Here is a 288358-nt window from a genome sequence, read left to right on the forward strand (position 1 = left end):
TATGAAAAGCATTTTATTTTTTGTTTAGTACTGTCCTGAGTAAGATATTTTACAAAAAAGATGTTTACATAAAGTCCACAAGAAAGAAAAAAGCTGAATTTATTCAAATGGCCCCATTCAAAAGTATGTGAACCACTGGTTCTTAATACTGTGTTTGGTTACCTGGATGATCTATGACTGTTTTTGTTGTTGTTGTTTTGTTTTTGTTGTTGTTTGTTTTGTTATGTTTGTTCATGAGTCCCTTGTTTGTTCTGAGCAGTTAAACTGAGCTCTGTTCTTCAGAAAAATCCTCCAGATTTTTCACTTTTTAAGCTTTTTTTTTTTTTTTTTTTTTGCATATTTGAACGATTTGAACCCTACAGGGGGGGGGGGGGAAGTACAGGGAAAGGCTTTTCTGTTTTTTTTTTTTTTTTTTTTCAATAACTGTAGACACGAAAGAGGTACGTGAAACGGTTTCACCTTCACACAAACGTTTCCTGACGTTCCTGACAGTGATTCGGATAAAGCTTTTCCTGTTTTTGTTTTGTTTTATAAACAAAATTTTTTTTAAAACCAGAGGCAAGAGATATAAATGAATTTCGTTAATATAAATTATATTTATGTTCTAAATGTTTTTATAAGGTTATTAATACAACTTTTAAATGTACTAAACAGACTACATAGTCCGGGATCATTTAATTACGCATTTCGTCAAGACGTAAAAGAATCGTTTAGGTTTTTTAACCGGTTCTTTGAAACTATTCGAAAGAACCGATTCACTGAAATGAGCCATACTTTTCATTACTAACATGCTGATTTTTTTAACCGCCAGAACACATACACAAACTGTTTTGACAGTATCTAAGTGAACGTTAAAATGGCTAGTCAAAATCATCTAGGTAATAATTAAACAAATGACAGTAATTATTATTACTCTCCTGTCGTGCGGCATTTTACTCGCGCCTGTTGATTAATAAATCACACAGCTGCAGCTACGGCTAATTATAAGAGGGTGCTTTATCTGAGGTGGACATACGCTTAATAACTGTTTTGTTGTCGATAAATACCGGTGCAAACATAGTCTAACAGACTTACTTGAATTTGATAATTTAAGTGTTTAAATAATGTGGTTTCCTCCACCTGTCGTCGACGTCTTTGGGTCTTTGAGTTCGATCACATGTGAGGATCGTTATGCCATGTGGCTAGTCTTTCCTTTGTACGGGACTGCTGGTAAGTTTAACGTTTGTCATTTGTGGTCTATTTGAGAAATTAGCATATTTTGGGTAGTAACGTTACTTATCGGCCTTCTTTACCCCGTATCTGCCTCGTATCCTATTAAAAGTATAACGTAAATGGCAGGTTTACCAAGTTTTCATTTTCGCATTTGAGTGTTCTTAATTGTGATTTCTTAATTCCGATTTGGAATTGAGCAAACGTTTTACCACAAACTGGTAACTTATTTGTTATCATTATTTTAATTTACCCATTTAATTTACTCGCATTTTCACAGAAAACGGCTTAAAGTTATTTTCGCGTTGAAAATCCCTCGACGACAGTAGTAGAGATCTTTGTCCCATTTATCGTTGCGTTCAAGTCATGTACGAAAGCTCGTATTTACGAGCTGAACGTACATGACATGAACGCCACCACAATATGAGTGCGTCGATCGCGGCATTGATTCGCTCGGCCACGCATTTTGTGCGCGCGCCTTTTTTTTTTTTTTTTAAAGTATATGGTGCGCGCATGCTATGTGAAGGGCGCGCCCCGGATACGTTCAACGGACAAAACTTTAAAAAATGGATCTAACGAGCATACACAGAAGTTATTTATGTCTCAAATGTTAACAGGTTTGACAAAATGTTGTGTAATGATTGATAGATGCCATTAATTGACAGAAATGTAGTTAATAGAAGGTGGGTGTTCGTCATTATTATGTGGTTAGTATGCTAGGCCTAACAGTTATATATGCATTTTGAAAAATGTTTCTATTGATAATCTTTTTTCTGAATTTCTTGCTCATCTCAAGGCTTTCACAATGATCCACTGTATGCCAATGATGGAAGGAAGTTTCTGTTGATGAGGTAAGCAATGGCTGATCAAAGTTTATAATTAAACTTTCAATAAGAAATTTCATCATCTCTTACTCATACAAATCAGTGTGCTTGCATTTTTAGCATTGAACTTTGAATCAGTACAATTTGAAGTACCACTACCTTCACCTTGTTACTCTGAGGGAGGTAATTGTGCATCTTATTATAGGTCACTGTTCGAGCTTGTCTTGGCCAATGATTACCTGGAGCTCATAGATCCAAAGTTGCTTGGATGGTTCCAATGTTTAACAGCAGAGGACAAGACTTTAATACAACGTAGGGGCATAGAAAGAATAAAATTACCATTGATAATTAAAAATGTGTGGGCAAATTTGGAAATGTCTGGGAAATTGTGCTTTCTCATCATCAGAAGAGGGAGGGTATCTACAATTTTTGAAGAAACACCCGGCACTTGAAGTAACCAGAAAGTATGTTTATGTAAAACGTGAGTTCGGTTGGTAAAACATTACTTGCACACTATTCATTTTTGTCAGAGCAAGCATTTTGTGTAATGTGTAAAAATATATTCTAATTTAGAAAACGTCAGAAGAAACTGCGTTCCCCCTCCAACAATTATGTCATCAAACAGGTGAGATTTTAATTTTCTGTAGTTTGGTCTTCATATGATTTTGCTACCATTATGTTTTATAGTTCATCATGCTTTGTTAATAATGATACATTTCATAACTGGTGCTAGGGATGCACCAATATTAGTCGGCATGAAATGAGAAATTCACTGTGTTTTCTAAATACATGCTAATAATCTTTTTGTGAATGATTCATCCATGCATATCTCAATATTAACTTCATAATTTTTAAGAAAAATTTTCAAAAAACATTCCAGGACTTCAATGGTCTCCAAACGCCTTGCAAGGCAATCATTTGTGTTTATAAATCATACAGGTGCTGGTCATATAATTAGAATATCATCAAAAAGTTGATTTATTTCACTCATTCCATTCAAAAAGTGAAACTTGTATATTATATTCATTCATTACACACAGACTGACATATTGTCAATGTATATGTTTCTTTTAATTTTGATGATTATAACTGACAACTAAGGAAAATCCCAAATTCACTATCTCAGAAAACTAGAATATTATTTAAGACCAATACAAAGAAAGGATTTTTAGAAATCTTGGCCAACTGAAAAGTATGAGCATGTACAGCACTCAATACTTAGTTGGGGCTCCTTTTGCCTGAATTACTGCAGCAGTGCGGCGTGGCATGGAGCCGATCAGTCTGTGGCACTGCTCAGGTGTTATGAGAGCCCAGGTTGCTCTGATAGTGGCCTTCAGCTCTTCTGCATTGTTGGGTCTGGCATATCGCATCTTCCACTTCACAATACCCCATAGATTTTTCTATTTTCCCATAGATGGTTAAGATCAGGTGAGTTTGCTGGCCAATTAAGAGCAGGGATACCATGGTCCTTAAACCAGGTACTTGTAGCTTTGGCACTGTGTGCAGGTGCCAAGTCCTGTTGGAAAATGAAATCTACATCTCCATAAAGTTGGTCAGCAGCAGGAAGCATGAAGTGCTCTAAAACTTCCTGGTATAAGGCTGCGTTGACCTCAAGCAACGTGGATTGTGTGCCTCTCCTCTCTTCCTCCAGACTCTGGGACCCGGATTTCCAAAGGAAATGCAAAATTTACTTTCATCAGAGAACATAACTTTGGACCACTCAGCAGCAGTCCAGTCCTTTTTGTCTTTAGCCCAGGCGAGATGCTTCTGACGCTGTCTGTTGTTCAAGAGTGGCTTGACACAAGGAATGCGACAACTGAAACCCATGTCTTGCATATGTCTGTGCGTAGTGGTTCTTGAAGCACTGACTCCAGCTGCAGTCCACTCTTTGTGAATCTCCCCCACATTTTTGAATGGGTTTTGTTTCACAATCCTCTCCAGGGTGCGGTTATCCCTATTGCTTGTACACTTTTTTTCTTTTCTTTTTTTCTACCCTTTTCCTTCCTTTCGCGCCTCTATTAATGTGCTTGGACACAGAGCTCTGTGAACAGCCAGCCTCTTTTGCAATGACCTTTTTTGTCTTGCCCTCCTTGTGCAAGGTGTCAATGGTCGTCTTTTGGACAACTGTCAAGTCAGCAGTCTTCCCCATGATTGTGTAGCCTACAGAACTAGACTGGGAGACCATTTAAAGGCCTTTGCAGGTGTTTTGAGTTAATTAGCTGATTAGAGTGTGGCACCAGGTGTCTTCAATATTGAACCTTTTCACAATATTCTAATTTTCTGAGAAACTGAATTTGGGATTTTCCTTAGTTGTCAGTTACAATCCCAGAGTCTGGAGGAAGAGAGGAGAGGCACACAATCCACATTGCTTGAGGTCCAGTGTAAAGTTTCCACAGTCAGTGATGGTTTGGGGAGCCATGTCATCTGCTGGTGTTGGTCCACTGTGTTTTCTGAGGTCCAAGGTCAACGCAGCCGTATACCAGGAAGTTTTAGAGCACTTCATGGTTCCTGCTGCTGACCAACTTTATGGAGATGCAGATTTCATTTTCCAACAGGACTTGGCACCTGCACACAGTGGATTTGTATTGGTCTTAATTAATATTCTAGTTTTCTGAGATACTGAATTTGGGATTTTCCTTAGTTGTCAGTTATAATCATCATTCAAATTAAAAGAAATAAACATTTGAAATATATCCGTCTGTGTGTAATGAATGAATATAATATATAAGTTTCACTTTTTGAATGGAATTAGTGAAATAAATAAACTTTTTGATATTCTAATTATATGACCAGCATCTGTATACAGTTGTATTTTTTTTATTTTTTTTTTAAAACGACCGATCGTTTCGCTAGATGAGACCCTTATTCCTCGTCTGGTATCATTTAAAGCCCTTTGAAGCTGCACTAAAACTAATTTGACCTCCAACTGTTTGGATACCATTATCTAAGAAATTGGATATCATTATCTAGAATAGGAGAATGAGAAACACAATTATCGACTGATAGAAATATATTTTAAAAATCTGGTATCAACCAATAAACGATATGGAACCTATATATCACGCATCCTTAAAGTTGCCATGCAACATAATCAGATGTACATCACAAAAAATGTTACAGATTATTGGAAAAAGAAAAATGTAGGATGTGGACTTGGTTCAATGCATTATGTCTTTTAGCTCCAGGTACCCCAAATTTTATGGTGCATCTCAGTGTCAAAACTGTAGGACTAGTTGTCCGTTTGGTAGCAAGAAGTGCAGCCGGTGTGGTGTTCACATTGCAGTTTCAGAGGACAAAGTCTGTGTGTCAGGTAAGATGAGTGCTGCCATAGACTTTTAAAACTTAATCTAGCAGCTAGAATACTGATTATTACTTTATTGTTTAGAGAATGAGAAACAACTTGAGCTGCTGCCAAACAGTGTGAAAGAAGAGCTGCATGTCTTAACTGCCAAAAGTGACGTCACAAAGCAAAATATTAATTCAGGTTGCATGCAGAGTACCCTAAACACTAGACCCAGACAGAGGTATGATGAAAGGAGCCCTGCTGCACATCCTCCTTCGTACAGTAAAGGAATGTGTCCCCATGCCCAGTGCCTGTCTCGGCTGTGGGAGGAAGTAGAGAAGAGGGAAGACGCCAAACACTTCCAAGACACAACAGCCCAGGCCAGCTTCTCCCTTGATATGGAGCTGGATAAGCAGAGTCAGGTTCAGAAGAATGACTATATCCAAAATGACCAAGACCTACTGTATGATCAAATGGAAAAAGCAGATGACCACAAACTGGATCAGGAAGTGATTCCAGAATACTACAGTTTCAGTAGCACCAGCTTAGACCACACCGTATGGAGTGATGGGAGCCAAAGTACGGAGGCAGGCTACAATGATTCAGTCATGGCCACCAAAGGCAGTACAGAACTGTCAGATGAACCTTCAGACGCCTCCATGGCCAATGCCACTTCTGCAAACTCTACTGATTGTTTCTCTTGTCTCAGCAATTCCTTCGAGCTTGCTGATGAGTCAGGAGACAGTCGTGAAGACCTGCAAAAGAAGCAAGACTCAAGATATGAGCAACAGATAGAAGAGATCAATGTGGTATCTTCCAAATGTGGTGCTTCAGTTTCTGTGGACCAAATAATAGATGCCTGTGGTGATTTCAGAGCCTGTTTTACCTCTACATGTGCAACAGAGGTTGGTCAGATCTTCCAGGTGAAAAACATAGCCACTGACACTGACTTGCTAGCTGTCAGCCATGAGAAAGATACACAAACTGTACAAATGGCCACATCTGAAAAGAACACTATTACTGAAGTCTGCATGTCTGACTTGGATGTCCTCACAGAGGTATCATATATTTGTTTGCCTAATGGAACGGTTGGAGATGTGATCTTTTCAAATGAGCTGTGAATAATGTGCTGATCATTTACTCCTAGGAATTCATAAAACTTAAGGAGACGGAGAATGAGCTGAAACGGCTGAGTAGAAAGGAAAGGTAATGTGCTTAGTTCACTCAAAAATGAACATTTTCATGTTGTTCCAAACCCATAAGACTTTTCTTCTTTTTCTGAAAGATCTTAATAAATCCTGAGAGATTTCTGTCCCACCATTGAAAGTCCATTCCACCAAAACTTTGCTTCAAAAACTTCATAAAGGGAATTTATAATCTGAGAAACACTGATAGCCACTGAATTAACGTTAATGAACATGGTGCTGCCACATTGCACATTTATAATCTTACAAAAGATTTCTATAAATGTTTTCTTCAAAATCATTTAAAACTTATTCATCAGAGAATCATGAGAAAATTCACTGTTTCCACAAAAAAACTGTGAAACTATTGCAAAACAGTGAAACTATTATAAAAGTCCAAACTATTGTAGCAAGCTGCATAAGAGCATTCAGAGAGCTGTTGTCATGTGATGAATGTTCTTTTTTTTTTTTTTTCTTTTTTTTTTTTAATTGGAGATTATAGTGATTGCTGTATAGGATTTCCATTTGTACATAAGGTACAAGTCCTTGAAATGAACAAATTAGGAAGGTTATACTTTGTGTAAAAAAAATTTCTCCAGCAAGACATTAAGATTCAAGATTTGGCTTTCTGAGACTTCAAGCGCCCCCTTGAGGAAGACAACTTTGTTACAGTTATTAGCTTTGTGAAACAGTGCTCCAGTCTTTGTTTATGTACTGCATCAAAACATTATTTTTATTTATTTATTTTTTGAAGCAACAGATTTTAAAATGTCAAGAAATATGTCAAGTTTTTAATGTGTCTTCTCAGCCCTAGTCCTGGTGGTGACCACTGCGGGAGAGTCTATGGGTGTGACTGTGCCCAGCGAGTGAGAAGAGCAGAGCTGCGTCTTCTCGCTCTCCAGTTTGTCATGTGCCAACAGCACTGCTGGAGACGCTACTTCACTTCCCCACTAGGTGAAAGCGCTCATCAAGGGTAAGATATTACTCAGAAAGAATTTGTATTACAAGAATTCAAACTCAATTTTCTATTGAGGTATTCTATCCTAACTTAAGCTATTTGTATGTACCTCAGCACTGGGGCACTGCCGGACAGCATAGCAGAAACTCTGAATACACTACAGAAAGATTACCATGAGAGGAGGAGACTGATTCTGGCTGGCACTCCTCTTGATGACCTTAAGCCCCTGTCAGTAGACTCTGAAAAGATGACTACAAGGGGAAACTACAGCCCAGCATCGGTATGACAGAATTTGAATTTGGAAATTTATTGTATGTGAGATATAAACAGTAGGTAATAAGGTCTCATTTCAGGTGCTTGAGGCCCATTTAGACTCATTTGACAGTCCAGGAAGGTAGGTGGTCATGATATGTCAAACAAATATTAAAACTAACCTTTTCACAGAAATTGTACATTTTCTGACTGCTTTCCCTGGTATGAGTTCTTTATTGGAATGCTGGAACATGGTGCTGCCACATTGCACTTCACAGCCAGGATGCTGGAAGCGAGTGGTTCAGTCAATTCTTGGCTAGATTTTCAAATCAAAACCTCCTGGAATACACTACCATTCAAAAGTAGTAGTAGTAGTGGTAGTGGTAGTGGTAGTGGTAGTGGTAGTAGTAGTAGGTGGTAGTAGTAGTAGTAGGTGGTAGTAGTAGTAGGTGGTAGTAAGTAGTAGTAGTAGTAGTAAGTAGTAGTAGTAGTAGTGTTTAACATTGATAAAACAGGTTTCTTGAACATCAAAACAGCATATTAGAATGGTTTCTGAATGATCATGTGATGCTGGTGACTGGAATAATGGGTTCTGAAAATTCAGCTTTGCCATCACAAGAATAAATTACATTTTTCCATTTACATTTTAAACAGTTATTTTAAGTGTAATAATATTTCACAATATTACACAGGGTTTGTAAAGTTGTGAAAAACCTAGCAAGAGTCATGAATTTTAAAATAAAAATTTCAACAGAAGGTTTTGGGAAAAGTCATAATGTTTCATAAATATCTGTACATGCTTCTTGAAAGTACTTAAATTTAAGATACATGGATTCAAGCCCTGGAAAGTACTTAAACAAATATAGGACCTTGAAAGTGATTGAATTAAATTTAGCAAAGAATTATAGCATGCCCGTCTTGCCCTTCTTTTTAAACAAATTAACATATAAGCAGTGTCTGTGTTTTCTGAGACTCTTGCTTCGTTTTCTATGGGAGGAAAACTTGTATCAGCACGCATCGTTTTATAGTATCTTGAACTTCCCTGAGCAGCATTTTGCATCCAGTAGATCACGGTGGGCATATAACACCCTTGGGCGACCATTGATTCTTTTTATGCCAATTACTTGCTACTTTTTCTCACAGTTCTGACTTTTTTTTTTTTTTTTCTCAGAATTGTGAGCCATAAACTCACAAATGCGAGATATAAAATCAGAATTGCATGATATAAAGTCACAATTATGTCTTATAAAGTCAAAATTATTATTTATTAACTTAACTTATAACTTAAGTTAACTTATTAACTTAAAATTCTGAGAAAAAGGTATTTTTCCTCAGAATTGAACTTTATAAGATGAGTTGAATGAGTTCTCACAATTGACATCTATTAATTGTGAGAACTAAACTCTATTTTGAGGGGGAAAAAAGTCAGAATTGTGACTCCCAATTCTTACTTTATAGGGCAATTCTGATTCATTTCTCACAATTGTGAGTTTTTATAACTTGCAATTCTGAGGGGAAAAAATAGTCAGAATTTAGATGTAAATAGTGGGGGGGAGGGTCAGAATTTACTGTGGCGGAAACCAGCTTCTATATTAAATTTATGAGGCATATGACTTAAAAAAATCACATACCTCATAAATTTGGCTTTAGCTGTCAGTATATGCTTTAATATTACTGCAGTAATGATGGACACTGTTACAGTAGGACTACAGTTTGGACCCAAACACAAAAGGTGTATCAATTTTATCTCCTTAAATTGAAAGAAAGAAAGAATTAAAGAACTTAAGAAAATGGAAAACATGACAGCACATGACAAAACCATAATTAACACATTTACAAAATTTCTTTTTTGTACTAAAAACTGTGTTTTTGTACAAATGATTCTGTACCTCTTCTGGGTAAAAACGGATGCAATAGAAGGGTTAAAATTTTAAGTACTCCAAGAGGTCTTTGCTCCATATGCTGGGATGTGAATTTTAATAGGTGCTTGATATAAAATAAATGGTGCTTAAAGTAGTCCTTGAAAGTCCTTGAATCTGTTGTTCATGAACCCTGATAGTAGAATGTATGTTTAATTGATAATATTGGTTTAACAAATTATAATTTGTCATGTGACATTAATTTTAGTTAAGATGCTGTGGTGAATTTGAACATGGATTTTACATGCATAGATGTTTCATTGAATGATAGATCATAAATATTTGCCTCAAGTCATGGAAATGTATTGGTAAAATATGAATGAACCTTGATTACGGTTTTGCTGTATTTTTTTTTTTTTTTTTTTTTTTTTACAAATACATGTAGACATTTAGGAATAAGACACTTCCTTCAAAAACATTTAAAAATAGACCCGAAACTTTTGAACAGTAGTGTAGATGAATAAATGTATGAATGACATTGTTTTGGTCCTGTACTGCATTGCATTGTGGGGTTGTTTCCCCACATAATATCAGCATGTCTGCCTTTGCAGTGATATATGTATAACAAACGAAGTAGGCTTGCTGTCCTAGAAAAGGCTCTGTGACTGCAAGCTGCTGTTTAATAGGCTGCTTTCTCAAGGAACTTTTTATTTTATTTTTTATACTACGCACATAACACTTGATACACTGAATTTTGCTGTTTGATACATGTGAATAGGTTAATGTTTGTGTATGGCCTCATACATGTTCAGAAGTGCAAAGTATTCTATTGTTCCATGTAGTACCATTGCACGTGGTGACGGAGTGGATGAAGAAAGTAAAGAGATGAGAGCACCGAACACTGAAGTTTGTCAGGACACTGAATCTGCTCAGGTAGTTTATTCACATACTTCCATTTATTTGATTAAATGTGGTGAATCGACAGTTGTACCTGAAATATATGACTATTCTAAATGTAACATTACAGTATTTGCCCTCTCTGAATAGGATGCAGCAAAAGGTAATGGCAACAAGAGCAATAAAGAGGTCTTTTCACACAAAAATCATGGAGCTTCCACTGAGACAACCCCTGGTATTTATATCAGATTGAAAAAAAAAGAAAAACAGGAATCGTTTTTTATATATATAATGAAATGTATGCATATGCTATGGTAGGTGCCATCAAGGATCCAAATGCCAGTGAAGCTTGGTTTGATGCTGAGGAGGAGCTTGGGTCTCCAAATCAAGATGGAAAAATGGAGAAACAGAATGAAAAGAGGGAAAATAAAAAAGGTGTAGTAGATTAATTGAAACTATGACAGTGACGGTTTGTGAATATCTTTCTCTTTTCAACAACACTTAAGGTCTATACTTGCAGTATATAAACTCAAATACTGTTCCGGAAGAATATAATATGTACTTTTTCACAGGAACTGATGAGTCAAAAGAAAGTTCCCTCTTATGCATTACATGCTTACCACTCAATGTCACTGAGGTAGGATGCCCATAAATGTAAACTTTTCAGTAAGTTAATTATGGCCTCTAGAGGGCAGCAGACACCACTAAATGTTACATTTTCTGTAGCATGAAGTGCTGCTTTGGTTTGAGAAGTACAATGCTACGAATGTCTGCATCTCCACTTTCAGCAACAATATGAGGTAAGCATTCGCTTTACATGCTGAATTTAGCCCACACACGCGCACAGCTGTGATTGAACACTGGTTCAAAGTTAGAAAATGGCAATCGACACCACCATCACTTAAGGTTTTTGGATTTATTTTTTATTTTTTTTAAAGAAATGGTATTAATTGCATTATACCTTTCTCTAGACAGTAATTAACAGAATATCAGTAAATGCTATCAACTGTGTGACTACTCAGTGGGCAAACCGTTTAAGTTAAAGGCTTAGTTCACCCAAAAATTCTGTCATTAATTCCTCACCCTCATGTAGTTCCACACCCGAAAGACCTTTGTTCATCTTTGGAACACAAATTAAGATATTTTTTCATAAAATCCAATGGTTCAGTGAGGCCTGTATTGCCACCAAAACAATTAACACTTTCATTGCCCACAAAGCTACTAAAGATGTATTTGAAACGTAAAAAAACATAACAATATCTAGTGATGGGCGATTTCAAAACACTGCTTCATGAAGCTTCAAAGCTTAACGAATCTTTTGTTTCGACTCAGTGGTTTGCAGTGTGTATTAAACTATAGTCACATGAACTTTTAAAGGATTAGTTCACTTTCAAATGAAAATTAGCCCAAGCTTTACTCACCCTTAAGCCATCCTAGGTGTATATGACTTTATTCTTTCTGATGAACACAATCGTAGAAATATTAATAATGCCTTCCGTATTCTTCAAAAAGCTTACGCTGTACGTCCTACACCTTCTCTATTCAAATTACGGAAAAAACATAACTGGCGTCTCATCAGTTCCATAAGTTGAATAGGGAAGGCGTAGGACGTACAGTCTGGCGGAACCTAGATGTTTTACTTCATAACTTGTTAAATATGGATTTTATTTTTTTTTTTATTTTTTTTTTATTTTTTTTTTAAATGCATTGCTTCACTTCAGAAGGACTTTATTAACCCTCCGGAGCCGTGTGATATGTTTATGATGGATGGATATACTTTGTTCAGCTAATACTCGTTTGGTAATGCATACTGACATTTATAAAGCTCGGATGCATCAGGATATTAATAATTCTCCTATTGTGTTCATCAGAAAGAACAGAGACATATACACCTAGGATGGCTTGAGGGTGAGTAAAGCTTGGGGTAATTTTCATTTGAAAGTAAACTAATCCTTTAAATATGTCTTTAGTAGCTTTGTGGGCATTGAAGGTGTTAATTGTTTTGCTGGCAATGGAGGCCTCTCTGAGCCATCGGATTTTATCAAAAATATCTTAATTTGTGTTCCGAAGATGAACAAAGGTCTTACGGGTAAGTAATTAATGACAGAATTTCATTTTTGGGTAAACTAGCCCTTTAACTACATGTGTCAGTGTAAATAAGCACTGAACACTCTTTAAATGTTTCTAGCAGGAAAAACGGCGTACATTTCTTACTGAACTAATATGATTGTGCATAATCTCACTGTACCTGTGCAAGTACATGAGCTTACAGCTCTACACCCAAACTGTGATGGTTGCAGTTCTTAAACTGGCAGTGGCATGCTTTAAATCTGTTTTTATTTTTACATCAGTCTTTGCAGATTTTGTAGTAATGCTGAATGCTATAGTTCCAAGCATCATTAGAGATCATCACTAATAAACTGCAATCTTGTCTGTGCTTATGTAGGGCAGCTATTGTTTATCTCAAGAATCCCAGCGATGCCAAGGCAGCAGTTGAAGAACTAAATGGGCGCTCTCTCCAAGGTCACACTGTCCAGGTGGTGCAACTCTGTCGGCCTGCTTTAGCTGAGCCTACACTGAGTGATCAGTCTTGCAGCACTTCAGAAACTGCAGGGGATGGACTGGGAACAAAGGGCGTAACTTACAGTTTATCACATGGAGTAAGTATGAGTGGCAGGCACTTTAGAAATTTTATTAAGTTTTCAGTCACTGGTAAGGGATTTTAATAGGCTATTTAATACCTGGAAGAAATGCAATTTTCCAGGCAGGCTACAATTTAGAAATTATATTTCCAAATTGTACTACTTTTGATTTTCTATTCCAAACCTTTAATATCATTCATACGTATGTTTTTGACTCAGGGGCCACGCTGTAGTTTGGACCGGTTGACCAATGTGTGCGACTCGCCCACAGCCTCTGGTACATGTGTGCCACAGCACTACGCCACCATGGGAAGCTTTGACACAATCATGGCCCGGCTGTTGGAGCGCCACCCAAGCGTAGGCCGCCAAAGGATCGTGGATGCCCTGCTGGAACTGCGGGCCAAGCATCAGGGCTTCCTCAGTGGCCTTCCATTGAGATCTATAGTGGATATGACCTCTGAGCTTCTCTCACAGGCCTCTACCCCCACTTGTATTTAAGTTTGTGTCGTTTTAAGCAACGGTTAAAGCTTTGTAAATAGTTCCCTGACCAGTATGACTGGATTCCAGTTGACAGTTCCATTTTTGCAACAAACATGTATGTTATGTACAACCATTTCGTTGTAATTCGTTGTTAGTAACACTTCCTCTGAGTTCAACAATAGTGGAAATTAAGAGTTTTTGAATTTCAGTTTTATTACCAGAGTTATGATAACTGCATATATGTATACATTTTCTTGTGTTTCATAAATAAAACTGTTTTCCTGTTCATTCTTTAACACTAGAAGTCCCAGAGATTTGTAACCCTCCTTTAGCCAAGTGGATGCTAACTGGCTAGTCTTTTGGCTATCATTAGCATCAATTCATGTGTAAATATGGTCATTACCTGAGCAATCTGCAGGGGGGTTGGGGGTGTGTGTGTGAATGGTTGCTGGTGGCTTGTTTGTATGTGTGGGGGAGGGAGGGCTGCTAAAAGCAGAGAACTTGATTGACCATGGGCCGGTTACAGAAAGGAGGCACTGCAAAAAATGCTGTTCTTACTTAGAATTTTTGTCTTGTTTTTAGTCAAAATATTCTTAAATCAAGAAGCATTTTCTTGACAAGTACAAATTATTTTCTTGTTCTCAGGAAAAATAAATCAAAATTGAGTACTTTTTCCTTAAAACAAGCAAAATAATCTGCCAATGGGGTAAGCAAAATAATCTTAGTCCAAACTGAAAACAAGATTATTTAGCTTATTCTTGGTTTGAAATAAGATTATTTTGCTTACCCCATTGGCAGATTATTTTGCTTGTTTTAAGGAAAGACTTACTTAATTTTGACTTATTTTTCCTGAAAACAAGAAAATTATTTTTACTTGTCAAGAATGCGTCTTGATTTAAGAACTTTAAGATATTTTGACTAGAAACAAGACAAAAAATCTAAGTAAGAACAGCATTTTTTGCAGTGGGTTAAGTGAAAACTCTGAGTATGTTAACCCTGAAATGAGGGAGTGCAAGTGATGTTTAAAAAGTTAACTCACTCATTCACACTGCAAAAATGCTTTTCATACTAAGTATTTTTTTATCCTATTTCAAGTAAATTAAAAAAAAAAATCTTAAATCAAGATGGATTTTCTATATGAGAAAATTATATATGATATTTAGTCTTGTTTCCTGGGGGGATCTAAATTAAGTGCATTTTACTTAAGTAAAATGATCAATATCTGCCAGTGTGGTAATAAAAATAATCTTAATCCAAACGGAAAGTGTTGGAGTGTCTACCCAGGTGAAAAAAAAAGTGCAGTAAAATACACTTTATTTTAGTACACTTTTACACTTCCATAATGTACAGTGCTCTATTTCCGTGCACTTATTTTGTACTTAATATACTTAAAGCTCTTCTTTAGTACTTCTTAAGATAGTCTTAAGAAAATCTAAGTGTACTCAACTGTGCTATTTTGAGACACCATGAATTTGAACTAAAATGTGCTTTTAACATACTATCTCTGTATAGAAAAATTTATTTAGTTACCACTTGTAGTACACTTGAAGCCATCTTTCAAACACTTTTAAAAATGGACTTATGATGTATTTCAAATATAAGATTAATATACAATGAATATATACAAAATGTATTTATAATATATTGCCAGGCAGTGCCAGGATTGTGAGTGATTGCTGGAATGTACTCACTCACTTTTTAATATTATTTGTAAATATGTGTACAAATGGTTGGTTATTTTATTTTGTATATTTTTTATCAATAGATCTCAGCAACAAAGGAAAAAAAAAACAACATGTGTGTTGATTTCTCCCTAAGATGGCAAAGTGAAACACAAGTTTCCTTGAAGTGGCTCAGCATGGCCCCACATTGTTTACATAACAAAAGCAACTGTTCACAGCTGATTAAGGATATTAGCCTAAAGACATCCAGCCCATCGGCTGTCCTGCGGGTTTTATAGGTAGAAAAGCCAAATGGCTGCTCTCTGGGACTTCTAGTGTTAATGATTTGATTGGTGTATCTCTGCACTGGGCCTGGGGTTGCACTATTTAAATTTGAACATTTCAAGCCAGGTGTTCAAGGCCGTTTTGCAAATTTAAAAATGGTCAGTGGTGAAAGGGACCCTTTTTATCACTCCTGTCAGCTCAGGTTAACCAGAACAACTTTATATTCTTTGAGCTACCTAATACTACTTCCATAGCTCTTACTGTGGAACAGGTGGCGGTGTAATTAGTGAGGGTCACATGGCTGCTGACTCCACTGGCTGGATGAACTTTCCAAGCCAGATCTTAAAGGACTTAACTTAGATACTACTGACGTATCAAAAATGCTCTAAATCTAATTTCATAAGTTAAAGAATCGACAACTAACTAAAGGGTTAAAGTTCTTTTATGGCTCTTTCTCGTTTTTCCCCTCATACATGACTGTCCCATCCTTCGCCTGATTGTTATTTTCTTTGATTGGTAACAAAAATTGAATGACTTGTTAACTGTCCAATCGCAGCATGCTTGGAAGTCGCCCTACTAGCCAATTCCAGTTGCAGAGGGCGGGGCTTGTCTGAAAACTGATTGGAAAAAAATCGTCCCGTCTCATCGTCTCCCATATGGGCGGAGTTTTAAGTAATGTGAGGGACGCGGTAGTCGCTCAACTATTGAACTTCCACGCCGAAAACAACCGGAGGATGGATAAAAACAGCCTGTTCAGGAAGTTTAAATGTTCTTGCGACTGAAGATTTAAAGCATAGTATGGATGTAGTGCATGCTGAATTGTTGCATTGGACCTCAGGCAGAGCGCGACAGTAACAATAACTTCGAATGTGGATTATTGTTTAGAGTTGCAGGATCACGCCTCGGATTTCACTCATGTGTTTACCAATGCAGTTCTCTGCACTGGACGCTAACTTCAGTCATGCATGTGCCGCTGTGATGTGGAGAGGATGGACAAAGAGAAGATCTCAGCCACTCGTGATATAAAATAATACAATCATTATATACAATTGGACAAAAAACTCCTTTGATGTTGAACGGGGTTTTGATTTTGCAAGGAATAATGTGGAAACGCTGCCCATTTACACGTCACCCGGCTCTTCTAGTTTACATAGTCTTGGAAATATTTATTCACAGCGTCAATGGTAAGTATAAGTGCAGTGTTTAGTGAAAGGACTGTATTTAACTCGAAAGCCTTTAATATGGTTTAGATACAAAGTAAAAAATGAAGCAAAGAGATTTAAAATCTCTTACATCTCTTATTTTGGAGGAGCAAATACGAAAAATAATTTTAATGCATAATGCTTATGAATAAATAGATGTGAATTTTGTGAACGTAAATGATAAATGCATGAATTTTTTTTTTTAATTAATTTACGGATTTGCTAACTAGTTCCTGTAATAATTAATTTTATTTATTCAAATATGTATGTTTTTATTTCTCCATTATGATAATGAGGGGTCAGTTTATCCCTAGATACTTTGAGCAATTCCGTGACTTTATATTGCGTCTGTAGATAAATGTACATTTTTCATAATTTCTATTTGGCTTGAATTGGGCTTTCTTTTTTCCTAGGTCTTAATGTTTGCATGAGCGGCAGCGCCACATCTTGTGAAGAATGTTTCCTCATTCACCCGAGCTGCGCCTGGTGCGCGCAAGAGGTGCGTGCGCACGCGTTCCCGCGAGACACTGATTGACAGTTGATGTTTGAGTGTGGCTGTGTCTCAACCTACTGAGCAGCATACCTAGACAGTATTATAAGCATCATAGACCCATTCAAATGTTGTCTAGGCAGACTGGCCACTTATTTATTCTTTTTAATACACTTGACCTGTCAACACTTTACTAAGAGCATTAGTGCTCTATTTCCCTGCATTTGTGTGTTTGCTCATTTATTTAATGGTTTCCTCGCATTGCTTACCACAGTGATCTTTTTTTCCCCCCGATTCAGGATTTTGGACGGGCCAGAACACTCACCTCACGATGTGACTTTAGCCAGAACTTACTGAAAAGAGGATGCGATGCTCCTTTTATAGAGAATCCCAGGAGTGGCAGCTCTCTGTTGCGGAGCAAACCCCTGAGCTCCAAAGGTTCTGGGGTGACCCAGTATGATGTCATCCAGATATACCCACAAAAGATCTCTCTCAGCTTAAGGCCTGGTATGCATTGGCTGATAGATTTAGAGAAGAAAAATTTAGATCAATTTAAATGTTAATGCAATGACTCTTACTTCCATTCTTCAGGTGATCAGACTTCATTTGAGGTACAAGTGCGCCCTGTGGAAGACTACCCCGTTGATTTGTACTACCTGATGGACCTCTCGCTCTCCATGAAGGACGATCTGGACACAATCCGCAACCTGGGCACCAAACTGGCTGAGGAAATGAGGAAGCTCACGAGTAACTTCCGCCTTGGTTTTGGCTCCTTTGTGGATAAGAACATCTCGCCCTTCTCCTACACAGCCCCCAAGTACCAGGACAACCCATGCAATGGGTAAGAAAGAGATGTCTCTGATCTCAGATCTGTGATGAGCTGTAAAACAGGTTTGGGATTGGCTTTCCTAATGCCTGAATACAAAACACTCTTATTGCATCTTTTGCCCTGTAACTGCCTTTGTTATGCAATGAAAGAAACTGAATAGAAGGAACTTATTTCCCTTGTATTACCAAAAATATCCCTGCTTTGGTGTAGCCTCGTCTTGGAGAAAAGTGCATCATTGGAAATCCAAAAGCACTTGGCATGCCACAATTTTGGACTTATGTAAAGTCTTATGTCACACTCACAAGTCTAAACTTAATCTAATTCAGACTCAGAGAAACCTTTAAAAAAAATCACTGGTGAAAGTGACTACACTGAATCAGAATGATAACCACAAGTGATAGCAAAGTAACGTTAGAATTTGAATTGTATAACAGAGCAGATTGAGGTTGCAAAGCCAGTACAGCCAGTACCCCCAGAGAAACTATTACTCCATGCAGCCCGCAGCCCATTATGCATCAGTGACCATGTAGGTTATGCATTCAGTCCTCCTGAATGCTCACTGTACCACAAGAGAAATCCAATAGGGACAAATGTCCCTTGTTCTGCAACTATAGTACGTCAATTTACCCTTTCCTGAACTTAAAATCATATTTTAATATAATAATAATTTGTTTAATATTATTTGAATGTTTAATAAAGTAATATTACTAAAATATATATATATATATATATTTAAATTTTCTGTTAAAATTAAATTTACAATTTTTACTCATGTATTTGAACACACCCAACATGCGTATATATGTTAAATTCATTAATTTAATGCATTTAATTTAAAGACTATTTACTCTGTTTGGATATACTAATATTATACTTTTTTCTGAATTTTGAATATATAGTATGATATAAAAAACCCCCCCACAATATTAGGATTCATTTAAGTTTTGTTTTCTGTATTGCTTTTTAAGCTCCTGGTATTTATCATTCCTCTCTTATTACAGATATAAGTTGTTCCCAAACTGTGTCCCCACATTTGGCTTTCGTCACCTCTTGTCTCTTACGGACAAGGTTGATCGTTTCAACGAAGAAGTGCAGAAGCAGATGGTGTCGCGTAACAGAGATGCACCAGAGGGGGGGTTTGATGCCATTCTGCAGGCTGCTGTTTGCAAGGTAAGCAGTCAGTCACTCAGGACTGGTTATTTTGCTGCTTAATCATCATTTAAGCTTCTTTGACTCCTTCAATTCCCTATAGAGACAGCAAGCCTGTCCAGCAAGGTTTAATGAAAAGAGAGAATGTCTTGACATTAGATATCCTTTTTTTTCCCTTTGCTTTCTGAGCTTTCCCAGAAGAGATACAGGTGTCTTGAGTCCTAAAAGAGAGACGCTAGTATTGCCTGACATCATAGGCTGTAAAAATATTTGCTTTGGCATGAAAGGCACAATCACAGCATGCATGAGAGAAAGAGACTGTGGTTTACACTGAATGAAAGAGGAGAACCTTGCCCATGTATCCACTATGCTAGTTATTTCAGTGCTAGCTCTTGTTTGTGAGACTAGTGAGATCTTTTGTGTTGAATTTGCCATGCGTTTCTCAGTTCTTGACTGAACATCCTGTTTTTGGCTATTAAGCCATGTAAAGCACTAGTTAGCAGGTGCTGTCTGGTATTAGAGTAATCCTTTTTGTATCTAGATTTTAGGTTAAGAATATGATATATGAATCTATAAACTGTGATTTGTCACCAATTTAAAAAACCCTTTTGCCTTAATTTCTTTTAAGTTAATTTAGTGTTTAAATTAATGAGGCCGTAATTAATATAGTATACCAATCAGGCATAACATTATGACCACTGACAGGTGAGGTGAATAACGCATTATCTCTTCATCATGGCACCTGTTAGTGGGTAGGATATATTAGGCAAGTGAAAGTTTTGTCCTTAAAGTTGATGTGTTAGAAGCAGAAAAAAGTATAAGGATTGCAGGGAGTTTGACAAGGGCCAAATTGTGATGGCTAGACAACTGGGTCAGAGCATCTCCAAAACTGCAGCTCTTGTGGGGTGTTCCTGGTCTGCAGTGGTCAATGTCTATCAAAATTGGTCCAAGGAAGGAACAGTGGTGAACCGACGACAGGGTCATGGGTGACCAAGCCGGCGGAGGCAGTCCGATGCTTTGGGCAATGTTCTGCTGGGAGACCTTGGGTCATCCATGTGGATGTTACTTAGACACGTACCACCTACCTAAAGATTGTTGCAGACCATGTACACCCTTTCAAGGAAACTGTATTTCTTGGTGGCTCTGGCCTCTTTCAGCAGGATAATGCGTCCTGCCACAAAACAAAAATGGTTCAGGAATGGTTTGAGGAGCACAACAATGAGTTTGAGGTGTTGACTTGGCCTCCAAATTCCCCAGACCTCAATCCAATCAAGCATCTGTGGGATGTGCTGAACAAACAAGTCAGATCCATGGAGGCCCACCTCACAATTTACAGGACTTAATGGATCTGCTGCAAACATCTTGGTGCCTGATACCACAGCACACCTTCAGGGGTCTAGTGGAGTCCATACCTTGACGGGTCAGGGCTGTTATGGCAGCAAAAAGGGGACCAGCACAATATTAGGAAGGTGGACATAATGTTATGCCTGATCTGTGTATATACAAATTGTGAATTGGATGACCACCTATTATCAAGGCCAAAGGAGGCCATACAAAATAAAAATAAAATATTGTAATAAATAATGTAATAAAGACTATAGTTGTTTGTTAATTTGCCTAATAAATGACAAAAAAATTTAGTTTTAAACAAGTTTGACAGATTTCTAAAATAAAATAATTAGCAAAGTACTTCAAAACGCGAAAATGTATTTCATGTACTACCTACCTACTTAATTAATATTTAAAATTAGTATTAATACTACTAATACTTCATTTTCAAGAAATACATTTGTTTAAAAATATCTCTCATGCGTGTTTGATTTGAAAAACTCTGATAATGTCCATATGTTGATGCATATTCTGGCAACTGTAATATAACTGAACTGATCCATCAACTTAATGTACTACAAACTAATTAGAATAATTATTAAAATAAAAATCACTGTGAAACAATTAAATGAACATGGTATAGAGATGCAAAAAGATATATGCTGGTATAAATAAGAGTTTGGTGTCATTGTGGCAGGAGAAGATTGGCTGGAGGAAAGAGGCCTATCACCTCCTGGTGTTTGCCACCGATGACGTCCCTCACTTGGCTTTGGATGGCAAGCTTGGTGGTCTAGTGCATCCTCACGATGGACAGTGTCACCTGAACGACAAGAACGAGTACAGCGCTGCAACAAAGATGGTAAAGCCTTTATACCTTGAAAGTCATTTAATTTAAAATTTTAAGTCTTCAAATGTGAAAACTACATGTTAATTTGCTCTGGGGAAATGAACTGCAGACTGTCTGGATGAGCTTTTGTTTTATTTAAACATGCATAACGTCTAATTGCTTGCCCTTAACTCCCACCAGCTAAAAATGCTTGACGATAACATGTAATGATTGTCTGAAATGCATGGTTAAAACCCCAGCAGGTGTGTGTCTGATGAACATCTTCCGAGGCATTTGCAGATAATTCAGTTTTAATGGGAAGCTTTTACGCTCTTGTTGTTTCCTTTTCCTTTGACCATGTGATGTCTCTTGGATATTCATAATTTTTTTCTTTGAACTGGATAAAACGTTTGCCCCCCACCCCCCTCATTTATGTCAAAGTGCAAGAACAGATGCGGTGCTCGTTTAGCAGTTTGGGCTCCATCCAAAGCAGCTGAGTTTTGAGTGTGAGAGATCGCTCAGCCAGAAGGAAAACAAACAAAGGCAGTGTGTGCCTTCTACTGCAAACTAGGATTTTATATATATATATATATAGTGTATGTGTGTGTATATATAATGTGTGTAATTATTATAATATATCTTGTTCTGTAAGGAAACTTTACTCAAATGTGCTTAATATATCGCTGATCATTGGTTAAAGAGATTGAGCACAAACTCCCTGGATTCTCTGGCAGGTTGGTAGCAGAGCCTGTTAGTAGCCTGTAGCTGTAGTCAGAGGAAATGGGTGGGAAGGATGACGGAAACCGTGGAGGGGAATCACAAGAGCGATGACTTCCTTTTGCAAACTTCCTGACAGAAAGAGTGCTGCAGGGAGTGAGGGATTGCTTGAATGTATCTTACTGATATATTGACATGTGGCATCTCTCCACAGGACTACCCTTCACTCGCACTTCTTGGAGAGAAACTGGCTGAAAACAATATTTTCCTCATCTTTGCAGTAACCAAAAGACACTATGTTCTTTACAAGGTACCTCTCATTCATCATAAGCTATTTTGATCAGTGTTGAGCTGTATTTGTTTTGTTTAATGTGTTCTTAATGTCTTTGTTCCCATAGAATCTCACTGCGTTGATCCCTGGGACTACAGTGGAAATTTTGGACCAAGACTCCAAAAACATTATTCAGCTAATTGTGAACGCATACAATGTAAGTTCTTATCAACGTTTTCTACTGTGGGTGAATTTTTATATAGTCCCATGGGCGTGGGAAGTACCCGCAACACCCGTTGTTTTCACTGGTTTATAAATGCAATGCAACGTTTCTGAACGAATTGATTTGACAGAATGATTCAGTGACTTGCTCATTAAGACAGTCGCTACGTCCGAAATCACGTATTGTTTGAGTAGGTCCTACATTTGAATTTGAACTTACTTCACGACCGTTAAAATACATTCTATATAGTATGAATGCGGGTAGTATGAATGAAATTTGGATGTACTACATCTGCCATGTTGTTACTGTCACGTGAAATGCCAGCATCAGTTGCGTTGCTTCACTGACATTCATAAGTCCTCTCCCATGCCCTCATGGGATAGTTAGTGTCTATCAAATGCGCACTTCAGAATCTCGCCGGAATACAATGCATTCAGATATACTACTTTTTTTTGCATACTATAAAGTAGGGAAGTATTTGATTTCGGACACAGCGAGTGACTTGCCACCACCTACTGGCAGGTATTTCGCTGCACTCCTCTCTGGAGTGCAAGGCAGGCACAAGTGTTTTTATAGTTTTTCTAACCTAATACATCTTCCTGCACCCCTTCATAATCCCATTTGAAACACAGGTGCACATAAAAGAAAATGCTCTTGATGACTGACCCCTTCATGCTTTTGTTCCCTGTCAAGAGTGTAGTATGTGTATTTTAAGGTTCAGCTTTGAGGCTGTGATGTATAGTGACAGCCCATTATACACGCACTGTTCATTTCCAGGCAATATGGTGAACGCTTCAGGGTCAGGCAACGGTTTTATCAACACTATGGCACAGTACTAAATAACAATCACTCACCTGAAGTATTCTGTGTAAATTGACTCCAGCTTAATTGGCAACCAAATTAATTACCCATTTCAGTTAATAAATTGTTAGAAATTGAACTGAATTATGAACAGATGATGTGTTCTCTAATTTAGAAAACCTTTGCTCTTTTGCTGTCTTCACTTTGTGATCAAATGATTACATAAGATTGGGAATTTCCTGTTTTTGTCAGTGCAGAACATTTGATGGCCTCGTCCATGTGTTTGCTTTAGTTCACACAGTAAGCTTTGTAGTCTGATATTTCTGGCTAATGAAGATCTGATACTCTGTGTTTGTTGCTGTATTGGAAGATCTCTGCTGTGGTGGGATATTCTTTGGCTAAAGAGTGTGTGTGTGTTTGTGAGAGACAATCTCTCCTGATTGTAATTTTACACCAAAATATGCCAAAACACCCAAGACTATGATTGCCGTCATGGAAATGATCATTTTTGGTGGTGTTTTCTATGGTAGTATGTGGTCCAAGAATGTGATTGAATGTTTGTGGTTTTTCTTTTTGGTGCTGAAGCATTATAGAAACCAAGTGTGTAATTTTGGAACATCTCCATTACCTTTAAAACTGTTACTAGTGAATGTTACTGCTTTGTGCTTGATTTTTGTTTTCATTTTTTCATGTAGAACATCAGGTCGAAAGTTGAGCTGAGCGTGTGGGACCATCCTGAAGATCTCAGTCTGGCCTTCACCGCCACCTGCCAAGACGGCCAGCCCCTGACCGGCCTCCGCAAGTGTGCTGACCTCAAAATTGGTGACACGGTTAGTTCTTTATATTTTATCAAATAATGCTTGTGCCTTTTACAAATGGATGACAGCAGATTCTATCTCTCAGTCTGCAACTTGAGTATTTGAGGCCTGTGGCAAGGAGCTCAGATCTTATTTATACCTCTTGGATTGAGCACAGGGTGCTGTATCCTGTATCCTGTATCCTGTTGCCTCGTACTACTGAAAGGGAACTGATGGTAGTCGTACTTTTAATGAGGATGCAGAGAAAGTGACCTAAAAGCTTAGACATTTCAGTCTTCCAGAGTGCTCAGATCACGTTTACACACAGTTTGATTTTTTTTTTTTTTTTTTTTGGCCTTTGTTGACCTGTATATAATGCCCTGGAAGTGAAAGCAACATATTTTCTTTCACTATTCTTAAGGAAGTGAAAAACGGTGACAGGGAAATGCAGTAAAAGAGTTCATGGAAAGGATGTGAAATGTTTAGTCCAGAGCATGACTTTTTTCATTCCAACTCAAATCATAAATTTGGCCATATTAACACCAGAAGATCTATTATTTGAGTCAGAAATAACATTGAAAACTAAATGCATTGACAGGAAGATTTCAGACACTCCCTATGCACAGATTCTGGCCATTTACAGATAATTGGTAATGCAGTGATTTTTAACAGGTCCAAGGAACTTGCATGAAATACTATCACACATTTTCAGGCATATTGTTTGCACTTCCTGTGTTATATATGATGTGTTATTTGCTCAATGATAACATGCAGGTTATGAATAACATGCCGTGCTCTGCACTCTCATAACTTTATGCTCTGTCAGCCACAGCAGACTCGCTCTCTGTTTAGATTGAAATAGATGAAACTGCTTAGAGAGCCCTCTCAAAGTAACTAAATATTACAGTATCATAGCATGCAGATTACAAAAGCAATCAAGACCACATGTTGTACCCAACAGTGCTTGTATAATTAAGGGTTACTCTGAAAGAATGCTTTTGCTTTTTAGTGTTCACATGGTGATGGTGTATATTGTCATGATTGGATCTCCCATACTTAATTAGACGGACATTGTAAAACTTCTATAGGTCTACTTGGTACATGTCACCATGCAGTGATCTGACCCTCGAGGATTTAAGCAGAGCTCTCCAGTCTCTCCTCTACCATTCCCATTCTGCCTAATTGAATGCTGAGAAGGATTGTAAAGGAATCGTGGAGGGGTAGAACTGAATAACCACAATGAATTGAGCAACCCAAATTTCTCTGGCTGCTCCAATAGGCTGGGGTCTTTTTGTCTCGTCCACGAGGGAAATTTGTCACACTGTGCCCAAGTGCCAATCATTCCTTTAGAAAGGGGGGCACAACCCAAACACAATCCCTTGTATCACTCACAGTCCTCCACTGAACCCTCAGAGGAGTCGGACGCTGCATTTCAATGGGCTCGCACAATAGGGCAGATCTGTTCTGGGTGAGGAGCTGTGGAAAAACACGGGCCTTAGATACAGAGGCGCTAGTCCAGATTCTAAAGTTTAGCTTAGATTCTTTACACAGAAGTGGATTCATGCCCCTAGAGACTACTAAAATCTCCCATACATGACACATTGATCTAATCCTATATTAAGTTGGATGGTGTCCCAGGAAACATCGGTTTACTTTTATATGAATTTTTAATGTTTGCTCGCTTTTGTGCAAATGCAAGGATATGTGGAATGTGGTGGGTGTTTATATACAGTCAGGAGTGGTGATGGCTCTTGTGTTTTAAAGTACAAATTGATTGATATACCAATATATTTTTGCTTATGCTTATTGATATATAATCCAAACACTTAATAATAAAAGTAGCAGTAGTTGTTGTTTATTATTACACTAACATTAAAGGTAGCCTAGAACCAGTTTTTACAAGATGTAATATAAGTCTAAGGTGTCCCTGAATGTTTCTGTGAAGTTTCAGCTCAAAATACCCCATAGATTTTTTTTAAATACATTTTTTAAAAAGCCTATTTTGGGGCATCATTAACTATGCACCGATTCAGGCTGCGGCCCCTTTAAATCGCGCGCTCCCTGCCCCCCCAAGCTCTCGACTATAATACAGTGTATTTACAAATTCACACAGCTAATATAACCCTCAAATGGATCTTTACAAGTTGTTCGTCATGCATACTGCATACATGCGTCGGATCATGTGAGTAGAGTATTTATTTGGATGTTTACATTTGATTCTGAATGGGTTTGATGGTGCTCCGTGGCTAAAGCTAACATTACACACTGTTGGAGAGATTTATAAAGAATGAAGTTGTTTATGCATTATACAGACTGCAAGTGTTTAAAAATGAAAATGGCGACGGCTCTTGTCTCTGTGAATACAGTAAGAAACGATGGTAACTTTAACCACATTTAACAGTACATTAGCAACATGCTAACGAAACATTTAGAAAGACAATTTACAAATATCACTAAAAATATCATGTAATCATGGATCATGTCAGTTATTATTGCTCCATCTGCCATTTTTCGCTATTGTTCTTGCTTGCTTACCTAGTCTGATGATTCAGCTGTGCACAGATCCAGAAGTCAATACTACCTGCCCTTGTGTAATGGCTTGAACATGGGCTGGCATATGCAAATGTTGGGTGCGTACATATAAATGATCCCGACTGTTACTTAATAGTCAGTGTTATGTTGAGATTCGCCTGTTTTTCGGAGGTCTTTTAAACAAATGAGATTTACACAAGAAGGAGAAAGCAATGGATTTTGAAATGTATGTCTTTTCCATGTACTGAACTCTTCTAGGGCACCTTTAATAGTATAATAATAATAATAGCCTTTTGTAATAAGCAAGGGATAATGTATATCTAGCCGATTATCATAAAATAAACCCAAACAGGGTGATCAAGAGATGTTATTTTAGTATTATTTAAATACAGTTATAGTTTTTTATTGTTAGTTTTACAATTGGCTTTTAATTTTATATTTTCAGTTTTCATGGAATTTTAGTTTAATTCATAGAAATTATGTGCTTTTGTAATATTTAAACCTAATAATGACAATTTAGTTTTAATTTATATTTTAGTTGTATAGCACAGGAAATACTTCACGTGAAGATTGTTTATTTATTTATTTTTTTACTGGCAGCCTGTATAGCATTTTTGACTGCATGCTCAGACACAGTGAGGCAGACTATGAAAACCATTAAACCTCCCATTCTGACGACTGCTTCAGTTTATTTATGTGAGCCCTAAAGCCATCAGAGCAACAGATGTCCTAAATCCATCAGTAAATGTAAAACATTGGCAGTGTTTTCCCAAGTCTTCGACTGGAATGTTTTTATTACAGTATACAGTTTTGGCCATTAATGCCTCATCATTATGTCCACTCCACCTCTTCCTCTGCCCAACCACACAGACCTCATGGAGTTTTCTAATGCTGTCTGTCATCTAATTGTTGCCATGTTCTCGTGACTCACATGTCTCCTTAATCCAATTCTGCAGCTCATTGCCTCATTGAGGAAAAACTTCTTCTTTCTATGCCTTTGTCTGTCTGTGACCCCACTTCACTTTCCCACTATTTTGTGATGCCTTTTTCAGCATGATCTTTGAGGAGCATGTTAATGCTGGATAATGTGTGATTTAAAATAGTGCTATTTTTTGATGTAATGTTACAATGCTGTTGATTTTTCAACAGTTAATATTACTTAACACAATTTTATGTAGACTTCCATTCAGAAGTTTGGGTTCACTAAGAATTATTTTTTTTTAAAGGGTTAGTTTACCCAAAAATGAAATTTCTGTCATTAAGTACTCACTTTCATGTCGTTCCACACCTGTAAGAACTTCGTTAATCTTCAGAACACAAATTAAGATATTTTTGATGAAATCTAGAGTTTTTTTATTTATTTATTTTTTTTTATCCCCAATAGAAAGCAACATAATTACCATCATTCAATGTCCAGAAAAGTACTAAAGACATCATTAAAATAGTCAATGTGACTACAGTGGTTCAACCTTAATGTTATGGAGCAACGAGAATACTTTTTGTGTGCAAAAACAAAAATGACTTTGTTACAGAGTAGAGAAGAAATTGTTGAATAAAGTAGTTATTTCTGTTTTGTTTTTGCATACAAAAAGTATTCTTGTCGTTTCATAACATTAAGGTTGAACCACTGTAGTCACGTTGACTATTTTATCACTGTCTTTAGTACTTTTCTTGACCTTGAAATGATGATAATTATGTTGCTTTCTATTGGGGATAAAATAAAATAAAAAAATCTTGGATTTCATCAAAAATATCTTAACTTGTGTTCTGAAGATGAACGAAGGTCTGACGGGTTTGGAACGACATGAGGGTGAGTAATTAATGACAGAAATTTCATTTTTGGGTGAACTAACCCTTTAAAAGTTCAAAAGTGACTGTAAAGACAATTTACAATGGTAAAAAATATTTTAATCCTGTCTTACCATATTTTTGTTTTACAGAAGATTTTTAATATATATATAAATTCTGTTCTTTTGAACTTTCTGTTCATCTAAAAATCTTGAAAAATGTTTTCAAAATTGATGATAATAGGAAATGTTTCTTGAGCACCAAATAAGCATATTAGACTGAAGCATTTCTGAAGGATCATGTGACTGGAGTAATCACTGCTGAAAGTTCAGCTTTGCCTTTACAGGAATAAATGACATTTTAAAATTATAATAATTATTTTAAATTGTAACAATGTAAAAAAAGTCTTTGACCCCAAACTTTTGAACAGTCATGTATAAATTTATACAAGTGGGTTACTGCAAATTAAGACAAGCTCATTGTAAACTGAACTAACAACAAACAAACAAAACTTTATCTATATGTAAATTGAGATTGCTGCACAGGATCAAAACATTAGCAATTATTCATCATTACAATAACAATTGGCATGCCAGTAGCCTACAAGAATTTTTACCATATGAATAGTTCAACAATTAAAAAAAAAAAAAAAAAAAAGTACTGGTACAAATATAGACATTTTGAATATTTAATACATTTTCTTGCTTGCCTTCTATTTGTGTCAAGTCTCTCCTCCATCATTTCTATTTTTACACTATACATGTTTTCTTTAGGCTGTTATTTCACTGTAGAGAAACCAGTGCTGCCAAAGTAACAACCCCTTTTCCGGAAAAAGAATTTTGTTGACAGACTTATTCCTTTAAGGGCACATGTGAGCCTTTAGTCTACCTCCATCAGTATGACCCTCTGTGGCCCAGTGTTCGGCACTGATCTGAAATGCTACTTCAAAGCCTTCAGACTCAGCGTGTTGGGCTTGTCCTCTCCCCTGGGCAGTTCTGAATCAAAGGCCAACCAGACTACATATTTTTAAAGGTGTTCGGTTCTCTGCCCCTAATGATCCACACATGAAATTTTCTCACTTCTGGGAAAAGAATTGATAAACTGATAAAGGTTTATTTTTGTACAGTGTTGCATAATTCCAGTGCAATTATATGAAGCACATCTCAAGTGAAATACTAAATCTGAGAAATGAGTTTCATCTCACCATCTTACCAGATATTTATTGATGTTGATCAAGTCTAGGCTAGTCTGGATGAAACCTCTTATAGACTTCCTTCCTCTGGGTGGTCATCATTGGGGTGGAGTCTGTCTTTTCTCTGGTCTGATGGTCTATGATTAATCTGACAAGTATGATCTACATCAGTTAGTGAAGCCTCTTATCTTCAGCGTTAAGGTCATACATACCACCAGGAGGAGAACTGCCATTCCTTTGAGTTAGCATTTTTTAACTTTTGATTCAGAGGTCCCAAAATTAATGTTTTTTTTTTTTGTTTGTTTGTTTTTTAATGGGTTTTTAATTAAAGGGTTATTCACCCAAAAATGAAGATGTTCATTAATTCCTCATGTCGTTCTACACCCATAAGACCTTCGTTCATCTTCAGAACACAAATTAAGATATTTTTCATAAAATCTGATGGCTCAGTGAGGTCTCCATTGCCAGCAAGATAATTAACACTAGCTGTCAATGCCCAGAAAGCTACTAAAGACATTTAAAACAGTTCATGTGACTACAGTGGTTCAACCTTAATGTTATGAAGAGACGAGAATACTAAACTCAGCGCCAAAAAAAACTAAATAATGACTTTATGAGAGCAGAGTGAAAAAGTGAGTGAAAAAGTTAATTTCAAACCCTGGTTGTGTTCATTTGTGTAGATAATGCTGATGAGCAAGTCGTGTAAGAATCAAATTTTAGTTGGTCACAGAGCTTATTTTCTGCAGTAATCCAAAGTCAAAGAAAAAATCCTGTTGGCTTTTTGTCAAGGGAACCAGGATGATGCTAACCTCATTTTCTTGTCTTAAATACAAGAAAATGAGTTGTCTGTATTTTCTTGCAGGTCTCCTTCAACATAACTGTAGATGCTCGAGGATGTCCTCCGAAAGGCACCAAGAAGAGTTTCACCATCAGGCCTGTTGGTTTTAAAGACCGTCTGGAGGTCTCTGTGGACTACCGTTGTGACTGCAGCTGCACGTATTACACAGAGGCCAACAGCAGCCGCTGCAACTCTGCTGGAACCTACAGCTGTGGGATGTGCCGTTGTGAGCCCGGCTACCTGGGAGCCCGCTGCGAATGCCAGGAGGGAGAGGTCGACCACCAGTACCTCAGTGCCTGCCGTGAGGCCGAGGGCAAGCAGGTGTGCAGCGGCCGCGGAGAATGCAGCTGTAACCAGTGCCTGTGCTACGAGTCAGAGTTTGGCAAAATCTACGGCACCTTCTGCGAGTGTGATGACTTCTCCTGTGCTCGACACAAGGGCACGCTGTGCTCAGGTAAGATGATTTTTTTTCCCCCTGCTTTTTTGGTTGTCACAATGCATTTCAAAGAGGAAATCTTTGCATCTTAGTTCCAAAATGCATTTCAGTTTGCACCTTGCAAAGTCCATTGAATTTTCAGTACAAATTGTGCAAGTTTATGGTCCATATCATAGTTTTTCAGCATTGTCTCAAGGCATTCACCCATTTGGCTTGCCCATGGGCCTCTTTAGGATGCCATTGAACAATAACCATTCACTGAACAATAACCATTCACAATAATTTGTGTTCTATAATATTTTTTTTCCAATATTTTTGAATTGGTTTATGTGCTATTTATTTATTTATTTATTTATTTTTATATATATAATTAGTTTTATACACTTGACTTGTGCATTAAGTCATCATGGATGGAAAAGTTAATGAGGCTTTTTATCACAGAATAAGGCAGAAAATATATTTTATAGTTTCCGTACTGTTATAAAGGCTATATGCCAATTAGCACTGCATTATTCACATACTTTATTGTTAATAAAATAACCCGAGATGGCTTGAAAAATGCACATAAGCCATATATTGTTGCAGTCATGTGTTGTCTTCACGTTTCATCAGTCAAAGTGTTTCTGATTTTTATTCAGCTACAGCAATAGCTGGATGCCTTTGTCCATATAAGGGATTTCCTGGAATGTCATAAGTTATTACTTCTATGAGTCTGTTTTGGACTTTCTGCATGAAAGAATGCTCTCCCGGCTTTCAGTATAATGTTCACATTGCCTCATTTTGGATATGAATAAAATGTCAGGTCATGCGTACAATATCTTGTCTCTTTGAATTTAAATCGAGATTTATTCACATTGGCCCATGAAAACCTCTGCGTGAACACACTTGCCTGAAAAAAGTGCAGGGTATGAATTTGTTTTATTAAAAGTTGCCGCCATTTCTACACCCATGAGATGCCACATTTGTGCCTGATACATTTTTGATCAGTTCTTGCCAGAGAGCAGTTGTCTGGCACCCCATCTCTCCCTCTCTACAGGACGCATCTCTGCCATGCCACAGTGAGAGCTTTGTAGCAGGCTGCATTTGTTTATCCATGCGCACAATGGCTGGTCTATAGTAATAAAGCTCTGTGTTTTTCTTTAGTCAGCAGGAACTGCAGGCCCAGCACAAAATGGACATTTGTTGAGCCTCTGTAGCAATAATGTCATTGGTAGAATCGAGAATACAATTCCTGCTATCTGTCTGCTATAACGAGTTCTTAATGAATCTGAGTGATTATGCGCTTTCACACCACTTTGCCGCGGTGAATTAACTGGGACAATTCTTGTAAACTCGCTAATAATGGCTGTGGGGAAAAGGCAACTGTTGATGAGAGCTTTGTAGGTTTCGTTCACATGTTAAATGCTCTATAAACATGGTTTGTGGTGTTTTGATTTGGCCATGCTCCGGTGAGAGCAGCTTGTTTTACGGAGTGTTAGTTGCAAGACTTTTCGGATAGAATGTACAAGCTAGTGTTTATCAGGAGAATGCTAAGGTTTCTCAAACAGGCGGTGAGTTGAACATACTCCAGGGGAGGGTTTCCCAAACTGCAGGGTGCTTGTGAGTTGCTGAAAATCTAATAATTAAGTCTTTAAAAATGTGGGCTGCACAATTAATCTAAATAAATTTGAACTTTAGAAATGGCTTAGTCTGATTATCACATCATAAAAGGCTGCGATTTATTCTGATGCTCTGCGTGTTTCTGGGTGAAGTGCAGCACTGCATTCATTAACACATGAACAGTTCGTGATCCAGTGTTTTCAGTGTCTCAAAATGCCTCGATTTTGCAGTAAATGCTGTTCCACTTGAACTTAATTTCTGCATGTCACTGCTTATGTGCCAGGATCACTTTTTCACATTTGTAAAATTTTTGTGGAGATGTGGACAAAAATGTTTTTAGCATTTTACCAGATTTGTAATGAACAGCGTTAACTAGGCACAGACTTAAAGGATTAGTTCACTTTCAAATAAAATGTTCCTGATTATTTACTCACCCCCATGTCATCCAAGATGTTCATGTCTGTCTGTCTTCAGTCGAAAAGAAATTAAGGTTTTTGATGAAAACATTCCAGGATTATTCTCCTTTTAGTGGACTTCAACGGCCTCCAGACGGATGAAGGTCAAAATTACAGTTTCAGTGCAGCTTTAAATGATACCAGACGAGGAATAAGGGTCTTATCTAGCTAAACGATTGGTCATTTTCGAAAAAAATACAACTGTATATGCTTTATAAACACAAATGATCGCCGTGTAAGTGCTTCCGCTTTCCGTGTTCTTCAAAAAAGCTTACGCCGTATGTCCTACGCCTTCCCTATCCTACTTAAGGAAAAAAAACTAAACTGGCGCCACATTCGTTCCGTAAGTAGAATGAAAATATATAATATAATATAATAATATAATATAATATAATATAATATAATATAATATAATATAATATAATATAATATAATATAATATAATATAATATAATATAATATAATATAATATAATATAATATAATAAAATATAATAAAATATAATAAATATAATATAATATAATATATAATATAATAAATATTTATATATATTTATTATTATTATTATTATTATATATAATAAAATATATATTATTATTATTATTATTATTATTATTATTATTATATTATTATTTATTATTTATATATATATATATAATATATATAAATTTTGTGTAAAGAGCTTTTTTTATTTTATTTTTATCTAACACTCAGATTAATCAGTCATTGATTTTATTATTTTACTTTTCATCATGTTGTTATTAAGTGAATGTGTTTTTGAAGATTGAGGCGTTGTTTGCTTTGAGGTGTTGATAGCTGTGATAAAGTGAGGTGAGTAAACATGACTGGTTAAAAGGTCAGAAGCAAGCTGTGCTGAATAAGTTAAGTTAAATAGTCCTCTGTGGGTGGAGCTTCTTCCTGTGTTACATTAGTACTGGGTCACTGGGCTTGGTGAGCATGAAGGGTGATTGGTGGACGGCTTCTCATTACAGCTGGGGAAGAATAAACTGTTTTGGCAAAGATGATGTTTTGGAACCATTTTACCGGTGTATATAATGGCGGTTACTTTTCAGGGTTACTTTACAGAACTCTTTAAAGCCATTAAAATGTAAACATGACTTTAAAATGACCATAAACACTCTTATTATGGTCTCTTAAGCATAGCCCCTTGTTCATACTCCTGGAGTAAACAAAGTTTTGTTTTTCTTTAACCTCTTTGTCTTTGACGGAAGTGCTATTGAAATGGTTTACTCAGCTGTACTCTTAATTGCATATCACACACCACACCCTGTTATTACTTAAAACAGCATTTTTAAAAAAAATAGTAGTAGCACAAAATAAAGCCAAAAATAAGACGCAGAGGTCATTCTGGATTATTGAATCAAAGTGTTTTGATGTCGTATTCTGTAATATAGCAGCAGATTTCCCTATTTATATGATATATAAAGACATGTAAAGACTAATGTAGAGTCAGTTGGTCATTATGTCTAAAACATTTCTTCTCAGGGTGATCAGGACCCCCAATGCAAAGTGATGCGTATTACACAGCTACTTCCGGCCAATTCTAGTTTTACGGTCATCAGATAAAATATTTCACAGCAGAATGTTGTGATCGACCAGTCAGAAATGGAGCTTTGTAATAAATGTTTTATATGAATACGTTTTGCTCAATCTATTCATTTTTGTGCATTGCGGGTCCGATGGGATCAGTCTGGCCTTGCTGTCATGCTGATAGCAGCCTGAAGGCCTCCCACAGACAGGCAGCACTGCTCTGATAAGACCTCTGTGTGTCCTTTGTTGTGTTTGAGTTATTAGTCTATGCTCTGCTGTCATAATGAAAGACTTGAGTCTGCTGAACTTTTATGATTGAAAGGATTTAATGTGACGGCTGCTGGAACTGCACAATTTTTTCAGATTTTTACTTTTAAGTTCACATGCCTCATGTCAGTCAAAGGTTTACCATATTAAAACTTATTATTGCACATATGTTTTGAATCTCTGCACAATAGCTTTCTGAGTGTTTAGAAGTGTATGACAGTATGACTATTGAGCCCCTAGTAAACCTTTGCTTTGCAGTGCTGTTCTATACATCTGCTACAGATTTAAATTGCTTAATAACACAGAGAGCCAGAAATAGTCTCTAAATGTACCAGACATATAAATGTACCCATTTTTTCTTAGTTTTCAATGTTGTGTAGACCTAGTCAATTATCATTTTAAACGTGAACATTTGTGTGTTTGTGGCTCTAGAATAAAAATTGCACTGTAAAAAATCAGAAGTTGAAAACTTAAAAACTTGAGGCAACCAGTTACAGGACTTTTGAGTTTACTCAACTGAATAAATAAAGCTGGTCCCACTTTATATTAGGTGGCCTTAACTACTATGTACTTAGATAAAAAATAAGTACAATGTACTTACTGGGTTCATATTGTATTGCAAAACACTTTTGCTGCTATTGAGGTGGGGTACGGGTAAGGTTAGGGACAGGTTTGGTGGTATGGGTAGGTTTAAGGTTAGGGGTAAGGTCTAAGGGAGGGGTCAACAGTGTAATTATAAATGTAATTACAGAAATTAATTACAGATGTAATTACATGCAGGTGTTTTTAAAATATAAGTACATTGTAAAAACATGTATGTACACAATAAGTGCTCTGTATCAAATGATTAATTTAAATGTAAGTACATAGTAGTTATAAAGTGGGACCATAAAGCTGGTCATCAAACATGATATACTAAGTTCTATGAACTTTAATTTTTTTACTTGTAGATCCATGTTAAATTAGCTTGCATTTTTAAGTTAATATGAGCATTGGTATTACATAATTGTGATGTAGAACTTTCTTACACTGTGTCTACACCAGACACGAGCGACGCGACGCAACGTGACAAAAGCGACTAGAACCCATTATAATCAGTGATGCTGTCTACACTGGATGTGGCACAACACGAGAAATTCCAAGCGTAAACTGATGCCCCATTATATTTCTGACATACTCCAAGTGCCCGCGCTACTTCTGATATGAAGGACGAATGGTTTTGCAGTGGTTGTTTTGTCGCATCCAGTGTGTACAGCTTCTAGCTGTTGTGGCGCATCGCAACAACAGTCACATTCGGTGTAGACACTGTGTTAGTCTAACATGTCTATCAGTTTGTTGAGCAAAATGAAAATAATCTAAATATGAGAATGTGCTGAAATGGAAATCTCACCATAAAGAACTCCTAATCACCATCTAATCACTTTACAAAAAAATCTAATCAAAAACACTACTAGAGCATACATCAATTAATATAATGTAAGCGAGAATAAATTGCATAATAAAATATATGAAAACAGAAAATGGTTATTTTAAATTATATTTCTGTTACTATATTTTTGAACAAATAAATGCAGCCTTGTTGAGCATTAGAGACTTCGATCAAAAACATAAAAACAAATCTTACCGACCCAAAGCTTTTGAACTGTAGCGTCTATAGACAGTAAATCAAATGTGAACAAACCTCAACAAAAACATGTATTCTCTTAACCTGAGAAAACATGTGACTCTGTTTAACCTCATGCACTTGACCTCAAGCAGTATACAATCATGCAAACATGGGCTTTCAAACTATTGTGACCAACTTGTAATAACATCTCAGGAGTTATGTTTGTTATTGTCGTCATACATGTTGTTTTTCTCAAAAACATTTGCAGTCTATCCAAGAAATATGTTACACCTGGTTGTTTTTGAAGCTGTTTTTTAGAAACTTTCAGATGTTATCTTGCATTAGCTTTAGCATGAAGCAGATGAAATGTTGAATACCAAACATATGCTGTAATTTGGACGTAATGTGGTTCCATTTAACCTTTGGCGAGCAGAACATGATCCACCAACTCCTCTTTCTAACTGTACACAGACAATTGACGTCTGTTTTTCTGAGTTTGTTTTTCCACACCCCTGCATCCTCTCTTAACTCAGTAAATGACATCAGTACCTGGCAACACACTGACCTCAGATGCAAACATGCAAGACCTTCACTGCTTTACTGTCATCATTAATGCATGAAAGTCTGGCATTCTTTGGTTGACATGATTGGATATAAACACTTGTTCGTTGTCATTTGCGGTGTGGAGCGCTTTTCATGTCATGTCCTGTGGGACACTTCATTCGAGCAATGCTGGTCATGTGTTGAACAATAAAACTGCAAGAACCATGAGCAAAGTGGGACTTTGGAATAGACGTCATTGCTCACTCCTTAGTCTATTGATTTGTGATGAAAGCACTTTTGCTAGCAGAACTGCTTTGTGATGTGGCAGCCAGATGAGTCCTGGAGTTTGAAGTATCAGTATTTTTCATGGGTAATATTGTTAATGGGAATGCACAAACATTTCAGTTATCTTTTTGTGTATGATGAAAATTGTGTTTCCCTCTGTTGAACTCAATAGACTTCTCTGCTTGAAGTTTAACAAAAAATGGACTTTGACTCAATCCCTCAGATGTGCTCTACTCTCTGAAAACCATCCCTAAATGCTGCAGCAAAATGAAAAGCTCAGTTTAACAAACTCAGTCCGGATGGAAAGTGGATCGTCTAGAAGCCTCAGGGACCTGGATTAGCATGCTAAACAAATAAAACAAAAAAAAATCTCCCATGGATCCTGCCTCTCTTCTGACAGACTTTTCTGTCATACTTGAAATGCCCAGCCTTTACACAACCATTTCAAAAGAATAGAATGTCAAAAGCTACTCATTATAGGTTGTTTGCAGTTCTTCATATTCATTCTTTGAAATATTATGCCTTATGAATCGATGTTGCATGTGCATTCATGCCCCAAATCTCAGCTACTTGGAATTTTATTAGAAAGTAGGATGTAAGATTAAAATCTGCTTATTATAAAAAAAAATTAAAAAACAGCATTGCCCTTTGGGGCAGATGGGAGGTTGAGATGGCAGTCAAACAGAAGTTTTTATGAATTCATGAAGCATGTCACTGCATGATTGTGCTGTGGTTCATATTTGAGTGACACTGACATGATGGTTTTGGTGAAAGTATTTTGGTACATACCCTGAAGATGTGTTTTTGAACTGGTGCAAAGCTTGTTTTACAGTCGGATGCATACAGTGAAGTCAAAAAGTCTGAGACTACCAGTGAAAATGTATCAATTGTATTATATAGAAACTTATATTATTTTCATTTTAATTTTTTTTTTTATTTTATTTTATTAATGGTGCTTGCCAAAGGCGAAGCATCATTATTGTTATCCTAAATACTTATTCTTCTTATTCTGGACAAAATTTCGGCGCGTAACTAGTCCCGCAGCTTTTGTCCTAGACCCACGAATGAGGTGTCAAATTGTGTGGATTACTGAGGAATGGTGTGCTATGACTTTTCTAAGCGATCAGGTGTACGATGTTCGTACGGCGGTTGAAAAATCGGGTGAAAAATCCCATAGACTTAACATTGGGACAAACTTTGACAAGTCATAACTCTGGATCACAATGTCATAGACACAAGGGGGTGGGCTCATTTTACTCAGGCAACCAATCAGTCTCTCAGGATAATTTTTAAAGCTATCAAGTCACGCCCTTGCAACCATATAGAGCACCTTAGTAACAAGCTCCATAGACTTCCATTGAAAAAGATCAAATGAATCTCTTTGGATAGAACTGTCATAGAAACATGAGGGTGGGCTCACTTGACTCGGGGCAGCAAACGGCCAATCACGAATCACCTTCAAGACTTCATAGCCATGCTCTAGCACCCTAGCAACCCAAAGCATAGAGGGATATCTTCAAATGTGAATATCAGAAAGGCATGGGGGTTGGTTTATATCATTTATACTGGCAAACAGCCTTTGGAGTATCATCATTGGCAGCTGTGAAGCCACTCCCTAGCAACTAAACAGAGTACCCTAGCAACTAGGGCGGGGTTATATATCGCATGCAATTGTCACGCGCATTTCGTCAGTAAAGCCGGTTCCCTGATTACCGCTAAATCGCCATCACCTGCTTTCAAATGGAGCGCCATTTAATAGACAGAGCCGTAGTTCACTGATAAGCTGCGCAATATCACGTTCATTATCGCAGATGAATCGCCTTCGATAATGAACGCGATATTGCGTGGCTTATCAGTGAACTACGGCTCTGTTTATTAAATGCCGCTCCATTTGAAAGCAGGTGATGGCGATTTAGCGGTATTCAGGGAACCGGCTTTACTGACGAAATGCGCATGACAATCACATGCGATATATCGCCAAGCACTACAAGCAACCATTTTCTCAAGACCTATATCTCTGCATCGGAACATCGTACAGTCATGGGGGTTGGTTTAAATTGTCAAGCAGCCTTTGGAGTATCATCATTGGTAGCTGCCAAGCCACTCCCTAACAACCAAACAGAGTACCCTAGCAACCGTTTAGCAAGACCTATATCTCTGCATCAGAACATCGTATAGACATGGGGGTTGGCTTTTTTGACTCATGCTAGCAAACTGGACTTCCAACATGTTACACATGCTAGCAGTGAATAGCTTCAGTATGAGTTTTGCCACTGCAAGCACCATTTACATTTTCTTCAGGAAATGTACATTCTGGTATATTATATTATATTATATTATATTATATTATATTATATTATATTATATTATATTATATTATATTATATTATATTATATTATATTATATTATATTATATTATATTATATTATATTATATTATATTATATTATATTAATTATATTATATTATATTATATTATATTATATTATATTAACACAAACTTTTCCAGAGTTAAATAAAATTTAGATTTTCTACATATAGACTTTTAGACCTAAATGTATATTAAATACTATGAGTGAATGTACAATATTTGTCTTTGTAGTAATATACATTTGTATGATTTAGTTTTTACATTGTGATAATAGCCTAAGCTTTTTTCTTTTAAATTTACAGTCAGTGAGCACATCGAAGCACTCATGCAGTGTCATCACTGTACCAGTACACTGCAATCAGTGCTAAAAAAACAAATCTCAGCTGTCACTCTGTGTCTCCTCAAGGGCTGGTAAAACACACCCAGACTTATTCATCTTGGTCTTGTTTAGTTGGTTTTCAAATCTCTTTAAGTGACCACATTGCTACAATGGGATTACTACGCCTTTAATTTCTGAACCTGCTCTGGGCAACAAATTGTAACAGGATAATGGTTTTTCCATGCGAGGTACCATTTGGGAAAAGTTGACTAGACTATCGTTGCAGTCTAACGCAGCCAGACATACTACTGACATCCTAACAACAAACCATAAGAATTTGAGGCATTTCACAGCATTGTACTATTTATTAATTGTTGCCATGAAAATTGCTTTGCTGTTTTGAATGTTTAACCTCCTCTGTAAAGATACCCTGTCCATCCAGTTTTGGAATGCAAGGGAGTGGGTAAGATTAGTGATGAGTCAAAGTATGACTTTCCTTGTGGACACAAACAGTGTCTCTGCAGATAGTCAGTTTTGTAATGAGAAACACTAGATTGTCCTTCTATCTTTGGTTTCAAATATATGGGATTAGTCAGTCAGTCGTTTTTATTTAGACAAGCTACATCACTGTTATGCATTTCTCATTTAAACCTGTTTATAGATAGTGTTTTTTTTGTTTGTTTGTTTTTTTTTAAGATACTTTAAGTTCTAGACATTGTGTTTTTTGGTTCATTGCCCTTGCACTTCCCACACTTGTGTTTTAGATCAGCAGAAACATCTAGTTCATTAAACAGTTATTAGTTCAAAACCTTACACCATTACACCATACCAAACCAGCAGTAAAGCATGCACAGAAATATATTAGCTTGTTTGTATCGCAGGCACAAACTATAGTGATCTGTTGGTGTTTTTAAAAGTATTATGCATTACTTTGTGCATTGTTGTCCCCAGCCTACCTGTTTATTTAAAAGGCGTCAGAAGACTGTGTAGCAGAAGAAAACTGTATTTATCTTGTACGCCTGCTCTATAATTGTTATTGTCTCTGGAGCACGAGATGTTCCCCTCCAGTCACATGAGACAAAACTTCTGACTGCACTAATTATCTTAAATATAATTTCTCTGCTCTGCACCAGAGTTCAAATGTCCTCTTTAAATGGAGAAACATGTGAAAGTTATTTCCTGATTATTTTTTAACATATTTGATTCTCTTTGGAATACAATGAGGTTTCCTGGTTACTAAGGAATCTTGTAAAGAGAACAGACACCACATTTCAGGCATCTATAGACCTTCTGTTTTTACTGCCAAAACTTCGTCACCACTTGAGAGGCACAACTACAAGAGGCAGCTTGCCGTGTCTTGGCCTACATACTTGCAATGCACATGTGTCTTTATAGACCAATGAGTTGTACTTTTTAAGCTCAACACACAGAGGTCACACTGTTTCTGCAAAGTGAAGTCAGACAACATATTGATTTTGCATGCTGTTGACAAAAGCAATAGCACATGTGGAAGAAATAAGGTAGGGAAATAATTTAAAAACATTAAAGGGTTAGGTCACCCAAAAATGAAACTTCTGTCATTTATTACTTACCCTCATGCCGTTCCACACCCGTTACACCTTCGTTAATCGTTTATATTTTCGTCGCTTTAAAATATTAATATTGAACCACTGTACTCACATGAACCGATTTAAATATGTTTTTAGTACCTTTATGGATCTTGAGAGAGGAAGTGTCCATCTCCCTTTGGAGGCCTCATGGAGCCATCGGATTTCAACTACAATATCTAATTTGTGTTCTGAATATTAATGAAGGTCTTACGGGTGTGGAACGGCATGAGGGTAAGTAATAAATGACAGAATTTTCATTTTTGGGTGAACTAACCCTTTAAGAAGCAAGATAGATTGGTTAGGTTGATTTTGGCATCTTCCATAAGGGTCCATTATTCACACACAAGAAGAATATGTATGGCTTTGTTCACACTGAAACCAGTTCAGATTTATTTCTGATCATTAGGACTAACTGACTGTACTGTCATTTTGTAAGTAGTGGAAAAAAATAAATATATATAAATAATATATTAAATATATATAAATATAATATAATATAATATAATATAATATAATATAATATAATATAATATAATATAATATAATATAATATAATATAATATAATATAATATAATATAATATAATATAATATAATATAATATAATATAATATAATATAATATAATATAAATATATAAAAATAAATAATACATTTTATTCAGCAAGGATGCATTAAATTGGTCAAAAGTGACCATAAAGACACTTATATTGTTACTGAAGATTTCTATTTCAAATCAATGCTGTTCTTTTGAACTTTGTTCATCAATGAATCCTGAAAAGAATCTTATTTTCCACCAAATATTAAGCAGCACAACTCTTTTCAACATTGATAATAATAAGAAATGTTTCTTGAGCTGCAAATCTGCATATTAGAATGATTTCTGAAGGATCATGTGACACTGAAGACTGGAGTAATGATGCTGAAAATTCAGCTTTTCCATTACCAAAATAAATTGCATTTTGAATTATATAAAAATAGAAAATGGTCATTTTAATGTTTAACATCCAATAAATGCTGCCTTGAGTATGAGAGACTTTCACAAACATTAAAAAAAAAATCTTACAGAGGCCTGTAACAACAGGATGACTCCTATTAAAAACCATGGCATCCTTGTGTTGTCTCCGGATGTATAATGTTGTGTCTGTGTGGTCAATGTCACATGTATACTCAAACTCCTCAGAGAGGACATGGAAGTCTTTAAACGCTACATCACACAACTTGAGTCAGTAAAAGTCTAATTTTGCTTTTAAAATTCTCCTTTATCCTTTGTCATTTACAACAGCTCCTTCTGGCTCTATATCAGGCAGTTTTTAAATGCTTTTCCTTCAAATGAAGTTTTTTTTTTATTATTATCATGTCCTGTACCTTCCACTGAAAATATGGAGTTGAATTCCTCACATGAACTGATTTCTTTCGTTTCAGCTGCACTTGTTTGTTTCTACTTTCGTAGGGAAGGAAGAATGACCACTGATTCTGTGGTGACACGTTTTCGTGAGTTGTTGAATGCAGACTGCTGAGATGTTGAGTAGCCTGCTTTTTGTTTGATCAGCATTTCTGAAAACAGCTCACTCTCTCAGCTACAGACAGGGAAGTGAGATGCCCCTGGAGCAGAAGTGTGTTCTGCTGGTGGTTCCTCACTGGGTGGAACTGGAACGTGGCATAGGTTGCACACCCTGTGCTCTCACTGCACCCTAGTGATTACAGGGCTTTCTGAGTTTTTTTTTTTCTTTTTTTTTTTTTTTTTTTTCCCCAGATCCAAAGGAGGATCTATTTCAAGTTCCCACCACAAGAAAGACAGACAAACCACAAACCATGACCATGTAAAACCATGTTTTATATCTCTGATCTGAAGTCAGTCTGCCATTTCTTTCACTACTGCAAACTACATTATGCTCACAAAGAAGCAGCGTAACTTTATTCTGTGGTTGAATTATATGGTTTAGTAACTGCTAAATCTTTAGACTCTGTACTTCACACTGGCACATTAGTTTAACTGCAAATAAGTATTAGGTTGGTCTTTTGATTTATACAATTTTGTTGAAGTCTGTTTTAGTTGTTATAGTTGTGCTATCTGTATAGTACTATCGGTTAGTAGAGGAACTCCTCCGCTTTTTCATTGTGGCAAATTTTGTATATGGGCCTGTCATTCATTCTTTCGTTTATTCTTTAATAATTTGGACTTTATTGATAATTGGTAAGTGTCTTTTCACTCGTTGCTATTTGGTTTAAGAGAGAATATATTTGATTACAGTTGATTATTTGTGTCAGAAAGAAATAAAGCTTAATTTCTTCTCCTTTGCACATTTTTGGCTGCATTTTGGACCAAAAAATATATTGCCTCATTTGAATATCCCTTCTGATTGGTCAGTTTACTGATCTGAGGAGTACTTAGGCTGACAGGCTGACATTTTTCTTGACTACAATGCATTGAATCTTTTTTAAAATATATTACTTTTATTAAAATAAACTAAAATAGAGAGCTATAATAATATAAATTGCCCTTTCTCATTCCGTTTTTTTGTTGTTGTTTTTTGAACTCATCAATGTCACTTTGTTTATTCTTGATGTGAACTTTTGCCAGTTTGGTTATTAGATTCACTGTTTTGGACTGTCACTTTGAACACTTCTTGCCTGGTGTGTGACCATCTATGTATGCCTAATAGGGAGTTTCATGCTCCTTGTCGTTGTGTTTTTTTTTATTTTTTTTTTATCATTATTAGCAGTAGATTTATTTTTCTGACCACTCTGATCAAGTACAGCTAGGCATTCTCAGAGTTCTCTTCATATTGACCCCAAAAGCTTTCATAGTCTTCTCTGTGTAATTGTATCTCCCTCTGGTGTTAGCAGACACATGGTTATGTAAGTTCAGTGACTTTCCGCTATAAACTGAGAGGAGTGTGATGATACACTAGAATAGCTCAAGCATCTCATCTTAAATTATTTGAGTGAAGTGAAATGAAGCGGTCAGCTTGAGTGTTAAAATATAAAGAGGAATGTTGCTTCAGCAGCTGGTTCTACACTTCCTGTGGGACTGCAGAGGCTAAAAGGGTCTTTATAACAGGAAGGACAGGTCAGGGTCAGCATATCTGTCGACCAATAGCAGTACAGTACAGTGATTGACAAATGGTTTCTGCATGTCTGGAATGTAGCTTGTTGAAATAAACATTTAAATCCATTCAGTGTTAAATATGTTGAGTTAGATTAATCTTTTAAGGAAGGAAAAAAACGAAGGAAAAAAAAGTGAAAAACTTACAAATGGTGTAATTTTAAAAATGGAGAATGACAAAAATCCTTGTATTCCACTTTCACTTTTCTGGATTTTTCTTTTGCAGGGAGATTTTGTGATTTTTAATACTTTAGTTAATGATAACAACACTGGTAATATGTTGTTTGTACAAGAAACTAGAACAAACAGACACTCAAGCATGCAGACAGGAAATATTTAAACTGGTCACTTCCAGCCTTTAGAAGTATTTTCCATTGGAAAGCTCTGCTTTATTTTTTTTTTTTTTCTACATTTGTTTACCTTTCCACTTCAGTTTGGTGTATGAGCATGCTATCAATATGGTTTCATGACTTATTCATTAAAATAAATGAAAGATTACAAGCCTACACATTTTCTTTAAAGGCAGGAAAAAAGGACATTTTCATTACATAAGGATGGCTATGCACTTCACAAAGACTTCACAGCAATAGATCTCAAGTGTACACTATTCAAACACTGCAATTTACAAGCACAGGCTCTGTGTTGACTGTGAAACTTTGCACCCTTAAATAAACCTGATACTTGAGGTCGACGGTAATTGACATATTTCAGTGCTTGCGTGGCTTTGGACTCACTCATGTGTGAATTTGTTGAGTTTAACTGTGGATGTGGTCGAAATGGGCTGGAGCTCATTCCCAGAGGCTTTCAACATGGATCTGCCTTTCTGGCATGACAACAGCACATTTATTCAGTGACCTAAATAAAAGACCGGATTTGGAAATGCTTTGGAAATGCTTTGGAAATGCAGCAGGTCTGCATTGATTCTCTAGCATTTGTTAATTTATTTGTTTAGATGATGACTTGATATTCTATCTTAGCATATTAAATATGAATACTGTTGGTTCTGAATGTCTATGGTAAAAATGTGAAGCCTGTGAATGCTGTTCAGCACCGTTACACATACACTCACCTTTAGAAAGCAGGTGTGGAAAACATGCCACAACGCGTCTCTGTTCATTCCAGATTTGTTCAGAGGGTCATTCATTCAGTAAAGCTGTTGACTGAAGGTGTACTCTGTGCTTACTGTCTTAAAATATTCCTTAAGGTGTGGCATTGAACATTAAATTTAACTATCAGGACATTTTATTATTTCCTATTACTCCCATAACCCTAAAAGACTAGGACTCTTACTTTATTAAAGGGGACCTATTATGCAAAATTCACTTGGTTTGGATATAAATGTGTGTTGGCAGTCTGTGTACACAACCACCCTATAGTGATGATAAATCCAACCACTCCTTTTTTTTAATCCCATAAATCATAAGTACTGTCTCCCAACAACCTGTTTTCACCCATGGTGTTAATGTGACATCACATTAGCCACAGGCCCCACCCACGAATGTTGGCAGACACTGCCGTTTTAACATAGAACCGCCCTGAGCGAGTTCACAGCGAGTTGTACACAGTCCGCCATTGCTGCACTGAAGAGAATGTCTCCCAATCGTTTTAGGTGTTCTGTAGCTGGATGAATTAATCCACATAGCTGTCTCCATTTACTTCCTAAATCTGAGCTGCTGAAGACGAGGTGGATTAATGAAAAGAAAATGCTCCCTCAACTCTACCGAAATTCACATTTCACACCAGACTGCCTTGTTTTGTATTGTTCCTTTAATATTGACATTTGTTCACAGAGGTTGTGCTAAATTTGTTACTCAAGGATAGATCAGTACAAACTGTTCGTGATCCAGCTTACAAAGTGATACTAGATATGGCAGTAATGAAGGTGAGAGCCCTTTATTACAGTTCATTGGAGTTGATTTACGGATATAAAGGTTACCATTTTATTAAACACCACCTGAAAAGGCATAAGGTCTTTATATATTTGTTTACTGTTAGTTGTAACAAGTGTTTCTGTGTACTTCGCTACTGTGTACTAATGCAAGGGAGAGAGAGAGAGTTTATGGATAATATTTTAATTCACACTTGTACTGTTTTATTAAGCTCTTACAGAGATTTTCTAGAGTGAAACGGATGATTCATCTTCACAATAAATGTCATAAAACTCATTGGTAAAGTTTTGGCGATCATTCGGACACAGTCCGGTATAACAGGGTTGTACTAATACAGTGGATTAAAACAAGAAGACAATATAAGTTCTAACCATAATTAAACTAAACTATACCTGTTCTATCTCCATGCAGCATATATTCGTAGTTTCTGACATTTACCGGTGCTGGTCATATAATTAGAATATCATCAAAAAGTTGATTTTATTTTACTAATTCCATTCAAAAAGTGAAACTTATATTATATAATAACATACATTATATTCATTCATTACACACAGACTGATATGATTATAACTGACAACTAAGGAAAATCCCAAATTCAGTATCTCAGAAAATACACCTGGTGCCACACTCTAATCAGCTAATTAACTCAAAACACCTGCAAAGGCCTTTAAATGGTCTAGTTCTCAGTCTAGTTCTGTAGGCTACACAATCATGGGGAAGACTGCTGACTTGACAGTTTTCCAAAAGATGACCATTGACACCTTGCACAAGGAGGGCAAGACACAAAAGGTCATTGCAAAAGAGGCTGGCTGTTCACAGAGCTCTGTGTCCAAGCACATTAATAGAGACGCAAAGGGAAGGAAAAGATGTGGTAGAAAAGAGTGAACAAGCAATAGGGATAACCGCACCCTGGAGAGGATTGTGAAACAAAACCCATTCAAAAATGTGGGGGAGATTCACAAAGAGTGGACTGCAGCTGGAGTCAGTGCTTCAAGAACCACTACGCACAGACATATGCAAGACATGGGTTTCAGTTGTCGCATTCCTTGTCAAGCCACTCTTGAACAACAGACAGCGTCAGAAGCGTCTCGCCTGGGCTAAAGACAAAAAGGACTGGACTGCTGCTGAGTGGTCCAAAGTTATGTTCTCTGATGAAAGTAAATTTTGTATTTCCTTTGGAAATCCGGGTCCCAGAGTCTGGAGGAAGAGAGGAGAGGCACACTATCCACGTTGCTTGAGGTCCAGTGTAAAGTTTCCACAGTCCGTGATGGTTTGGGGAGCCATGTCATCTGTTGGTGTTGGTCCACTGTGTTTTCTGAGGTCCAAGGTCAACGCAGCCGTATACCAGGAAGTTTTAGAGCACTTCATGCTTCCTGCTGCTGACCAACTTTATGGAGATGTAATTTCATTTTCCAACAGGACTTGGCACCTGCACACAGTGGATTTGTATTGGTCTTAATTAATATTCTAGTTTTCTGAGATGCTGAATTTGGGATTTTCCTTAGTTGTCATTTATAATCATCATTCAAATTAAAAGAAATAAACATTTTAAATATATCAGTCTGTGTGTAATGAATGAATATAATATACAAGTTTCACTTTTTGAATGGAATTAGTGAAATAAATAAACCTTTTGATGATATTCTTATTATATGACCAGCACCTGTATAGTGCGTCCTGACTGACTCCTGACACCAGAGAATGAGCTCTTGAAGCTCTGCCCTCTTAGGCAGAGCAGCAGCTCATTTGCATTTAAAGGGCACAAACTAAAATGGCACATTTTTGTTTACTTCCAAAAAGTGGCAATTTTAACATGTTATAAAAAATTATCTGTGGGGAGCGAAAACATTTTTTTGAGCTAAAACTTCACATACACACTCTGGGGACATCAGAGACTTATTTTACATCTTGTAAGAGGGGGCATAATATGTCCCCTTTAAAAGTCCTTCTTAGAAAGATACTTTTTTTGTTGTTGTTGTTCTCTTAAATATAAATGGGGAACCACTTAATTAAGGTTTATTGTATCTCTCAGGAAAATTAGGTGTTTGTCAGAGAAGAATTCAGTGGTTACACATTCCTGGATTGTATTAGTTCTGCTGTGGCACCACAATGAAAAATGTATTGTGTGGGAGCTGACCAGCATGGTCTCAATAGGACAGTTTTAGTACCTGCTGTGTGTGTGTGCGTGTGTACATCAAACGCATCATCCCTCACTATACATATGTTTCTCACAGAGTCAAATCTGATCATTCCTGAGAGTGTCATGTAACTTTCATACTTTTAGCATTTACACGGTAGTTCATGTTTCTCAGTAGCGGGTGTGAGGATGTGCAATATCTTTAAAGGGATACTTCACCTAAAACTTCCCATATTTACACTACCATTCAAAAGTTTGGGGTCGGTAAGTTTTTTTTTTTTGTTTGTTTGTTTGTTTGTTTGTTTTTATATGTCTCTTAAGCTAATGCATTTGCTTCTAAAGCATTTATTTGATAAAAAAAAATATTTTTGTAAAATAAAATAATAATAATAATAATAATGTACTTTGCTTCTGTAATGGCAAAGTAGAATTTTTCTTCAGTGTCACATGATCCTTCAGAAATCATTCTAATATGGTATATTGCTTCTCAAGAAACATTTCTTATTATCAATGTTGAAAACAGTGCTGCTTAATATTTAGTGGAAACAGTGATACATTTTTTTTAAGGATTCTTTGGTGAGTGAAAAGTTAGAAATAAATGCTGTTTGAAAAATATATCTATATATCTATATCTATATATATCTATCTTTAAAAATAAATAAATAAATAAATAAATTTGATCCCAAACTTTTGAATGGTACTCAGACATGAGGATAAGTAAATAGTCACAGAACTTTCATTTTATGGATGAACTATGACTTTTAAAGCAGATCTCCTCATCTCTCTTGCAAGTTAATATGCCCAACACAAAGTGGCGACCTCTCTGGATTGCAGTACACAAGCACAATACTGCAACTTTAGAGTATGTGCGCTCAATTTTTTCCAACATTTTCCTGTTCTTGTGCAATCATTGCTTTGAGGCTGCAGCTGATGCCACACCAAGTGTTCACCGCTGCTTTCAATCTGCTCACAGCTGTTTTTGCCATGAAAGCGTGTTTTGTTTTACATCACTTTCACTGTAAGACCCTTCACGTTTTTGCATGTACTCTACTACATCATAATACAAACTTTCAGTCTGGTCACTCACACAGCGACTAGTTTGGCACATTTGCTTCAACACACAGAGTTTAGCTCGCACACAGTGATGGAGACGCACGCCAAGAATCCTCGGTGTTGGAATGAGGAGATCTGCATGTAATCAGTCCACTGGAATGTGCTCCGCTGTGGACAGAGAGACTTTAGAGAATGTGGGAAAAGTAGACAGCGGTCATCTTTGTGCCATGACAGAGAAATGTGGAACGCTTGTGTTTCCATTTAATGTCAGCAAATGATGGTTCTATGCAAACTCTCAATGTGTGTTTTTGTGTGTACAGTATTGTGTGTGTCTCTGAGAGGGCTTTGTGTTTAGACCTCTTGTCCATGCCAGTGAGTTAAGCACATTTGATAGTGCTGGATTTTTGCACATACCAGCCATTTGACAAAATAAAGAGTTTAGAATATCACAAGTTTATTCTGAATCTATCATTCCCTGTTTTCCAGGTCATGGGGAATGCCACTGCGGTGAGTGTAAATGCCATGCTGGTTATATTGGAGACAACTGTAATTGCTCTACAGAGACGGCTTCCTGTGTGTCAGACGACGGAAAGATCTGTAGCGGGCGGGGCAGCTGCGTGTGTGGGCGGTGCCAGTGCACTGAGCCAGGGGCATTTGGGGACACGTGCGAAAAATGTCCCACCTGTCCAGATGCCTGTGGAACAAAAAGGTATGAGACTGAGGATGCTCTAACTTAACTGAAGCTAATTGAGAAGTATCTACAGTTTCTAATGTAATGCCGTCTTTAAAAGTTACGTCATTGTTAAAAAAAAAATGCTATGGGATTTTTACTGCATATTGCAACCGATAACATACTGTTGTGCTCTTTTGCAGTGTTTTATCCTTATGTTTCTTTAAATTGAAACTTCTTGTTCTTAAAATTTAATTTATACTAGTGCCATTCCAGTGAAGGATTACAGTGCTTTTATAATATCTACACTATCAGTCAAAAGTTTGGGGTCAGTTAGATTTTTACAATTTTTATTTATTTTATTTTTTTTCTTAAGTATTAATTTCTTTTTCTTCAGCAAAAATATATTAAATTGGTCAAAGGTAACAGTAATGATATTTATAATGTTACAAAAGATTTCCAATTCAAATAAATGCTGTTCTTTCAACTTTCTATTCATTAAAGAATTCTGAAAGAATTTACCAGTTTACTCAATTATTATTATTATCAGTGCTGAAAATAGTCGCTCTGCTTATTTTTGTTTCTTGATCACCAAATCTGGAAATTCAGCTTTGCCATTACATTAATACATTTTAAATATATTAAAATAGAAAACACTTTAACATTATTTCACAAACTTTACTGTATTTCACATTAACTGTTTTTACTGTATTTTGGATCAAAGTGGGTAATCATAAGAGACTTTTCAAAAACATCTTACCAACCGTTAACTTTTGAACTGCAGTGTACGTAACACCAAGATTTGCTAGGTTCTTTCATACACAGGTGTAAGCATGATGGTTCTGATATATATTAAAAATTAATTTGTGCAATTAATAAGTTGCATTGAAAAGTACTACTTTGTCCTTCATAAATCATGAGTTCTTACTTCATTTTTGTGTTGTAGAGCATAACTCAAAGACTCTAGAAAGCAATTATAAACACTTTTTTTTGTACTAGTCCTGTGTTAACATGTAAAATGTTTAAATATTGTGGTTATACTGACAGAACTGTGTATTTTAACATTTTAATGTTTTTAATTTCTGTGAAATTAGGTAGCATGCCACAGGATTGAACTTTTATATGTTAAAGTATGCAGTATGAATAACATCTCATAACATGTTCTCCATTAGACTCGTCAAAGCTGACTGACAGGGTCTGAGATGTCTTTCCTCATCATTGACTTTTGGTTAGACTCAACCCTGTCAAACTTTTTAGTATTGTGTTAGTTATAGTTTGAATGATTTTTCTGAATGTTTCTCCTCAGGGAATGCATCGAGTGCCATCTTTTTAACACAGGAAGACTGGCCGATAACCAGACCTGTCAGCGCATGTGCAAGGATGAGATCATCACCGTGGAAACCCTCAGTGAGTGCACACTTAGAAACACTGAATGATGTCTGAGGGTTCGGCTAGTGTTTCCCCAACCTGCACAGACACACTTTTTCCTCAGAGACAAACTGACTAAAGATAATACATGTAGAGCAATAACATATATTTTAAATATTTGTTTATACCCTGCTTTCAATTAACTATTCAGTAAATCCAGTGCTTTATTGCACAAAAAAAAGTTACAAAACATGTTATTTAAAACTTGTGCACATAAGGAAGGAATTGGAGCAAAGTGTTTGTCATTTTCTTACCACTGGTATAATAGACCAAGCAGACAGAAGGACCAAGCAAGTAAGTGAAGAAAAAGTCTTTAGCAGTTTCACAAACCACAAAAATATTTTTGTATCAGTTAATGGTGCAATATGGCATCCTATGTGAAGATGAAACAAGGGTTCATTTACCTAAAAAATATAAATGGCTATGTTTCCATCAAATGTTGCAAAATTAACTTATGCACAAATTTGTAACATCGCACAAAACATTTGCAAATAAAGCAGCATTTCCATCCCGTGTGTTCAAGAGGACAAAATCACCACTTCCTGGGAAACTGGTTCAAAATATCTGTAATAAAAATGGAAGTTGCTGCAATCGGGAAAGCCACTGTGGCACTTTTTTCCCTTTATCATAAATGTCTCTGAGATTGCAGACGAAATGCAAGAAATGCTGTCATGTTGTCTTGCTTTTGGATGCCTGGTGTTCGGGAATGCAATCATGTGAGATGCTTCTGGGAAGGAATTAACCCAAATCATTTTGATGACAGACTTTGGCTCAGGCATTTCAGAATCATCAAACCAACATTTGAGATGCTTTGCAATGAAATGATCTGCTGGTTAGTTCAGTTATCCAATCATATCCTCTGTTTAGGCAAAGTCACAACTTTGTTTGCGTTAGTTTTTTGTTGCGCATTGAGGGATTTATTCGGTAAAATAAATTCGGTGTTTCCATTGTAGTTTATGTGCATGTCTTCTCATTGGAAAAAAAAATGTATCTGCCTCAATTGATTCAAATTTTTTGAATTTATGCACAATTTGGCACTTCCATCTAGTGTTTTTTATGTGATATATCCTAAAATGCACATAAAAATAGGTGGATGGAAACGGCTAATGATGGCTCGTTTATTTTATTATTTATGTTTTTAGGCTTTGCCATTTTATACGTGGGAATAGTCAAAGGTGGTTGAGGAGGTAATAAGATCGGAAAATTCTATCAACATGCACACTAACTGCCAGCCCATGTCATCAACACACTGGTTACTTAACAAACATCTTCCTTAACTTCAGTCAGAGAGAGAACTTGAATCCAGGTGAAATCATGAAGGAGGTCAGTTCATAGAGCTGTCTGTTTTCCCTCTCATCAGGACACACTGTTGGTCCAGTGCCACAGTTTGTGCTTCCAGGTCATGAATGTGTTACTCGCAGCAGGGTGAAGCACGGTTTGTGGCGTATCATGGCCAGCTCTGTTTATGTTATTATCTGGAGAATGTGAGTCTGGACGACTCTGCAGCACTCGCTGTTCTGTGTCCCATGGAGAAAGCCTGTGTTTACTGCTTTTCCTCACAACCCTGCTATTAATTCAAACCGCTAATATGTAAAATGCTCAAACTATATAAAGAATAGCACTTTAGAAAATGAATAAAATGTTTTATTTTATTTATTTTTTGTCATATGTGGATCTTTTTTATTTTTTTATACTATTTTTAATTGGATTTATTTATAATTATGAATGTTTTATTAGAGTTCGAGTTTATGAGAACTTCTCCAGGGTTTTATAACAGTTTTTTTTTTTTTGCACAAGGCATTTTTTTTTCTTTTTTACATGTGTCTAGGAATGCATGAATGAATGTTTATTGTTGAGCAATATGATGCTGGACTCATGTCTGAGATAGTGAAATATTCAGGATGCTTAAGGCCTTTCCATGTCACCCCTACTTGTAAAAGAAGGCATTATGGATTTGATGTTTTACAACATTTTTCTGTCATTTGAGTTGGCTTCACTTCCTTAATGGACTCCACATGTGCATACCGGAAACTTCCAGCTCTTTTAGTGAAAGAGGCTCCATAGTTAAGTGACTATAAGGAAGGGGGAGACTTCCTAGTCTGTAGGGGATTTTAATTATGATAACATTTAAACATTCTTTTGAATAATCTGGGTCCTTGTTGAGGAATGCAATGTCTGATCCAAAAATAATTACAGAGTTTCAAGATTATGCCATTGGCTCTGCTTTCTCACTTTGTTTCCTCAGCCACAGTTTGGACAGCTTTTTTTATTGAACTCAACTCCTCTCTCTCTGTTTCAGAAACGGATGATCCCAACACCGTTCAATGCGTGTATAAGACTGAGAAGGACTGTGTGATGAAGTTCACATACTCCGAACATGCCAACGGCCAATCGGTCCTGACCGCTCTTAAGGAGCCAGGTCAGTATTTAGCACTTCACAACTACTTCTGTAAGAACTGCATTCTGAATCATGTTAAACACATTATAAGAGAAGAAACTGTCAAGTTAAAAAGTTATTATTATTGCCATTTCTCATGCAAACACTGTTTATAAAGGGAAGGGTGTCAGCTAAACATCTTTTCATACATTATGACAATGCATTTGTGTATTTACAGAATGTGCTGTTGCCCCAAATGCCATGACGGTGCTTCTGGCAGTTGTTGGCAGTATCTTGTTGATGGGCATCTTGCTGCTAGCCCTCTGGAAACTGGTCATCACCATCCATGACCGCCGCGAGTTTTCACGCTTCCAAAGTGCACGTTCACGGGCGCGTTATGAGATGGTGAGAACTCAATCTACTGCACTAAGTTTGATGGAAATTACAGCAATCAGATATTTGTGACAGTGTGAAATGAACTTTGAATTACTTGTCACAATACTTTACTGGTCAAAACTTTTGCTTAAAGGTAAGGTAGGTAATTTTTGGAGAGGCTAGCAATAGCAAGCTAGCTTTGAAAGCATAAGATCCAAACAAAAGCATCACGAGAGACAGTGTTAAACTACCTCGTGTCTCAAAGCACATAACATTACAATAATAATTAACATAAACAACTTACAGCACTGAACTATACCACCTGACTGCGGCAGATTCATTTTGGCATTGATAGTGTTGCCACTGAAACGCATAAATTTGAGTCATGGACCTCCCCGAGTATAACATCATGGGTTTCCATCTCTTCCAAATTGTTTTGTTTCGGACAGAGGGATATGATTGGACGAACATTTTGTGGACCCATGCCTTCCACAGATGATATAAATACATATAAATACATTTAGGCCACTTAACTTAGTGATTGGATGTGAAGAGACTTTCAATCAGCATAACAAAAAAACATGTTTTTGAAGCATATCACGTACCCTGCCTTTTTAAGATTTTTTTGTTTTGTTTTGTTTTATTTATAATTTTTAGACTACTAAAAAAGCTTGTGGTTGGTATGATTGTATTTATTTATTTATTTTTAAAGAGTCTCATGTTCACCAATGTTCACCTCCATTAGTGCAGCTAGCTACAGCTATGGCCGCTGGGCATGTGCACATCAATATTGCGTCATTTAATTACTCTATTTGCAGGGAAAATCTATCTATAAGGGTAGGTTTAGGATTAGGGTAGGTGTAGACGTTAGTAAAACAGAAGTGGAGGTGACATATTTCCTGTTCGATTTTTGCGTTGATTTGTAGCCGAAGAAGTGGATGTGATCGAAATTCCCATGATTTGAATATCAGATATATTCAATATCAAAATTGGTTAAATACAGGAACATTTCTAAGAAAAAACGTGCAACACACGTTGTCCTTGTCATCACAGAATCTGACCAATGAGAATAAAGTGTGTCGTCATAGAGGCTTTCGCAGCCTATTTAGAACAACTGCAGTGCCTGACCTAGGCGGCTGGTCTCGTTTTGCTCTTGCGGTACTTTGATGGCACATGTGATCGTAAGGCGGTTGCAGCGCCGATCAAAGTCGGACATATTTGCTAACTAGAATGCATTGCTTTTTTTTTTTTCAGGCGGCAGCCAATCTTTTCGGCGCCGCATGAAGTTGAACAAGCCTTATTGTAACATTTGGCTGGTGCTCAAGAAACATTACTTATTATCAATGTTGTGCTGCTCTATTTTTGTGGAAATCATGATTGTGTATATATATTTTTTTAAATAGTTCAAAGAACTGCATTTATTTGAATGGTAATCTTTTGTAACATTATAAATGTCTTTACTGTCACATTTGATCCATTTAATGCATACTCTAAATAGCTTGAACTGGCAAATCTATGCAATCACAAGGACAAAAACAACTAGGCTTTGATTGAAACCATGAGGCATTTTGGAAAACATCAGTCAGCTGGGACCACACATCAGTCATGATGATCATTCCAAGGCTGTGGTTCAAAGGCTTTGTTCACTCTGCCCTTCTAACTATGTGCATTTCAATGAACCCCTCTGACCTATTTATTCTTCTGTATGTCTCTCCATGTCTTCCTCCTAGGCATCTAATCCTGTTTATAAACAGTCCATCCCCTCTCACCCAATGGAGACATTCCATATGCACAGTACTAAGTCGTGCAATGGAGGAGTCCACTGATCAACCTGCATTTGGACTGGGGGACATGGCAGGACCTGTCCAGCGCACCTCTGCACTACAGTGGAGGACAGAGACAGAGCAAATTTTATTGTCTTTTGCAATGCAAACTTCTTGGGGGGTGGTTCCTGAGGATTGGAACTGATCTTTATGCGGTTGGGTAATGAAAGTTCAGTGACGAGCAGCAGTTGGACATATGCCGAATATGAGAAGAGGATTGGCTTGACTAGTTGGATAGGCAGGGCTTACCAGCCTTGTCCAGAAACCTTCATGAACAATGGACATTGACCTGCCATGGACTGCTTGCTCAAATATAACTCCTAATTTTCTCCAGTTCTAATCATACCTCCTGCTCATGATGGATTGTTTTACAGGCAAAGAGATATTCAGTTGAATATTTTTAACATTGTGCCTTTCCCAGCCATTACACATTTTACATGAATTAAATTTATTTAGCACATGTACAGTAGTCAGGTGCCATAAAGTTTGCATAGAACACAACAAACTGCTAAATTATACATCGACTCTTTAATGAAGAGATGGGTACTAACATAACCAGAGCAATAATTCTACTTAACTCTTGTTTTGCACATTGTATATTAGGTTGAGGTTTATCAAGTAAAGAAAGAAATGCCACTCTGCAACACTAGTCTTTGGTGTATTGCACATTTTCATTATGATTTTCAACTCTGTAGTGTGATGCAATAACACTGCCTTGCTGATAATTCAAGAGTGTCTCATTTCTTTTTGGAACAATGACATTTAGAAGGATCTGGATCAAGTAAAAAATTAGGACACCCACCTTCCAGAAAGAACTTCTCAGATTGACCCCATGCAAGTCATGTTTGTTTCTACTTAATGCACTTTTTGTGCTTTTATTAGGGGTGTTTTTGCATTCAATGGAATAATAAAAAAAACAAGGTCTAGAGATGTGTTTTTGAAGTTCTTCTTTTAACATGAGCACCTCATTTTAGAATGGTGTCACATGAGACACTGCAAGGGAAGCAATAAATAAATATCTAATATAAATGTATCTGTGCATATTTCTTAATTCACGTGCCCTCATAATCTTTAATCAAAACAATTTTACCTTCCTCTTGCAGCAGCTTCTCTCTTCTCATATGTTTACTGGCGTGAGGGCGGGACATCCTGTCACGTGACATCACAGCAATATTAAACCACAACTATCTAATCAAATCCCCATGACACAAAGTTTTTTATTGTTCGTGAAGCGTTTTTACTCGGATATGCCACTATAGGGAAGAATTATATGCCACTATATCGCAAATTCTGTTTAATGCAGACTTTAAACTACAGTCACAAATTACACTGTAAGAAATTATAGTCTGCCCTGACCCAGATTCCACTCCAAGATAGGTGGATGATCATGCTCGTTCCCTCAAAATGGCTTAGTTATTATAGAGAAGAACATAGTCAACAGTTTCGTTGTTTCTGCACCATTTGAGTGGATCACATAGTGAGCAAATGGCCGCCAACTGTAGAATGGGAGAAGGTGAGGAACCCTGAGAACCATTTCAGACAAAGGGTCATTGGGGTGTCTCAACTTCATTAACATCCAGACCCCAGCTGTTACAACAGGAGCAACTGCATTTACATTAGGGGTGGTAAACTGTCATGGGATAAATAGTTTGAGATTTTAGATGTTCTGGGTTCATTCTGACTACAATTAACCCAAGTTGCTACATGTACCTTGTCACTGCTACGCTGCAATAAACTTCATGATCCTTATTTTTTTCTTACACATTTACATGCATGGTTAGATTTCAGTCAGACGAAAGCAATAATTTGTCCTTTTAGACTGTCATGGGTAACACTTTAGAATAATGGTCCATCATTAATAAGTAACTATGTAGGACTAATGCAGGACTAGTAATGCAGGACTAATGAGAAGTACTATATTAACACTTCAGCTACTACTGTTAACTACAAGCTTAACTTGTCAGTAAGTAATATCACATTTAGAAGATAGTTCCTTATTAGCTAATCAATAATTACCTAATGAGATTAGCATTATTAATTACTATAAACTAACTGACAAATTGTAAAGAACATTTATTGTGTGTCTGAGACGTAATCAGTCATCATTTTTACTCTGTAATAAATGCATCACTAATTACTCAAGTGTTACCTAGTCAGTATGCAGGAACTACTAGTGATCTGGACCATTATTTTAAAGTGAAAAAGATGTTTTTCACTTTAAAATAGTGGTCCAGATCGCTAGTAGTTCCTGCATAGTGACTAGGTAACACTTGAGTAATTAATGATGCATTTCATGACCATGTTGAGAGTAAAAAAATATAATTGCTCACACTTTAATGTTGCGATTATTAATTAATTAGTAATTCTTTATAATTTGTATTATCTCATTCTGTAATTACTGATTAGCTAATAATTTACTATCTTAGTCCTAAATCTTATATTACTTACTGATTAGTTAAGCTTGTTTCTATATTATTTAATAGTAGTAGCTGAAGTGTTAAAGCAGTACTACTGATTTATCCTGCATAGTTAGTTATTAATAAAGGACCATTATTCTAAAGTGTTACCCTGTCATGCAAATAATTTAGTTCTGATGGTGACATGCAACATGTATTTAATTCTTCCAATATTCATTTACACCTTGCGTCATGTATAATTGGACAGCTGAAGACTGTAGCTCAACAACACAAAAACTAGTACTTTCAAACATACTTACAGTCTAAAGATCTTTTTTGTTTTTTTTTGTGCTAACAAAACATGTCAGCACAGCAGGGAGTGACACAACCACCCTTCTGTAAGCTGACGGGAAAATCTGACTTAAGCAAGGTGACTGAAGCCCTTGATCTAAGAGGGCCGTGCACCTGGAGTGGGTGAGGGGCTTAATTGGCTGAAGTTTGCTCAGTACCTTCTATTTGTCAATCTCCTGTGACTTCTGGTAGATAAAACGGGCAGCTTTTTTTGAGCTTCAAAGGTGTGTATGTGGTACAGAAGGGGGTGTACCTGCTGCGAAGAAGACTGGGAGTATAAATCAGCCATTGTGTGCACTGTAAAATATGACCGTGATTTTAAAAGTAAAAGACTGTAAAAATGCTGTGGTGAAAAACTGTCAATTGGTTTACAGAAAGTTTCCGTACTATATACACTATACACTTCACATTTGATATATTTTCGTTGAAATAACTGTTTCTTCTTAGTTTTTCTCATTTTTTTCTAATCAGTTATGTACATTAGGGTTTTACGTTACATGTAATGTTGTTAAATTAATGTTTATTGCATTTTTAAAATTTCATGCATGTTACCATGATGGTGTTTAGTGTGTGTATGTGAATGACACTGTGTGCACCTTTTATATGTTAGTGTTGTCCTTCTCAGCTTGTGGAAAAGCTGCTTGTGATGAACTTTGATTCATCATGTGACTCTTATCACCACTGTGTTTGGTGACTGTCAGTGTATTATAAAGGTACAAAACAGATATTAGTACTTCATTAGGTTGGTAAATTAACATTATATCAGTTAATGAAATACGTTATTTTACCGTAAATTTAACTTCTTTTTTTTTACGTTGCTACTGTATTTTTTATGGTAAAGTTCTGGCAACCACGGCTGCCGTTTTTTTACTGTAAATTACTGGGATTTTTTTTTACAGTGTGTACATGTTTGGTGACGTGTCAAAGGATTCGGGTTCAGTTATAGAGAGCAGCTGTGTTTGCGATGGGGAAAGTGCACATGCCTTTTGAACCTAGTTGAAAACCACTTTGTGTTGATTTACTGTGAAACCACATGAGACTAAGTCCCTAACACATCTTAAAAGAGTATTTTACCAGGACTGGTGGGTGGTCTACTATCAATCCAATCAAAGGTATGGAGAAGGGTCTTACATTTTCAGCTTTTCAAGTTGTATTTTCTGTAAAAGTCTGCATGGTAAATTTAAATCCTCCAAATCAAAAGTAACCGCCATGTGGTCACACTGCCACCATTTCCATGCTCTCTTGCCACACAACACAACCATGGCTGACATTTAGAGCAGAGACTTAGGGTTGCATGTAGAAATGCAAATATGTGTATATAGCTCCAGTGGTTCTTCTTTATTGGGATGTCAACCCTGTGGTCGTTTGCACATAAATCAGATGTTCTCCAAGTTTGATGAGCTGAATGCTGTTTTCCTCCAGAGCTGTGAGCCAGTATCAACAGCCAGAGCATTCAGACAGAAGTGAAGTCATGTCACTGGGTGGACGCAGCTCTGATCATAAGAAGGGAAAGTAGGTTTGTGTGTTTCAGTAACGTCTGAGATTTTAGGAGCTGAACAGCAGCAGATGTGACTGTGAAGGCCTGATCTTCTGCCCCCTTGTGAATGTTCTCTCTTTTTCCCTTGATTTATTTCTCATTTCGTTCAAATAAACAGGTGGTCTTAAAATTTTGAGAAGTTTTAAACAAAGGTAATGAATAATTAATAATTGAAAAATAATAATTTTAAGGTCACTAAGTAAATTTGTGACCATATAGTTCATGTGATTTTGAACAGACAGAACTTCCATTGAAGCAATACTCTATTTTTTATCATTCTATTTTTGTTATTTCTTATCTTTTTTTTTTTTTTTAGGGTTCTTTGGTGAAAAAAAAAATTTAAATTATAACTTATAAGTCTTTACTGTCACTTTTGATTGAATGAATAAGTGTTGGGGGTAACGCATTACAAGTAACTTGAGTTACGCAATCAGATTACTTTTTCAAGTAAGTAGTAAAGTAATGCATTTTCTTTTTCAATTTACAACAAAATATCTAAGTTACTTTTTCAAATGAGTAACGCAAGTTACTTTTTCACATTTATTGACTGACAATAATATTCTGTGCCCATGTTGAGAGAAATATTATAGTTCTAGACTAAATGTGATCATGCATTTACTCATCTCACTTGCATGAAAATATTCAGTATTCCTCAAAATGAATAAAAACAGTAAAATGCTATCTCAAAATTTTACACAAACCTGTAATAATTTACTATATTAAATTACATGGACCCACAAATATACTTTATGTATTTAATCTCACTTTATTTATTGCTGACCTTCAATGATCTAATTCAACCATACTAATAAGCAAAAATGACTTTAGATTAGATTTAGAAAGAAGAGAGTTGAACTTCCATCTCCTTTATCATATACTTCTTCAATCCAGAATGGCGGCACAGCTGAAAGGTTTGTTTGAGCTGCATCCTCTACTGTACAGGTGTAAATATGCATTTAATTCTGCCTGATGCTTATTCATTTCACTTTTGGGGTTAAAGGGCCTTAACATTTGCCCAAAATAGAACTTTTTTGTTGTTATTAAAAAACAAACAAGCAAGCCCAGCCTAGGTGAGAAAAAGTAACGCAAAAGTAATGTAACGCATTACTTTTCATAAAAAGTAACTAACGCAATTAGTTACTTTTTTTAGGGAGTAACGCAATATTGTAATGCATCACTTTTAAAAGTAACTTTCCCCAACACTGGAATAAAAAAAAACACTATATAAAAAGAAGCATTATGCATCATGCAGTTTTCAAGCTATCTACATGTGCCAAACATGTCTTTCATTACCTTCAGTGTCCATTTCCAGTGAAATGTGATAACTGCCAATATTAAGCTTTACTGGAATGCAAGGTATGTCCTGCAGCACTGAGGTCTGATACTCATCAAATGAGTCTGTGTCTTTGACTCACTACATGTCTGCATTCAGTGAAGGAATTCACCCGGTTTGATTCAGAGTGAAGTTTGTGTGAGCCACAGTAAGCTCATATTCATTACTAATGATCAATAATTTGTGATGCAAATGATTTTTGTAAACTGAGGCCTATACTCACTTTGTGCAGATTCTTGGGCATTATGGTACATGGGAGCTTTCCATGGGTGCCATAGTATGTTTATCCATAAATAATTATGTGGGTATTTAAGAGTATTTTGTTTTTATGCCTGAGTGTCTGATCTTTGCTAGCAGCATTACTCATTCACAGGTCCAAATCTCAGTTTTCTCTCAGTGAAGTCAGTAAATCAACCCTTTTCATTTCAGCATACTTTCATTGCTGTAAGCAGAACCCAGTCAAGAATATTTGTACTGCCCTAATGTGATCAAAAAGGAAGTGCTGTGGTATATTACTATATACTGTATGCCCTGCTCACATTATTTGCTGTATTACTCAATGATCACACAAATACTAATATCAGTCCAGATTTATTTAATTTAATTTGATCTTGATTTAAAAAAAATAATGATTTACTGAAGACTAAATGCCCAGAGCCTAGAGAATAGCTCCATTTTCTGGACATAATTATTGCAGTGACCAGTGACACTACAGTTTTGTAACACTAATTGAATAAAAGAACAAAAAGAAAAAAGACAATTTTATTTTTCTTAGGTAATAATAAGGATCTTTTGTGTTTAAGGAAATATGGAAGAAATGTGCTGCTCTATCCTATATCGCCATCTACTGGATAAAGTGTCATAGTGCATGTCCACAGGCCTTAGCTTTTATTCTGCTGTTAGTAGTTCGAACAGTGATCAAGAAAATCAATAAATTAATTAATGAATTAATTAATGACATTAAGAGTGGTCTATTCAACTCATGTGCTATGTTCCAACTCATGTCTTCTGAAGACATATGAGTTTGGGACGTTATATCAGTTTGGGACGTTTATGATGACAGATTTTAAGTGAACTATTCAAGAGCAAGAGGAGAGAGACATAAGTGACTCATATATCTGGAGTGTGTGAGGGAGAATGTGGGCTCGGGTGTATTGGTTGGTGTGTCTTTGTGGTTTCTACCATCTCAGTATGGTGTAGGCTTAAGCAGGATGTTAGGTCATGGAATTACATGTCATTGTATGAAATTCTGCTTCTCTCTTCCAGAATGCTAGGTTGAGCAGGTCGGGGTCACAGCATGTGACCTGGAGACCGAGACCAGCTTAGACATAAGTTTGTTTGTATGTAGTATTCAAGTCATATCCAGCTGATCCTTTTTTTCTGTGCCAGTACAACATTTTTCTACCTTCTTTTCACTTTTAGCAAAGATTTACAAGCTCACTGCAGGCAAATACTAAAACCTAGTAATGTAAACTTTTAATCCGGAGGCAAAAAAGTAGAGCGAGTTAAATGCACTGCACATTCTGTTTAGTGAAATGATCTAATGGAGTGAGCTAATCATTTTTTCACTAGCCTCTATAACAAAGTATGGCATACAAGCCAAAATTAATATCATAAATTGTATTTACCCCATCACTGAGACAGACAAATGTCCAGAGTTCCAAGCTGAACTTTTTTTTGGCAGTTTTCATGCCTTTCAGGGTGTGTAGGCCAATCACAGACTCACAGTCTAGAAATGGCCTGTGTGAAACCACAGATTGAGCTGGACAGTGTTACAGGTTACAGTATGGCATGAAATCATGGAATGGAAACTGCTTTAAATTCATGTAGGCTGGATTGTGAAACAGAATGACTCAACACCTCCTACATTTAATTCAGAGTGCAACCCCAGGTGAAAAAAGTACACTGCTATAATGTACTTAAAGTGCTCTATTTTCACACAATAATTTTGTACTTAATATACTAAAAAATCTTCTTTAGTACTTCTTAAGATAAGTTTAAGAACATCTAAGTATACTCAACTGTGCTACTTTGAGACACCATGAAATATGAACTAAAATGTGCTTTTAATATACTATTTATTTAAAAAATATATTTACAAACCTGATTCCAAAAAAGTTGTGACACTGTACGAGTTGTGAAAAAAAGAATGTAATAATGTGGAAGTTTCAAATTTCAATATTTTATTCAATATTTTTACAACATAGATGACATATCAAATGTTTAAACTGAGAAAATGTATCATTTTAAAGATCTAGACTGCAGGCTGGCCATTTCAGTATCCGGATCCTTCTTCTACGCAGCCATGATGTTGTAATTGATGCAGTATGTGGTCTGGCATTGCCATGTTGGAAAATGCAAGGTCTTCCCTGAAGGCGACGACGTCTGGATGGGAGCATATGTTGTTCTAGAACTTGGATATACCTTTCAGCATTGATGGTGCCTTTCCAGATGTGTAAGCTGCCCATGCCACACGCACTCATGCAACCCCATACCATCAGAGATACAGGCTTCTAAACTGAGCGCTGATAACAACTTGGGTTGTTCTTGTCCTCTTTAGACCGGATGACATGGCGTCCCAGTTTTCCAAAAAGAACTTCAAATTTTGATTCATTTGACCACAGTTTTCCACTTTGCCACAGTCCATTTTAAATGAGCCTTGGCCCAGAGAAAACGCCTGCGCTTCTGGATCATGTTTAGATATGGCTTCTTTTTTGACCTATAGAGTTTTAGCCAGCAACGGCGAATGGCACGGTGGATTGTGTTCACCGACTATGTTTTCTGGAAGTATTCCTGAGCCCATGTTGTGATTTCCATTACAGTAGCATTCCTGTATGTGATGCAGTGCCGTTTAAGGGCCTGAACATCACGGGCATCCAGTATGGTTTTCCGGCCTTGACCCTTACACACAGAGATTGTTCCAGATTCTCTGAATCTTTGGATGATATTATGCACTGTAGATGATGATAACTTCAAAATCTTTGCAATTTTTCTCTGAGAAACTCCTTTCTGATATTGCTCCACTATTTTTCACCGCAGCATTGGGGGAATTGGTGATCCTCTGCCCATCTTGACTTCTGACAGACACTGCCACTCTGAGAGGCTCTTTTTATACCCAATCATGTTGCCAATTGACCTAATAAGTTCAATATTGGTCCTCCAGCTGTTCCTTATATGTACATTTAACTTTTCTGGCCTCTTATTGCTACCTGTCCCAACTTTTTTGGAATGTGTAGCTCTCATGAAATCCAAAATGAGCCAATATTTGGCATGACATTTCAAAATGTGTCACTTTCAACATTTGATATGTTATCTATATTCTGTTGTGAATAAAATATAAGTTTATGAGATTTGTAAATCATTTCATTCCTTTTTTATTCACAATTTGTACAATGTCCCAACTTTTTTAGAATCGGGTTTGTAGTTACCACTTGTAGTACACTATGGATTCAAATGTACTATAAATTGTATCTAAATACATTTTTTAAATACAGAGATAGTATATTAAAAGCACATTTTAGTTCATATTTCATGGTGTCTCAAAATAGCACAGTTGAGCACACTTAGATGTTCTTAAGATTATCTTAAGAGGTACTAAAGTAGAGTTTTTAATATATTAAGTACAAAATTAGTGTGTGAAAATAGAGCACTTTAAGTACATTACAGAAATTTACCTTTTTTCACCTGGGATTACTCTTAACTGTCTATGTTGTAAAAATAAATTTACAAGACAAAAATGAGAAAACAAATTATCCAAAGGTACACGGACCCATTTCAATCTGTGTCTGCTGAGTGTAATTTTTAGGTCCCAAGCAGAGAACTTAAAGATGAAATTTCACATTTTAAAAAATAAACATAATATTTAAAATAATATATATTGTTATTTTGACCTTTTTAGGCTTACATTTTAATGTTTTAAACATTAAAATATGCAAACAAAAAGAAAATGAATTAATTTGTAGTTTATATTATATTCTCTATAAACAAAGAAAAGCCTTTTCATCTTTTCCTCAGACTGGATCTTCACATACATTCAAGAGGAATGCTTATATATCTTGGTGGGTCTCTAAGATATTTAAACTAAAATGAAGAAATCCGAGAAGATACAATGTTTCAATTAAAGTGGAGAAGTGATTTCATCACTCATTTTCATCACAGGCATGTTTTTAATTTAAAAAAACAGACCTTGTGGCGTGTGAATGTTGCTAAATATGTCAAAGTATTTAGCAACTAATTATTCAATGAAAAAGTATTCAAAAAAGTAACGTGGACTGCAAATTAACAATTTATATATATATAAATATATATATATATATATATATATATATATATATATATATATATATATATATATATATATATATAAATTGTGGACTGCAAATTAACAATTTATATATATATATATATATATATATATATATATATATATATATATATATATATATATATATATATATATATATATATCAATTGTTAATTTGCAGTCCACGTTACTTTTTTGAATACTTTTTCATTGAATACTTAGTTGTATATATAAATATATAAGATGATTTTTGTCTTGTTTTGTACTTTGCATGTCCATTCATTTATTTATTATTATAAAATAAGCTTGCTCTATAACAGTGCATATGGCTCTGTTTTTTTAAATATAATTTTTATTTTTTTATTCAAAGAACAATAACATACAGTATATGTCAAGAAACAATATCAAAAAGGAAAAGAAGAAGAGAAAAAAAAGAAAAGAACAAAAGAACAAATGACAACATATGGCTCTGGGGTCTTCCCCGATCCAGCCCTCCGCACAATCGTCATCAGTTACTGAAATCACACGTCAGAGTCTAGTAGGCAGGAAAACCATTTAAACTTGGCTTGCGCCTGATGTGCACAGTTCATTGCGTGACAGCTGCGCTAACATCTGTATGATCCGCTGCGGAATTAGAAAAAATGCACGTGTTAAATGCTGTATTCGCTGTTATATTTGTTCTGAAGGAGACTGAAGCTTGGGGTTACAAGAATGGAATACTGCACAACTCTATCTGGCTGGGTAGGCTTTTTATTTCACATGTTCTTATTGTTGATCCAAACTGTGTTAAGTAGAATAAGTGATAGGACTGTAGGAATATTTTAAAACTAATGTTTCTTTCTTTCTTGTTTTCCCTTCCTAGTCTATATAATGATTTTAAAAAGCAAAATCTTTCATTTACTGTTCAACAAGGTTTATATTATACAGCATGAGTTGTGTGCATTTCGCTTGGGAACCATAGACTTGAGAGGCTTATGACTCTGTAAATGCTGACAGTGCAGGCAGTCTGAAGGGACCTTGTAAACACAGGGAAATGACTTCATTCTGTTACTGTGTACTGCAGCTTACCTTAAGGCACCACTTTCAGCATGATCCAAGAAACTCACAGGCATTTCTCCGTAGATTTTAGTTGTTTGATAGCAAGACACAGGAAAGAACAATCTACATTTGATATGGCATTTCACTGTTTTCCCAAAGTAAAACCAATATTTACCAATGTTTTAGTTGTAGCCGACTGTGATTTGGATTAAACCATTGAAATAAATAATGAGTGAGGATTATGTGGGATAAGTAGTAGCTACGACTGGAACCAACACACAAAAAACTCTTCTAGGTAGTTTTCTTTTCAGGCTTTCTTATCTAAAAGGACTTGTGTTTTAGATTGGAAAATTTAGAATTGACTTTTTGAGAATTTACTGTACATTTAGGCCTACATATAATAAGAAAATAGTAAACATTTAAAATGAATTATAAACAAACAAAAAACCTAATCTTCTCTTAAAGACATTGTATATTTCCCACACTGTAAGCAGCTTTATTTATTTACTTATGGTGGCACAGTGGCTTGACAATTACTCCACATCTGAAAACACTTACATGTAGGGCTAAATAAGGTGCTACAGTATTTTGCAACATTCATTCTTTAAATGAGTCTCCCATTTTGGGCTTTTCTCAGAGACATGTTTGGAGCTCAATAATGCTTGCAAAACCTTGATGTTTGAGGCCAACACAGTAAAATCACTGGCTTAAAACTCATTTGAGATGGGAACTTTTTGAAGGTTATGCATGCGTGCTTAAAAACAACTGCAAAACAGCATGATGTTCTGTGAGGCAAAAAGGGGCCTCATCTGGTTTAGTAATCTTACCAACGCAACTGGATATACATCAGAATTGTCCCTTATGTATTCAGGATGTCCTGCACAGTGAAATATATGTTAGATAAAACCTTCTAAAATACGTTTCCTGTTTTAGGGCTGACGTAATTTGTGTAGACAGGTAAATCATTGTTCTGAGACACTGAACAGGCCCAGATAACTTTGCATGAGTCCTCGAAGCTGATAGTGTTGCCAAATGAGACCCATGTTCTCTATTCTTACAGAGCAAGCAGCTGGAGTTTACCACCGCGAATCTCGCAAAGGAAGATATCAGTTGACGTATAAGGAAGCCAAGGCTGTGTGCAAATTTGAGGGGGGGACTCTTGCTACGTATGATCAACTGGAGGCTGCTCGACAAATTGGTTTGTATCACACTTACAAATTTTTCTTGGATCAGATGCCAAAATAAACATCAAGGGAGGGCAAGCTGAGCAAGGCTATAACAGTAAACAGTCAAAAACAATTTTAAACCACGTCTGAATCTGTCAGGAAGCAGAATGTTAATCAACATTCTCACAGTCAGATATATTAAATATTTGCACACATCATATAAACAAAAGCAATGAACATTCCCTAGTGCCACCCCAGTGTTATGTTTAACTGTAAAAGGCATTGTCATGTGTTGCCTGAGCAGTAACACCTGTTTTCTTGTAAAATGACTCCCTTTTGTTTGCAGTAAGAGTAAATTTGATCCAGACGTGAGCTCTGATCTGTAATGACAACATTTTGTGGCTAGTACAGGCCTATGGCACTCTATGCAGGAGGTCTGCTTTGCTTTCTTTTTTTCATCTCTGTTTTGCAGCTTTCAAATGGTGCCCATGGCTCCTCAGATCACAAAGAGCCCTTTATTCTTCATACCCTCAAAAAAGATGGATTTCCTTCAATTAGTAGTTTTGTTGTGGAGAACATTTTATATTCAGTCTATACAGAATCTTTTGTCATTTAACTTTTTTTTATTTGAACTTTTCACCCACAAACATAAAAATACACAAACACATACAATACCAAAACTTAACATCCATAGATGTTAAACTAATAAAAACAATAACCACAAAAAAAAAAACATCTCTACTTCTTTTCCAAATAGCTCTGAAAGCTACCCCATCTCTGATTGAAAACATAGGTAGAGTCCGTAAGTTTTGCCAGCATACGTTCATATGATGCATTAGAAGTCATAAGCTCAATCCAGTCCTTAAAAGAGGGAGTGTCTGTGTTCTTCCAAGCCGTAATGCATCCAGCAACAGCTAGACCAGCCTGTACTTTAGATATTCCCTTCCGTAGAACAGTTCTATCTCCAAGAAGACAAAATCTTGGAGAGCAAGATATAGGCTGCTCCATCCACTTCTCAATGGTCTGAGTCCAGAATTACTCTTGTCCAGAATGGAGCCACCAAATGGCAATCCCACATTAAGTGCAAAAACGTGCCAATAGAGCGACCACATTTCCAACAATAATTAACCCCGCATTAAACCTAACTTATGAAGTCTTACTGGTGTCCAGTAATATCGATTAATTATTTTGTAGTGTATAAGTTTGCTTCTAATATCTTACCAGACATTATGACCTCCCATATACCCTCTTCAAATTCCACATCCAGATCCTTTCCCCATATTATTCTTAAATTGTTACTATTCCCATACAATTTGTGTGCAGCCATTCTATAAAAAGATGACGTTTGTACTGAACTTGTGAGTTTCAAAAAAATTATTAATTCACTTTCTTCTGTAGTTAAATCGTGTACTATGACCGATGGAAAATAAAAAGTTGTGATTTTCTAGGCTGATATGACTAGGAACTATACTCTCATTCAGGCGTAATAATCAAGGAACTTTGCTGCCGTTCCATGGCTGCAGAAGTGCAATGATATTACGCAGCGCCCGTGAGCCCCTGCTTGCACAGGGAACGTGCCTTGCAACCATGGAGACGTATGTGAGAGACGCTGCGTAATATCATTGCGCCTGCTGCAGCCATGGAACGGCAGCAAAGTTCCTTGATTATTACGCCTGAATGAGTATAGTTCCTAGCCATATCAGCCTAGAAAATCGCAACTTTTCATTTTCTGTCGGTCTTAGTACACGATTTAACTACAGAAGAGTCAAGTTTTAAATAGGAAAAATATCAAAACTCTTTGGTCATTTTTAAGCGCGATGCTAACGGTCTAATCAGATTCAATGAACTATGCTAAGCTATGCTAAAAGTGGTACCGCCAGAACCGGAGATCGGCTGAATGGATTCGAAAACAGTAAAACTCAACTGTTTAACTCTAGGGGAGTTGGAAAATTAGCCTATTTTCAAAAAAAGTGGAGTGTTCCTTTAAATGTGTCTTTCAGCTCCTGAAATGAGTAAATTGTACTTTGCCCATATAAATCAATATACAGAATCTTTTGGTGAAATACTGCAGATGTAATAATATGAGCACTGAGAAAAAGAAATGAACTACAGAATTATGCGAATTAATATTACATATTTTTTATAATTTATCATTTATATAATGATTTAAATATTATTGATCATTGTTAAAATTGTATTTGATCACATTTTATTAATTATATTTTCAAATTAATTTCTAAATAATTGAATTTGAAATCCATTTAATAATAATGTCAAATTACTAACAGAAATTGTCCTTTTCCTTAAGGGTTCCACGTGTGTTCAGCTGGATGGTTTGACAAAGGACGTGTGGGCTATCCGATTGTTAAAGCTGGCACCAACTGTGGTTTTGGGAAGGTCGGAATCATTGATTACGGATACCGGCTCAACAAAAGTGAGAGATGGGATGTCTACTGCTACAACCCTGAGGGTGAGTTTGAGAGGAGGCAGTTTGGCAATCCTGGGTGGATTTTAGTCAGCCAAAGAGAGATTTGGATTTAACAGATATTGGTTTTGACAAAGCAGTGACACAAATCATAGGTTTATAAAACTTTCCTTGAAAACTATCCAGGGGTGTGTTTCCCGTAGAACAACATAACTCACTGATTAACTACCATAGTACAATGCATCATTGAAGAAATAAACTAGATAGTCATGACTGTTTCCCGGAACTGTATCATCGCAAATTAGTCATTCGGCCACGTTGGTGATATTGAGTCAACGCTCTGATGTAGAACCCAGAAGCACTGCACTGAGTTTACTACATCAACAGCATAGGAGAATGACAGGGAAGAGAAGAAATTGTTGAATGAAGTCATTATTTTTTTTGTAAGGAACTATGCTTCTAACGACTGATCAAGAGCTGTTGTTCCAACTACACAACTTTCCGATGCTGTTTGTGAATGTTCGTTGAAACTATGCTTTCGGGAAACTCTGTCTCGTTAAACAATGCTTATAACGATGGAATTTGTGACCATAGTTGGCTAACAATGCTTTTGGGAAACGCATCCCTAATTAGGACTGAAAGAAGTCATTAGCATGGTAGTAAGGTACAAATTTTCATAGGTTAAAGACCATTTCTGTATATCTTTATTCAGACTTTCAATGGTCTCTAAACTATGAGGGTGGGATAACTTGAGGTCAAAGACAACCAACGAAACATTAAGGGGAAATGGTGATGCTGCTTTATGACACACAATGACAGATGGACAGTGAACATCAGCACAGGACATTACTATAAGTTACATGCAGAAAAGAATGAGTGGTCAAACTGAAAAAATCAAGCTGAGAACAAACGCATAATACATTTCTTGTAAAATGCTTGCTTGTTTTCTCTGGCGTGAATACGGAAGATTCTAATGAAAATTGTTTCTCACTTTGAATAATCTAAATGAAGCACTGTGAAAGTTTTACAAGGTGTGGTAATGTATTAACAGAGACCCAGCTGAGTTTGTGACTGGCTCTTTTCCCCTGATTTATATTGAGCTAGTGAAAGAAATTCTCCCTATGGAGAGCTTGAGTCAGCAGTGATCTCAAAGAGAAGTCAAAGAGTAAATGGAGACCACAGACCTTCAGGTTGAGATGTCCTGTGGAAGTTGTTGGCATGGACATTTTTTGTTTTTTAAATAAGAGACATGTCATACAAATAAGCTCCTAATCGATCATATAAGCAGTCGTTACGCCCTGACTGTAATCTCATCTGATGAAACTGTTAATAGATCAACATACACACGTTGGGTTTTCATGTTTTATAGGAATTTTCGATAAACTTACCCATCAAAGAAAACTTACTGCATTTTTACATTTTCAAAAAAGTATGATTTATAAGCTGTCTTCCTCATGGGGACCAAAAATGTTCACACAAGGACAGGGTTTTGGAATATTCATGGGGACATTTTGTCCCAATAATGTAGGGAATACCTGAAACACACACACACACACACACAATAGTAGAAGAGAAAGGTTTTTTTTTAATAATGGTTTGGTAAAGCATTGCCTGAAAGTTTAATTTAGATATTTAGATAGATGTTTAATGCAATACAATGCAAACAGGATGGGTTGGCTTATCTAATAAATAAATAAACACATTTAAAATAAATTAAAGGTGTCGTAGAATGTTCTTTCACAAGATGTAATATAAGTCTAAGGTGTCCCCTGAATGTGTCTGTGAAGTTTCAGCTCAAAATACCCCATAGATTTTTTTTAATTAATTTTTTTAACTGCCTATTTTGGGGCATCATTAACTTTGCACCAATTCAGCGTGCGGCACCTTTAAATCTCTCGCTCCCCGGCCCCCGCGAGCTCTGGACTATAAGTGCAGTTATACAGTGCATAAACAAAGTTCACACAGCTAATATAACCCTCAAATGGATCTTTACAAGATGTTCGTCATGCATGCTGCATGCATGCATCTATTCCTGTGAGTATAGTATTTATTTGGATGTTTACATTTGATTCTGAGCGAGTTTGAGAGTGCTCCGTGGCTAAAGCTAATATTACACACTGTTGGAGAGATTTATAAAGAATGAAGTTGTGTTTATGCATTATACAGACTACAAGTGTTTAAAAATGAAAATAGCGACAGCTCTTGTCTCCTTGAATACAGTAAGAAATGATGGTGACTTTAACCACATTTAATAGTACATTAGTAACATGCTAACGAAACATTTAGAAAGACAGTTTACAAATATCACTAAAAATATCATGTTATCATGGATCATGTCAGTTATTATTGCTCCATTTGCCATTTTTCGCTATTGGTCTTGCTTGCTTACCTAGTCTGATGATTCAGCTATGCAGATCCAGATGTTAATACTGGCTGCCCTTGTCTAATGCCTTGAACATGAGCTGGCATATGCAAATATTGGGGGCGTACATATTAATGATCCCGACTGTTACGTAACAGTTGGTGCTATGTTGAGATTCGCCTGTTTTCTGGAGGTTTTTTAAACAAATGAGATTTATATAAGAAGGAGGAAACAATGGAGTTTGAAACTCACTGTATGTCATTTCCATGTACTGAACTCTTGTTATTCAACTATGCCAAGGTAAATTAAATTTTTGATTCTAAGGCACCTTTAATAATAATTTATAGTCTAAATTTAGTCTGTATCCAATCACTACCTCATTCAGGGCAGGGCACCAGATGTGTGTCACCGAGCACCAGCTCAAACCGCAGACAGAGTTTGGATTTGTCATCGTCTGCATAAACATAGTGCTCATATCCCTTTGACCTTTTTTTATACTTCTGATATTCATCTCCATGTGGGGAGATGAAACATAATAATTCAATCAAACTAATGAACATGTATGACATAGTAGGAATTACCCCTTTATTAATTAGATTTTTCATTTATTGATATATATTTATGTATTAATTTGTACACCTGTTGTACTGACTTTGCAGCAAAGGAGTGTGGAGGAGTGCACACAGATCAGGAGAAGGTTTTGGATTCTCCTGGTTATCCAGAAGAATACCAGGATGAGCAGATTTGCTACTGGCACATTCGTGTGCGCTACGGCCAGAGAATCCGCCTGCAGTTTCTAGACTTTGACATTGAGGAGGACACAGCTTGCCTCAGTGATTACCTGGAGATCTATGACAGCTATGATGATGTTTCAGGCTTTGTTGGCAGGTAAATAATAAGTGATTATGTTTTATTTACTATAGGTCTTTAAGTTACATTCGCTGAGAGTTTACAGTTTAACTATAAAAAAAAAAATATTTGAATATTTATTCTGGATAGATACTGTGGGGATGAACTTCCAGAGGACTTCATAAGTACAGGTATGTTGTTTGTTGTTTGTCTTACATTCAGTTTGAATGCATTTATAAATTTTTTTTTTTTTTTTAGAAATTCATGCTTCTTTATGTTAGGTGCTCTGTATAAGATATTCAAATATTTTATCAAGAGAGAACTAGAGATCCAAATAGAGATAGTATGTTTGTTTCTGTATTGTCTCTTGCTCAGGAAACGTCATGACCCTGAAGTTCCTCTCTGATTCTTCTGTGACGGCTGGAGGGTTTCAGCTACAGTACACCGCTGTGAACTCCTCTCAGTTCTCTGACAATCATGCAATCACCTTCTCTTGACCACTGTTTAATACACCAGTCCCACTTTTTTTACAAGTGTAATTTTTTTATATATACAGTGCTGCCTGAAATTTTGTGAACCACTTGCAGAATCTGTGAAAATGTGAATAATTTTAACAAAATAAGAGGGGTCATACAAAATGCATGTCATTTTTTTAATTAGTATTGTCCTGAGTAGGATATTTTACATAATCAATGTTTACATAAAGTCCACAAGACAAAAAAATAGCTGAATTTATAAATATGACCCAATTCAAAAGTTTATGAACCCTCGATTCTTAATACTGTGTTGTTACCTGGAAGATCCACAACTGTTTTTTTTGTTTTGTGATGGTTGTTCATAAGTCCCTTGTTTGTGCTGAACAGTTAAACTGCCCAGTATTCTTCAAAAAAAATCCTCCAGGTCCCACAAATTCTCCAGTTTTCCAGCATCTTTTGTATATTTGAACCCTTTCCAGCAGTGACTATTATTTTGAGATCCATCTTTTCACGCTGAGGATAACTGAGGGACTCGAACACAGCTATTAAAAAAGGTTCAAACATTCACTGATGCTCCAGAAGGAAACACGATGCATTAAGAGCCCGGGGGCGAAAGGAATATTGTACTTAATTTGTCTTTTGGCAAACATTTAAGTATCTTCTGTTGCTTCTGAAGGGCGGTACTAAATAAAAAAAAAAAAAAAAAGATATTTAAACAAAATAAGAAAAATCTGGACATATTTGTCCTGTTAAAAATGTTCTCCCCTAACTCTTAATGCATCGTGTTTCCTTCTGGAGCATCAGTGAATGTTTGAACCTTTTTTAATAGTTGAGTTTGAGTCCCTCAGTTGTCCTCAGTATGAAAAGATGGATCTGAGAATCATACAGTAACTGCTGGAAAGGGTTCAAATGTGCAAAAGATGCTGGAAATCTAAAGAATTTTCGGGACCTGAAGGATTTTTCTGAAGAATATTGGGACAAACAAGCGACTCATGAACAATCATCACAAAACATAAAAACAGCTGTGGATCATTCAGGTAACCACACACAGTATTAAGAATCAGTGGTTCACAAACTTAATTTTGTCTTGTGGACTTTATGTAAACATTGTTTGTGTGAAATATCTTACTTAGGACAGTAGTAAATAAAAAATAACATGTATACTGTATGATTTCTCTTATTTTGTTAAAATTATTCACATTTTCACAGATTCTGCAAGTGGTTCACAAACTTTTAAGCAGCACTGTATGTTTTTGCTTCTTTAACCACACGTGCAATATTAAAGCTAATAATAATCACAAATGTGTATGGGCCTGTGAACATTTCAAAAACTCTTATAAACCAGTTTTCTCACTCTCAGTAGTTTAATTTGTCTAGTAACATTGTCCAAAAGGGTATTTAATGTTTTACAGTGTTTTAATGTAACCATCATTTAACAAAAATAAATAAGTTGAAATCTCTTGATTTTAATATAAATAAACCCATTGGACATATAAAGTGCATATAAACACTTATCTACTTAGAATCACTTCTTCTGAAATTAGCCCTATGACAAAGACGATTGCTTTGAAAACATTTTATTAATGGAACAGTTTATTCGAAAATGAAAATCTTGTCATCATTTACTCACCTTTATGTTGTTCCAAACCTGTATGAATTTCTTTTTTTCTGTGTAACATAAAAGAAGATATTTTCACAAATGTCTGAGTGTTTTTTGTGTGTGTGTGTGTGTGTGTGTGTGTGTACATATATAATATAAGTTAAAAATAACCAAAGATGTTTAGTTACCAACATTCTTCATAATATATTCTAGCTAGGCCTATATTTCTCTTGTGGACTTTCTTAGTAGCAAATCTGCTCAACAAAACACAATTAACTACTAATAGAAAAAACAAACAGAATTTGCCAATACAAAGTTCTTGAATGATGCATTGAATAACTGAAGAATTGTGAAATGAGAACTTATCAAATTCTTGACTGTTCTTCAGATTATGCAAGTTACACTTAGCCTATATATTTGAGCTTATTTAGCGTTTTAATTATTAGTCTCTGTGGCCTTCTTGTCTTGTGGGTCCCTTCACCAGTTGAGAATTGAAGGCGTATGCCTTTAAATGTACATGTGCAGACTATAATGTTAGGTGAGTAATTTAACAAATAATAAACAAAACAAATGACCGTAGTGTCCTAATTTGATTGTCTTTTAATTCAAGTTGTGGCAAAGTATCTTCAATACATAATTTATGAGAGGGCGGAGTTGACGTCGGGTTGAAGGTGACGCTTTAGTCGCGCGTCATGTTTGGCGCCAGCATTTTCGCGGGGAGTGAGGAGTGGAAAGACGCAGCGCAGTCTTGATAGCTTATAAACACTGTTGTATAAACTCCTCCGAATTCTTTGATATACATCGTGTGTCGATGATATCGCCTTCAGTGGTTGTTAGCGTGTCCTCAGGCGCGAGGTGAGACATCTTGAGTCGTGTGTGTTCAGGGGGTTGGGTGGGTAACATGATGATGGTAACTAGCTCGCTAACTCTGCAGTCTTTGTAGGGGAAGTTCCTCATGGATTAGATTGATTACAGCAAAAACCTACACGGCCTTTAAAGTTTTCAGTAAACGCCATATTTTGATCTCTGTATTTGTTGCACGGGAGGCGCACACAAGTTGTAATTACGCTGAACGCACATGTTAACACAATAGCTTTAAAATTCAAACGATAATGTGGTCTGATATTTGCATATCAGACAGATAGACATATTAGTGCACGACCGTCAGTAAAAACTCGATATTAATTAAGAGCAAATGCGTTATAATCTTTGGCAGAGAGTTTTAATAAAGATGGATGGCGTATTGTTATTAGCCTCTCGTGCACCTGGCTAGCTAAACATCGAATCTAGGTTTTATTCTCCCCAAATGTGTCAGAAAGGAATAGCAGATTACTGAATTTCCTTCTTGTGGTCTTGTGTTAAAGATATTAGAGCCATTTATGCGTTATATATCTTATTTGCATCAATAGAACACGATGTACTGCATGCGTTAATCTATTCTAGCTCACTTGCACTACCAATATAACACGACATGGTTAAAATATTAACTTTTTACACATTTTGATTATGCGTAGTTTTTAATAATCGACTATTAATCGCAGGAATGCATGATGCACAACTCTCTGTTAGGGTTGTAGCAAGTGGGTTCAAGGGGCACAGTAGTTTCTAAATATATTTTTTAAAAGATTTAAGAGGTCCAGAATTTAAAACCAAAGACCTGCTCCTGTTACACAACTAAATTAGTACTTCTTTAAATTGCCAATGTTTAATCTCATTTTATTGCGTTACATTCGGTCTGTCTTGTAATCAATGCTGTATGCATTGCTTTAATGTGTGTTTCATGTCTTTCAGGTTGTGAGGATGATGGCTGCGGTACCTCTATCTAGTGCTAGCCTCCTTCCTCTTCTGGAGTGTCTGGAAGATGAAGCAGCTGGGCTGTCGGCGCAGACAGATGCCTACATCACCATTGCAAAGTAAGTGTTTGCTTACAGTTTTGGTGTCTGTCTCTTTTATGTAGGTTTTAGTCAGATGTATGGATATCTGCTTTATTTTATAAACCCCTTTAGCGTTGTAGTGATCAGGGCTGGACTGGGGCTAAAATTCAGCCCTGGACAGACCCATCCCACGAGTTCCCTTGTGAATGTTTAAATTGGCTCTAAATTGGAGTAATGTTAAATAAATGAATAGATAAAACTAGGACAGGGTCAAATAATTATATTATTGAATTTACTGCAAATGCAGTTAACAAATTTAATATTGCACTTGTATTACATAGAAATGCTCTTAAGCATTTTGAGCTAGGATGCAGGAAAGTAAATTTCCTGCTATTAAATGCTGTCATCATTTACTCACCCTCATGTCGTTCCAAACCTGTATGACTTTCTCTCTTTCTCTCAAGATATTTTGAAGAATGTTTGCAACCAAACCCTTTTGGTTACACTACTCATAATTTATATTTTATTGACAAAAAGCAGACTTGTTCCACAGAAAGTCATTTAGGTTGGGAATGACATTAGGGTGTGTAAATGATGACAATTTGATTTGAAAATAATATTTTAAAAGAGTTAACACCTAATTTAATTTAATCTTTTATAAGGCTCTCATTGAAATAACATTTTATTTAAATTAAAATTCATTTGAACTAATGTTTGTATATTTAAAAAGAAAAAAGTTTTGTCCTTAATTCATGGGATCCAAGCTTTAAAACCGTTTTGTTAAATTATTCTTTAATTGGCCTAATGAAATTTACCGTGGTTTAACTGTAAGATCCTGGTAGAAACAGGTAAAACCATGCTCTTAAACACATGTAGAAAATACAAAAACAGCATCTATAGAAGTGATTTATATTCCACAATATTTAATATAATTATTAGACTAATAGACGCTTTTTTAATAAATACATTTCTGCTAAAACTCCATATTTCACTGCTGGCAGCTGCAAGGTAAATTACCATAAAGGTGGTGGTTCTGGATTGACAAGCTTTTAGTTGTGTGTATTGGCGTTTTCCAATTTACCTCGTCATGTATTTACATGGTCACGTTTTCAGCTAGATTCGCTACAGAACCTGAATGTTCCCATATCACACGACTGTATAAAACAAAATTCGGAAATAAATCTGATTGGATCGAGCGACTTGCATTGTTTATCATGCCATAGAGCTGCGGAAACGCAACGCTGTGTTCATCAGTGCTGTGTGCTGGTCTCTCTCACTTTGGCCTGTCAATTCAGAAGACAAACCAATGGACGTGTCCGTGACAAAAAATAAATAACCTTGTATCGGTCCCAAAGGGCGTCGGCCTACCGGGAAAATACCCGGTATGCCCGATTACCAATCCAGCCCTGGTAGTGATGCACAGTTTTGTCAACAACTACTGTATATACTGAATATGAAATTGCAATTCAAAAGTTAGGGTCATTTACTCACTATCATGTCGCTCCTAACCCATAACACCTTCGTTCATCTTCCAAAAACCAATGAAGATATTTTATTGAAACCTGAGAGATTCATTCCAATTCTCGCTTCAAAAAGTTCCTAAAGAGACAAAACAATTTGATTAGTCTTCTGGAGAGACTCGAATTCTTTATGATGAACAGAGTTCATTTAGGTTTTTAATTCACACACAAACACGAATATGGTGTAAACAAAAGCTCAATTGTAATTGCCTGATGTGTGAGAACAAACCTCACAGGTTCTCATGTGTCAAGTAAGGATGCAATTGAGCAGTTATTTTTAAAGTTATTAATCGGTTGATCATAAGTCTTGGTGGTTCTTTTTTCTTTCTTCTAGCCGTCTCAATGGAGAGGAAGGGCGTCAGTTTCTGCCTGTGGTTGTAAAGCATTTTGCACGTCTTAGTAAAGTCCTTTTGGTAAGTTCTCTCCTCTATGAATTAAGACTCGTTCACTGGCACTTTGTCTATGTAACTGAATATTTGGTATTATATTTCTTTCTTCAAAATAAAGGTTATTCTTTCAGAAAGCTGTATATCATAGCTACGTATCAACAACCCTATTGACCTCTTTTCTTTTCAGGTTCATATCTCCAGTGAGAACGAGGAGCTGTGTCAAGCTGCACTGCAGGCTCTGGGATTCTGTGTCTTCCACTCACTCATCGTTTCAGTCATACCAGGTATAGAATAATTTGATTCTTTGGTATAATATACTTTTTGTTTCCATAAAAAGTAGCATCCATAATCTTTTTTTTTTTTTTTCCATTTCTTTACTGCAGCAAATATTTCAGAAGATATACTGTCTACGCTTTGTAATGTTGTGGTAAAATCCAAGGAGAAGTTTACGTGTACACGAGCATTATGGGTGATTTCAAAACAGAATTTTCCACCAGAGGTGGCATCCAAAAAGGTTTGTTCACTGTGCATGGTCTGCTTGAAATAAACCTGTTTTTATGTTCTATCTCCTCAATTTTCCATCTTTTGTGTCTAAAAATGTTTACTATATTTTTAGGCCCCAGAGATTCTCAAGAGTCTAGAGGCCATGCAGACCCGAGAGGTTCAGTCAATCCTCATTGACCATGAGTCCCTCAATGTCATCATAAGGTTTGTTGAAGTTTCCCTTGCTTTCTCTTTCTTGGTTCTGCCATCTTGCAATGTTCTTCACACTTGAGATACTCTGTAAATATGATTTTTGTGATGAATGTCAGGTTGCTGGAGCAGGCCCCCTCTCAGATGGCTGCTGGAGCCGTGTGCTGGGCCAAGCTGGTTATTCCTCTCGTAGTTCACTCAGCCAATAAAGTGCGCTTGCGTGCAGCAGCAGCTCTGGAAATGGGCTTGCCTCTTCTTCTGGAAAAACAGCAGGAGGTGGCAGCCATTGTAGAGCCAATGATGTCCTCTGTAAGTGTTTTGCGGATGTACAGTACAGCTTTTTTTGTTGTGCTTATATTTATATCAAACATAAATAGCCATAATGCTTCTCTGTTTCCTCTAGATGCTCATCCCTGAAATGCAGAAGCTGTTTGCCTCGAAGAATGAGACGAATATGCTAAAGCTCTGGCCCTTGTTTGTGAGACTTCTGGGGAAGGTAAGATGCTCAAAGTTACCGAATGCTGCTCTTCAAGTCTCAATTTTTCAGTTCTGAATGTTGAGTTTGTCAGTGTGGATAAGGATGTGTTTCTGTCTCTTTTCAGTTGCTCCACAAAGGCGGTGCTTTTATTAATTCCTTGCTGTATTTAGAGGAGCTGGGTTTCCGCAATTCTTCTCCTAATATTAAGAAGATTGCTTTCATAGCTTGGAAGAGCCTCATTGACAATTTTGCCCTTAATCCAGGCAAGTTTCTTTATATTTTGGTGTAATAGACACTGTCATGGAAAACCAGGGAATATCAGAGAATTACAAAATTGTGCTTTTTGAAAAGTCATAATTAAAGTAATGGATTTTTTTTTTATGCATGGCTCAAAAATATCTCATTGGAAAAAATTGCTGTTAGTGAGTGAATGTTTAAAAATCCAGTAATCACAACTGACACAGCCATGGAAATCTATTGGTCAGTAGGTGTGGGAACTCTTTTTACCTGGCTAGTGACAGTTCATGACTTTTTTACATCCTACCTTTTCTCAGCTCATGTTTGATAAGTTGTGACTGGATTCTCTTGAGCAGATATCCTGTGCAGCAGTAAGCGCCTGAAGCTCCTCATGCAACCCCTCAGTTCCATCCAAGTCAGGACTGAAGCTCTTCTGCTCACCAAGCTGGAGGTGTGGTGGTATCTCGTAGTCAAGCTCGGACCCAACCTGTCCACTAACTTTGAGCAGGTAAAATTCACTGTTTACATTGATAGATTGATTTTTGGTCTTTGCAGACTTTATCTGATGTACATGGTTCCGTTGGTTAATTAGAGCAACACATTTCTCTATCCATTCTTTCCATCATGCCATAAAGGTTGGCGTGCCTCTACTGCACAGCACACTTCCTTCTGATCCTCCACTGCAGTCCCCGACTACACCTGCTCGAACCCCTAACCCAAGCAATGGTACCCCTAATACACCTAAAACAGGTACAGCTCATTTCCTCTCATTGTTCCTTCATCATTTTTTTATTTTTTTTATTTTTTTTGTGCAATTCAATTTGGGGACAACTGCTTGTGCAGAAATATAAACATTTTTACCTTTTAAGTTCTTTGGTTCTTTTTTGTCCTTCTAACCCTAACAGCCCTAATGTTGTCATATTAGCGGAATGTCATCATACTTTATTTTCCTGTTCCTCCAGGCGTTCCCTCCTGCAGCACGCCGAGCACTACTCCTCGCATGAATCTGAACAGCAGTATGCAGTCGTCTCAGTCCTACCGCTCCATTCAGCTCCTGGGACTAGAGATGCTTCTGCACTGGCTCGTGGGTCCGGAGGTCACGGCCATAGGTCCTAAAGAAAATCTTCAACTCAGCCTGGGTAATCATACACACAGTATTATCTGAGCTTTGAAAGCGGTTTTCTATCAGTGATGCTTTGGGCTTCAATGTCCGTACAAAGTTAACATGAGTGACACAAATGTGTACAGCTAATATGTTGAACCTCACTTTACAATGAGAAGTTTGTGAAATTACAGTGATGGAATGAACCTTCAGAACTAATAGATGTCAATGTATCGTGTGTTTTTTTTCTTTCTTTTTTTCCAGAGCCCCTGACACACCCTCTCCTCACCAGCCCTTCCTTCTTTAGCAGACATGCCTCTACCCTCATATCAGCCACCAGAGAAGGCTTCATTACTGTGGGAAAACATGCTCCAGGTATTCAACAATGTCACCTGCATAATGTGTCCTTATGCCAACTTAACTTTTGTCTTAGACTTTTATTTCTAAGCAGGTCAATAAGACAAACTATTATTATTATTATTAATAATAATAATAATAATAATAATAATAAATAATAATAATATTATCATCATCATCATCATCATCATCATCATCATCATCATCATCATAATCATCATCATCATCATCATATAATATTATAGATCAGTCAGTAAAGGAAATAGATGCTAGATGTTCATCACCTAATATGAGTGTCTTCCACAGAAGCACTTCTTAATCTCATTTGGAGCCACCTGATCGGTTCTGTCAGCACAGCAATAGAAGCTGGTAGGTGAACATTCTACAGAACATTCTACACTCTACAGAAGTCAAAGATAATTTGCACAGATTCTTTGTGCTGTGGATACTGGCTCATTGTAATTTCGTTTTCCTGTCACCCCTGTCACAAGGTAATAAGAAGGAACGACAGGGTTCAGAGGTCCTTACGCTTCTCCTACAGGCTCTGCAGTCCATCTTGTCCTCAGATGCTCTGCCTGCTGAACGTGCACTGGTAAGACGGCACTTCATGGTGAAAATGACCTAAATTATTTTTGATGCTGAAACGGTGTTACTTAACCCAGCTGCAGTCTGGCATGCTGATCACTGAACTTGCTACTTTAACAGTGCAAGTCAGAATACATGAAATGGCATTATACCCCCCTTTTTAGATTATTGAAATTAAGAGAAAACATTTTTAAATTGTGACCATTTCACAATAGTTTTTTACTGTGTTTTTCATCACACAAATGCAGCCTTGGTGAGCATAAGAGACTTCTTTTAAAGTTTAAAAACTTTAAAAAAATGACCTTAAACATTAGAGTTGTAGTATATTCTATTAAATATTTATGTAGGTTGTAAGTTCAACCCTGCTGTTTAAAGAGTTTCATTGTTCAAACATTATTTGCTGCAGCTTTTGTTGGAAGCCACCATTAAAGGAATCCCTCAAAAGGTGCTTGGTTCTGCAGCTTATCAAGTGGCAAACATGGATGTGTTGAACGTAAGTGCTGTTTCACTGCATATGGTAAAGCCTTGGTAAAAACATCAGTTTTTCACCCTTTGGGTTCATGCATGTCTTTTGTATTATGAATGTGTAAATAAGATTTTTCCACATCTTCTTTCCCAGGGTACACCTGCACTTTTCCTTATATTGCTATTCTATAAAAGTAACCAGCTTTCATCATTTCTTGAAGATGAGAGGTAACCATAATTTTTTTTTAATACTTAACATGAAAACCAAAACTAATTTTGGATAACTTTTTTTTTTTTTTTTTTTTTGCATTAAATCAAAGATTTTTAGTATTCATTTTTATTTCTGTTGAAATTGTTTGCTTGCTTAATCAGGGCAACTTTTTCTTTGTCACCTGGCAGGTTTTTCTCAAGCCTGGAGACCCTTGTGAGCTGTGGGTTTTGTGGACCTACATCGCCCCTTGCATTTGGAGAGGCTGTTTTAGGAGCAGTTAGTGGGAGTGCGGAGGATGTTAAGAACAAAAAACAACTCTGGAGGATGTGGAGTGTGGTGGTAAACCCTCTGACAGACACCATCACTCAGGTACTAAATTTAAATAATCTGTACTATAGAATGAATGTGCATTTCAGTGCCAGTCGAATCTTGTATTTTACTACTATTGATAAATCATTGTTTGAACACAGACCAATGAAGTGAATCAAGGAGACGCTCTGGAGCATAACTTCAGTGCCATTTACAGTGCCTTGATGTTTCCAGTCTTTCATCTCCTGCCTGGTTCAGCCCTACCCCAGGTAAGAGCCCATCTTAGCTTTCGTACAATGCTTTCTCCAGTGTTATTCAAATATTTAATTTAATTTTTATTTACTGAATAGATCACTCAGAAGGCCATGATCAGTACTTGGTCCAGGCTTTACAAGGCATTTGCCCGCTGCTCAGCTTTGGTAGCCACAGCGGAGGAGAACATATGCTGTGAAGAGCTGTGTGCCAAGATCTCTGCCTCTCTTGACAGTGATTCTCTGAAAGTATGGCACTTGCAACATTGTATTTGGAAGATTTATTCAGTTGTGTACCTAATTGGGGTGTGTGGCTATTATAATTTCTCAACCTTTGTTTTTTTTTTTTTTTTTTTCATTTTTAGAATCTGCCTATGCTAGATGCAATAGCAAATATCTTGCTGATCATCATTGAGAGTATGGACTTCTCTCCTTACACCCCACAGTTTCAGCAGAAGATGAAATGTAAGGATTTTGCTTCAGTTTCAAATGGGCAAAGTTTTGTAATTGCACTGTGTGACCATATTTTCATGTGCCAATCCCTAGCGCCTCATACACCTTTGAGTTGGGTACGCAAGAGAAGCAAAGCTCTGGGGAATCTCTCGACCTTCCACACTCTCCTGATGCAGACTCTAGATGCATTTCTTTCTGTGGACACCTCAGAAGAATCTGTAGAGCCCACCTGTGGAACTTTAAATGGACTTGGCTTGACAGTGGTCTCTATCTTGACTACTCTTTTCACTAATATCACATTGCCCACGTTCATACAAGAGGTGCTGTCCACCCTGACCAAACCACTTGCACAACTTTATGAACAATTCTCCAGGTGTGTGAAGTTTTCTCATCCTTCATACATTGAAGAGTCTTTTTCCTTGTGTAACACTGTTTTTTTTTGTTTGTTTTTTTTTTAATAAAAGTTATGATGACCTATCAAAGCCCAGTGCAACACTCGGACACAAGGTAAGAAGTTACCCAGTTGTAAGTTTGAAGTCAAAACCACAGCGACTCTGATATGTAGTCTTTTATTATTTCCTAGATGGAGAAACTAGCCACAGACCTGCTTGGCTGTCTTCAGACGCAGTTGACTCTGCACAATGATGAGATGCTTGCTGTGTTGTCGCCCTTGCTCTGTGTGCTTTTTCCCCACAAGAGCAAGCAAATTCGCACTGTGGTCACTCAGTTCTGGAATGCCACCTTTGGAAATGCACTCACCTTGACTTACCCTGAGCCTCTTAAGTAAGTTTTCATGCCATTGTTGGGAATTTGTGTAACATGTATAGGCAGATTTTCAGGTCTTTAAAGGGTCATGAAACCCTAATTTTTTTTGAGATTTTAAGAGGTATGCATGTTGAACATCATTGAATACAATGTTAATATCTGTTAGATTTAATTGTAGGGAGAAAGTGGTTAATTTTGAGGTTTTATTATTTTTTTTCCCCCGCTGTTTCCGTCTTTCGGGTTTAAAATCTACAGTGCACTATAATACTTCGATGACATGTCGGTGTCGAGTTTTCTTATGAGAAGACTGTCTCATTCAGGACACCTTGGTTCTTTCAAATGACAGACATGTCAAACTGTTAGAATGCGCAGTATAGATGAGAGAGGCGTTCATGGGTCGCACGTGTCAAGTTTGGGTGTGTTGCATGGCTTTCCCCGCGATGCTGCAAGGGCTAGACTGGCTGTGTGTAGTTGGTTGGCCATCAAATACAGACACATCGAAACGGTTTTAGCAAACATTTTTCAAACATTTTTCTCAAGCTACGATAACGGGAGAAAGGTGGACTTCGGCCTTATTCATCCTCTGACAGGTGCTTCAAACAGTGAGATTGCATACAATAAGCTAGAGATGCATTAATGGATCAAAAATTAGTATTTGTTTTTGCTTTGTAAGAGCTTTTGCATCACACAAGTTCTCTTAAATATCTGTCCGACACAAACGAGATTCATCCACGCTTTGAGTGTAACTGGTCTTTACGGCTCTTTAACCGATCAAACGGCTTATAAAAACGGTACAAAATAAGTTATCAAAGATGCAACAGCATGTTCATATTCGATGCAGAGAACAAAACGCGAATGGCTGCGCATTTATTTGTGTATTAAATTATAGCAAATCCCATGTGTATATTGTGTTGTATGTAATAGTAATTTGCAGCTTGTGGGAAGGTTTTTTTTTTTTAATGCTTTTAATGAGAGCGAAATAAAACTCTGAATCAGAAGCCGTTGCTGTGTTGTCAGTCTCCCCTCATCCCCCTCACCGCTGCTTAACCACACCCACTTCTGTAGCATTTTTCAAAACTGTGGTGAGAACTGACTGCTGCTGAAACAGGCGGTTTCATGACCGTTTAAATCAAATATGCAATATTTTCCCTTTTTTTTTTTTTTTTAAGACTCAGTTTTGTTTGTATTTACTTTTTTAGGTCTGTTTTAAGTCAGGCTAAGCAGAAAACTCCATTGATTTTACCTGGTTTTGAAACCGTTGATGCACCAGATGATTGCAGTGGACAGTATACGGTATGTTTAGTGCTCCTAATGATGTAAAACTGAAGAATGCAGAGCAGTTTACCTCAGTCAAACATGTTGTCCCCTCTGTTAGATTTTTCTTTTGTTCTTAATGGCTTACTAAAGATGTTATGTTCTCTAATAAGGGTGAGAGTTCTCAACTGGACCCACAAATTAGTGGGGTGAAGATAACCTCTGTTGGAAAGAGGGACTCTCTTTTGGCGAGGGCAGAAGAGCTTAAAGGAAAAGGCTCTGTACCTGTAGCAAAGCCAGTGTCTGTAAGTATAAATAAGTTTATTTATTTTTTTTTTTTTTTAAAAAAGCTTCTGAACTTAAATTTCAATGGTGGTGCTTAATTAGCAACCACAGCAGGTCCTTCAACAAATCACCTATTCCCTCTCTAGATGAAGCTGGATTTTGGATCGCCCAAGCCCATGAATCGAGAAGCTATTGAGGAGGAGGCATCAGAAGATTTTGTTTTCATTCCACCTGAGACAAAGGAGAGAGTGCTGACTGAGCACCAGAAAGAGGTCAAAAGGACTAAACGGTAAGGTTCTCAAGTTCTCAAATTTTAGACATCTGCCATTCCATGAAAAAAGGTACTATTGTGCAAGGCAGTATGGTTTTAATTTTAAACTTATATCTTTGTCAAAGTCTGGTAGTTTAGATGTCACCATTAAGAATTTTGAAAAGAGATTGCCATTTATGATTTTGAGATGTCAGGACTCTAAATTTGTGTTCCGATTTTTATTTATTTTGCATAAGGGTTGACATTCCTGCTCTCTATAATAATCTGGATGCCTCCCAGGACACCACAGTCTTTTCACAGTATACTCAGAGTCAGGAGGAGTCCATGTACGTATTGAAATTATGGATTTGCTCTTACTCAAAAAATTTTTACCCGCTGTATTACAACAAAATGTTTCTTCTTAGGGAGAACTTGACAAAAGATGAAAGGGATCAACCTGAGGAAGAGGCTAAGCTTCACCTGAAGGTAAAACTGCTATTTTCAGACTCTGACACTGCTGATTTGATTATCTGGAGGATATACATGCATGCTTTCTGTTTTGTGTATTAATTGGTTGTAATGTTTTCTCCCCCAAGGAGGTTACCCCAAGTGAACCATCCACAGATGCTAAAGTAACCCAAGGCACCACATCAGACATAGAAACACCAGAGAAATCTGTGCCAAATGAAGATCAAACTTCAGAGAACGATCGGTCTCCTCCATCCAGTGGCGTCCCAGTTGATGTGAGTGGGCATGAGAAAAGTGGACTAGAGGGGACCAGCCCTAATGTATCAAGTTCATCTGATATGATATCTGGTACACCTCCTAAACCCAATAGCAGACGTCAATCGTTCATAACGTTAGAGAAATATGTTGAAGGGAAATCAAGTCCTGCAAATGTTGCATTTACGGGTCCACCGATCCGGAAATCAAGTAGATTGGATTCTTCAAAATCTTTGGAGTGCACTCCAAATGACTCACAGAATCGGACTACAAAAGAGGACTCTCAGAAATCTCAAAACATAAGCAGCACTGACCCATCTGCTCAAAGTGAGAAAGCAGGGCAAGAGACCAAAGATGAGATTAAGTCAACGGGAGGTCATCCTTGTGAAGGTACTGATGAGGAAGAGGATGTGGTACCTGATACCCAGACCCAAGTATCTAGTGAAGCATCGGGTGTTAAGAGCAGTCCTGTGTCCAAAGCCAGCATGGAGGAACAAAACTCACCTGAAAAAGATTCACAGAGTTTTGCTAATTCTCAATCTAGTCAAGAACCACGAAGGTCGAGCAGACGGCGAAGTAAACCGGTTCGCCCAGGGGAAGATCCAGGGGAGATGAAAAGCAAAGAACAAGTCAATCAGGTTGCAGACTCAACAATGACAAACACACAGAAGTCCGTACTTGTGCCACCAAGTAGCACATTGACTGGAAGGAGGAGAAGTAAGGTTCTAGAGGACACTAAAGTTGAAGGTGACCAGCAGAAAAGTAAAGGAATGAAAAGCCAAAGTGATTCACAGATTTTATCTGCAGAGTCTTCACAGGCACTTCCACGGGCAAGCCGAACTGGGTCCTCTCCCCAGAGTTCACCTGTAACTCAATCGGATAGCCAAAGCAGAGAGAGACTGCCAACTCTCAATGAGTCTGAGGGTCTGTCACCGGGTAGACTGACGAAGAAGACTAGAACACAACTTGATGAATCCACAGACAAGTTGGCAGATGAGAACTCTCAAAATGCTGCATCTTCTTTAAAGAAATATTCACAGACACCTCTTTCTGATTCTGAGGCTGATAGCCAGCAAACTGTCCGAACGCGAAGAACAAGGAGATCTGAATCTCAGTTGCTGGAGATGTCTGGTTTGCAGACCAAAGAAGATTTGAGTCAGACAGACACTCAAACGGTGACAGCGGTGAAGGGAAGAGCTATGAGAAGGAGAACTGCAGAAGAAGAGCCAGACTCTAGCAGAGATGTTACATCAACTGTAAATGCTGAAGAGTTAAGTGCAAGCCAAGATTCTTCTCAAGGGCTTGGTAGATACAGAACTCGACGATCTAAAGGCTTGACTACCGACAATACAGAGTCTGAAAGCCCTGATAGCAGAGAAGATGGGCCAAGGCCTAAAAAGAGACTTCGGAAACCCCTGTCCACTGAGGTGCTACCAGTTGCCACAGAACCTAAATTTACTGAGATGGTGCCAGACAAGGAGAATGTTGATATTCAGTCAGAAGTTTCAATAGAGATGACACCGGATGAGGCGGATCTGAAACCTGAAACTAGTTTGGGAATTTCAGTCAGTGAGACCAAAGAAGAGAAAGACGATAAAGAGGTCCTTGCCTCTGTTAGTCAACCACATGAACTGATTAGCTCTGAAATAGTTGAGATAGAATTGAAAACTGATACAGATGAAAAAGAGATCATCTGTGATAAGGGAGAGGGTGAAGAAGCAAATTTACTTTCACAAGCTGGATCAGAAGATTTAAAGACTGATGGTTTGCGTAAATGCCCACATACCAGGGGACGGGGACGTGGACGTAGACGATCTAGGAGCTGCAACTGCTTTTTAAACAACCAGGAGGTGTTATCACAAAACAGTGACTTCCAAATATCACAGGATCTGAAAAACGAGCAGGTTCCACTTGCTGTTGAGACCCAAGAATCAAAGGATCTGAAAAACAAGCAGGTTCCACTTGCTGTTGAGACCCAAGAATCAAAGGATCTGAAAAACAAGCAGGTTCCACTTGCTGTTGAGACCCAAGAATCAAAGGATCTGAAAAACGAGCAGGTTCCACTTGCTGTTGAGACCCAAGAATCAAAGGATCTGAAAAACGAGCAGGTTCCACTTGCTGTTGAGACCCAAGAATCAAAGGATCTGAAAAACGAGCAGGTTCCACTTGCTGTTGAGACCCAAGAATCAAAGGATCTGAAAAACGAGCAGGTTCCACTTGCTGTTGAGACCCAAGAATCAAAGGATCTGAAAAATGAGCAGGATCCACTTGCTGTTGACACCCAAGAATCACAGGATCTGAAAAATGAGCAGGTTCCACTTGATGCTGACACCATAAACTCTCAACCTGAGCAGTCAAGCCCAACATCCATATCAGAGGAAAGCAAGAGCTCAGCAATTGCGGATTTCCCAGATGCTGATGTTCAGCCATTTTCAGCCTTGCTTCCTCAACTCCCATGCGAGGTTTCATCTTCTGAAAGCCCCATTACAAAGCTTGGTGTAATTGTTTCTCAACTGTCTGAAGCAGAGGAAGGAGCATTATCCAAAGCAATGGATGAATCAAACAATGTGTTTGTAAAAGTCCCAGTGGTAGAGACAAATCAGTTAGAGAGTTCTGGGTGCACAGATAGTCCAAAGCACAACAAGGAATTGGACAACCCTTCAGTAAGTCAAGAACCTCTCCAAAGTTCAACACCTCAAGACACCTCTCCAAGTCAAGGTCGCCCAGTGGAAGATGCATCTATATGCCAAGAGCAACTAGAGTCTTCACATGTCCAGCAGGAGGATGCGGTGAAGCAAAGTGAAGACCTTGCTGTTTCAGAGCCGAGTGGAGAAAAGGTAGTGTTGCCAGAGTCAAATGGCAAAGAATTACTTGACAATGTTGCTCTCATTGAGAAGGATAAAGACACTCCGATTGACAACCAGGCTCTTTCTGCTGATATACAAGAAGAGTTGTCTGTACTACCTCAAAGTAGTACATCTGAAGCCTGTTTAGATTCTCCACTCAAGCCTAAACCTTTAGATGCTCTCAGTGGTGAGCTAGAGCCTGGCCAGAGCCCGAGCAGAAACCGATCTCGTGTATGGTCACCGTCTGCTTCTCCCTCTACCAGTATTCTGAAGAAGGGACAGAAGAGAACATGTGAAGAAGATACCCCATCCCCCCTTCATAAGGTATAAGTTGAGTCCAGTTGTCTAAGTATACATTGAAACAACTGTAATGTAAGCTTATAGTGGTTTCATACAAAGAGAAAATCATCTATGTAACTTTTGTTGTTGTCCAGTCTCGTCGAGTGTCTTTTGCAACCCCAATTTACCATCAAGAACTGGCTGATGATATTGATAGACGTAGTCCAGTTATTCGCACAAGCTCACCTAGGTCAAAAGTCTTGAGTGGACAGTCGAAGGTATGCAATATGAGTTTTGAAATTAATAAGATGTAGATGTAAAACTGTGCTTGTTTCAACAATTCTTTCATGGCCTGTTGTTAAATGTCTTCATGCAGTATATCACTACACCCACAAAAGGCTATTCAAGTCTAAGTCCACGTAACCTCCGTAGCCCTGGATCCAAAAGCTCTAAAAAATGCCTGGTAAGTATTCTCTTGCAATGTACTTTTTTTTATATATATTAATCTCATACAGTCTGCTTATTCATAAAGGTCAGAATCTTTTTTTTATTATTTCTTTAAATTTAATAAATGAAAAAGAGGTGCAAGTTAATGTTAATGTTTAATGCTATTCATTTGTATCAGACTTTAGTTTATTTGAACTAGTGGAAATGGTTTTAAGATGTTCCTTTTTCTTTATCGTAGATTTCAGAGATGAGCCAGGAGCCACATCCTATTGCTAAAGATTGTGTTTATCCAGCACTTGTTGGCTGCTCTACCCCTGTAGAGGCTGTTTTACCGCAGATATCCTCCAACATGTGGTAAGCCACAGTACTCCTTTCCCCTTCAAGACACCTTGGGTTCAGTTTGTTCATTCCTCATTTTTAATTTATCTGTGTTCAGGCCTCGTGGCTTTGGTCAACTTGTTAGAGCCAGGAACATTAAAACAGTTGGAGACCTGAGTGCTCTCACCCCTAGTGAAATCAAGTCGCTTCCTATTCGTTCACCTAAGCTGTCCAATGTGAGGAAAGCACTTAAAACCTATCATGAACAGCAGGTAATGTATAGCTTATTTAAATTACTGTCTTGCCCTTTATCATGGAAGATCATTCTTACACCTGACATGTGGCCATACAGAGAAAAGGGCGTTCTGATGACCTCAAGAGTTTTGATGAAATGGAGAAAATGACATCTGAGCCTGAAGAGATGGAGCTTCCTCAAAACCAAGATGAGGAGCAAACACCAGTAGAGGCACAAGGTAAAAAAAAATCTTCCATCAAGTACATCATTGGTGGCATTCACATTGATTTACCTTTTTTTTTCTTTTTTTTTTTTTTTTTTTTAGAACTTTTGACAGATGACAAACCATCAGAAGTGGGAATGGATTCAGGACCGATGGCTGAGGAGAAAAAATGTCAAGATTTGCTCTCAGATGTTGTAGCACTTGGTGGACGCTTAACTTCAGAGGAACTTGGTCGCTGTTCACCCAACCAGTTGGGCATGATGCATGAACATCTCAGCGGAATGATGAGAAGCATTGTGACCCATCTGCAGTCCCGCTTGCTGAGTAATCCTGATAGCTTACCATGAGGATATTGAGAGATTTTTCCTGACACAAGAATTCACTTTTAAATTTGAAGATTAACAGTGGACTGTTCATCCCTCAAGTTTTAGCTTGAATTTTAGAGTAGATGAATTTCTAATTATGCTCTCTCAAAGAATGGAGTCAAATGGCCAAAAGTCATTTCCATTGCTACACAAGTGTCTATGTATTTTATGGAGTGATTTTTAAGACTGTAAAGTTGTACTGAGATGCCAAGGAAACTTTTTTTTCTTTTTTCTTTTTTTTAAGAAATAAAACTATAGTATTAATAAAATCTTTTCTTTTTAATATTTGGTGCATTTTTTTTTTTTTTTTTCCCCCAGTCTTTTATACAAACCACAAAATTACAAATTGGGTGCTTTTTTGCTGCCAAAGATGCTGACTTGATGCATTTAACAAATGAAACATTGTAAAGTGTCAGCAATACATCATTTAACTAACATTGGACTGCTTCTACAGCGTTTATTAATCTTAATGTTAATTTCAACAAACTAAAACATTTTAAGATGAGTTTTTTTTATATTAATGCACTGTAAAGTTTCACTAATATTGAACATAGCAAAAAAAAATTTTTTACTTATTGACAATAAGCAATTTATTTTTTTACAGCATTAACATTTGTTAACCATCACTTGAAATAATGTTAAAGGGATAGTTCACCCAAAAATAAATGATCCCATGATTTACTCATCTTCAAGCTGTCCTAGGTGTATATGATTGTCTTTCAGAAAAACACAATCTGAGATATATGTAAAAATATCCTTGCTCCTTCAAGCTTTATAATGATGAAACCAAATTTTGAAGCCAAAAACAAGAAAATGAAAAGATGAATTTTCAAAAAAATTTGAAATTCTGTCATTAATTACTCACCCTCATTGTGTTCATCTTTGGAACACAAATTAAGATATTTTTGATCAAATCTAAGGGTTTCTAAACCACGCATAGTCCGCAACATCCTTGCACCTTTTGAGGTTCAGAAAGGTATCAAAGACATTCAAATAATCCATGTGACTACAGTGATTCAACCTTAATGTTATGACATTAAGCAAAAACAAAAAATGACTTGATTTAACAATTCGAACTGTAGTGAATGCAGTGCAGCCTTCTGTGTTTACATCCAAACGCAAGCTCAGTATTGGCCGACACGGTTTGCGTAAGCAGCACAATGTAGAAGATGTTGAATAAAATCTTTTGTTTTTGCGCACAAAAAGTATTCTCGTCGCTTCATAACATTAAGGTTGAACCACTGTAGTTATGTAAACTATTTTAACGATGTCTTTAGTACCTTTCAGGACCTTGAATGTGGTGATTAAATTGCTGTCTATATAGAAGTCAGACAGCTCTCGGATTTCATCAAAAATATAATTTGTGTTCCGAAGATGAACAAAGGTCTTATGGGTGTGAAACAATGTGAGGGTGAGTAATAAATGATATAATTTTCGTTTTTGAGTGAACTAACCCTTTAATACAAGGATGGTTTCACAGATTAAAGAAAAATACTATTGAAGGGATGGTTCGCCCAAAAATGAAATATCTGTTATTTACTTGGATGGATAAAAATATTGTCATTTGTGTTTGGAAGATGAATGAAAATTACAGGTTTGGAATGACAAGTGGGCGAGTAAATGATTTTTGGGTGAATTATGCTTTTATGATATATTTAAGAAATTTCAGCCTGTATGTTGTTGACCAATAATGTCACCAAATCCATGACAGGAAACAGATTTACTGCAGAAGCGTGGTGTGCTTTATTAGCTACTGATTCAAGGTATACATCTTCCTCTAACCCCACACCTACAGAATCAAAGAAACAAAACACACATGCAAATAGTGGCCAGCCTTCAGCAAGGGAGGGAGGAGGCTTGTTTTTAAATCAATACATTTTCACTTTAAAGGAACTGATGGTGTGTCCTAAACATTTTCAAGTATTTATTTTCTTTTTCATTTTCATGTGTGGCAACTTTAGTGCCTCTGTTCGGTTTTTATAAAACACTGAACTTCTAGTTTTCCCTTTCACGTATAAAGTGAACCATGAGCCCATCTCTCTTTGTGCAAAACTTTGTTAACTTTTAGGATGGCCTTCTTTGAATGTAGTGTGATTGCAATATACAAAAATAATGGGCTCCAGTTACTTAACTGTTAGAATAGAACAAAAAGATAAATACAATTGTCTGTGACTTAAATAGGTATGTATAGTTTGTCAGTTTCTCATGCCACAACCACAATAGACTTAGTGACATGGGCAAAAACGAAATTTCATAACAGTAATGAGGACAAACAGTAGCGGAACTACTTAGACTAATATTAGTACACATATAATGCTTGTTTCTGTCTTGGTGGATATCAAACTCCCCATCCACAAGGAGTTTGAAAGGGCAGTAGTTGTATTTAGATGGCTTCCACATAGTTGGCAGGCAGCATACCGGTTTTCCCAGTACGCTGCACAGTGCCATACATCCAACCCTCATCGATGGACTGCACGTTCACGATGACGTCACCATCCTTGAAGGACACCTCATCATTGTCAGCAGCAGCGTAGTCATACATGGCACGGACAGTTTTCTGTTTAGGCCAAAGAAGAGAATATTAAACAATCAGATTCCCTATATTAGAATATATTGTTACTATTTAGACTAAGAAATTGTAGATTATTAGCATAGAGTTTATTATACTATTATGTCATTAAAGTTGCCATTGGTCTCTCAGTACTTACTCCAGTGGTTGAGGGATGTGAGGGGACAGAAGAAACAGTGGTCTGTTGTGTTGCCACAGAGGAGGATCTCTGCTGGACCTCAATAGTCTTGGCCTGTGTGTATCCTATATGAGAAAACAGCAGATTAAATTGCACATATATCTCTTCAGCTAATTAGCATTCAGATTTAACTCCTTACAAGCAGTTTCCAACCGTCATCAGTACCTTCGAGGTGGTAGACTAGGGGCCTCGTTTATAAAATGTGGCGTAAAAATCTTAGTCATTTCTTAAATGTGTGTACGTGTGATTCAGAGAACAAACGTACGCACAAAAAAACTTGCATATGCCTCTCTTCCAGATGTAATGTTTATAAATTGTAAATGATCTTGAAATGGTGAGCAGCTGAATGGTTTCAGATCTCCGCCTTGTAAACATCACCTAATTAATGTCATTAACATAAAAAAAGCAGCAGTCAGCGTCCATACTTGACAATGGCGAATGTATCTATCCATCCATAGTGAAACTATCCACCGGTTGCTAATTGGACATTGAGGATACTCAAAATGTACAGTGGGTACGGAAAGTATTCAGACCCCCTTAAATTTTTCACTATTTGTTATATTGCAGCCATTTGCTAAAATCATTTAATTTCATTTTTTCCTCAATGTACACACAACACCCCATATTGACAGAAAAACACAGAATTGTTGACATTTTTGCAGATTTATTAAAAAAGAAAAACTGAAATATCACATGGTCCTAAGTATTCAGACCCTTTGCTCAGTATTTAGTAGAAGCACCCTTTTGATCTAATACAGCCATGAGTCTTTTTGGGAAAGATGCAACAAGTTTTTCACACCTGGATTTGGGGATCCTCTGCCATTCCTCCTTGCTGATCCTCTCCAGTTCTGTCAGGTTGGATGGTAAACGTTGGTGGACAGCCATTTTTAGGTCTCTCCAGAGATGCCCTATTGGGTTTAAGTCAGGGCTCTGGCTGGGCCATTCAAGAACAGTCACGGAGTTGTTGTGAAGCCACTCCTTCGTTATTTTAGCTGTGTGCTTAGGGTCATTGTCTTGTTCATTGTCTAGCACTCTGGAGAAGGTTTTCATCCAGGATATCCCTGTACTTGGCCACATTCATCTTTCCCTCGATTGCAACCAGTCGTCCTGTGCCTGCAGCTGAAAAACACCCCCACAGCATGATGCTGCCACCACTATGCTTCACTGTTGGGACTGTATTGGACAGGTGATGAGCAGTGCCTGGTTTTCTCCACACATACCGCTTAGAATTAAGGCCAAAACGTTCTATCTTGGTCTCATCAGACCAGAGAATCTTATTTCTCACCATCTTGGAGTCCTTCAGGTGTTTTTTTAGAAACTCCATGCGGGCTTTCATGTGTCTTGCACTGAGGAGTGGCTTCCGTCGGGCCAGTCTGCCATAAAGCCTCGCAACTTTCTCCCATCTCCCGACTGCATCTCTGGAGCTCAGCCACAGTGATCTTTGGGTTCTTCTTTACCTCTCTTACCAAGGCTCTTCTCCCCCGATAGCTCAGTTTGGCCAGACAGCCAGCTCTAGGATTATGGATTTAAGGATTATGGAGGCCACTGTGCTCTTAGGAACCTTATTTTTTTGTAACCTTGGCCAGATCTGTGCCTTGCCACAATTCTGTCTCTGAGCTCTTCAGGCAGTTCCTTTGACCTCATGATTCTCATTTGCTCTGACATGCACTGTGAGCTGTAAGGTCTTATATAGACAGGTGTGTGGCTTTCCTAATCAAGTCCAATCAGTATAATCAAACACAGCTGGACTCAAATGAAGGTGTAGAACCATCTCAAGGATGATCAGATGAAATGGACAGCACCTGAGTTAAATATAGAGTGTCACAGCAAAGGGTCTGAATACTTAGGACCATGTGATATTTCAGTTTTCTATTTTAATAAATCTGCAAAAATGTCAACAATTCTGTGTTTTTCTGTCAATATGGTGTGCGGTGTGTACATTAATAAGGAAAAAAAATAAATGATTTTAGCAAATGGCTGCAATATAACAAAGAGTGAAAAATTTAAGGGGGTCTGAATACTTTCCGTACCCACTGTATGAGCTTGCAGTCGATTGTGGAGGGATGGGGTTTAAGCAGACTAAATGACTGGAGAAAGTCAGCATACGTCAGAGAAAACTCATTTGCATTGGAAGATTGTAATGATTAAACATTACAAGGTCAGGTTCAAAGTTTCACAAAAATCGTTCACAAAAAGATCAATAACATACATGTAGAAAATAGATAGGGTGAATTTTCATTTCATGCCAACTGTATTAATTCAAACCTAAGGACAAAAGAAATGAAGCACTTTAAACATACCGTGTAAAGCGGAGACGCCAAAGCCATTGCTGTAGAGGGATGCATGATGGTCCACGTTCTCAGACACCTCTGACTTCTCATCGCCCACCCCACTCATTGCGCTGGTGGAGCGGGAGTGCTCCTTGCTGCGGCGCTGGGCTTGGACTGAATAATGGGAGAAACATGTCAATGTTCCCTCCTCTTTGACAGAGTGTCTTCAATCAAGAATGTGGCAGATAAATATACAACCACAGTGAATAGAGTGTAAGGAATAACGTACAGTCGTTATAGTTTAGTGGTCATTAAACAAATATCTGAGAGCAGAACATCAAGATTGCCCAATCAGAATCAAGTATTCCAGAAAGCCATGTAATAAGGTCTTTTTGGTACAGTAACAACAGATGAATGACCCACCTGACATCATATGAAGACTTCTAGACTGGATGTTGTCCTCAGCAGGGTCATAGTCAAAGACAGAGCCAGGGTTTGTGCGCCACACACGCAGGTCTTTGAGAAAAAGTAAACCCAGTTTTAGTGAATGTCTCTATTCAAAACTCATTTGGTTTCTGTGGATCATTTGTATATGATTGTGTTTCATAAGCGTCATGCTCTTCTAGATTTGTAGGAAGAGAAATCAGTTTCTCAAGTGTGTTTAGTGTGTACAGGAAACAGTATGTGTCTGCTGACCAGTGATGGTCTCCTGATCGTGCTCCTCTGCACGTCTCCTTTCCATCTCCACCACACGTCTCTGGATGCCGCGGTAGCTGATGTCACTGAAGTCCTGGGTGTTTCTCTTCACACGCTCAGTTATGGGGTCAGAGATGGTGGGGGTGAAGCTGCCCTTACTCTTCTCAAAGTCCTGGTGGTATCTGACCTGACAGGACCAATAGACAGCAAAACATAAGACAGGAGACACAAAAAACTGCTATAGCAACAATCCGTTTAAAGTTTTGATTGTCATTTCTTCTCTATTGTGAGGTATATCTCAGTGACCTAGTGTTTTAAAAATGTTCAAGGACCAGTTACATAAATATAGCCACAATTAAGACTGTGACTTAAGAACTAGTCTTCCAACTAGCAGTTAGTTTTTGTTTCTTTTCTCAGTTCATCTGAGTCATTCCACAAAACCGGTACGTTTCCTTTTTCAGTGTATTTTATCTGTTGGGTCACCAAAATATATTTTTAAAAGCTTTTTGTATTAATTGAAATGTCTCCTTTAATAATGTTTAAAAACATGACATACATTTTATCTTCGTATTAGAAATTTAGTTTTTTTTTCAGTTGACACCACCTATTTTGTCATGTTCCTCAAGGACTTCTATGAAAGTGTACTTGGGATATGAATAATAAAATGAGAAAAAGTCCATTCATTTTGCCATTCCCATAAATATCAATCTGTGCTTTTTTTTTGCTGGTAATGTTTTTTTTTCTAAGTAAATTCCTGATAATTCATTAAAATCATCATTTAGTTCTGTACCTCAGTAACCCTTCAACCCCATTACACAAACCATTCTCCCCCTATAAAAATAATGAACTTATGAATAATGAATACTTATGTGACATCATTAATAGGAAGTGACATCATAGAAGTCTTCTGAACAACATTGTGAGCAGACACAGGCAAGTTACCACCTTCTTTATGAATTATAACTAAATTATGTTGTGAAATTGTGTTTGTCAAGCTTAACGACTCAACCCTGTTACATCAATTAAAGATAGAAAACTATTACTTGTGAACATTATCTTTATTTCAACATTATTCATGATTTCTTAATATCATGCATGCCATGCGCTCTCCATTTATTCACTAGATTTAGAGCAGTGGCCAATCTGGGACAAAAAATAACAACCCCGTCACATCTACATTTTTATAATTATTATTTTTTTTAAGTTTATGAAAAAGTCATTTAAAGTTAGTTGAATTCTGTCTGAAATGTTCAGAGCAATCATAAGAATACTGATTTTAGTTCAAATTCCGAAGATAGATAAATACAATGGGATCGAAAGTTTGGGCACCCCAGGTAAAAATTTGTATTAATGTGCATAAAGAAGCCAAGAAAAGATGGAAAAATCTCCAAAAGGCATCAAATTACAGATTAGACATTCTTATAATATGTCAAAAAAAGTTAGATTTTATTTCCATCATTTACACTTTCAAAATAACAGAAAACAAAAAAATGGCATCTGCAAAAGTTTGGGCACCCTGCAGAGTTTATAGCATGCACCGCCCCCTTTGGAAAGCTGAGACCTGACAGTGTCATGGATTGTTCTCAATCATCGTCTGGAAAGACCAGGTGATGTCAATCTCAAAGGTTTTAAATGCCCAGACTCATCTGACCTTGCCCCAACAATCAGCACCATGGGTTCTTCTAAGCAGTTGTCTAGAAAACTGAAACTGAAAATAGCTGACGCTCACAAAGCAGGAGAAGGCTATAAGAAGATAGCAAAGTGTTTTCAGATGCCAATATCCTCTGTTCGGGATGTAATTAAGAAATGGCAGTCATCAGGAACAGTGGAAGTTAAAGCAAGATCTGGAAGACCAAGAAAAATATTAGACAGAACAGCTCGCAGGATTGTGAGAAAAGCAAGTCAAAACCCACGTTTGACTGCATGATCCCTCCAGAAAGATCTGGCAGACACTGGAGTTGTGGTACTCTATTCCACTATAAAGAGATACTTGTACAAATATGATCTTCATGGAAGAGTCATCAGAAGAAAACCTCTTCTACGTCCTCACCACAAAAATCAGCGTTTGAAGTTTGCAAATGAACATATAGACGAGCCTGATGCATTTTGGAAACAAGTTCTGTGGCCCGAGAACTTGAGGTTAAAATGGAACTTTTTAGCGGGAATGAGCAAAGGCACGTTTGGAGAAGAAAGGGCACAGAATTTAATAAGAATAAAAGAACCTCTGTCCAACTGTTAAGCATGGGGGTGAATGAATCATGCTTTGGGGTTGTATTGCAGCCAGTAACACAGGGAACATTTCACGAGTAGAAGGAAAAATGGATTCAATAAAATTTCAGCAATTTTGGACACTAACTTGATGCCATCTGTGAAAAAGCTGAAGTTAAAGACAGGATGGCTTCTACAAATGGATAATGATCCTAAACACACCTCAAAATCCACAGTGGATTACATCAAGAGGCGTGAACTGAAGGTTTTGCCATGGACTTTACAATCTCCTGACCTCAACATAATTGAAAATCTATGGATAGACCATAAAGAGCAGTGCGTGACAGATAGCCCAGAAATCTCAAAGAACTGGAAGACTTTTGTAAGGAAGAATGGGCGAAGATACCTCAAACAAGAATTGAAAGACTCTTGGCTGGCTACAAAAAGCATTTACAAGCTGTGATACTTGCCAAAGGGGGCAGTACAAGGTATAATCTCTGTAGGGTGCCCAAACTTTTGCAGATGCCATTTCTTTGTTTTCTGTTATTTTGAAAGTGTAAATGATGGAAATAAAAACTTTTTTGACATATTATAAGAATGTCTAATCTGTAATTTGATGCCTTTTGGAGATCTTTTCTTTGCTTCTTTATGCACATTAATACAAATTTTTAACTGGGGTGCCAAAACTTTCGATCCTCCCTGTAAATGAGGTTGCTGTCACAAAAAGTGCCCATTTCAGGCTTTAGTAAATGTGAGATTTGATGTAACTTTTATATTTGCAATTACTAAATTAGTCTGAGGGACATCTGATTGATAGGAAAATGTTGATTGTATCACAAATACATTTAATAATTATACTCAGACAACTCCCATAGTGTCCATAACTTAAAATAATGACCAATAATAATAGGGATTTGATACCTGAGATGGGAAAATATGTTTTTCTGGTAGTTAAATAAGTCATTAATGTTGTGGGGTGTTCAGAAAAGTAATACAATTTGGTAAAAAATCTAAAAATGTGTACCGGTTTAGTGGAATGATTCACTGATGATGGAATTGATTGTAGATAATATTAATGTCAACCTTGTAACATTTAACTCCCATTTTTGAATGCAACAGGGTTGACCTTCATAAAATACACATTACATTGCAATTTGTTGATAAAGACGTAAATGTCATCTTACTCCAGAGATGATACGCTGGGTTTCTTTAACACGTCTCATTTCAGGGGTGTCCAGCACAAAGGCAGCCTTGCCCTGCACCTGTTTACGGAAGCTGTCAGAATACAGAACCTGGACAAAAGACAACACAGCAAATACATATATTAGAAACCATACCATCCTGGATTATGATTATGTATCAAGACCCTGTGGAGAACACACTGGAAAATCAGGACGTTAGACATACAAAGAACATAAATATGACATCCATCAGCACAACCCTGGGTGTTATGGTGAATTCAGACAGATGAATTAGAAGGATCTTCAGAGGGCTGGATTAAAAGTAGGTGGGTCCCAAGATGAAGTTTTGTAGTGATGATGAGAAGTTACAGAATGAATTAAATTCAGCATATGGAAGAATAAAGTTAATATTATTAGCCTCCTATGTGAAATGAGGGTATTAGAGCGGTTACGTTTACACGCGGCAAACACACACTCATGTCCTGTGGCTGTGAGTACCGAGCTAATCTGCACTTGGTTCCGTTTGACCCGCTCCATCTCTGGAGTGAACACCACAGGCGTTCCCTTGGCAGAGAGGTCCTTATACAAGACCTAAAGTAGAAAAGAACAGCGCCCCAAGAGGCCAGTCAGACACAAAACACCATGGCAGACGCAAGAGACTCTGTCTGAAGAATCACATCAAACGTCACACGAAACACACAATGAGCTTATATCCCAGGTTTAAAAAGAGGAAACTGGTTGGGAAGGGAAAACAACAAATATGGGACATCAGGTGTTGTTTTCATTTTGGATTAGGAACAACGTTTGGAGTTGCGTGTTGAATAATCCCATACGTTTGAACTCACAGCAAAAGGGGACCTAACTATGGTGGAATATGATTTGGTGAATTACATTAGATGAAAATGAGGTTTAAGCAATTACATTTCATTTGCTTCATTTATATTCATCAGTGATAGCATTGTAAGAGAGGAAAATGAAGAAGTACACAGGAAGCGTTAATGGGGAACAGAGCCACTCTCAAGTAAACCCTGTGGAGCTTCCACTACCGAGCTGATGTGCTTCTGATTCTCTCTGGCCCGCTTCATCTCGGGGAGGTCCGATATGGCTGTGCCTTGACCCAGCGAATCCTTGTATTTTATCTACCCAAGGATTAATTATGACATATCAAATAAACAACACAAACATGAAGCAAACAGCGACAAAACGGACATCCTCAAAGATGGCAATAACAACAATATTAGCTCTGTTCCAAACCCTAGCCTGCCTCATAAGAGGCATACTTGTAAATCTCTACATAGGCAGCAGTTTTATATACTACACAAATAGCATTTAGCATTCAGAATAGACCCACCATGTAATACTCAAGCATAAAGGTACATAAAGTCAGCTTTTCGTAAACGCTTTTGGGTCGGGAGTGTGCCCATGATGCCTTAAAATGCTCCCTTGGTAGGCAGCTTGCTAGGTTTTGGAGCAAAGCAATTGTGTTGGTAAAGAACTGATCATGTTTTTATCAACAATACAGAGTTAAAACTAGATATTACCTTCAAGGTTTTGTAAAAAACAGTTTGTTAAAGAGTTAACAAACAGTAATTAAACTAAATGTTTATGGTCTGGTACCTAATTATTACATGGAAGAATCAGTTGCTAATTATTAGCCTGCAGCTAAATAAATACTAAGAATTACTGTAAAAAGGGAATACAGGATTTTGTCACATGAGCTACATGAGAGTTACAGCTATTGTTATGAATGATTTGATGCAGTGACTTATTCTTGGGGTCACTAGAGGGACTAGTATAAACAGATGGAGGCTAAAGGGTTTTCGTAGATGATGTACAGACGAGGAACAGGGAATGTTTTATGGGTGGGATAGAGGGTCAGACCGCAGTGTACCGTGCTAATAATTTGCTGATTGCGTTTAACTCTCTCCATCTCTGGTGTTTCTGAAATAGCTGTTCCTCCTCCCAAATCTTCCTTGTATTTGATCTTTAAACATGTAGAGGCAATGGGGCAACAAAACAAAAATCAAATCTTGTTAATCTTCAAATATCAGTGTGTAACAAAAAGACAAAAAAAAAATATATATATTTCAAAGAAACAAACAAAATGCATGAAAACAAAAGTGATGGAAATGTAAAATGTAAAACATGGATCTCTAACAAGAAAACAAAGAGGTAGGGTAAATAATTTGATCATATGGTGTGAGGTATGAAGGCTACCATTCAAAAGTTTGGGGTCAGTAAGATTTTTTTTTTTTTTAACGAAATGTATGCTTTTATTAGAGCAAAGATGCATGAAGTTGATCAAAGTAATGTATGAAGTATCATTTATAATGCTACAAAAATTATATTTCAAATAAATGCTGTTCTTTTGAATCATGAAAAAAATGCATCACGGTTCCCACTAAATATTAAGCAGCACAACTGTTTCAGCATCGATAATAGTAAGAAATGTTTCTTAAGCAGTAAATCAGCATTTTAGAATCATGAAAAGGATCATGTGACACTGAAGTCTAGAGTAATGATGCTTTATATTTTTGCAATATATTTTAAATATATTCATAGTTCTCTTCAATTTTTAATAATATTTCAGAACATTTCTGTTTTTACTGTATTTTTGATCAAATAAACACAGCCTTGGTGAGCATAAGATCTTACAGACTCCAAAAATGTTGAATGGTAAAGAATGGAGAAAAAATATAAATAGAATAGTGAAGAGGAGCTTTTTGGTTTATTAAAGGATTTTATCCTTACCAATAAGCTGAAGAAGGGTTAAAATGAGACTTTAAAGAATGATAAAGATGAAGAATGAGAGTATACAGTAAAATGATTAAAGCAAGGAGTCTTCTCAAAGAGAAAAACACTACCGAGCTGATGTTCTTCTGAGTTTCCCGTACACGCTTCACCTCAGGAAGGTCAGGTATAGAAATGCCTTGACTTAGTGAATCCCTGTATTTAATCTAATACACATTTCAGGTCCATTTGGAGAAATAATTGACAGGATCAAATAAGTGATAAAGTCAGAGAACTGACACATTTATGCAGAAATTGGAAGAACGGGGAAAAAGAGACAATGCAACACTAGTCAAGTTTTGGAGCTAGTGTCAGGTGAAGATGGATAAATATATGGACCATGTTATTATGTTATTTAAAATTATGAGAGGCAGTGGCTATATAAAAGTGAAAAATGTATTCAAAATGATTACTTCATATTAGATGGTCTATATTAAAATGAAAGTTTGTGTTTGACGTTAAAATTTTTTTAGAATGCTGAAAGAATTTTGATTAAAATTGTAATTAAAGGAGGCATTATGTTGTTTTCTGGGGGCACTCCAATGGGAAGCAGGGTAAATGGTGGGGTCACAACACAGTGTACCGTGCTAATAGCCTCCTGATTGCGCTTAACCCTCTCCATCTCAGGGGTTTCAGATATGGCTGTTCCTTGCCCAAGCTCCTCTTTGTACTGGATCTTTAGAATTGTACAAGCATAATGACGCATTAACATCTGGTTTTTATCTTTGGATATGTAACTTTCATTTGTTTTGTCTGGAGACGCTTCAGAATGTGTCCTCGCTACATAAAAACAGACTAAACATTTGAGAAGAGCTGGACAAACAAAGAATATAAAACATTTCAAACACACAACATTTCAAACACACAAGACAAATACAAACCATAGAGGTAAAATATGTAAATATTAAGCTTGTAAAATGGTTAGAACTACTGTTAAGGATGAAGAAAGCTCAACCGCATCAAATTTGATGATTACTGTTAGTGGCTTTGCTAGTTTATGATTATAAGTTAAAAACTACATTAGACTAAGGTCTGTTTAGGGTATCTATATTTATATTAAATAAAAAGAACTGGATGTCAAGAAATGTTAACTTTTGGTTGAAATACAGAAAAAAAGGGAAAAGGTGGTATAAAGCAAGAAATGAGAACAGAAAAAAGACCAAAAACAAAAAAAAACTGGGGTTAGAATATTGGGAAAAAATATACTCATTAGGCAGTAGGTACCGAGCTGAAATTCTTTGTATTTTCTTTAACACGAAGCATTTCAGGAGTGTCCTTTACTGCTGAAACTTTGCCCTTACTGTTTTTAAGGTCAATCTGGTACTGAAGCTAAAAAGAAAAGAGCACAGAGGCAGTCAAAAATGACACAAAAATGCAACAAGAGAAAACAGTGAAACCAAAAATGTTCAAAATCAAGAGAATAGTGTATTATTAAAATAAAAAATAAACTAACTAAGCCACATAACCAATCTGCGTATTCTTTAATATCTGTTTCTCTTCTTTATTTTTCATAGACAAACACATGAAAGACAGGGACCAAAGACAATAAAGAATACAAATACCACATTTAGACTAAGATGAATACAATAGGAACATAATATGGACTGGCTCAAAGCCCATGGAGAAACACTTACGGTGCTGAAGTTCTTCTGGTTCTCACGCACTCTTTGCATCTCAGGAGTGTCCAACACAGGCACATAGTGTGACATGGTCTTCTCAGCCTCTTCCTTGTACTTTTTCTATTAGGTTAAATTCAAAGTTTAAAAATAAAAATAAAACGGATATAAAAAAAGAGGCTGTGGATAGCAGCGTTATAGCACTTTCCATAAATAAGGTAAAAAACAGATCCTAAAACCATCTAAAGATGTCAATTTTTCAACATTTTGTAAAAAGTGTTAATGATTAACTTTCATAAACTGATCATCAACCTCAGGGGGTCAAGCTGAAAAATGATATGAACAGTTTTGTTTTCTATTCATTGTTATATGGAATTCCGCAACCCTTTTACCAAAATGTGTCTAAAAAAAGTTCTAAACGTCTTAATACAGTGTAAAAATAAGCAACCTTCATACCTGGCTCACAATGTTCCTGATCTGCTGAGCATGGAGGATGTCAGGGGTGTCAATGACTGTGGTGTATGTGGCTCTGTCATGCTCAGCATTCTGCTTGTACTTGGCCTGGAAAACAAATTAACCAGCAATCAATGTATTGTTGAAATGTTGGTGCTAATAGTTGAGGGAATCACTCCGAAATACTGAAATAATGTGTTGGAGATTATCCGTGTACCTGACTGAGGATATCTGTGGCGTTCTTTGCCCTCAAGAAGTCTGGAGTGTCAGTGGCCAAAGCCAACATTCCTTTTCCCTTGATCTCTTGCTCCAATGATTTCTTGTACTCTCTCTGCAGAAATTTGGCAATATTGAGATCATGTTCATATGTTTGTTTATAAGTAAACTTTACACTCACACCAAAAAACATTCCTGTGGGCTACAAAGACAATAAAAAGCAGCATAAATATTAAGGAAAAGGAGAAGAAAAAATAGATGATATTAACATCAAAGCTGTGAAGGAAAAGTAAGAAAAATAAGGGAGAACATTTAGAATTGAAAAACAAAATTACATTTAGTGGGAGTCTCAGTGGGATGAGTTACCAGACCTGGTTAGACGCCGCATTATAGAGGAAGTCCATAAGCTTGATTAGTATTCTCATTAGCAAGAGGCAAAATGACCAGTTTCTGCCTGATTAGTGTGATGAGGAGGAAGTGGTGTTGTGGGAGAGGAGTACAGGTAAGATAAGTCAGTTTGAGCTTTAGCCATCCTACCTCACTCAGGATATGAGTAGCATTCTTTGCTCTCAGTAACTCAGGAGTTTCCTCCAGCACTGTAAGCCCTTTACCCTTCACCCCTTCCTCTAGATCCCTTCTGTACTCTTTCTACAGGACGAAGAACAGAAATACTGCAGACACATAGCACACACAGACACAGACATAGTACTACGCCAACTGATGTTTCAACGTCACCAAGCATTTGCTCTGGATTGAGATAAATCTTTACACTCAGAATATAATCAAGGTGCATGTTGTCCATACACAACAAGTAATTGAACATAATCTACTTAGAGCAAAGGCATTGCTGAGTTTGAAAAGCAACCAGATAAAGACATATACAATATATCAATGTCACAGGCAAAAATATTGACAAAAACGATGTCTGCGACATATACTTTAACATATACATTCTTATTGCAGCATTCTTAGAATTTTAAAGCCAAACCAAGATCTAATGAGGTTAAAATAAAATAATAAAATAAAATAAAATAAAATAAAATAAAATAAAATAATAAAATAAAATAAAATAAAATAAAATAAAATAAAATAAAATGAAATAAAATAAAATGTTATTTCATGTGCATACTCAGGGAAATTTTCACTGACTATTTATGGTAACCAAGACCTTAAGAGGTTAAAATAAAATAATTAAAACATATTTAAAAAAAAAATTAAATAAAAAAAAAAAAAAAAAAAAATATATATATATATATATATATATATATATATATATATATATATATATATATATTAAAAAGTTATTTCATGTGCATGATCAGGGAAACTTAAAGGTGCAATGTGTAAATGTTTGCGGCATCTAGCGATGAGGTTTCAAACTGCAATTAACGGCGCACACCCCTCCCTTTAGGAGAAGCTACGGTCGCCGTCTGGCTGGCACATCGGGCACAACACAAAGATGTCGTCGTCTGAGACAGCAAAGTAGCCTGTGTGAAGCAATGAGGTTTCTTCTTACTTATAACAAAGAACGGTCTCTGTTTCTACTAAACCAGACGACCTCTACTATTACTACTACTTTGTGCGTATTCAGCGTAGTTACGATGTAAGCTGCCTCTAAAAACATGAACAATTAAGAAGAACAACAACATAGTGACTAAACGCGCTCTGTAGAGTGTTTGTCCGTTTAGGGGTGCTGTAGAAACATGCCGGCGCATAATGAAGACTTGACATGGAGGGGGGATCCGCGGTATGAGATAGAAATGGCTCATTCTAAGGTAATAAAAACATAACAGTTCATTATGTAAGGTCTTTATACACCACTGAAAACATAGTTATGTATATTATATTGCATTTCTGTTAATAGATCCAAATTTTACACATTGCACCTTTAAGATTCCATGTATTCAAGATCTAAAGAGGTTAAAATAAAACGAAATGGAATCAAATCAAGTGTTAATTTATGTGCATGCACAGGGTAACTAAAATACAGTGGACATAGGTTTAAAAACCAAGAAATTTTACCATAAAAAATGAAAACCTTAATAACAGGGTTCCAACATCTGTTGATCAATGAATTTCAATGGTATATTCAATAAAACATGAAAAATTTAAATATCAATTAAATAATTTGAAAGAGACTGCATAATGATATATTATGAGAAAAGTATAACTTAGTGACTATAAAAAATTAATTACTTTTTATTATTTTGATCCTTTTCATAACTTTTTCTGGCCTGGAATCACAATTTCTGGAAATTCTGTTCTGAAATTAAATCCCTAATATGTCCAGGTTTTTATGAGTGTTGGAACCTTGTTAAAACCACCAACAACAGAAAACACACAAACACACACACAGATGTTGGAAGGGGAAGGGAATTACTGAGTGTATTACAGCGGAAGGATGGTTCATGCATACTAACCATAACCTATTTGGGTGTAACTGGAAGGCACTCTTGTAAGGATTATAATGTGTATGTGGTCTTAGTATTATTACCAGGATGGAAGGAAGAGAATATAAGAGCTTCATGTTACCTCGCTAACAATTTTCGTGGCGTGTCTGACATGCATCATGGCAGGGGTGACCTCCAACCCAGAGAGGTTCTTTCCTTTCATTGTCATCTCAAAGTCCTTCTTATACTCTTTCTATCCGCCGCAAATATAGAAGAGTGGGAGATACATGAAGCTTCAGGGTCTAGCACACCATGGTCACACATGGTTCCTCAGTCGAAGAGTGTGACACAGTTCATATAATGTTTTGAGTATCTTGACGTTCATTTAAAAGTTTTCTCCCATCAGTGTGTTGTACAGTGACACTATCAAAACAGCCATAACTATAATCACCTAACACTCATAAATACCTACCATAACTCCATATGTCCTAGTTGGAAATTGTGGTGTCCCAATTACTTACCATCAACACAATATTTGTATCCACATAAAAGCATTCTGTTTGAATTTGACTAATTTTACTATTTCTCAGTCATTCATACTGGGTTGCAAATTATACTCTTGAGCAATATATGCTACCATTTGTTTTGCATTGAATACACTGAGATTTGGCAGCAATATTTACCTGACTCTGCATATGCTGAGCCTCCTTAGCAGTCACGTAAGTAGGAGTCTCAAAGTCCAGCATGGCTTTGCCTCTTTCTTTCTCATATTTCTCCTTATACTTCACCTGTAGTAAGACAAAACCCCAGAGGTGAATAACATACAAATAGAACAAAGCTGAACTGATTCATTTGATGGTTTACTGAATACTCTTTCCCCACCACTGACATAAATTCCCATTAGTTCCTCACTGTAGAACATGAGATCCAGGATTTAGATCCAGGGGGTGGAGATGGGTAGGTTTAGGAATATGTAAAGTGGGAGGAGTTGGATCTGCATCCAACCTCACCCCCTGGATCTTGTGTTCTGCAGTGAGGACTATCTTGAAATTTCTGTCATTTGTGTGAAAACATTTCCCCGCCATTGATGGAAATTTCCGGCTTTCTGAGGTTTACGCCAGGGGCGCTAACACATCTTCTGAAAGAGTACTGAATCTCCTGATCAAAACACATGCAAAGTAAATGCAGAAACAAGCAAAATATGTAATCACATACATATGTAAAATAACACAATCACCAACATTAAACAGCATATATACATCAAAACTGCCTAATGCTTGCACAGGACTGTGCAAGCATTAGGGGTGTTGGTGGACTCGATCTATTTAATATGTTTTGATCATTGTTCGGAATCAGATCCAGATGTAGTCTTTGACAAAAACGTGATTTTCTTAGCTTTTTGCTCAAAATGTTGCTTTTTTAAAAAAAATTAAACTTACCCATATTTAAGTGTTGATAAAAAAGAATGGACGAACCTAGAATTAAACGATTTTTTTTTTTTTTTTTTTTTTTAAAGAGCAGGGTTTTTTCTATTGATATATTGCATGTTCAGATATTCATACAACTAAATATTCTGGGGGACATGAAATTTTTTGTGAAAATGATCAAAAACGCTGGTGGTGGCAACTTTCTTAAAATACGCTGGTGGGGAAAGAGTTAAGCAAAGACCACAGCTTTGTTTGCAAGCTGAATCTTTTTGTAGAGTCTAGGCTGTAGTTTTTTTTTTTAACACTGGATGTCGATTAATCTGTCATATTATTTTCCAAAGCGCACTGAGACTCCAGAAAGAGAGTTAACTATAGGCTCAACGGTGTGGAAAATTAATTAAAAATACAGAGGATGTTTATGGTGTTTTCACAATATAAAATGTCTCAGGCTTTAATGACGGAGCGACTCGCTTTTACAACTTTGTTCTTACATAACATACAGACAAGTCCTTGTAAAGCAGTTTTACAGCACAAACTAACCCAAACAAATAAAATGTAAATGATAAATAAATCTAGTTTAGCTGCATAAGACTGACAAGGCTGCTGAAATGAAACAAACAGGTTCAACGTGAGAAGAATCACACACAGAGAAGCAGGTGACGTCAGCTGCAGAAAGCTCCAGAACTGTATGTGACTTACGTGACTTTGCAGCTCTGAGGCCTCTTTGTGGTGAAGCTGCTCAGGTGTGTCGGGTATCATAAGGTAGTGACCCCTACTCTCCTCAAACTTCTTCTTGTACTGGTACTAAAGAGGAACGCCCAATAAAGCAGCTCAATAATACAAAATGGGAATCCAGTGTTTCATCTCTCCCACATTTTTAAAGGCCAAAAATGACCAAAAATGAAAAAGGAAGTGGGGACCAAAAAAAAAAAAAAAAGAAGAAGAAGAAGAAGAAAAGACTGATGGCTGTCAAGTACACATGACGTGAAGGAGGCTGCATAATGACATAATGACACTGATAATGGAACAAACTAATCATATATTATTATCTAATATTGTTATATTATATTAAATATTTTTATATCACCCCTTAGAGCTTTCAAACTACATTCATCAAACTTGGCACAGACCTTAAGACTGTTACAGGAACTGTTACTGTTACTTAGTGAGTTATATCTTTTCTAATCAATCATATGTACGTTTTACCCATAGTGGCCTATAAAATTTCTTAGACTACCTTTAATTCATGAAGTAATTCCTCTTAAGGCTTTCATGTGTTGTCCACCAAACTTGGCACAGTCCTTCATCCTGTTCTGACTTAGTAGGCTTCATCTATCTGTCAGATAACCTTTGTAACTACCTAACAATGCCCTAGCAACCACCCAGACTGGCCTAGCAACTGTCCAGCAACTACCCACCAATCACTCAAAACATCCTAGCAACCACCTATAATGCCAAAGTAATCATTCAGAACACATTGGGAGCAATAGGAGTATATAAAGCATTTTCAAATAAACCCTTTATATATATATATATATATATATATATATATATATATATATATATATATATATATATATATATATATATATATATATATATATATATATATTTATTTATTTATTTATTTATTTTTTTTTCAATTGGTCCATGTATTAAATTCACACAAGGTTTATAACATTCAGTCTACAAATATCTCTTTAAACTGCCCAAGGATTAAAAAGTACATAAGGGCTAAATAACCTACATTCATGCCAAGTCATGCCACCATTGAAGGTTTTTCTTTTCTATTTTATATGCACAAATCCCAATGAAAATAAATGCAAAAAATAAATGCAAAAATCAAAGATGAAAAAATGAATAAAAAGGCATCCATGGAAGTTGATTAAAAAATATTTATCAGATTGTTATTCAAGAAAAAAAAGAGAAAAAATGGATGTTAGAGTGCTTTTAGAATAGCACTAGGCATGTTAATAAAAAAGAAAAAGAAGAAAAATAGAATAGCAGGGTCAAGTGAGAGCAAAAATGGAGATTGTTACAGTCTAATGCTAGTAGTAGTATGTTTAAAATCGGATGATAAGGGTCACTACCAAATGATAGCCTGGAATGAGTGAATAGTTTAAATTAGAGCTTTCTCTAAGGATGAAGGATGGATCTTGTGATATTACATGAAGATGTGATATTTCACTGTTATAGTGTTATAGCGTGTGATGAGAGGGAAATGAAGCCATCTATAAAGCTCTTACGTCACTGGACAGCTTGCTAGTGCTCAGGTTGTGCTGCATAGACAAAGACTCTGCCATGTCAGTAACAGGTTTGTGAATCTTCTTCAGGTCACCTTTGTACTTCACCTGTATGAAACATCCATGCAAAAACACACCATGATAAGAGACACTCTCAATGTGATATGAGGCGGATAACATACAGTTCATAAAATGTGTTTTTAAAAGTGCAGATTTGAGAGTTTATAGCACCTCGCTTGCAAGGTCATTGGCATCCTTCAGAGTCTGATAAATCTTGCTGTTCTTCAAGTCATACTGTGGTCTCTTTCCTTTCATCTCCTTGTCAAACTTCTCCTTGTACTTCAGCTTTTAAGAGAGGACAGTGACATTGTTAGTTGCTGTTAGCAATGTATTTTCTCAGCCAAAATGCTTGCAAACATGAATTTCAACTGAATCGTTTCATGCAGTCATCAGTGGAAAGAAAGGTAAAGTGAAAAGAATCTCGTTACAACAGGGTTTCACCTGGGTCTAATACAGTACGATTCAGATCAAGTTCACATTGTACTAGCCCCAAATGGGATGACCAACATAAAGTTCAGAGCATTCAAAAGCATCACATCCAACATATACTGTTTGTGGTTTTAAAGCTGAAGTGTGTGATTTCTGTGCCCCTAGCATCACTGAACCAACAGAGTGCAACAGTGCCGAGACTGACTCGATTACATCTTTTGCAGTGCTTCACGGGAGTAAATGAGCAGTAAAGAGTTCTTTTGGTGAAATTAGCTTTTTTTCGATTCTCTGATTGGTGGAAATTTCTTTACAGAATCATTGGTAATGTTTAACAGAAATTCCACTGTTCAACATGACTATTAAAAAAATCTAATGGCTAATGGCTTCAACAAAAGCACATATCATTAGTTAACCTTGTTGCTCACAGCATGTCTGTCTTTAAAGGTTTAAAAGTTATTGTGAAAAATCACTTCCCTTATGGAGGTTTCAAACATTCAGAAAGTCCCACCCCAAACTCACACCGTTGGTTAAGCCAATGTTACTGTATCTGTCAATGTTTTGATAGTGCCAAAATGTTTTTGTACGGGTTAGCTCACCCAAAAAATAAACACAAATGAAGATATTTTTAATGAAAGCTGAGAGATTTTTCACTAAAAAATCCATTCACCCAAAACTCTTCAGAAGACTGATTAAACCACTCAATTCATATGGATTACGTGAACTGTGTTTTTGTGAACTTTTTAAGCATCGGTTTTGAGTAAATGGAGGTTCAAAAGAACAAAATAAGGGTGAGTAAATGATGACAGAATTTTCACTTTTGGGTGAACTAACCCTACTTGAATAAAAATGACGCACTTCAGCTTTAACTGGAGGGAAGGTGGGAGAGATGTAGCTCCAAAAAAAAGTAGCTCCAGATCTGTGGAGGAATTAAATTTATGACATCAAGCAAAGTCACATAAGGAGTGTGTAGACCAAATAATTCATATCAATAATGTGCAGAATAAAGTCAATCATCAAGTGTGTTTTTGCTGTCTAAACGGTAGCAGTATTAGTATTTAATTCTGTACATCATTCAACTGATGAATAATAGTGTTGCTTATTGAATCTGCACACTCCTCGATACAACAGCATGTCAAAGAATGCAACAGCAAACTGGACACCATTTTTGACATTTTGAACAAGAGATACAAGTCATTCATATGTCCAAAAACAATTTGCATGCCATACAAATAGTGTGAAATGGGGGAAAATGCTACTGATGATAAAAAAAAACTGTGATAGAGTGCTGGTCTATAAGCCTATGCCTGGCAACAAGGCAAAAGCTTGCATGACAAACACAAAAAGAGACAAATTCAGCAACAAAAAGATGCAAAAAAAACCCCACGTGGGTGGGAATGTGAAATTGAGTGGGCAAAAACATTGAAAACCAACAAGAATATTTCAATGTCTGCAGGACCCAAAGATATTATCAAATTGAGTGCCACTGGAGACAGACAGAGAAGTGCAAATGTCGCCCCCAGGGGCCAGGGACCCTTCTTACATCACTAGTCAGGGCACTCATTTTCTTAAGGTGCCGCATCTGAGGAGTGTCAAAGGAGGCAGCACCGTGGAGCGATGGCTTTTCCTCTTCCTAAATAGCGCAGTGAAATGGCAGGGTAACATTAATGAGATGGGACAGAACAGAGAAAAGGAATTAATGAATAAACAGATGGATGGAAGAGTCAGATAGATAGACATGAATAAATACAGGGCAGATAGGTAAGCAGATGGGGTGGAACAGATTACATGAGACACTCAGGGCTCACATAGACAATGGCGGTATTAATGCTGATGGGCATGAGAAGCACTGCTAAGGTGTTTGAATCTACCAATACAGTTATCTTTGAGTACTACTGCATAATGATGGCATGCAGCTGCCATGGTGATGAAGATAGGACACCAGTGTCAAAATACATATTCAGTGGCTTCAAACTAAACCCCTGTGTTCCTTGTGGATGAATACAATGAAAGTATACAGACTGCATCATGTCTAGCGTGGAGTTGGTAATGGGATTACCTGACTGGTCAGTTTGGACACCTCAGTGGCCAGGGCGATATCAGGACGACCGAGCAGCGTTCCACCACGGCTGGCCTCCTGACGAGCCTTATCACGGTATCCGATCTACAAGAACAGTTTTTGCAACCTTTACTACAAAAACTTACAACAATACATGCTTTTTTTTATCAAGACTTCACTGCAGATGATTGAATACTTAAAGGGACGGTTTACCTAAAAATGAAAATTCTGTCATCATTTACTCACCCTCATGTGGTTCCAAACCCATAAAACTCATTCAACTTCGAAACACAAATATGTTTAATGAAACCTGAGAGATTTCTTTTTTTTTTCAATGTAAAAGTCTTCGCTACTGACTGACACATTCATAAAGACAGTCTTTGCTGCCATCTAATGGTGTAATAATGTAGCTTCTGTTGCTGTTCACAGTCAGGGACTATTTTTTCTGGTGGAAGGACGGCTTTTAGTTAGTTTACTTCATGGAAGTTGCATTGATACATGTTTTTTGGCTTTAAAATTTGTATTGTGTGGTAACCGTTCTATAAAAGCAATAAGGTACTCTGGGCTAGTGCTGTATCGTGAATAAGTCACAATACAGCACAACCTCTCATACCTTATTGCTTACTTCAAATGTATTTAGTGGTTTAATTCAAGTCTTCTGATAAAACATGATTGCTCACTTTATATGATAAACAGATTTAATTTATGCTTTTATTTACATATAAACATTTATCAATATACAGTACAGTCCAAAAGTTTGGAACCACTAAGATTTTTAATGTTTTTAAAAGAAGTTTCGTCTGCTCACCAAGGCTACATTTATTTAATTAAAAATACAGTAAAAAACAGTAATATTGTGAAATATTATTACAATTTAAAATAACTGTTTTCTATTTGAATATATTTCACAAAGTAATTTATTCTGTGATGGCAAAGCTGAATTTTCAGCATCATTACTCCAGTCTTCAGTGTCACATGATCCTTCAGAAATCATTCTAATATGCTGATCTGCTGCTCAAGAAACATTTAATGTGTACAATTGTACAGAATATTTGTGTAAAATAATTTTTTTCAGGATTATTTGATGAATAGAAAGTTCAAAAGAACAGTGTTTATCTGAAATCTAATCTTTTGTAACTTTATAAATGTCTTTACTGCCACTTTTGATTGATTTAATGCATCCTTGCTGAATAAAAGTATTAATTTCTTTAATTTCTTTTCAAAAAAATAAAAATAAAAATTCTTACTGACCCCAAACTTTTGAACGGTATTGTATAATGCTACAGAAGCTTTGTATTTCAGATAAATGCTGTTCTTTTGAACTTTCTATTCATCAAGGAATCCTGAAAAAAAAGTACACAACTGTTTTCAAAATTGAAAATAATCATAAATGTTTATTGAGCAGCAAATCAGCATATTAGAATGATTTCTGAAGGATCATGTGACACTGAAGACTGGAGTAATGATGCTGAAAATTCAGCTTTGCCATCACAGGAATAAATTACTTTGTGAAATATATTCAAATAGAAAACAGTTATTTTAAATTGTAATAATATTTCACAATATTACTGTTTTTACTGTATTTTTAATTAAATAAATGTAGCCTTGGTGAGCAGACAAAACTTTTTTTAAAAACATTAAAAATCTTAGTGGTTCCAAACCTTTGGACTGTACTGTACATACATGGAGCACATCAAATATGGTAAACACAGAAGTGCAAGTGTGCGAGAACCAATAAGGTTTACTTTCGGGCGTATGAAGCAAGCATGGTTGAGCTGCTGTTGACCATATTTGAAAGAAAATCTTATGGGTTTGGAATGGTGAGTAATTGATAATAGAATTTCACTTTATGGGTGAACTGTCACTTTAAAGTGACACTCACCTCACTGATGAGCTTAGCAGCTTGAGTGGCTTTCCTGATGTCTGGGCGGTCAGCAACTGAGGTGTATGTCAACTTGGCTTTAGCCTCTTGCTTATAGGCGATCTACACAAGGAGAGATGTGAGATTTAAAATGATCTCTGCCTGAGACTATTATTTGAAGCAGATACACGTTATTTCCTTACGTTGCTTTGGTTCTTGGCCACTTCCATGGCATGTTGCACATCAGGAGGAGCAATCATATGGTTGTAATTAGACTTGCCTTTCTCCTTCTCAAACTTTTCCTTGTACAGTTTCTATGGAAAGATCATGTGAGATTATGATTAGTGTTCACAATACAGTATAATCCTTACAATTTTTTCTTAAAATAAGGGGGTGAAATTGAGTATTTCAACTTACAGCACTTGTGATTTTTCCAACCTCTTTGCTGTGGGCAGTATCACGAGTTTCAGTAAGTGTAGTGAAGCCACCTGACTGGAGATCCTTTTTACTGGCCTCCTTGTATTTGGTCTGCAGAAAAACATGAATTTATATATGATACATGAAAATATATTTTACAAAGCTTTATATTGATTATAACATTATATTGGTGCCATACCTCAGACACAAGTTTGGCCACTGATTTAGCATGAAGGATTTGAGGTGTGTCATGGACAGCAATGTACTGGCCCCTGGCCTTCTCATACTTCTCCTTGTATTTCACCTGAAAAACCATGATATTTTTCATTAGTTTAGCTAGTCGTGTATGTTGATTTTCAAATGTCCTGTATGGAAAATGGCACTCACATCACTGGAGAGCTCAGCATTCTTCTTAGCCAAAAGAGTGTTTTTATCATCAGTGATAGATATTACGCAGCCCTTCAGCATTTCCTTATCGTACTTGTACTCAACCTGTGAATTACAAAAAAAATCAGTTCATTAATCTGTAATTATTCTCTCTAAAACTGAAACTGTGGTTGAAAATGGAGCAGCACGAACATCACTCTGCTGGAAACTGTTCTTAGCGTTATGGACGAAATCCGGTCTGTCCACTGTCCAGATCCACTTGTTCTTGGTGGCCTCGTACTTCTTCTTGTAGTCAAGCTACACAGAGGAGAAACACAAATAATGATACGCTGGCTTGTGATTTAACTTCAAAAATGCTCAGTGCAGATCAATTTAGACTCACATTGCTTATGTTCTTGTAGGCCTCCTTGGCAGCACGGATTTCGTGAGCGTCAGGTGCCATGTTGATGTGAGCCTTGTTTCTTTCATACACTTCCTTGTATTTCAGCTGTAAAAAAAAAACAAAAACAGAAGTTTGAAATGAAATATACAGACATAAAATGTCTTGAATTTGGTTCCTTTTTGCAAATGAAAAGAAGGGAAAACCTACATTGCTGGTGATCTCCTTGACCCTCTTCATGTGCTGGTTTGAGGGAGTGTCATGTCCAAGTGTGTAACCTCTTGCTTTGGTCTTGTTGTATTCCATCCTATAGATGATCTAAAGAAGTGAACAGAAATACCAAAATATAATGTATTCCCATACAATGACTGGATTATTAGTTGGAACGTCTACTGTATGTATGTACAAATCCTTTTTACATGAAGGTGGAAGGCAGATGGGGATGATACTCACATCGCTGATCTGCTTGCTGCGCTTGGCAACTTGATAATCAGGGGTATCCAGCACTGAAGTGAATTTTGACTTGGCACGTTCATACTGCTCTTTGTACTTCCACTACAAGAAGTAATAATATGATAATCAGATAAACAGAAACAGCACATTTCCATTCAAATTAAGCATATCTTATAAATAAAGCTATTAAGAAGTTGAGGGCAACCTCACATCAATGGAATGTTATAAGGATCTCTAAGTAAGATACTGTGACATTTAAGTTGTATAACAACTGTCAATATCATGCATTAAAAGGGAAGTTTTAATCATGACAGACTTCAGTTAAACTACATTTAAGTTGTATAACAAATATCAATATCATGCATTAAAAGGGTTTAATCATGACAGACTTCAGTTAAATTTCAACAAAATCTATCCAGTGGAGAGCATGCAAATAATGACTTATATTTTCAGCAGTCCATAAGATGCATACATACATGCAATAGAAGATATGCAATGTGCAGTCAAACAAAATTGAGATGGAGGTGGAAAGCAGCTTCAGGCAACAGCATACAGAAAGACATTGACAAGTTACAACTTGTTACTCTTACTGTGTAATGTCTTCGCATCTATGCTCATACTCTTCTGTAAACTTTTGAACATGGCATTTCAACTCTGAATGTATTTTTTTTTATTAGTGCTTCTGTTTAAAAAGCAAAATTTGACATAAAACTGACATTTTGAGCTAAATATATTTTATTAATAAATGCAAAACTATTTATTTTATTTTATTATATTTTAATAAATTAAATTATTTAAACTAAACAATGCATCGATTCTTTCTTCATTGCAAAATAATAACATGATTTGAAGAAACTAAAGGAAAACACCACCATGACACCTTAAAGTAGGGGAGACTGGGCTAGTTGTCTTTTTTTTAAGGGTAAAACATGTGTGACAACTTGCCTTGAAAAAAAGAAGTTAAAATCTTGAAAGTTAAAATCTACTTCCATTAAATAGCTGTCTGAATGTATGCCAGCATGATAATATTGTTATAGCCCCAGACTCTTCTATATACAATTATGGGCAAAAGCTATGGAAAGCGATCAGTGAATGTGTTTTAAAAGCAGGGTATGGTGGAAAAACCAAAGTAGTAATAGTTAATGGCTGGATATTACCATTAAAGGTGATGTTAGGGGTGCACTGATGAAGAGATGGGATTTCTAGGGGGCTTGGAAGACTCTACCAGTGGGCAGATGGTTACCTTGCTCCACATGCCAGAGTTGTACATGGCAATGAGAATATCAGGACGGAGCAGCTCATTGCAGCCACTCTTGAGTAACTCCTTGGCCTTGCATTTATATTTTCCCTGTCCATTGAGGAAACACACAAACACAAATGCTCAAATCATGCCACAATTGAAGACAGAGACAGAGAGTGGCTCCTGAGTCCAGAAAGTGGAGCTCAGTACCAAAATGTGTACTCCAGATAAGCAAGAGCAAAGCTTATCCCCTAACTATCGCACTGTTCAGATGAAGCACTATCTGGAGCACACAGATATGGACCTAGCAGTGCACACTCAAAAATTCCCATTTGAGTTTTTTGAATGGCACTTAAATCAGGGGAGAGAAAGAGACGCAATCAAGTGACGTTGTAGCCATGCGACAGAACCATCCATTGGATCGGAGACGACCTCATGCTCGGGCCCCTGTGGCAGGCGATGGACCCATAGGAGGCGGCTGGAGATGGTGGCTTTACCTGACTCAGCTTTCTGGCCTCCTTAGCCAAGATGTTTCTAGGGTCATCTACAATTACGGAGTACTTATCCTTAGACTTCTCATAATTGGCACGGTAGGACCTCTGCTCAGGATTTCAAAACAGGAGTTAAAGACAACTGCCTCAAGAGCAGTGAGGATGAACACTCATTCAGGAGGAGAAAATATATCATGACAAGTACAGTTAAAGTGAAATACTAATAATTTTCATGAAATATAAATGAAATTGGCAGTTTAAGATGGTATAAAGCATGTTGGTATTGTTTACCTTTAAAGCTGTACCCATTATAGAGGCAGTGGAAGAAACAGGTTATGTAAGCATTTTTTTTTTTTATAACATTCTTGCTAGCATTCTCTTGCTTCATTACTCTTGTATTTAGCACTTAATATTCAATAGTATTATAAAATGAAGTCATGCTTCTATTGACTCACATCATTAATCAAAAGGGAAGCGTTCTTGGCAGCCTCAAAGAATGGCGTGTCACATGTATACTTGAAGTTGGCTCTGTTCTTCTCGAATGATGCTTTGTAGAGTCTCTGTCAACAAAAAAAGATAGAAGAGATTATGAGGTGCTTTTGTTATATACCATAGTACTGAATATTAATGGAACTTTCACAGTAAAAGTGAAATATGAAATGTTCATTACTATCAAATCTGATGCATTTAAAATCTAGAATGTACATTACATGAAAATCTAAAAGTAGTTAATTAGAAAAACTAAAAGCAGATTTATGATGTTAATAACTGTGAAAATGCGTGACAGTCTACGAAAAGGGTCCACAACTGTGTTTATTAACACATCTGTATTAGAAATGAGTAAAACTGTGGTTGTTCTTTACTTCGCTGTAGAGGGTCTTGTTGTGTTCAGCCTGCACCATCTCAGGTGTGTCCCACACGTAGCAGCCGATGCCCCTGATCCATTCTAGATCCTCTTTGTACTTGACCTAAAGTGGATAAGAACATGTGACCATGGTTAAACAGCACTATGAGCTTCTGTTAATGACACTGAGCTGACGAATTACAGAATAAAAAGAGAAGGTGGGTTTAGTTATACTCACGTCACTGATGCAGTCCCTCACAACCTTGCTGCGGAAGAACTCAGGACGATCGGGGATGGACTTCCAGGTGCCCAATGTGCTAATGTACTTCTCCCTGTATTTGACCTGAGAAAAGGAGAGAGTGAGTGGCAGGATTCATCACTAAATCACATTCATGTTTAAAGCAAAAGGTCTCTTAGTTTACTAACCTCACTGATGTCATCTCTAACCCTCTTGGCACAGAGAATATCAAGAGCGTCCTTGTCAGCGTGGTAGTGTCCCTTAGCAAGCTCAAAGGTCTCTTTGTAGCGCAACTGGAGATAAATAATATAGCTTGTTAGGAGGGCTCTATTACTGATATTGAACAGGACAGTAAAGAAATAAATAAAGCATCTGGTTGACTTACATCGCTGGCATTGAGGTAGGCCTTCTTGGAACGAACCAGGATTGGTGTGTCATGGATGGGAGTATACTTGTGCTTCATCTTCTCATACTGTTCCTTGTACTTTTTCTAAAGATGATACAAAAGATTAATTACAGGCTTGTCTGCATACAGACATGTTATACAGTAATAAAAAGAATCTAGGTGTTAAAAAATTACCTCACTGTACACCACTTTCATGGAACGGGCATGATCCATAATGGGAGTGTGTGCTTCTGGGGTGAAGAAGGCCCTCTCCTTGGATGCCAGATCAACATACTTGTACTATGAAGAGACACCAGCATTATACGGGCAAATCTGTACTTTTTCAAAATTGACCAAAAAAGACTAAAAACACTAGGCATCATACACTTGTCACTTGATGTGTGACAAATGCATGACAAATAAAGACAATATCAGCTCAAATATCAATATCTTCCAACCTTATATTGTGACAGATGTTGGAAATCGCTTTTGTCAATTACATCAGCGAGGGTCTGATTATTATTCGTAAAATCTGACCTATTTAATTTTAAACCCTGAGTACCCAAACTTTTAATTTGACATTATAACAAGTCATTATTTAATTAGGGTTTGGGCTAAAAGTGATGTACCTTATTGGTGAGAGATTGTGCCCACTTGGCTCTCTTAATTTCCAGGCCATCCACAGTGGTGGTGCATTTTGTCTTTTCCTTATTGCCCTCAGCTCGGTACACCATCTGTGGATAGAAACAGACAGTGAGACATTAAAGAATGTGGATAGCCTTTAAAACAGGATTGATGGAGTCTATAACTGAGATATCAGGCCTGAGGCTGCTACAAAATCACTTACATCACTCATGTGGGTCTTGAGTTCAGACACACGCTTGTACTCTGGTGTGTCCAGGACTACACTGAAGTTGGAAAAGTTCTTCTTAGCATCAATTTCATACGATTTCTAGCAAATAGATAAAAAAAAAATCCTGATTAGTAACAAAAATCATCAGAATGAACCATTATGAATGAAATGTGGCATGCATAATAATAAGCGAATGATTCATTACTCTAAACTTGCTGATCTCACGGATTCGGGTCATCTCAGGGGAGTCCGCCATAAAGCAGCCGATGCCTCTCAGCCAATGCAGATCCTCTTTATATTTCAGCTGCAGGAGATATAAAAACAGTTATTGTACCTGAAAATGTCAAGTGGGGAAATGCAACATTTCCAGTATGCAGTATGTCCCAGGAAATTTAGGTGCATGTATGGGGGACACCTACATCACTGTTGATCTCATTGACATGGAAGCAGTGCATCAGCTGTGGGGTGATGGGCATTGGCAGAAGAGTTCCTCTGCTGTTGTAGTACTTCTCCTTATAGCACACCTGTAGAGAAAAATGAACCATCATTAGTACATCTAATCATTTTGGTGGTATAGTACAAACTCATATTTCACAATAAAGACATACTTACATCACTGATTGCTTCCTGAGTGGCCTTAACCTGTCTGATCTCAGGTGTGTCATACTCAGAGTGGATCTTGTCCTTTTCCTTCTCATATTTCTCACGATACAGTCGCTATGACAAAACACAACCTTGTTAATATCCTTGTTCATGAAAAAGTTAAAATTTCTTAAGCTCTATATTAATATTGAACTTACTTGGTTGGTGACCCTGTTGGCCTTCCTGATGGTGAGAAAGTTGACACCTTCAGGATCTAGTTTGTAGCTCCTGGCTTTCATCAGATCATAGGCTTCCCTGTACTTAATCTACAGAGATTGGAACATCAGATGAGATGCAATCATAACATTTATCTCTTTCTGTTTTTTGAGAATTTGAGGTTCTCGTACATTACTAGTGATGATGCTGTTGGCTTTGGCCTGTTTGTTGAGTGGAGTGTCGTAAGGCAGAGTGTATCCGGTAGGCATAATCATCTTATTGGCCTCTTTGTAGAAGTTCTGAAAGACAGAAAGGATGTGAATGAAGCATACATCAACGGAGAGACCAGTACATTTTCTTATGAATTGGTAAGAGACAAGAGTCATACGTCGCTCTGGATGTAGTTGGCTTGACGGGCCCTTTCAGAATCAACGGTCACAGCAGGAGCGGTGTTTTTACCCATGACATTTGTGACATAGTCATGACGGTAGTTGAGCTGCAGACAGGAAGTGTATGAGTTAGAAGATTCTGCTTCAATCAAAATGCAGTAAAGGCATTCTGAAACATGTTTTTGAGACGTTACCTCGCTCAAGTTCTTAGCGCTCTGCTTGCATGTTTCATAGACAGGGGTGTCCATGACCACAGAGTACTGCTTAAAGTGCTCGATTCCCTTAGCTCTGTACAGATTCTGAAAGAGACCATCACACAGAAGAAGAAGACAACATGTGAGATGATTATGGAGGAGGAGCAAACTGAAAGAAAATGAAATAAGGTTACACTTACGTCGCTCTGCAGTTTCATAGATTGCTTGCAACGAATAATCTCAGGAGTGTCCCAAGCATAGCAGCCAATACCCTTCAACCAGTTGAGGTCATCTTTGTAGAAGATCTGAAATGAGATGCAAAAATACAGGGTTATAGCAACAAAAGACCTCAATACAATCTCAGGTAGTGGAACCTAAATTGTGTGGCATTTGCATGTGACAATACACAAAAATATGAAAAGTGTTTGGATGTAGGTATAACTCACATCGCTCAGTTGCTCGTTGACCTTGCGGGCATGTACATACACCTGCATGTCAGGCAGGCAGATCCACTGGTGCAGGTATTTACGGTAGTCAACACCACTAACGGTCTTCTGAGTATTGCGTGCGGCTACAATGTCAAGCATGTCGGGAGGTACATGGATTTTAGCCTTGGTCTTCTCATATTTGTCTTTGTACAGGCGCTAATGAAAAAGGTGTTACAAAGAGCTTTTAATTGTTTTGACAATTAGTAAGTTACAAAACTGAACATCAGCTGATGCTTTACTCACATCCAGAACCAGTTTTCCAGCTTTGATACATCTTGCAGTAGCCGGGTCGTCCTCAAGACATTTAGGCAGACTGTACAGGGTCTTGAACTTCTCATAATCTTCCTTGTATTTAACCTACAGAAACCAGGGAAGGTTTAATGTCCAGTATGTTTAGGACAACCAGGCATTAGTAAGCACTGAAGAAGGGACTGGAGAAAGGACTCACATTGCTCAGGATGACCTTCTGTTGTTTGGCATGGACTAAGGCATGGGAATCATGAGGGATGTTGTAGCTCTTGGCCTTGATCTTGTCCCAAGCGGCAGAATATGCTTTCTGAATGTACACAAAGAATATTTCAAGAACTGGGACAACAAATAAAACCAGGAACTCTCTCATTTTAGAGGTTTTCTCGCAGGCTTACGGTGCTGTAGATCTCCTTCAGGTTGAAGCATCTTGCATAGTCATAGGTGTCCAGAATAGTGGTGTAAATATGCTTCTCCTTATGATATGCCTCCCTGTAGTTCAACTGTGGATGAAACATAAAATATGCAGCGTATTACCATTTGAACTCCAAAGTATTGTGCTCTTGATAGTACTCAAGGATCTGAATTATTAGTTAACTGAAGTACAAACCTCACTGGCCCAAGTGTGGCCCAGGATGGCAGTCACATATATAGGGGTGTCTGTCACAATGGAGTAGTTGTTCCATTCCTTCTTGCCTTCTGCTTTGTATTTAATCTGTGTGGAAAAGAAAAAAACATTAAACCTTCAAACAAGTGGAAACACAATGGCCATGCAACCGACAAGTGACCATCCTGAGTTGTGGTGTCACTACACGCATTCTACCAGCACGGTTCAGCACAGTTAGCCAACCGTGCTGAGAATACCTGGCCGAAAACGGTTTGTAATTGTGCCGTGCCATACAAGGCTCAAGTGGAAATATAACTGGAACAGTTCCTAACAGTTCTTAAAAACATTCAGCCTGACGGTGGAAAAGTGGCTGTGTCTCTTTATTTTAAACTGTTGAAAATGTTACTCACATCACTCTGTAGCTCATACGACTTCTTGGCACGTACGATCTCAGGAGTGTCCCAGGCATAACAGCCAACACCCTTCATCCAGTTCAGGTCTTCTTTGTAGAACACCTGCCAGGGAGAAATTAGTCAAATGTAGCTTTTGAACAGGTCTGACACATTTAAAATATCACTGTAATCATGACCTACATCACTCAAGATCTCATTGGCCTTGCGTGCACGGATGGCATCATTCTGTTCAGGGTGGCATGTCCACTGGTGCAGGTATGTACGGTATAGCACATCACTTAGGATATCCTGGCATTTCTTGGCAACCACGTGGCTGATCATATCAGCAGGAATATGGAGCTTAGTTTTGGTTTCATTGTAGGCTTTGTGGTAGTCTCTCTGATGGACAGATCGAAAAAACTCTGGTTGATGAGGAGTTAAACTATAAGATAACAAGTCACGTAAATATCAAAATATAGTGATCTTAGACCTCAGGCATAGTAATAATAAAAACAACTCACCATATTCTTCATCTTCTCCATTTGGCCAGAGCGAACCACCTCAGGGAAGTCAACGAGAGTTGAAGCCATGTATTGGCCTTTGGCTTTCTCATGGGCATCATGGTATTTATTCTGTAGTGTTTCAAAACAAGAAAGAATCAACAATCATCACTTCTAAACCAGTATTTAACAATGTTTGAAGCAAAAAATCAATAGATGTATAATATTAAAACACCATTTTTTAAACACTGCACTGTCAGTTACTGATCCCAGTTTTGTGGCAATAAGAAAAGGGTCTATTGTATTTAATATTAAATAATTTTTGATACTCACATCACTGATCATGTCTCTGGTCCTCTTGGCTATTTGTACTGGCATATATTCATGGTTCAGCTGGTAGCCAGTGGCTTTGCTCTCATCCCATTGTACTTTGTACAATTTCTAGAATAACAACAACAAAACATCCTAAATGCAATTCTTCACATAAATAAAATGCAAATATATAAAACAAGTCTAGAAAAGACATTGTTACCTCACTGATCATCTTTGCAACCTCTCTAGAGTGAGACAGCTGTGGTGTGTCTTCAGATCCGATGTAGTGACCCTTCTCCAGGTTAAATGATTCTTTGTACTTCAGCTGAGTAACAACAGAAAGATCGACCCAGTTGATAAGCTAAACTCTTCACATCAGTAATTCCCAATGAAGATGAAAATGGCCAAATCTGAGACACACTTACATCGCTGAGGTTGAAGGCGTTAACCTTTGCAAGGACAATCTCAGGGCGATCCACAATGTGAGTAAATTTGCTAAAGTTGTCCTTGGCATCCTTCTTATAAATTCTCTGCATGGGGAAAAGAAACACATTTTTGTAAGATAATGGCGCTTTTATTATCACAGAGAAGTTGGACAAACAAAAAAGGTCAAACTTACATCGTTCAGAACCTGTTGGGCTTTTCGGACTTTGACATGATCTACACAATCAGCAGCCACCCATCCACAACCACGTAACCATTCCAGATCTGCTTTGTAGACATTCTGGAGGGAGAGTATTGCATTACATTACATTCAAATCTGTCAAATCAGATGTTTTATAAAGTAACTGAAATTGTATCTTTATTCTCAGATTTTAATAAACAAGAAAAATGATTTTGATTTAAAGACCTCTTCATCCAATACTTACGTCACTGGCTAAGTCATAAGCTTTACGGGCCTGAATAACATCATTCTGGTCAGGCAAGCATGTCCACTGGTGCAAGCGAGTTCTGTAGTTATCATCATTAACTTGGGCCTGGCACTTCTTTGCATGTTCAAAAGCTATCATGTCCACTGGTAGTTTGAACTTGGTCTTGGACTTGTTGAAGTCCTTCTTGTAGAGAGCATCACTAGCAATCTTAGCTGAGTTCAAAGCCAGCATGAGCAGAGGATCATCCTGGACGCTGAGAGCTCCAATGTGATGACCAACTTGCTTACGATAACCATCCTTGTACTTGTACTGCAAAAAATGGGAGAATTTATTTGCATGCATAAATAAAATTAAGGTAAAATGGGTTTAGGTTTAGGATTTTTTTTTTTTTTTTTACTTACATTACTCTGCACTTTATTGTTGTGGATGCATTGTTTAATCGGGACTGCATCTCCGGGCATGAAGTATGATGTGGCTTTGGTCTTGTTCCAGTTTTTGGTGTAAAAATGCTACAAGTGATGTTTAAAATGACACTTTTGTTATTATTCAACTTTAAGCAATTATTACAGACAACATTTTTTCTTAAAAAGAAAATATGCTTTACCGGGTGGTACATTTTGGCCACTTCTCTTGCTGTAGCTAGAACTGGGGTGTCTGTCAAGGTGTATTTAGTCTTGTCGTGGTGCCAGGCCTCACGATACTTAGCCTACAAAACAATACAAAACAAAGAGGACACTTAGAGAACAGTCATACTTGAAAACCATCTTGGGGTCCAATCATTTTAATGTTTGTAGAAAACATGATTTAGCAAACTAAATATACTGTAAAAGTTCTGTTGTTTGAGTAACTACATGGAAAAACAATTACTCATTAGGGGTTCAAGCATGAAGTGTACCCTAAAAATCTCTTACTCCAACCATTAACTATTAAGAAACAATAGAATGATATGGCTTTAAAACTGAAAGTTTAAAATTTTAACATGTATTGAAAATACTTAAATAAATAGAGTACATTGTCTGATGATGGCTTCTTCTCTTTTATTTATTTATTTTTTTAAATCTAATTACAATTTTGCAATTTTCTAACTTTATCATTGCTGTTTTTCTTCGTATGATTGCATGGTTGTATAAAATATATCTTATTGCTTACCTCATTGAGCACATCAGCTGCATTTTTGGAGCGCACAAAGTCAATTCTTTCAATGGGTGTTGTATATTTCTGCTCATCCAGCTTCACCCGGTAGCCTCTCTGTGAATCAGAAGAAAAAAAAGATCAGTAACCATTACACCTCTGTATAGCATAAACTCATTGGTAGAAATAGCTATAGTATATAGTGCCAAAGGACTTACATCAGCCAGAATCTTTTGGGCATGCCTCACTTTGACAACTTCCACAGACTCATGGGGAATCCATCCACATCCCCTTAGCCACTCCAGGTCAGCCTTGTACACAGCCTAAACATCAAAAACAAGCAAATAAAAGAAAGTATCACACTATATCATGGATTTATTTTTTTTCACTGGAACCATTTTAAACACAATCAAAGCTCAACTTACGTCACTACGCAGGTCATAGACTTTTCTGGCCTGGACGACGTCATTGGAGTCAGGTAGGCAGGTCCAGTTGTGCAGGTAGGTTCTGTAGTTGGCATCATTGACCTGGATCTGACATTTCTTGGCCAGCTCAAGAGACAGCAGGTCCACTGGGAGGTGGAACTTGGTCTTGGACTTGTTGAAGTCCTTCTTGTAGAGAGCATCACTAGCAATCTTAGCTGAGTTCAAAGCAAGCATGAGCAGAGGATCATCCTTGACGCTGAGGGCTCCGATGTGATGACCAACTTGCTTACGATAACCAGTTTTGTACTTGTACTAAAAAGAATAAATACAAAGGTTTTAGAAGATTGCGATAACTAGTCTTGTATTTGTACTGCATTTGAAAGATTTGAAGTATTCATATTTACATTACTCTTAAATAACAGAGAGGGGAACATTTCAAAGCTAAAATTAAAGATAGCTAATCAAGACCTTTTACAAAATAAGAGAAAGAAAATACTATGAAGTTTAGAAAATAGTGACTTTGTAATGTCTTACATCACTGGCTATATCTCTGGAGGCTCTAGCCTTGATCACAGATATGGCATCCTCTTTGATATGGTACGCCTTTGCCTTTGTAGCATCCCAGTCTTTGGTATACATTTTCTGCAACAAGACAAAAAAGTGTTACCCAATAGTTTGATAGCATAATAAGCTCATAAAAGAGAGTTCATTTTAGTAGTACTCAGAAATTCTGCATGTGAGTTTGCTTACATTGCTGACAGCAATAGCATTGGCTCTGGACAACTCGATGGCAGGTGTATTTGGCATGATGTGGACAGATGTCTTATCTTTGTCCCATGCTTCTCTGTATTTTCTCTGTGAACAAAATAATAATAAAAAAAAAAGGTTAAGGGCTTTTTGGCACAAATTTAGAAAGATTTTACATTTCTAATTAACTGTACATATAATTGTAATTACTATAATTATTACTATAACTGTATTATTTCTTTTATTATTAAGTTTTTAAAAGTTTTGATTAATAATTCAGTGTAACTTAAATTAAAACAAATATAATTTTACCCAGTGTTTGTGCTATACATTTTTATGCTTCATGATTTTTATGCGGCCGTCAACTGTAATCTGACCATGAACATCTGAGTAAAGTACTAAAGGAAAAGCAATAATCTTACATCACTGAGGATGTCAGCATTTTGCTTGGCTAGGACGATGACAGGTAGGTCCACAGCACTGGTGAACTTGACAGTGCTGGGAGGCTGGCGATACAGTCTCTCGTTGAGGATCGCCTGAGCATTCTTGGCTTTGACGACATCAACAGATCCATGCGGCATCCAGCCACACCCTCGGATCCACTCAAGGTCAGCTTTGTATACAGCCTAGTTTGAAAGTTTACAAGAAAGATGTTAATGTAGCAATATAACAAACCAATGTACATGGCACAGTATGTGAAACTAATCATATACGTACATCACTGCGCAGGTCATAGACCTTCCTGGCCTGGACGACGTCATTGGAGTCGGGCAGGCAGGTCCAGTTGTGCAGGTAGGTTCTGTAGTTGGCATCATTGACCTGGATCTGACACTTCTTGGCCAGTTCAAGAGACAGGAGGTCCGCTGGGAGGTTGTACTTTGTCTTGGACTTGTTGAAATCTTTCTTGTACAGAAGATCACTAGAAATCTTGCCTGAGTTAAAGGCCAGCATGATCAAGGGATCATCCTGGATGGTGAGAGCTCCAATGTGGTGACCTTGCTGCTTCCTGTATCCAGATTTGTACTTGTACTGCAAGGTTTTAATGCATAAAAGAGATTGAGCACTATCATTTAACAGAGTGTGTTTAATGTGTCAAATAATATCCACAATGAGACTTACATCACTAATTATGTCTCTGGAAGCCTTGGCAGCTTTCACTGCAACGGCATCCTTAGGCAGGAAGTAGCCCTTCTTAAGGCTGTTCTCATAGTCTTGACGGTAATATTTCTGCAAGAACATGAGGAGTCAACATATACTGATTTAATAGGATTTGAAACATAAACTATTGCGCTTTATTTCTGATTTACTGGTCACTACAAAACTGTGTTGCTCTACTTACAATGCTTGTGTTGAGTTTGTTCTGTTTTCCAAGAATGATCTCAGGGGTATCTGGCATGACATGGATATTGATCTTATCCTTATTCCAGGCATCAACATACGCATTCTGCAATGCAATAATAATGAAGACAAAAAGTTAGACACATGCATGGACTAGTACACAACTCAAACTTGCAACAGTTATTTCAAACAGTGATTTTATTATTTAACCTTTACACAGATTAGTGAAATTTCTAGGAAAACAATACCTTGTCCATGATCTTGGCATTGGCTTGGGCAAGAGCAAAAGGTACGGAGTCTGTCTTGCTAGTAAACTTGAAGTTGCTTGGATGCTGTCGGTACTTCCTTTCACTCAGAATCTCACCAGCCTTTTTAGCCTTCTCTACATCAACTGAGCCAATGGGTACCCATCCTGTACCTCTGATCCATTCCATATCAGCCTTATACACAGCCTGATTGCAGAAAATACATGAGAAGAAGTAAGAAAGCAGACAACGCTGGTAGCGTAGACCTTTAACCTTTAGACCTTTAGAATTGATTACTATTACAAATTAAATTTTCAGAAACTCACATCGCTCTGAAGATCATAGACTTTCCTGGCCTGGACGACGTCATTGGAGTCGGGCAGGCAGGTCCAGTTGTGCAGGTAGGTTCTGTAGTTGGCATCATTGACCTGGATCTGACATTTCTTGGCCAGCTCAAGAGACAGGAGGTCCACTGGGAGGTGGAACTTGGTCTTGGACTTGTTGAAGTCCTTCTTGTAGAGAGCATCACTAGCAATCCTAGCTGAGTTCAAAGCAAGCATGATCAAGGGATCATCCTTGACGCTGAGAGCTCCAATGTGATGACCAACTTGCTTACGATAACCAGTCTTGTATTTGTACTACAAAAGAAGGATATTGCAGTATTAAAGATAGCTTCTATTTATATTTACATGACAGGGCAATAAGACTGTATCGATCAGCTTGTAATATCAGTGTGACTTGGAAGACAGTATATACTCACATCACTAATAATGTCTCTGGATGCTTTAGCAGCTTTGATGGCGACAGCATCAGATTTGAGGTCATAGCCTTTCCTGAAGTTTTCCTCAACCGCTTGTCTGTATAGTTTCTGTAAGCAGAATTTTATTTTGTGTTTCATTTTTTTCTGAAGTGAAATATTGAATAGGGCTAATTTGGAAATCAAACAGAATGCATGAATTTGAGAGGCTTAGTTTAACAAGTTAAACTAAATATATATATATATATATATATATATATATAAATATATATATATATATATATATATATATATATATATATACATTGAAGAAAGAACAATCATTCAAAAGTGAGACCTACCCTACTATTGGTAATTGCATTAGCATTTGAGAGCACAATCTCCGGGGTATCAGGAGGGATATGGATCTTTATCTTGTCAGCCTCCCATGCTGCATGGTACTGACGCTAAAAAAAAACAAAAAAAAAAAAAACAAGTTGTCAGTGACAATTTCAATACTGCGACAGCTATTATTAAGGATAAGCAGAACATCTTGCAATGGATCAAAAAAAACATACAAAGAATCATATATGCAAATTAATGTATACTAAACTTTATGTAGTAATTGATATTGTGACTAAATTGTTCTTCAGAGAATTTTGTTGACATAGTTCAGTCGGATTCCAATCATATGACTCATTTATTTTACCAACCTGATCCATAATTTGAGCATTTGCTTTTGCAAGCACCAAAGGCATGGACTGCATGTCTTGTTTAAACTTGAATGTTTCTGGTTTCTGTCTGTAGAGGCGCTCACTGAGGATCTCAGCTGCTTTTTTTGCTTTCAGGACATCAATCGAGCCAATGGGGACCCATCCTGTACCTCTTATCCATTCCATATCAGCCTTATACACAGCCTGATTGCAGAAAATACATGAGAAACAAAAAACTGGTTTATGACTGGTGTACTTGTACTCAGTGTCTGCTTTGTACACAGCTTGAGGTGGGGACGAAATGTTACTTTGCAAAACTATACAGTTCATATTTGATCAAAAAGTATCTGTAGAAATAATTGAATGTCATTCTAACTTGAAAAACATACATCGCTACGCAGATCATAGACTTTTCTGGCCTGGACGACGTCATTGGAGTCAGGCAGGCAGGTCCAGTTGTGTAGGTAGGTTCTGTAGTTGGCATCATTGACCTGGATCTGACATTTCTTAGCCAGTTCAAGAGACAGCAGGTCCACTGGGAGGTGGAACTTGGTCTTGGACTTGTTAAAGTCCTTCTTGTAGAGAGCATCACTAGCAATCTTAGCTGAGTTCAAAGCCAGCATAAGCAGAGGATCATCCTGGACGCTGAGGGCTCCAATGTGATGACCAACTTGCTTACGATAACCAGTTTTGTACTTGTACTAAAAATAATAAATACAAAGGTTTTAGAAAGTAATTGTGAACAATAATGTGTGTGTTTGACAAACTATGTTCAAAAAAGTCACTCACGTCACTGATGATATCCCTGGATGCCTTAGCCGCTTTGATAGCAACAGCATCACCGCGCAAATCATAGCCCTTCTTCTTAGATTCTTCATTGGCAAGTTTATACCTTTTCTAAAATTGGAAAATATTTTACAGATTTAGAGTTATCAGAAAAATAATGAAAATGTGATTTTAGACATACAGTATACTGTACATACCTCACTGTAATTTATATTGTTCTGCTTAGCCAACAGAACTTCCATACAGTCAGGCATAATGTGGATTTTGGTTTTATCCTTTTCCCAGGCTTCAGTGTAAAGTTTCTATAAGAGTTGAATAAAATTATATGTCAGACATTTAAAACTTTAAGCTATTTGTTAAGCTATTATAAGAGTTCTTGTGTTCAGAAACTTGCTGACAAGATTTACCTTGTTAGCAATAGTAGCATTATTTTTAGCTAAAACTATTGGCATGTCTTCAGTAGTAATGGTGAACTTGAAGTTGCTTGGGTGTTGACGGTACGTCCTTTCATTCAGCACTTCTCCAGCCTTTTTCACTTTCTCAACATCAACTGAACCAATGGGAACCCATCCGAGACCTTGAAGCCACTTCAGATCAGCCTTGTACACCGCCTAATTGCACATGCAAAAAAATTATTTAAGAATTTGACATGATTGTAAAAAGAAATAATAAAAGTCAAGAGGACTTTAAATAGACGTACATCACTCTGCAGGTCATAGACTTTCCTAGCCTGGACGACGTCATTGGAGTCGGGCAGGCAGGTCCAGTTGTGCAGGTAGGTTCTGTAGTTGGCATCATTGACCTGGATCTGGTTCTTCTTGGCCAGCTCAAAAGCTATCATGTCCACTGGGAGGTTGAACTTGGTCTTGGACTTGTTGAAGTCCTTCTTGTAGAGAGCATCACTAGCAATCCTAGCTGAGTTCAATGCCAGCATGAGCAGAGGATCATCCTGGACGCTGAGAGCTCCAATGTGATGACCAACTTGCTTACGATAACCAGTCTTGTACTTGTACTACAGTTGAATGATTAAAGGACAGTGAGAGTGAATAAAAGACTAGGAGAACATTCTGGACCATGAACTACGAGTGACTATGAATAAAGAACAAAGGATGAGAGCACTCACATCACTGATGATATCCCGAGAGGCTTTAGCTGCTTTAATAGCAATGGCATCACCACGCAAGTCATAGCCTTTCTTTTTGGCCTCCTCATTGGCAAGCGAATATTGTTTCTGGAAATAAAAACAATAATTAAAGAAATTGTTATATCAATATATTTTAAATTACCATAAATATAACTTTTCATCTTCAGTTCAATGATTTGAAATGAATGGCTCACCACACTGTAGTTAATTTTGTTCTGTTTGGCAAGTAATATCTCCATTGTATCTGGCATAACGTGGATCTTGGTCTTATCCTTTTCCCAAGCTTCCACATAGCTTTTCTGTAGTGCAAAGAAAAATAAAAAGAAACATATATGCAAATTATCTACACACATTACAATGGAAGAGAGAAGAAAATTATGGTGTTGGTCAAATCAGGCTACCTTGTTCATGATGCCTGCATTGTTCTTGGCCAAGACCAGTGGCATGTCTTCAGTTGTGCAAGTGAACTTGAAGTTGCTTGGGTGCTGACGGTACTTCCTTTCACTCAGGATTTCTCCAGCCTTTTTCACTTTCTCAACATCAACCGAACCAATGGGAACCCATCCGAGACCTTGAAGCCATTTAAGATCAGCTCTGTACACCGCCTGAGAACAAACATAGCAAAAACATTGCCATTATGTAGAGAAATTATATGTCTGTATAAACTGGGTGTTCTTGAAAAATGGAGACCTCGCTTTTTTAAATCTAAATGTAGCATACTTACGTCACTCTGCAGGTCATAGACTTGTCTGGCCTGGACTACGTCATTGGAGTCGGGCAGGCAGGTCCAGTTATGCAGGTAGGTTCTGTAGTTGGCATCGTTGACCTGGATCTGACATTTTTTGGCCAGCTCAAGAGACAGCAGGTCCACCGGGAGGTTGAACTTGGTCTTGGACTTGTTGAAGTCCTTCTTGTAGAGAGCATCACTAGCAATCTTAGCTGAGTTCAAAGCCAGCATAAGCAGAGGATCATCCTGGATGCTGAGAGCTCCAATGTGATGACCAACTTGCTTACGGTAACCAGTCTTGTACTTGTACTGTTTAAAAGAAAGAGTGGTTTAAGACATGAGCTAATTTTAGGATGTAAAATGTTTGGTTGACTTTTGGATGCTATAAATCAAAATACTCACATCACTGGCGATGTCCCTGGAAGCCTTGGCTGCTTTGATGGAGATGGCATCACCTCGCAGGTCATAGCCCTTCTTTTTAGCTTCCTCATTTGCAAGCTTGTATGAATTCTAAGAAAACATTTGAATAAACAGTTATTTTAAAAATTCACAAAGTAGAAAATAATTTATACATTATAAATCAATAACATACATTATGCACCATTAAGGGGCCAGTGTTGTGTCATACTTACCAAACTGTAGTTGGTCTTGTTTTGTTTTGCTAGCACAATGTCCATAGCATCTGGCATAATATGGATCGTTGTCTTGTCTTTGTTCCAGGCGTCAACATATTGTTGCTATTAAATAGGAGTATGAAATTAAAAAATATGAAAAAATACTTCACATCCACACATTAACTGTCTACATACTAAACAAATTAAATAAATGAGAAAATTACACATTCATATGTTATATCAGATCAGAAGTTACCTTGTTCATGATATCATTGTTGGCTTTAGCCAAGACTATCGGCATGTCTTGAGTTGTCATGGTGTATTTGAAGTTGCTTGGGTGCTGACGATACTTATGTTCACTCAGGATTTCTCCGGCCTTTTTTGCTTTCTCAACATCAAGAGAACCAATGGGGACCCATCCAAGACCTTGAAGCCATTTCAGATCAGCTCTGTACACAGCCTAAGAGCATATGTTGAAAGAATAGTCGTAGCTGTTAGTAACTCTACAGTTTATTCATCAGTATCTTGGTAGCTTTATCTCTTCCTCAACATCAAGAAGACAATAAGAGACTCAACCAATCCCTTTTTCTATTTTACCATCACTCTTACATACTGGCTACAAACATCAATTGCATGAAGATCCAGACATGCATATTATATTGCTCAACAGAAGCTGGATATCACATACATCACTCTGGAGGTCATAGACTTGTCTGGCCTGGACGACGTCATTGGAGTCAGGCAGGCAGGTCCAGTTGTGCAGGTAGGTTCTGTAGTTGGCATCATTGACCTGGATCTGACATTTCTTGGCCAGCTCAAGAGACAGCAGGTCCACTGGGAGGTGGAACTTGGTCTTGGACTTGTTGAAGTCCTTCTTGTAGAGAGCATCACTAGCAATCTTAGCTGAGTTCAATGCCAGCATAAGCAGAGGATCATCCTTGATGCTGAGGGCTCCGATGTGATGACCAACTTGCTTACGATAACCAGTTTTGTACTTGTACTGCAAGAAAAGAAAATATTCTCAGTATAGCAAATTATATCCTCATTGTGTCATACATTGTCTTATCAGTTTGTTGTACTTACATCACTAGCAATGTCCCTGGAGGCTCTGGCAGCAAGGATAGGAATGGCATCACCACGCAAATCATAACCCTTCTTCTTGGACAGTTCATGGGCGAGTTTATATTGTTTCTGAAGAGTAAATCACATAAAATATTTGAACAAACTGGACTTTTGGAAAAAGCCAAATATAATGTATCTTTTGTTGTCTTCATATAAAGCAATGATCATAATCATTCATTGCTCTTAATCTGTGTATGACTCATGGTCAGTATTTATATTTGATTCAGTTTTTACAACTGTAAATACTCTGATATACAACTGAGCATTCAATTCTAAATATGAAATACTGACCTCACTATAGATGACCTTGTTTTGCTTTGCAAGAACCACATCCATCGCATCTGGCATGATGTGAACCTTCGTTTTATCAGCGTTCCAAGCTTCAACATATTTTGACTGCCAGTATGGAGAGAGAATTAAACACCAAAATTGATGTTACAAACAATATTTTAGACCTGTTCCATATGTGTCTAGATATCAAATGTACAGTAACAGTACCTTGTTCATGATTTCATTATTGGCTTTGGCCAAGACCAGTGGCATGTCTTGGGTTGTGCAAGTGAACTTGAAGTTGCTTGGGTGCTGACGGTACTTCTGTTCACTTAGGATTTCTCCAGCCTTTTTTACCTTCTCAACATCAATCGAACCAATAGGGACCCATCCGAGACCTCTTAGCCACTTCAGATCAGCTCTGTACACCGCCTAAGAACAGACGTGTGAAAAGAGTGCATATACAAGCCTCATAAGGATGACCCTTTAACCTTATTTATATATGTAAAATTGCAGTAAATTGCAATAAAATTGCAGTAAATTCAGACTTACATCACTCTGGATGTCATAGACTTGTCTGGCCTGGACGACATCACTGGAGTCGGGCAGGCAGGTCCAGTTGTGCAGGTAGGTTCTGTAGTTGGCATCATTGACCTGGATCTGGTTCTTCTTGGCCAGCTCAAAAGCTATCATGTCCACTGGGAGGTTGAACTTGGTCTTGGACTTGTTGAAGTCCTTCTTGTAGAGAGCATCACTAGCAATCCTTGCTGAGTTTAAAGCCAGCATGAGCAGAGGATCATCCTGGACGCTGAGAGCTCCAATGTGATGACCAACTTGCTTACGATAACCAGCCTTGTACTTGTACTGTGAAAAATCCATTAAAACGTCCATTACTTTGTGATAAGTAATCATATGATGGGTCCAATAAGGAAGAAAAACTTACATTACTAGCAATGGCACATGATGCTTTAGCAGCTTGAATTGGGATAGCGTCAGCACGTAGATCGTAACCTTTTTTCTTTGCTTGTTCATTGGCAAGTCTGTATAGTTTCTAAAGAAGAATAAGAAAGGGTTATTTACATATTGTGACAATTACAGCTTGCAATCAATCAACAATTATGAATCTGATGGCATCACTAACCTCACTGTAATTAGCTTTATTTTGACGAGCAAGAGCCACTTCCATCGCATCTGGCATAATGTGGGTCTTGGTTTTGTCCTGTTCCCAGGCTGAAATATACTTTTGCTGAAGAAAGAATAAATGGGTCAATTTCAAATGATTCTGAAACATACTGGCTATTATTAAAGGGATAGCTCACCCAAAAATGAAAATTTGATGTTTATCTGCTTACCCCCAGTGCATCCAAGATGTATGTGACTTTTTTTCTTCAGTCGAACGCAAATTATGATTTTTAACTGCAACCGCTGCCGTCTGTCAGTCAAATAATAGCAGTGATTGGGAACTTCAACTATAACAGTAAATAAAACTTGCTTAGACAAATCAAAATTAAACCCTGCGGCTCGTGACGACACATTAATGTCCTAAGACACGAAACGATCGGTTTGTGCAAGAAACCGAACATTATTTATATAATTTTTACCTCTAATACACCACTATGTCCAACTTCATTCAGCTTCCTGTTAGTGAGGTCAAAAAACGCGTTGTGATGACGGAAGTGATGTCTCGCCCATATACTTCAATGAGCGCGAGACATCACTTCCGTTGTCAGAGCGCGATCAGACCTCACTAGCCGAAAGCTGAACGCAGTTGGACATAGTGGTGTATTAGAGGTAAAAAATTATATAAATACTGTTCGGTTTCTCGCACAAACCGATCGTTTCGTGTCTTAGGACATCAATGTGCCGTCACGAGCCGCAGGGTTTAATTTGGATTTGTCTATGGAAGTTTTTTCGACTCTTATTGTTCAAGTTCCCAATCACTGCTATTATTTGACTGACAGACGGCAGCGGTTGCAGTTAAAAATCATAATTTGCGTTCGACTGAAGAAAAAAAGTCCTCTACATCTTGGATGCCCTGGGGGTAAGCAGATAAACATCAAATTTTCATTTTTGGGTGAACTATCCCTTTAACTATGTGTCGCTAACAAGAAAGTCAAGTGACTAAACATAACAGTCAATATAACGAAAAGCAAAGCACCACGTCAAATGGTTTCAATTTTCACCTTGTTGTTGATGTCATTGTTGGTTGCAGCTAGTACCAGATCCATGGAAGACATGTCTTTAGTGAACTTGTAGTTACTGGGGTGTGTGCGGTACTGATTCTCGCTGCCTATCCGACTAGCATTCTTTGCTTTCTCCACATCCAGAGATCCAATGGGAATCCATCCAATTCCTTTGATGTAATTGTTATAGTCAGATTTGTAGACATTCTGCAGAATGAGAAAGAATGCTGTCATATACACCATGTAAAATCTAATTGAAAAAGAACAGCATTTTATCAAAAACATTAAAACATATAAGAAAATACAAAGAAATAATCCCAACTCACATCACTTGCGATCTCCTGCATGTTGCGGGCTAGCTGCAGGTTCATGGCATCAGGCAGAACCTTATATTGTGTAATGATATTCCTGTATCCAGCAAAGGTCTGAACAGCTGTAGCCTGCTTAGCATGAACTACGCTCAACATGTCCACGGGGGTGTGGTACTTCAGCTTGGCCTTATGGTAATCCTTCTTGTATAGTTTATCACTCTGAATCTTGGCCACCTCCATGTAGTGCACCAGCAAGGGGTCGTCCTGGAGGCTACGGAAGCCAACATGATGGCCTTTTGCTTTATTGTACTCCTTTTTGTACTTGTACTGTAATGAGAAGTAGAGGTCAGAACGGGTTATACTTGGATAACGCTAATGACAGAAACATTTGATTGTCTATTTAAGTAACTCACATCACTGGCAATGTTTGTGGAGGTCCTAGCTGCAATCACTGATACAGCATCTGCCCTGAGGTCATAACCTTTCTTCTTCAGGGCTTCCAGTCCTGCTTTGTAGGCTTTCTGTAGTCAAAACATGATTCTAGTGATAATTTGTTTTACAAAATGGCTACAAAATCACTAAGATAGAAGACACCAAATGCTCAAAGAATAACAATTATTGTATAATTTTAGGAATAAACAAATCTTCCACCAAGAAATGTACATCATTATCCAAACTGTAGGCTTAATGGCATATTAATATTAATTATATTATATATTAGTTAGTTACAGTCCTTGAATTTGATTAGCCAAGCGGCTTTACAAGATTGCAGGGTAGTCCAACAGCCCTATGGCTTTTTTTTTTTTGCATCACTCAGCTTGTCTGTGTTTCTATTAAATCAGAAAAAAACACCACTACTGTGTCTTGCTCAGACACATGCAACTTTTGATTCTATTTTGAGAACCATATTCAGTAGCGGAGCAAAAGTAGACAAAATAAATATTCTGTTGAAAATGCATTTTACTCAATATGAACTTCTTGTAAACAATTTAAAGATTCTGCAAATGCACAGAGTACACTTACCTGACTCAGGTTAAAAGCATTAGCCTTTGCAAGAAGGATTTCCGGACTGTCAGGCATGACATGGACCTTTATCTTGTCCTTGTTCCAAGCATCTGTGTATGCTTGCTGTGATAAAATGCATTTAAAATGTTATTTTATCAATGAGACCAAGATAAATCTCAGAATTGATAATTACCATAAGAGTTAATTACAACAGTGTAAACTACCTTGTCCATGATCTTATTGTTGGCAGTAGCCAATGCAAGGTCCATAGAATCCATAAGCTTTTGGAACTTGTAGTTGGAGGGGTGAGTGCGGTAGTTGTGCTCACTCAGGATCTTTCCTCCAAGCTTTGCAGTCTCTACACCCAATGAACCAATGGGCACCCATCCCATACCCTTCATGGTGCAGTTGTACTCACTCTTGTACTCAACCTGAAAAATATATGTTTTATTTACACAGTTTACAGTGATAAAAGCAGTCTTTGCTAAAAATAATGACATTTAAAGTCGAAGTGGACGACTCACATCACTGGAGCTGATGTTCATGGAGCGGGCTAATGCCAGGTTCATGGCATCAGGCAGCAGGGTGTAATGATGGAAATGCTGCTTGTATCCTGCATATGTCTGAACCTTAGAGGCATTTTTGGCCTGCACAACACTTAACATGTCCACGGGGGTGTGGTACTTCAGCTTGGACTTGTGGTAATCCTTTTTGTAGTTCCTGTCACTCTGTATCTTAGCCACCTCCATGTAGTGCACCAGCAAGGGGTCGTCCTGGAGGCTACGGAAGCCAACATGGTGGCCTTTTGCTTTCTCAAATGCCAGCTTATACTTGTACTGTAATGGCATGAATTCATCAGAAAATATTACAGCATCACGCCAACACATCAAGGATTTTGCAAACATACAGTATAAGACCTAGTACAGAGAGGACAATGGCTGATGGGATACTTACATTGCTAGCAATATTTCTGCCGGCTTTTGCAGCCACAATCGAAATAGCATCTGGTTTGAGATTATAGCCCTTTTTATACATTTCCTCAAGGCCAGCTTTGTAGAGTTTCTGAAAATACATAGAAAAGGCAATGAAATATTCTGCACTGGCATTTATTTGCTTTGATTATTAATGTGAATCTTTTGAATAAATGCAATATTGAGAAGGTGAATCATACCTGGCTTATGTTCAATGAATTGGCCTTGGCCAGGACAATTTCAGGAATGTCAGGCATCACGTGAATCTTGAGCTTGTCCTGTTCCCAGGCAGCATGGTAGGATTTCTGCAAACAAAAGCATTTAAATGTTCATGGATTGACAATTAATTTTACACCTGTCAAACCAATGAAAATAAACAGAATCCAGGCTTGCCTTGTCCATGATCTTATTGTTGGCAGTAGCCAATGCGAGGTCCATAGAATCCATAAGTTTTTGGAACTTGTAGTTGGAGGGGTGAGTGCGGTAGTTGTGCTCACTCAGGATCTTTCCTCCAATCTTTGCCGTCTCTACACCCAATGAACCAATGGGCACCCATCCCATACCCTTCATGGTGCAATTGTACTCACTCTTGTACTCAACCTGGGAGATAACAAAAATAATATTGAATCCCACGGTACTTTGATCTTAATAAAGGTCACACAAATTACCCCATCCACGTGGGATTCATGGATCTTAAAAATGATGGACTTACATCACTGGAGCTGATGTTCATGGAGCGAGCTAACGCCAGGTTCATGGCATCAGGCAGCAGGGTGTAATGATGGAAATGCTGCTTGTATCCTGCATTTGTCTGAACCTTAGAGGCATTTTTGGCCTGCACAACACTTAACATGTCCACGGGGGTGTGGTACTTCAGCTTGGACTTGTGGTAATCCTTTTTGTAGTTCCTGTCACTCTGTATCTTAGCCACATGCATGTAGTGCACCAGCAAGGGGTCGTCCTGGAGGCTACGGAAGCCAACATGGTGGCCTTTTGCCTTCTCAAATGCTTTTTTGTACTGATACTGTGATCAAAGAACAATCATTTCTAATTAATTAAGTATATCCATCATGCAATTGCAAAAATATTTTTTATTTTAGATTTTTTTGGACCTGCTGAACAGGCCTTTAAACATTTTAATGAAAAATACATTTTGCACTTACATCGCTGGCAATGTGCCTTCCTTGTTTAGCAGCAAGAATGGGAATAGCGTCAGCTTTCATGTCATAGCCTTTGGCAATGTCTGCAAGCCACTGAGCCTTGTAGTTTGACTATATAAAAAAAGAGTTTTTGTTATTATCTACATTATATTAGTCTTTCACTGTAAATCAATCAATCGATAAATAGGACCTTTAATAAATTAGATGCAATTAACTGACCAGGTCATAGTATAAAAAAACATTAAGAAAACAATTAAAATAGAAATACAGAAAAAAGAACAAGACACTTTAGTGGTAAAGCAAGACTGCATATGTTAAAGCAATAATTCAATTGAGCTAACAGTGAACCATCATTTATAGCATTTAATTTCTTCATATACATTTTAACATTAAAAGTTATATATGTTAACATTAGGTAATTCATTATAAATAAAAAGTACTAGCAGTGACCTATAATATATTTGTAAATTAACATTAGCCAAGATTAATAAATGTAAAAATGATTGTTCATTTTTATTTAATAATATCTATTATTAGATAATAGAACCCTACTGAAAAGTTGTTCTCTTTTATTCAATTTAGATGTTATTTACCATTACAAGTAAACACTGTACATACACAGTATGAACATACAAACATTTTGTTATTTGCAATTCACTTTATTCACCTCACTCATAGTCTGGGCATTATATTTGGCCTGGAGGAACTCTGGGGCATCAGCTGGTAGGTTGTAGGTGTGCAAAAATTTCTCTCCAGAAGCTTTATAGGCACTCTAAAATGGAATAAAAACAAAACAAGAACTTGTGAGTCAGTTCTATAGCATCATTCTGGTTTTCATTCAGAATAGATCATTGAAGTACTCTTACTTTATTTTGTAGTTTTGTGTTGCCCATGGCTAAAACCATGTTCATCTGGTCTGTTAGACTAGTAAATTTCAGTGTGCTGGGGTGAATTCTGTATGACTTCTCATCAAGGGCTTTGTTGGCAGTCTTGGCCCTCTCAACATCTATAGAACCTATGGGAACCCAGCCTGCTCCTTTGAAGATGTTGTTGAAATCTGATTTGTACAAATTCTGAAGAGATAAAAAGTGATCTGTTAATCATTTTGTCAAAACATAAGTAATAATTACAGGTTTAATTACAATAAAAGTAACCACATATCCTTTTTCAGTTGTTCTTACATCACTCTGGATCTCCATCATGTTGCGAGCCAGTCCAATATGCATGGCATCCGGAAGTAGGATATAGTTGTGATGGTGCTGCTTGTATCCTGCATTTGTCTGAACCTTGGAGGCGTGTTTGGCCTGCACCACACTCAACATGTCCACGGGGGTGTGGTACTTCAGCTTGGCCTTGTGGTAATCCTCTTTGTAGTTCTTCTCACTTTGCATCTTGGCCACATGCATGTAGTGCACCAGTAAGGGGTCGTCCTGGAGACTTCGGAAGCCAACATGGTGGCCTCTAGCCTTCTGATATGCAAGCTTATACTTGTACTATAAAAAACAACAACAACACAGTTGTATAAACATTGTCAACAATACACTCAAACAAATTCAATATTAGTAAACTAAATATATGTTCGCTTACATCACTGGCAATATCCCTAGAGGATTTTGCAGCAAGAATAGGAATGGCATCATGCTTCATATGATGTCCTTTCAGAAGATCCTGCTTGTGTGCATAGGTATAGTATGTCTGCGAAAGCAAAAGAAAACACAAGATCTCAGTGGATCTAGATTCTGATAACAGCCTCAATGTTGTATACAGTATAAGATACGTAGCACTCTTACCTTGCTGACATTGACAGCATTGTACTTGGCTTGCAAAAGCTCTGGTGCATCAGCAGGGAGATGGTAAGTGTGCTTGAACTTTTCACCACTGGCTTTGTACAGTCTCTGGAAAACAATATGACATGATTCAGAAAGAAACGCATTTAAACTTCATTATGCATAATCATTATGAATTTAAATGATAAAACAACAGCATGCATTTGTCCCTCACATCGCTTAGCTGCTGTGCGTTCAGTTTGGCCTGTTCCATGACTGGGGTTTCCAGAACGCTGGTGAACTTGATAGTGTCTGGGTGCTGCCTGTACTTCTTCTCATTGAGAGCTGCACCAGCAACCCTTGCTTTTTCAACATCCACAGAACCGATGGGGACCCAGCCAGTGCCCTTTACGTAGTTCTCGTAATCCTGTTTATACTGGTACTGTTGGAATTAAATAGGACATTTCAGTTAAAACAGTCACAGAACTATAAACTTTAACGTGTCTATTTTCTCACATCTTTATTATTATTATTCTCTGATCTAGATTTGGAAAATAATCAAAAGCATAGTGAGTTTTTTCAAAACTTGAGGTTGAGGTTGGTAAGATTTTATGAAAGACGTCTCTTATGTCCACCAAGGATGCATTTATTTGATAAAAATACAATAAAATTAGCAATATTGTAAATATTATGCAATAATTGTTTTCTATTTTAATATGTAATTTATTCATGTGTTGGAAAAGCTAAATTTTCAGTATCATTACACCAGTCTTCAGTGTCACACAATCCTTCATAAATCATTCTAATGATTTGATGCTCAAGAAACATTTCTTATTATAAATAGTTGACCTGCCTAATATTTTTGTGGAAAATTTGATACGATTATTTTTTTCAGGATTCTCTGATGAATAAAGTTCAAAAGAACAGCATTTATGTAATATAGAACTCATTTGTAACATGTCTTTACTTTTTATTAATTTATTGTGTCCTTTCTGAATAAAAGTCTCTTTCAAAAGACCCCAAACTTTTAAACTGATTAGTATATGGTTTGTAAAATAAGTGTTGGATAAAAGGTATGATGCTATAAATTTTTGTAAATCTATATCAGAGAGTTTCACAAAGAGCTGAGCCAACATGTATATCAATTTTTCTTACATCACTGGAGCTGACGTTCATGGAGCGGGCTAATGCCAAGTTCATGGCATCAGGAAGCAGGGTGTAATGATGGAAATGCTGCTTGTATCCTGCATATGTCTGAACCTTAGAGGCATGTTTGGCCTGCACAACACTTAACATGTCCACGGGGGTGTGGTACTTCAGCTTGGACTTGTGGTAATCCTTTTTGTAGTTCCTGTCACTCTGTATCTTAGCCACATGCATGTAGTGCACCAGCAAGGGGTCATCCTGGAGGCTACGGAAGCCAACATGGTGGCCTCTGTCCTTCATATACTGCTTCTTATACTGAACCTGAAAGGCATCGTAAATCAACAGTGTATTTAATATTATTCAGTTCCACACTGCACTTTTCCATCTATCATCCTCCTCTATGTACTTATGAAAGGGGCACTTCACTCACATCACTAACAGCATGTCTGGCTGCCTTCGCAGCTTTTACAGGGATGGCGTCAGGCTTTAGATCATACCCCTTTGCAATAGTCTTCAGCCATTCAAGCTTATAGCATTTCTGAAAAACAGATACACAATAGATTTACAGAGTCATCACCTTTGCAAAAAAAAACATGTCAAATATCATAAAACATATACTAGGGTGTTTTCACTTACATCGCTTAAGTTGTAGGCATTACACCTGGCCTGAAGGAAATGTGGGACATCAGGAGGCAGGGAGTATTTCTGATGAACCTCCTCTAGACCTTTCTTATAGTGCAGCTATAGTGAGGAAAATATTCACAATATCAAATAAATGTGCTAGTTTGGCATTATTCAGAGTAATATTTAATAAGTATAGTTGGTTGTTTTTACTTACATCACTTCTTATAATCTGATTGGCTTTAGCCTGCAGCTGGAGAGGATGGTCATCTATAGAAGTAAAACGTACAGTGTCTGGATGCTGCCTGTACTTTTTCTAAGTAAAAGAAATAAAGAAATATTAAATGATTGACGACAATAAAAATCCAAAATAGATTCAGCAAACTTTGCTTCTTTCTGAAGTGCCATACCTCACTTAAGATCTGCTCAGATTTTTTGCACTTCTCAACCTCCATGGAGCCATAAGGGATCCAAGGCGTTCCTTTGACATAGTTATTGTAGTCTGACTTGTATTCATTCTGTGGTTACAAATATAAAAAAAAAGTATCACAAAAAGGATAGGCATGATTGATCAACTTTAGTTAATGATCAAAAACATAACTAAAATGAAAAAAAAAAAATTGTATTTAGATTATAAAAATGACTTCAAGTGCCTTCGAAATAGAAATAGCCTGTAAATTAAAGACTTCATTGAATTAAAACAGAATTTTAACCCAATGTTTTTCAGAATAGACAGGCCATCTATATCCTGCCATGCTCTTAAAAATGATATTTTAGCAGATATATGCTATGTATGTGTCTTTCTCTTTCTCTTTCAAGATCAAAATTGCCAAAAATATTGATAACTCCTCTTATGCTCTAAAATTTTGCATACTGAAATTCTCAAATATTTTAGAATAACAACATCCCTCATCCTGATACCATCAATTTCTGACTAAAATTTATTTATTTATAAATAAACATCAATCAGGGGGAAAGATTGCTAAATGCATAAATGTATATCTTACAAGAAAAGCATGGCTTACATGGTTCACAGCTGTGATGTTTTATATATACTGTATATATGCTGTATATATATATATATATATATATATATATATATTTATTTATTTATTTATTTATTTTTTTTATTTTTTTTTTTTTTATAAAAAGACATTCCGAAGTCCCATCTCAACTTCATGTTTTCACTTTTCAACAATGAACTTGTGAATGTGTGCTCATTCTAGTGTGTCAGTGAGAGCTGCAAAGGATTCTTACATCACTCTGAATAATATTGGCCTTCTTTGCCAGGTCCAGTGGCATGCTGTCATAAGGAAGGAGGTAACGGTTTGGGATATTCTTATAGCCAGTCATGCTGGCAATGGCCTGAGATTTCTTAGCAAGAGTCACAAGCATCATGTCCAGTGGAGCATGGTACTTGGTCTTCATCTTCTCATAGTCTTTCTTGTACTCGCGCTGTATTTCAGAGGACCAAAAATGGACTGTTAGTACATAAAAAAGCTTAAGGATTGTGTATAAGTTATCAGTAATGCACTAGTTGAACCGTACCTCACTTTGGATCTTAGCAACATGTACTGAATGCATGATCTTGGGGTCATCGTTGATGCTGAGGGCCCCAACCATCTGTCCTCTGTTCTTCTCATATTCCTTCTTGTATTTTACCTAACATTAAAGACCATACCAGTGTCATAATTGCCTGAAATATGTCAGGGAAACAACCCAAATATCCCATTTACTTACATCACTAGCGATGTTAGTGTGAGCACGGGCTGCAAGGATTGAAATTGCATCTCCTTTCACCTCAAATTTCTTGGCTTTTGTTTTTTCCCATTCAAACTTGTAACACGTCTGTGAACATGAAACAGAGAACCATTCCAGTGAATACAAAATAGTGTACTATGATCAGGTTTCAGTTCAGTCCATTGCTACGTACTCAGGAACAGCATTTTATCAATTAAAAAGCATACTGAATGAACTTACATCACTAAGGTTATACGCATTGACTCGAGATTGAATGAAGAAAGGGTAATCAGGAGGGAGGTAACACTTAAACTTTTCCTTCTCATACTTTTGCTTGTAGTTGAGCTGTAAAAAGAAACAAAAAAAGAGAAAATAGGGTTAATGATAATATATTCTACATTTTTATATATATATATATATATATATATATATATATATATTTATTTATATATATAACCATATATATATATATATATATATATATATATATATATATATTTATATATATATATGTATATATATAACCAGATATATAGATATATATATTCACACACTATTAAATTAATATTATTGTCTCTCATTATTATTTTTATTTAGGTACATATTGCCCTAGTAATTACAATAGTGTTGTGGAGCAGGATGAGCTCGATGGACACCCACTACATGGCTCCTCGGTCTCAAAGGGATTGGTTTTAAGTGTTCGTTAGGCTTTGATTGCCAGGGACTTTCACTCGAAATAGCACAAACAACAGCTCTAATAATATGTCTAGGGATTCACTCTATTGTCAGCAGCATTAAGATGACAACTGTGCTCTAATAATGAATGAGGGGATTTTTCTAGGCAACATTACGATTCGACAGTGTCCATAAATCACCTGGTAAACTTTTCAGTTTCTTTGGTTTTATTCAGTCATAATAATTAAATCTTTTTACGTACATCACTCAGCTGTTGGGCGTTGATGGCAGCTTGCACTTGAACAGGTGAGTCTGTCACCTGCGTGAACTTCACCTTGTCTGGATGTTGACGATAAACTTTCTAAAAAGAAAAGTAATAAAAAAAAAAATTAAATCACCTAAAGTCAGGTTCTGTATTCGGCCCATTAAAAGGAGTTTATATACTTACATCTTTACATTGATCAAGCTTCTTATTCACTTCATATTCAGGTGTAATAGTTTGAGGGAAGAAACATCTCGTCTTCATGTCCTCATAATCAGCTTTGTAGTTTTGCTTTTAAATGAGAAAGTAAACAAATGTGGATACACAAATCATTTTTTGTGATCAAGAATATGAAAATATAGAAATATGTACATTATGGAAACTTACTTCATTCTTCATTACTTCCAGTTGGCGGCATCGAATTGTAGATATATCTTCAAAACTACCAATATAATGACCCTTCACCTGACTTTCATACTTCTCTTTATAACGTGCCTGAGGAAAGAAAACAATAAAAAGCATGAGATATGAGGAAATATAAAATGTTTGTAGCAAATGTTGAAATTATCACTTACATCACTGAACTTCTTCAATACACTGTCCATCCTGAATTTGGGAGTGTCACAGTAATTGATGCTGAATCCCCTTGATTTCTCATAACTAGCTTTATATACTTTCTAGAAAAGGCAAAAGAAAGGCATGTCATAAATTAGTCAACAATTCGAGATAAACTAGGTTTGCTTCAAATGCTTCAAAATACTCATATAACTTAAGTGCCAAACAGATGATACAGTCCCATCTAATTATCAGGTCTAAAGAGATGCTTGTTTTAAATCAACTGCATGTTCACACTAACTAAATTATAAAGCTATAAAGCTATAATCCATGCCATCATTTACTCATTAACACTACGACACCAAGCATCAACAAAAAAAAAAAATTTAGTCAGGGAAAAAAAAAAAAATCACTGTAACGTCTTTGGTTTTGTCAATATTTGTATTTCCCTAAATACTTTATTTCAATATTTAGTACGAGGAACCTTAGTTAAGTCATCGACCATAAATAATTCCTGCAAAGCAGACCATTTTAATGATTAAGATCTGGATTAACATACATCGCTCAAGATGGTGCCTGCGTATCTCAGCTGTCTGAGAAGGGGGTTCTCTGTAGCAGGGAGAACGTTGTAATCGGACACTGCTTTTGTCTTCTCATAGTCCTTCTTATATTTGACCTGTGAAGGTGAAAAAATGCATGTATTAAAATGACAAATGAAACTGAAACTGATGTGAGTTATGGGTTCTTCTTGATGTGTTTAGAGTTTATAAGGACTCAGAAAAAAATGTTCACAACAAGTCCAGGAACTAAAATGTGTGTTTTGATTCTCATCCCCGTTTGTGTTCCTACACATTTTCAAATTCAAAATTCCATACTTTTCCAGATTCAAATTTTCAGACCATAATTAACATAAATGGTTCATACAGCATTATATTTGCAATATTTACAAGCATCTCTAAATATTTTTTATAACATGCACTTACATAATGAGAAGAAACCTAAAACGCTTTATAACCTGCATATATTCACCTACATCAGTTTGATACTGTACATGTGGTTTAATGTTGCACCATAAGCAAACAGCAAAGTAGAGTCTGAATTAAATATTCAGTAAAGTCTGAATAAAATGATCATTTGCTCCTTTACCTGTTGTAAAGTTAAAAAGAGACTTGCTTATGGTAAAGTCGTACAGTTTTTCGTAATGTAAATGACTGCCTTGAATTCATTCAGTTGTGTTTGACAATTGCTAAACAATCACTAATATTTTGCCAAGAAATCACTCTGCTTGTACACTGTATTTCCAAAAGTTTTGGGACGCCTGCCTTTACATGCACATGAACTTTAATGTCAACCCATTCTTAATCCGTAGGGTGTAATATGAAGTTGGCCAACCCTTTGCAGCTATAACAGCTTCAGCTCTTCTGGGAAGGTTTTCCACAAGGTCTGGGAGTGTGTTTATTGGGGATTTTTGACCACTCATCTAGAAGCGCATTTGTGAGGTCAGGCAGTCATGTTGGCGAGAAGGCCTGGGCTGCAGTCTCCGCTCTAATTCATCCCAACGGTGTTCTGTCGGGTTGAGGTCAGGACTCTGTGCAGGCCAGTCAAGTTCCTCCACACCAAACTCGCTCATCCATGTCTTTATGGACCTTGATTTGTGCACTGGTGCGCAGTCATGTTGGAACAGGAAGGGGCCATCTCCAAACTGTTCCCACAAAGTTGGGATCATGAAACTGTCCAAAATGTCTTGATATGCTGAAGCATTAAGAGTATCTTTCAATGGAACTACCCCTGAAAAACAACCCCACACCATAATCCCCCCTCCACCAAACTTTACACTTGGCACAATGCAGTTAGGCAAGTACCATTCTCCTGGCAACCGCCAAACCCAGACTCGTCCATCGGATTGCCAGACAGAGAAGTGTGATTCGTCACTTCAAACACGTCTCCACTGCTCTAGAGTCCAGTGGCGGTGTGCTTTACACCACTGCATCCGATGCTTTGCATTGCACTTGGTGATGTAAGGTTTGGATGCAGCTGCTCGGCCATGGAAACCCATTCCATGAAGCTCTCTACACACTGTTCCTGAGGTAATCTGAAGGCCACACAAAGTTTGGTGGCATGTATCTATTTACTCTGCAGAAAGTTGGTGACTTCTGTGTACTGTGCGCCTCAGCACGCGCTGACCCCGCTCTGTGATTTTACGTGGCCTACCACTTTGTGGCTGAGTTGCTGTTGTTCCCAATTGCTTCCACTTTGTGATACCACTAACAGTTGACTGTGGAATATTTATTAGTGAGGAAATTTCATGGATGGACTTATTGCACAGGTGGCAACCTATCACGGTACCAAGCTTGAATTCACTGAGCTCCTGAGAGTGACCCATTCTTTCACAAATGTTTGTAGAAGCAGTCTGCATGCCTAGGAGCTTGATTTTATACACCTGTGGCCATGAAAGTGATTGAACACCTGAATTCAATGATTTGGAGGGGTGTCCTAATACTTTTGGTAATATTCCCTGCGTTACATTCAGAAGGGCTCATATCTATGCCCTAATCCCTTCAAAGGGTTTACCCTCTGGATTGAGAGTTTCGAAGGGATGATAGGTGTAGGGGTCAAAATAACTCTTTTTTTGGAATGCACTTCTGCGTCATCTTAATGACACAATCACTGAGGCGCCTTTGTCGCACATTTTGTACGCTGGTTGACTGAGGCTTTTGTTTAATGTTAGTTTATGGTTTATCGCACCATATTGCATATTGTGTCTATGTATTTGAAACATTTGAATGGAATGATAAAGGTAGCTGTAAAGAATTTTTGTTGAAGTACACTGTCGTTTTGACAATAATAATGTGCCAAATCTAACTCGTATAAATATTACAGTAGTATAGAAAAATACTATATATACAACTTCCCTGTGCAAAGGATCATGGGGGCCCGAAGTGTCCATCATTTGCACCCTTTGAAATCCTTCATTCTGAAGGGCCCTTTGAAGTGGCCAGTTTTGAGCACTTCGGTTTGGAACGACCCTTCAATAAGGCGGCCATGATTGTTTTCACTCTGAAGTGCCCTTCGGAGGGCGATATATCCCGTATGATAAATAAATTTTTTTAGAAATTATTTTTATATTTTAGAAGACTGAATAGGGGAAACTGGAGTCTGGAAACACAAATATTTTTCTAGACCTTATTACTCAAATTAAATTCCATACTTTTCCAAACTGCGTCAGAAACCTGTTTACAGCTACTGGGCATAAAAATACACAGGCTCTAATCCTGCTTGTTCTTTCATGTCCTCACTTGTGATGCAGGCAATGAGAAATTAGTAAGCAGGGATCAAAAGAGATAACCAGATCTGCCATGTGAATCTCTGGATTGACTCATGATCTGTTTAAAGAGCCATCACAGGAAGGTTGTTTCCAGAAGAGATCTAAAAAAAGTATGTCCATTGATATGTACTTTCTCACTTTTATTTTTAATCAGGAGGCAATGCACGATTGTAAAAGTGATTTTTCTTGTTTACTTTACATCACAACATTTCTTTGTTTTAATTTTTTTTTCAAAAACAAAACATTCTGCTTATTTCTAGGTTTAAATGAAAGAAAACACAAAGTTTTCATTTGGTCTCAGACTATATGTGTGAAGAAATAAGAGTGTGAATAAATTCTCAAAACTTACCGTACTTGCAGCTTCGCGAGCCTTTTTATTGGAAGCGTATGTTGGCGTGTCTGTTTGCATGAAATAAATTTGGTCTTTCATGTCTTCAAAATCAGCCGTATATTTTTTCTGGAAAGAAGTCAAAGTGTGACAGTTAACATATTTTTAATGATCTGAATATTAAGAATTTTGTATATTAACAATGTGCACATTTCACATTGATAAATATGTTTATTTGAACTATTCTATCAGAACATTTGTTTTGAAACATGCTGAGTTTCTGGCACTTACGTCACTGATGTTGTCCATAACCATTCTAGCAACAGCGACATCAAAGTAAGGGGTTTCACACCATTTGCCTTTGACATTCTTGTTGTAATCCTCATGATATTTAAGCTGTGAAGAATTTAAGTGTTTTTCATTATTTCTCACCTTCTGTGAGCCAATGGCTTACATGCCATATTAGCAAGCACAATCCATTGGTGTAAAATACAATATAATATAAAACTACAATATAAACACAAATAAAATATATTGCTTTGGACTAAACAAAACTTAGATAACTTTGATAGATTGATACATGGAAACTAAAAAGAAGATTTTTGTGGTAGGACTCTAGGAAAATGGGAATTGATTCAGAAGGCACAAAAACCAGAAGTCTTACATTACTACGATTGGCAAAGTTTTTCTTTGCCAGTTCCATCTCTGGGGGATCAGCCAGAGACGTGTACTTTGCCTTGCGCTCATCATGGCCCTTCTTGTAGACAATCTGTGAAGGTGGACCACAACAGATTTTTGAGATTATTTTTTGAGATTATGCAGTAAGGGCATATGTAATAATTTTTAAACAGGGAAAATAAAATAAAATAAAATAAAATAAAATAAAATAAAATAAAATAAAATAAAATAAAATAAAATAAAATAAAATAAAATAAAATAAAATAAAATAAAATAAAATAAAATAAATAAAATTAAATTAAATTAAATTAAATTAAATTAAATTAAATTAAATTAAATTAAATTAAATTAAATTAAATTTGTATAGAGACAGAAGGCTTATGTTTTTTTTCCAAATCACAGTTTAATTATAATTGGTTTACTATTTTGAAATTTCACAATTTCACTTACATCACTGAGGTCTTTTTGGGCCTTGGCCACCCTGCGTAGCTCTGGGCTGTCACTGTATGGATAGTACATGGTCTTATCCTCATCCCATGCCTCTGTGTACAGTTTCTGATAGGGATATTAAATCATTGTAGAGGGTGAATCAAGCCGGTAATGTCAGTATAAATATCACTTTAGTGCTTATCTAATACTAAGATAGGAATCAGAGATCTACCTTGCTGTAATTTGCTGCATTCTTCACAGCAAGAACAAGCTCAGGGGCATCAGGAGGGAGCAAGTACCTATCCTTGGTCTCGTCCCATTTCTGCCTATACAGAACCTGGCAAAGGCATATGTGGAGAAATTATTTTATAACAATAAACAACACAAGGAAAAGAATCCATATTATACAAGTTGGCAGGCACTATCCTTCGTGTCTTTTCTTCTTACAATACAATATTGAGGACTGATGTCTTGAGTTAAAATAAAACAAACTTTTTACTAAGCAGTATTGCATATGCAGTGCACACATTGAATCTCACTCAGTTCATTTTTTACACAGTGCCATCTCTCTAGCAAAGCATAATGCATTGTTTAAACAATGTTTCTGTTATTAAACATTCATAACAATTATTATTCTAATTAATTCACAACACTATCTTGACACAAGCACTTACTTTGCTGACGAGCTCAGAGACATGCTTCACGTGGGCAATCTCACGAGCCTCACCATCATAGAGGCTGGTGGTTTTGGCCTTCAGTCCCTCCATACGGTACTTCACCTGGGTTATCAAAAATATTTCCTGTTAGCAAAATTCATAGCATAGGCTAGAATTTAGTAAGAAGTATCTGTACATTGTTTATTAGGAGCTTCAGTTTGAAGAGGTTTCAAAAAGCATCAGTTATAAAACTAGCCCATGCGAACATGAAGATCTTGCAAACTATATTCTGACAGAATATAGTAATACTTGATCCACAAAGGGTACATACCTCACTAAGTTGCTCCTGGGCCTTTTTGATGCGAATCATCTCAGGCGTGTCAGCAGAAATGGCATAGGGCTGCCCCTTTGATTTTTCATATTCCTCCCTGTATTTATTCTACAAAAAACATACAAAACAATACAGTACTGTGTAAAAGTTTGCTGATTTGGTGCTCAAGAAATATCTGTTATTATTATCAATAATATATTTGTGGAAATCATGATATATTTGATCAGCATTCTTTGATGAATAGAATCAAAAGAACAGCATTGATTTTAAAAAGACTTTTTTTTTTAAAAAAATGTAAAAGTCTTTATTTTTTGTTTAAAATGCATCCTTGCTGAATAAAAGTATCACTTATTAAAGTATCAAAAAAAATCTTATTGACCCCAATCTTTTAAATGGTAATGTACATCTAGTAACCTCTACTAACTGTAATTCTGGTTTTATTCTGATGGTTCTCAAACTGTGACCTGCAGACATGATGCGGTAACATTAATTTTATGGTAAACTGTTTCTGTTGTCTCACTCAAATAATGTAACTCACAGTTATGAGGCTCATTTAGGATCATTTACAGTGGCAGTCTAGTTAATTTCAATGAAATAAGAACATCAGTCTAGGAAACTCTTACATGGCTGTACTGGTCAAGCATCTTCTGGCTGTGTGCCAGGTAAGGAGTCATGAACTTTGAGGTGTCCACCTTCGCCTTCTTCCTGACTGTACGTCTGGGAAGGCCACCAGGACCGACCTTTTAAAAAAAACAACAACAAAAAAAATAGCAATCAACATTCAGCCTAAATGGTGCTGTCAATGAGAAACATCTCTATCATCTTTCATAATTTCAGTATTCATCATTGAATTTGGGGAACCTTACATATCTTTTGGGGGGACAGTTTTGTGGGACTAAAATATTTAATGTCCGTTATCATAATAATAAATCACAAAGCATGATTTGGTACAGTCTAATTTTGTCTGTATTGATTTATTCCAGAACAGAACATTGATGTGATGAAGATTTAATTTTAACATTTAATTTTACAGCACTCACCTTCCACTTCTTCTGTAAACAGTTAATTTGTTTAATTTACCATGCAAATTAATATTTTACTTTTTTTTTTTTATAACAAATGAGTGAAAAGGTTAAACAGAATATTTCAAAGACAGGTTAATACATTAGTATTGGCTGGATAATCATTCAGTTAATGTTTATTTAAGAAAACATGCAAAAAAAAAAAGCACTTTCGGAACAGTCAAATAAAGTGCGTGAAGCATTAGTTACCACATACTACTACCGCTTTAGACAAATATAAACTAAACATCACATTAACTCACATAAAGAAAGCTCTATCAATACACCCTCACTGCCATCACTAACACTGTGGCATTTGCATGGCTCTGTATCATGGGGGCTATTTTTTTTTGTAAATTTGCTACTCTTAGAAATTAAAGAATTTAATTTGGACATAATATTAAATTTTTACTGACACATGAATTGTTAAACAAGGGAGTTTGTTTAATAATCCACTCTTTAAGTTGGTATCATTTGGATAGATCTTACTAATAAAAACTAAACTACTATGTGAAGGAATGGAATAGCCCCCATGGCATGTGGCAGATCCGTTTTACCAGGGGTGATCATTTACCTCAACACCATGAGACATTGAGGTGGTCGTGGTGGTGACTGTTGGACCCTCCTCATAGTAGTACTATAAATATAGGAAAAACTCTGGGCTTTCAAAATGATGATCACACACTTCAGGAAAACACTACAATCTAGGAAAGTGACTTTTTCCAGCTCTGGTTGACATAGACGGATTAAAATCCCTCAATCTCTTACATTCCCTTTAAGGCAAGTCATTTCACTCGGCGGCCATCTTTGAAATACCTCTCAGGCAGCTATTTCAGTCATGCAAGTACAGCTCCCATCTCTCTGAATGGGGAAACATAAAACTTTTCGAAGCTGTTCACCAAGCTTAAGATTAAATTTCATATTTAAAATCACCAATGAAATCTGACAACAACTATCTCCTAAATTTTGTTTCTAAACACTCTTGTCATGCCAAAATTTTTTTTGCATTTTTTCAGGATGGACCAACCAATGCTCATGTGCAGCCATAAATGCTTGTCTCAGAACACTGTTTCTATAGCATTGGCTCTTTTATTTAGAAGGCGGGACTTATTCCATCATATTGTGCATTGCACTTTCTCTCATTCATACATGAGCGCACCATCTTTATATACCTAAAGTCATTGTTAATACCCACATTTGATGTAGTTGGATCCTCTCTAGGCTTACTGAACATTGACTATCATTGTACCGGTTATATGTCCTGTTATTCATGTTTACATTTATTACAATGCAAAGTCATCCATTAACCAGTCTTGCACAATTTCAGCATGCTAATGAGACATTACCTGTCACTTTCACCATATAACGAAATAAGGGATAGAAAAATAATCGGTTTGACTGATATTTCTTGCGAATATTTTATTTATTTTTTACATTTTTATCGGAAGTTTAATATCAAGTTTATCGACAAATTACTTAATTTGGTAGATCTCTAAAGAATCAAAAATACAATTAGACCACTGTGTGTTCAATGGCGTACATAGGTAAAATTATTTACATATTTAATTTATTGTTTGCATAATTACTCAACTTTTTTAAGCCATTCAGAATAAAATGATAAACATAATATTTTAAGCTTACCATACCAAAAATAAGCTTGAAACCTTGTACTTTAGATTGAAAAGTAACTGTGCATAAATATTATTTCAATAATAATAATAATTACATAAAAAACAGAAAAAATGGTCCTGATTATTGATTTTGTAAGAAGCTCCGCACATGAGATACGGAAGAAAAAACAGATACAGTAGCAACTCATTCCCATGACTTATTAATTTGTGACCATGTTGTACTAATTTGTTCTTTCATTCCCATGCTTTAACTAAATTAAAACAAATCAATAAGTTGGAATAATAAGTCATGGGAACTAATTCTTAATTCATGGCCACAGTATCTTGTTCCCCTCCCCGCATATCATGTGTGGGGCTCCGTAGTTTTTGGACATAGTTTTGGAATTAAAAAATAATTCCTTAATGTTGCTTTTGTCTTTTAAATGAAACTATTTTGATAGTTGCTCATAATAATCTCACTTTAGTATTATATATGTCCCAACAGAAAGTAGTTAAAAAAATATGATAATGAGGCTTTTTTCCCAGCGGAGCTCTGTCTCTGACTGACAGAGCCGTATGACTGGCTGGTGCTAAGAACATTTTAGCGCCCTAATGACCTCACCACTATTATTATTCGCAGCCAACATTATTGTCATGGTAGTAAATAGAAACAGTGGGTTAGGGAACAAATTCCAATACTAACACTCACATACATGTTTGAAAGCAGTATTTCACATTCTGCCATACACATGACTCCCGAACTGTTTAGAGAATAAACTACTGGTATTTGGCCAGATATCATGACGGAACTCTCTGAAACAGTCACTGACATCCACGTCACAAGGCCTAAGACTAATAGTGGAATACACTTCTAATAGTGTAAGGACCCTATATGAAACCAGAGCAGGAAAAAAATCATTTCAAATCTATGAATTTTCAGGAGCTCGAGGCTTCTTTATTTGGACCAGTGGACAGCAGAAAATACATACAGTATGTAGGTTTTATTAGCCTGTATATATATATAATTTATCTTTCACTTAACAGACAAGATATAGGAGATGGAAAGTGGTGAATGTTCAATAAAATATACTGTGAAGCAAAATCTCCATCTCCACCTGTTACAGGTGTTTGTTTTTTTCCATAGGTCCTCCCCCAAAACATTTTAACAGCATGACGTTAACAGCAATAGGAGTGTAATTTACAACACGGCTCGTCTCATTTGCCTCCCTGCGAGTCAGCTGTAGATGTCCACTTCTATATTTGTATCTCTTGAAAGAACAACTCAGCCAAAGCTGAAGGCTGCTTTTCCATTAAAGGGGAGAAATGCATATAAAAATAATCCACAAAACTTTTGACATATAGATTTGAATTAGTGCCACATTAATCTATAAAACACTATACCTATAAATAATAAGTTCTGAAAAAAATATTCAATACAGTTTTTGACTGATCAACGACTGTATCTGTATAAAGAACAAAATCTGATTCTCTGCTTTCCCCAGATCCACTAAAAGAAGCCATTTTAATTAATGCTAATGCCTTTCAGGTCCTATTCTGAGTGTAGATAAAAGTAGTAGTGAAATCAGACCGTATAACGTATAAATTCCAAAATAATGTGTTGAGATTCCCATCTTCTCAAAATACAAGATGGTGAATTTCCATTCCTGGATATGTTAAAGGGGAATCCAAAAGCATGTGTTCAAAACGTTCTTTCAAAAATAAAGCTCTAACACCTAATCAATAAAAAAATGATGGTTAATGCAGTAGTTTGGTAAACCCCTATAAAATATCTACAGAAATGAACATGAAAGTATACAAGGTCTACTTTAACTCTATTTCTCTTGGAAATACAGAATTAAAGTATAAACCTTCTGCTTTCACTCTTCCATTGAACACTCAGACAAACACTATCTGTACAGACAGAATTTCAATGAATAACATGACAAAAACACATTGAGCTAAACAAAAATAGCTGAAAGCTTCAAGAGGAGCTGTTGTTAAATCTTGAAAAAGAGCTCTACTGAGTAAATCACAAAATATGGTATATATGCAAAATGATGCCAATTGTTCAACCATTCAATTAAGTTTAATTCTATGTATTTAATAAAACACTTGCTTTTCTACTCGTAATGAAGCTTGCAGTCGAATTAGCTGCTCTGAACAGAACATAATCCCACTGTTAGTATAAAAGTCAGATTATTATATCTAACAATGGTTATTTCCATTCAGGCTTGCTTGGTTTGATCAGAAAAACATTACATTAGCATGTTCATTATAAAGATCTTATTATCAGATGATGACAAACTGCTGCAGGGGTCATTACACAAATGGCAAGTGAATGATGGTTTGCCACGTATGTAATTGATATCTCGTCAAGGTTTTAAATTAATTGCATCTATTGAAAAGTTTGCAGTGATACATTTATTACTGGGAATGAAACATGTATTGAATGGAATTTAGTGCACTAGAGACTCCAAGGAAGAGGTCATCTGAAATGGGATCCAAGGCTAATCATATACGACATGGCAGCTCCTACTGAACTGCTGACGGTGGAGATATCATAGATCACTATTCATAGGGTTCGCCAGTACACCTACAGGACTGAGATCTATGAGGCGTTAATGTGAAAAGCCTATATAAGCTATTCAAGGGGCAATGTGAAATAATGTAGAGCAGCATTACTGTAAGTCTTTCAATGAATGAGGGTAAAATATGAATTGCAATGCATCAAATTTGTATCTTACCTCCTCCACAATCTCCTCTTCATACTCTTCTTCTGATGCCATCTTCAAACAGATTTAGTGAGTCTACCCAAGCAAATTAAAGACTGTCAGACACTTGCAAGGGAAATCTGTATAGTACATATTTGTAATTAACTACTAACAGCATTAAACTAATTCCTGTCACAGACAATGAGAAATAAACAGGTGTTTTTGTATACTTTACATGGCAAATAAAGTACAGGAAGATAAAATGACCCTCAATGAAGGATTTAAATTTCATCAGGACTTGAAGGACACTCTACAAAGAGGCATTAACAATAGGCTAGGAATGATCTGCCAATTTCAGTGTTAAAGTTAAAGAACCAAACTAAAAAGTTGACGTACCTTTACTATAGAAGGTTACAGTAGAATTTCAGCAACCTTACAGTAAAGAAGGTGCTCGCTTTCATCCACTCGTGTCCCAATCTGCTATTCCACTTTATGTATTCCTGCAAACCTAAACAAAGAAAAAAAAAAACGTGTCAGTTTTTCTCTGACTGAGCTGACACTTAAGCGTGGGTGGATCGACAGAAGCAAAACTTCTATTTTGTTCTGAAATCTTTCTGCAGGCCTTGGTAGGTGAGAAGGTTTGACACCTAAGACCCCCCAAAACGGTGCGCCTCCTGGCTGAAGACTTGCGACAGCTGCTCTGAATCGCTCCAGCTATTTGTCATGTAAGCCAATGCTGCGGCCTGATTGGCTGGCTTTGTTTAGCTAGTGGAGCTCCAATGCCTTCTGAGGCTGCAGGTTAATTTTAGGTCTGACCACTAACTACCCTTTTTTAGGACCCAACTCTCAGAAAATGACATGAAATTATGCTTTTCTATGCTTTTTCATCAGAAAGATTGAAAGGAATGTGGATGGGACTTTAACAAACTCCTGTCCATAAGGTGAGGTGCTTCAGATAGTCTTCCAGGAAAAACAATGTCCAGGATTAAGTTCCAGCTTTGAGTAATTGGTAAATTGGTTGTTCCTGCAGTGGTGGCCAATAGAGATGATTATCAGGCTGTGGTTCAAGGACCAGCATCGCCCTCAGCATCACTTCCATCTACCAACAGGCTGTAGAAGATGTTAATCCAACAGAGCAGGCCATGCAAAGAGTGCTGGAGAGTAAAATCTGGTGTGCTGTTTGATTTTGTGATTTTTCCTTTGCTTACCGGTGAATTTAAAGTTAAAACGTTTCCCAAGCTGCCAGAGCCTCCCCAACTCTTCCCTCCTGAGAAACGCTGGGCAAAAGCTCACAGCTGCAACGGCACTCCGGTTATCATGTGCTCCTATCCACCAATCAGTAGGCAGCATTATCAGGTTTCAAAAGCTAAATATACATTAGCGACCCTTCAGAAAAGTGCACCTGTTCAGCAAATCATCAGCAATACAACTATGAGGAAGAGAAAAGAAAACACTGGAAAATACCTGGTTTCTCTGAATCAGGTAATGAGGTGATGCTACATTCAGCAAGATGTTCTGTGGAGGTACATATCAGTCTCGAGAGTAGTGGAGATCCTGGGGAAAAATGGGGCCTTTTCTGTGAAGATGGCCAGTGAAACTTCTTGAGGTCACTGGTTTACATCCAAGTGTACGTGGAACCCAGAGGCTGAAATCAGGTCAAGGCAGGGGCAAGAGGGAAATAAAGTATTCACTGGTCCATTCAATTACAAACCAATCCACTCAATTACAAAGAACAGCTACAAATTATTCGATTCTCAGTCTGTATTCTATCAATAGGCATAATACTCAATGCATATGAACGTTTCATTATACAGCTAGTATAATTTGCAGCACTCTTTCATGATGATCTAAGGCTGAGTCATTATAGAATCGCTTTTTTTTATTATCTCTCAAGTACTTCTTAGCAGACAGACAGCTGCTGTCTCACCCTTCTGTGCATGTTGGTGTCTAATCTAATCCTGATGAGTTACAGTATTAAAACTATTCAGGGACACTCAAAAATACAGCGGACACTATTTTTAAAGCATCCTGAGTGGCAGTAAGGGGGTGATGTTTAGGCACAAAGGCTTTGAACCCATTATATCATTGTGTGGAACAGTTTGAACAATACAGTTTGAATCTGATACAACTCAAGACACAAGATATATAACAATTTTACAGTGATGTGCTCCTGACATTTTCACTCAAAAGTTCTACAGTTCTCCACATCTCCATGGTGGGGCAGCATGACTGAGCTGAATGACAGAGGCAGCTGTGACTGTTAGCTCAGTTTTTCCCACTGTCCTCTATATAAGCACTCTAAACAGTGATGGAACAGCTCATTGCTAATCTCTCCAAGACCTATGACAGGAACTTTAATCAGTTTGCAGAATTTTCACAATGTATTTTATGTCAGCATGCATGTGGCATAACAGGGTTGTCAGCCTCAGACGTCACACCCACAGATTGTTGGCTGAACGTCTGATACATATGGCAGACTTATCTGGAAACACTTCAGAAGTTTCGAAGTTGTCATCTGGTTGGTTGAATTCTACAGGATGTCCGGGAGACGTGTGTGTTGCGTTCTTTAAAGGGTTAGTACACCCAAAAATGAAAATAATGTCATTTATTATTCACCCTCATGTCGTTCTACACTCGTAAGACCATAGTTAATCTTCGAAACACAAATTAAGTTATTGTTGATGAAATCCGATGGCTCAGTGAGGCCTCCATTGCCAGCAATGTTACTGCACCTCTCAAGATCCATAAAGGTACTAAAAACATATTTGTAACAGTTAATGTGACTTCAGTGGTTCAATCTTAATATTATAAAGCGACAAGAATACATTTTGTGCGCCACTTTTCAAAAATATCTATATGGGCCGATTTCAAAACACTGCTTCAGAGCTTTACGAAATGAATCAGTGAATCGGAGCGCCAAAGTCACGTGATTTCAGCAGTTTAGTTGTTTGATAGGAGATCCGAATCACTAAATCGACACAAAAGATTCATAAAGCTCAGAAGCTTCGTTATTTTTTTTATTTTTTGGCGCACAAAAAGTATTATTATCACTTTATAATATTAAAATAGAACCACTGAAGTCACATTAACTGTTACAAATGTTTTTAGTACCTTTATGGATCTTGAGAGGTGCAGTAAGATTGCTGGCAATGGAGGCCTCACTGAGCCTTCGGATTTCATCAACAATATCTTAATTTGTGTTCCGAAGATTAACTATGGTCTTAGAACGGGTGTAGAACGACATGAGGGTGAGTTATAAATTACATTTTCATTTTTGGGTGAACTAACCCTTTAACGGTCCGCCTGGAAACAAACCGTGACGCCAAACCCCCTCGAAGAAGAAAAACGCAGTCATGTTTACAACTGTGACAACCAGGATCAAATAAACGCTGGATTTTCAAAAGTATGTGAAGTTCGCGGCTCCATTGTTGCAGTAAACTTGCACAACTTTCTTGAATGAATAATTTATTAGATGCTTGCCTGTTGGGACCTGGTTGGGACATTGACTTTCATTTTCACGCCCCTAAACTTGACGCGAAACAAAACGAACTGTGATTGGTTGCGTTACATGCCAGTCAAACGTCTTCTTGGGCGGTTCTTGTCCAATGAAAGCTGCGATTGAGTCCTTCTGCCGTCAGTCTGAAAATCTGTCTATGCGGGACTAGGGTTTATTATAGTTAACTAAAACCATTAAAAAAAAAAAATCATCTTTTAAAACAAACTAATACAAATTACAAAAACACAACAAAATTAACTAAAACCTTAAAATTAAAACTAAAAATATAAAAATAAAAATGGACTTTACAGGGTGGAAATAACACCAAAATTCATTTGCATGCAGTCAATTCTCTATATTCCTGGCTTCCAAATAAATAAAATATACAAAAAGTGGGATCAAACAGAATGGAAATTTGAAGGAAAATTAACTCTAGGTTGATGATTCTTGTGTCACATATTTTAAGATATGGAAACTGTATTGATTTTCCTTGAAATTTGCCTTACAGGTTGAAATGTGCATGAGTGGGACAAGCCGACATTGAAAATAAAACAAAATTAATATTGGTTGGGGTTATCTTAAAGATTGGAATAATTAGTACATATGAACAGGTAAAGCAAAGCAATACTGGGAACAGATGAAAACATGGACAACTGTTGACTGAGCTGTACACAATACTTCAATCCAGTGACATGATGCTTTGAGTGTCATAAAGCTTAGTCACTGGAAAAATAAGTAACTAATAGGGGGGTCTGAACAGCTGAGGATGGGTATCAAAACACTTTCGATGACTCCTTGTTTAAATAAAAACAATGTCTCTCACTCTGGGCATTTCATAACACTGCAGTACACAGATGCAGATAAGGTGCCAGAGAAAGCCTGTTTACCAAGACTCATGAAATTAAACTTTAAGGCATTGTTTCACAAACAGTTATTAGATCAACCCTAGGCCTTGGCTAATTAGGACTTTTTACGTACCTTTTTATAAACATGCCTTAGGGAAAAAAAATAAAAAAATACATATTACTGGTCTTGAGACAAAACAATGGCACTGACATATTTTAAGAAATGTCAGTGCAGGTTGCTTTCAGTTAAGAAAACATGCATATAGTCTGGCACTAGGCTTAAGCCTCGTCTGTGAAACTGGGCACACATACAAGTAACTACACTGCAACATCAACAGGATTACTAACAACCCCATCAACAGTGTTGTCTTCAGATAGATACAAAAATAACTATAAAGATCCTTATGAGGCACTGAAGTTCTAAATGAGATCATCTTTTATAGAGATTCCAAAAAGAAAAGTCTGTCAAGTGTCAAGGTTTCTTCACTATGATGAGGACTCAAGGGATAGTTTACCCAAAAATGAAATTTCTGTCATTAATTACTCACTCTCATGTTGTTCCACACCCGTAAGACCTTCGTTCATCTTCGAAACGCAAATTAAGATATATTTGATGAAATCTGAGAGCTGTCCAACTCCTAATTAGACAGCAATTTAACAACCACTTTCAAGGTCCAGAAAGGTACTAAAGACATTGTTAAAATGGTTGACTTAATTGCAGTGGTTCAACCTTAATTTTATGAAGCAATGAGAATACTTTTTGTGCGTAAAAAAACAAAAACAAAAATAATGCCTGTAGTCAACAATATCTTCTCTGTCATTCTGCTACGGTGTTTACGTCCAGTGCTTCCAGGTTCTACGTCAAAACGCCGACTCAATAGGCTTGTTCGAGATGCATCGGCGCTGTGACATCAAAGTAGTACAAGCCTAGTGAGTCGGCGTTTTGACGTAGAACCTGGAAGCGCTAGACGTAAACACCGTAGCAGAATGACATAGAAGATATTGTTGACAACAGGCATTATTTTTGCGCACAAAAAGTATTCTCATTGCTTCATAAAATTAAGGTTGAACCACTACAGTCATGTCAACCATTTTAACGATTTTACCTTTCTGTATCTTGAAAGTGGTTGTTAAATTGCTGTCTACTATCGGATTTCATCAAAAATATCTTAATTTGTGTTCCGAAGATGAATGAAGTTCTTACTGGTTTGGAACAACATGAGGTCGAGTAATAAATGACAGAAATTTCATTTTTGGGTGAACTAACACTTTAGGACTTAGTAAATAAGTTAACAAGATTATTATTATTTTTTTGTTTGTTTTTAAATCTGCTCTGTGAAGATATGATCTCATTTATTCTTGCCATTCTGCATATTCTTTAAGCACCAGATTTAAAGTAGTGTTTTAATTATGTCCTAAAAAAAAAAACAAAATTAAGCTGATCTGAAGTAAAACTCTGTGATATTATATGTATATGGTCTGTGATATGTATTAAAATACTATAATTTTAGTATACAAAGTTCTATCCAGATAAAGTTCAGATCCTCAAACAGGTTTTTTTTCCAGGTTAAAACAGTTAATTTAATTCATTTTTCACCATGCAATGCCCCTAGGTGGCAAAAGAGCTGTGGAATACCAAATACTTCAACATTGTCAATTTTGATAGTGCTTGAATGTCAATCAGTGAGGGGTGATGAGAAAATCTGTAGAGAATTAAAATGTGAAACCGGTCATGACAATTAAAAACACTTTATTTAGTTGTATTTTACATGAGTGCAGTCTCCCGTTGCATGGTAATGTGTCTCCTCAGCCCAGAGGAGACAGAGTCAGGTGCAGGCACAAGGTTAATGAAAATACTGGACTGCACACACTGGGCAACACCATGTCAGGTAGATGGGTAAAGCAGCATGGCCACTCCAGGCAGGGATCCGCTCAGCTAGAGACAAGTTCTCTTAGTCCAAGGTCTGTGCCACCTTATCACTCTTTCGATGGCCATCCGTGCAGAAAAACACTGGGTTTATGCTGTCTTGCAAGTCCTGACTTATTTTAGTAAGTTAGTTACAGATTGTTTGTTCACAGTTCTGAATAATCTGTAATAAATTAATCAAACAAGTTCTGGTGACGTCGCTGAGTCACCTTCACAGTGAGCGACAACCGGCCTCCACGCCCGGTGGAAAAGACAAGAGAGAGCACGCTGCTGTCTGAGGTCAGAGGTCATCTTACTCGCAGCCGTGACATCATCCATTCTAGACCCTGGCAGAGCCTGCGGACAGGAAAGAGACATTCAGCTCGGGCAGTTAACAATGCTTCCATTTTCTTTCTTTCTCTAAAGAGGACAAAGAAAGACATTTGTGCTTTCTGCCTGTTAGTCAGGGAAAGGCCTCTGAACTAATGAACTTTGCCATAAAATGAGGAATGCATTTTAGTCTTTTCAGTAGACAATGGCTGCTCATACATTCCATTATGAAAGCTACAGACTTTCTGGATCATAATATGGCTTTCAACACGTTAAATATTATTTTCTGTGCATAAAGGTATCTGTAAAGAAGTCAGAACAGGGTTACGGAAAGGTACAATTTGAATTTGCTTTGATACATTTTGTGAAATTCTGCATTGGACTGCATGGGTTGTCTATAAAAGCATAGTACGGTCACATTACTGTCAAAAAAAAAATCATGCTTTGGTAAATCATAATCATGAGATTAGTCAAAATTATGAGATAAAAGTCATTATGACATATTAAATCAAAATGATCTACTTTGACATAATTCTTACTTTTTATATTTCAGAATTTTATTACTTTTATAACTTTTTTCCTAATTTTGACCTTTTATGTCATATTGCCAAAAACTCAAAATGACAAAAAGTATATATTACAACACAAATTCAACTTTTTGTGTCAAAATGTCCAAAGAAAGATTTTTTTTTCTTATGTGGCAAAAATGGGCTCCCACGGCTGTCTGCTTAAAGCCCTAAAAAGCTGCATTTCCACTGCACACGACATTTGGGCACGACTGTCGGAATTTGCCCCCTAGTGGCAGTCGTAATGCAATATGGAGAGAATCTCTCACTGTCTCAGAAATCTTTCCCATTAAGATGCATTTCTTGCACTAAATGGTGATGCTTGAACAAGGTAGCTTTTTACCCTCACTGACTTCTTTTTGTATCTCCAGCAGAGTGCAAAAGCAAGAGACTTTATCCTCCAAAATTTCACCATGGTGGAATGAATGCAAGCAACAGCTATGCAGATAGGACAAATGACTGCCAATAATTTGAGCAAAAATATGGAGACAACATTAAAAAAAATAAAATATAAATATTAAATTAATAATTTACTATTTATCATTAACTATGCCTTTTTAAATGTTTTTAAAAGTATCAAGTGTTTCTGATAGATTTAAACAAAAAAGTATTAATAATGGTCACTTTGCGCACACATCGATTTGATTGAAAAATAAATCACACCAGGCTGGCATGACAAATACGATGTAGTCGCTCAAGTTAAATTTTTTCCTCAAATCGGATCCAAAAAGGTGCATCCGCAGATGGTCAGCACCCCACGCAGCCCCTGTGTGACTCTTCATAGCAAATGAATGACTTTTCGTCCATCGGCTGTCGTTTGTCGTGTGCAGTGGGATAGCGGCTAAAGATGGAACATTCTTGCTTAATACACTGCCCGGCAAAAAAAAAAAAAAAGAGTTTGGATTTTAATAGGCAAATATATGGCAAGTCTATGGATGGATCATTATTACAGTGATTATTATTTTTCTAGCATGTTATATGTTTGGCAACGGTTCTTTTAACCCGAAAAGATGGAGTGTGTAGCTTTTCATTTCCTAAACAACCGTGTATTAAGATGTATCATGGCCATATTCCAGGATGACAATGTCAAGATTCATCAAGCTCAAACTGTATAAAAATTGTTGGGAGGGAGCATGAAAAATCATTTTCACACATGAATTGGCACTGAACTTAACCTCACTGTAAGTTTTTGGGATGTGCCGGAGGAGACTTTACAGAGTGCTCATCTCTTGCACTGTCAATACAAGATCCTGACCAAAAAATGATGCACCTTTCTATTGAAATAAATGTGATGTTATTTCCATCAAGAGGTGCATCAATTTTTGGTTAAGATCTTGTATTGACAATGCAAGAAATGAGCACTCTGTAAAGTCTACTCCAGCACATCCCAAAGAATTTAAATGAAATTAAGGTCTGGACTCAGAGGGGCCAATTCATGTGTGAAGATGATTCTTCATGCTCTCTGAACCATTCTTTAACTTTAACCCTGGTGAATCTTGACATTGTCATCCTGGAATATGGTCAAGATGTGTCTTCCTACATGGTTGTTTAAGAAATGAAAAGTTACACACTCCATCTTTCAGGGTTAAAAGAACCGTTGCCAAACATATAACATGCTACAAAAATAATAATCACTCTAATAATGATCCATTCATAGATTCTTAAGTATTTGCCTATTAAAATCCAAACAGTGACTTTTTTTGGCCGGGCAGTGTTTTAAAAACAAACATGGACATGTCTGCATTTGCCTGACAGCAATTGCCGTCTATGCAACTTTTAGATGCCCAATACTGATTCATTGCTTCTATCATTGCTAGTTCTATATGTAGCCAAAATGACTTTTACACAATCTTTGACTCATTGCATCATCTCTACTCATGGAAAACATAACATTGAACTGGATCTTTGTATGTACATGTTTGTCATGTGGCTCTGCTGTAGTTTTTTGTGGCCTTACCCTTCTCCAGTGAGGGCACAGCAGGCCTGGATGTGCCACTGATGGTCTTTGATGGAGGTAAGCTGAAGACTCTGGGAAATCTCAGCAACAGTCATACAACCTTTCACATCTTGCTTGTTGGCGAAAATCAACAAACCAGCTTTTTTCAGATCCTAATAAAGAGGACAGAGGAAGTGGAATCAAGAAGTCATGGCACAGAAGAGCAAACAAGACAGTCTCAGTACAACCTATTGAACCATATACAGTCAAACCAAAACCATGAACATTTCATTAATTCATACAGTTTATTCACTATAGTTTAAAAAAAAAGGTAATAAAATATGACAAGATCTCAGAGTTAAACTGAGTCAGAAAAAAATCATCTTAATTATGTCAGATAATACTTAAGCAAAACATGGTCAGGTCAAAGTGTAATTTTTGGTTACAAATTTTTGTCAATTTTACTAGTAGTCCACTGTATGAAGAATTTTTGGGTATAATGTGTCACAGTTTATTTTGCAATCCTCACTTACATCATTGAACTATAGTGTTCTGCATCCACTAGTAAAAATATATCAAAAATATAAAAAATGTCTGAATAATGTTTGGTTTGACTGTATATTACTATGTAGTTATTTTTGCTTTAAAACAGGTTATGATATAAAATTGTATTATTCTATTGAAATTTCATAATTCATTATGCTTCATTGTCAATACCACAAAAAACTAATACTAAAACTCAAGCTTACTGAGGACAAGTAAAAAGTGATTAGGAACAAAGAAAGAAACTAAATACAAGCATATAGGAAAACAAACTACAATAGAACAAAGACAAAAATAAAAGACCTTCCTGAAATACTTCAAGCACTAGAAATAAGAAATACTACATAAATTGTATAATCAAATGTATATGTCTGGATACTTCAGATCGAAATTTGTTGCCCATTCTCAATGGGAAAGTGCCCAATCATCACCGCTCGGTGACACTGCCCATCAACATTGCTCAAAAAGTTGCCCTGTGTTTCATCATCTTAAAAGAACACTACATAGTCTTCACTGTGTAAAAGTTACAAAAGTCATTCAGTCAAGAGCAGTGAGAGTTTTTCTCTTTTTTGTTGTATGAATAACATTAATGATGACACAGACAGCAGCAGGTATATTTGGATGCTGTCACTTTAAGACTAACTGCACAGATGCAATATACTTGTTTTATCTTTCTCAACTTTTACGTTCACTTAAGACATAAATGACTGCTTATACTTGCAAAGACTTGCATTTTGACACAAAGTACGAGCATTTAATGTTCAAGCCCAATTTTGTGACAAAAAGAACTCAGTTCAGTACTCGCACGCTCTATGAGCAGCAGCTTCGTGTGCACACGTCTCTCAGACAGCACGCGCATATAGCAAAATGTTGTCTTTCTCTGCTTACTACGGTTTAAAAACGCATGCAAATGATAGGCATTCATGACCATGCAGCACAGCAATGTGATGTGAGCATAACCACAATAGAGACAATAGTCCAAAATCTCTACCGGTTGACAAATTTCATGTCTACCTGTATATCGCCTACCCCTAGTATGACCCATTTGGCAAATATGTGTGTATGAACACTCTCACGCAATACCTGTTCTCTTACTGACATACATATACTCGCCTCATGGGCTAACATCCTGTAGAGCTCCTCTCTGGTCACTGAGATTCTCTCTCTATCTGTGCTGTCCACGACCACGATCACAAACTACATAGAAGAAACACGTTAATGAGACACTGCCTTTACGATTCAAGATAACTTAACAGTATCTCAAGTGCATCTACCTCTGTGTTAGTGTAGTAAGTGTTCCAAGAGGAGCGCAGTGATTCCTGTCCTCCAATGTCCCACATAAGGAAATGAGTATTATTGACCACAATCTCTTCCACGTTGCTGCCTATGGTGGGTGAAGTGTGCACCACCTCATTCATCGAGCTGGAGATTACAACAACAACATGAGCATGAAGCAAACAACAAATAGGAAAACACCATAAATACGAACACACTAATCACATTATCTAATCATGCCATCACGTGTGTATTTTTTGTGTCGGTAAGAATATAAAAAATAATTAAATTAATACATACTTGTGTTCAGCAAAGACAGAATAAATTGATCAAAAGTGACAGTAAAGACATTTATAATGTTTAGTGGTCGACCGATATAATTTTTTTTAATGGCTGATGCTGATATCTTAGAGTGCAAGGTGGCTGATGGACGGTTTATATTTAAAATTTATATTTATTTTACTTATTTAATAAATTAGAAATTAATAATTTTAAAATTAATTTTAAAGGTGCCATCGAATTGAAAATTGAATTTACCTTGGCATAGTTGAATAACAAGAGTTCAGTACATGGAAATGACATACAGTGAGTCTCAAACTCCATTGTTTCCTCCTCCTTATATAAATCTCATTTGTTTAAACGACCTCCGAAGAACAGGGGAATCTCAACATAACACCGACTGTTACGTAACAGTTGGGATCATTAATATGTACGCCCCCAATATTTGCATAGCATTACTGTAAAGTAATTATGAGTAAAGGTATGAAAATGACATATTACTATTGTAGTGACCAAAATGATCACGGTTATCAATATTATCTCTGTATTGTTAAAATGTGATGGAAATGTTCAAAAAGTACTGATACACAAACTGAAATATTTTCACCAAGTTTTATATCGAAAACCAACAAAATTAACAGCATGAAATTTTTGTTTGCGTAAACATTAAAATAATATTAAGAATGACAGCCAGATTTTAAACGAAAAAAATGCTATAAAAATGTTACATGTACACATGTTCAAGCATTACACAAGGGCAGGATGTCTGGATGTGCACAGCTGAATCATCAGACTAGGTAAGCAAGCAAGAACTATAGCGAAAAATGGCAGATGGAGCAATAATAACTGACATGATCCATGATAACATGATATTTTTAGTGATATTTGTAAATTGTCTTTCTAAATGTTTCATTAGCATGTTGCTAATGTACTGTTAAATGTGGTTAAAGTTACCATCATTTCTTACTGTATTCACGGAGACAAGAGCCGTCGCTATTTTCATTTTAAACACTTGCAGTCTGTATAATTTATAAACAACTTCATTCTTTATAAATCTCTCCAACAGTGTGTAATGTTAGCTTTAGCCACAGAGCATACTATCAAACTCATTCAGAATCAAATGTAAACATCCAAATAAACACTGTACTTATGCGATTAGACATGTTGCATGACGAACACTTTGTAAAGATCCATTTTGAGGGTTATATTAGCTGTGTGAACTTTGTTTATGCAGTGATAGAGTCGAGAGCTCGGGAGGGGGCGGAGAGCGCGCGATTTAAAGGGGCGCAGCATGAATCGGCGCATTTCTAATTATGCCTCAAAATAGGCAGTTAAAAAAAATCTATGGGGTATTTTGAGCTGCAACTTCAGAGACACATTCAGGGACACCTTAGACTTATATTACATCTTGTAAAAAAACATTTGATGGCACCTTTAAAAAATCTGTAAAATAGACCTATACTATAGATGGCAACGTCTTGATTCTGTAATTATAGTATTTTACAGTACCTATTACAGTATTTTTTCACAAATAAAGAAATTGTTAAAAAAATATGAATAAAAAGCAATTAAACACTGTAACCAATAGGGCATTCAGTAATCTGGTAAGTTTGTGCACACTAGGAATCATATTTTTTCAAATAAAAACATGGTAACACCAACTTTATTTACAGCACATGGTTAAATTGACATGAATATGACAATGGGCAACGCTTTCCACACATCAGCCAAACAAAGAAAATTATCAACCGATATTTCAAAATATTGAAAATATCGGCCGATATATCAGCCTTGTCGATATATCAGTTGACCACTAATAACGTTTTAAAATATTTTTACAAATAAATGCTGTTCATTTGAATTTTCTTGTCATAAAATCATGAAAAAAGGAATCAGTTTCTTCTGAAGAATCATGTGTCACTGAAGACTGCAGTAATGGCTGCTAAAAATTCATCTCTGCCATTGCAGGAGTAAATTACATTTTAAAATATATTTAAATATAAAACAGTTGTTGCAATCTGTAATTATATTTAAACACATACTACTGTTCAAAAGGTTGAAGTCAGTAATATTGTGAAATATACATCCATATAAGGTGAGGGTATGTGCCATGGTATGATGAAATCATGCAAATAACAGCCTAATTATATTATACTACACTAGATTATTCAAGAATGAACTTGATTTATAACTAAGTGCAATACTTACAACTGATAAAGTATGGTGGTCTTTCCTGCATTGTCCAGCCCAACAATAATGACTTTGTGCTCTGGGGGAAGAACAGGAAAACAGTTAAAATGTTTTAGTAAACGCTTCACATCATACTCAGCATTGGTTTGATTTTGAATGCTGTAAATGTAGCTAGAATATTTAACACACAAACATGCGTATGACAGGTATTTGGATGCATCACTGAGAAATGCGTCATCCTATACACTAACAATAGCAAGGAACTGTGCAGGTCTAAAGAACAGAATAATGGCCAAACCAACAGAGTAAAATATGCTGCGTGTCTCGAACTTGTTTTAGGCTGAAGACCAATGGAGCCAATCGGCTCCTGCCCTTTTAAAGCATGTTTTTCTACCTACATCATCAAAAAAAAAATGGTGTATGAGATAATACAGTATACTTTCCAGTACAGCCCCATTTCAATTAAGCTAAACAGTTGTGAATTTGACATAAAAATGCTTATTTTAATAATTTGGATATAATAATAAATATAATATAAAACAACAACAAATAATAATAATAATAGGAACCAATTTACTTACCAATTTACTAGTTGTGAAACCTTTAATTTTGCTCAAAAAGGTTTTCTATTGCCAATAAAGTGTTTGAGACTAATTTTGCCTAATACACTAAACATACAGCAGAATAATCTTTAAATATTAAGCCAACTGAATTTCTTGCTTCTTAAAACACCACACATTTTAAAAAGGAACTCATGCCCAGCATCTTGGCAATGTATCTCTATTTTAACATTATGATTATACTGTGCAGCACTATTATTAAACCACTTTGACACTGCAACCTATAACAATTCAAGCTGTAACTGACTCTGGATATGCCTGTTTGCACATGCAGACACGTCATTAGAGACATGGCATTAGAGACTAGATGACGTGGTAACACTTATGTGTGTAAAGGTGACTGAATAGTTTCCACATGAAAAGACAATTCTTAGTTGCAACAGAACTTTGCATACTGTTTATCATGCATGACAATGGACAAATGCATAGCTAATGCAACTATCTCAATCTAATTTAACTGACTGCCACATGCAAAAGAGCAGGCACTTTTTTCAGCCCCACTTAGCACAAAACAGGCCCAATAGAGGTTTAGAATTGATATAATAAATATCAGACTTCTTTTTGGGGGTTTCTTCATGAAGATTTACAATTTTGATAAAACCATTAAAAAGAATAAGGGAAATTAAATCAGTGTTGACAGACAGGATGTGAGGAAACATTTGAAGAATTGCTCTGATTCATATAGAGACAGAGTGGTGCAGGTATGATGTAAATTTGTAAGCCAAAATGAAATGAGTTGGCATTTTAGCACTTTCTGGTTCCATCGTCCTGAAGTCAATGGATTTTTTTGAATGGGCTTTTGGTTAAATGGCCAAAATAAGGTTTGTGGTTAACACAAGCTCAATATACTTTCACGTTTTATTCTACGACAAACTACTGTATAAGCTATTCTAACTCAAACTTTCTGGGAAAATGTTTTTTAGATAAAAACTGAAAGAGTTATCGGAAGCTTAGTGGTGGTGACGTTGAAGTTGTGGGACCGTGCAGTTTGTTTATAGCATACCTTTTCCTTTAACTTTTGATGAATGCATTTAGGCTTCAAAATTAATAAAAGTTGTGTTTATCTGTGTAAATTATCTTGATGGACAAAACGTGCAAGTATCACAGACTTTTGTTGATCACAGAGCTTGTTTTTTGCGATAATCCAAAAGCCTATAGAAAAATCCTATTGGGTTTTTGTCAAGGGAACCAGTGTGATGCCAACTGCTGGTTTGCCTACAAAGTGCCATTATACCTGCACCACTCGAATCTTGATGAATCTGACATGTGGTTGCAAAGGGGTGGAAAATTATTGGTAAACTTAGTAAACCTTTCATGGTAAGTTAAGTTGGGGAATTTTAGAAATATTCCAAGTTGGAAACTTAATGTGAATTAACTGGAAATTTGGAGTAATTTATACAAACTGTATCATACACAAACATAAATATAAACATTTTGTTTGGTCATAATCTGAGATAGATCTGTATGAAATGTATCCGTACAGCTTAAAAGCATCAGGTATTCAAGGACATTGAGACACACCCATTCAGATGTTTTCAAAATGAGTCACAAGTATACTACGCAGTATGCACACTAGACAGACCACTGTCCTTGTTGAGGAATCTGACACTACTCGATTAATCTATAAAGACAGCTTTTAAAAAATCATTCTGTAGAATGAGAAAGAGATGCTTTTTACCAAGACACTTTGAAACTGATGACACTCAAGAGTTTTCAAGCTGATAAAATCATGTCAGCGAAGCATTCAATTGCCAAAGAGGGTACAAAGGTTAAGGTGTATTGTAAAGTTGTGCTTTCAATTAAATGTTATTTTTTCCTCACTCTCATTTAAGAACATACAAATTAGCTTAATACCAAGTCCTTGCCTTTGTAGCAAAAAATGGGTTGCTAAATGGGACAAACATGAGGTGTAAATGTACAGTTGTGTTTACATTTAGATTTAAAGAGGTGGCTGGAGTCACATGGTTCCAGATCTCTCTCTGAACTCATAAAAACATGAGAGGTTCTCAACAAAAGGGTTTTTCAGTACTTTTAAAGTTCTTTACCACACCACATTAAATTAAAACGTATATGTGTAAGAAAGAAATATATTTTTTAATTAAATGTTCTCTTCACAACCAAAAAATAATGATCTCTGTAAATTATACAGCTTTAAACAAGCTTTTGGAAACAGTGGAATATGATGTGTATCATATCAGACCATTCTAGCTATGCTTCCGAATATCACAACAAGTCATTTGTGCAATTTCAACAAATCATAATCTACCTAACCCTAACAGCCAGGCAACTTCAATATGTGACAGCAGATTATTTGCAGAAGTCACAGCAGCAGTTTTCAATACCTCAAAGAAAAATGTTTTATTTTCAAGGCATAAAAACACAAGTGCCTGACTAATGCATGAAATACATAATGGCAACACAGTACAAAGTAGACAACTAAAACAAAAAGACAAAACTAGCCACAGTGCGGGATTACATTTGCAGTGTCAACTTTCAAACATCTAACCTAAAGAATGGGAAACATTTTAAATACATCTTACACTCATATTATCAACATTTGTTACACTCATATCTATTCCAGTTTCCTGGAAAGTTGCATTCTAACCTGCACAAGACGAAACGTGAAACTGAGGAATTAAAAAAAGAAAAACCAAAGAGGTACAAAGCGTGTATGAATGAAGGTTAGATTCTACCCATTCAGCGGCTCTGATCATATCATCTTATCAGTTCTGTCTATTCCATGAAATGTTTTCAAAGAACTGAAGCAGTTTTGTGTGATGCATTGCAGAAACAGTCAGAAACAGTAAAACTATAAAACTAATTTATCATGAATTTAGGGTGAAAGACTATTACCATTTGAACGTTTGAGGTCATTAAGATTTTTATATATATTTTTTAAAAAATTCATACTTTTATTCAGTAAGGATGCACTAAATTGATCAAAAGTGACTAAAGACATTTCTAATGTTACAAAAGATTCCTAAAAAAACGTATCATGGTTTCCACAAAATAATCAAGCAGCACAAGATTGATATTAATAAGAAATGTTTCTTGAGCACAAAAAAAATAAAATAAAATCAGCATAGACTGAAGAATTCAGCATTGCCATCACAGGAATAAAATCTATTTTGGTATTTTAAAATATAATAATAATAAAAAATAAAATAAAAAAACAGTTATTTAAAATGTAATATTATTTCACTAATATATTAGGTTTTTTTTACTGTATTACAACATGTCTTGGTCAGTAACAGTATGAGAATGAAACAAACAAAAAAAAAATCTTACCGACCCCAACCTTTTGAGCAATATTGTGTAAAAAGTCCCCTTTAATAATGACTTACTACACTAAATCTAAACAAAAAGAAATAAAACAGACTGTTGGTACTGCATCCAACTGCAGGCAACAATATCTAACTCTCACGTTACAAGGCTCACCCATATCACAATGATCTATTCGACTAATGAGTAAGGTGAGAACTGAAGGGAAATGTTCCACTGGATTATGTTGCAATTTGCACATGCTCAGTACCTCATACACTAATGTGCAAGTCTTTCAAACAAGATTATGCTTTATGGATATCCCACACCATTTATAATAAATGAGAGACCACCGGCTATGGACGTTGTATAACAAGTAATGCTGACACAAACTCCAGCGCTTTGAGGATTACACCACTGTCAGAAACACACAGGCTGACCAGTGTTGCAAAATGCCCAGCATGCACAATCACAGAAGGAAAGAGGCACAAATGATCTGGCTTAAAAAAGCAAAAAGTGCTGCAATGGGTGTTTCACTTTTGAATTCATAGTACTGGTACAGGTTAATCTATAATCAGTGCTGATTTTTGGTTTTCACATTCACTTTATATTGATATGTTCTCAATGGTGAGTTATGTTTTAACAATACTAGACGAAAAACATTAAACCAAACATATATTTTTACCCACTGCAATGGTAAAATGCGAACAAATACATTTCCTACCATATTTAATCTTACATGAGAATTACATAAGCGTGTCAAAGTGCTTGACACGTTACACAACAATTATCTATTAGTGAAAAATAAAGGGCTCCATCCTCCACTAACAGAGACTGACCCTGACAGCAGAGTATGTCAACAGCCAGTCCTGAACCACCTTAGCCAGAATTATTGAAGCCTTAGCGACTGTTTTGATGTAATGAAAGACGTTTACGTAATATTTCTACCCTGAAGAATGTATATACAACATGTTTATAATTATTTAAGTCGTATATAAGCACCAGCGTCGCTGTTTTAAAGCGAAACTACAGTAGCAGTTTAGCAAACACTTGCTAGCTAATAAAAAGCCCATATAGCAAGTCGATGTTTAAATATATTATCGAAGTAACGTTATGTTTTAAAATATAATAATTGACGTACCTTGGTGGTTAAAAAGCCTCCATAACTTTGTAAAAATGATTCCCATCGCTGATGTCCGGCCTCGGGCAACACCACCCAGCAGCAGCAGCAGACTAAAAAATCTATCTGCTAGCCAGCTAAGCTAACAATCAGGTTCAGTACAAAATAGTGCTCAAGGTAACAGTTATTCACTCCTTTAATATCCTCTTGTGGATGGTATCCATGTCTCGTGGGGATAGGATTTCTAAATACTGCATCATTTCAGTGCTGTCGTGTCTGGAGGTAAATGAAATGTTCATTTGGCTCTGCGGCAGTGAGACGAGCGTCTGAAACGCTGAACTCAATCAGAGTCGTTTAGTTTAAAGCCACGCAACACTCACCGGAAGTCTCTCTCTCGGCCTGTCTCAAACGCTAGTGCGGAACCTAGCTGGACAGCACACTAGGGCACACTTTGGAATGTTTAGGGTTTTAGGAAATGCTTTCTAGATAGGCAGCTCACTAGGTTTTGAGATACAGCCACACTCTCACTGACAGCATAGTGGACTGATGCTAGAGATAGCATTACAGCGTGCATGTATAATATATACGTGACTAGACAGTTGATCTGTGTAAAAAAAATAAAATAAAAGAGCATAACAATAGAATTTTTTTGTCTGAAGTCTGTACATATTCTTGATAAATACGTTTAATATAAATGCAGTTGTGCAACTCCTTACATTGGTAAAATGAATGAATGAATCGGTTCTTTCAAAATTGTGTTTTTTAAGGTCATTGGGGTCAATATTTGCTTACTTAAAAAATGGTTCCCTTCATCTCAGTGGAATACGATTTTGTGACTTTTTCTACATTATCTATCTGTACACACACACACACACACACACACACACACACACACACACACACACACACACACACACACACATACACACAAACTGGGCTTGATTTGGTTCTAAAGGTATGTAAAAAAAAAAAAAAAAAAAGTTTACAATTCTGGTCTTTGGGGTCAATTGAAAACCCCAATTGAAAAATGAATGGGAAATGTGAAAAAATAAGATTTTTTGTATTTTTTTATTTGTCAAATAAAATCGATAAATCCAACATAAATCCAAAAATCTTTACACCACAGTGAAGATCTGGAACTAGAGCATATAAGCAATGTGGAACGAACATGATCATACAAACATGTGTGCACACACACACACACACACACACACACACATACAGACAGAGGTGTGACTGCAATAGAAAGCATTTTATAGAAACTGGCAAATAAAATCAATAATTCCTGCATAAATCTGAACATTTTCACACATAAATGAAGGCCTGGTACTAGAGCACAAAAGCAATGTGGAATGAACATGATCACACAAACACGTGTGCACACACACACACACACACACATACACACACAAAGACACAAACACACACACATATACAGACAGAGGTTTGACTGCAATAGAAAGCATTTCATAGAAATTCGGCAAATAAAATCAATAATTCCTGCATAAATCTGAAAATTTTCACATATAAATGAAGGCCTGGTAATAGAGCACAAAAGCAATGTGGAACGAACATGATCACACAAACATGTGTGCACACACACACACACACACACACAAACAAACACACACATATACAGACAAAAGTGTGACTGCAATAGAAAGCATTTTATAGAAATTCGGCAAATAAAATCAATAATTCCTGCATAAATCTGAACATTTTCACGCATAAATCAAGGCCTGGTACTAGAGCACAAAAGCAATGTGGAACGAACATGATCACACAAACACGTGTGCACACACACACACACACACACACACACACACACACACACACACACACACACACACACACACACACACACATGTTTGTTTTTGTGAATTGTGGGGACTTTCCATAGACTTCAATGCATTTTACACTGAACAAACTGTACATTCTATCCCCCTACCCTGCCCCTACCCCTAAACCTAACCCTCACAGGAAACTGTGCAAACTTTTACTTTTTCACAAAAACTCATTCTATATGATTTATAAACCCATTTACATTGTGGGGACCGCTGGCTGGTCCCCACGATGTAGGTGAACTCAGGTTTATATTACATCATGGGGACATTTGGTCCCCACAATGTAATATAAACAAAAGCACACACACACACACACACACACACACACACACACACACACACACACACACACACACACACACACACACACACACACACACACACACACACACACACACACACACACACACACACACACACACACACATGTTTGTTTTTGTGAATTGTGGGGACTTTCCATAGACTTCAATGCATTTTACACTGAACAAACTGTACATTCTATCCCCCTACCCTGCCCCTACCCCTAAACCTAACCCTCACAGGAAACTGTGCAAACTTTTACTTTTTCACAAAAACTCATTCTATATGATTTATAAACCCATTTACATTGTGGGGACCGCTGGCTGGTCCCCACGATGTAGGTGAACTCAGGTTTATATTACATCATGGGGACATTTGGTCCCCACAATGTAATATAAACAAAAGCACACACACACACACACACACACACACACACACACACACACACACACACACACACACACACACACATATACAGACAGAGGTGTGACTGCAATAGAAAGCATTTTATAGAAACTGGCAAATAAAATCAATAATTCCTGCATAAATCTGAAAATTTTCACACATAAATGAAGGCCTGGTACTAGAGCACAAAAGCAATGTGGAACGAACATGATCACACAAACACGTGTGCACACACACACAAACACACACACACACACACACACACACACACACACACACACACACACACACACACACACACACACACACACATATACAGACAGAGGTGTGACTGCAATAGAAAGCATTTTATAGAAACTGGCAAATAAAATCAATAATTCCTGCATAAATCTGAACATTTTCACGCATAAATCAAGGCCTGGTACTAGAGCACAAAAGCAATGTGGAACGAACATGATCACACAAACACGTGTGCACACACACACACACACACACACAAACACACACACACAAAGACACACACACATATACAGACAGAGGTGTGACTGCAATAGAAAGCATTTTATAGAAACTGGCAAATAAAATCAATAATTCCTGCATAAATCTGAACATTTTCACACATAAATGAAGGCCTGGTACTAGAGCACAAAAGCAATGTGGAACGAACATGATCACACAAACACGTGTGCACACACACACACACACACACACACACAAACAAACACACACATATACAGACAGAGGTGTGACTGCAATAGAAAGCATTTTATAGAAATTGGGCAAATAAAATCAATAATTCCTGCATAAATCTGAACATTTTCACGCATAAATCAATCAACTGCATAAATGTAAAGATGAGAAGTAGACTTTGGTTGCTTTGCTGCTGCTGACAGTTCTGATTAACTGCTGTCATTTATTAGTGCTTTATCTTGAAGTTAAAATATTATTATTATTATATAATTTCCTGAATTGGAAACTAAGCTCTATTTTTTTAAGTCAGAAGCTTAATGATTTTGAGAAATATAACTGAATAAAAGAAAGCGTTGGATTTGAGGAAGGCCAGTAGAGGGCGTCTGGATTACCAGAAACATGCATGAAGAGACCGAGAGAGACGATCATTACATCATCATAATGCGACGAATCGAGGAAGGGCAGATGTGAATGTGCATGCTGATGACTCGAATTATAACTGCAAGGCTGTTTATTTCGCGAGCAAGACAATTAACAATCTCTGTTTGCATCTTAACGTTATCTAAATAGTGTATATTTGGAGGAGCTAGTCACAGTGCACAGCGAAAGCGCACGAGAAAAACACATTTGAAGATGTCTGTAACGGAGATGTTTAGCTATATCCAAGGCTTTCTGAGTGCAGATCAAGATATTCGAGAGGTAAACAATTGCACTGACACATAAACTGGCTTTTTGCATCGCAACATAACTTTACTAAAATGGGTTTTAAGAAGCAACGTGAAGTCCGTTTGAAATGTCATGTACAGTCGCAAAAATTATTGCTAGTATTGCCGTATCATCATATATAATATGTCCTGTCACACTAACATTGGATAATTGTGGATTAGACTTGATAAAATGCAACAGCTATCAAAGTCTCGACAGAAAGTTCGGCTGATCTCTTTATGAATTTGTGCTGTGTATGATCCATATGTGCTTTCGGCTGACTCATCTTTCTATGTTCTTCCTTTAGGACATAAGAAAAGTTGTCCAAGTTCTGGAGCAGACGGCGAGAGAGATCCTCACTGTTCTTCAAAGTGTCCATCAACCAACTGGTTTCAAAGACAGTAAGAAAAAATTAAAATACTTGATCTAAGTCTTTTGATCTACGAAGTGTCTTTTATAAGGAGTTTTCATTCTCTCCACCAGTTCCCAGCAAGTGTTTGAAGGCCAGAGAGCTGTTCTGCACTGTGAGAAATCACACTGGAGAGCTAAAAACTAAGTTCCCTGTGGAACAGTACTATCGGTTAGTGTAGATGCCTCTCGTCTTGTGCTATTTTTTTTCCTCCCAATGACTGAATGATCATGTTTCTAGTCCTGATAATTGTATTAAAGATTGACAGGACCTCATCTTTCCCTAGGTATCATGAACATTGGAGATTTGTTCTTCAACGTCTTGCCTTCCTTGCAGCTTTTGTGGTATACCTGGAAAGCGAGTCCTTGGTTACACGTGAGGAAGTGGCAAAAATACTTGCCAGTATGTAAAGTTCATGTTTATTTATATATCTTCTATACTTGTGAGACTATTGTAGATTAAATTTACTTTACATTTATTCAGTTGAAGTCGACAGAGAAAAGGGGTTTCATTTGGACGTGGAAGACTATCTAGCAGGAGTCCTTATTTTGGCCAGTGAGCTGGTAAGTTGTTTTTTTTTTCTCTTTAAATTAATTTAGACAAACAATATGATCATTTTTAGCAATAATATTATACCTTTTACTGTATTTAAACATTTAAGTTCACATTAAAGGATTAGTTCACTTTCATACAAAATTTTCCTGATAATTTACTCACCCCCATGTCATCCAAGATGTTCATGTCCTTCTTTCTTCAGTCGAAAAGAAATGAAGGTTTTTGATGAAAACATTCCAGGATTATTCTCCTTATAGTGGACTTCAATGGCCTCCAAACGGATGAAGGTCAAAATTAGTTTCAGTGCAGCTTCAAAGGGCTTTAAACAATACCAGACGAGGAATAAGGGTCTTATCTAGCGAAACGATCGATCATTTTCGAAAAAATGTAAATGTATATGCTTTATATAAACTAATGATAGCCTTGCACGTGCTTCCGCCAAAACCGCACTTCCGTATTCTTCAAAAAGCTTACGCTGTATGTCCTACGCCTTTCCTATTCTACTTAAAGAACGAACGCAGCGCCAGTTCCATTTTTTCCGTAAGTAGAATAGGGAAGGTGTAGGACATACAGTGTAAGCTTTTTGAAGAATACGTTTATATACATTTGTTTATATAAAGCTACACATTTTGTTGTTGTCGTTGTCTTCTTTTTTCGATTTAATGATGGTTGGCAACAAGCGTTAGGGCTATTCATATTGAACGTGTTTTTGTGTTAAAAAATGTGAGATGCGAACAGTGGAATGGAGCAAAAATGCAAAGTTTTGAGATATATATATATATATTTTTTTTTATTTTAACTTGAGCGCCACATTTTTAGAATGCCACAAAAGTCATAAGTGCAATGATCCACCACTAGGGCTGGGCGATATATCACATGTGATTGTCACGCGCATTTTGTCAGTAAAGCCGGTTCCCTGATTACCGCTAAATCGCCATCACCTGCTTTCAAATAAAGCGGCATTTAATAGACAGAGCCGTAGATCACTGATAAGCCATGCAATATCACGTTCATTATCGAAGGCTATGGAAGTAAATTAATGCCAAATGTTTTTGAAATAAAAAGCTTGTTGAATTGCTCTAAATGAAAAAAAATATGCATTACATTAGCTGTACTTGCATTTAGATGCACTGTATTTTTAAGGCTTGCATTTTTATGGGATGAAATTCAACACAGTCGTATATTTAAGCTGTGAATATTTCAATTAAAAATATTTCACACACATTTTCATTATTAAAAATTAAATAATTCATATTCACATTTCAAATTTCACTTCCAAGATATTTATTCTGTTTAAAAATACAACCTATAAAATTCGACTAGAAATTTTCAGTCCATTTTATTTCACTTTACAAATTCGCTTCCACAAATTCTGTGACTCAAATTCGGCAGAAAATTCAACATTTCACACCCGGGAACTGCAGGAAGAGCAGTAGAGTGCCGATGCATCATCTCTATCTGCTGTTAGTCTTCTTCACCAGCAGGTGTCGCTAGCGGCTGTTTAGGAAGACCAAAGCAACGCTAGTAAGTCATCATTCATTCATAAAAACGGATTTACAGAAATGGAGCAAGTGGTAAGTGAATGTGTGATGATTATCAGGGCCAGTATAAATGCAGAAAAGCTGATAAAGACACAAAAGCTGCATTTATGTTTAATTCAGTGTATTTACGCTTACTTTCCCTGTGTAGCTACAGCTTTCTCTCCAGTGAACAAGATAACGTTATTGCCCGATGCTGGTGTACAGATCAAACGTTAAATCTGAGATATACATATATTTCTCTCTGTTGATAAGTTTCCTTAAATTTATATCGCAGCGCGGTGTTGTAATAATAGGGTTTCCCTCATCCGTCATAGGATTCCCCTGCCATCAGGACATATAAAACTCTTAACACAGCTTAATGGACTCGTACAGTGATATAAAAGACCAAACTCGCACCTCATTTGTGATGTAGGTTAGACTATATAGGCTCCAAGAAAGCAGATACTGGCATTAAGTTGATTTGACGCTGAACGTTTGATTATGATATTCGAAAATTTAGGGACCGTTTCTAAAGTTACGACATTTGGTATTCACGTTTCTACCTTCTACCAAAATCTTGTAGACACACATGCACATATACATATTCAAACACACCTCACTCAAAGCACATGCATATATACTATTTCTTTTTTTTTTTTACATGTTCATCACACCATTTTTTTTACTTTGTTCATTTTTTATTTTACCTGATCATAGATTATCCTGCTTATACAAATTTTAAATAAAATTTAGAAATAAAATTAACAAAGTAGAACTAATTGTGTGATGAATGTGTAAAAAAAAGAAAAAGTATATGTGCATGTACTTTGAGTTGAGTGTGTTTGAATGTGTGTGTGTGTGTGTGTGTGAGAGAGAGAGAGAGAGAGAGAGAGAGAGAGAGAGAGAGAGAGAGAGAGAGAGAGAGAGAGAGAGAGAGAGAGAGAGAGAAGGGTGCATCACTCTTCGACCTGGCACCTATAGATGAACACTTCACAGGTAGTTTTGGTGATAGTAAATCATTCTCATCAAATGTTATTGAGCTTCTAATTATCCAATACAGTAGTGAAATACATAGCAATCTTTACATATTACTTGACAGTTTATTTGGAAACACTTTACAGTAAGGTTCATAATGTATTAACTATTGTGAACTATCCATGAGCAACACATTTGTTGTTGTATTTGTTAATCTTTGTTAACGTTAATAAAAATACAGCAGTTCATTGTTCATGTTACTTCACTGTGCATTAACTAAAGTTGACAAATACAACTCTTGATTTTAATAATGTATTAGTAAATGCTGGAATTAACATTAACAAAGATTAGTAAGTGCTGTAGAAGTGCAGTTCATTGTTCGTTCATATCAACTATTTAATATAAAGTGTTACCTTTTATTTTAATAAACATCAATAATCTAAAAGGTTTGCATTATACCTGACACCTAGATAAACACTTTAGAGTTGGTTTTGTGACTAAGTCATTCTCTTTAAATGCTATTGAAGGTAGAAACGTGAATACAGAATGTCGTAACTTTAGAGACGGTCCCTAAATTTGCGAATATTATAATCAAACGTTCAGCGTCAAATCAACTTAATGCCAGTATCTGCTTTCTTGGAGCCTATATAGTCTAACCTACATCACAAATGAGGTGCGAGTTTGGTCTTTTATATCACTGTACGAGTCCATTAAGCTGTGTTAAGAGTTTTATATGTCCTGATGGCAGGGGAATCCTATGACGGATGAGGGAAACCCTATTATTACAACACCGCGCTGCGATATAAATTTAAGGAAACTTATCAACAGAGAGAAATATATGTATATCTCAGATTTAACGTTTGATCTGTACACCAGCATCGGGCAATAACGTTATCTTGTTCACTGGAGAGAAAGCTGTAGCTACACAGGGAAAGTAAGCGTAAATACACTGAATTAAACATAAATGCAGCTTTTGTGTCTTTATCAGCTTTTCTGCATTTATACTGGCCCTGATAATCATCACACATTCACTTACCACTTGCTCCATTTCTGTAAATCCGTTTTTATGAATGAATGATGACTTACTAGCGTTGCTTTGGTCTTCCTAAACAGCCGCTAGCGACACCTGCTGGTGAAGAAGACTAACAGCAGATAGAGATGATGCATCGGCACTCTACTGCTCTTCCTGCAGTTCCCGGATGTGAAATGTTGAATTTTCTGCCGAATTTGAGCCACTGAATTTGTGGAAGCGAATTTGTAAAGCGAAATAAAATGGACTGAAAATTGCTAGTCGAATTTTATAGGTTGTATTTTTAAACAGAATGAATATTTTGGAAGTGAAATCTAAAAGGTGAATATGAATTATTGAATTTTTAATAATGAAAATGTGTGTGAAATATTTTTAATTGAAATATTCATAGCCTAAATATACGACCATGTTGAATTTCAGCCCATAAAAATGCAAGCCTTAAAAATACAGTGCATCTAAATGCAAGTACAGCTAATGTAATGCATATTTTTTTTCAAATAGTGCAATTCAACAAGCTTTTTATTTCAAAAACATTTGGCATTATTTTACTTCCATAGAAGGCGATTCATCTGCGTAACTTGAATAAGGAAGGTGGTCTGGTGGAAGCTAGATATTTGACTTCATAACTTCTTAAAGGGTTAGTTCACCCAAAAATGAAAATTCTGTCATTTATTACTCACCATCATGCCGTTCCACACCAGTAAGACCTTCGTTAATCTTCGGAACACAAATTAAGATATTTTTGTTGAAATCTGATGGCTCCATGAGGCCTCCATAGGAAGCAATGACATTTCCTCTCTCAAGATCCATTAATGTACTAAAAACATATTTAAATGAGTTCATGTGAGTACAGTGGTTCAATATTAATAGTATAAAGTGACAAGAATATTTTTGGTGCACCAAAAAAACAAAATAACGACTTGTTTAGTGATGGCCGATTTCAAAACACTGCTTCGGGGAGCATCGGAGCATAATGAATCAGTGTATCGAATTTGCTTTTCGGAGCGCCAAAGTCACGTGATTTCAGGCGTTGGCAGTTTGACACGTGATCTGAATCATGATTCGATACACTGATTCATTTTTGCTCCGATGCTTCATGAATAATTTTTTTTTTTACACAAATGCATTGCTTCGATTCAGAAGGCCTTTATTAACCCCCCGGAGCCGAGTGGAGTTTGTTTATGATGGATGGATGTGGATGGAAGCACTTTATTCAGCTCATACTCGTGACCGCTCACTGCCATTACAAAACCCTGATGCATCCGAGCATTGATTAAAATATGTCTGATTGTGTTCATCAGAAAGAAGAAAGTCATATACACCTCCTTTTAATGATACCAGTGCAATTTTTAGGCATTAGTGTATTTTGTGTGACCTTCTTGATGTGAAACGTATTAAAAACACAATGTACCTTTTGCATTTTCTTCATTTAGTCCAGGCTGGCAGTGAACAGCGTGACCGCAGGGGACTATGGACGTCCGCTTAGGATCTCAAACTTTATCAACGAACTCGACTCTGGCTTTCGCTTACTCAACTTAAAAAACGACCCTCTTCGCAAGCGCTATGACGGCCTCAAGTACGATGTGAAAAAGATCGAAGAGGTGGTGTACGACCTTTCCATCCGAGGCCTTGCCAAGGAGCAGGAGACTGGAGGAGATAAGTAGAGCCGGCGTGGGAACGCAAGAGGCCGCTGGGCACTACCCTGGCTTGGATTCTCCACGACTGGAAGAGTGGTTAAACTTGTCAGTGTGCAGATGGTCAGAGGAGGAGGAAGAGGAGGAGGAGGAGGAAAGGGATTGGAGGTTTTGAAGCCCTTACCAGGACAGAGATCAGTTCAGGTTTTAGTGGGGAGATCTTCTTTCTTACTTCTGTTGAGAGATGTTTATGTACAGATGCATTTGTTTGTCTGTTATTTTTGATTGGATGTTTTTTTACTAGTATTGGTTGCTTTTGTCTTGGCCATCTCTCTTGTGAATCATTGTACAGTCAAACAAGAAAGAGAACTTTTTGGGGGGGAGATATTTAAGTATAAACACTGAAATATTGATGAAGAGAAGGAAATGATGGTAAATGCTGTTAGAAGCAGAAGTTCTGTGCCTGTTTTGTTGCTTTCTGACCAGTAAAGACATCAAGACATTTTCTTGATGTTGACCTACACAAATATTACAAATGACATACACTGATTCATTAGATTGAGTTTTCTACACACATGGCACTTTTCTTGAATGTAACTTTGACTAAATCACATGTTTATGGTATCTTGCTAAGGTGTACATGAAGATAGTTGATAAACCTGTGCCAAAAATGTTTAATTTCATACTGTAAAGATCTTCAGTCTGTATATCATCTGAGCTTCTTAAAGCACCAGTTTGCCTTTTGGTGCCATATTTACACTTTCATGTATTACTCCCTTTAAAGAGCTGGTTCATCCAAAAATAAAAGTAATGTCATCATTTACGCATCCTCTTATCGCTCCAAACCTGTTTGACTTCTGCAAAACATAGAAGATCATTTTGAATGTTTCTTTGTCCATAAAAAGTCAAAAGGGTCCAAAGTGTTGTTTTGGACCCCACTGACTTTCATTATATTGACAAAAACTGTGGAAACATTTTTCAAAATATCTTCTATTGTGATGCACAGAAGAAAGTCATACAGGTTTGGACCGGCATGAGGATGAGTAAATGGTGACAGAATTTTCACATTTGGATCAATAAGTTCAAAGTGTTTTCTTGCTGTACATTTTTAACCACTTATCACTTCTACTTTTCAGTTTATATGCGCCTTTCCTTTTGTTCTGGATGTTGTTGCATGCTGAACTCCACCTGCATTGTGTCATATCAGGAAGAGCTTTGGGAAAAATAACACTAAAACCTTCCAAGCAAATGTTTCAAAGAGCAAACTGACAGTGCATTTGTTTTCCTTTGTAAAGATTTATGGGAATTTTTATGTTCCTACCTATTTTGCTTGTGGATTCTCTGTGTTGACTTTTTTATCGCTCTTCTAGTTGTGTGTTCTTTGTGGGTGCATGTTTTATCTGCTCTTTCAGTGTTTTTTGGGGGGGGTGCTTTTACTTAAAATGATTCCTAGTAATTATCAGCAATAATGGTTTGTATTCTTTGTTTATTCGCAAAGATAGATTTCTATCTGACAGTATTTGCATTTGAAATGCCCGTTCATGTGGTGGTTCAATGGGGAAATTATTTGCTTGTTCAATAATGTGTAATAAAGATTGTCATTGGGAATAAAGTTCTCAGAAAACATGGAGTCAGTTAAGAGAGATGGATACTTGTCATTTTTAATTGCATTTCACAATATTTTACACAACAAAAAAATATTAAATTAGGATTTTTAAGAATGGAAAAAAAGTATTTAACAGCTCGATTGGTCTCAGTTAAAAGTAAAATTTCTGACAAAGTTCTCTGGCAGGTTCAACTCTTCTTTTCATTGTGTAATGTGGAAGCTATGGTATTTCTAACAGTATCAATGCCATTGGAAAAACAGTAAATATTCATGAATTCAATATTCACCTAAATGCCAAAATCCGGTGATAGCGACATATCTATCCATTAGTATTGACTTTAAACATACAGAGAGAGACCAGAATGACTGGGTGAATGTGGTTGATGGCTATTGCTCAAGTCAACTGTGGTTCATTTTCTCTTAAAGCTCAAATAATCTTTAAAACAAAGTACAGTAAAGCTTTGTAAACGGCAGAACAATGTCCTCGCTCCAGTTTTAGGACCTTCATGTTAAAGTGCATCAAACAAAAACAGGTAACATTTAGCGAGTTGTCATAGAGCACAGTTCGTATATCATTGGGAAAGTTGGAATATTATAGCAGCTACTGAAAAATAATCTTTTTCTCAATCATTTGACATAAGGCCTGATTTTTAGGTAAACGTAGAGGGAAAACTTGAACAAATAGTACAACAGACTCATTTAGTATCAAATAAACAAAGGCACATATTTTCTCCCCCTCAAAGATTACAAAGGAAAGCAACATTGTTATTATAAACTACATAATTTTGGGGGGAAAACATCGAATTGACATTTTCTAATTCAGGATCTGGCCACGGATGGTTTCAGCACAACCATTAATGTGGCAATACTTGATGCTACACCCTCATTTATGGAGAAAAAAATACCAAAAAATGTTTTGTTACATCACTGATCACAAGAATATGGGTACCTGTGAATAAAAATAGCTTTACTGCCGCTACATAATACAATGAATATTATTGCTGTTTTGTAAACCAGCACAGTGATACAAAAATGAGAACTGCTCCTGGATGGCAGTGGGAATAGTTGCTAACGGAAGAGAGAGAAGAAGAGGAAGAGGGAATTACAATGGTGTGGAAACAAAACAGCTTTATCCCAGTCTTCACACAAAACACAGGTGTCCACTCTGTAGTACATACTAAAAAGTCCATCCAATCAAAACATGTTCCCTCATGCTTATCACAAAAACCATTTCACAACTGAAAACGTTTCTTCTCAGTCGCAAACTAGTTGTACAATCAGTGTTTTACAAGTGCAGCAGTGAGGCACCTAACAAGGCCCTCATTTTGGTATGCCAAAGGGCATTACTTTTTGCTTGACAATGGATTTTTTCCTCTTCCCAAATGTCATTTGCTTGCTTTCCACTCATACAAAGTGCCCCTTTTGGTCTATATTAATATTAAGTCTTTTAAATCACAGTAAAACCTTGCAATTTAAAAGTCCATTGGTGGAGAAACATCTAATCAGATCTGATTCCGCCACACAAATACTGTTTTCTCAACAAAATATTGATTTTTTTGTTTTTTAATTATTGTTTACATCAGAGTTATGCTGGAAAGGGATGAGGGATGTCTCAGGACCGGCTCTGGGTCGTGTTAATCATAATATTAGGGAGAGCGTTGCGTCGTTTTCTCCAGGATCCCAGATCACAAGCATATCTCTTGACCTGTCGAAACCACTGCTGAGTGCGAGGTTTGTCGGAGGCACGGAAAATGAAGGCCTCGCGTCGGATGTCCAGCACCTCAAAGGTGTCTTCACAGTCGGGGTCGGTGGACACCACACAGTTCGCCAGACAGATGGGCTCCCGTAACACAGCGAACTTCCCGCTGCTCTTGTCCTTGATGAGCACCAGTACACCGTCCTGCACCGTCTCCGAGGTCTCCAGACTCCCATCGGTCACCAAGTCTGCGGTGCGCAGGGTGCGTACCATGAGTAAACTCTGAACGTTCTGGAATTTGAGGGATTTACTTCCCTTCTTGAGCCACTGGCCATCGGCGGGCTGCGCCAGCTGGAGCGGCCCCTCCATGATGAAGCGCGTGCTCTCTCGCGTCCAGCCCACCGTCTTCATCGACAGCTCTCTCATCTCAATGTTGATGACCTCTCGGTTCTTGCGGCTGTCGCGCCGGAAAGAACGCAAGGACCATGTGGCGGTCCCCTCTTGTTTGGTCTTCATGTTGATGTGCTCTAGATGGGACTCCACGCGGCTCTTGGCTTCTTTTAAGCGGGAATAGTCCGGATGACACTCGTTGGTGGCCTTGCTGATGCGACTCAGCAGCAATGGGTACTTGGTCACACGCTGAAGAGGAGCCATGAGGAAGGAGCGCAGGTTCATGCGCCTGAGCGCAGTGTTGTCGTTCTGGGACACGTCGAGGAAAATCCTGAAGGATGTAAAGGGAGGAAACATAAACGTGACAATTAAGAGACTAATGACATACACTACTGTTCAAATGTTTGGTGTCAGAAGGATTTTTCAGCTTTGCCATCACAGGAATAAATTACATTTTAAAAAATATTAAAATAGAAAATGGTTATTTTAAAGGGATACTTCACCCAAAAATTAATATTATCCCATGATTTACTCACCCTTAAACCATTCTAGGTGTATATGACTATCTTCTTTCAGACGAACACAATCAGAGATATATTTAAAATATCCTTAGTCCTCGATGTTTATAATGGTTGTGAATGGGGGCCTGTATTTTGAAGCCAAAAATAATGCATCCATTCATAAAAAAAAGAAGTAATCCATACGACTCCAGGGGGTTAATAAAGGCCTTCTGAAGCTAAGCGTTCCTTTTTTGTAAGAAAAATATCCATATTTAAACCATTATAAATTCAAATAACTAGCTTCCATGCGGATGACCGTACGCAGAATGCGTAAATCAACTTTAGTAATCCTCTGACGTGATGTATGATGCAGGATATAGGAGTATTGTAAGCTTAAACACCTCTAGCGGTTCAAACAAACCGAGCTGTGCAACAAATTTAAGCTCCTCTTCTCTTATATCGAAATCCTCCGGATTAAGAATATTTTAAAATATAACTCCAATTGTGTTCGTCTGAAAGAAGATAGTCATTTACACTTAAAATCCTACCTCGGTATTGTATATTGTATACATAAGATTGGTAACATTTTCAAAATGGGGGCTGTCACTTCCTTTTTGAAAGTTCTTCTCAAGTAAAGTTGTAACAATGTATGAAGGAAGGAAGACGTCTCACCTAATTCATTAGGAGACTGCACAGTAGTGTGCTACAAATCTGATTGTCACTTCACTCTTACCATAAAATATTTAAAACACATCAGCAGGGCACAAGAAAGGATGGGCAGATGGCAGAGTAGCCAGTGTGCAAGAATTTTAGGCTAGTTCACTGTCACTTGCCCCTTTGGTCTCTATTGCATTCATTGATCATGTACATTCCTTGTGGGTGCAAATTTTTTGTGCTGATTTAAGTGTATCACCAAGTTAGCTAGCTAGTTAAATAAATAAAGTAAACTATAACATTATGCCTTTGTTTTCCAGTAAAAGTTATTTTGAAATGATACTGTATTATTTCCAATTATTATTGCGAAATAAAAAATTAATAAATTATTAAGTACAGGTGGTAATAGTGGTTGTACCACATTACAACCACTTAACATAATGAAAAATAGAATATTGCATAAAAAAAATAAAATTAAAAAAACATACATTTGTTAAAATATTTTTTAAAATTATTTTTTTAATGGTGGGGCCAGTCAAAATATTGATAGTGCATGTACAATATGAGCCCAGGTTAAATTTGAAGAGACCTACTAACTAACACTCTACTTACACTGCTGACACACCTACCTTTATTTGCAAACACTGAATGGCAGAGGATAATCTACAAGTACTTTCTAAAAGCAATAGAGAATGTAATATGTGTACCTAAGAAGCTCTTTTTCTTTCTCCAGAGTGTTGAGCATGTTGACAGATGTGGACTGCTGCAGGCAGTAGGTTTGAAATGCTGGAAGCATGTTGACAAACTCCAAGAAGATTTCTCCAATGCACACAGTCTGCAGGTCCTCATCACCCTGTATAAAGACAGTCACCATTCAATTTAGGTTACCTGGCTCATATATTTGTAAAATGTTACAATTTTAAGCATTTAAATTTCAATTTAGAATAAAATAATGACAGACTGAGTAATGCCATGTGGAAATTCTAACATAATTTTAAATGTAAATATGGATTATTATGAATAATAAAACATTTTTTAACATTATACATCACAGTAGTGACCACCGATGAAGGTTTTCCAATGCAGATATCAAGAGCTGCCAAAGCTGCATTTATTTGATCAAGAATACAGTAAAAACAGTGATATTGTGAAATATTAGTACAATCTAAAACAACAGTTTTCCATTTTAATATATTTAAAAGTGTATTTTATTCCAGTGATGGCAAAGCTGAATTTTCAGACTTGAGTGCCACATGATCTTTCAGAAATCATTTTAATATGCTTAAGAAACATTTCTTATTTTTATAAATGTTAAAAATTGTTGTGTTGCTTAATATTTATGAGAAAAATATTTGTCAGGATTATTTAATGAACATTATAAATGTCTTTAATGACAGTTTTGATAAATTTTAAGCATCCTTGCTGAATATATCTCAGTCTACCACTAGTGCTCCATACCTGATCAAACGCCTGATCAATGCTGTCTTGCAGATGCTCTGTGAACCGGTCATTGACATCAATGAGCTCTTGAACATTGCTAAAGACCACGGCCAGCTGCTCTGCTGTGAGCAGTCCTGCACTCTGCATGGGGCAGTAAAACTCTTCCTTGATGATGCGCAGGTCCTCTCCATAACTTGACTCAGTGTTGAGAAACTCCAGGATGGCTTCTTTGCGCTCAGTGCGCAGTTTGGAGCAGCGTTCGCACATGCCCTCCCCGTGAGCACCCTCTTTATGCCCACAGTCGGGACAGGGCTGCTGAACCTCCCAGGTCCTGAGGGATGGCGAGGGTCTCCTCCAGCCCCGAGCCAATCCAGGGCCGATGCCGCTGTCCACGCGTTCTACCTCAGCTCCTGCACTGTGGCGGGCACGGCGGGGCTCTTCCTCATCCTCGCGCTCATCGCTCAACCCTACGACACCACTGTCTGCGCTCAGGCTGCTGATGGTACTCCAGCGGTGCTGCGCTGTGCGGCTCACGCCCAGGCCCCTGCTCCTTTCCTCACCTCTGGGCTCTGAGCGGCCCCTGGCTGTGCCTGGCACTGATGACAAAGAACAAACAAACGTCAGGAGATCAGCTCTCAGAATTTCATAACAACACTAACACTAATAATAATGATAATCAAAAAAATAATAATAAAATAATGTAAAAACTCTTTAAAATGTCTGTTTTTAAAGTCATATAAATTGGAACAGTATAATAAGAACAGAAATAAAAAATTTGAAGACAATGCATTTGAGGTGTTTTAAACTTTTGAGTTATACAATAAAAGTAAATTTACACAGAGTATAAATAGTGGATAGTGTTAGTATACACTACTGTTCAAAAACAGTAATATTATAATATATTAATCCAATTTAAAATTTAAATGTTTTCTATTTTAATATATTTAAAAATGTAATTTACTCCTGATGAATTTGATGAATTTTCAGCATCAGTACTCCAGTCTTCAGTGTCACATGATCCTTCAGAAATCATTCTAATATGCTGATTTAGTGCTCATGAACTTATTGTTGAAAACAGTTGTGCTGCTTAATATTTTTATCAAAAATGTCATCTTATTTAAACTGTCAAATTATTTTCATGTTACAATAACTGATACATGACGATAAACATACAATAAATACCTACTAATCTGCATCTATATTTAAAAAAAGAAAAAAATGATTAAAGTTCCTTTGGAAATCTGCTATTACAAATTGTACTGTTTGAAATAAAAAAATAACAGTGGACGGACCTAGAGGATAGAGATCAGAGTTAAATATTTGCCATAATCTACTGCTATTCCTTTTAAGCTAGTGCAACATGATCTAAATCTTTAGGCAAAAACAATTACATATCCAATTTCTGGTGATACCAATATGTTTATTGGAAATATCAGAAATAAAGGCAACCAATATGGTGCTGACATACTGTGCACCCTAATTCGCTTCAAGATATGCATTTGATAGTTGCCTCTAAGTCTAAAAACACAAACAAAACAGACACTGAGTATGGATGCTGCAGTGCAGAAAGATAAAAGCAGTCCTCAGGGTAGAGGTCATGCATGTGACGGCACTACAGTAAGAGGCACCTAAGGCCAGGTTTTAGTGATAGCAGAGTCTCGTGATAATAACAAATGTGATACCCTTGGGTTACATTCAAAGCCAAAAAATTCTTTTAAATGAAGTATTGTCAGAACAAAACTAAGACAAGAGTTAATTTACTTACAGCAAAAACTGTGAGCAAAGCTGAGTGCAGTTGAAAGAGTCTTACCACTGTCCCTCTCTCTGCGGTGAATGTGCAAACGTGCTGCGGCGGCGATCTTCATCTCCAGCTGCTTACGCTTGGTGGCGTCTGCAGGCATGGGGTCGCTGTAGTGGGGCCGCAGGCGGCACTCACGCTGGGCCCTCACTGACTCCGCCAGCTCATAGGCCGCGTCTGAGCTGGAGCGTCTGCAGCCCGCCCCAGAAACCTGCGAATAGGATGGACATATGTTTATCAACAGTGCACATGGCAGAGCAATGGTATAAAATATATTTGTGTGTGTGTAAGGGGAGAGGTTAACAGTGTAAAATTTCAATGAAGGCAGATTTGATCTCTAAGCACATATGAGTATTAATGGAACCACTAACTGTTTCAGACATCGATCAGAGTCACTGCATTACAGTACATCCAAAGGGTATTACATTACCAAAGCTTTTAATATATTGTGGTGGTAAGTGGAAATTTCCATGCTCATTTACTGTTCATAAAGACTATTGACAGACTCCAAAAACCTAAAATGCATCTCTTTTATCAATAGAAATAGTTCAGAAACCCAGTTTCCTTTCCTTTTTGGCCTGTTGGATGGTTTAAAGTCACTAATAATGGGATAGTTCACCCAAAATTATGTCATCATTTATTCAACCTCATGTTGTTCCAAACATTTTCACTTTCAAGAACATTTTGAGAAATGTCTCAGTGTTTTTTCAGCCATAAAATGGAAGTCAATGATACCCAAAAATGTTCACACTTGAAATAGCTTACCCGGGATCATTCTAAACCTCGGGTAAACGGAATCCTGGGTTATCTTGCTTCAGGTTTCACACTGCTTATAATTTACCCGGGGTTAACAATTAATCCTGGGTATTCATAAACTGAAGTTTCACACTGTACATTCCTAAATCCAGGGTTAGCATTCTTATTTGCATATTTGCAGTGTCATTGATTGGATGAACTCAGCACACGACCTGTTCACATAGCTCTAGCATTGTGCACCCTACTGAATGGACATTTCAGACTATAAAGGTATGAATGAAACAGTCTCTTCACTCAAATTGTTGCGTTTTCAGTCAGCATTTGACACTTTTCCTCTCAAATACTGTTTAAGTACAATGCGCAGTGTTACTGTGACTGTCTAAAGCACGTGAATATGAGGCACGCTATTGGTTATCCATTGCTAAGCATCTAGTTGTAACATTCTAATACCGCATCGTTTCACACTGTACAAGTTTGGCACCTCAATGCAGGATTAACACCGCAAAGGCAGTGCTAACCCTGCTCTAGAACAGGGTTTCATAACCCTGGGTAAAAAAAAAACGGTGCTAACCCCACTTCTAAATTACAAGTGAGAAATGTTCCTTTAACCCGGGGTTAAAAGCGGTGTTTAGAACGACTATAACCCGGGGTTAAGTGCAGTGTGAAAAGTCATATTGTGAATAATATACCTGCAGATTTCTTTATATTATTAAATTAAAAAATTGGGATGTTACACTTCCTGACACAGCTGTCCTTTTCAGCTGAAATGACAAAGATTTGTTTGACTCATCCCTTCAACCACCTGTAATAATTGAGACTTTTCATGATCCAATGAAGGGTAAAATCAGTTCAATCATTTTATTTTCCACTTTAAATACCTATTTCACTCAACAATACAGCACAGTGCGGAAGTCAAATGTGTTGTCAATGGTCTCGGGTTGACTTTAAAAGTGTTCACACTGACTGGATCAGCCTGAACAGAATTGATAACACCTCTGAAAGAATAGAAAGCTATTCCAAAATGATGCATCACTAAGTCAGTACATAGTGTTTCAGTTGCATCCGATACAAAACAGAACCTATGCCGTAAAACCCTAAAAAGGTCACTTGATAGCATTAGATTCTCAAGCGTTATCGATGTACAAGAAACAAGACACCATGGCTTCAGGTGACGTACAGAATAAATAATAAGGCAGCAGTTATCTTAATTAAAAACACTGAAATGCAAAGACAGAAGAAGCATCTGTGCGCAGCGGCTGACCAATCAATCATAGCAACATTGCACATGAATGCCAGCATTCTTCCATATCACCCTTAACCTTACAAACATGCAGCCAGTCAAATGGCATGAATGAACGTGGCGCAATAAAGACCCGGTCGGCATCTCAAGCAGCAGGGCCAGGACACACAACCTGACAAACAGAGGAACAGAAAGCAGTTACCACCATGAAACCTGGCTCTAATCCTCCCTGCGTGTTGCTCTTAGCTGCGGCTCTGTGCGCTCCGCTGCATGTCTGCAGTCGCCTCTACAGTGCAGATTCCCCTGCATCCTCAGCCTCCCATGCGCCCTGAACACGCTCACATGCATGCATGACAGAGTCGCTGCTGTCTTCGCTCAGAAGTGATATTCAGAGATGTGCGAGTGTGAGAGAGAATTCCTTACGCATTCTGTTGCCGCTTTCCCCTGTTGTCCCGTGGGCTCTGTGCAAGCCTCCTCTCCGCAGGCCGACGTTGTCATGGCAACGTGGGCAGATTGATGGCTGGACTGGGGAGCGGTGATGTCAGTGACGTCACTCTGCTCACGCGACAATCGGACGGGAGTCTCGGCTGCAATCTCTGCACTGCAGCTGGGGCAGCGAGGGAGAGAGAACACAAAGACAGGAAAATGGGAGTGTTAAATTGGAATTAAAATTCCTGATTCTGCGCTCGTATGCGTGCCGTGCGGTCAACCCCCACCCCTCTAGGGAGGACCGGTGCCCTCAGACCAGAGGGGCTCAGGGTGGACAGCAATTAGACGCATCAATTCACATTAACACCTGAACTCCTCACTACAGGGTTCCGAATTGGAACAAGCACAATTGATCTTTTAGATTCCGTTGTGTGTGTGTGTGCGTAAAGTAGAAAAGGAGCTTATGTATCTGTGAATGACCCCACACATGATGAATAAATAACAGCACATAAAAAGTAAAACTATGCAAGATCTGTGTAAGATAATGCGATTTGATTTTTTAATGGAATATGTGGTAAATTTTAGTTTTCTAAATTTTATTTTTTGCATTTTGTTTTTGAATTTTTTTATTGTTTAGGCATAAATCAATCCTAAAACATTTTGTAAGATAGTAAGACTTTGTTTTTTGAGAATATAAATTGTAAAAACTTGATTCAACGTATCGTACATAATTCTACGATAACATTCTAATTATCGTACATAATTCTACGATAACATTCTAATTATCGTACATAATTCTACGATAACATTCTAATTATCGTACATAATTTTGCTTCTCAGGTACTGTAAATGTGCTGTACACTAAACATTCAAAATCTTAGGGTAAGTAATAATTTTGTTTTTAAAAGAAATTAATACTTTTATTCACCAAGGACACATAAAAAATTGACAGAAAAGAAATTTCTATTTCAAATAATCCTGAACAAATCTATCACAACTTTTACAAAAATATTAAGCAGCACAACATCTTTCGAGATTGATGACAAAAATAAAAAAATGTTTCTTTAGCAACAAATCAGCATATTAGAATGATTTCTGAAGGATCATGTGACCCTGAGGACTGGAGTAATGATGCATCTTAACATATATAAAATATTATATATATATAATATTTGCTGTCAATATTTTGCTAATATATGCTGTCAAAATCGATTAATCACAATTAATCGGATATATTTATATTTCACAATTTGATTTTTTTTACTGTATTTTTGATTAAACAAATGCAACCTTGGTGAGCATTGAAACACATTAAAAACCAATCAAAATATAGTGATTAAGGAAACATTTTCTGTAGTGTATCAAATCAAAGACATGAAAGACTAATATTAAGACTTGTAATGCATGTGTGTATGATTGCTGTGCATTCATTGTTGAATAAACAGACTTTTAAACATTAATCAGCTGTTTGCCTCAGCCATTGTTCATATACAGACATTGCATAGGTTTAAAAACAGGTGTTTTGATTGATTTGTTATAAGCTCTTAATTGCCTCTTCCACATCACTTCCATCATCTTTAATGCTTCAGTACCTCAATATCTGATAATGCTGCACTCATTACTGTCATAAATTTGCATAGATGTCATCTTAGAATAGTGCTGACAGCACAACCATGAGCTCTGAAGTATTACAAAACACACACAAAGACAAAGAAGCCTTGACATCTCACTAAGAAAAGAAGGATCAATTGGATAAGAATCATCACAAAATGCTGATGTTAATAGGTGGTGTGTCTAATGTCATTTTTAATTCTACAATAAAATGTTTATTTAACAATAAAATTGTTAAATAAGAGTTCATTCACAAACCTGTAGCCGTGGACTGACAGTAATTACTATCCCGCTCTGAAAGAAGCAATAAAACCAATGTCTTTCACACATGAATGAAACTCATCAGTCATTAAAACATTGCAGATATATTACTTGTCATTTCAACAGTGCTGTGGGAATTCATTCACTGGATGTTTTCCCCTAAATTATTTTAGAATTTATTATGTCACTTAAAGACGCTTATTCCAGTGTACTGTCAGTTATTGATAAAAGCACTTTCATTTAAAAGGTACAATGTGCATCCTGTCCAACAATACTGACTCAACTAATCTATAAAAATTACATTAACACCATGATAAAAAGTTGCCCATGATGTATCAGAACAATAACCTTCCTGTGAAATGTTTATCTATTCTAGTCAAAGAAATGAAGTGTATGTAAGCTTAAATAAGAACATTGCCTTGTTCTTCTTCCTTCTATCAAGCAGACAATAAATGAAAATAACTATATAAAAGTCTCATAAAAAAGACCTGGAAGCCCCCGGGCTGCTCTGTAGTAAATGAATATCCACACTTGAGGCACTATGGTACAGCTGGGATATTGGATGTTATATTTAGACGGTTCGCAGCCTGGATTGAACTCCTGCCCTGGAGGAACATAACATTAGAGAAAGGCTCTGTAATGTCGAAAAGCCTCTGACGCACCCGCAATTAAGCTCTGTACTATGTCTGGAGCAAATGCAGCTGAAGGAAAATCTATACGGATTTATGCATCCATGCTAAATTTGAGCAGACTGTCAGGGCCAGAGTTATGTGCTGTTATGTTAATCAAATTCCTGTCAGGTTTGCATATTTTACACTCGAGTGAGATGTGTAAAACATGCTGTTGGTGGACAGGTGTGAACCAGAAAACCGCCACAGCACAACACAACCACTGAAGAATCCGTATAATACAGTTACTGCCGGTGTGATTCAATGGGGAATTAATGTGGTTTATTGCTATAGCATTCAGTCCTTTACCTTTGGTTGTTGCTACTACAAAAATGTGGTTCTTTATCTTTGTTTTCCAGTAATAATATGCATGCATAAAACAAAATAAATTTGAAATTTGAAGTTTATACTTAAAACTAGTTAAAAAGCTGATTTTGCTGGGTTGTAATTAGACACTGGAAAACAAGACAAAGATACTGGTTTTTACAGGATATTTAATTAAATTTCTAATAGCCATGTTCTTATATTCCTGATGTAGCTAAACCTGCTAATCATCACAGAATATGCCACTATATGCAAATATCACATCTGCTACTGTGTGTCTGGCAGAAATGAAGACATTCAGAATCACATCAGTAATGATACATTGACTCTGTTTCTATGTATACAAGCTGTGCAAAGATGCTGGAATAAATCAATATCAACACAAGTACTGATGAAAACACTGCTGGATTCATTTTCACAGTTAACAAGCAAAACTGATAACCAAGAGATACACTGTTCCAGCTAATGTCCATTTTTGCTCATGCTAATTTTCCCCATTTAAACTCTAAACTCTACAGTGACATGGTATGGAAATATTTGCAAATATTAGAGATATTTCCCCGATTTCAATATAATGGAAGACCTGGATTTGAATCCTGCCTAGGTCATGTTCTCACATCCCATCCCATTCCCTTTTCTTTGCCCCTGATTTAAGGTCTTTCTCTTTGTTGTGTTTATCAATAAAATGTGGCAAGAACTGAAGAATTCAAGTTTATAATCTGTTGAAGAAGACATGAAATGGAAATTTACCCAATCTATTCTCTAAATCAGCACTTCTCAAAGTTCTGTGAAATCATTCCGGACCTGCCTCAATTTCGTATTTCAACAGCAGTAATTGTGTTAAGGGATTAAAAGTCTGGATTTCCTACTTTGATAAACGCATGCCAGAATCATTTGTTTAGTGTTTTATGTCTTTTTGGAGATGGTCAGAAATTAAAGCGAAGGCGAGATATTTAAAGTTTTCCTCGATGATTCAGTTGCCATGACATCCAGTGAGTGTAATTGGGCGCGAGTCGCGCAATGCGACACTTCACTGCAGCAAGCGTTTGAATGGGTGTGGAGCAGTGGTTCTCAACCTGAGGCCCGTCACGAATGTAAATGCGGCTCGCGATATGCCGATCACAATTTAAAAAAAAAAAAAAAAATTATAGCATACAATTTATTTTTGTTTTAAAATTTAAATTAAAGTGAATTAAATAAATATAAATGAGCTATAATGCTTTATTTGTCATATAAAATAATTTTGGTGAGCATCTATTATTTTCAGACATCAGGAAATGTAGGCTAATGACGCAATCACTCAGTTAACGAAACAAACACAAGTGCGCGCTTAAGAAGAATTCAAACAGTAGCCATTAATTTTGTAAATTTAAGCCTGGTCAAAAATGGTCAAATTTGTTATTAGAGGAGAAAAACAAAATGAGGAACATACAATGAAGGAACACATGCAAACAAGAAGAGTCAGCATCGAAATGCTCTAAATGCATCTTAATTATCATCCAGGAATAAGTTTCATTCAAAATGTCATAACTTGATCTTCCATTGAAACAGCAGACTTCTCTCCTGTGGAGTATGCCTGGCTTCTCCACTAATTTTGTCCACTTAAACTCTGCCCCTTACTTATGAACAATCTCAAGCTCACATTCAGGTCTTCCTCCATCCAATCATCAACCAATGGATAGAACCTAGTAGTGTTGTCAAAAGTACCGACCGCCATACCAAGTCGGTACTGAAATTTTAAAAATGTGACATTTTGAGTCCTGTTGAGTGGATTTGTAAACACCTCTGATTAACCCATTGTGTTCTCGCACTCAACATATATGTCTATGATGGGCTACAACGATCAACTCATGGAAGTGTTTGAATTTGAAAGCGTTTTCAAAGCAGGAGCGTTTGAAAACAGGCGTCTATCAGCAGACCGGTCCACGATAGACACCTGCTTTCAAACGCTCCTGTGTGTATTTGTGTAAGTCTATTTACAACATGTTTTTGAAGCATTGATCATTGTAGCCAATCACAGACATCACAGATATATATGTTGAGCACGTTAACACAATGGCCAATCAGAGGTGTTTATGAATCCGTTCAACAGTACTCAGTCACATTTTTAAAATTTCAGTACTGACTTAAGTATCATGGTTGATACTTTTGACAACACTAGAACCAAGTCCCCTTCCTACATTTTTTGTTCTTTTCAATAATCCATTTCACTCGGATGTATGTCACAATACAGATTAAATGATCTGTCACTACTTCAGTTATATTGCAACTTTAAGTACTAAGTTAATGCACAAGTGTACCACCACAACCAATACATCTGCTGCTTCATCCACTCACCTTTTTTTAATAAGGTCCAGGGCGGATCCCAGGAAGCCATCCTTCATTTTGTAGATTTTGGCTCCGTAGCTGGAAAGGTCTTTGCCATCCAGAAGGATTGCGGGGCAGCAGCTGGATGGGCCATCACCACACTCCCTGCGGGGTGGGAAGGGGAGAACATCTACATCTGTGGCCCCAGGGCCTGCTGGGCCCTTTGTCTCCTCCTCTCTTCCTGTAGCAGCTTGAGAGTGTAATGGAGAGCGAGCTACTGGGCCTGTGCAGATGGGTCCTCCTGGGACATCTGCATTGGAACTGGATTCAGAGATCTCTCCTCCCCTTTGTCTGCAATGATGGTTCGAATCTTGAGCGTTGTTGACGTCGGTGTCGGTCCTTTCCGCACTCTGTGTTTCCTCTGTCTGTTGTCTTTCCTCTCTATGCTTGTCGCTACTCACCATTTCAGAGGACCTGTGGTTCTTACTGCCCTCCCTTTGCCTCATTCTCTTAAACTCCTCAAATGTAGGTATGTGCAGGCGGCCCATCGGGGGTCTTTTCCTCTCGGGGGTTGACTGGGCAGAGTTGCTGCAGATGGGCTCTGCGGTATGAGCTTTACTCATGGTACTAGACTCCTGTCTGGAGTTCAGAGCCAGGTTAGGGGTGCTTCTTTGCCTTCGGAGCTGCAGTCGTCGCATTGCTTCCTGTTTGATCTCCTCAGGACTGGTGATGCGATGGGCACTCAACTTTTGCTGTCCATTCGTTTGCAATGATGGCGGCCCAGGCCGAACTGCTACATCCTGATTGCACGGATACAGTGGAGAAGGTGCATTACCAAGCACAGGTTGAGGACGCAAGGGCTTGTGGGGCTCTGTCACACGTGTGCTCTGGAGCCGCAGCTTGTCTCGAAGACCCTTTCGGCCATTTCCGTTCATGCTCCAGTCCTCAACCGCAGGTAAAAGCCATTGCGGGAAGAGAGGAATATCCTTTCTGACCACTCCTTGGCGGCCGTAGATCGCCATGCCTTCGAGGGAAGGCATTAAGCCATATACCTGTGGTCCCTGAGGAGGTCCATCGTACCAGTGGCTGCTTGAAGTGCAATGAAGAATAAATTCACTGTCCACACTCCTGTAAGGATACGTATTGGGGTCGGACACGGCAGCCCAGTGCAGGTTTTCTAGGCTCCGGTAAAGTCGGGTGCCACCGGTGTTCACGCAGCCCTGTGGAATGCGTATCGTCCCGTAGCCAGACTGACCATCAGGCTGTTTAAGGGGATGCATACTGCTAGTGGAGCAGTAGAGCCCCAAGTTGCTGAGCAGGCCATTGTTGTTGTTGCAGTGGCCTGGCGCTATATCCTGGGCAGGGAAGGGGGGCACGCCATGATGGGGGAAAGCAGACAGTGGGGAGCTGAGGACAGACAGGTCCATGGACAAGTCCATGCTGCAGCCTGCAGGAGAACCTGCTGGGGAGTACTCACATTGTGGAGCTTTCACATCCGGCATGGCCCCAGCAGGAGCTGCCATCTTCCAGAAGGGAGCACTGGGATCACAACCCTGCAGAAGTACAGACAAGGTATCAGTAGAACAATCAGGTCATACGCTCTGCATCTAAGCATCAGTATTTCACTTACACCTGGTGGTTAAAAATGGTAAAATAGTAAAATAGTGTTTAAAAAAAAAAAAAAAAGCAACTTGTTCATTTGCACTATAAATTCTGTCCACTGTCACATTTAGCTTGCCCAAATGAAAAAACTATACAAATTAATTAAACTAAAAATGTTTTTCTTTATACATATACTTATTTACTGACATATACTTTAGGTGTATACATCTAACAGTATTCTAAGTAGAAAATACATACTGTACATAATACATAATTACTATAAAGTAAGTATTTTTCAGATATTTTTGTTTTTTATTTATTTTGAATGATTTTGGCTTTAGTACAATGACATTAAAAAGACAATGTATTTTAGCATTTGAAAGTTACTTAACCTTTATTATTAACCTTATTATTATTATTATTATATTACTTTTTTCATAAATGGGTTTCTAATTATATATATATAATAATAAACAATAGCTGACTGTTGTGGCAAATATTTTTTTAAAACTGGCATTCTGTTTCTCCATGGCAAGTTTGGTCAAAAAATACAAATAAATAAATATCCAAATACATAAGAAATGTAGCCTATTCTAATGATAATCCTTGAGGATTTTAAAATACCAGATAAGATTTAAAATTACCCCAGGTTACAAAATTAATCATGAGGATGTGCTACCAAGGATTACCTGAAAATGTAAAATTACCTTCTCGAAGCATTGATTGTATGCAACCTGTGCTAATGGCTTGTATGTAAGGGATTCGGTTGCTCACTTGTGTTTGCAGCAACTCTACAAATTGCTCTCCTTTTCCCTATATTACTGCCCTTCAAGTGTGCAAAATTATATTCACCCTACATTTCTCACATATTTCAAATGGATTGTGTATACTGTACAACACTAACAATATTCCTCTTTCAAATGATCCTACTAACAACACTAAAAGTAAGTCAAGGATGTTTAATAGTTCAATAACCACTGCAGTATTTATAATGTTCATGATGCGTAGTTTCCTATGACTTGTATAATCATATTCGTATTCTAAAAATGGCTTGTTCTTTTTTACAAATCAAATGGTAGGGGGAGTCATGTCTGGAATTAAAAACATAAAACCGATAGGGAGGAAAATCAGAAGGGACAGTAATGAAGAGAGCCACAACATTCGCCCGGGGCTCTTATTCCACTAATCAGATGAGAACTGTGGATTAGTAAGGGCTTCGCTTTCAGTAATTAGTACAAATTGCCTTGCTTTGGGCCATATTAATATCCACCCGTAATCTTAAACAGAAATCAGGGTCAAGGCAGGAGTTACAAAAGAGCATGTCACAATCATTCCGGGCAGCCAAATCCATCTAGATGAATATTCATCTTGCCTGTCAGAAAACAACAAAGGTATGCGATTAGATTGAAAAAGGCGGGAAACTAGGGTTTTTGAGCGACAAAAAGTGAGGGAAGCCCAGCATGTTCAGGTGTTCAATTAATGTTTGGCCCAATTTAATTAAAACGAAGCTTTTGAAAGCCCTCTGGTATTATCAGGCTAATTTCAACGCTTCATTTGGGAGATAAGGAGAGCGAAACCCCTCTTTTTGTTTTTCTTTGAATTGTACAGTGAAGCGCAGGGAGGATTTATCATTGTGGGCGAGTAGACTCACTGTCTCAATAGCGCTGCCAGTGTTTTCTTTCGCTTGCGCTTGAAAACTGCTGACGTGTGAATAAACAGTCAATTAGCATAAGGAGCTTGTTTAATGAGCATGTGGCACAGGATCAGCTCACGCCGGGCCCACTATGTCCTCTCTGTGTGTGACAGACAGGCAGATGCTCCGTTTCCTATTTGAGCTGAATTATTACGCACACAGGAAAGCGTGAGCAGACAGTCCCTCACTGAGACAAAAGCTTCATAACAAGCCAAAATACAAGAGATTTGGAAAGGACTGGATCAGTCCGATTCATGACGAACCAATTTGGTTGCCTGATCAATTTTAAATTGTGTATTTTGTATATGCATGTAAGGCCTGGAGGATTGCAGTATGTTAGTCATAAAAACTTACCCCATTTTAATGAACTCTGTGTGTGAACCTTTACTCGGTTTGCTTTAGGCTCTCATTCATAGGCTCTGAGCCAACAGAATCTCTTTTGGTTTGGGTTAGAGGCAGACAGACCATCCACAACACCAGACTGCTGAGACCTTAAGTGCAGGAAGCTACAAAAGAAGAGAAAAAAAACATCAATACAGGCATCCAAAAATAATACTGATCAATTTCTGGAATGAACAAGAGCCTGCAGTATTTCTAAGGATCTTGTGTTTCTGTTTTGTTTTGATTGAGGATATTTTGTTAACAAGTCAAACACTTGGGATGAAACTAAGTCATCATTGTGGTTTCCCTTACAGGTGCTGGTCATATAATTAGAATATCATCAAAAAGTTGATTTATTTCACTAATTCCATTCAAAAAGTGAAACTTGTATATTATATTCATTCATTACACACAGATTGATATATTTCAAATGTTTATTTCTTTTAATTTTGATGATTATAACTGACAACTAAGGAAAATCCCAAATTCAGTATCTCAGAAAATTAGAATATTGTGAAAAGGTTCAATATCGAAGACACCTGGTGCCACACTCTTATCTGCTAATTAACTCAAAACACCTGCAAAGGCCTTTAAATGGTCTCCCAGTCTAGTTCTGTAGGCTACACAATCATGGGGAAGACTGCTGACTTGACAGGTGTCCAAAAGACGACCACCAGCACAAGGAGGGCAAGACACAAAAGGTCATTGCAAAAGAGGCTGGCTGTTCACAGAGCTCTGTGTCCAAGCACATTAATAGAGACGCAAAGGGAAGGAAAAGATGTGGTAGAAAAGAGTGAACAAGCAATAGGGATAACAGCAACCTGGAGAGGATTGTGAAACAAAACCCATTCAAAAATGTGGGGGAGATTCACAAAGAGTGGACTGCAGCTGGAGTCAGTGCTTCAAGAACCACTACGCACAGACGTATGCAAGACATGGATTTCAGCTGTCGCATTCCTTGTGTCAAGCCACTCTTGAACAACAGACAGCATTAGAAGCGTCTTAAGACAAAAAGGACTGGACTGCTGCTGAGTGGTCCAAAGTTATGTTCTCTGATGAAAGTAAATTTTGCATTTCCTTTGGAAATCAGGGTCCCAGAGTCTGGAGGAAGAGAGGAGAGGCACACAATCCACGTTGCTTGAGGTCCAGTGTAAAGTTTCCACAGTCAGTGATGGTTTGGGGTGCCATGTCATCTGCTGGTGTTGGTCCACTGTGTTTTCTGAGGTCCAAGGTCAACGCAGCCGTATACCAGGAAGTTTTACAGCACTTCATGCTGCCTGCTGCTGACCAACTTTATGGAGATGCAGATTTCATTTTCAAACAGGACTTGGCACCTGCACACAGTGCCAAAGCTACCAGTACCTAGTTTAAGGACCATGGTATCCCTGTTCTTAATTGGCCAGCAAACTCGCCTGACCATAACCCCATAGAAAATCTATGGGGTACTGTGAAGAGGAAAATGCGGTATATGCCAGAACCAACAATGCAGAAGAGCTAGATCATTTTTAGAAGATTTCTAAAAATCCTTTCTTTGTATTGGTCTTAAGTAATATTCTAATTTTCTGAGATACTGAATTTGGGATTTTCCTTAGTTGTCAGTTATAATCATCAAAATTAAAAGAAATAAACATTTGAAATATATCAGTCTGTGTATAATGAATGAATATAATGTTTCACTTTTTGAATGGAATTAGTGAAATCAACTTTTTGATGATATTGTAATTATATGACCAGCACCTGTATACACAAACAAAATGATTTCTCTGTATTAAAGACATTATTAAATTTGATATTTATTTTCTTGCTTTCTAACAAAGACCTAAATATTTTTTTGAACAAATGTTTTTTTTATTACTTTTCTCCTAACAAGGTTTTTTTACTTATTGAAAATAAAAAAGGTAACTGCAATTTTTCAATTCTGATTTTTTTTTTCTTAAAATCAGAGTTTATTTATATCTCATATAAAGTCAGAATTACTTTTTTATTCCAAGGCAGGAACAAGCTTCCATACCTACTTCACTTGTTCAGAGAATTATAATTTTCATAAACATAATTCACAACAAACTGAATTCCAAAATCCATTCTTAAAATATTCTAGATCACATGTACTTCAACCTCCAGTGATCCAAGGCTCTGTAATTCAAGGCATGTTGTAGAGTTGGGCCTTACACAATTTTATCTCCTCTCACCTCAATATCATCCAGAGACCTTCTGGAATTACTTAAAGTTGTGATAGTGGTATCTCAGTGAATGTAGTTTCAATGATTTCTCATTACTGAGGGAGACACTGCTCAAACTCCACTAGGATGGAGTCAGGCTTCGGTCAATAAACACATTCAGTTGCTCTTCCACTCCATCTTACTAATCGCATGAGCTCTTGGTGTTTGACGAATGTCTGTCAGTATGTGGTCCAGCTGCTCGCTAACATATCTCAGAGTAACATATTGCTAAGAACTAAAGCGGGGCATCAGTAAAGTGAAATGATGGCAAGAAAAGATTCTTTTCTACAAAGCTGTACACAATATACATCCACAAGTATTCCATGCGCACACTTTCATCATGACCAAATGACTGTTATAAGTGGTTCTTTTAATGAAGGCTAAATTGAGAATAGCACACTAGTATGATACTCTCACTATTTTTTGATTTCACTGGATTTGTCAGAATGTTTACTGAATCAACATCTGTCTTGCTATCATTACTTAGTTTATTTTGTACTCCAGTACTATGTATGGTATGATAGATATATTTAGATAGATAGATAGATAGATAGATAGATAGATAGATAGATAGACAGACAGACAGACAGATGTAGACAGAGAGAGACAGACAGACAGATAGACAGACAGACAGTCAGATGTAGATAAAGACAGACAGACAGACAGATAGATAGACAGATAGAGACAGACAGACGTAGATATAGACAGACAGACAGACAGACAGACAAACAGACAGACTGACAGACAGATAGATAGATAGATAGAGATAGAGCTATTACAACCACACACTATAAACCTTTGTATAAAGATGTGACAAAACCTCATTACCTCATTTTAGCACCTACACCAGTTCAATCCCTTAAGTCAACAAATATGAAGGAAAAAAAAGAACTGTATCTCCATCTCCAACTAATTCTGTGATTTGCAGGTGCTGCTTCCATATATCTTACACCTGTAAATGTGAATTTTTTTATTCTTTTCCATCAAGCCACTGCAGTAGTAAGGTTGAACATTGATCTATGAAAGCTTCTCCATGGGGAATTAAAGAGTAAAAGGCCACATATTGATTGTATCTGCAGGTTTGTGTGATAGCACAGCAGGGGGTTTTCTAGGTTTAGGGAGGTGGAAAAACATGGAGTGCAGATGGAGATTCACAGTATGATTATGCTGCAGAAGACTGACCTCATGACTGGTAGTAGAGATTGAACTATTTTGTCTGAGGTCACAATGGCCACAGCAGCAGATATCAACCTATTTCTAACCACTGGATTTGTGCTTCCACGAACAGGATTTTAAGCTGTTTCCTGGAGCAATTTCAGCAAAAGATAGGGGTCATATGAGTACAATGGTAGGGGTAAAAAAAGAAAAGGAAAATGTTTAAATCTGCATGGCTGTGCAGAATGTAGGTTAGCTTTAGTTAAAATGGTTATGGTTTACAGTTAATGTGGGAAACGTGCTAGGGCTAAGTAGCCATTCTTGGATTAGCACCTGTTGGTGGTTTTGCCTAATCCATCTTGATCCTGCAGAAAGCTGATAGACGGGAAAGATCAGGAAGGTCCACCCGCTATTGATCATTGGCTGCTTATCTCCCATATCTTGAGGTAAGTGGACTAAAGGCTATCTTTACGGTCACATTATCCGTATTAGGGTTTATATTGTAAATCCGAAACGTGAATTAACCCGTAATGAATGATTTGGGAGAGTAAATAGTGTCCTCATATCTTTTAAACACATAAAATAACCCCAGAATGTATTTGAACACTGAACAGTTTTATTGGATAAATAATACAAATGTAAAATGTGGCTGACCCATATTCTTGAAAGCATGAATAACCCTTCATAGCATTGTTTCAGCATCTGTTTCTCAGGCAGGTGAAGTAGTCATGGAGGAGAGGTAGTACCTTACAGTAAGAGCGAGTGCTGCATAATCACATGCAGAACCGAAGAGCTTCTCTATTACCTGTCAGCAGAGTACTGTACTCATTCTGACAAGAGCAGTCGAGACAGAGCTGGGTTACGGCTCTTCAAAGTAAGAGGAGACGCATTCAAAACATGTTAGAGTGATCCTCAGGAGAGGTGAAGACTCAAGTACCAGCATACCTTGGTTAATTAGGATTCAACCTTGCCATGAGTTCACTGCATTCAACATTGCACCAAACAAAGTATGCTGTCTACCATATCTGCAACATCAGAGCCAAATGAGATACAATAGTTTGTCAAATTTAACATGCATGGTATCCAAGGTGAACAACGTACATCATGCAGATAAAAAAAAAAAAAAAAAAAAAAAAACCTTGACAGATAAACTATAGGGTGTGTCTTTTCCTGTAAGTTCAAGATTGTTTAGTGAATATTTTATGCCTGTGCAGTGTTAACTGAGCTGATGAATAATGCATTAGATAGATTAGGTGAGAGAAGCATTGTTAGTGCACAAGTTTTTCCATAAACACATTAGTCTACATCCAGTACTATTCTTAGCTGAGTTGCCCTTTCATAAAAGTGATTGCAGGTTTATTGAAGCACTAGTAATTGGTACACATTACAAAGCTGTACTGAAGTTATTGCTATCACTAATTGGTGCACACAGATGTGACGATCTTGCAGGAAATCATTATATATCTGGACGAGAATTGTCTCAAATAACTAGCACAGATCATGTCATTCTAGCCAGCAACAACACAAAGGCAATTTACAGAGCTTGCATATCCATCAATATGGCTATGGATCAATGTCTGTCGGCCGTCTTGTTGGTGGATGTGTTTAATTAATGACCAATCTGCCACATGCAATATTATAAGTGCATCATTTCACCCTGAAAATTGGAGTATGATAGAAATAGCTTTTATTGAAGTACCAATGTAACCCAGTTCATCAGTACATTTGCCTCCATACCACAAAGTCTTCCAAGCTTTAAATGCTGAATATTAGGGTAAAAATAGTATGTCTTTTATACAGTTATCCTCATTCTAATGAGAAAGACCACTGCTTACATAATGCATTGTGAGACATGGACGAGGATAAGAATCTTTTCCATGAAATGAATATACATTGAAGCCCTGTGTGATATAACACTGTCATTAGCTGATTTCTGCCTTGAAAAGCAGAGGGAAATGAAGCAAGATGATAATTGCCTTTCAGACTGATGAATCAATGCGCTGCAGCTCCCCACAAGGATTTTTTTCCCCTTCTTCCTCAATTAGATAAGTCACATGAACATGATACCGTTGCTCTGAAAGATAACGCCGGTAGTTACGGACAAACTGTCAACAGTAGTCTGTACTGCTTTCAGAAACAGTGTCTGGAAGGGACAGCAGAAAAAGTAAAGGACTCAATATCAAGATTATTCATTAATCTGTCACATATGTGAAACTATAAACTACTGTTTAAAAGTTTGGGGTTGGTTAGATTTGTTTATGCTTTTGAAAGAAGTCTTAAGCTTACCAAGGCTGCATTTTTTTGATCAAACATATAGTAAACACAGTAATATTGTGAAACATTATAGTAACTGTTTTCTATTGGAATATATTTGAAAATGTATATCATTAATCCAGTATTCAGTGTCACATGACCCTTCAGAAATCATTCTAATACGTTGATCGGGTGCTGAAGAAACATTTCCTATTATTCATGTTGAAAACAGTTGTGCTGCCTAATATTTTTTATAGAAACCTGACATTTTTTTTCCTTATGATTTTTTGATGAATAGAAAAATAGCATTTATTTGAAATAGTAATCATTTTTAACATTATATACTGTCACTTCTGATCATTTTAATGCAACCTTGATGAATAAAAGTTTTAATTTCTAATTATTCATTTAAAATTCTTAATCTTACTAACAGCAAACTTTTAAATGGTAATGTGTGTAACTAGTCCTGTGACTTATTAACCCTTAAATTTTGCACTATTTTTAATAGAGCTACACTGTAAAAAATGATCGTGATTTTAACAGTAAATTACTGTAAAAATTCTATGGTGAAAAACAGTTATTTGGTTTACATAAAGTTTCCGTACTATATACGGTAAATAACAGTAATAGATCTAACAGCACATTTAATGTAATTTTACAGTGAAATACCGTTTAATTTACAGTTTTGGAAGTGGAAAAATAAATTGACATTCCCACAATTGCGTGACACTTTACATTTGATGTATTTTCATCTAAATAACAATTTTTCTTATTTTTTTCTAATCAATTATGTACCTTAGGGTTTTATGTTTCTTCTAATGTTGTTAAATGAATGTTTATTGATGGTGTTTAGTGTTTGTGTGAATAACACTGTGTGCACCTTCTACAGTATATAGTAGTATGGTTCTTCTCAATTTTTTGAAAAGCTGATTGTGATGAGCTTTGATTCATCACGTGACACTCATAACCACTGTGGTTGGTGGTTGTCAGTGTATTACAAAAGGTACAAAACAGATATTAGTACTTCAATAGGTTGGTAAATTAACATTATATCTGTCACGAATCCTGTCAGTTCCGGACTACATTTCCCATCATCCCCCCTGTCAATCACATGCACTCACTCCACCTATCACCTGTTGCCACATCCACCCTAGCACACCACACTGATCACCACACCCAGCTGCAGCTCATTATCAGGACTATAAAGGACTCACACTCACACCACCAGTTGGCGAAGTCTTGATTTCCCTGTGTGTCATTTCTAAGCGTTATTATACTGTCTGCCTGTCTGTTGCCGTTCCTGCATGTTTCCTGTTTTACGATCCTGTGCTGCCTTCCTCTGACCCTAGCTTTGTTTACCGATCTACGAGTGATATCTGCCAGCCCTGACCACTGCCTGTACCGGGATTACGTTTATGTCAACCCTCTGCTGTACCTGTTTGCCCCTGTTTGACTCTGCTTGTACGACTATGCTTATCTTTAATAAAACGCTGCATTTGGATCCCCTGCCTCAGTCCCGATTTGTTACAATATCAGTTTTTTACCATAAATTTAATGGATTTTTTTTTTCAGCGTGTAAAATAAACAGTTATGATCCATAGTTATTACAATATAAACCTTTAAATTATATGGTTTAGAACTGTAAAATGGACAGTAAACTACGTGCTGTCTCGTGAAACCTAAAATGTTGCTACCGTATTTTTTTACGGTACAGTTCTGACAACCACAGATGCCAGATTAACCGTCAAGTTTTTCAGGGATATTTTTTCAGTGTGGGCAGTATATCGAGCTTGTATGATATATCGATATATATTTTATAAACAATATAGGGTGAGGCAGTACCATTTATATTGACATACAGTAGTTTGAAATTACAAGCGTATCTGAAAAATAGCAGTGAGTTGCTGCCGCGGAAAGTGCAGCCTAACAGAATTGTAGCGCTGTAAATTCTGACTAAAATGTACATTCTGATAAAATATTTGTTGTTGGACATTAAATGTGCCATATGTATAATTTTAAACCTACATGTATGTGCATTTTTATGATAGCAGTTTTAACTTCTGCTTTTCTTTTGTTTTAGATTGTAATGATGTTACAATTTAGAATTCAATGTGATTTTAACCCTTTTTTTTGCACGTAATATATGGCATAGCCATGTTTATATTCACTATATATGTTTTCATAACCTTTAATATAAACAATGTTTGTAGGACAACATTGGGCAGGATGTTATATAACTTTTTTTTTAATAAATACAGATTTTTTAATACAAAAAGAACAAAAAATAGAAAATACTGAGACGTATACAGTTTCTCGCCATTTAGTCACAAAATACAGAGAGATGATTTTTTGGCCATATCACCCAGTGTTCATTTTTAATCAGCTTTTGACATCACTAGTTCATTTTAAATAGTCTTCCAGCCTGACAAATTAATTTATAAATATAATTTAACATGAGATCATAAAATTGGCATGCATAATAATTATAAAAAAATGGGCAAAATGCTATTTCACACATTTTGAGCTTGTCACAGCGCAGAACATACCAAATTATTTAAGTACCCATATACCAAAATACCATAGTAAATTCATCAGGTGTCATCACTGCACCATGATACCATCTCAGTGCTTATGGCTATAATGATTTGTGGAACATTACTCTAACCTTCTAACGACAAACCTCACTATTATTCATATAAAAACTATTACAATTACTGTTATATTTATAAATAACAGTAAATAATTTATTTTTGTTTTTAAAAGCAGATAGACTCGTTGGTTGTCATCTAGTCAGCTCAGTGCTCTTCCCTCTTCATTACTCCTAAGTGCTGCTCTGTTTGGGTTTTCATTGGATAATGACACCAGCAGCTCTGGCAACAGTAACAATAACAAAAACAACCTACGAACCTGCAGACTTCACACTTATCAACCTCTAGAGAGGAAGAGAGAGTGCTATGGATTAAGTGTGAAATACTGTGAATATAACAAGAGAAAACTGTGCCAAGGACAGAGAGGGATGGGATAGGACAAGACAGGAAAGAGTGATTGATAGGTGATTTATCAGACAGCCTGATAAAAGGGTTAGGTGTGGAAAGCAGGAGACACGAGCGATGAGCGTGCCGGTGAAGGGAGGAGAGCAAACATGACACGCAGAGAGAACATCCCAGGAGCTCCGCTGATAGGCAACAGCGCTTGTAATAAGGCAGGATTGCTGTAAGAAAGAAATGGCCCTGTGGCAGAGATAGACAGAGATATGGGCTAAACAGATAATGATGCCATCACTGAATCACCGATAGCTTCTCATTTCTCTCTCAATGCTGTCTGCACTACACCATCCTGGACTTCACAATCCTGAAGCAAAGCTCTAACCAGTCCAGATTATAGCTTTAGGGAACAAACCAAAATGTATTATTTACTAAAACATTATTCATTTTACCTTGTGAGAGAAATATAAATAAAAATCCAAGAACCTGCACCACGACGTTCAGTAAAACTAAAAGAACTAAAACAAATATTTCATAATTACTAAAACAATGAAGAATGAAGAAAGTTAACTTTTGACTTTTCAAATGTAATGTTTTTGTGACTGAATTTATAAACACAACTTACTTTCTCCAAATTTACATTTGTACACTACCTTTCAAAAGTTTGGGAATTAGGATTTCTTTATGTTTTTGAAAGAAGGCTCTTCTGCTCAATGAGCCTGCAATTATTTGATCAAATATACTGTAAAAAAACAACAACTGTGAAATAGGTAAATATTATTGATTTAATTTTAAATTTAATATTTTAAAAATGTAATTTATTTCTGTGATGGCAAAGCTGAATTTTCAGCATCGTTATTATGGTCTTCAGAGTCACATGATCCTTCAGAAATCATTCTAATATGCTGATTTGATGTTCAAGAAACATTTCTTATTATTATCAACGTTAAAAACAGTTGTGCTGCTTAATATTTTTGTGGAAACAGTAAAACACATTCAAAAGGGACAGCATTTATTTGAAATAGAAATCTTTTTTAATAATTCTTTAATATCTTTTGATCAGTTGAATTAATCCTTACTGAATAACAAAAAAATCTTACGGACCCCAAACTTTTGAATGGTAGTGTACAGGTCAGCCAAGGTTTTAGTCCTATAGATCTTCATTAGTATATAGTATAGATCTTAGTATAGATCTTCATTATATATATATATATATATATATATATATATATATATATATATATATATATATATATATATATATATATATATTATATATATTATATTATATTATATTATATTATATTATATTATATTATATTATATTATATTATATTATATATATAGGTAACGCAGCCATACATAACCCAGTCAATATCTGTATACATCATGGGCTGTGGCACTAAATAGATGATAGAGATGAACAGCATCACACTTCTCTTTCAGTAGAGCGGGACTGTTCGCTGTCCTCAGGAGCTGCCTGTGGCTGTCATATTTCAACAGCTCCATATGAGCCTTAATCACCCTCCATTGGGAGAACATCACAAGACCCACACAACCCTGTCTTTAGGGGCCCTCCCACACACACATCAGCTCCTTTGTTGTTCTTTGTGAATGAAGAAGGGATCAAAGCAGCGGATCTCTACGTGAAGGTGCCCCAATCTCCGTCAGAACCACTTGGCCGGTAATGGGCTTTCATCGGGGGGTGATGAGGTGAGAGCAGGGTAGGACAGACGGGGGGAGAAAGGGGGATTATGAATTAGAACAGGAGGGGGACAGCAATTGATCAGCTGTCATCTCCGCTTACTGTAGGCTGGTGCAACTTTCACAGGAAAATGTCCAATCCAACTGGGTAAGATGAACACTGAGCAGAATCATCTCCATTTCAAAGTGATTTCATTTGAATGAGACCGTGGCCCACACAGCAGTATAACAATTTAGCAAGATTTAAAAAAATGCCTCCATTAAAAAAAACCCAACATGGATTAAAAAAAAAATGTTGTGATGACATAACTATTAATGAATTATGAATGAAAATATACATTAAAATATATGGTAACACTTTGCAAAAATGTCCCATTATGTGACATAATGCATAGCATTAACTAACATTTGTTACAATATTTATTAATTATTGTTAACATTGATAAAATTACAATAGTTGTTCAACAGTTCAATAATGTTAGCTCAGGTCCATTAAATAATATTAACTGATACAATTTTTGATTTTAATAATGTATTAGTAAATGTTGTAAATGTAGTAAATGTAATAAATGCTTTAGAAGTATTTTTTTTATTGTTAGTTCATGTTAACTAATGCAGTTAACAAATGGAAGCTCATAAAGTATTACCAAATCAATCAAAAATCATAATGCAAACCTCATATCACATTATGATTTGACTCAATCCATAATGAGATGGTAAAATGCTGGTTTACTGCAATTCTCTGATGCATTATAATTATTCCAAACATCTATCACACATGAACAATGGCAGTTCAATGCCAATGCCCCACATACTTTGCAACATAACTGTCTCCTCTTCCAGATAACAAAACCAAGCTCTAGCGGTTCAGATAACAGATCTTTTATTTCTCCCAAAACATGTTTAGCATTCTGCACTGACATAAATGTGAACCTTGCCTCAAACTATTTGGGTATAGACGGTCTGAGGCAAATATGAAGGTTATCCTTCAAGTCAAATGATTTACATGGATTTGTTTTTTTATGGGATAGTTCACTGAGAAATAAATGAATTTTGCCATCATTTACTCAGTCATTCTAAAACTGCACTGTCAGGGAGGAAAATGTGCAAAAATTGTAAGTCGTACAACACTGAGGTACTATTATGAACCTTTTAGGGGTAAATAAGGAACAAAGATCTAGTCCAGTTGCTACCTTAATTTTTTTAAGTATAATCAAATTGACTGTACAAGTCATTTCAGCTTAAATTATATTAAAACCGACTCAAAACATTAAGTTTAATATTGTAACTTATAAAAATGAAGTTGAAATTGCTTATATTATTTTGATGAGTTAATGTAAAAACTTATGTTGTCTTGGCTTATTGATCATGTTGTTTTTTTTACAATGCAGTGACAGGGAAGTATCCAAATAGGCATATTTCCTTACTATACAAAGGCAAAAAAAAATAGAATTATGCTGAATTCCAAGTATTCATAAAACAGAAGGAAAAAAGTACCCAGATGACCTGCTACTTCTGGGAGATTTTGAAGCATGCATCCACCATCAAATGGACACTTTATTATCCCATGAGGCCATGGGAGAGGAGTTTTGAACGACACTGAAGCAATGCAACTGATGCTGGTAGGTCACATCACAGTGACAACATGTTGTAACATACAAATGTTGTATGTTCAAATTTCTACACACATTCTATATAGAACAATTTTTTTATTGGTAATTACTTATTCAAAGTACTCCGAGAGTATGTGAATTTAGCCAAGCTGTTGTACCCCTAAAAATCTTTTCCACGAGTGTGTATGACTTTATTTTTTTCCATAAAATACCATAGGAGAAATTTAGCAGGATGCCCAAGCTGCTCTTTTCCATATAATGACAGTGAATGGCAACTTGGGGCTATCAAGCTCCAAAAAGGACGAATTTTTTTTTTTTTAAAGTGGTTCACAGAACTCGTCTACTACATTTCAGTCTTCTGAACTCACATGGTAGCTTTTCACATTCTTTGTTTGGAAAAGAGAAGCTTGGACGCTGAAATAAATAACTCATTTTACTTCTTTAAATTACAAGACAACTCGGGGAAAACCCTTTAGTTAGAAAGCGAAATCTTCCGATTATCAGATGTCCACCCAACCTTTCTGCTCCACAGAATGAATACTATGCAAAGTGTCGCTTCAATTTCCAATTTCCTGTCCACTGAGATACCCTCTCCCTTTCTATCGCTCTACTGTCCGGCTAGACAATATTGAATATATAATATTGAATGCTTTCTGCTGTGGAATATCCCGGCCCATTTTCATCCTGTGTGTGGCAGACACTGAGGTGATGGTCTTGAGCATCCCGGCTCAAGTTCTGTAGCGCTCTGTGCCCACACAACAACACACAATAAATCAACGAAGCATTTCATTAGGGCAGACGGCTACATCTCCAGCAAGCCTGTGCTCTATGTATTGTTAAGGTGCACAGTGGTAGACCAGGTCAGACTCAAAACTAGAATGCCGGTGTTGTCACAACGAAACAGCCTGACCCCTTACTCCCATCGTCACGACGACACATCAAGGGGTCAGTGAGGCATGACAACTCCGCACAACAGAAGGATCGTGTGACAGAGCAGCGAGTATAAATGTATTCAGCTCTTCTCTTTCTCTCTCCAGAGGTCTATCCTCTGCTCAGATCTGTCCAATGTCATGAGCAGAAGTATGCAAATGATATTCACACTGTTCCCTTGTACTGTTCAGCAAGTCTGCTCTGCATATTATAAAATGGAAATCTCCTCAGGTGGCATTTCACTCAAAAACCATGAGAAATCACATTAATAAACTGCATACGTTTATTGAAATATTAATTAAAAAGATGTGACTTAGATCAGTGGATACACTAGATTACATCCCAGCACAAAAACATATGTTCTTTCACTCATTCCTATACAAATCATCCCATTCAACAAGCACAAAATAAGAGCTTTTTAAAAGCATAAACCAGTGGCAAAATTGTTTATGTTACATATCAAAATCCTCCTCAATCATCATCTAGAGTTACATACCTCTTTCTCATGCAGAAATGACAGGTAGGAGACGAGAAGGCAGACCGTGTCAGCAGAATCAGCAGTGCGCACGCAGAGGTCTATTCCACTCTGATGTGATAGCAGCATGTGAGCTGCTTTAGCTCTCTCAGCTATTGTTACAGCCGCCAGCTCCTCACTGAGCATGCTCCAAACACCACACCACTCACTGTTGGCATGGGAACCACTCAAGCACAGACCTCACTAAAAAGGACCTCCCTGATATACACTCTCTCTTTCCCCCCACCTGTCCTCTCAAGGGGGTTTTCCTTGTTTTTGAGTCTGTGTAACCCTGTGAACTGAAGCAAAGCTCCACAGGCGATAAATTGACGTACAACATCCACTCATGAAGTTTAACTGAGCTAAGATGGAAAACAGGGGCGATGTAACATCCTTTTCTGAGTCATTGTCTTTAATCTTGAGTTAATTGCGATTTAATCCAAATTGTGTTGTTATGAAAAAAAAAAATCATTTACACAATGACAATTTGACCTTAAACAGTGTAGAATTACTTCACAAAATGAGTTGATACTCTGCAGGAATGTTCAACGACCGGCTGGTAGCTAAATTAAACTAGTAAATTAAATAAATAAATATATAAAAATAAGTAAATAAATAAGCTATTTCATATTTATTTATTTTAAAATAAATATATGTCTAAAAATAATAAATAAATAAACTAATAAAGCAGTTAATTTAGGTTGTTATATTTAATTTAAAAAAATTAAATAGATAACTTTAAATAAATAAATATTTAACAATAAATAAATAAAGTAGATTACCTAGGTTTTATATGTATTTAAAACTAATTTATTTTTATTTATGTCGATATTTATTTGTTTATCTAGATTTTTGTTATATTTGTTTTTAATAAATATATATAAATTAATAAATCTAAAAAACTAAAATCTAAAAAAATAAACTAGTTTATTTTATATATAAAATAAATGAAATAGTTTATCTAGATTTTTTGTTATATTTGTTTTTTAAATATCTATAAATAATCTAAATATAAAAAATGTAAATAAATCAACTAATTTATTTAGGTTTTTAATATGTATTTATTTTAATAATAAATAAATATGTAACAATAAATAAGGTTAGATTACCAAGATTTTTGGTTTTATATTTATTTTAAAATAAATAAATATAGACATAAATATATATATATATATATATATATATATATATATATATATATATATATATATATATATATATATATATATATATATATATATATATATATCATAAATAAATGAAATAGTGTTACATCTGTTTTTTTTAATCAATATCTATAAATAAATAAATCATCTAAATATATATATATATATATATATATATATATATATATATATATATATATATATATATATATATATATATATATATATATATATATATATATATATATATATATATATATATATATATATATATATATATATATATATATATCAACTAGTTTATCTAGGTTTTAATATTTATTTAATTCCAATTCCAAAGCATGGGCCGTATATAGTCTCTATTGGAACGCAGTGAAGGATTTTGCAGCATTCCTCAGAATTCCCATGAGAGTGTTTTCAGAGCATACTGGTTGTGTTCTGTAATTACAATATGCTGCGTAGGGTTGCCGTGACCGGGCCATATGGAGAGAGCTAAGCTAATCCTCTACATTACCGCACATGCTCCTCAGCTCCTCCAGCGATCAGAGCGCTAAACAGACATCAGCTGAGCCTGTCAAGCCCCGCACACTGCATCTCTGGGACTCAGGGATGGAGCGGCCAGGTCAAAGGAAGGGATTTCCTCTTTGACTCTGCCATACCTCCTTGATCTATTGGGAACAAGGCAAGCGGAAGAGACCGGCAGCCGATGCATTATCAGCATTTGATACCAGGCTCCCTGGAGAGACTCAAATTTACTATTAGCTTTTGTTTCAAGGCTTCTAGCATTACATTTGCCAAAGTGACACTTTTATCAGAGACTCTAACAGCTAATTTTGGTTTTTATTGTGTAATTTATCTTTATAAGTTATTCATCTTGATATGTAGCTCTATCTGGCCCTTCAATGGATAACCGCAGTTGTGGTGAGATCGAAATAAAATCACAGGTCCCTGTGGTTCAGTTGGGGTTTGTTTAATACACTACAGCCAGTAAATGCTTCATCCATTAGCTTGAATGCTTCTCCAGAGGGATGGATTTATATAGTCTATATATGAGCAGCGGCACACAGTGCAAATAGAAGAAATATGGCTAGTTAAACACAAACCACAAAGTACCATAGTAATACCGTGGTTTTTGGATATCTACCATCATGGACGACATTTGACTCTCGAGTTGGGGGGGAAAGAAAGTCTTTATGAGACCTGCATCAACAAATTATTCACAGAAATTTTAAGTTTGCTTGTTTATTTACTCGTTTATTTAATAATTTTTATCACAGGAAATGATGCACACGAAAATGTGAATCATTGTCCATCATTTTGCGAGCAACTGGTGATAAAGAAAAATGCCACATCACAATATTGAAAATATTTCCTTTTTAAACTATGAAGGCGTGCCAGTGGATATAACACTAGTAGTAGCATGGAATTCTTGAAACCACCTTGGAGTACCATGTAAAAACATGAATTTTTGAATTCATATTTGAATGTTTCTTCAACTATGGGCAATTTTGAAAAAAATTTGAAAAAACAATTAGAAAAAACTCTTAAAACTCTCCTGTGTCTTGTTAAGGCTAATCTCATGGCAAGCATTTTGTATCATAAATACACCAAAGTAATATTTTCTCAAATTTTTCTATTAGTCAAAGTTAAAAATATTCTGTTCAACATTAATAATTAGCGAGATTTTTTAAACAAACATAATTCATTTTTTTTATGATGGAAGTCTTGGTCTGGGACAAGAGTGAATAAATAAAAATGTATGAAATGTAATATATAATATAACAGTAATACTGTTAAATATTATTACAATTTAAAATATATTCTATAATGTCATTTATTCCTGTGATGGCAAAGCTGAATTTCCAGTAGCCATTACTCCAATCGTCAGAGTCACATGATTCTTCAGAAATCATAATATGCTGATTTGGTGCTCAAGAAACATTTATTATCATTATCAATGTTGAAAACAGTTGTGCTGCTAAATATTTTTGTGGAAAACATGATAAAATTTGGATTATTTGATGAATAGAGAGTTCAAAGGTGCAGAATTTATTTGAAAGAGAAATCTTTGTAATAATTTAAATGTCTTTACTGTTGTCACTGCGGAATATAATTATTCATTTCTTAAAAAAAAAAAAATACTGCCCCTAAACTTTTGAACAGTAGTGTATCTATATCTAAAAAAGAAAATTCCAAGACCTCCCAAGGTTCAATGTTTTAATGTGACCTTCATTTAACAGTTAGTTTTAGTACAAATCAACCCATTGGACATAAAAAGAAATCCCTTCAGTTGAAGAAACATCAATTTCTTAAACTGACAAACGCACAAAATAGATCCAGATTTTGAATACACCGTATTTGTTGCTGTGTCTGGGAGAGTGAAACCATTAAAGAGATTGATGGGCCTCAGGGCTTATAGAGAGAGAGAGAGTCTCAAGCTGGTGGCCGTGACACTCAAGATGCCGAGCGGCCACAGAGCAGCGGCCGTCACCCTGCCCAAAGACTCCACCATTCCTAATTTATGAGGGCTCTACCAAGCCTCAATAATTCATTCACACAGCTCCACACAGTGATCACTGAAGCACAGACCACCTTTCACACAAGACCAAAAAAAATTAATAAATAAACACAATTCTCTTTCAGACAAGGTTTGCCTCTCCATTATGAGATTTTTTTTCTGCAGCAGAGGGACTATATTTGGCACTGCATATGAATCAGCATCTGACGCACACACACACAAAAAAAGCTGATACGGCATTCACAAAACTGTCGATTCAAGTAAACTGTTATGACAGACTAAAAAGAGGTTATTGCAAACCTCTGTTGAATTATGAGCAGAATCAAAGCAAAAAGATTAAAGATTAAATATGTGAAATCTACAAAAATTTATTTATTATTGTTTATGGTGTCAATAAAAAAATTAACTAAGAATACATTGACACATAATGCTAGTTAGGGATGTCCCTAAAAAGTAGGACTAATAGAAGTGAATATCTGATGTCATAAAAAATTTATTAGTTTAGCTAAAGTTCTCTATATCCCATATATTGCACCATTATGGGACACAATATTGGTATTGAAGGGTGGATGGATGTGGGGCAATCGATTGTACCATGAGAAAAGGGCTCACATAACACACTGACACAAATACAGAGAGAGGACAACTCAGTCTAACACACTGACACGCATATGGTGCATGTGAACATCTCCAACTAACTAACAAAGAAACTGTATGGGATGTGCATATATAATGTATCAGATGTAGGTCAGTGCTCAGCTATGCTCCTGTGTGCAGTGCATTACTCATATAGATGCATACGTTTCATATGCCATACTGAGGTGGTGGCTGGTGCTGGCATCACTTCCTGTGTTACTCTGAGCCTGGGAAACAGCATGGGAACTGTCCCACATTCCTCAGATGAGTCATGACAGGGGACTGCAAACGTGTATAGCAGGAATGTATTGTCATTAGTGCATGGGACCATGTCAATGAGACTACAAGGTATTGACTCAATTGTATTCAATAAAGCTGCTACATATACCAATTTTATATGTGTGCAGTGTGTGAGTGGAAAGTTTGATTAGTCCATTGGGGCAGACAGTCTATGTCAATGTTTATATAACCATAACCAACCCACATTCTCAGTGTCAGGTTCTGATGGTTCTCCCTCTTTGTTAACAGGTCTCTGATTAAATGCCATGGAGAAAGTCAAAACACAATCAAATTCCTGAGCAGTGCATTGAATCCAAGTCTCCTAATGATACCATAAATCCATATTTGCCCACATGATTATGCCATACAGTGTTTCCCACAGCAACCTTACATTTGCTTCACTATTCCTAATACTCATACAGGATAACAGAATTTGTTCAAATTTGGCTTGTAGCTTGTCCTACATAGTATGTGCTAGAATGACACCTCAAATTTCAAATTATGCAGATTTTAGAGGTGCACTATAATGTTTCTAATGAATTGACAAAAAATTCACGGACTGAATAGTGGATCCAAACCATATAGAAACCAGAATATGATACAGACTTGACAAGGCTTTTCACACTGTGCTTAACACAACTTTTAAAGGGTTAGTTCACCCAAAAATGAAAATTCTGTCATTAATTACTCGCCCTCATGTTTTTCCACACCCATAAGACCTTCGTTCTTCTTCGGAACACAAATTAAGATATTTGTTGATAAAATCCAATGCTCATTGCCAGCAGACAATTAACACTTTCAGATGGCCAGAAAGCTATCAAGACATATTTAAAACAGTTCATGTGACTACAGTGGTTCAACCTTAATGTTATGAAAAGACAAGAATACTTTTTGTGCGCCAAAAAAAACAAAATAAAGACTTTATTCAACAATATCTAGTGATGGGCGATTTCAAAACACTGCTTCATGAAGCTTCGAATCGGTAGTTTGGAGCGCGTATCAAACTGCCAAAGTCATGTGATTTCAGTAAACAAAGCTTTGTTAAATCATAAGTGTTTCGAAATTTCAATGGTTCACCATTGGGGGGCGTGACTTTGGCAGTTTGATACACACTCTGAACCAGTGATTTGAAGCAAAAGATTCGTAAAGCTTCGAAGCTTCATGAAGCAGTGTTTTGAAATCGCCCATCACTAGATATTGTTGAATAAAGTCGTTATTTTGTTATTTTGGTGCACAAAAAGTATTCTCATGGCTTCATAACATTAAGGTTGAACCACTGTAGTCATGTGAACTGTTTTATGTCTTTAATAGCGTCCTGGGCATCTGACAGTGTTAATTATCGTGCTGACAATGGAGCACAATCAGATTTTATCAAAAATATCTTAATTTGTGTTCTGAAGATGAACGAAGGCCTTACAGGTGTGGAACAACATAAGGGTAAGTATTTAATGAGAGAATTTTAATTTTTGAGTGAACTAACCCTTTAACCCCAGGTAAAGGCACGTTTCACACTTGTAATTTAGAAGTGGGGTTAGCACCGTTTTTAAATCTGGGTTACCTGAATTGCAGTGCCAAATTTATACAGTAACCATGCAGTGTTAGAATGTTAGCTAGACGCTTAGCAACAGACAGTCAGTGTTTGAGAGAAAAACTGTCTAATGCTGACAGAAACCATGACAATTTGAGTGAAGACACATTCATTCTTACCTTTATAGTCCTAAATGTCCATTCAATATAAACTTGATAGTACAGTCGGCAATACCAGGATGTGCAATACTAGAGATTTTATTTATGTGAACAGGTTGCGTTGAGCATTCATCCAATCAATAACACTGACGCTGCATACTGTATATGCAAATAAGAATGCTAACCTTGGGTTTAGGAATGTACAGTGTGAAACATCAGCTTGTGAATAACCAGGATTAATTCTAAACCCTGGGTAAATTATGAGCAGTGTGAAACGTGAAGCAAGATAACCCAGGATTACGTTTACCCAGGGTTTTGAATTTTTTAACTATTTCAAGTGTGAAAAGCCCTGGTGAGTGCTTAACCACCTAGCAACTACCCAGAACACCCAACAACCCAGAACATGTCCCAGCAACTACACAGAATAGCAACCACCCAGAGCACCTTAGCATCATGACGATAAGTTTTGCATGGACAAACACTATTCACATTTTCTGCTGAAAAGATACAAATATACTCAAACATTTTTACATTCTATACAAAAGGATATAAGAAAGAAAAAAATGTAATCTGCACATTCCACTAAATGTCACTTTCAGATTTACCACATTAAATATTACCCAAATTATGTCAGTCTATTCGCAATCATATTAGAATTAGAAAACTGCACAGTCTGCACATAAAATCCTTGTACACTGTCCAAACAAAACATCACAGCTCACATTAATTTTGCACAGCATAAACAGTGTTTTTCCCTCCTAATATCAGGCTGTTTGTCCTCTGGGGCTCAGCACAATGTTGTTAACTCATTTTACAATGTTGCTTGTTTACTTCAAGAAAATTGTTATAATGTATTTATTTAGATTTTATAGTTTAAGAATCTGCAGAAGTTAAATCTTTGTATCAAAGTTTCTTTAAAAACCTTTTTAAATGGCGGTGACATTGTCATGCCTTGAAAGAGTCAAGATCTTCAATAGCAATGTAATGACTTATAATCATCTGCTTAAAATTGCCTTTTGTAAATGGTTTTATCCATCCACAGGAAGTGAGTGGTACCTGGAAATGGCCCATATTTGGTCAGAATGGTTCTTATTAATTGATTTAATTGAATTAATAGGGCGTTGATTCAAAGTCAACATTATGTAAAACAGGAGGAAGCGCTGAACTCCTCAATGGCATCAGTATTTACACAACAAAAGGGGTCTTAACAAGCCCTTTCAGCATATATCAAGCACGGCACTATTATGATGCAGAATATTCAATGCATTTGATGCTGAACACTATGCAGATGAGGCCCGGCAACAGCCATGGATGATTTTACGACCAACAATGTGGCTATTTCATCTGTGAAAATTGGGAGATTTTTTCATCAGCCTTGATGTAGAAAGAAATTAAACTGCACATTGAATGCATTACTTGATGGCCTTCAGGTCATCAAAACAACTATGAAAAAACATGCCCTTGAATCAAATATTGAATTTACCTTGGCATAGTTGAATAACAAGAGTTCAATACATGGAAATGACATACAGTGAGTCTCAAACTCCATTGTTTCCTTCTTCTTAGGTAAATCTCATTTGTTTAAAAGACCTCCGAAGAACAGGCGAATCTCAACATAACACCGACTGTTACGTAACAGTCGGCATCATTAATATGTACGCCCCCCATATTTGCATATGCCAGCCCATGTTCAAGGCATTAGACAAGGGCAGCCAGTATTTACATCTGGATCTGTGCAGAGCTGAATCATCAGACTAGGTAAGCAAGCAAGAACAATAGCGAAAACTGGCAGATGGAACAATAATAACTGACATGATCCATGATAACATGATATTTTTAGAGATATTTGTAAATTGTCTTTCTAAATGTTTCGTTAGCATGTTGCTAATGTACTGTTAAATGTGGTTAAAGGTACCATTTTTATATATTCCATTTTATTCAGTCCATTTTTTCATTTTTAAACACTTGCAGTCTGTTTAATTCATAAACACAACTTCATTCTTCATAAATCTCTCCAACAGTGTAGCATTAGCCGTTAGCCACAGATCACAGCCTCAAACTCAGAATCAAATGTAAACATCCAAATAAATATTATACTCACATGATCCGACGCATGCATGCAGCATGCATGACGAACATCTTGTAAAGATCCATTTGAGGGTTATATTAGCTGTGTGAACTTTGTAAATGCACTGCATTATAGTCGAGAGCTCGGGGGCAGGGAGCGTGCAATTTAAAGGGGCTGCATAATAAATCGGTGCATAGTTAATGATGCTCCAAAATAGGCAGTTAAAAAAATTAATTAAAAAACATCTATGGGGTATTTTGAGCTGAAACTTCACAGACACATTCAGGGGACACCTTAGACTTATATTAAATCTTGTAAAAACTGGTTCTAGGGCACCTTTCAAGACGTCCAGGTGACCGTGATATCCATATTTAAGTTATAAAGTACATAGTTATAAAGTAAGATATAGTTTCTGCCAGACCACCTTCCGTATTCAACTTAGGAAGAAAGGACATAGGACGTAGCATAAGTGTTTTGAACCTGCAAGAGGCGGTATACTTTCTTCCTAAGCTGAATACGGAAGGCGGTCTGGTGGAAGCTAGATAATTTACTCTATAATTGGTTAAATATGGATATTTTTCTTAGACATGTGGAGTATGTTTATGATGGATGGATGTACTTCCTTGCCATCATAAAGCTTGGATGCGTCAGGATATTTTTTAATATAACTCCAATTGTGTTCATCAGAAAGAAGAAAGTCATATATACCTAGGATGGCTTGAGGGTGAGTAAAGCGTGGGGTAATTTTCATTTTAAAGTGAACAAATCCTTTAAACCACTGCAAGCTTGTGTTCATCTGCCTCCATTTTTGAATGCAACTCTCACATCTCAAAATCCAATTGACAACCAATGCATAGAACTTACTTCCACCATATATATATTTTTTAACATCAGTAAAAGCAGGAGGCCTAAGTGCTAATATTTTCATTTTATATAAAATTACATATTCTGAGCAGAGCACTTGTGCATAATAAACTTTAGTCAACACTCAACGGTGAATAAAGCCTATTACAACCTTCGTGACATTTTGCAAATTTAAAATTTAATTTTGTCTCAAGGTCATTTGAATTCATGAATTACAACAAGCGAATTATATTTTTAAAATCAAATAAAACCTCTTTAACCACCAGACACATATTGGTCCTTCCTACTGATAAGGTGACCTAGTTTATCCTCTAAGAACAAAACTATACAAACACACCAAAGGAAGCATTCATCACAGAGCCGCACAATCAGAGCTACAGTATATACAGCACAAGAGGAGTATAAATGTTGGCACATTTTGTTTGTTTACTTTAAAGCAAACTCGACTCATTTGTCATGAGTCTCAGATAAAAAAAAAAATTGTAAAACTAATTATGCTGATGATGTCATCACCCTCATCATCATGCTCTGGTAATTCAATCTTCCTAAAATCCATCATCATAACATGACAATGTCATGTGGTATTCTAGTTGTGAAACTGTTTTAGTAACATGTCTGATTATTCTGTCTCTCGAGATAAAGAGACATGCCTCATATCAAGGGCAAGGCCAGACCTTCGGCAGTGGTAGACCTTAGGTTTTCAGCAGTGGTAAATCTTCCAGAGAAGATCTACACTTGACTTTAGGCAAAACAAACAGTGGCTATAAAATATAATTTGCATCTAAGCCATGTTCAATTATGGAGCATTAAGAGTTTGTTTAAATAAAATGCTCAAAGTATATGTAAACTACAGTAGATATGCAAATGAGCTGAGTGACTCATACTGAGCTCATCTGTCCTTGCAGCTCTCCTGCCATGTTTTCTGCTAGTGAACATGATACATGTCAAGGTCATTTAATGTGTTTTCTATAACTAAACAGAACAGCATACCGAGACTTGATTTTTGGCTAAATGAAAACTTTAATTTCGGTTTCTGTGTTTCTCTAATAACGACATTTTGCTGCATCACTACTACATAGCAAATGTTTTTTTAAACTTTCTATTCAAGAACAGCTGTCAGCTCTCATTAAAATTAAAGACAACTTTATTTGTCCAGTAAGCAACTGAGGAAAGAACAGCAATTCTGTAATGACTCCCCAGATGACCATTACTTAGATAATGCATTCTGTGTGGACAGGAGTCCTGATCTCAGCCAATCATTTAATGGAGAACAATCATGATCTATCCACCACTGCTGAGTCTACAGTGTCTGTTTCTATCACCTGGCAGTGGCCACCACTTGAAGAGAAAATTATTTTATTTTGCATGTTTTTTAATACAATTTTCTTTCATTAAGAATTATGAATTTCTTAAGCTTGCACGAGTTACAAAGAGATATAAAAATCTGACCTTTTGTATAATGGAGTTTGCATGATCAGTGTCATTTGACCTATAAAGATCTGCAATCTGCAGAATTTAAAATATTTCTTCTTAATTTTACATCATAATTTCTTGATTTAAAACAACTGTTTCAAAATCAGTATGCCAGGGTTCCTCTCCATCTGTAATGCCAAATAATGGCAGATTTCCAGGTTTTAAAGATGCAATATGTAGGATTTCTGTCCACTAGAGGTCTATTCAAAACAAAGGCGTAGCTTGATGATGGCAAGTTTGAGCGCGGAATCATGTGGTCTTCACCTCAACGGCCGGTGCAAAAGAATAGGGATAGGACTCGGGAAGAAATCATGTTCATGGATGAGATTATTAACGTTACTGTAGTATGGAGCAGAGCAGGACGGAGTGTTGTGGGAGCTGAACGAGGCCGCTGGAGCGATTGCGAAACACAGCTGAGCTTTTATTATGCCACAGTCGCCGCTTCCGCTTTTCCGGTCATGAGTATGAGGTAACACAGCTTTGTTTATCATATTAGATACATTTGAGTGTGTTGAAAATGTTATAACGTTACTCTGTGTGATCGCTCAGCAGCTGCTGTGAGACACTTGTTTGAGACACACTGCAGTAAGATAGATCGATTTTAGAATATCATATTAAATGCTGGATGGCTTGTGTTGATAAATGGCATGCAATTCATTTTAAAACGTATTGTATGATGGAGAAAATGCTGTATTACTTTTACTAAAAATAAAGCTGCATCTGATTATGCTATGTTAGCTATTTGACAAAATAGTGTTTTTCTCCGAGGCATGGTAACGCATGGTACTCACAAAAAAAAATCAAGAAAATTAGATTTAAACAATAAGACTAAATGTGTTGAGCTATATAACAATAATTAGTTTTCTGTCTATAAATATATCAAAACAGTTGTTCCCTTGTCTATTAAAACTATATTAAAGCGTCTTTGGTCTTTCCATGGTTTCTACAAAATAAAACCAATTTTCTCACGATTCACAAATATTTGGAAACATTTGGGATTTTGTCAAGTGAACAAAATATATAACACTGGCCTAGTGGGATTTGGATATTTTACTGCAAAAATATTACATATTGCACCTTTAAGAGTGAAGACAGTCACCCAGCAACCTGCTAATTCCCACCAATCACATTCTTCTACTGCCACAATCTCAATCTCTATTGACTTTTAATGATCATACATGACTTCAATATTCATAAATCCTGGACTTCAGTAGGTTACTTCACGTTTATAAATGTCACCCCAAAGTAAAGCTACTGCTTTAATTACCCAAAGCCGAAGCTTAGACTCACAGAAGCTGACCAAACTGAAGGACGCTTGTTGGATTGGAAAACCTCGCTCAAAATATGAAGTGAAAACGCAACATTCCGTTCATTTAGCCTGCGCTAAAAGCCAAATTCACAACCGACTCATTAATATCCAGATACAGGACCAATGACAGTTCAATGGATGCTCATACTTACATTATGCACGCGTCAGTTGTTTTCCCAGAGATGATGATGATGATTCTGCCGCACACGCTGTTCAAACATGAACCGGCTTGTGTCGACCTCCAAACAAGCCATTCTCTCTGAGAGAACAGAAAAAAACACATTTTAAAGCACGTAAATTAGATAATCACACCTTTATGTTGCACCATAATCAAAGGGAAGTCTATTCTGTAGACATATAATTATAATTTAACATAATGTAAAATAATTCATAAGTTATTGTTCTTATGAAATTAGTTTCGAACATACCTTAACATATTTATTTTGGACTTAAACTACGGTTCAACATGTCTTAATTATTCACATAATTCTTTTACGTTGCTGTTGTAAATTCTCTGTTCTGAATGTGTGAGAGAAAAAGAACATTTTCTCATAGAGCACTAGAGGGCACCCCTGCGGTAAGGGTAAAAAAACAACAAAAAAGGACACTTCCGTCGACTTTGCGTGAGCGTTGACTGACAGTTTTTTTAACCAATTACAGTGAAGAAGAGCTTCAATGAGGCGTAGCCAAAAGCACAAACGCAGCCAATCACAGCGTAGCAAGTGCAAGCAACGGGTCCAGAAGTGAGGTGTCTATTTCTGCCGTAGATGGTATCGAATCAAGTAGAAAGTTGAAAACTGCTAATATATGGTTGAAAATTGTGATTAGAATGAATGGAACAGCATATTCAAACTTTGACAATCAAGAGCACGTTCTCAAACTAGGCGAAACTTTTGAGAAACAACCTAAAAGTGCGTTCCACACGGTACGATGTAAGTGGTATCTTTTACATTATTATCTGTATATTAGAATATTCATATAAACACATTAGTAGAAATCATATTTTGAAAAATAAAATGAGCTGTTTCTTACGTTGATACTGAAACCATACGTTGTTTTCAAACAAAACGCACAGGCATGTGAGAAGGCAGCTATGTGCTTTTCCACCTTGCTGGATAAATTCAGCTTTGTAATGTTGCTTTAAAATTATATAAAAAAAATCTGTCTTTGTGATATCCATCCTAAACGAACACCTTTTTCTCTCAGCTGAGAACCTGTGGTTTAAAATAAAATTTTGTGCAACATTTAATTCATGAGGAATTAATAACTTTACATTATAATAGGACACTTGCGCCCTCTGTAGGTTCAACAATAGTAATACACTACTTAAGTCTGCAATTGCTCATCTTATTGTTGTGAAATATGAATGTTTTCTTCCTGTTCATAGATGATTTTAAACCAGCCTCCATAGACACAACATGTGAGGGGGAACTCGAAGTAGGCAAAGGAGAGCAAGTTACAATCACACTACCGAACTTGGAGGTAGGTTTGATAACCTGGTTCTGCAAAACATTTCTTTTATGTAGCACAGATGATTCAGCTGAAATTTTTTCTCTCCCATCAACATTTACAGGGATCCACAGCACCTGTTACCGTGTTTAAAGGTTCCAAAAGGCCTTATATGAAAGAATGTATTCTCATTGTTAACCATGACACGGGAGAGTATCGTCTGGAGAAACTCAACAGTAACATTGCGGTCAAGAAGACCAGGTAATAACACTTTTGTGTTCCAAGTCATATGGATTTATCATTTATTTCATTATATATTCCTTTTAAAGCTTATTTTAAAGCTTATTTTCCTTGCAGGGCTGAGGGAAGCAGTAAGATTCAGTCACGGCTGGAGCAGCAAACCAGCAGGCTCAGTCAGCAGATGAAGACCGGTAGTGGAAGCAAGGCTCCATCCAGCACCAAGAGCTCTCCTCCCAAGGAGAAAATGTCTCCGTCATCTCCCATGGATGATATCGAGCGAGGTAATGTGTCTCGCTAAAATCTGAAAAGACTAGCAAACAAGGTTTCAGTTCAGCTAGTACAATTAGCAGGACACTAGCTTGATGAACCAAAGAAAAAAAACATGCACACCCAAAGTTTGGGGTCTTTAAGATTCCTAAAAAAAGAAATTAACACTTTTTATTCAGCAAGAGTACGTTGAATTGATCAAAAGTGACAGTAATTTTTACGTTGTTCAAATAAATGCTGATTTTTCGAATTTATCAAACTGGCAAATTGTATTTTGATTTCCACAAAAATATTAAGCAGCACAGCTGTGTCCAATATTGATATTGATAAGAAATGTTTCTTGAGCAGCAAATCAGCAAATTAGAATGATTTCTAAAGGATCATGTGACTGAAAATTAGAGTAATGATGCTGAGCTTTGCCATCACAGGAATAAATTACATTTTAAAATAAATTAAGATAAGCTGAGTACACTGTCGTCGGTTCATCCTATTGATTTTTGATTGGATGGTTGTCATAGTAGAAGCCACACTACAGGACTGTGTGTCAAATCTTCTGACACTGCCAGAATTTCGTGGGACGTAAGATTTGATCGCAGTGGTCATTACTTGGCTGTCAACGAACATGTCAAACTAGTGATCAAAGACTTCAGATTCACAAAATTCGTCTCAGGTGGCCAAATCGTGGCCTAAATGGCACAGTTTGAACCCGGCTATAGAAAGCAGTTATTTAAAATTGTAATATTTTTCAAATATGTTCAAAAACATCTTACTGACCCCAAACTTTTAGTGTAAAAGAATTCTTGAATAGTACTTGAATTCTTTTGGGAGTCCTACTAGTTTTCATGTGTTTGTGCAGAGCTCATGGCTGAGGCACGTGACATGGAGCAGATGAGCAGTGGAGACAGCTCCTCAGATTCCCACAGTTCCTCCTCATCCAGTAGCGGGGACAGTTCCAGCAGCAGCGACTCAGAGGACGAGAGTCGCCCTCCGCATAATGCGACCCCGGCGCCGCCTCAGAGCACATCTGCCCTCAACACATCTCAAAGCCGCGTGGAAGAGAGCAGCGGCCATTTCATGAACACGCTTAGTGAGTTTCAGGGCTGCTGGGGGATTTTGGTTGGTCTGACGTTCTCTTTTGTGTCTCTAATATGCTAATATTTGATTTATTCCAGAAAATGATCTCCAGTTAAGTGAGTCTGGGAGTGAAAGTGACGATGACTGACTGCAAAGATGTGTTGGATATCTGATGCTGAGAGTCAGTTTTTCAGGAAGTACAGTATCTGTTCACTAGTTAAAATTTTATGCAATATCCCTATCATCCTTTCAGTTATGAAATCTTTTCTTTCCCCCTAGTTTCTTAGTAATGCTTTCATCAGCACAAGCCGTCATTGGACACAAAGTTGGGGGGGGAGGGTCCGGGGTCTGCTGTATTAGTAAATTAAGAAAAAGTATTTATTTTGTTGAGAATGCTACTGCATTGATGTTAGTTTTATAGGAATGTCCTATAGTTGCTTCCTCAGAGGTTAGAGAAATATATCTATTTCTGAGATAATTGTGTTTAGAAAGATTACCATGGTCATGTTATAATATATATATTTTTTGAGGCTCGACATACTCAAGCACATGTGATTCAGCAGAATATTATAAGGAGTCTTAAGGAGCATTAAGCTGCCAAGCTCAGTCTCAACAATCTCAGATTTTTACACATTACCCAACCTGCAATACTTGAATTTGTCTTTTTTTTTTTTTTTTTTTTTTTTTTGGATGATTATTAAGAGATATTTGTTCATAAGAAACTGTGCCTTGTATATAAGGTGTATTTTGACTATCCATCCCATTCTCTTACATTGAAGTTTACCCATTTTTTTTTTTTTTCTTTTTTTTTTTCCAATTCCTGCTTGGAGTCCTTAAGATGTAATCTCCATTTAGATATAGAAACCTATGTGTTGTGTATGTCTTACTGTACGCCTCTGGCAGGCCCAAAAGCAACACTCTTCACTCTTAAAGGATGTCTTTATCCAGCCTTTCTTGAGCACTAATTGCAAAAATGATGTGCCATCGTATTATAGCAAGGTTGACTGATGTGGTAAATGTAGTTCTGTGGGAGACATTTGATCATTAAATTTGTGTATAGACAAATAAAGACTTGTTTTGTGATGCTTATTTGTTGATAATTTTATTGTCTTCATAGAATGCCATTTTCAGCATCTGAGCTGCAAAGTTTTTACCTAACTTCATGTTGTGGCATTATTAACTTAAGCATTACTTCTATTATATTGAGGGTTTCAACTTACAGTTAATCTTTTTGAACATTATGCAATAATTTTATGTATTTATAGATATTACTTTTTAGAGGAACAAACTTTAAAAACATGCATTGGTTTGTTTCTAAAGCAAAGATCATTTTTCCTCTGGAAATATTTAGGGGGTTTTATGCATTCAACTGTAACCGTTTCTCTGTCACAGTTAATGCCGGGAAACATGAACTTACTCATTTTCTATACAATTACAAAAATTTGCCTGGGAAACTAAGTTTCATTTGCTATGAGTTTATTTATACTTGCATTTTCAGTGCCAACCATATTATATTGATTTGCAAAGAAATTGTCTGGTATTTTTAGATAATTTGATTGGCATTAAAAGGTCTTTTTGTAGCAACAAAAAATGATTAATGCTTGTAATATATGAATATATGTTTTTTGTGTGTGTGTGTGTGTGTGTGTGTGTGTGTGTGTGTGTGTGTGTGTGTGTGTGTGTGTGATGATATCCAGTCTGACCATGGTGACAATTTAATAAACGAAGTTGTAAAGCATCTTTGAGTCATTGAGACCAGTTTTTTGACTAGTAACAATCAGTGAGGTGAGCAGTAACTGATACTTCTGCACCTTTGTTAAATTTTTGGAGTCAGTGTTTACCCCTTTTTTTCTTTATTTAAAGGTGCTAAAGAGGATCTTTTCGTCGACTGAGAAACCAAAGACGTTAGTGAGTTTTTGAAATGAGCGCATGCATAAGAACAACCCCCCTCCTTCACACCTCATTTCGAGGGAACGCCTCCCAAAACTCGTGCACGAGTATTAGAACACGAGTGTTTACCACCGGCATTCGCTGTGTCGTGTTAGTGGATTCATTATGTCGGACTCACCGCAGGTAACTCATAATCTGCAGTTGTTACTCCTGTCTCCTGACAAAAACATTGCATGCGGCGCCTGTAGAGTGTGGAAAGTTACTGGAGCGCGCAGCCACGCTCATCTCTCACAAGGAACGTAATGGCAGTGATTGACAAGCCAGAGGGCCAATCCGTGCACGTCTTTCACAAGGAACGTAATGGCAGTGATTGACAAGCCAGAGGGCCAATCGTTTACACAATTATCGCGTAAACGATTGGCTGATGTTTTTAAGGCCCTACCTCGTGCACAGATGATGTATATTAATAGTATTCCTGTCAGTGCACCTAATAAATAGTCTTTTATCAGTTAGTAAAGACAGTTTCAAGTAATATTGCAAAAATGTATAAAACAAAACATCCTCTTTAGCATCTTTAAAAGAAATTAATACTTGTATTCAGCAAGGATGTGTTAAATTGATTAAAAGTGACTTTTACATTGTTGTAATTGTTTAGCTTTTCCATCACAGAAATTTTAAATATTAGAAAACTCTTACTTAAAAGTATATTATTTTGCAATATTACTGATTTACTATAATTTTGATGAAATAAATGCAGCCTTGGTAAGCTTCTTACATTGTTTATTATGATTTTATAGTAGTAACAGTATTTTGGCGGAAACAATGGTTGCCGAGGTAAATGTTTGAAAGGATAGTAACCCTTTTACAGAATCTCAAGAAGCCGTTGATCACGATGACAAGCGAGTTTACTCAAGTTCATGCGCAGGGGAAGAGCTGCTTCTGGCACAGACTGCCATTACAGGGCAAAGCACTGCTGTAGCAGGATTGTTGTGCGTGCACTGTGCTGTGACTGCGAGATTAGATATGTTTTCAAATTCATTGTTTAGAACTGGATTATTTTTATGCAGGCAGGACAACAGTGGAATAAAATGCCTGACATCGGTATTCCTCAGCGCTGGGACTCGGACAACCAGCACACTGATAGGTGGTGATAAACAAAAAACCATGGACGACTTGGATGGTCCTAGCTTTCTGACATCATTATACTGGCTTTTTGGAAAAGGTTATTTTCAAACGACACATCAAATGCAGGTAAAAGTTCATAAAAAAGCATAGGTTCAGTGTTGGACTGACATTAGTTTAAGCTCGAAATCTTTACGTGCGGTTCATGTTTTAAATCTTTTACTACATTTAATGAATGAGTTGGCATTTTCCGTGAAAATATGAAAATATTATATCCACAAGCGGCGAAGAGGTGACGTCTGCTGAATAGCGTTCATACATCCCTATATTAACCACAAACTTTATAAATTTAACATAACCCTCTGTTGCTTCTCGCATGTCGGTCAAAAATGAATGATTTATTTATTTATTTTCGTTTCAATGAAATGAATGTAGGCCTATATTTTAGTATGTTTTTATTTAATATTTTGTATTTTTAGGATATTTTATGGTAGCCTACTAAATTATAATTACAATAGTTACATTCCAATTATTATTTTTTTGAGCATAGACCTGAAAATTAAATTTCCAACTTAAAACTGTCATAAATTTTGAACGTTTTAGAGCACAGGCTTAATTTTGACCTCTTTTCAAAGACAATTGGCAAATTATTGCTGAAGTGAAAAAAAGTTTAAAAAGGTACTACATAATATTATGTTTATTATGAAAAATTAACAATTTTATTTTCATTTTTTCATATGAAATATATAGTGGTTAAACGGATCCGTTGATCCGTGATCCGTACGGACCAAGCCCCACGGTTCGGGACGCATGTGATTCACGGTTCATTTGCAAGTTTCACCGCAATAGAGTGAACAGGTTATAATTTGAACGTGTTTTGTCTCGCTATTTCACACATTAAATAGATATAAAACCATTCTGTTATCGGTACGCACAGACGCGCATACAAGGCTCGCGCGCACAGAGAGCGAGCGAGAGAGAGGCGCGTTTAAGATAGCTCTTAAACCATAAATTTATTTCTCTTTCGCGTCCTCAATGCACTTGGATGGTCACATACACGCATTATGTCAGTCAAAATACCCCTCTCGGCAAGTATTCTCGTAAACACATTCGGTTATGTCTTTATTGAACGAGGTGAGAATTCGCAATCGGATGTGTATCTATCGGATGTGTGCGTTACTCTTAAAGTGACAGTAACCTATAAATACCTGCTGTTGTCTGTCATGTAAATCAAACAACAAAACACAGCTTTAACAAAGATTAATCTATATTACATTTACACAGTGAACAGTTTCATTTTATATTTAATTATTACATTTCTGTACATGAAAATTAATACTACAGTTATTTTATATTTTATTTGTAACTTTGTTGCATTTATCTATGCTTGATTGGTGTACAGTATTTGTTCTTTTTACAGTCTGTTCACTTGCCTTTAATAATGTATTAGTTAGGCTTGTAGTTTCTGTTGTGGTATCAGAGTAGTTAAAGTGGGTAATAAATGCAAAGTTAAGTTACCCCCCAACCCCTAATTATTATTTTTTTTTTTTGCTGATCCAAAAAATGATCCGATCCGTGACTTCATAACCACGATGTGATCCGAAACCATGAGTTTTGTGATCCGTTGAACCACAAGAAAAATATATTTTCAAAAAAATGTTTCACTCTAAAACTGCAAGAAAATCAAAGCCATAAATCTAAAAAAAATTGATCAACTTGATATCTTTCAGTAAGATTTTGTTTGGCCAGGACAATTTAAACTTTTCGAATCATGTCCATGATTTTTGTGTGTGTGTGTTCACATAGCAAGTGCCAAAACCTTTACCAAGTTTCATACCATTCCAATGAATTAAAAAATTCTAAAAAAAAAACAAAACATAAATTGTTTTGGTCAAAAATTACCCAAGAGCACCAGAGGTTTAAACATTAACATTAAACTTTTGCCATGTTGGTTCTTGTGAAATTAAAATGTTTTATTAAATCTTTTTTGTTTATTTACTTTAAAAAATTTTAATTAATGCAGATAGAGCACAGCAAAATCTACGGCCCACTTTGGAAGTCCAAATATGGACCATTGGTTGTTGTTAATGTGGCCAGTGCAGACCTCATAGAACAGGTTCTGCGGCAAGAGGGTCGCCATCCCATCCGCACTGACATGCCCCACTGGAGAGGCTACCGGAAACTCCGGAATCATGCCTATGGACCCCTCACAGAGTAAGTGACACCGGAGACCCGAGTACAACTGGCACAAGCATTCATCTGTCAATTACACATGCATCCCACAGATAATGTTCAGCCATAATGCTGTCAGCTTCTGCAAAAGTACACACACACACACAACCTGCAGATGTTTTTAAAAACATTTGTCAAATAGGCATATAGTGTGCATGTCTGAACTTGTATTGAATAGCTAGCAGCTTGCAAGTGATAGTGAGTAATGTACAAAATGGAAACATGACTGAGGACACACCACGTTATGTGCGTTAAACAATGAACCAAAGAAATTCTTGTCATTTGTGCTTCATAATCTCATTTTAGTGAGACAAATAGGGAATTGTTTTCGAGACCTTACAGTGAACACTGAACAATGAAATTGCAGTGAACCCTTTAGGAGTTCAATCAATTCACTGAGTTCTAAATTATTATGCAAGTTACATATCAGTGGGATTTCCGTACAATAAACATTCAGATTTTAGTTTTTCAAAGAAAGTGTTTGTTTATTTGATTTCTGCATATCTTTTTACTGGTATCAATTTCAGAGAGGTTTGTTTTTCCAGGTCTACTTAAGTAAATGGAAACTCTTCTTTTAAGAGGTTGTTCCACACAGTTAAGCAATTCACAGTTCTCATGCAAGATGGGGAGGAAGAAAGATCTTTCTGCAGATGAAAAGCATGAAATGGTGCAATGTCTTGCAAAAGGCATGAGTCTTGTGAAAACTGAATGGAGATTATCAAACTATCGTAAGAGTTTTGAGTAATTTACAGTACAGCAGAACTCAGTCAGATAAAGGCTTATTAAGGAAATGAATTGTATTAAAAGGACAGCAAAAAAAAAAAGAAAAGAAATTGAGCATCAAACAGGTATTTAAAGCCACTGGTGTCTCTGAAGTCTCTAGATCCTCTCCATGCAGGCTGGCAGTTTTGCGTAAAGTTACATTTCAGCCACAGCTAAACAAAGCTCAAAAAGAGAAACATTTACAGTGGGTTTAGATTTTTTTTTTTCACTGACAACTACCATATATGGATGGTCTTGATCAGCGGTGTCCAAACTCGGTCTTGGAAGGCCCATGTCCTGCAGAGTTTCGCTCCAACTTGCCTCAACACACCTGCTTGGAAGATTCCAGCCAATAGTAAGACCTTGATTAGCTGGTTCAGGTGTGTTCAATTAGGGTTTGAGTTAAACTCTGGGACAGTGGCCCTCCAGGAGCAGGACTGGACACCCCCAGTCTAGATGGATGGTTGGTGAGTGGCCATTCTATTTAAAGGGTTTGTTCACCCAAAAATGAAAATTCTGTCATTAATTATTCACCCTCATGTCGTCCCACGCCCGCAAGACCTTTGTTCATCTTCAGTACACAAATTAAGATATTTTTGATGAAATCCTAGAGTTTTTTTTATTTATTTTTTATCCCCCATAGAAAGCAATGTAATTACCACATTCAAGGTAGTAAAAACTTCATTAAAATAGTCAACATGACTACAGTGGTTCAACCTCAATGTTATGAAGTGATGAGAATACTTCTTGTGAGCAAAAACAAAACAAATATAATGACTTTATCCAACAAGTTCGTCTCTCCCGTGTCATTGTCCTATGCTGTTTACGTTCAGCGCTTCCAGGTTCTACGTCAGAACGCCGACTCAAAGTGTTCTCGTCGCTTAAGGTTCAACATTTGAACCGCTGTAGTCACATTGACTATTTTAACAATGTCTTTACTACCTTTATAGTTAAGACATTGTCCTTTTTATACAATAATTTTTTGACCGAGTTCTCTTGTACTGTAAATTACTCAAAAATCTTACGATAGTTTGATAATTTCCATTCAGTTTTCACACAATATTAGTTGTTTTCATGTCTTTTTATTTTCATCTTTAGAAAGATCTTTCTTCCTCCCCATATTGCATGAGAACTATGAATTGCTTAATAACTTGGAACAACATCTTTAAGTAGGTTTTCTGTTTACCTAAGAAGACCTGGCAAACTACTGAATAAACCTGTCTGAGACTGATATCGGTTATTTAAAAAAGATATGAGAAATCAAACAAACGAACACTTTCTTTGAAAAACTAAAATCTGAATGTTTATTGTACTGAAGTCACTTGCATAATACTTTACAACACAGTGTAAATGCAAGTGTAAGTGGGGAAACATCTTTATTTTTAAAAGTGTACTCTTTTATTGTTCAGAGGTCAATCGTAGAATGACCATGAGATAACTGCATAAATTTGATTAAAAATACCTCATAATCAATGTTCTGAACTTATTTTGAATATAAAATGCTATATCTTAGCAAATTATCATGCAAAGACATGACAGTCATTATTCTTACAGAAATGACAGTACTCATAATGTATTTATTGTCCTGTGACAGAATGGGAGCAGAATGGCAGCGCATCAGAAGCATTCTGAATCCTCGCATGCTGAAGCCCAAACACGTGTCCTCCTACACTAATGCCATTAATGCCGTGGTCAGCGACTTTATTGAGAAGGTGGCTAAGCTTAAGACAACAAAAGGCAATGACGTTATGGTGTATGACCTGGCAGGAGAACTGTACAAGTTCGCCTTTGAAGGTAAATAATGCTGTGTAGTTTCAAGGTCAAGATAATTAGGCATTGTCAGGCATTCATATGAGCAGTTTTAATGAATTGATGATTTACAGTAGTGAATCAAGTGAGTAGGGTGACCAAACGTCCTGTTTTCCCAGGACATGTCGTGCTTTCACGTCCTGTCCTGGCCGTCCTGGTTGTTTTTTATAAAGTGATGAAACTGTCCTGGTTTTCATTGTTTTTCATTGGGCCATTAAATTTACCGGTGTTACAAGATTTTCGGTTTCCAAAGGGGTATTTTTTTTAGTTATTTATTATTTTTCTAATACAGAAGAGACATTATTTATATCATTATTTCATTTGTTATTTTTGAAACTTTTCATAATAAAACATGTTGAGTAACCTCTGAGAAGCTGAAATCTGAATTTGTGTCTTTGGTTATAGATAGTATTTTGTAATATAACAATTTTCTATCCATACAGAGGAGGCATAGGCCTACTTTAAATGTATTGAAATTATAAGGCGTCTTTGAGTAAATTTCGAGTATCATTTGAGTATCTCATTGCCGGGCCGAGTTTCCTGGTTTTCGCTAATCAAAATATGGTCACCCTATACAAAGGGTCAATGCCACACATTAGATAACAAAGGCCACTGATTATAAAGAGCATCGGCCTTGATGAGTTCATAGCTTAGGCATTTGCAGCTGACTTTATCTTAATCTCTCTTCCTTTTAAATAGATCAATGTCAAAAGAATACCTAGAAAGCAATTGTACTCTCATATATCTTGGGCTTAAGAATAAACTTAAGGATTTATTGTTTTGTTGTACTTTGCTATATTTAATATATATACTTGGTAAAAAGCATTGTGTCCATTACACTAATATTGTTAATAATATTGCCTCTTTCCTTCACAAGGAATATGCTCAGTGTTATTTGAAACTCGTATGGGGTGTCTGAATGATGAGGTTCCTGAAGAAACACAGAAGTTTATCTACTCTGTGGGCGAAATGTTCCGGCTTTCTCCCATCGTGATCCTGTTTCCCAAATCTCTCTGGCCCTACATGCCTTTTTGGAAGCATTTTGTGGCTGTTTGGGACCATTTGTTCAAAGTTGGTTAGTCTGTTTTTATTATTGTTAATAAATAAATATTAAAATTAATACAGTTATTATTATTTATAAAAATGTTTTTTTTAATTAATTAATTAACTATATATATATATATATATATATATATATATATATATATATATATATATATATGTAAACTACAGTTCAAAAGTTTGAGATTAAGATTTTTTTGAAAGTAAAGTAATACTGTTATGAATTAAAATAATCAGTACTGACAGTAAAGACACAAAAGATGTTACAAAAGATTTATATTACAAATAAACTTTATTCATCAAAGAATCCTGAAAAAAATGTATCAGTTTCCACAAAAACATTAAGCAGCACAATTGTTTTCAACATTGTTAATAAACAGAAATATTTCTTGAGCAGCAAATCAGCATATTAGAAGGATTTCTGAAGGATCATGTGACACTAAAGACTGGAGTAATGATGCTGAAAATTCTGCTTTGTTCAGCTTTATATTGTAATAATATTTCACAATATTACTGTTTTGACTGTATTTTTGATCAAATAAATGCAGCCTTGGTGAGCATAAGTGACTTCTTTCAAAAACATTAAAAATCTTACCAACTCCAAACTTTTGAATGCTGGTGTAGAGCAACTATATTCAAACTATAGTAATGAATTGTCATTACCAGGTAATAGCATGACAGTCATCCTTAAATATGCTGGGGTTTTTTTGCACAGCGGATGAACTGGTGCAGAAGAAGATGACAGAGATTCAGGAAATGGTGAAACACGGGCAGCCAGTGGAGGGCGAGTATCTCACACACCTCCTGATCAGTGAACAGATGTCCATCACTGAGGTTTTGGGAAGCATTACAGAGCTTCTTCTGGCTGGAGTCGACACTGTAAGTATCTTCACTCTCTTTCATTATATAAACAATGATCGCAACATTTGATTTAAAACTAAAGGAAATAACTGTCGTTACTATTTGTAAAATGTTTTACATTGAGAATTTTCCATGTGTGCGCCATTTAGACTTCAAACACTATTTCTTGGGCGCTATATCACTTGGCACGGGAGCCAGAGATCCAGCAGAAGCTGCATGAGGAGGTGATCAGCGTCTGCCCGGGTGACAAGGTGCCCTGCAGTGATGATATCATGAGGATGCCATTGCTAAAGGCCGTCGTTAGAGAGACTCTTCGGTACAGCATAAACTGTATCTCTCCATTATATTGTTATAAACATATTTAATAAGAGCAAAAAGAGCTATCGGATATGCTAGTTCAGCGCCAGAGAGAAAACAGGTCCTCTGCCTACTTCCATACTAGCAAGTCAAACCAAATGTAGTACCTACAATACAGTATTTGATTTTAGACACATCACGTATAGTCAGGGATGGGCAGTATTTCTGATACATGTATTTCAAATACGTATTTCAAATACAAAATAGTATTTTGTAATTGGTATTTGATAGGTTTGATGAAAATGGCTTTCTATTTTGTATTTTTGTAGTTTTAAAATACTGTAAAATGCTTTATAAGAAGAAGACACGATGACATCAATGCAGCCTCTTATTGGTGCTACTCAGTGGTTTGCCCAGATTTGTTGAGTTCAGAATAGATGTTAAGCTTTGGTGTTCTTAGTAGCCTAGGCTAAATAGTTTACCAATTTACATAATGTTCTCGAAAACAATTAAACCGAGCAGCAGCCCCCTATATTTATGATTAACTATCAGTTGATTAATTAGTTATAAACTAGTTGCTATGAATACAGGTTCCATCAGTTGTCTTCTATTGAATGACTTGTCTGTCATTGAGTCAGTGTTGCTGATGCAAAGTAGGCCCTTTGTTACCAAACACCAAGTAACTAAATTAGAATACAATTATAAATAATTTGCAAACTGTTAAACATTTAATTGTTGGTTGGTTGCTTCATCTGGGAGATCACAAGGATATGTGAATATTTGATCTGTTAAATCCACAATATGTAAATTTTCTCTGCAAGAGGTCACTTATTCAGTCGCTTATCCTTGATTTTGAGGAATCATGGGATGTGTTGTTTTCACATCTACAGACAGTGGAAAAGAATCGGGATGGGACTCGGACAGAAATCATGTTCATGGATGAGATTTTTAACGTTACTGAAGTATAAAGCAGAGCAGGGCCGAGTGATGTTGGAGCTGAATGAGACCGTTGGAGAGATTGCTAATGAGAGATGAGTGCGATATATCTCGAGAGCAGTGGAACTTTTATTATGCCACAGTTGCCATTTCTGCTTTTTTTTGGTCTAGCGTATGTGGGGTAACGCAGCGCTGTTTATCATATTAGATAAATTTGTGTGTTGAAAGTTGTTATGATGTGTTCGCTTGGCGGCTACGATGAGACACTTGTTGCACACTGCAGTAAGCTAGATCGATATTAGTCATGGTAAAACATGGTACTCCCGGTAAATCAAGAAAACAAAATTTAATAAGCTACATAACATGAGGAATATAATGCGTTGTTGGTGTTTCCATGGTTTCTACAAAATAAAACCGGAATTCGAGGGTAACGCGGGTAACGTTAATTGATAGGCAACGCACGGACACACTCCTTGTCCTGGATAAAATTGCATATTTCTCTGGATTTAAACATTTGTGGAAACAAATTTGGGATTATGTAAGTACACAAGTCAACAAAATATATAACATTGTTCAAGTGGTTTTTGGATATTTTAATCCAAAAATCCTACTGTACATATTGAGCCTTTAACTGGTTGCATATGTCAGATTTATTGATTGACTCGGGCAGAGAAAAGCTGTTGCTATCAAACGTTGTTTACTTAAAGGTTTAGTTCACCCAAAAATGAAAATTCTGTCATTTATTACTCACCCTCATGCCGTTCCACACCCGTAAGACCTTCATTAATCTTCGGAATACAAATTAAGATATTTTAGTTCAAATCCGATGTCTCAGTGAGGCCTTCATTGGGAGTAATGTCACTTCCTCTGTCAAGATCCATAAAGGTACTAAAAACACATCTAAATGAGTTCATGTGAGTACAGTGGTTTAATATTAATATTATAAAGCGACGAGAATATTTTTGGTGCGCCAAAAAAAACTAATAACGACTTATTTAGTGATGGCCGATTTCAAACAATGCTTCAGGAAGCATCGGAGCACAGTGAATATGTGTATCGAACATGGTACCGAATCTGCAGTTCGGAGCGCAAAAGTCACGTGATTTCAGCCGTTTGAACCGAGATCCGATTCATGATTCGATACATTGATTCATAATGCACCGATGTTTCCTGAAGCAGTGTTTTGAAATCGGTCATCACTAAATAAGTCGTTATTTTGTTTTTTGCCGCACCAAAAATATTCTCGTCTGTTTATAATATTAATATTAAACCACTGTACTCACATGAACTGATTTAGATGTGTTTTTAGTACCTTTATGGATCTTGACAGAGGAAGTGACATTACTACCTATGCAGGCCTCACGGAGCCATCGGATTTGAACTAAAATATCTTAATTTGTGTTCCGAAGATTAATGAAGGTCTTACGGGTGTGGAACGGCATGAGAGTGAGTAATAAATGACAGAATTTTCATTTTTGGGTGAACTAACCCTTTAATCAACCGAGTCAGTGTAATGGTAAAGGATAGATCAAATAGGCCAATTGATGAAAGGTTTGCGAAGAAATTTCATGCTCCCTTGTAAAAGTATTTTTTAGTATTTTTAAAATACAAAAATACAGTAGTTTATTTTGATACACGGTGTGGCTGCTGTAATTTGTAGTTTATTTTGATGCACTTAAAATTATTTTATTTTAAAATACATTTGCCCAACCCTGCGTATAGTGTTATCCTGCTAAATTAATCCTCCAAACATGTTCTCTGGCATTCTCAGGTTATATCCAGTGGTTCCTGGGAATGCTCGTGTCGTTGCTGAAAATGAAATAGTGGTTGGTGGTTATCTGTTCCCTAAAAATGTAAGCTACACTACAAACCTCCATTCCATAAACATATCTGTGAATAGACGGTCCAAACTAATCAGTGCTGTGTATTTGGTGTTTTCCAGACTCTGTTCCACCTCTGCCACTTTGCGGTGTCCTATGATGAGAAGGTGTTCCCCAATCCTTCTGCTTTTCTCCCCCAGCGATGGGACCGGGGGCAAAAGCAGTTAAACCAGCACCCCTTTGGGTCTTTGCCGTTTGGCTTCGGCATTCGGGCCTGCCTGGGCCGCAGAGTGGCTGAATTGGAGATGTACCTCCTCTTGTCCCAGGTTAGAGTGCATATCAGTCACAGTCAGCACCATTGTGTAGCTGTGATGTTTGTATTATTATATTAGTAGAAAAATGTTCTTGTTTAACCTCACCGTTACATGCAGATGATTCAATCTGATGGCATTTTCACATTTTTGCATGTTTTCAGTCTCAGAACTTTGGCTAATGTTCTGGAAAAGGTTATTTTAACCCCTTAACTGTCACCGTCCCACAGGTGGGACGTTTGCCATTACATATTTAAAACAGTAATATTCTGTACTAAACCTAAACGAATCTTGATAAACTATATATCATTTGAAAGCTTAGAATCTGTAGTTTACATATTTGGTGACTGATTTCCAAAATAAATTACATAGGAGCAGTAATTTATCAATTTGCAACAAGCATATTTTCATACTCATAAGGCATGTTCAGACCTTTATTTTGAAATTGCAATGAACATGAAAAATCATTAAAGATTGGTTGAAACATGTTTGTTTTCATGCCAAGAGTTCAAAAGATAACATCCATTCAATTTTTTGAGAAAAAAAGGTCTGAAAATGTTTTTAATAGGAAAAAAAATACATTTATGATTGTGGCACCGATCTATAACCTAGGCCTACATACATGTTATTTTTATGTTTATTAGAGGCTGAATTCATATCAAATTCTGCCAAAATTCCCATACTACTTCTATATAGAATATCTACTTCATAAATTGTATGAAAATAATGTAAATATATGGTTCAGATCACTCAAACCATATATGGAAATGGAGGCGCCTTTATATGGTCAGTAATGGAGCTTGGTTGTCATCTAGTGAAAAAGTGTGGTACTGCGCCCAAACAAAATCTTACTGAAAGCTCATTTTTTGAGATATCAACCTGAAATTTGGAACACAACTTGTTCAGATTTTTGGCTTTGATTTCCTTGCAGCTTTAGAGTAAAACTTGTTTTGTAAAATATATATTTTATTTAAAATATAAAATATTATATTTTTACATTTTACATTTTTATAAACATAAACTTCTATAACTTTTTTTCTGTTTCACTTACATAAGTTTTTTCACATCTACAATAATCTGCCAAATTTCATCTTTAAAACAAGACCAGCCTTTTGTCTATACTCCAAAGTATGCTTGAATTACAACCATTTAAGTTTGGATAGTGCATTTTCTTGTCTAAAAAAAAAAGTGGGGGTGACAGTTAAGGGGTTAAAGTTATGAACAAGTGCTCTTCCAGTAACATTAAAAGAACATTAGTTATGTTATAATGTTATGAAAATATTAGCACAAAAACGTTATTTATAAAACGGTTAGTTCCAGTCCTTGATCAATAGCTTTTATTCACGATAAAACTCGGCTATGATCGCTTCACCCAACAGTTCTGTATATCACTACACAACACTATTAGCAACAACTCTTAGCAACGTAAACATATGTTTGTTCTCATTGATATTGTTCAATGAAGCTTACTGTATTATAGTAGAGTATTGTGAGAGAGAGAGAGAGAGAGAGAGAGAGAGAGATCGAGTGAACAAGTGTACCAGCATTTAGATAGCGGTTAACTTCAGGTCAGTCCTATGTTCCTAATAAAAAAATCTGTTTTAATGTTCGCTGCAATTTCTTGTCTTTTAACAGTTAATGGGTTTCCCCGTGCCTTGACACTGACACTGACAGCCATAGTAAAAGCATTTCTTGTTCTGTGTTCACAAGTTTCGGTTATTTCAATGTAAAAGTCTTCCCTACTGGCTGACTCATTCATAAAGACAGTCTTTGCCGCCATCTAATGGCGTAATAATGTAACTTCCTTTGCTGTTCACGGTCAGGGACTAGTTTTTCCAGCGAAAGGAAGGCTTTAATGATTTTACTTCATGAAAGTTGCATTGATACATATTTTTTGGCCTTAATATTTGTATTGTGTGGTAACTGTTTTATAAAAGCAATAAGCCCTGTGAAGCCGTGGTTTACAGTGAATTTATAACAGCTAAGAAGGTTTTAGTCACTCTGCATCGTGCCTAACAACGCCCCTTAGCTGTTGTAAATTCACTGTAAACCATGGCTTCTTGGGGCTTATTAGTGCTTTATTATACAATGTTTTTTTCTAAAACAATGTTTTTTTCTAAAAGTTTGTCTTGTTACTATGGATCCCCTAAAGCAGGGGTTCTCAACCTTTTGCTAGCTGGGCCCCCCCCCAAAGCTGGTTCATTGCAGTTGGGGCCCCAGTGCGTGTGAGCATTTCACAAAAACTAAAGGAAAGCTTTAACTGTAGCCTATATTCTGACTAGTTTATTCGTTTATATATATACAGGGTGCGATTTGTGAAAAAAACAGAGGGGAGGATGTTTTGAAATGTTATTATAATTTTTTTTTTAATTTGTTAAAAACCACTAGTGCTATATACTATTTTTTGGCAGCTGTTACAGAAACATTTTATTTTTTTATTTTTTTTTTAAATCTTCTGATTTAACCTTGAGATTTGAAGTATTACATAGCTTAGATATTTGCACCACTAAAATGCAATTAATTATTCTTAATTTCTGATAGAAATGCAAAATCATTCGGTAGTTATTAATAGAATAACGAGACACAAACCTTTACATTCAATCGCGTTTGGCCCCATTTATTTTTGATCACAGTGCATACACGTTTACCTCATATTGTATTATATAGAATTGAAGCTGGGCCGTACGCAGGGTTTCATAATTCCCGAAGTCAGAAAATGTTGTTTGCTTGGGGGTACGGGGGCATGCTCCCCCGAGAAAATTTTGATTTCCCTGGTGTACATATGTGCATTTTAAGACGTTTCAAGGCCAACAAATTGGATAACAATAGCATTAAAACCATGTTGTTCAACCACTGTTGTTCAACTGAAGCTCACTTGCACCTTTTCCGCGCTCGCTTGACTGGCGCCTGGCACTGAGACGGGGGTTGGTATTTCAGCCATAAACCCTCCCCCCATCCCCTCCTACAAATCGCACCCTGTGTGTATATATATACGACCTCGCGTTTTATACGTTTGCAGCCTCTGAAACTTCCGGTTCGATTTTCTGCATTTTTCGCATCCATAGCAAATATTTTGAGGGTTTTTTTTTTTGACAATTGATCGACCAAATGACGATTATAAAAAGACGAATACGACAGTTTCGGACTCAGTCAGGGTGCAAGGACCTTAAACTTTTGAGGCTTGCGCAGCTTCTCGAGGAGAAATCAAACAAGCGCCGTTTTCTTAAGTCTATGAGCGCAGCACACACAAATAAACTAAATTGACATACTGCAGTTAAATTTCAAAACGTGGTGTTTTTATATTATAACATTTGAATACAGTTCAGCAACATACATCTCACGACCTGACGACCAAGAGAGCTGACAATTGACCATCACTTAATTGACCATCACCGATTGAAAATGTGACACTGATATGACAGTTCAACAAACAAGTTAATAATATTAAGTCACTTACATTTTAGACGAAATAATGACTCTTTTGGTCTATTTTAGCAGCGATAGATCCGATGAATCCAAACAAAGATCACAACATGGCGCATCTCACAGCAACAGTCAATCGTGTTTTGAATGATTCAGTGTTTTGAACAAATCGTTTGTGTCAAAGATTCAATGACCCATTACAAACATCTGTCTCATTCTTGATGAATCGGCCGTTTGAACGAATCGTGAATGAACGACTCAATGACTCGCTTAATAAAACCGCTTATCAACTGCATTTGCGCTCACTATCGACAAACCAATCAAATTTGTTCCAACCTTTTTTTTTTAATCAGTCCAAACACATTTAAATTTTTATTCACGAGTTATGTATATACAAAACTATAACTTTTTATGACAGTAGTTTAGTGATAAAAAAAATTTGCAATTTTTTTTGTCAGGTTTTTTTCCTCCATCACTCGCGCCCCCCCCGGGAGAGTGTCCGCGTCCCCCCGGGTGAGAACCACTGCCCTAAAGGGACATGGTGGCAGAAAAAAATTGGGATGGAGGAAAAATGTTCCCCTGAGAAACTTTGTGTTCCCTCGCAAAGATATTATCATTCCCTTGCTGTGAGCTCGGACAAACGCTTCCTCTTTAATGTCCCGCTGGACTGGCTGTAGTGTTTCAGTCAGCTCCAAAAAAATTTTCCTCCCATCCCAATTTTTTTCCACCACCACATCCCTTTAGGGGCTCCGTTTGTTTCAGAATGTTGGACGTTCTAATTTTTTTCAGAATGTTTGGAACATTAAAAAGTTTGTTGTCAAAATGTTTGCAGAAGGATGAAATGGAACGTTTCCTTAATGATTTCATAACCAAGAAAAAGGTTTTTAAAACATTTAAAAAAAACTGGACATTTTGAACATTCAGAAAACATTCAGAAATAACATTGTCATATCTTAATGTGAAAATTAGCAAACCATTCTTAGAACATATTTTTGTTAGCTGGGTATATACATTGAGTCTGAGGCAACATTTTAAAATGGAAATGATTTGAAAACAAAGATATACACTTTTAGGTCAGTCCATGAATTTTGAACCCATCCATGTCACCAGTGATTGTCCTGCCCCAGTTTATCTGATCATTTTAGTGTGTAAGTTTTAGATATTTCACTAGTCTGCAGTCCTTCACCTTTGATCCAACCTTCTCTGCTATTACAGAGATAATTCTGCTTGTCAATGAGTAACTAAGATTCATGTTTTAAGCATTTGGCCTTCAATGAACTATACATGTCTCACATCAATATGCTTTTATTTTATTTCTTTTGCAGTTAATTAAACATTATGAAGTGCGCCCAGACCCTTCAGGAAGGACTGTGAAGCCGATCACACGAACTCTGCTGGTCCCTGCCACATCTATAGACCTTCAGTTTATTGATAGGTAAAAAGAGCAAGAGGAACCAGTCAAAGCAAAATGCTTCTGTATAAATAACTGCACTTCTCAAGCATTGTGCCTCTAGATGATGTTGTTTGCATATTTGATATGACACATACTGTATAATTTAAAAATATAACTACAATGCGCATTAATTGCTGACTAAATTACGTGGCTTTACTGTTGCCTTTTTCAGGACTTATTTGCCTGGTTTCACAGACAAGGCTTAGGCTGCTCCAAGACTAAAATGCATGTTTGAGCTGTCTTAACTGAAAGCAACTTGAACTGATATATCTTAAAATATATCAGTGCCGTTGTTTTGTCTCAAGATGCACACCAGTAATGTTTTTTTTTTTTCTATGGCATGTTTTTTTTTTAAAAAGCCACTTAAATGTGATAATTTAACTAAGGTCTAATCCTGGCTTAATCTAAACCCTGTCTGTGAAACCAGGCCTTTATTTATAATAAACAAAGACTTATTTTACTGTTATACTTATATACTGTAAATATAATATAATTTTTTAACATTACATTGTATAAATATTTTTGAATAATTGAATGTGGATTAATTTGTCAGATATAAAAAAATATCAGATACCTTTTACAAATAATGTGATCTTATTTTTCTATTATTATTTTTTATTTTATTTTTTTGTTAATGCAACTTAATGTTTGTAATCGTATTTGTTTTATATTTAGAAGAAAATAATATTACAGTTTAATATATCTAACTTCAGCTTGCATTGTCCTTGCTGGTAAGAATAATATTCATATTATTGTATACACTGTCCAGTGTTTGCATGAAATCCTTCTCTGTTTAGATATGGTAGGGAACTCCATTGATGCCCCCTTGTGGGTGAGAATTGTAAATGCAAGAAAATTCCATCCTACTTATTTTTGTCATTATTACCTGCTCCACTTATAATTTAACAAATAAAATTAGTTTTTCCTGTAGTTTGACACTGTAGACCTTCACAGTGCACATGCATAACAGCTGATAAATTTAATGGCATGAAAACAATCTAGAAAAAAAAATCAAAAGGAATGTGTCTGTGATTTTGAATTCTGTAATGACTTTTAATGTTTTCCTTTTTTTCTATCCCAACATAAAATTAATTTACCATAAAACAAATTTTGCAAGCACTGACCAATCATCCAGTTGCATTCCCCCTCCTCGCTAAAATTTTATTCTGTAGGTGATTTGCCTTTTGACTCCTTAAACTGGATTCTCACCTGGATACATTTGAGGATTAGATTCCAGTATACTTTATCCTTATAAATAAAAAATTATAAGGATTTTTAGTACAGTGTTTTAATGTCCCGAATTTCCAATTATGCCCAGCAGATGGTAGTGTTGGACCAAACTGAATGCTCATTTTGCCAGTTAAATAATTCAAAGAACCATTGATACATATCAGCACAGACATTATAAACTTGCTTTTGGTCACACAAATACACTAATGGAAATAATAATTTTAAGATGCAAAGAAATAGTGGATTCCAAATGTGGTTTCAAAGCTTTTCTATTGTTTTAATGTAACTTTGTAACATTTTAATTTTACATTTATTAAAAACCTACATTCATACAAACACTTTTTATTTTTTGTATTTTAGTATATGTTTTGTGCATCTTTTATGTGTGTAGGTTTTTTGGGGGGGAAGATCCATAATGCTAAAATCCACATGACTGCATCTTTTTTTGTAACTTTTCTAATTTTGCTTCACTTCTTCACTTGTGTAATTCTCATCTCTTAGAAAAGAGAAAATAGTATGTGTGTATAGATAGCGGTGTATATATACACACACACACATACATACATACACATATATAATGAGCACAACTCATTTGTTTTTTTGTTTTCAGCTGAATGATCTAGAAACATTCAACAGCACTGACAAAGTAGTGATATAAAATATCATAAGTGGTTGCCATGCAAGTTCTTTTAAAGAAAGAATATAGGCAAACCTTTACATCTGCATACTGTACGTAGAGTATTTTAGAAAAGTTTTAGGCTATATAGTGTTTGGAATGTGTTTGCATATCTGTGACATTTGACACTTTTTGGTGCAGTCAGATCTAATAGGACAGGACTGAGGTTAGCAACACTGACCACGTTACTTCAAGAAGTTATTTACATCCATAAACTGGGGTACATTGCAATGAAATATTACAACACAAAATCCAGAGGAAATTCTTCTTTGGACAGCTTCTACAAAGTTATAAGTGCTCATTTGGCAGTACATAGGAACAGATGTTTTCCCTGCTTTAGGTTTTTTATAATGCCTAAAAGGTGCTTTTAAATAGGGAAGGATAGAATGCATCATCATTAATACATGTCGCTCACTCAGTTCAGTGGTACGTATTGTGAATATTAGTGAAGTGCAAAATATCTCCCTTCAGTTCATATACCATTAATTCTCCCAATGGACTTTTAGAAGGAATCCTGATAGGAGAAGGAATGCATGCAGATGAAATGGCTTCTGAAATCACATGACTGTGCAGGTTTTTGTCTTGGTCTTGTGTAGGCGTGACACTGAGTCCAGCTCGGGCCTGTTAGATACGTGTGAGGTCCTCTTTGTGGCTCTGCTGGACTTCATGCGCTTCACATTCTTGTTGCTTTTACTGATGCAGGCCAATGTGGCTATGTGAAAAATGTCCCTCACGCTGTTCTCAGACTGCTGTGCTGAGCACTCGATGTAAGGGGCCGAGATCTGCTTGGCCATGTTTGAACCCTAAAAGACACAAGAAGTCCGTTACTTAGACAGTTAATGGACTGTTAAATACTTACTAAAATAATTTCTCTAAAAATAATCATCTAATTCAGGGGTCTTTAACAGAGGGACACCTAGGGGGTCTGTGGTGGTACTGCAGGCGGTCTGCCAATTAATGTTAGATTTAATATGCATGTAAGAAAAAAAACATGCATTTTAAAAATTCAATATATAACTAATTTCAAAGCTAAAGTTTAGCAAAATATTTCATCGTCCCACCCACATTAAAATGCATTAAGTAAAGTTAAAGTGTAATTTGTGCCTCAATAATGATTATTTTAATAGTTTTGCAAGCTACATTAAGCATCGTAAGTCTGTAAATACATAAATATGGAACTGTATGCATGTTATCCCAGGTTAAAAATGCAACATGTTTCACTATCCACCATAAGAGGGGTCCTTGGGTGAAGATATCTAATGTAATTGCATTATTTTGTAGTTAAAAGCTTTTGAAATTGCATGTTGCCTTTTCTTTTTTATTATAGCTATACAATGTTTTTTTTTTTTTTTTTTTTTTTAAAAACCCACCTGGTCATACGATGAAGGAATGTCATTGGACAGCTGCACAAATGTGGCCAGATCTGCACGTAAGTCTGACTTGCATCCAACCAAAAGTACTTTAGTATTGGGACAGAACTCCTCAATTTCCCCCTTCCACTAAAGGAATTAAAAACATGATGTTACACCGATGCCAAGCATATATATATATTTTTTTTTTTTCTTTTTTTTTTTCTTATATATATATATATATATATATAATATATGTATGTACACAGGAGTAAAAGCTATTTTATATAAGCTGTAATATTTATATTTTATTTTATTTCAGCTTTATTCCAAAAAATATTTGTAATAATTTTATTTAATTTAACTATATATATATTATATTATATATATATATATATATATATATATATATATATATATATATATATATATATATATATATATATATATATAATAACACATCTTTTGTAATAAGCTGAAATAAAAAAAATATAAATTTTAAATGAAAAACAAACAAATGAAAATTATAAATGTTACTTTGGCAACTAAATTAAAATAAGCAAGTTGAAGTACTAAAATTACTAAAACTAAACTGGAAAAAAAAAAAACTAATACAAATGACAATACCACAATGCATAATAAAATACAATAATATACTACAATAATGATGCTAACAAATATCAAAATATTAGTAAAACTACAAAAAAAGTTACATTAAATTCATTTTAAAAAGGAAGGTAATTATTAATAAGTAATCTTCTATCTACACAATACTGAATTCAGCTGTTTATTTTGAAAATGACAGTGAAGCTGACACCACAAATTTCTTTCCACATTGTTTATATGACATCAAGTGATTCTAGACCATGTTTGCTATCTCAGGACCCCTAAAAATGTGTGATTGCATGATAGCTCTTCATGACTCCATGGCTTATCATATTAAGTATCATGCCTTCTTCTAGTCAGTGGAGGACCCCGACACGGGTGACGTGTAAAGCCTAATGATCTCTAGTCGTTCACCTCGAATCACCCAATGACATCAGCATAGAGATGCACAGACCACCTCGCTTAGAGAGACTACAGTCAGTGACACCATTGGAGACCGAAGCGGCCCAAAACGAGTGGCTAATTCTTGCTCTCTAAACCACTTGTCTCCCAATGACATCAGAGGTTACAAGGCATTCTGCGACACAAAGGCTCTATGATTCTGAGACCCAACGTAAACAAGCTCTTATTGGTTGTCGTTCTCCCCCTCATGTGATAGTCAAAGAATCAAAGTCCTCCCACTCATTCCCCCTCTCATTCATTGGACTCCTCTCTCAGATGTCTGGACTTTTGTTCTCATTGCCACAAAGACAGGGCTTGTGAGAATATCCCAACCACAATTCTGGAGAGCTACAACAGTTTATAAACATTCAGCATCAATGAACAAATGTCTTGAAAATCAGCTTACCTTCCTTAGCACATTCTCCAGAGTCTCTGGTCGACCGATATCAAAACAGATGAGAACTGCATCAGCGTCCGGATAAGAGAGGGGGCGCACATTGTCATAGTATGGAGACCCTGCAAATAGACATAAAAACACTGTGCTGATAAATAATAACTTAATATAAATGAATGATTTGAACCTGACTGATAAGTTAATCAATTAACACAACATGGTACATTTATGCAGATAAATTGTTTTAAGATGGAATATTGCTCATCTGAATATAACTCATCTGAACCGCAATGAAATATTTACATTCACAACCTTTCAGAGTTCAACAGTATACAAATCAGTGTTATTTTAGTATTATTTATAGTATTTGTTATTTTGAATTAGCTTGTAGTTTTAGTAATGCTGTGATGGTTTGTCACTTTTATTAATTAAATCATTAGTTCAAATATTTTTATTTAGCTTTAATTTATTTTTATTTCAGTTTTAGTTTTAGAAATGTTCAGTTAGCTGACAAAGACAACATTTCTAAATTTTTTAGTTTTAATTTTTTAAGTTTTTTAATGTCCTGGAAAAACATCCGTGAGATTGAGAGTAGTATTCTTTCTTTTCTTTTAGAAATATTACTTTATAGTATGTGGTTTGTATAAAACAACGTTCCCATAAACTACATACACTACTGTCACGATCACAATCTGTTCATGTTCACTCTGGACTACATTTCCCATGATCCTCCATTGCTCATCACCTGCACTCACTTCACAATCACTCCTCACTAATCAACACACCCAGCTGCAGCTCATTACCAGGACTATAAAGGACCTTCACACACACCACCTCACCGCGAAGTCTTGATTACCCAGTGTATCATTTCCGAGCGTGTCCCTGTGTTTATTGTCTGCCTGTTTATTGTTACTGATCCTGCCTGTTTCCTGTTTATTGACCCGTTGCTGCCTGTCCTGACCCCTGCTTTGCATACCGACCTGTGAGTGATATCTGCCTGTCCTGATCTTTGCTTGTTCCTTGACCACGATTCTGCCTGTCCCTTGCTGTTCCTGTTTGCTCCTGTTTGACCCTGCCTGTACGACCACTCTCACTTTAATAAAAGCTGCACATGGATCTCTGCCTCAGTCCCGCTTCGTAACAACTACACATAACAGCTGTCATTAAACAGTAAAAAGTCTATAATTCAATTCAAATAATTCAAATTCAAAAGTGAATAATTATCTGTCCATTTATTTATTCAATGTCAAATCTTCTGAAATTGTTGGACTGATACTGGTTGATTTTCTATGGGGTCCCTGTGCAAGTCACTGTCCCTCTACATCGGAAGACAGTACATGTACCCGTGATTCAAGCCCAGCAAATTAGGTTACAGTGCTATTCTGGGAGGTGAGTGTTGAATATGCTCTAGAAAGTTTGTAGGGCTCGAAATGAGTTCAAACCTCAGATCATTAGCCATCATTACTGAAATATTTAAAGGTCTCATTTTAAAATGCCTGTCCATGGTGAGCAGCTTCATGGGTTGCTCAGAAAAACATAGATGAGGAAGGAAATGATGATTGCTGTCAGTTCAAATTTGACAAATATAAACAACTGTTCACATAAACTGATCACATACTACCACATGTGAAGTTTATTTTGAGAATAGTATTACCTAACATTAACAACATTCATCTGAGTCATTCTAGAAGTGTGGGAGACAAGAGTGAGTCTGCTGTGAGAACATCATGGGCAATCTGTGGTGGACTGGTCTAGTTTACAAGCTTCCAGTGAAAAACAAAGACAGTTTTACAGCTTGATTCCATTGAAAAAACATTTTAAGTTCCACAACACTTTTTATTCTTCATTTCTTCAGAAAACCATGGCTCTAATATGCTGAAAGTGCAACATGACGAGCTTATTAAACTGTATATATAATTGAAGATACCTGTAAAGATTGTTTTAGACAAGAAAAAACTGAATCAAAGCCGCAACCAACATCTGAAAGTATACGTTAATAAAATATAAAACAGGTCCACTTTTCTTCTTCAACCTCATCATCACCATATTCAAGATTTATGAATTTTGTCATAAGTGATGAATCATAGAAGTCTGACAAAAATATCTGTGGTCCTCAGTTTCCAGTCCACCAAAAATATATGGTTCATGGGGACATGACCTTTAGAAAACTACATCACATATCCCACAAAGCCCAAAACCTCAAAAATGGCATTACAGCTTCTACAAAGACCAATAAATATGTGCATGTGCATGTGTATGGATTCACATGATGGAGGCTTGCATAAAAACATCATCAAAAAATAGCTACATCAAAGCTTTTCCTCCTCTTACCTGAAGTGTCCCAAAGACTGAGCTCAACTCTCAAAGTGTCCACCTCAAAACTGGCTGTGTAGTTCTCAAACACTGTAGGAACATAGTTCTGCGAGAGAAAGATCCAAAGTTTGATGTTTAACTACACAAGATGATTAACTCGTGGCTAAAACGCTGCATCAATTTTGCACTCATGACACAAATGACATTAAAAATCAAATTAATATTCATAATTAGAGGCGACTTTTCTCTACAAACCTCTGGAAAAGAGTCTTTGGCAAAAACATTTAACAAAGACGTCTTCCCACACTGAGTGTCCCCGACCACAACTATTTTACATTTCATATCGTGATGGTGATCCATCATGGACCTCATCTTCATTCACTGTCGCTGAACATCAACCCGGTGACCTCGAGACTGCAGTCTGTCCATGATGTTACAGTAAGAGAGAAAGATTCCAGGACTCTATTCAAAGTACTTTCGGCGCCCCTCAGGTTGTGATAAAGATTTGTAACGCTAAATCTCTGCAAAAGGCGAGAGGCGCATCCTCTGTGCGCTGCGCTGAGAAATAAACCGCTTCGACCGTCTCGCTTTGGAGTCTGTGAAACATCCACATACTTGTGTGATGAGCGCAGCGCGAGACCGCCCCTCGCAACAGCTCACATTCCAGCGCGCGAGGGCGCGCCGCGCGCTCCAGCCCTCGAAAGATACAAATGCTGCTAAAGAAACAGGATTTTCTGCAGAGCTAGGTCAAAAGCCTGAAGAAACACAGATGAAGTCATATCCGAGTCTGTTAATATGAAACTGTTTAACTAAAAACTGTTTTCACGTACACGGCCATCTGTTATGTTCACAATGAACATGAGGTAAAAACAGTAATATTGTGAACTATTATCTATAATATATTTTAATTAAAATCGAATGTATTCCTGTCAGAATCTGAATTTTCTGCAGCCATCTAGATCAGTCACATGATCCTTTAGAAATCATTCAAAAATGCTGATTTGCTGCTCAAGAAACATTTCTTATTATTATCAAATTTGAAAACAGTTGTGCTGTTTAATATTTAGTGAAGACTGTGATAGGCTTACCTTTTATTTAGGATTCTTTGATAAGGAGAGAACGTTCAAAAGAACAGCTTTCACACCAAATCAGGCAGAAATCAGGCAGGAGAAGAAAGTCCAACATTCTTACTCCAGCAATACAAAAAAAAAAAAAAAAAAGTAGGCCTAACACAAATGTGATGTTTTCCTCATTTAAAGGTGCAATATGTAAGACACAATATGTAAAGACACGTCCCCCCCACATTTCAAAATCTAAGTTTTGTCCCCCTCACTATTTCCCAATGTCAGATTTAGTTTTGCATTGCCTGCCTATCTCTGCCGATTTCAGAGTCTCCAAATTAATCCATTCTGCAACTTTTAAATGCATAATTAAATTTTTAAAAACGAAATTATAGGCTTATGTGCAGGTTCCGAAAGTTGGACGTTTTGTCGCTATGGTTACACGCGCGCGCGCACGCACGCACCAAATTGCGCTCTTTTATTAGTAGACTAGCACCAATTAAGTTTTCGTGCACTATATTCAAAGTCATCTGAAGCCATTCCATAGCTTCATGTGAGGGACAGAAGAAATATACATCAATAAGTTCACGGTCAGAAACGCCTCTTCCCTCCGCTACAGCTGTCAATCATTCAGCATTTAAACAGCGCGTCGCGTTCGGTAACGACAGTCAGCACGGTAAAACTCTCCAATATGATATATTCCCATTATAATACTTGATATGTAGATAAAGAGCTGTGGATTTGCATAAAATGATTTTATCTTGCTGGAGTTTATTGCTGTTTCTGAACGATGTCATCATACTGGCTACAGGATGTCTGTTAGATCGCACAACACAAGGACTATGAATTCGTGTCACACGCACAATAACTGGAATTTAAAAATGAAAGAAACATATGATTAATAAACTGTTAGATACAATCAGATGTACACAGGGATTCTCTTTGTACCGTGAACTTTTCAATGCGCAGCGCAACTGCGCGCTCTGACTCGATATTGCTTCAAGCGCATCATTCTGCACCCGGGATGCGCATTAGCGGTTTTTTGCTGTTTTGAAGCGTTTCATATTATCATGGTTTTGCACACTGAAAGATTATTAATAGCCTATTTTGTTCTGTCGTATCTATAGCTTGTTGCCCCATTAAAAAGCTGCACAATACATTTTAAATAAGCGTCTTTTAATGTTACATTAATATAAATACATATAATTATTCACATATAAATCTAATTTCATAATACAAATAGTAATTTTAAACTTTTTATTAACATTTGGATTTATAAAATTACTGTGCAAAGTTTTTAGGCTAGAATATTTTTTGCTGCTGAATTATATACTCGCCTAGTTTACTATTTATTGGTCAGCTTATGAATATATTTTTATTCATTTGTTATTTAATGAGATGTTGTGTTTAGTGCATTCTGGATTGGTTAACAAATCAAAGATACAGGCTCCCACTAATAAATTAATTCAACAAAGGTAACCTCTTTTGCTACTTATTTTTAATGGTTTAAATGTATACTCTACATGTTTGACCACTTATGAACTATCTTTTAGCCTACTATATGTTGTGTACATGACTAATGTGCCCTACCATCACCAATAAATAAATTACTTTTAGAGCACAAAATTGTTTACAAGAGAACAAATTTCTTTATTGATCTAGTCACGTAATTTTGCTCTCAGAATACACCAGATTTATGCATTTAAATTTAAAATGTACAAAATTTTCCTCCGGGGGACCATGCCCCCGGACCCCCCTAGAGGAACCGATGTCCACCCACCACAGTCTCACAAAATCCTGTCGGAAACACTGCAATCCGTTCCCAAAAGTCATTAGAAATTGGCATTTAAGTGCTTATATAATATATATATATATATATATATATATATATATATATATATATATATATATATATATATATATATATATATATATATAAAAATTCCGGGAATTACCCCCCCCCCCTGGCATTTGCTGTCCCCCCCAGTTTCAAAGTCGCTCCTACGCCCCTGGGCCAGCGTTACATATTTTGTTCACTTGAATACTTACAATATCCCAAATGTTTCCAACTATCTACTGTACTACTGTAAATCATGAGAAACTTGCAATTTTAACATTAAAGTCTCTGGGATGGGTGAGGAGTCGCCTGTCAATGGCGTCAAACCCGCGTTACCCTCGGTTTCCAGTTTTATTTTGTAGAAACCATGGAAACACCAAAAGACGCTTTAATGTTACACATTTTAATAGGCAAGGGAACAACTGGTTTGATATATTTTTAGACAGAAAACGAATTATTGTTATATAGCTCAACACGTTTAGTCTTATTGTTTAAATCTAATTTTCTTGATTTTTTTGCGAGTGCCATGCTTTACCATGCCTGATAGAAAAACATTATTTTGAAGTAGCTAATATAGCATAATCAGATGCAGCTTTATTTTTAGTAATTTTATCCATCATACAATGCGTTTTAAAATTAATTGCATGCCATTTATCAATACAAACCATCCAGCATTTAATATTCTAAATTCGATCTATCTTACTGCAATGTGCAACAGTGTCTCACAGCAGCCACCGAGCGATCACACAGAGTAACGTTATAACATTTTCAACACTCAAATGTATCTAATATGATAAACAGAGCTGTGTTACCTCATTCTCATGACCGGAAAAGCGTAAGCGGCGACTGTGGCATAATAAAAGCTCAGCTGCTCGCGGTGTGTTTCGCAATCGCTCCAGCGGCCTCGTTCAGCTCCCACAACACTCCGTCCTGCTCTGCTCCATACTACAGTAACGTTAATAATCTCATCCATGAACATGATTTCTTCCTGAGTCCTATCTTTTCCACCGGTCGTTGAGGTGAAGACCACATGTCCCAAGATTCTGGCCTTTGTTTTGAATAGACCTCTAGCAGGCAGAACATATTACATATTGCACCTTTAAGTAATTTTTACTTATTAGAATGGGTGAATTGGATCATTGAAGCTCAGCAGCAAAGACAATGCTTACTGTAATAAAGTGAGTTTAAATACATTATGTTTGTATTATTTAAAATTTTAATTATTGCAGGTTTCCGTAATAGTTTGCATTTCACTGTTTTTATACTTTTTGATGAATATCTGTTTTTGTGCAAGTGAGATGAGTAAATGCATGCTATTTACTCTAGAACTAAAATCATCAAAAAAAGCCATCATGTTTACACAGCACTCACAGCGCTTCTGTACTTACTCTTGATTTCTCTCAACATGGAGACAGGAGTGCTGTCAGTCAATAAATGGGAAAACAAAGTAACTTGCACTACTTAAAGAAAAAGTAACTCAGGTATTTTACTTTACTCCTTACTTGAACTCACATTACTTGTAATGCGTTACCTCCAACACTGGTCACTTTTGAATGCATCTGTAATGCAATTTCTTAAAAAAAAAAATGTACTGGCCAAACTTTCGAATGGTAATGCGATTTATAGTGCCTAGATCAGGGATGGACAACTCCGGTCCTGGAGGGCCAGTGTCCTGCAGAGTTTATCTCCATCCCTGATAAAAACTCACTTGCCTATAACTTTTTACTAATCCTAAAGACCTTGATTAGCTGGTTCAGGGGTGTTGGAGCTAAACTCTGCTGGACACTGGCCCTCCAGGACCGGAGTTGTCCATCCCTGGATATTATCCATCCATCATTTGTTTTTTTACAGATAAGGCTTCTTATTTGCTATTTATCTAAATAACTTTCTAAATTAAAATGTTATAGTAATTCATTATGGCTCAACAAAAAAATTTCAGTAAATGTCTTCATTTTAAGTACACTGCTCAAAAAAAAATTGAGCCATTGAACACCAGAATTGGCAGGTCTGCCACTGGCACCCTGTGCTTTTCACAGATAAGAGTAGGTTCACCTTGAGCACGTGACAGTTGTGAAAGGGTCTGGAGAAGCCGTGGAGAACGTTATGCTGCCTGCAACATCATTCAGCATGACCGCTCAGTGATGATCTGGGGAGACATATCCATGGAGGGATGCACAGACATCTACAGGCTAGACAATGGCACCCTGACTACCATTAGGTATCGGGATAAAATCCTTGGACCCATTATCAGACGCCACGCTGGTGCAGTGGGTCCTGGGTTCCTCCTGGTGCATGACAATGCCCGGCCTCATGTGGCGAGAGTATGCAGGCAGTTCCTGGAGGATGAAGGAATGGATACCATTGAATGGCCCCCACGCTCGCCTGACGTAAATCCAAAAGGACACCTCTGCGACATTATCCGACACCGCCAGGTTGCACCTCAGACTGTCCAGGAGCTCAGTGATGCCCTGGTCCAGTTCTGGGAGGAAATACCCCAGGACACTGTTCGTCGTCTCATTAGGAGCATGCCCCGACCTTGTCAGGCATGCATACAAGCACATGGGGGCCATACAAACTACTGAGTACCATGTTGAGTTGCTGCAATGAAATTTCAACAAAACAGACTAGCCTACCTCATCATTTTTTTCACTTTGACTTTCGGGGTGTCTTTGAATTCAGTCCTCTGTTGATAATTTTCATTTCCATCAAGCGATGTGGCATCCTTTCGTTCCTAACACATTACCCAGTCCACATCAGTATAGATATCCAGCATGATATTTTTCCCCATTGAGATCTGGGGCCGTATTCACAAAACATTTTATCTTACCACTAAGAGTTCTCCTAAATAGCAGTAAAAGTTCTTAGCTAAGAGTTTTCTCTTAAAACCTATTCACAAAGCTGCTGAGACCAACTTTTACTAAGGAATAGACTGAAGTCTTAAGCTAAGAGTAAGGGCGGGGTTGACCTCGTTGCTAAGGAGTAAACACACAGTGATTGGCTGATGGGGAGGAGTCAGTGATTTAATCATAGAAATATTGTAGAATGAAGTGTCATATTCCCATATTAAAATAAAGGTTTTAAAATACAAATGTTGCACTATTCAAATAAATGTTTTAATAAAAATGTATATATTCCAAAATATACATATATTACTCTATTCAATCGTTTGTAAATGTGAACTCATGAAAACCATTGCCCCAGGTAATCAGACAATATTTATTTATTTGTTAAAGATTTATTTTTGGCGTCTCATCATGGATTCAAATCTATAAATCAAAATATATTGCATTTATAAAGAAAAGGTTGAGCACCCAAGGCTCTATCGCTATTGCCTCAATGGTGTTCACTGTTCAGTGTCTTTGGGTGGATTAGGACTGTTTGTGATTTGGTCTTAGTGACTTAGGAGTCCTCTTGACTACTCCTAACATTTCACAGATTTAGGAGCTAGTTTTAGTGCTAAAATGCTTTGTGAAATTCTCTTAGAGCAAAAATGTAGGACTCCTAAAATTAGGACTGACACGCCCATTATTTTTAAGAGTTTCTCCTAAATCGGTAAGTTAGGAGCTACTTTTAGCCTTAAGATGTTTTGTGAATACGGCCCCTGATGTGTTTTCAAAGTGTTCCTTTAATTTTTTTTGAGCAGTGTATAACCAAATTATAGGATGATGTCAGGTGAAATTGGCCTAGTTCATAATGACAATTTCGCACTCAACTGACCCATTTTGAAACCACTATTTTTTTTCTTCTGATTTTTGTTACATATTTCCTACATAAAGTGATAAAAGAGACCTGGGGCCGTATTCACAAAACATCTTAAGGCTAAAAGTAGCTCCTAACTTACCAATTTAGGAGAAACTCTTAAAAATAATGGGCGTGTCAGTCCTAATTTTAGGAGTCCTAAATTTTTGCTCTAAGAGAATTTCACAAAGCATTTTAGCACTAAAACTAGCTCCTAAATCTGTGAAATGTTAGGAGTAGTCAAGAGGACTCCTAAGTCACTAAGACCAAATCACAAACAGTCCTAATCCACCGAAAAACACTGAACAGTGAACACCATTGAGGCAATAGCGATAGAGCCTTGGGTGCTCAACCTTTTCTTTATAAATGCAATATATTTTGATTTATAGATTTGAATCTATGATGAGACGCCAAAAATAAATCTTTAACAAATAAATAAATATTGTCTGATTACCTGGGGCAATGGTTTTCATGAGTTCACACTTACAAATGATTGAATAGAGTAATATATGTATATTTTGGAATATATACATATTTAATAAAACATATTTATTTGAATAGTGCAACATTTGTATTTTAAAACCTTTATTTTAATATGGGAATATGACACTTCATTTTACAATATTTCTATGATTAAATCACTGACTCCTCCCCATCAGCCAATCACTGTGTGTTTACTCCATAGCAACGAGGTCAACCCCGCCCTTACTCTTAGCTTAAGACTTCAGTCGATTCCTTAGTAAAAGTTGGTCTCAGCAGCTTTGTGAATAGGTTTTAAGAGAAAACTCTTAGCTAAGAACTTTTACTGCTATTTAGGAGAACTCTTAGTGGTAAGATAAAATGTCTTGTGAATACGGCCCCTGACCTAACAGAAATGCGAGTACACACTTTAATGCAGTTCTGAATTATTTAACAAAATATGCCCAATTTTGCCTGAATTTACCCTAGCCTACCAAGATAAAGTCTCTGAGAAAACAAATATCCCTGAAAACGTGATTCAGAGGGTGCAAGATAGAAAAATTATCATAAGGAGGAATTTTAGTCAGTCCTTTTACAACAACTACCTTAAAAAACAGCAGATATGGTAGATCACAGTCATATGTTTGTTTTGTTTTCATGTGGATTTTATGTCAAATATGGATAATCAGAAAAGCCTCAGTCCAGCTATAACAGTATACAACAATGAACTAAGTTGAAAATGGGTTGAATGTCCCATGATCTTATGTTCTTATATGATGAATCTGTCATTTGTCCCAAAGAGCACTCACCATGAGGTCAATATACAAGATATTTTAAGAGAAAACAGCCATGAAGGGACTTTCAACTTTATAGGGAGGGCTAACTTTTGATGAAATGTGAAAAGAATGTCTTGTGGTTGGTTTGTCCTCTTTTCTCAACAGTTTCGCAATATTGCTGGCTCCAAACGCCTGTATCTTAACACAAAAATCACATGAATCATATGTTTTGCTTTTCGCTCCGTGTATGGTGCAAAACATGATCATCATAAGCAGTATAATGAATGAATAACAGATGAAATCTTATGTTTTATCATTATTATTTTTATATACTGAAAATAATAGTGAACACCCTCCTGTTTTTCTGTGTCAGCAGCAGTCTAAGAGCACAACCCAGAGCAGGAATGTTCTCAGGTTGGAGGACAGCCAGAACAAGAAGCTGCTCCATGACTGAATGAATACCACATCCTCACAGTCAACCAACAAGAACTGTCTCCATCCTGGATCATTTACAAATCATGATAGAAATGCTTTTAACAATACGGATCACATATGTAAACTGTGATGCTTATTTTCCCTGCTAAAAAATTCAGCATTACTGATCACCAGGATAAGGTATGTTTTGCATGTTGGGACCAGTATGGGATGCTGGTTGGTGGTTTGCTGGTCACCAGGGGAAACAGGAGTGCTGATGGACCAGCTCATTTTTTGCAGTCCAGCACTGCTCTAACCAGCTAGCCTGTACCAACATGGAATCCATGCTGGTTTATACTGGATTTTAGCAGGTTTTCCACTTCAACTTGAGAATTTACTAACCCTCTTTGTCTTCAGATACTGTAATAAGCACAATATTTATTTAGCGTGTTCCCAGGTGATGCTCTAAGAGTATCTGTATTCATGTCTCTCTCTCTCTCTCTCTCTCTCTCATGTTAGTGTCATTTCCTTTTCTGTCCCTAGAAACCCTATTGGCTTCAGCTGGTGTAACTTTGTGCTGACTGAGCAGAAATACCACATGTGCTGTACACAGAACTCAACAATTCGAGAGGTAGCCGTCACTTGAAGTGTGTGGAAACATATGGATCTGATAACACAATTTTTCGAAAATGTTATTCGCAACCCCCTTTGGACCACCACAATATAGAATAACAAACTGTGTGAGTCTGTGGAATGTGAAAGTTAAACATCAGACATGGGCCTCTTCTGTTACAAGGCAGCTCCTCACCTGATAAAAAAAAGCTCTCTGATTTTAGTTTGAACTGTAAAGAGAGAAAGACTGAGATGGAGGCAATTTGCCAGAAATCTGCTGTTCCCACAACAGAGACATGAAACAAACTAAAATAACTACAGTATATTAAGGGCAAGGACAGTCTAGAAGGGGGGTGTATATTTAGATTTCATGAGAGCTTATGAGTGATTGAAAGTTTGTGGCAAACCCAGGGTCACCGTGTATGTTTTTCTTTTTTCCGTTTTAGGGTGCACCAGTTGCTTTCTCGGCAAGATAAAATATGACCAAAGAAAAAATATAAACACTTCCAACACTAAACAACATAATAGTTTATGTAAGTGTAAAATGTATTAGGCGTGGTACATGCTTTTTCAATTAGCATGCAAGGGGACTCAAATATCATTCAATTATCAAAGATAGAGAATGTTAAAACATGCATGGTGTGACAATTCAGGTTATTCAAAACTCTCTCTCTCTCAATCTCAACGTAAAAGTATCCAGTTTTCCTCATATGGTACTGTCACCATTAGCTATAGCTGTATGCCACTCACACTTTGAGTCAGTGCCAGTAAGTTAAAAGGAAACACTGAAAAAATTCCAGTCTGTGTTATAGCACACTCATCTCACATATCAAAAAACAAGTCATATCAACTGAAATCACACCACCACAAGCACCTTTTTCATGCTCTGTATAGTAAATGGTTTCATGCCTCTGGCTAGTACATGTGATGTTGCAATGCACTGAAAGCAGGTATCTCTGATTCGACCTGTTCACTTGGTGTTATGGGAAACGACAGCATGTGGTGGCTTGTCGCAACTCAGGATGTTTTGTCTTTGAAACCCCAGAGAGAAACAATTTCTCATTATTTATACCTGTTGTCCCTGTCTTTCTCTATATCTGACTCATTTTCCTCCAATTGCGAATGTGCAAATGTGTAAACAATTGAATGTGTTTAGTAATCCTGCAGTGGCATCATTCAGGAATCTCTCAGGCATTTTGGTCCTTCATTACACATTCTTGGGGAATGACAACTTGGAGTATTTGGTGTCTACAAAACACCACTACAATCCATTCAGTGAGTAATGAAATAACATTACTTTACATTATCATTATCAGTTATCAGTTTACCCCTGATAAACAATAAAAAATGCAGTTCAGTTAAACACATCTTGCTGCCTCATCTTGTAAGGCAGCATATTTTTCATCAGAAGTTCTCCTGTGCATTTGTATAAGTATTAATCCACACAATTGTTTGTGAATGAGACCCATTGTCATGCTGAAATAGATAAGGGCCCTCCAACTCCTCCCCAGACTGCTCAAAAAAAAAAAAAAAAAAACTAATGTAACTGCTCTAATTTAACTGCTGTTTCTACTAAAAATGAGTATTGTCAGCTTAACTTAATAAGTGTTTGTTTAGTCAACTTAACATTGCTGAGTGAAACGCACAAATTAATGTTGATAGTTATTTTTTGAGTGCATTTAGAGCAAATAGTTAATTTAATAAGGTAAATTATTCAATAAATGTGTTCACCTTACGTAATAAACTTTTATACATTTAACATAACATTATTAAGTAAACTGCACATATAAATATTATGTAACAGTGACAAATTCAAATGATTTGTATTTACTCAAATTTTGTCAGATTTACTTTTGTTCATTTCCTTTGTACAAATTACTCAATATAGTTACCTGAAACCATTTGACGCTGCCTTTTTAAGTAAATCCAAAAATTATTATTTTTTTGAGTGTGTTGCAAAAGAGTTGAACTCAAACAGTTCTCTAGATCTCTATCATCACTGTACGGGTATAGCATAAAGATAAGAATGGTTTTCACTGGAATTAAGGAGCCTAGCCAAACACACTTACAAGAAAAGGCAGAATGGCCTGTCTATTTCTTATTTGATATCTAACAGAAACACATTTCTCTCTAATCCAGTTTTGATAGCCTAATTGAGAAGCTGTCATGAACAGAATCGTGTGCTGTCAGATGTGGAGACTGGTTCATGACTATAATTTTACAGGAGAGAAAAATGACATACTGCACACAAGGTCATTGAGCCTGAAGATAAAGATTTGGATTTTATTATGGTGGTTTTTGGTTTTGTAAATTAATACATTTCTAAACAGATTTCTAGGTTTATGTTCATTTATAGCATTTTCAGCACTACACACATTTGACATTAAAAGAACAAGACATCTTAGGACATCTTTTGTGTTTTTATCATGAGAAAAATAAGGCAGCCAAGCGGCCAAGTGCCACTAAAAGAACAGGGGAAAACCTGAAGCTATTTAATTCCATTACACTTCATTTGAGTAAGTGCAGTGCTGCAGTTTTTAAACTGTGTCTTTGTTGAGGAGAAACCCTTTGGCTTTGGTACAGCTTTTAGATATTGAGTTGCCACATGCTCATAGATAGGACTGACAAACGGTGCCTGGTAATGCAATTCACTGCTTCAGGGTGACCTGGAATGTCCTCAGAGTTTCAGAGGAGCATGCGAGGCAGTGAAAGCCTTAATAGGACTCAACAAATGCCCTCCGTCCTTTACAGAAATGGGCTCTGTTGCTGTTTTTAGTATTGGTACATATCACAGCTGACCCATAATGTATGAAAAAATGGACCAAAAAAAAAAAAGAAGAGAGAAAGAGAGAACGAAGTACCCTGCCAGTGAGATGCTTTTATGTTTGTATTTGCATTATGTTTGTCATATTGTAACACTAATCAGAAACTCATGTAAAGCAGTGCTTCACATATAATGTTTTTTCAGCTCATTATTAGTATCATTTCATTATTCAACAGAATAATTTGTTCCTTTGTTGTTTGTTTAGGATGGACCATCTCTAATAGTCCAATATATTATTAAGCCTTTAAGGATTCTTTCATGTATTTGGCTTTTATTAATGTCAAAAGCATTTGGTGTAGCTTACATTTGCTAAAAATACTACAGTGAAAGATGAAATAATAAATCACTGTTGTTATTGAATGTGAATTTTGCTCTACAGCAGAAAAGCCACATATTACTTTCATGTATTTTAAGCTGGCTTTAGCAGAATAAAGGAAGAAATGCCAAGACAATTTTAATTGACAATATAAATCACATTCTCTGGCTGGTCTTATACGCTAAGAAGAAATGGAAAAATCTATACAAATATGTTTGGTTTTTTAAATGTCAAATTTTCTTCATGGTTGAAATGAGGTTTGTACCCTTTCTGGTGCAAGACAGAAAATAGAATATAAATTATTATTATATTGATGCTTTTATTTAATGTGAAGGAGCATTTTATCACCAAAACAGCACTGAAGCATATTCATCATTTCTGTTACACCAGTTTATCACATTGCAATGATTTCCACTCCTCAATAAAACCAATTCAAACACTAATAGTTTATATAAGTTGTAATTATTTCATTCTTTTTTACTTAAGGACCCTGAATGAAAGACTTTCCTCTTATAGAGAGTGTTCCCCCCCCCCCCCCCCAAGTCATCTTTCTTGTGTTTTTTGTTGTGTGCTTTTATCCTGCTGCAAAACACCATGTCAACAATGTCAATGGCATTAATTACTGTATATTGTTGGAGAGTAGTTACAGTTGTTGCAAATGTCTATTATATGCATTTGCTGGAATAGAACCCAAAAACGATCAAGTGAAACATTTTCTATGTTCTACGGACATCTAGTGGAGCTGTAAGGAATTTCAAGGACGTTCTTGCGTTTGTCCTTTACACGCTGCCGTTGTTACGTAATCATAAGGTTAAACAAGACTAGCTGTTAGCAAGCTAACAGCTAACACACATCAGGTACAGAATTCAGGTAAGAAGAAATATATTTGCTTAATTTGAATATCATTATTGCGCATCTACAAAGAGAGTACCAAATAATACAGAATACAGGATATGTTTCATTATTATTGGAGTGATTATTATTAAATTTAACTTTTCAACATTTTAGCCAATGGGCTAATGAGATATGCGTAAATAACAAATGTGTCATTAACTGTTTACATATATTTAATCTGTTATTACATTTGTTAGAATTGGTTGAAGGCCTAATATTTTAGTTTTTTATAGTGGTAAGTTGTATTCTTTCTTTATTGCTCTTTTATGACCTCTCTGTAAGTTGCATAACAGACAGCAACTGCTTTATTACACCTTGCATTGAGCAGATTATTATTGTTTTGTTCTCAGTAATAAGAGTAAATATTGTAACTCAGGACGATTTTAACAAAAATTTTCCATTTCTGTGAAGCTTTAATAGACTGTTCAGTTCTTATGTAAATATGAACTCTTGGACACATTGCTCTCATACATGTTTTATCCAGCTCAGAATAATAATTATTGTTTTGTCAGGTACCTAATGAAGATTTGTGTGTGTGTTTTATTTTAATAAGTATTGTCATGTGACTATATTTCCCCCCCAACCTCAGGTGAATTATAAACAAGCGAAGCCCAACAGGATGACCAGTGTAAGTACTACTGTAAACCTAGTATTTGCAAGGGTGGATCCAAGTAAACAACAAAATGTAACATCACGATTACATGTTTGTTATTGTTTTCCTGTGTTAGAGATGTGCTGTACAACTGCTTGCTGTGTTTTCTCAGGTGCTCTGCAGCAGAGCTCGGCTGGTGACATACCTGCCAGGGCTTCACGTTCTAGTTCATCGGGTTGTTGGAGCCAGATCTTTCTCTGGGGCGTCTGGCTCAGATGAGCCACACTTAAACAACACAACCCCTGACGTTGGTAAATGAGTGTATTCCACTTTAAAATGCTAAAGAGGTAGATGTCCTCCAATAAAAGACAATTTAGTAATTGCCTTTTCAGGTAGACTTAATTACAAATGTATTTGACATACAGATTAATAACAACATTTACTGTTGTATCATTAGTTGGATTTAATATAACTTTTGAAGGGTGTTTTCTAATGGTTTGTATTGGTTATTTAATGTGAATAGCACCCAGGACAGTGTGGCCGGATGAGAACATGGGCCCATTTGGGCCTCAGGATAAACGCTTCCAGTTGCCGGGTAACGTGGGTTTTGACTGTCATTTGGAGAGTCCAGTGGAGCAGAGGACCACACCGATCCACAGTGTGATGCCAGACCTCCTCACAGCTCAGTCCAGCAGCGAGAGACACAACTTCATCCTGGCCCACTTCATCAATGAGCTTCATGTATGATGCTTTCAGAAAAAAACAACAATCTGTATTTGGAATGACAGAATAAATAAATAACTAGTAAAATAATAACATTATTAATTGTTGTGAAGTTAATGCTTAATGCATTAATGATTTAACCACATGAATTTTTAAAACAAAAGACTTCACTATCATTAATATAGTTATTATTTTGCTATTGCTTGCTCATAATAGGGGTATTTTATATATATATATATATATATATATATATATATATATATATATATATATATATATATATATATATATACACACACACACACACACACACACACACACACACACACACACACACACACACACACACATATATACATATATATACATATATACACATATATATACACACATACTAGTTTGGGATCTGTAAGATTTTTAAAATGTTTTTGAAACTCTCTTCTGCTTACCAAGGCTGCATTTATTTGATCAAAATACAGTAAATTGTGAAATATTATTAAAATTTAAAATAACCATTTTCAACCATTTTACAATTTAAAATAACCACATTGAATATATTCTGAAATGTAATTTATTCCTGTGAACATAACAGCATCATGATTACTCTAGTCTTCACTTGATTCTTCAGAAATCATTCTAATATGCTGATTTGCTGCTCAAGAAACAATTATTATTATTATTATTATTATTATTATTATTATCAATATCGAAAACGGTTGTGCTGCTCAATAATTTGAGGAAACCGTGATACATTTTTTTCATGGTTCTTTGATGAATAGAAAGTTCAAAATAACAGCGTTTATTTGAAATAGAAATATTTTGCAAACTAAAAGTTTTACTGTCACTTTTGATCAATTTAATGCATCTTTGCTGAATAAAAATATTTTCTTTTAACAAAGATCTTTCTTTAAAACGGCAAACTTCTCTCTCTCTCTCTCTCTCTCTCTCTCTATCTATATATATATATTTGAGAGAGGGGGAGAGAGAGAATAAAATACTGTGTGTATATATGTATACATACACATATGTTTTTTTTGTTTGTTTTTTTTAGGAAAGTGATAAAACTTCCACGGCACAGAACATGGATAAAGCAGAGCACTATTTTGATAATTCTAGTGTGGAGTGTGCCATTCAGTCTTGCCCTGAATTGCTAAAGAAAGGTCAGTATGCTGCTGTTTTAGAGTATTTGAATTCATCAGATTTAACATGGACTTGTTATATTGCACTCACTGTGACTTTCTGATGAGGTTGTTCGGTTTGTATGGTGTAATGTAAAATATGACCACAAGAGGGTAGCATTTCCATCTGTATTTTAGGCACTGAATGTTGTGGTTGTTATAGATCCCAAAATGTAACGTTGTTGTAGTTTGTAATTACGTTACCTATATTTATTCTTCCGTTCTGTAGTATAGCTTTCGTGTAGTTATTATTTATTCATATGCGTGTACCCTGTTCATCATCTAATTCAGATTTTAAGAACATGTTCCCCGAGGCACCGTCAACTGACATGATGGTGGTCACTGTGACTCAGAGGACACAGAACGACATGACGGCCTGGACTGAGCAAGTGGACCAGGAAAGGGAAGAGCTGCTGGCTAAAGTAAGTTGATCTAGTTGCTTGACATGATTAACATGGCATTTTTATTTTTGAGATCATATAGAGTGCATAAATCATGTTATTTGCAATTACAATACCAAGACGCATATCTGTCTACAGAGAGATATATGCTACACTATTTTGCTAGAAATGGGGGGACCGCCCTCCAAATCATTGAATTGATTTGTTCCAATCACTTTCATGGCCACAGGTGTATAAAATCAAGCACCAACGCATGATTGCAAACATTTGTGAAAAAATGGGTTGCTCTCAGGAGCTCAGTGAATTCAAGCGTGGTACCGTGACAAGTTGCCACCTGTGTTAAACCCTACTGATTAAGAATGGGATGTCATTAAAGTTCATGTGCATGTAAAGGCAGGCGTCCTAAAACTTTTGGCAATATAGTGTATATAGATAGATTGATTATTTTACACACCATGCTTAATTGAAGCTGCTGTCAGAGTAGCTCATGCTGTCAGAGTTATCATATTTTAGCCCTTCTCTATGACTTTGTATTGTCCTTGAGGCAAAGTTTTTGCAGCTTTAGTGCAAAAAAAATCCTTCAGATCATTGTGTATGAGAGGGAGATCTTTGTGACTTTGGCAGTCTGTGTTATTTACTGTTATTGTCTGGTTCATATCAGTGTGGAGTTCCTGTCTAATTGGTTTGGGGCCATGCTGTGGGAATGCTGCAGGAACTGTATTATTTTCATGCTGTTGTTTTTTTTTGTGAGCTGCTTTATTCAAAGGAAAGATTTATAACTGAACATGTGTCAAAACAGTGTAAGCTAAACAGAATGGAAACTCCATGCCATACATTAGAGTTGAATCAATGTTGATTATTGTGTTGTATGCAGTTTATTGCAGGTGCAAAGGAGATATGTCATGCTCTCCGAACAGAAGGATTCTGGGCCGATTTCATAGACCCATCATCTGGACTTGCAGTAAGTCATATAAACGTATACAGAACTTTTGACACAATCCAAAAACTGTTGTTCAACTTTTCTTAATCTTCTCTGTCCTCAGTTCTTCGGTTCATACACAAACAACACACTCTTTGAAACGGATGAAAGGTATCGGCATTTAGGTTTTCAGATTGAGGACCTGGGCTGTTGTAAAGTGATTCGACACGTAATGTGGGGGACGCACGCTTTTGTGGGCACACTTTTCACCACAGCTCCACACAACAGCCAGATCATGAAGAAGCTACAAGGGGACTAAAGTTAATTAGTTAAAGATGCTGTGTGTCGCCATGGGAACACTATCAATATCTCAACCAAACCTAGTTTTGATCTGAATAACACAATCAAAAACACACATCCTATAAAGCATTTAAATGAAGTTGCCCATTGACTGCTGCTGGAAATGTGTATTTATTTTTGTAAAACAAACAGCACTTTTGGTGTGACTTTTATTTTCAATGATTGTTCTACAGAGGGAAGTTCTTTGTCAAATATCCAACATCTCTCTATCTCTCTCTGCCTCTCCCTCTATGTTGCCTTTCCTGACCTGTACTACAGACCTCAAAGGAGCTAAAATGTGACAGTTGTAGAGATGATTTTTTTTTCTGCACCATTGTTCAATCTGTATCTGCATTTGGTCATTGTAAATTTTTTGTTGATGGTGGCTAATTTATACATTAATTATTATACATAACAGGTTTTTGTTAGTGATCAACAGCAGTAATCCGTTAATTTGCGTATTTTCCGTTTTAGTCATAGCTCCATGACAGGCACAATAAATAATATTTAAGGAGTATCATTGGGTGTAATGTTGCCTTATTTTTGTGTTATTTTGATGCCTTTTTAAGTAAATAGACTTGGTAATGACTGAATCGATTTTATTTGATTGGTTCTTCAATATCAGGTGGTTTTCATAAATGGCTTAGTTTGGTGAGACTCTAAACACCCAGCAACGCCATTTATTGACGGTGTATTCAGTTGAAAACAAGCGTGTTCACAGGTCAAGTAATTAGCTTTTTGCATAGTAATTTTTCATGCCTGAGAATTATTATTTTGAGCTTAAACAGATCCCTTTAAACATACGGAAGTGGATTAGGGCCAAGCAATAATAAAAAAATAAAACCATCTCGAGATTAAAGTTGTTACATTTCAAGAAAAAAGTCGAGATAAAATGTTGAGAATAAAGTCATTAAATTACGAGAAAAAAATCGTTAAATTTTGAGAAAAAAGTCGAGATAAAATGCTGAGAATAAAGTCATTAAATTACGAGAAAAAAGTTGTTAAATTACGAGAACAAATTCGTTAAATTATGAGAAAAATGTCGTTAAATTTCGTGAAAAAGGTTGAGATAAAATGTTGAGAATAAAGTCATTAAATGAATGACTTTTTTCTCGTAATTTAATGAGTTTATTCTCAACTTTTTATCTCAACCTTTTTCACGAAATTTAACGACATTTTTCTCATAATTTAACGAATTTGTTCTCGTAATTTAACAACTTTTTTCTCGTAATTTAATGACTTTATTCTCAGCATTTTATCTCGACTTTTTTCTAGAAAAATTTAACGATTTTTTTCTCGTAATTTAATGACTTTATTCTCAGCATTTTATCTCGACTTTTTTCTAGAAAAATGTAACGATTTTTTTCTCGTAATTTAATGACTTTATTCTCAACATTTTATCTCGACTTTTCCCGCAAAATTTAACGACATTTTTCTCATAGTTTAATTAATTTGTTCTCGTAATTTAATGACTATTCTCAACATTTTATCTCGACTTTTTCCACGTAATTTAACAACTTTTTTCTCGTAATTTAATGACTTTATTCTCAACATTTTATCTCGACATTTTTCTCTAAATTTAACGAGATTTTTCTCGAAATTTAACAATTTCAACTTTAATCTCGAGATGGTTTTATTTTTTTATTATTGCTTGGCCCTAATCCTCTTCCGTATAAACATACCCCAAAACAGAGTTGAAAATTAATTTGTAAACATTAAAATAGCAAAAAAAAAAAAAAATTTTTTATATATATTATATATAAATATTGTAATGACAAAATTAATATATAAATAATACACTAATGTTCACTAATGTTTAAAATGTTCTTTAGCATATATTTTAATATGTAATTCACTCCTGTGATGCAAAGCTGTATTTTCAGCATCATTACTCCAGTGACACATGATCCTTCATAAATAATTCTAATATACTGATTACTGCTCAAGAAACATTTCTGATTATTATCGTTAAAAACAGTTGTGCTGGCTTAATATTTTTATAGAAAAAAAATGATTAAAAAAAAATCAGGATTCATTAAATAAAAGTTTATGAATCTTTTGTAACATTACAAATTGCTTTATTGTCACCTTTGATCAATTTACGTCCTTGCAGAATAAAAGTATTAATTTCCTTAAAAAATCATACTGACCACAAACCTTTGACCTATGTGCTGTGTAAATATACGTAGATATGTAGATGTTGGCTATTGATAGTTTATTGGTATATAAAAACAATACACTATTTCTGTGCATCAGTTACTGGATATTTAAACAAAAGTGGTGTCAGTTAATTTAAAAAAAAAAAGTTAAATGATTTAGCCAGTCTCTAACCTAAAAGGTGGATGTTTTGGTTTTATTAGCTTGAAGCGATCAAAGCTAACAGCTGCTGAGGTCAGTGTCTCAACGGTGTCATTAGAATTAATTCAGAAGCACAACAGATGGACTATAATCATTCTTCTTTAAACTCTGACATGATACCATTATTTAGGCAGTTCTTCACTCTCCATTAGCACACGTGTGTCAGTGAATTGTGCATTTAAATCATGTACCACTAAATTAGCTCAATCCTTGATGTAAAATCACACTAAAGTTCTATAAAGGCTATAAATAATTTACCTTTTTAACATAAGAATATATAATTATAATAAATACTTTATAGAATTATATAAATACTTTCATGGTCATATGTACTCACAGATTTTAGTGCAACAATTCTTCTATAATTAAAATGCAAATGTTTCTTTACCTTTTTAATTATTTTATGCAATTTTGCATTATTTTATTCATTTTAATATTTTGCATTATTATATCAGATATGGTCATTTGCTTACATTGTTTTTCAGTCCTTTGTAGAAAATTATTATGCAAATAATTTTGTGGCAAGTACTATGGTTTGCTTCTGGTAATCTGAAGATTTCATTAAAGATACATAACACAAAAAATCTGTTATAATGTGTGGTGTAATCAAAGTGTGCGGCTGATCAAAGACAGACTGTGTGTGTTTTTAAAGACATCAGTCATCATCACCCAATGCATGTCTGATTGACATGGCTATAAATTAGATATAATTGTCCTGCCAAAACTTGTTTCTTTCCCTTTGTTCATTGGAAAATTTACTCTTAACTGTTATGGTTATTCTATTCCACAATCTCAACAATATGATTATAATGTCATCTGGTCCTTTTATCATCCTAAAGTATATTTATAAATGACCCTTGTGTAACTTGTGAGGAAGCTTCCGTTTCCATTTCTCAACTTCACATACTGCTTCGCTTTTTTAGGTTGACAGATAAGTACTGACCTGTTGACCAAGAAAATAGTTAATCAGCTTAACACCAGACAATCTGTGTTAAATGTTTCTGATCTTTCTCACAGCTTTTCCTTTGATGTTGCTGCTGAATGTTTACTGTTGATAGTAATTTGCCCTAAATGTAAGTTAATTGTTGAGGCAACAGTTTTGTTATAAAGAATTTTGTTGTGAATAAAACCTAATAAGCTACATCCACACTTTTATTTGATCTTTTTGAAGCAGGGTAAAATAAGGGGCCATTTACGCGACACCGTTTTCTACAAAAAACTGAAAACTTTGTATGCGTTTTGGCCGTTCATTTACACAACAACAGTGTTTTGGGGTCCTGAAAACGCAAACTTTTGAAAACGTGTTTCAAAGTGCAAGTAAAAAAAAAAAAAAGAAAAAAAAAAAAAAAAGAAATGACACCGTTAACATCGCCAAGTGACCTATATGCAAATTTGTGAAAAGTGCTTCTTTACAAAGTTACATCGCCAACTATTGGCCTGGCATGCACAATACAGGAGTTTTAGTCGATCCGTTTGAATGGGGATTGTTCTGACAGTGTTGTCGTCTGCACAAGGGAAAATTTATCCTTAAAGGAACACTATTTTTGAAAATAGGCTCATTTTCCAACTTCCTTAGAGTTAAACAGTTGAGTTTTACCGTTTTCGTATCCATTCAGCCGATCTCCGGTTCTGGCGGTACCACTTTTAGCATAGCTTAGCATAGTTCATTGAATCTGATTAGACCGTTAGCATCGCCCTTAAAAATGACCAAAGAGTTTCGATATTTTTCACTTCGGAGTGAAAATAATCATGTCCGCCATATTGAAGGGTCGTTCCAAACCGAAGTGCTCAAAACTGCCCACTTCAGAGGGCCCTTCTGAATGAAGGATTTCGAAGGGTACAACTGATGGACACTTCGGGCCCCCATAATCCTTTGCACAGGGAAGTTGTTTGATGTCACAGAATGGGTACAGGCGGCTAGGAGTTTGATTTTACCTATAAATGTATGTATAGTATTTTACAATACTACTGTAATATTTATATGAGTTAGATTTAATACATTAATATGGTCAAAACGACATTGTACTTCAACAAAAATACTTTACAGCTCCCTTTATCAGTTCATTCAAATGTTTCAAATATATAGACAAAATATACAATATGGTGCGATAAACCAAAAATAAATAAATATATAAACTAACCTAAAACAAAAGGTGCAGCTTGCACAGTCTACTCCTCCTTGATTGTCTCGGCAAGATGACGCAAAAGTGGGTTCCAAAAAGAGTTTTTTTGACCCCTACACCCTTCGTCCCTTTAGTGCTCTCACTCCGGAGGGAAACCCTTTGAAGGGATTAGGGGATGAGCCCTTTTGAATGGAACGCAGGGCCAGTGTCGGTCACGTTGGAAGTTACCTAGCTGGGGATTATTTTCAGGCGCTGCGTAACATCATTGCGCCTGCTGCACCCATGATACGGTGTGAGAGTATAGTTCCTAGCCATATCGGCCAAGAAAATCGCAACTTTTCATTTTCTGTCGATCTTAGATTGTGCGATGTAACTACAGAAGAGTTCAGTTTTAAATAGGAAAAATATCGAAACTCTTTGGCCATTTTTGAGCGAGATGCTAACGGTCTAATCAGATTCAATGATCCATGCTAAGCTACAGCTAAAAGAGTTACAACCAGACCCGGAGATCGGCTGAATGGATTTAAAAACGGAAAAACTCAACTGTTTAACTCTAGGAGAGTTGGAAAATGAGCCTGTTTTCAAAAATTGTGCCGTTTTCCTTTAAAGGTGCTAAAGAGGATGTTTTGTTTTATACATTTTTGCAATATTACTTGAAACTGTCTTTACTAACTGATAAAAGACCATTTATTAGGTGCACTGAAAGGAATAATATTAATATACATCATCTGTGCACAAGGTAGGGCCTTAAAAACATCAGCCAATCGTTTACGCGATCATCGTGTAAACGATTGGCCCTCTGGCTTGTCAATCACTGCCATGACGTTCCTTGTGAGAGACGAGTGTGGCTGCGCGCTCCAGTAACTTTCCGCCGCATGCAATGTTTTTGTCAGGAGACAGGAATAACAACTGCAGATTATGAGTTACCTGCGGTGAGTCCGACATAATGAATCCACTAATACGACACAGTGAATGGTGTTAAACACTCGTGTTCCAATACTCGTGCACGAGTTTTGGGAGGCGTTCCCTCGAAATGAGCTGTGAAGGAGGGGGGTTGTTCTTACGCATGCGCTCATTTCAAAAACTCACTAACGTCTTTGGTTTCTCAGTCGACGAAAAGATCCTCTGTAGCACCTTTAATATCCCAAATAATTATGTTTTTGTGACATGAATATGTCATCAATGTGTATTTATAAACTTTATTTTTGACTAAAGCATTTGGAATGGTGGAATAATTCAAATCACAGGAGAATGACAGAATCATACATTTTTAATTGGGGTTAGATATCTAGGTCAGACAGCCATCTTGTTGCTTTTCATGAGGAATGAATTATTCACACAAACCCCTGCCCTCCCAACCCCACGTCCTCTAAGAACATATTTTATATATATATATATATATATATATATATATATATATATATATATATATATATATATATATATATATATATATATATATATATATATATAAATATTATATTATATTATATTATATTATTTCTTTAAAAATGGCTTTAGGTTTATAGATCTGTGTAGGCTATTTGATATTTGATAAAAGTCCTGTTAGATAGACTATGGAATGATTAAGAACACACACACACACACACACACATATATATTTGGTGCACTTCTGTCTCCTGTTAGTATAGTGACAGCCAACGCCAGGTCTGCAGAGCAAAGGAAAACCTGGTGTCAGAGGTCTGTTCAGACAATGGAACGTTCCCACTCGTTATCTGCCAACACTTTCCTGTTTTTTAGAAAGCAGCTAAGATTTACATTGGCTTGGGCATGCGGAGAACCAAACCGTCATATGATTTTATCTTATGATTTTTCTCTGCACTGGGCAAAAAAATGTTAGGTATTTTACAGAGTTAAATTAAGGACAGAATCTCTGGTGGACATTTACTACTGAAATTGACCTAATATGATTTGTGTTGCCAGGATCAAGTTTTGTTGACTGCTGCAAAAGCTCAGAGTCTGTGTATTTGGACTCATGGCGATCATGAAACGAGCAGCAGCCGGTGTAATGCCAGACACAATGTGATCTGTGTACTAGTTCATTCAGCTCTGTGTATTCTGACTGCTAATCCTTTTAGGGTTTCTCTGCTGGAATTTCATTGAATTAGACTCAGATTAGAGTTTAGACTTGTGTTAGAAAACTCAGAGAGAACGAGTGAGAGCTGCAGACGTAAGAGACGCACATAAGAACTGGATCTTCAGAAACAACTTAATCAGTTTTTCTTTTAGATCCGTTGTTTTGTTTCTGTCCTGCTCATGTTTTGTGCACTGCCTGCATTGCTGTTCAAATTCAGGCTTTTGTTTGAATTTCAGAACATCAGATGCTATTTTTTTAGGATTCATCATTCATATTTTGGTGTATCCTGAGTCTTCATTCCCCCAGGATCTGCCATCATCGTGTAATTCAGTCATCATAACGCTGAAGCTGTGATTGTGCACTTCTCTCGGTCCAGTCCTTCCTCAAGTTTTCCCATCACACTGCAGCAGACTTCCAGTCTGTCCTGTGAGATTTTCCCACTGTCTCCGTCTTCCTCTGAAGACAGTTTTCACACTTACATCACTATCTGTTGTTGTCTCCACCCTGTCCTGGAAACTGATAGTGTGTTATTCACACACTAAAAAGCAGTTACAATTTGTCCAGCATGATTTATTCAGTCACAGAAAAAATCAACATCTGATGACATCTACATTTACCTCTAACAGTAATTATTGTTATGAGCAGTAGTATTATGCTAAAATCACTATAAACAACTATTTTGTTGTCTTGCGCAATATTAAACCTATATTTTTCTGAGTGGCTCAGTCATGCTGAACGCAGACACTTGTCATTTTCCCACAGTAAAGAAGGGTTGCGTTTGTTTCCATTGCTGCTCAATCTATCCCAAAGCTCCACGGCAGAGTAATTAAAATCTCAGCATGGCCGTACTGAACAGGATATGCTGCCATGCCCTCCAACAATGAGGGTCATTCTTTGGACTCCAGACCAGGTACCTGAAACCCAGCCTGCAACAACTCTTGATCATTAAAAACATGTTCCTGCTCATCTGGAAAGTCAGCTCTAGAGCGGAAATTTGACTTTGTATCGGCAGGGAATGAGCCGAGAAACTGGATTACTAAAGCAAGAAGATGAAGGGAGCTTTTGTATTTGACTCGAAACCTCAAAATTTCTTTTTTGTTTCTTTAATTCCTTTATTTGAGACCTTGCAGCTACTCTGTTGTAGTTTGTCCAACCATTTTCTCTTATAAAGTCATAGGAGATTTATTTTTCTACTGCCACAACAGCAGACTGACTTCATTTTTAACCTGTTGTCCATTTGTGAAACAAGAAGTGATTAAAGGGTCGATGGGTGTTCAACTTTGACCTCTGGCATTGGGCTTAATGAGAGTTGTGTTTCCTGTTCTCTGCTGCATTTCACAGAGCCACAACTACATCATAAATCTGAAGACCCATAAAATAAGACCTAAACCTGTCTAGATAAATTAAGTCGATATTTGAGTGATATATGAACCACTGGAGCGAGTTAATGCTACAAATATGTCAACTCTAACTGAGGCATGTTTGTACTCTAAGGTACAATGGGCCCTTAGGTCAAAAATGACCAAAAACGTTTACGTTTTTAAATTTTACTTTTTTTTTGCTTCGGCGGAATGGGATGAAACTTAGTGACTTTTGTCTTTAGTTAATTGGAACTTCTTAATTATTGCCCTGATGGTGGAAATGCTTTAGCTATTTTCTTACAGCCAATTTCTATTTTGTGAAGCTCAACAATCTT

General features: G+C 36.6%; 12 protein-coding genes across 28 annotated transcripts; 8 read left to right on the forward strand and 4 right to left on the reverse strand.

The window, feature by feature from the left end:
• The first annotated feature begins 1082 nt into the window (after window positions 1–1082).
• rbm44 (RNA binding motif protein 44) lies at window positions 1083–13687 on the forward strand. The gene is made up of 18 exons (XM_067410421.1): window positions 1083–1209; window positions 2006–2060; window positions 2239–2345; window positions 2440–2514; window positions 2607–2658; window positions 5213–5343; window positions 5419–6374; window positions 6464–6522; window positions 7309–7473; window positions 7573–7738; window positions 7812–7852; window positions 10412–10502; window positions 10617–10701; window positions 10785–10901; window positions 11039–11103; window positions 11193–11266; window positions 12913–13126; window positions 13328–13687. The coding sequence occupies exons 1-18, from the start codon at window positions 1104–1106 to the stop codon at window positions 13604–13606; spliced, it is 2838 nt and encodes a 945-aa protein (XP_067266522.1). The 5' UTR covers window positions 1083–1103; the 3' UTR covers window positions 13607–13687.
• Window positions 13688–16230: 2543 nt separating this feature from the next.
• itgb5 (integrin, beta 5) lies at window positions 16231–57420 on the forward strand. 4 transcript variants are annotated; one of them, XM_067408741.1, is made up of 16 exons: window positions 16231–16551; window positions 16632–16718; window positions 17150–17235; window positions 17526–17733; window positions 17818–18067; window positions 19057–19225; window positions 21231–21392; window positions 22291–22386; window positions 22475–22564; window positions 24067–24201; window positions 30543–30972; window positions 50236–50458; window positions 51726–51826; window positions 54147–54266; window positions 54463–54629; window positions 56330–57420. In XM_067408741.1, the coding sequence occupies exons 1-16, from the start codon at window positions 16500–16502 to the stop codon at window positions 56423–56425; spliced, it is 2472 nt and encodes an 823-aa protein (XP_067264842.1). In that variant the 5' UTR covers window positions 16231–16499; the 3' UTR covers window positions 56426–57420. The 4 variants fall into 4 exon arrangements, with proteins under 4 accessions (XP_067264842.1, XP_067264838.1, XP_067264839.1 ...); XM_067408737.1 differs by having other exon boundaries at window positions 16231–16718; XM_067408738.1 differs by having other exon boundaries at window positions 16231–16718; window positions 21234–21392.
• Window positions 57421–66917: 9497 nt separating this feature from the next.
• tnfaip6 (tumor necrosis factor, alpha-induced protein 6) lies at window positions 66918–75565 on the forward strand. The gene is made up of 6 exons (XM_067409892.1): window positions 66918–67083; window positions 68441–68578; window positions 70855–71016; window positions 73993–74221; window positions 74333–74373; window positions 74558–75565. The coding sequence occupies exons 1-6, from the start codon at window positions 66984–66986 to the stop codon at window positions 74677–74679; spliced, it is 792 nt and encodes a 263-aa protein (XP_067265993.1). The 5' UTR covers window positions 66918–66983; the 3' UTR covers window positions 74680–75565.
• A 1406-nt stretch (window positions 75566–76971) lies between these two features.
• On the forward strand, window positions 76972–93380 carry rif1 (replication timing regulatory factor 1). Its single transcript, XM_067409654.1, has 36 exons — window positions 76972–77113; window positions 78050–78171; window positions 79987–80065; window positions 80229–80325; window positions 80425–80555; window positions 80658–80749; window positions 80854–81043; window positions 81138–81230; window positions 81337–81475; window positions 81806–81957; window positions 82085–82199; window positions 82412–82588; window positions 82816–82926; window positions 83215–83277; window positions 83400–83500; window positions 83900–83986; window positions 84113–84186; window positions 84358–84538; window positions 84640–84747; window positions 84829–84978; window positions 85095–85194; window positions 85276–85555; window positions 85647–85689; window positions 85766–85965; window positions 87147–87240; window positions 87375–87506; window positions 87633–87775; window positions 87994–88083; window positions 88162–88222; window positions 88333–91629; window positions 91740–91862; window positions 91961–92047; window positions 92270–92385; window positions 92468–92621; window positions 92702–92822; window positions 92910–93380. Exons 2-36 carry the CDS (start codon window positions 78059–78061, stop codon window positions 93152–93154), a joined length of 7539 nt encoding a protein of 2512 aa, XP_067265755.1. The 5' UTR covers window positions 76972–77113; window positions 78050–78058; the 3' UTR covers window positions 93155–93380.
• A 1519-nt stretch (window positions 93381–94899) lies between these two features.
• neb (nebulin) lies at window positions 94900–163129 on the reverse strand. Of its 14 annotated transcripts, none has more exons than XM_067410662.1 (139): window positions 163031–163129; window positions 162219–162330; window positions 161856–161918; window positions 158076–158138; window positions 157064–157180; window positions 156441–156548; window positions 156128–156232; window positions 155686–155790; window positions 155475–155579; window positions 155011–155115; window positions 154638–154742; window positions 154368–154475; window positions 151253–151369; window positions 150714–150815; window positions 150526–150633; window positions 150325–150429; window positions 150139–150237; window positions 149442–149546; window positions 149202–149309; window positions 149010–149123; window positions 148719–148916; window positions 147872–147979; window positions 147679–147777; window positions 147477–147581; window positions 147271–147378; window positions 146850–147161; window positions 145930–146136; window positions 145719–145823; window positions 145516–145623; window positions 145110–145421; window positions 144795–145001; window positions 144596–144700; window positions 143932–144039; window positions 143481–143792; window positions 143162–143368; window positions 142969–143073; window positions 142752–142859; window positions 142322–142633; window positions 142022–142228; window positions 141816–141920; window positions 141206–141313; window positions 140808–141119; window positions 140482–140688; window positions 139440–139544; window positions 139242–139349; window positions 138851–139162; window positions 138527–138730; window positions 138320–138424; window positions 137990–138097; window positions 137595–137906; window positions 137163–137366; window positions 136925–137029; window positions 136695–136802; window positions 136290–136601; window positions 135967–136170; window positions 135760–135864; window positions 135545–135652; window positions 135122–135433; window positions 134829–135032; window positions 134619–134723; window positions 134425–134532; window positions 134025–134336; window positions 133636–133839; window positions 133285–133389; window positions 132947–133054; window positions 132513–132824; window positions 132190–132393; window positions 131943–132047; window positions 131723–131830; window positions 131321–131632; window positions 131026–131229; window positions 130607–130711; window positions 130391–130498; window positions 129857–130168; window positions 129650–129754; window positions 129450–129548; window positions 128905–129006; window positions 128702–128809; window positions 128298–128609; window positions 128048–128152; window positions 127854–127958; window positions 127649–127753; window positions 127450–127557; window positions 127138–127248; window positions 126818–127015; window positions 126635–126739; window positions 126228–126332; window positions 126016–126120; window positions 125820–125927; window positions 125615–125728; window positions 125330–125527; window positions 125084–125188; window positions 124884–124988; window positions 124689–124796; window positions 124492–124599; window positions 124303–124410; window positions 124115–124219; window positions 123922–124026; window positions 123708–123806; window positions 123497–123601; window positions 123279–123383; window positions 122845–122949; window positions 122650–122754; window positions 122453–122557; window positions 122265–122369; window positions 122046–122150; window positions 121638–121742; window positions 120695–120799; window positions 119452–119553; window positions 119209–119316; window positions 119002–119106; window positions 118812–118916; window positions 118620–118724; window positions 118432–118536; window positions 118233–118343; window positions 118019–118129; window positions 117837–117938; window positions 115955–116059; window positions 113641–113754; window positions 113413–113517; window positions 111866–111970; window positions 110423–110527; window positions 109882–109992; window positions 107887–107997; window positions 107351–107464; window positions 107137–107241; window positions 106699–106803; window positions 106289–106393; window positions 105648–105740; window positions 105139–105231; window positions 104166–104258; window positions 103321–103413; window positions 102773–102865; window positions 102278–102385; window positions 98886–99072; window positions 98613–98705; window positions 98220–98363; window positions 95881–95984; window positions 94900–95729 (listed from the first exon to the last, which is right to left on the reverse strand). In XM_067410662.1, the coding sequence occupies exons 3-139, from the start codon at window positions 161895–161897 to the stop codon at window positions 95556–95558; spliced, it is 18909 nt and encodes a 6302-aa protein (XP_067266763.1). In that variant the 5' UTR covers window positions 161898–161918; window positions 162219–162330; window positions 163031–163129; the 3' UTR covers window positions 94900–95555. The 14 variants fall into 14 exon arrangements, with proteins under 14 accessions (XP_067266763.1, XP_067266764.1, XP_067266765.1 ...); XM_067410663.1 differs by lacking the exon at window positions 120695–120799 and adding an exon at window positions 121189–121290; XM_067410664.1 differs by lacking the exon at window positions 158076–158138.
• Window positions 163130–167502: 4373 nt separating this feature from the next.
• Window positions 167503–180533, reverse strand: arl5a (ADP-ribosylation factor-like 5A). The gene is made up of 6 exons (XM_067410227.1): window positions 180211–180533; window positions 175207–175267; window positions 172719–172866; window positions 172558–172641; window positions 170923–171074; window positions 167503–168426 (listed from the first exon to the last, which is right to left on the reverse strand). The coding sequence occupies exons 1-6, from the start codon at window positions 180254–180256 to the stop codon at window positions 168378–168380; spliced, it is 540 nt and encodes a 179-aa protein (XP_067266328.1). The 5' UTR covers window positions 180257–180533; the 3' UTR covers window positions 167503–168377.
• Window positions 180534–183879: 3346 nt separating this feature from the next.
• Window positions 183880–191884, forward strand: tsn (translin). The gene is made up of 6 exons (XM_067409681.1): window positions 183880–184127; window positions 184441–184534; window positions 184617–184713; window positions 184829–184944; window positions 185026–185105; window positions 190056–191884. Exons 1-6 carry the CDS (start codon window positions 184062–184064, stop codon window positions 190284–190286), a joined length of 684 nt encoding a protein of 227 aa, XP_067265782.1. The 5' UTR covers window positions 183880–184061; the 3' UTR covers window positions 190287–191884.
• A 1533-nt stretch (window positions 191885–193417) lies between these two features.
• Window positions 193418–223019, reverse strand: arhgef49 (Rho guanine nucleotide exchange factor 49). Its single transcript, XM_067410489.1, has 8 exons — window positions 222967–223019; window positions 209586–209737; window positions 205967–207489; window positions 200760–200943; window positions 198353–198551; window positions 196561–197138; window positions 195810–195955; window positions 193418–194279 (listed from the first exon to the last, which is right to left on the reverse strand). The coding sequence occupies exons 3-8, from the start codon at window positions 207457–207459 to the stop codon at window positions 193475–193477; spliced, it is 3405 nt and encodes a 1134-aa protein (XP_067266590.1). The 5' UTR covers window positions 207460–207489; window positions 209586–209737; window positions 222967–223019; the 3' UTR covers window positions 193418–193474.
• Window positions 223020–235708: 12689 nt separating this feature from the next.
• On the forward strand, window positions 235709–239679 carry eaf2 (ELL associated factor 2). The gene is made up of 6 exons (XM_067410723.1): window positions 235709–235915; window positions 236371–236465; window positions 236557–236693; window positions 236790–236953; window positions 237796–238026; window positions 238112–239679. Exons 1-6 carry the CDS (start codon window positions 235813–235815, stop codon window positions 238159–238161), a joined length of 780 nt encoding a protein of 259 aa, XP_067266824.1. The 5' UTR covers window positions 235709–235812; the 3' UTR covers window positions 238162–239679.
• Window positions 239680–240829: 1150 nt separating this feature from the next.
• cyp27a3 (cytochrome P450 family 27 subfamily A member 3) lies at window positions 240830–256001 on the forward strand. Its single transcript, XM_067410722.1, has 9 exons — window positions 240830–241154; window positions 243049–243239; window positions 245614–245813; window positions 246706–246903; window positions 247606–247769; window positions 247901–248067; window positions 250756–250837; window positions 250927–251130; window positions 255864–256001. The coding sequence occupies exons 1-9, from the start codon at window positions 240927–240929 to the stop codon at window positions 255975–255977; spliced, it is 1548 nt and encodes a 515-aa protein (XP_067266823.1). The 5' UTR covers window positions 240830–240926; the 3' UTR covers window positions 255978–256001.
• Window positions 256002–258454: 2453 nt separating this feature from the next.
• On the reverse strand, window positions 258455–263593 carry rnd3b (Rho family GTPase 3b). Its single transcript, XM_067410724.1, has 5 exons — window positions 263256–263593; window positions 263019–263106; window positions 260700–260809; window positions 259268–259396; window positions 258455–258700 (listed from the first exon to the last, which is right to left on the reverse strand). Exons 1-5 carry the CDS (start codon window positions 263376–263378, stop codon window positions 258455–258457), a joined length of 696 nt encoding a protein of 231 aa, XP_067266825.1. The 5' UTR covers window positions 263379–263593.
• Window positions 263594–275795: 12202 nt separating this feature from the next.
• mmadhcb (metabolism of cobalamin associated Db) lies at window positions 275796–280901 on the forward strand. Its single transcript, XM_067409402.1, has 8 exons — window positions 275796–275907; window positions 276521–276559; window positions 276696–276834; window positions 277047–277264; window positions 278298–278406; window positions 278716–278846; window positions 279700–279786; window positions 279869–280901. Exons 2-8 carry the CDS (start codon window positions 276551–276553, stop codon window positions 280061–280063), a joined length of 888 nt encoding a protein of 295 aa, XP_067265503.1. The 5' UTR covers window positions 275796–275907; window positions 276521–276550; the 3' UTR covers window positions 280064–280901.
• The last annotated feature ends 7457 nt before the right edge of the window (window positions 280902–288358 follow it).

This window comes from Chanodichthys erythropterus, chromosome 14 (assembly GCF_024489055.1).
Source record: "Chanodichthys erythropterus isolate Z2021 chromosome 14, ASM2448905v1, whole genome shotgun sequence".
NCBI classification, from domain to species: domain Eukaryota; kingdom Metazoa; phylum Chordata; class Actinopteri; order Cypriniformes; family Xenocyprididae; genus Chanodichthys; species Chanodichthys erythropterus.

Bases quoted from the DNA above. Each gene is read 5' to 3' on its own strand.
- rbm44 (XM_067410421.1), top strand. From the start codon at position 1,104: ATGTGGTTTCCTCCACCTGTCGTCGACGTCTTTGGGTCTTTGAGTTCG. The intron at 2,346-2,439 runs GTAGGGGCATAG...TCTCATCATCAG, and splicing joins GGACAAGACTTTAATACAAC to AAGAGGGAGGGTATCTACAA. The intron at 11,104-11,192 runs GTAGGATGCCCA...CATTTTCTGTAG, and splicing joins TACCACTCAATGTCACTGAG to CATGAAGTGCTGCTTTGGTT.
- itgb5 (XM_067408741.1), top strand. From the start codon at position 16,500: ATGTGCCGCTGTGATGTGGAGAGGATGGACAAAGAGAAGATCTCAGCC. The intron at 19,226-21,230 runs GTAAGCAGTCAG...TCATTGTGGCAG, and splicing joins TGCAGGCTGCTGTTTGCAAG to GAGAAGATTGGCTGGAGGAA. The intron at 22,387-22,474 runs GTACCTCTCATT...TTGTTCCCATAG, and splicing joins GACACTATGTTCTTTACAAG to AATCTCACTGCGTTGATCCC.
- tnfaip6 (XM_067409892.1), top strand. From the start codon at position 66,984: ATGCACGTGTTAAATGCTGTATTCGCTGTTATATTTGTTCTGAAGGAG. The intron at 74,222-74,332 runs GTAAATAATAAG...TATTCTGGATAG, and splicing joins GTTTCAGGCTTTGTTGGCAG to ATACTGTGGGGATGAACTTC. The intron at 74,374-74,557 runs GTATGTTGTTTG...TCTCTTGCTCAG, and splicing joins AGAGGACTTCATAAGTACAG to GAAACGTCATGACCCTGAAG.
- rif1 (XM_067409654.1), top strand. From the start codon at position 78,059: ATGATGGCTGCGGTACCTCTATCTAGTGCTAGCCTCCTTCCTCTTCTG. The intron at 81,958-82,084 runs GTAAAATTCACT...CATGCCATAAAG, and splicing joins TGTCCACTAACTTTGAGCAG to GTTGGCGTGCCTCTACTGCA. The intron at 92,823-92,909 runs GTAAAAAAAAAT...TTTTTTTTTTAG, and splicing joins AACACCAGTAGAGGCACAAG to AACTTTTGACAGATGACAAA.
- neb (XM_067410662.1), bottom strand. From the start codon at position 161,897: ATGGCATCAGAAGAAGAGTATGAAGAGGAGATTGTGGAGGAG. The intron at 141,314-141,815 runs GTAAGTGTACTC...TTTTGACTACAG, and splicing joins ATGCTTTTAACCTGAGTCAG to AAAGCCTACAAAGCAGGACT. The intron at 98,706-98,885 runs GTCAGCAGACAC...TTTTTCTCAAAG, and splicing joins CGATCAGGAGACCATCACTG to ACCTGCGTGTGTGGCGCACA.
- arl5a (XM_067410227.1), bottom strand. From the start codon at position 180,256: ATGGGAATCATTTTTACAAAGTTATGGAGGCTTTTTAACCACCAAG. The intron at 175,268-180,210 runs GTACGTCAATTA...TTCTTCCCCCAG, and splicing joins GAGGCTTTTTAACCACCAAG to AGCACAAAGTCATTATTGTT. The intron at 172,867-175,206 runs GTAAGTATTGCA...TGTAATCTCCAG, and splicing joins ACCACCATACTTTATCAGTT to CTCGATGAATGAGGTGGTGC.
- tsn (XM_067409681.1), top strand. From the start codon at position 184,062: ATGTCTGTAACGGAGATGTTTAGCTATATCCAAGGCTTTCTGAGTGCA. The intron at 184,535-184,616 runs GTAAGAAAAAAT...TCTCTCCACCAG, and splicing joins ACCAACTGGTTTCAAAGACA to TTCCCAGCAAGTGTTTGAAG. The intron at 184,714-184,828 runs GTTAGTGTAGAT...ATCTTTCCCTAG, and splicing joins CCTGTGGAACAGTACTATCG to GTATCATGAACATTGGAGAT.
- arhgef49 (XM_067410489.1), bottom strand. From the start codon at position 207,459: ATGGCAGCTCCTGCTGGGGCCATGCCGGATGTGAAAGCTCCACAATGT. The intron at 198,552-200,759 runs GTAAGGAATTCT...TCCTATTCGCAG, and splicing joins GGAAAGCGGCAACAGAATGC to GTTTCTGGGGCGGGCTGCAG. The intron at 194,280-195,809 runs GTACACATATTA...TACATCCTTCAG, and splicing joins AAAGAAAAAGAGCTTCTTAG to GATTTTCCTCGACGTGTCCC.
- eaf2 (XM_067410723.1), top strand. From the start codon at position 235,813: ATGAATGGAACAGCATATTCAAACTTTGACAATCAAGAGCACGTTCTC. The intron at 236,694-236,789 runs GTAATAACACTT...TTTTCCTTGCAG, and splicing joins ATTGCGGTCAAGAAGACCAG to GGCTGAGGGAAGCAGTAAGA. The intron at 236,954-237,795 runs GTAATGTGTCTC...GTGTTTGTGCAG, and splicing joins CATGGATGATATCGAGCGAG to AGCTCATGGCTGAGGCACGT.
- cyp27a3 (XM_067410722.1), top strand. From the start codon at position 240,927: ATGTTTTCAAATTCATTGTTTAGAACTGGATTATTTTTATGCAGGCAG. The intron at 245,814-246,705 runs GTAAATAATGCT...TTCCTTCACAAG, and splicing joins GTACAAGTTCGCCTTTGAAG to GAATATGCTCAGTGTTATTT. The intron at 251,131-255,863 runs GTTAGAGTGCAT...TTTCTTTTGCAG, and splicing joins TGTACCTCCTCTTGTCCCAG to TTAATTAAACATTATGAAGT.
- rnd3b (XM_067410724.1), bottom strand. From the start codon at position 263,378: ATGAAGATGAGGTCCATGATGGATCACCATCACGATATGAAATGTAAA. The intron at 259,397-260,699 runs GTAAGCTGATTT...TAATTCCTTTAG, and splicing joins TGGAGAATGTGCTAAGGAAG to TGGAAGGGGGAAATTGAGGA. The intron at 258,701-259,267 runs GTGGGTTTTTAA...TGTGTCTTTTAG, and splicing joins TTCCTTCATCGTATGACCAG to GGTTCAAACATGGCCAAGCA.
- mmadhcb (XM_067409402.1), top strand. The intron at 277,265-278,297 runs GTATGATGCTTT...TGTTTTTTTTAG, and splicing joins ACTTCATCAATGAGCTTCAT to GAAAGTGATAAAACTTCCAC. The intron at 279,787-279,868 runs GTAAGTCATATA...CTCTGTCCTCAG, and splicing joins ACCCATCATCTGGACTTGCA to TTCTTCGGTTCATACACAAA.